The sequence below is a fragment of the Pseudochaenichthys georgianus genome, chromosome 6 (assembly GCF_902827115.2).
Source record: "Pseudochaenichthys georgianus chromosome 6, fPseGeo1.2, whole genome shotgun sequence".
NCBI classification, from domain to species: domain Eukaryota; kingdom Metazoa; phylum Chordata; class Actinopteri; order Perciformes; family Channichthyidae; genus Pseudochaenichthys; species Pseudochaenichthys georgianus.
In genome coordinates this window covers 39526789-39815146 of record NC_047508.1, presented here as the reverse complement: position 1 = coordinate 39815146, position 288358 = coordinate 39526789, and the positions used below count along the sequence as shown (strand labels likewise).

General features: G+C 40.9%; 15 protein-coding genes, 1 long non-coding RNA gene and 2 other non-coding genes across 26 annotated transcripts in view; 6 read left to right on the top strand and 12 right to left on the bottom strand.

Annotated features, from left to right (window-relative positions):
* The window catches only part of plekha7a (pleckstrin homology domain containing, family A member 7a), a 177604-nt gene extending 138013 nt beyond the window's left edge, over positions 1-39591 (bottom strand). Inside the window, exons 1-3 of one of the 2 annotated variants that reach the window (XM_034084272.2) lie at positions 39402-39591; positions 39210-39286; positions 39023-39080 (exon numbers count right to left, since the gene is read on the bottom strand). In XM_034084272.2, coding sequence (XP_033940163.1) covers positions 39023-39080; positions 39210-39286; positions 39402-39484 — 218 coding nt within the window. In that variant the 5' untranslated portion in view covers positions 39485-39591. Of the gene's footprint in view, positions 1-18958; positions 19360-39022; positions 39081-39209; positions 39287-39401 lie in introns of those variants that run through there. The other variant, XM_034084274.2, reaches the window with a different exon arrangement.
* Positions 39592-64148: 24557 nt separating this feature from the next.
* Positions 64149-68807, bottom strand: LOC117447873 (uncharacterized). Its single transcript, XM_034084831.2, has 3 exons — positions 68370-68807; positions 65902-67157; positions 64149-65086 (listed from the first exon to the last, which is right to left on the bottom strand). The coding sequence occupies exons 1-3, from the start codon at positions 68569-68571 to the stop codon at positions 64877-64879; spliced, it is 1668 nt and encodes a 555-aa protein (XP_033940722.1). The 5' UTR covers positions 68572-68807; the 3' UTR covers positions 64149-64876.
* A 702-nt stretch (positions 68808-69509) lies between these two features.
* On the bottom strand, positions 69510-72677 carry rps13 (ribosomal protein S13). Its single transcript, XM_034084832.2, has 6 exons — positions 72595-72677; positions 72019-72067; positions 71854-71932; positions 70666-70835; positions 70125-70225; positions 69510-69582 (listed from the first exon to the last, which is right to left on the bottom strand). Exons 1-6 carry the CDS (start codon positions 72615-72617, stop codon positions 69549-69551), a joined length of 456 nt encoding a protein of 151 aa, XP_033940723.1. The 5' UTR covers positions 72618-72677; the 3' UTR covers positions 69510-69548.
* Positions 69859-69987, bottom strand: LOC117448749 (small nucleolar RNA SNORA19). The gene has a single exon (XR_004552380.1). It is a non-coding gene; the product is annotated as a small nucleolar RNA SNORA19 (small nucleolar RNA).
* On the bottom strand, positions 71190-71317 carry LOC117448748 (small nucleolar RNA SNORA19). The gene has a single exon (XR_004552379.1). It is a non-coding gene; the product is annotated as a small nucleolar RNA SNORA19 (small nucleolar RNA).
* Positions 72678-74721: 2044 nt separating the features above from the next.
* On the bottom strand, positions 74722-148815 carry pik3c2a (phosphatidylinositol-4-phosphate 3-kinase, catalytic subunit type 2 alpha). Of its 2 annotated transcripts, none has more exons than XM_034084224.1 (33): positions 148723-148815; positions 139838-141069; positions 127295-127386; positions 125151-125311; positions 115238-115358; positions 114066-114177; positions 113788-113867; positions 112908-112971; positions 109751-109897; positions 109628-109661; positions 108335-108575; positions 101789-101911; positions 101259-101426; positions 99891-100008; positions 99044-99186; positions 96404-96595; positions 96091-96184; positions 95879-95973; positions 95546-95726; positions 95338-95442; positions 93674-93766; positions 93113-93242; positions 92172-92308; positions 90485-90654; positions 85898-86054; positions 85304-85413; positions 82827-83034; positions 82614-82738; positions 80278-80395; positions 80107-80188; positions 79300-79406; positions 77948-78073; positions 74722-76691 (listed from the first exon to the last, which is right to left on the bottom strand). In XM_034084224.1, the coding sequence occupies exons 2-33, from the start codon at positions 140987-140989 to the stop codon at positions 76509-76511; spliced, it is 5169 nt and encodes a 1722-aa protein (XP_033940115.1). In that variant the 5' UTR covers positions 140990-141069; positions 148723-148815; the 3' UTR covers positions 74722-76508. The 2 variants fall into 2 exon arrangements, with proteins under 2 accessions (XP_033940115.1, XP_033940116.1); XM_034084225.2 differs by lacking the exon at positions 148723-148815 and adding an exon at positions 147714-147832.
* A 1257-nt stretch (positions 148816-150072) lies between these two features.
* On the top strand, positions 150073-165719 carry LOC117447707 (nucleobindin-2-like). Of its 2 annotated transcripts, none has more exons than XM_034084540.1 (13): positions 150073-150172; positions 150895-151032; positions 151775-151882; positions 151984-152116; positions 152991-153094; positions 155220-155405; positions 156186-156276; positions 156514-156572; positions 156661-156753; positions 157454-157543; positions 161884-162054; positions 163058-163085; positions 164323-165719. In XM_034084540.1, exons 2-13 carry the CDS (start codon positions 150895-150897, stop codon positions 164496-164498), a joined length of 1377 nt encoding a protein of 458 aa, XP_033940431.1. In that variant the 5' UTR covers positions 150073-150172; the 3' UTR covers positions 164499-165719. The 2 variants fall into 2 exon arrangements, with proteins under 2 accessions (XP_033940431.1, XP_033940430.1); XM_034084539.1 differs by having other exon boundaries at positions 163058-163097.
* A 1775-nt stretch (positions 165720-167494) lies between these two features.
* Positions 167495-175572, bottom strand: LOC117447709 (uncharacterized). 2 transcript variants are annotated; one of them, XM_071203577.1, is made up of 8 exons: positions 175556-175572; positions 173639-173791; positions 172143-172267; positions 172004-172070; positions 171317-171470; positions 170603-170745; positions 169651-169761; positions 167495-167990 (listed from the first exon to the last, which is right to left on the bottom strand). In XM_071203577.1, the coding sequence occupies exons 2-8, from the start codon at positions 173789-173791 to the stop codon at positions 167811-167813; spliced, it is 933 nt and encodes a 310-aa protein (XP_071059678.1). In that variant the 5' UTR covers positions 175556-175572; the 3' UTR covers positions 167495-167810. The 2 variants fall into 2 exon arrangements, with proteins under 2 accessions (XP_071059678.1, XP_033940434.1); XM_034084543.2 differs by lacking the exon at positions 175556-175572 and adding an exon at positions 174629-175201.
* Positions 175573-176242: 670 nt separating this feature from the next.
* Positions 176243-190875, top strand: LOC117447708 (patatin-like phospholipase domain-containing protein 2). The gene is made up of 9 exons (XM_034084541.2): positions 176243-176429; positions 184678-184910; positions 185727-185792; positions 187074-187283; positions 187680-187740; positions 187877-188056; positions 189129-189270; positions 189422-189499; positions 189756-190875. Exons 1-9 carry the CDS (start codon positions 176243-176245, stop codon positions 189937-189939), a joined length of 1341 nt encoding a protein of 446 aa, XP_033940432.1. The 3' UTR covers positions 189940-190875.
* A 1162-nt stretch (positions 190876-192037) lies between these two features.
* Positions 192038-203464, bottom strand: tdg.1 (thymine DNA glycosylase, tandem duplicate 1). Of its 2 annotated transcripts, XM_034085918.2 has the most exons (11): positions 203335-203464; positions 202693-202764; positions 201543-201718; positions 200234-200535; positions 200079-200148; positions 198887-199022; positions 196096-196178; positions 195905-195999; positions 195100-195271; positions 194437-194589; positions 192038-192799 (listed from the first exon to the last, which is right to left on the bottom strand). In XM_034085918.2, the coding sequence occupies exons 2-11, from the start codon at positions 202746-202748 to the stop codon at positions 192663-192665; spliced, it is 1380 nt and encodes a 459-aa protein (XP_033941809.1). In that variant the 5' UTR covers positions 202749-202764; positions 203335-203464; the 3' UTR covers positions 192038-192662. The 2 variants fall into 2 exon arrangements, with proteins under 2 accessions (XP_033941809.1, XP_033941810.1); XM_034085919.2 differs by lacking the exon at positions 202693-202764.
* Positions 203465-204296: 832 nt separating this feature from the next.
* tdg.2 (thymine DNA glycosylase, tandem duplicate 2) lies at positions 204297-213700 on the bottom strand. Of its 2 annotated transcripts, none has more exons than XM_034085127.2 (9): positions 213130-213700; positions 211143-211480; positions 209343-209542; positions 209107-209176; positions 208577-208712; positions 208084-208166; positions 207890-207984; positions 206970-207141; positions 204297-205970 (listed from the first exon to the last, which is right to left on the bottom strand). In XM_034085127.2, the coding sequence occupies exons 1-9, from the start codon at positions 213183-213185 to the stop codon at positions 205837-205839; spliced, it is 1284 nt and encodes a 427-aa protein (XP_033941018.1). In that variant the 5' UTR covers positions 213186-213700; the 3' UTR covers positions 204297-205836. The 2 variants fall into 2 exon arrangements, with proteins under 2 accessions (XP_033941018.1, XP_033941019.1); XM_034085128.2 differs by having other exon boundaries at positions 213461-213700.
* A 528-nt stretch (positions 213701-214228) lies between these two features.
* Positions 214229-221073, bottom strand: ddias (DNA damage-induced apoptosis suppressor). The gene is made up of 5 exons (XM_034085126.2): positions 220733-221073; positions 220093-220254; positions 218496-218595; positions 218093-218385; positions 214229-216217 (listed from the first exon to the last, which is right to left on the bottom strand). The coding sequence occupies exons 1-5, from the start codon at positions 220852-220854 to the stop codon at positions 214606-214608; spliced, it is 2289 nt and encodes a 762-aa protein (XP_033941017.1). The 5' UTR covers positions 220855-221073; the 3' UTR covers positions 214229-214605.
* Positions 221074-221987: 914 nt separating this feature from the next.
* uqcc6 (ubiquinol-cytochrome c reductase complex assembly factor 6) lies at positions 221988-224390 on the top strand. 2 transcript variants are annotated; one of them, XM_034085501.1, is made up of 3 exons: positions 221988-222119; positions 222645-222764; positions 223882-224390. In XM_034085501.1, exons 2-3 carry the CDS (start codon positions 222657-222659, stop codon positions 224002-224004), a joined length of 231 nt encoding a protein of 76 aa, XP_033941392.1. In that variant the 5' UTR covers positions 221988-222119; positions 222645-222656; the 3' UTR covers positions 224005-224390. The 2 variants fall into 2 exon arrangements, with proteins under 2 accessions (XP_033941392.1, XP_033941393.1); XM_034085502.1 differs by having other exon boundaries at positions 221988-222123.
* Positions 224391-225140: 750 nt separating this feature from the next.
* On the top strand, positions 225141-226643 carry efcab10 (EF-hand calcium binding domain 10). The gene is made up of 4 exons (XM_034085752.2): positions 225141-225278; positions 225779-225943; positions 226240-226330; positions 226440-226643. Exons 1-4 carry the CDS (start codon positions 225176-225178, stop codon positions 226495-226497), a joined length of 417 nt encoding a protein of 138 aa, XP_033941643.1. The 5' UTR covers positions 225141-225175; the 3' UTR covers positions 226498-226643.
* An 820-nt stretch (positions 226644-227463) lies between these two features.
* On the top strand, positions 227464-237557 carry samm50 (SAMM50 sorting and assembly machinery component). 2 transcript variants are annotated; one of them, XM_034084687.2, is made up of 15 exons: positions 227464-227630; positions 229142-229246; positions 229363-229464; positions 229568-229655; positions 229761-229867; positions 231577-231707; positions 231928-232015; positions 232577-232705; positions 232811-232882; positions 234632-234718; positions 234857-234927; positions 235779-235846; positions 235926-236081; positions 236592-236733; positions 237380-237557. In XM_034084687.2, exons 1-15 carry the CDS (start codon positions 227610-227612, stop codon positions 237423-237425), a joined length of 1413 nt encoding a protein of 470 aa, XP_033940578.1. In that variant the 5' UTR covers positions 227464-227609; the 3' UTR covers positions 237426-237557. The 2 variants fall into 2 exon arrangements, with proteins under 2 accessions (XP_033940578.1, XP_033940579.1); XM_034084688.1 differs by having other exon boundaries at positions 227465-227630; positions 235935-236081.
* Positions 237558-238800: 1243 nt separating this feature from the next.
* Positions 238801-246902, bottom strand: pdia3 (protein disulfide isomerase family A, member 3). Its single transcript, XM_034085830.1, has 14 exons — positions 246879-246902; positions 245938-246062; positions 244995-245073; positions 244775-244892; positions 244514-244621; positions 244156-244285; positions 243759-243875; positions 241874-241999; positions 241434-241616; positions 240846-240954; positions 240384-240512; positions 240117-240196; positions 239850-239907; positions 238801-239374 (listed from the first exon to the last, which is right to left on the bottom strand). Exons 1-14 carry the CDS (start codon positions 246900-246902, stop codon positions 239255-239257), a joined length of 1506 nt encoding a protein of 501 aa, XP_033941721.1. The 3' UTR covers positions 238801-239254.
* Positions 246903-253822: 6920 nt separating this feature from the next.
* LOC139434020 (uncharacterized) lies at positions 253823-259284 on the top strand. Its single transcript, XR_011643422.1, has 3 exons — positions 253823-253876; positions 258378-258502; positions 258711-259284. It is a non-coding gene; the product is annotated as an uncharacterized lncRNA (long non-coding RNA).
* Positions 259285-260460: 1176 nt separating this feature from the next.
* LOC117448550 (creatine kinase U-type, mitochondrial-like) lies at positions 260461-285111 on the bottom strand. Its single transcript, XM_034085864.1, has 9 exons — positions 284835-285111; positions 277629-277827; positions 276937-277032; positions 276362-276583; positions 274809-274894; positions 267357-267480; positions 265517-265651; positions 264115-264240; positions 260461-261334 (listed from the first exon to the last, which is right to left on the bottom strand). Exons 1-9 carry the CDS (start codon positions 284978-284980, stop codon positions 261218-261220), a joined length of 1251 nt encoding a protein of 416 aa, XP_033941755.1. The 5' UTR covers positions 284981-285111; the 3' UTR covers positions 260461-261217.
* Positions 285112-288358: the final 3247 nt, after the last annotated feature.

The window sequence follows — 288358 nt, the reverse complement described above, 5'->3', positions numbered from 1 at the left end:
GGGTTGAATATACGAATATACATTTGTATTCGTTGACTAAAACTATAACGACCTTTTTTTCCATGACGAAAACGAGACGATGACGAGACGGCACCGACGGCAGTAAACAATAACTGTAACGAAATCATCATGCAATATCGTTGACGAAAAGTGACGAGACGAAAATATAGTTTACTAAATAAAACTATGACAAAATCTCTCTTTACTTTCGTTGACGAAAAATGAGGAGACGAAATATTATCAAAGATAACGTTACATCTCTGATAGTCAGTTTTTCTCCCAGCAGTTCCATTTCCGGTGCTGCGGCAGAGCAGCAGCTGTTTCTGTGCGGTACATTTGAATTACACCGGGCAGCGGCAAAATATGAACTGTCAGGAAGACTCGGGTCTAAACTCGTGGTCTAACTAACCTTATTTAACAGAAAATAAAGTGGCAACAACAGGGCTTGGGAGCAGTGGTCGCGTTAACCGAATACCCCCCCGTCAGCGCGAGTGAGTGATACATTGTGCACTCGACGGATAATAATGGATTATGACGGAAATTACAATCCTGTCCGTCAAAATGATTGACAACGAAAAAGTCTAAAGCCACCACTGCTTGGGAGAAAGAAACGATGTGATATTTGGGCCCATTTTCGCTACAATGAGGCGGAGAAAAAAAGCGAATGCATTGTTTTATCAGAAGGGAAGCAATGTGGCCATAACACAGCTGGTACAACCACCACAAACCTGACCAGATACTCTCTGCAAAGCTTCTTAATCAATCAACCTGTGTTTTTCATCAAATAAGGACAAGATATAATCTTATTTATTTATATACTAAAATGACAAATTATTGGTTTTGGCTAGACCAGTTTGACTGAAATGTTCTATATAATCTGATGACTAAAAAAGACTCAACAGTTTTCATTGACAAAAAGTAGACTAAAATAATTAGTTTTCTTTGACTAAAATAAGACTAAAATGCTCAGACTTTTAGTCGACTAACACTTGACTAAATAAAAACAGGATGAAGGTGACTAAATATGACTAAAACTAAAAAGGAAATTTAACACAGGACTAGGACTAAAACTAAATAAAAAAATAGCTGACGAAATTAACACTAACGTCAACACACACACACACACACCTTGGTATGCCAGGCACGCATAATCCACTCAGTGAATTATATAAGCTTTAATGATACTGTTGAGGAAATAGGCTGTGGCAGCAGTAAATAGTAATGACGTACAACAAGGGGAATATAATATAACTGCAGCATATCGACCTGTGGGTTTTGTAAATGGATGCTAGGAATAATTGTATCGCTGGACATTAATGTGTGAGCATTTGAAAAGGCATGCTTTATTAGGTATGGACTATCATAATGAGATCAGCTGCTGGCACAAAAGCTGGCTAATGAGCAACATATTTCCCCAGTCCGACACAAACACAATACTTACTCTGGAAAAAACATCTCTTTATGTATTGAGAGTCCAGGACACGAAGAAAGGAAGCTGCATTACTCTCGTTTTTTGTCAATCAAAGCACACAAGCTCATTTTCCATCCGGGAAGAGGCTCAGGTTCAAAGACAGGATATTTTACTCAAGAAAACTTAAGTATCAGAGGAGAAAAATATGAAAGGAGTAATCAAAGGCTTTTCTGTTAGGTCCTTTTTTCTCTAGCTGTCACTCCTGCTGTCCCGTTTGAAATGTCCCTTACTGGACACCACATGAGCCAGATCATTTTCAAGATTTTTGATATTTCATTGATCGAGGGTTTGTAGAGGATAGCATCGTGTACAGCTGTGTGTCTTTTCTTAACACGATCACTGGGGTGTGCCAAAGTGAGAAATCTTTAAATCCTGCACAGTGGCTATAAATAACTCATTCACTTGGATTTGTTTCAGCAAAAATACATCTCAGTGCAGCTTTCACCAGTGGCGAACCGTCAGGGCCTTCAAGGTATTCAGAGAATACCCTGGAACACTCAGATAAAACAAACAAAAATCGATTTAATTATATAAATAAAATGTAATAAAATGAATAAATGAGTGTTGTTGATCTGTAATATTACAGTGTTACGTTGATTTGTTTGTCCTTCTCGGACCATGCACTACGCATTTCAGTGGTTTTGTGTTAGAAAAGAAAGCAACCAATCAGATCGTGTTCTGGGTCTCTGGGTAGAATATCCTTCAACCAAGGTAGGATCTACATCCTTGATCGAATGCCCTGGCCGTTGCACTGAATGAGAGCGTACGTTTGGACTGACCGTTTGATCAACCAATCATATATTGATGTGTAGCCAATGGGCGTGTTCTTTCAGAGTTCCCCTCGGTTCCAGGGTATTCTAGAAGGCCCGCTAGTTCACTGGCTCGAGACAGAGGATCTAGATGAATGCGACGAAGCAATTCATGCCGTTTTATTGTTTTTAACGTTGAAATGACAAGTGCAACAGGTGAAGATGAAGTTGTTGCGAGTACCCTTTTCAAGACGGCAATTCAGTGAAAAGACGGACATTATAATGCCGCGGAGGGGGGGGGGGGGGGAGGGGCGGCGGCGGGGGGTGGGTGTGTCTACAGAAGGTCCAGTTGTGATAGCCACGGTTCGCCACTGGCTTTCATTGAGGACAAACTTGCATTTATTTATGATTTAATGACAAATCCATTATTGACCAGACGGGAATTCCCTGAAATGAGCACCCCTTGATCAAACGACTCATATGTTGTGCAACTAGCAGCTCTATTTGAGGCCTCGCTGCCTGCGGTATGACAGAGATTTGATGAAAGTACAGATGTGCTGAGTTTATAAGCCTCAGGTGACGACAGGGGGTGATCAGTAGTGCCTGGCTGAACACCGCAGATAACACCAAGGTCATACATCCCTGTCAGACAGCCTGTGCTGGTTTGGAATAACATTTATCTGTAAGCCTGAAGTTCCGATGAAGATGGAGCATTAGAGTCACTTTCTATCTTCCATCACTGACTGAAATCTCTTAAAGCCACTCCTTCAATCATTTTCATCGCCCCATTTGGCTCTTCTCTTACCTCCAGTTTGATCATGTCCTTATTTTACCAACATTATGGCTTTCCTAATAACTCTAGTCATACTTCCAGGGTAATTCAGCCACTGTTCAGACATTTTAGTGCTATTGCCTAGAGTGAACTGTAGCTAATATTGTTGGGGAGGCGTGTGGCGCAGTGGGTTAGTGCGTTGGTGTTCGGATCAGGGGGTCACAGGTTCAAACCCCACTGCAGTCAGCATGTCGTTGTGTCCCTGAGACACTTCACCCCAAATTGCTCCCGTGGGGATTGCCCACAGTATTGAGTATGTAAGTCGCTTTGGATAAAAGCGTCTAACAAGTGACATGTAATGTAATGCTTCTGGGGTGTTCCCTCTCCTGTAGTGTGTTATATACTGTATGTTTTAGTGCATGTAAATAGTCTGCAAGGCTAAAATCCCAAAGTTCCTTCCAGAGGCGGGACATCTCTAAGTGGTTGACTAGTCACAACAGAGACGGCCAGCTAACCAATCAGAGCAGACTGGGCTCTGGTTTCAGACAGAGGGCTGCAGCACAGGCAGTATGAGACAAATAAAGAGCTTTTTGAACATTAAAGCATGGAGACATGTCCCAGAAGAGACACTAAATATAATTATGAACCTGAATTGAACAACATAGGGCCCCTTTAAGGTGCACTGCCTATGAGTGTCAGCTAATAATTATAATGTGAAAAAATCCTTCCTTAATATTAAGCAGTCATTCAAATCTAGCTCATAAGACTACGGCTGCTTATCTCAATAACACCAATAATTGCAAACTGAATATTCTCACAATGCTTATTAACTCTGCAGAGGAATTTGAAAATCATGCGCTCTAGTGTATTTGATCTGCTGTGGATAAGAGCATCTCAAATTGATATAAATTGCATCCCATTAGCTTTTCCTCTGAAATACTGTAGCACTATGGAGGCATTTCATCGTATTCTGTTTTGTGAACTGGATTCATTTGGATTCTGATTGAACTGGTAATGATAGGTCTCTCTTTCTGCTTCTGTGTGACAGAGGAATGAGAAAGCTCAAACTCCCTTTACACAAAAGTGATCTCCTTTCAGGTAACCTTCAAAGGTCCCCGACAGTGAATGGCTGACAGAGAGTGCCAGGACACTGATGGTCCATCATTGGCAGTGGTGACATGAGGGGAACTTCAAGGTTACACTTTACTGTTTTCACTTAAGTGTGAAAACGTGTGAGAGACAGACGGATGTAAAAGGAACTCATCAGTCTAATCGTGAAAAGGGACGATGGAGATTGAAATACAAAGCAAGCGGAGACAAAAATCCATCAACTTGCAACGGAGACATTACAAAATAACTTCAAAGGTATATTTACACCCGAGTGCTTTAGGGATGTAACATGTAATAGTTGAAAACCAGTAAAATGCCACGATACTTGATACCAGTTAAAGAGGCCCCGTTATACTTTTTTGGGTTTTCTTGTAGTGTGGAATATAGATTTGTGTGCATGTAAATGGTCTGCAAAGGCTAAAATCCCAAAGTTCCCTCCAATGGGAGTTTCTCACTTCTATTGGCTAATGCTCTAACACATTGTACGTATTCGGCTGAGGGGTGGGACGTCTATAAGCGGTTGACCAATCACAACAGAGCCGTCTAGCTACCCAATAATAAAGCACTTTTCAAAACATTAAAACATGTCACAGGAGAAGCAAAACATTCAAATATGAACCTGAAAACAAACACAATAGGGCCGCCTTTAACAGATTTGTAATAAAAAGGCTTGGTTTGTTAAATCGGGGTATCTGCAGGAATCCTGAAGTCAAATGTAATTTTTTAAGACCCTTTCCATACATTTTAAGACCTCATCGCCACTTGGAGTTCTAACCGGTTACCTTGGCGACACACTTTACCTCACATTGACTATATGCAGTATTGATTGTCCTTCCTCCTTATCTTCCAACCGTTTGGACGCAGACTTGCATTTCCCCATAACGATGTTGCTTAGCAACCGGCGTAAACGGACCTTCGCGCTATCAAGCAGTGAGCGTGCTATGTCCTGTTCAGATGACGTCAAATCCAACGGGATGCCATCAATAAACTCCACAGAATCACACTACACACCTACGCAATGATTACATTCAGGCAGACTGTAGAACACAACCTTTGGACCATTTATATACTTATTGAAAACAAGCTACAAAATGTAACACCTTGGAAAATGCCGTTTAACACTTTTTAATAGCCTTCATTTTCGCTAAATTCATTTATCAACTTTTAATATTTTTTAAGACCCCGCGGACACCCTGTAAATGCACAACATCTACAGCCTTGGAAATTAAAATCATAAGTCCTCCAATAATGCAACATTCAATATACTCAACACAAAAGAGAAAGACGTAAAAAAGTGCAATAGACAATTCGAAACCAGGAGTATAAACAAAACAATAAAATAAATCCTATGTACTTCACTTAAACCTGTTTATACTGTATAGAGGTTTTAGATGTGAAGTTCAACACGCCATAATTCTCTTTTAAAGTCTCTTTCAAACATCTGTATTTATTCAAGTTTCTGCCCAAAGCCTAACTTTTGAAAGACTAAAGTAAAGACATCCTGAAGTCCCCTTGGTTTTCGCTGCTCCGGACATACCTGGTGTGCTGTAATTTAGAGGTATCAAATATGTTTGCGTGCGTCTTGGCCTTTAGTTTCTGTAAAATGGTCTCATTCTCTTTTACTAGCACTGAGTGTGTGCTATAATGAGCCTGCTTTGGGCCGGTGGCTGTAATGAGGCGTTCAAAATTGCACCGCGGTAAGAAAAGGCAGGGAGAGTAACGTCTGAACAAAGGGAGGCAGTGTTTTTAAGGGCATTCAGGCACAGCAAAGGGGAAATTCTCCACATGCTCATCCTTTTGTCATCGCCTTCCCATTGTATGGAAATGTCACATGGTGATACAGTGAAAGTCAATAGTTGACGTTTAATAACAGGTATATTAAAAATGAGCTGAACTGTGGAGGCGGAGTCCTGGTTCATTACTTTAAATGTCTCAAACTGTCACCAGAAGACCAAAAGCACATAAAAACACATCTGTGCTTTGTAAGAAAACGCCAAGGACAGGGTCAAATGCGTATCTGTTACGCGCTGAACAATATGAAAATGTATTCTGCTTTTCGCTGTATTCATAGCCAATTAAAAAAGCTTAAATGGCATTAGTTACACAGAATTAGCCAAGACTGAATGTGAATGAATCTGCACTTTTATTCTCATTTTCAGCTGTAAAATAAAGACAAAAGCTACTTGTCATCATAATAGATACGCAATAGTTAACATTCCTGGACCTTTTTAGCCCTGAGATTTGACTCGCAGGTCAACAAAGGCAGCCCCCTTGTATTTGTAAAGGTTGTGTGCATCAAAAAGGTTATGTTTTTGATGTAAATATGAAATCTATTCTATTGGTAAAGGTTGTGTGTATCAAGGAATTTGCCAAGACTGAATGTTAATGAATCTGCACTTTTATTCTGGCATTTAGCTGTAACATCCTAACATAAAGACAAAAGCTTCTTCTTTAAATATGCTTATCATTAAAGATATGCAATAGTTAACATTGACTTGCTAAAAAAAATAAGAAAAGTAAAATATGTACAGTATTTGCAATCAAATGGGCTCAATAGGCGCTTTCACCCGGGAGTACTTTTCCCGTTTAGTTCCGATAGTGCCTGGAATTTTGCTTTCACATCAGAAAGAGAAGTTAGTTCATGAGACCACGTCCCGTAAAACTCTGAAAAGTTTTTTGAAGCCGCCATTGTATTTGCTGGCATTAGCATTATTAGCATTAGCCCCGCGCACCAACAGAGAGAGACTAACTTATGGCAACACAAAAGAAAACATGGGAGCGGTGGAGATGAGGAGGTGTCAGCGTTCTGGCGATTTACTCGGAAGGCTTGAGTAGAAGCTGCTGGGACTCCCAGCCAGTCCCCAACTCCGGGGACTTCCGGCCGGGGACTTTGGGCGGCAGTATACGCCGTGAAGTTGTTTGCGGCCTACCAGTAAACCCAAAGCAGAAGAAGAAGAAGTGACGTCAGCGGCTTCATTTGCGTAATCTTCCCTCAGGGAACTTATTCCGGTGTGAATGCGATCGGCTCTTTAGTTCCATGGGGGTACTAAGTACGGCTAAAGTAATCAGATTTCTGGGACATTCTACGCCCTGAGCTTTGACTCTCAGGTCCCTCTTGTATTGGTAAAGGTTGTGTGTATCAAAAAGGTAATGCTTATGTTTTTGATATAAATATGAGTTCTACACATACTGTAGACTGTATATATAAATGGACGTAGTGTCCGTAACATCACCCATAGGATTCTGCAGAGTTGCCGTGATGCCCTTAGTAGGCGGAGTCGGCCACTAACGGCTCGACTGTGACGTCAGAGTCTAATCCTGCCTGCTCCAAATAAGGGAAAAGAGGCGGAGCCGAGGCGGGACCTGCTGCCTCCGAACTGGAAGTAAACAGAGCTAGCTCAGGCTAAGAAGCTAAGCTAACATGAAATACATGCATACCAAGTTACTGCCAACAGTGTCGTCCCCCTATATAAACGTTACATTCATAATCAAATGAGACAATCTGCAAGAGAATTAGCTATATTTTGTTATTCTTAATGCTTGTCATTCACACGTTGAGAAAAGACGGACTCCACCGCCCGGACCTAACGGAGCCGCAGTGGGCTAGCTCCGGGACGCCGGCTGGAGCTAGCCCCCTGCGGCTCCGTTAGCTCCGGCGGCCACCACTGGGATAATTGGGTCCCCTATTAACATTTGCTTTAAAACATATGCATCCGTTTAGCATTATGGGCGTCATAGCCATAGACTATAAAAGTCTTACCCAAGGCTGAATCATAAACTAAAATGTATATGTATATATAAAGGGTTACGCCCTTAGCTGGCTAATAAGTAACAAGCTAAGTTACCAAGCACACAAACACCTGCGAACGGGGTTAACATGTATAATATTATCATTTTAGACTTCTTGGAAGTTCTGTTAGTACATTCAAGCGCACAGCACGACATTTTAATTGTCTGGTATTTGTAACAATATTCCCTAAAAGGCACCACGAACACGGCTAAAGCTAAAGGGTCAAGTACAGTACTATGACTAACTAACGTTGTAGCCTCTATGGTTGTAGCCTAGCAGAGTGGACAAGTTGCTGTTAGCTGACAGTGAGGCATGTACGTGTCCATCAACGTGACCACGCCCTAATTTATGCAAACACTTTAAGACCTAATATAAATAAAAGGATCGTGTTAGAAAACAATTCACTCACAGATCCATAATCATGAAGGTGGAATCTAACTATATCGATAATAATATGTATTGCATCCATGGGTAGAAACATGTTTTTTTCTGCTGTAAAGTTGGGCATTTTAACATGGGGGTCTATGGAAATGTCTCCTTTCTGCAGCCAGTCCCTAGCGGCCCATGTGTGAACTGCAGTGTGTGGCACTTCCGTATTGGCTTCCCGGCTGTTCCCCAGAGTTTGCCGCTTGGTTCTACGGCAGATTTGAGTCATTAACAGACAAAAATGAGGAAAAAATGCAAATTGAGACAAAAAAAGAGAGAGAAAGTGTTTGTGATCATTTAAACCAAATGAGTGGGAATTAAATGCTGGAAATCATGTGTGCACAAAACAACAACAGCTGCATAAACAATTTGCATCTATTATGAGGATTTGCATATATAACAACCAGTTAGGCAGACACATTATGTCTAAAATCAAAACCAGAATAGCTTTGGGTCGATGATGCCAGCGCATACCTTTGATACCCTCAAGGAAAAAATGTGACTCACAAGTGTAATTAAATAATAATCGACGTTCGATACAACTCTGGTTTAATCATGAGCAAAACAACAACGGTTCATTGTGCCCGCAGTGTCCGGCTGTCCAGAATCTCCAGTCAGGGTGTGCATATCTCACAAAGAAAGTCAATGGTTAACAGGTTGAACTACATTTTGTATCGTTGAGTGTTGGATGAAAAGAGGACCCGGAGCATTGTACTGCAGCGGAAATATTTTCCTGTAACGACTTGCAGTTATTCATGGCTTTACACCCATTGTTAACGGAGTATCATTGAATTGTGGACTATTGTCAGATATAACAACATCTCACCTTGAACGCATCACAATTCTTTACATTTTATAGATAGAACATATTTTTATACTTGGAGAAACAGTCACACAGTACGTTGTGCACTGCATGATGTAGACAGGAAGCACATACAGTATTTCTCTGCATCGTCTCAGTGCTTAGACATATTGTAATAACTACTGCTGCTTTGAATCAGAATCAAGTTTATTGCCAGGTACGTTTACACATACAAGGAATTTGCTTTGGTATCTCGTGGTGCGAACAATAACAATCTAAGAAAATAAGTTGCAATATTAGTTAAAAAAGGAATATATGAGGATACTAAAAGTATTTTTAAGAGAAACAATTTAGCATTAAAAAAGGATACTAGTATATCCTGTAATATTCTCAAGGCTTGACCCCCTCGTAAGAAAAAGCTTAAGCTTCAATTACTTGCCTCATGTTTACCAACTTTGCACACTGACATTTTAGTGAAAACATCTTCGAGATCTGATTAAAAGTGATTTCTTTTTTGGAGTTCTGAGACAAAAAAATGTATTCTAATTTTAAAGTCAGAATTGGGTTTTAAAAAAAAGTGAGATTTTGGAAACAAATGTACAGTATACTAATACTTGGATTAAAGTCGGATATCTGACTCACCAGAAAAATAAATAACTTCATCGTCAGATTCATCATCATTCATAGATTATTTTTTTACATGTGGCCCAAATCCTTTCCGTATTTTTCAAATCTGTATATAGTATGTTAACTATTTTATCTCCTAATTCAATTTCTGTTCATTTCATTAACATTGTTACCAGGGTATATGCAGGAATCCTGAATTCAAATGTAAAACCTTCCATACGTTTTAAGACCTCATCGCCACTTCGAGTTCTAACCGGTTACCTTGGCGACACACTTTACCTCACATTGACTATATACAGTATTGATTGTCCTTCCTCCTTATCTTCCAACCGTTTGGACGCAGACTTGCATTTCCCCATAACGATGTTGCTTAGCAACCGGCGTAAACGGACCTTCGTGCGCTATCAAGCAGTGAGCGTGCGATGTCCTGTTCAGATGACGTCAAACCCAACGGGATGCCATAAGTAAACTACACAGAATCACACGACACACCTACGCCATGACTACATTCAGGCAGACTGTAGAATACAACCTCTTTGGACCATTTATATACTTAGTGAAAACAAGCTACAAAATGTAATACCTTGGAAAATGCTGTTTAATACTTTTTAATAGCCTTCATTTTCGCTAAATTGATTGATCAACTTTTAATACTTTTTAAGACCCCGCGGACCCCCTGCTTACTGAAAGGTTCGTTTTCATTCTTATTACTACTATCTTTATGGGTACTTTTACCCATCCTATCCGTTGTTTCCTTGTCTCTTAATGCTGTTGCTTCCTGCATTTCCCTACAGGGATCAATACGGATGTATCTTCTCTCATCTTCTTCAGAACAACATGGTATTTGTCTTGAGATTTCTGATGTTTTCAAACTATCCACTATACAGAATTTGGAGATGGAAAAGAAGGAGTGAGATTTTTCTCGCTAACTGGCGCCTGCCACGGAGTCCAGCTAATCATTACAATACCCCAGCAGATTGGACAAAAGCAGTCCTTTTCCTAATGGACTGCTTTTCAGAGCTAACCTGATTCAGTCAAACACAAACAGCTTGGCAGCATCCAAACAGCCAAATTCACTGACTGAATACCAAACAGACCGGCCAATGAGTAGACAGCCTGTCAGGGAAACATTGACAGAAGTGAACCATAGTCCCAGTGGCTGGCCAGACTATTTTTGATCTGCAGACATGGACTGAATGCAATGAATGTGGAAGAAAAACACACCAACAAAAATATTCTACCAATCTTTTTCAATACTGCAATAACATGGAAACCTCCTCTGCAGAATACAATATTGTTCCACTACTTTCTTAGAACATGTCTATTAACTGATAAGGACATTCATTCAGACTGGGCTTTTCAAGATTTGCCAAGTTATTAATAGCATTTGTGTGGCATTAACTATGACAATGAAGGAAACGTTTATGTAACAAAGTGAATTATTAACTGGGATAGAGGTGTGTGACACGTTATATTGGTATTGGCACTGATACTGACCTCTTTAAATGGATCAGGTATTAAATAATCCAGATCCTTTTGAAAGTCTTATCTTATATATTATTAAATGACTTGTATGTAGATTGTGTAAGAAATGTGACATAGAAATGTAAATGCATTGTTAGAGAATGAACACTAAGGTCTTCAATGGGAATTTACCTTTTACGAGACTACTGCATAAACAAACCTGACATCCAACCAGGTCAAATACCTCAGGGAGACTTTAGTGACAACCGTTTCCCATTTCTGTCAAGATTTAAATCAATATTATAACCAGAGGTGAGTCAGAAAGCTTCACAAAACGACAGAGGGTGGTGGAATGTGAAAAATCAAAAGGCAGGAGCTTCTTATTTGGATTGTTGGGGTAATGAAGGAGAGCATTAATAGCTAAATCCTCCTCCTGAATAATTGACTACACCTCCAGGTACGAAAGCAACAGCCCTTCGCCCGTGACAGACATTAAATCCGTCAGGATGAGACGCCTCCAGAGAGAGACTCCCTCCACCGGTGCGAGAGAAACGCTCACAGAACAAAGTGCTTCCCGTGTCAAACATGAAACCTTCTTGTTCTGTGGTGTCTGCCGCGGCTGTCTTATCACACGCTCAGAGCTGCTGGTTAACCCCGTCATTTCTGCTTTCATAAATTATTACAACAAAACCAGAGAGCAGGCAGAAACCGGCTCATGTATTATTAAGCATTACAAATCTGTGCATACTTCATATTTCTTCGGATATATTTACTAAGACAAGATAAGAAGGGAAATGTTTGTGTTGCAGCAGCATAAAAAGACATGGCATTGTACAATACAAATTAAAACACTAGAAGTAAACAAGAAAGTAGAAAATATACATGTTTAATTGCACAAAATATAAAGCAAGTACTATGCATCTGTGTGTTAATACAGTGCGTTATTATGGCAAACATTCTTGCAACATAATGCAGTTGTGCACTAGACATTTCTTTCTGTATTTCAGGGTACTACATTGTAAATCTCACTTCGAACACATAAAGAGGCTAGAACGCTTTACAATTCAAAACACAGCCTGAAAATAACACTAAAATGGTGCGAGAAAGATGCAACTTTGTGATGGTGCTCGAGGCAGTAGTTTCTGGTGTAGCTTCATACAGCATTTTAAAGGGGCCATATTGTGCAAATGTTCAGGTTTCATAATAGTATTTTGTGTAACCTCTACTCTGACATGTTTGCTGTAATGTTCAAAAAGGAACTTTGTGATTTAAAAAACAATACTAACTCAAAGGGGACCTATCATGCTAAATGCACGTTTTGATGTCTTATACATAAAGATGTGTCCCCGGTGCGTCAGGGAACACACGCAGTGTCAGAAAATAAAACCCTCTCTCTTTTCCTCCGTACCCAAATCTCTAAAAACGGGGCTACAACGGAGCTGATCCAGATTTGCATCCGATATGACGTAATATCAGAAATGTAGGCTGGCTTTACACCCACGGCCCAATCAGAAACGTTGCTATCAGAAACAATGCCCGACTGTTTTGGACGTAATATGGTCGGTGTTTACATTAGCATCGCTAACACTCAGAGCTAACCTGCACTGGAGAGCATGTGTGTGAAGAAGCAGGAAGTAAAAAGGAACTCACCTTGTGGTGTAACCGGCAAGAGAGAAAGCCTTTGAGCTCCAGACTGTTTCAGAGAGAATCCTTGACAATCCATGATATGGCGTTTCATCACGGCAGCATTTAGTTTAGACAGTAGCTGCCGGGTCCCGCATGAGCTCAGACCCCTCCTTTTTTTTTTTTTTAAAGCTTTATCCCCAAATCAGCACTTTTGAAACAGGAAGTGAAATAGAGGAATATGAGGCATGGCGATGTGTTTGGTATTATGAGCAAAACACTTCATAGACATGTTTTTTATATTTTTTTATATATCTGAGACCTATGCTATTGCCTAAAAATAGCATGATAGGTACACTTTAAGAAAACCCAACAACACTTTATGCCGTAAATTGAATTTCACACATTAAAATTGAAAACAGCCTGTGAAATTAGGATGTCTTCTCTGGCTCTAAAAAGGAGCATTGTGTGAATTAAGGCCATATCGCCTACGAAACTACAACTGTAGAGTACAAAACCACTTATGATTACATTCAAGTAGTTAAAGCTCTTATGTGGAGGTAGTACTTAAAGGTCCCATGTCATGGCCATTTCTACTGATCATAAATCCATTGTTGAGGTCTACTAAAATAGATTTATATTGTGCAATTTTCCAAACTCTCATACAGCATCTCTATATAGTATGTGTATTCACCACGTATTTACTCTCTGTCCTAAACAGCTTGTTGGAGCTCCTGCCCCCCCCTTCCTGTGAGCCCAGTGTGCTCTGATTGGTCGGGACCTTGCGAGGCTCGCTGCTCAGTGAGCTGGCTTACTGGTGTAGTTTCCGGGTCGGCGATACAGCGAGACAGCGTGAAACTCATCCTGAGCACATACAAACACTCACAGCCGAAGTAAAAACAATAAGTGTGGCTTGATATTGAGTAAGAAAAAGGTTTATAAACGCTATGCAAGTCAATGGGACTTCCACACATGTAATGTCATCACTGTACGACCTCACATTCCTGGAGCTATCAGCCAGAAAAGAGAAAGTAAACAACATCCGGTTTAAAAAATATTACAATAATTACGTCTTACCTTTTTTGATTTGTGATCAAAAGTTGTGTTCAACGGAATAAAAACGCCGCTCAAGGTTAATCCAATGTCTTTGTGTCACGTAGAATTTTTTACTGATAATCCATCATCATATTTATGGCAATATACTGGGTATAAAGTTTTGCCGTCCAGGCTTGTACTTTCAGATATGTTTCGTTTGCTTCTCTATTACGTCCGCAATGGTAATGTTTACGTGGATTTGGGAACTGCCCATCGATTCTATTGGATGTAATGGTTAAGAAAAAGGTGTCAATCACCCAAATCGACCAATGGGTTCTAGAGATATGGTCCTGCGTAAAGTATAAAGAATGCCAGCCAGCTTAAGTACATTACGCAGGAGACTTTACTTATTGTTTACTACGTAAGGAAGAAGGAATTGCAGGACCCAGAGCGCATGGAGCACAGAGCGGACAGCAGATAACGGAATTGCAGTTGTATTGCTTATAGATTATCAGAACATTTCAAAGGGGACACAGCCCCATTGGATATTAACCTATGGATTAACTACATCATCGTTTTTATCGTTTTAATGCCATTGAAGACCAGTTTAGACCATACAAAGAGGAAGGTGAGCCATGTTAGCCTAGCGCATTAGCGCTAGCGCCACTTGTTTTGATGTACGTTTTTGTTGATAACGTCGCGAGTTTGTATCTTTCAGTGTTGGAGTGGCCACCGTTAGATTCTGTAGAGGCTTCTCAATACTCAAATTTCCCCTCCTCGACTCCTCGACTCCTCGGTCCTCCGGTAGTGACCCGGAAATGAATTTCAGCGCGCCATTTTGAAGGACGTCTCATTTCTCTAAATGCACACCGAGGACCGAGGATCGAGCGTCGAGGAGGCTCTCTGGAGGAGCTATAACCGAGGATACACTGATGGTTCCTCCACGGCTCCTCCGCGGATGCATTTCCGGGAACGGTGGAGGCGTGACGCACGGCCGGACTTATCTCAGCCAATGACAGCTCTGCATGCATCCCCTGGATATTATTTTAGAAACTGCTCTCATCGCAACGCGATGTTTACAGTGAGAACAGCTGTGAGGTCCTGCAGAAAGCAGAGCAGTGTGTAAAATAAATATCACTCAGTATAACAGACCTACTCTCTTTATTTGCTTTAGTTTAGTAGATATCTACAAACAAAGAGTCGATATTTTTCTAAAACCATTTAGTGCTTCACATAATAAAATACACAACGGCTGTAGCCTGATTATGCGTTAGGAGCTGTAGGTGTGTGTGGTACAGTGTGTGTGTGTGTGTGTGTGTGTGTGTGTGTGTGTGTGTGTGTGTGTGTGTGTGTGTGTGTGTGTGTGTGTGTGTGTGTGTGTGTGTGTGTGTGTGTGTGTGTGTGTGTGTGTGTGTGTGTGTGTGTGTGTGTGTGTGTGTGTGGTACAGTGTGTAGGTGTGTCCTGTACAGTGTGTAGGTGTGTGTGTGGTACAGTGTGTGCGCAGATGCGGCGGACAGACAGGTCTCAGTTGGTTTGGTGTCCTCTGCTTACTTTTAATACTTGCAAATACAACTTTTGGCCCGTAATTTCAATTCCCCATTTCAGCGACCAGAGAGAGGGGGGGATATATCCAGTCTCTGATTGTGTTACGTTATTATGAGAGTGCTCTCATACTTTAAATTGCATATATTTATATAAATATATTTGTGTGTGTGTGTCCGCATCTGTAGCCTGTTATTGTCTCATTATACCGCACTCTCAATGAATTCAAGGTAAATATGTGGGGGAACAATGTTCAGCTGATCTAACAGAGATTATAAAATATGACAAAACACTCGACAGCTGATGCAGCTGTTGCCACGTAATAATGAACGGACGTCGCTTTAATATGACCGCTCAGAGGAGAGGAGTTCTCATTTCTTTAAACGTCTGCTGCTTCCCCTCCTCTCTCCTCGGTTCCCCTCCTCGGTCCTCCGCTCGCATCTCCTGTGGGCGGGACTAAGTCTCGAGGAGGGGAGTCGAGGAGGGGAGTCGAGGAGGGGACATTTGAGTATTGAGAAGCCTCTTGTGTCTCCTTGCGATCATAAACAAGGTGTTGGATGTGCAGCTAGGATAAGTAATAAGGGAGCTAGGAGTGATTTTCGGTGCAGTAATAGGTTAGCATTTTTCGCTCGGGGCTAATTCAGAGGCTCAGAGGATAACAGAGTAGGCCTATGTTTTATTTTATTTAAAAAAAATTCACAACAGTTGTATTTGGATGGAATGAATACCTATAGTGATGATTCAAAGTAATAAAATTATTTTTACAGTGAAAAAGTTCAAATGGAACTGATGGTTCCCAAATTACCCAGAGGTGAGTCCGCTTGGACTTTATTTTTCTAAACCTCTAAAAAGGTCAAATTGCACTTGTTTTGCATCATTCTTGATACAGGGTACTTATTATAAGTTATAGTTTGGATTCCTAAAGCTTTTAGTCTACTAGCCCATCATTCAAGGGTGGTTTTCACTATACGTAATGGGTTTTCTTTTTAGGCGGACATTATAATTTACATGTTTTTACTGTGTTCCATCTGAATTTACTTTAAAATAAAAACATCTATATTGATTCCGACACTTCTACATCCAACTCACAGATGTAACCTTGCTTTGAGAGAAAAGATTATTAATTTACCCCTTTTAGAAGTGAAGATATAGTCTTTGTTGTGTTCGTGGCATTTTCGAGCCTGAAACCTGAAAAACAGGCTCAGGGCTTAAGAGGTTAAGACAGGAGTAACAGGTGATGTTATAATAGGAGTCAGTCAGGGTGAATGAATTAGTCAACAAAATTACATTTTAAAAACACAGGAGACAACCCATTTCCAACCAAGAGTTTAAAACAAATGGAGGCACAACCATATATGGTTAAATCCTAACCTTTGTATAACATTAACCATGGCAACAGATCCCATCTGACCTTAATGAAGTATTCATTTCAACCAAAAGCACGATGTTTCCCAGAATCTAACCTATTTGTTTTTTGTGTCTACACCTACTGCTTTTTGTGTCTACACCTACTGCTCCATTTATCAAATGTTTCCATTAGCAGTCATTTGAAATCTGCTATTGAATAGTGACCCTGTATCCACTCCACATCGTGTTTTTCTTATAAAGAATTTAAATGAATCCACCTCTCATATCTGGAAAAAAGAAAACACATCTCTCCACCACACTTTAATTTCCAGCCAGTGCATTTCATTGAGAATAAATCAACCCTACACTTCAGTCAGGCTGGCATATTAAGCCTCTCAGCACAGTCTACATATTTACCATAAACCACATGTCAAGCTCTCTAAATGTAAAATGGAGGTACTTTGGTTTGATGCAAATCCTCAGAAAAGTGTTTTGAAATTCAAATCATTTCTGGAGGCACATGTGGATATTGAGTTTCTAAGATTGCATCGGCCCATGTGTTTCTCTTACCTCGTAGAGAAAACTTTCTTTTCTTTTCAAAAACAGAGAAACCCCAATTGCCAATCCTTCACAGGTCAGTGCATAGATAGAAAACCCAAAGAGAGAATGAACTGACAGGCCCCTCTGGCTGGATTATATCACCTTTAGATAATACTGACACATTTCCAGAAAGGTGTTGGATCTCTTCTATATTTCATCTCTTCAAGAGAAACACAACTGTTCATTTCCACACATTATAAGGAATCAGACTTCCAATTATGTCCAGCACTGACACTTTTTACACTGCTATGGACATTACATTACATGTTAGACGCTTTTATCCAAAGCGACTTACGTACTCAATACTGTGGGCAATCCCCACGACATGCTGACTGCAGTGGGGTTTGAACCTGTGCCCCTCTGATCCCAACACCAAGGCTCTACCCACCGCGCCACACGCCTGGACAATCTTGTACACACTAATGTACATTCCCAAAGATATTGAAGTGACTTATTTTGTATATATATTGATTGTTTTTATCTTAATGTGTGCATATGTATAAATGTGTCTGTTGATTGTGTATATATAAATATTTTATACATATTTTTATATTCGGGATTGTGGGAAACGGTATTTCAATCTCTCCGTCTGTACACACAAACTGAAAGATTGACAATAAAGTTGACTTTAACTTTTGATGTAACCCATAACGTGATTGTCGTACGTTTCATTTAAGAATGTGTATGAGATCTGCTGACAGTAGTCAAATTGCGCAGCAAGCAAAGCTCCGGATTCGATGAGAAGGTTACTCCTGTGATCTTGGTCAAGGTGTTTTGGTAACTCCATTTATATAGCGTTTTCCAGTCTTTGAGACCACTTACACGCACTGTTGGAAGCAATTTGGAGGTCAAGGACACTCTGACATGACCGCAGGGGGACCAAACCACAGACCCTCCAAACGGTGGACAACATCTAACTCATGAGCCACAGCAAACATGTTGAATACATTTTACCAAAAGAGTCTGAACTTTGTACAAAAGGCAGATAAAACTGTATCCAAGCATTGTGCCAAACTGATGTCAGGTCATGTCTTGTTCAAGTAATAAAGTCACAACTAAGACAACGGGAGATTAATGTAGTAACAGTTTATACTTTCTGGTACAATACATCCTCCTCTGTCACAGCTGTTTTCCTCAGCCTTGCCCGTGTCCCACAGCTGGAGGAAATACACCTTTTTTATGGTGTGAGGAAAGTGCTGAGCGTGCCACTAAAGCTGTCACTGCACTTGTCAAGCTGAATTAATTCTTACGTTTGCATCCAGCTGGGGATCTGTGTGTGTGTGTGTCATCGGGTGTGTGCATTTGTCACAACATGCACAGTGTGTGTATGCCCTTATGTCTCGTTACAATCCCATAAAGCTGACAAACTACGCCACACACAACTTGTTTTATGACATGCCAGCACGACGATGAACTCGACCGAAGGGAGCGGTGTTTCTCCTGGAAAAAAAGAAGCCAACGAGCTGTTATCGACTTCACACACTTCATGCACAGCACAGAAACAACTCCTTCCACCATAAAGAACCTCTTCTTTAGATGAAACAGACACTATGCCTCCAGAGAGGCCAATGCTGCTGTAGTACTTCATGGCTGGCTTACCTTGCGTCGCCCGTCAGATCCCATGTTGAGAATTCATGATCTTCAACGTTAGCGACCACCTTGGCGGTCGCTGGCCAGGTGGTGTGACGTTTGATGGGAACCAGCTCGTGACCGGCTCCCCGCGAAGGGTCCCGACTGCAGCAGTTACCCATCCTGACGCAACAAAGGAACCTCTTATGCCGACGTTTAAAGACTTTATCTCTCTGAAACCTCACTTGAAGTTTCGTCTCGATTTAGCTCCTTTTCTCCAGGCTTTCATGTAAATGTCGTTCTACTACAATGTCCGACAATCTCAATTAAAAGATCCCTGATTTGACAGGAACAGAGCAGATTGATGAAAGCTTGTTGACCTCTTTCAAGGTTTCAGACATTCTCTACACTGTCCAAATAACTGTCCCCCAATTCCTCGCTTGTCCTCTGTCTCCAACCTCCCCAATTGCTGCTCACATGATCTCTCCGAGCTGCATTGCTAATGTTTTGGTGGCCGGGCCCTCCTCCTCCCAACACTGACAGAAGTGTCACTGTCTCCCACGACCAGACAGACTTTAAGCGCCACAACAATGTATCAACCATCTTGTTGTTTCTCTTCCTCGCTGTTGGCATAAATCCCTCCTTTGTGTCGGCCCTTCTTTTCTCAGTGTTGAACACAGATGGACCCCCCCCACACACACTTTCCAACCTCATGCTTTCCTCTTGGTCTGCAGACAACAGTCATGAAGAGATGCGCTGGTCCTACGCTGGAGAGACGTGTGGGATTGCCATGTGAAGAACATTCTACGAGTGCACAAGGCATTTGATTCCATGTTTCCATTTGTAGGCTCAGTATTTCACGCATTTTCCATATCTGAAGTTTGTTGTTTGAATAGCCCATTGTGTGCTGCCTTGAACATCTGGTAAACCACTGCAGAAATCTAAAATGAAACAGTGTGCAATAGTGGCATCATTTGTGTATAAAATGTCAAAAATGTAAAAGGAGTGTCCAGCCCAGTTTAAGAGATTCACGAAATCCAAGGAGAAGCCTTAAATATCTTGTTTTGTCATGCCTTAACCAAAAGATGTTCAGTTTAATATGATATTAAGCAGTTTCAATTCGCTAAAACAGCATTTTCTGACTATTTTGCATTAAAAAAAATGCAATAATCTACTAATCAATTCATTGTTGCAGCTCTTCTTTGCAAGATGTAGTTTGCTTAGTTTTGATCCAGTGTTGTATATAACATTTCAGAATGATGAGCTTTAATTCTTTAAGGCAACTTAATGCCCATGTTGTCATAAGTACTGAGACGACAAGGCTGTTTCCTGAACATCTATTTTACAGCCATGTTTCTGATGCACAAATCATGTTGGTTTGTTTCTTGCCACACTGCCTTCATGAAGTCGAAACCGGTCTCACGGTCGTTATTTTTAACAGCTGTTTTGAGAACCAGATGAAAGAGGGGAATTGAACCATGGACAAATCAAAAGGACAGAGGATAAACAAGATGCAATGGAGCAGGCAACAGTGTGCAAAATGTGACTTTCATCCCTTAGGAGGTAAGGCTAAGTAGGCAGAGGACACTTGGACGGAGAGAAAGAATAAAATATTTCTTGAATCTGATCTTCATGTCCCATAAGACATTATTATCAGCAACCAACATTTTAAAGGGCCCTATAATGATCATTTTCAGGTTCATATTTGTATGTAGTGTCTCTACTCTGACATGTCTCCATGCTTTAATGTTCAAAAAGCTCTTTATTTGTCTCATACACTCTCTGTCTGAAACCAGCACCCAGTCTGCTCTGATTGGTTAGCTGGCCGGCTCTGTTGCGATTGGTCAACCACTAAGAGATGTCCCGCCCCTTAGCCTATCATGTACAATGTGTGTGAGCTAGGGATGTGCATCTCCATCACTGAGGCCGATGCGATGCGCATCTCGATACGTTACCACGATACGATACATTAACGATACATTTGAAACACCAGGCGATGCGATACGATACGATTCACCCCTGTTGCGATACAGTTCGATACGATTTGATTCAACATTATGCGATCCGGTGCGATACAATGCGATTCAACACTATGCAAAAATAATGATACTTCAATATGGTACGACAGAGGATTTTTGTTTTATTCCTTATATGCAGCAAATCATACATTAACAAAAAAGTGCTTTACATATTTGGTACTGCACATCCCATCATGCCGTTTATTTTTTTCCCTTTAAAAGCTCTCCAGAGTAGCTACAGTACAATTGTATAACACCTCACAGTTAAACAATGTAAGGATGCATTGCTCATGATTAACAATGTGCAAATAACAGCTACCATAGTGCCATGCCCATACAGCTGCCAGCCTGATGTGCTGAACACTCATTCATCGGCTGATTCACCAGTGAGCAGAAAGCAGTGGGTTCTATATGAACAATAAAGAATACAAATAACCTCTCACAAACAGCTATTTCATAACTGCTTACAGTAAGGAAGACATTTAAATTATTATTGGCCGTCACAGGCTGCTGTAAACTAAACACCACTCTCTCTGACAGGAACACCTCACTGAGTGATTTAACTCATAGTCTAACTTTCAGGTTTCTTTTTTCAGCCGCAGACCCCATGTCGCCTCTTTATGTGCGTCGCTAAGTTCCTCGTACTACTTGTGTACTTTACAGTGGCTCGGCATCGTTAACAATTTGCGAGCGATTTTTCAAGTTGACCGTCTGTAGTATATAGTGCCGCGCACATATACCATCAGGACGTTACTGATGGGGTGCGGCTGCGGAGTGATACTGTGTGTATGCAAGCCCGCATCTAGGACGGATCTATGTATCATGGCTGTAGACCTGTTAAGTAATAAAGATGCCTCATACAAAGGTCTACGGATACCTTATTACTCTCCATGACCTGCGGTCAACTATATAGCATAAAGGACTATTACACCGCCTTTCTTGAACAATCCGAAGTGTTGCCAAACGTTTGATTTGTAGGTATTTTTCGGTGCGCTGTGTTTCTCTTTCTCCTCAACTTCCGTGTGTGTTGATAACTGAGACTCTCGGCCTCCGTAGTGGCGAAGCAAATATCAAAGATCATCTCTGCTGAGCGTTGACAAGATGAGGGGATTTTACATGAATGAATCGGTTTTTTACCGATGCAAAGACGCTACGCAATCGATGCATCGCGAGTTCAACCCGGTTCAACCCAAACTGTAGCCGATGTGCACTCTTTCAACCGGTGCACTCGCATCTTGAACGTTTATTCCGGTGCACCGATGCGAATCGGTGAATCTTAACATCTCTAGTGTGAGCGGTAGCCAATAGAAGTGTGAGTGTTACATAGTGATGTCACTGACTACATGCACCAACACACTACAGGAAAGGAAAGACATTTTGTTGGAAGGGAATCAGAATTCAAAAACAGCTGCTGTGGATTTCAAGGCAAGCGTAACCAAGGCAACCAAACAGGCAGTTGGACAGGTGTACCGACGGGGGGGTAAACCCGTCAACAAAAAAAGAAAAACTCCATCCTTTGATCTCTTTCAGAAATCTGAGTGTGCTCTATGCCTTCTGAAAAACAATAAGTCTGCTTAACATGCAGGAATCAATCGCAGCTGTTCACACTCTATGAAGAGAATCTGTGTTTGACATTTTTAATAGATTGTATGTGTGAGTGATTTACTTCTTTGTGTGGACATGCAGGAGTGACATTTATTCAAAGAATAACTTTCAATACTTACAGTTGTCAATCTTTTGTATTTGTTCAAGCTTTTGACCTCAGTGATTGTGACGGAAAACTAAAGTGTGTTCAGAACAAGAACAATATTACTTAAGGTTACATCAAGGTTCAAAGACGACTTATAGTTATGGAGTTGACATTTTAAAACTCTTCACTGCACATGAATAATTGTATTCCTTTTTAATAATGAATTCATCGGGTTAGGCTGAAGGGCTCCGATTAACTTTTTGAGATTTAGCTAGAACTTCTTCCGTTCCTCTATTTGTTCCCCACACACACACACACACACACACACACACACACACACAGTTTATATTACGCATACTCAATACTGTGGGCAATCCCCACAGGAGCAATTTGGGGTGAAGTGTCTCAGGGACACAACGACATGCTGACTGCAGTGGGGTTTGAACCTGTGGCCATCTGATCCCCACACCAAGGCTCTATCCACTGCGCCACACATACATACACACACACACACAATCTCCAAACATAACACCTCAGTTTGAAGAGGATTAGAAGTGTAGAGCAATAAGAGAGATGGATTATCAGACACTGAAGAGGTGCATCGTTAGGACAAACATTCTTTGATGTGAATCTCAGCGTGTGCAGAGGATCATCTGATGCCCCGGCCACACGAGGACGTGTGCGTTACTGTTTAGTGTCATATAGACCGTTCGGCCACACGAGGACGACCGAATACGGCACTAAACGACTGTGGAAACGATAACGGGTCCCAAGGTGGATAGAACGGCATACGCAACGCTCTGGGGGGTCCAACGGCTCCGTGTGTACGCCCTATACGATCATTTTCTGATGATGAGGCAATAGCCCCGCCTCTCCCCACCTCTGCTGCTCACCCCCGCGTCAAAGTAAACTGCACACTGAATTCAGATTATTTATCTCGATATGGACATACACGCGAGTGAAGTCTAATCCGACAGGACGGAGACACCTCTCAAACTACCTAAACTAGTTATAAATATGTTTATTTTTACTGTCGGCCGGGTCACTGATTACTGGATGAGATGCTGCATGAGACAGACACTGACTGATTTACCACCTCCAAGTGGACTTAGATAAGAGGAGAGACAGATCTGATAATAATAATAAAGTACAAATTAAAATAAACTGTTCGTAGAATTGCTTAATCGCTTTAATTGTGAATCATAGTTTTACACACTTGTACATACTCTCAAAACTGTTTGAATATTTCCATATTTCCATTGTGTTAGTAGTAAGGCGGTCTAATAGTGTATTCTGTATATTTCATATCGGGTATTAGATATTCCATCTTTCTTCTGTTGATATATATTTGCAGGTTCTCATTGTATGCGCAATGTCTTGTAAACATGCTGCTGTAACAAAAGTGAGGTCAATAAAGTATATCTAATCTAATCGAACCTAATAATACAGTTGCTGTTGTATCGCTATGACGCTTCATTGTACCTTACAATCCCAGCATGCAACTTGTTGTCTTTGGACCAACACCAACAAGATAAATACCTGTATGTTTATTGCACCAGTAAACATTAGACGACAGAACATTTCAACTCAAGAAACACCCCGACTGTGTAGATCACATATAAGCAGGAAATGAGTTCCACTCGAAGCTGAAATAAAAGCCGCAGTCTAGCCTGAATTTCAAAAGGAGTGATTACATTAAGTATCGAACAATACTGTGTAATTCAAAAGTGTTAGCTTGGATGAAGCTGATCAGGAAATGGTATAAAAGAATGTGCCAGTCTTTCCGGTGTCATGAACCAATGAAAGAAGAAGTGCTTCACACACCACACACACACACACACACACACCACACACCACACCCACACACACACACACACACACACCACACACACACACACACACACACCACACACACACACACACACCACACACACACACACACACCACACACACACACACACACACACACACACACACCACACACACACCACACACACACACACACACACCACACACACACACACACACACACACACACACACACACACACACCACACACACACACACACACAAATCATTATCCATTTCCATGCTGTCCTTTGTGGTTTCAGTATGGAGAGAGTGAGTCAGGCATCAACTCTGACTCACTCTCTCTTCGTACCTACAACCTGACGTCCCTCTTTAGTTCCTGCAGCTCTCAGCTTAAAGTCACATTTGTAATTCCTTTAGATCAGAAACATTTTCAAAACTTCACTCATGCTTACTAAAACATGTATATACTCAGAAAAGTGATTCTCTGCGATAAAAAAAAAAACACAATTTCCCCCCTCTTCTTACATTTTACTGCTGACATTTTACCCCGTCAAAGCATGGGTTTAAATAGCCTCATTAACAATGGTTTCATTTCCTCAAGTGTCCGATAAGACGTGTCAAAGAGTGAAGGATCCCAAGAGCCCTGCTTGGCAAGTCAAATGCGGTGATCAGGGTCTAAAATGATAAAAACATCCAAAACTCATACAATGAATGAGACTCAGCCACTGAATCGATTCTGATTGTATTTCAGACAAGGCGGTTTTTTTCCATTTCCAGTCAATAGCCAAAAGAGTAAAGATCAAAAATCACTGTTCATTCTTCATCCGTTTTACTTGACATCCAACCACATGTATTTACTTTATTAGGGCCTCATTGTCAAATCACTTTTGAAATGTTGTTTCCAGTTAGATCCTTAAAAACGCCAATCTGGAGTTCCCAGAGCACCAGGACCGTTCTTTTTGATGTTTCACGATAAGTCCAGTCTTTATTAGTTAGCCATCACATTCTTTGAACTGGAAACCATCATGCAATGGGAGTACACCTGTTGCAACTCCAAATTGGGCCAATAGCTTCAAGTGGTTCCCTGCTTCCTACCCCATACAACCCCAGTACCCTTGGTTGGACCACACCTATTTTCTTAACCTTAATTTGGAAGTCAGCTACACACCTGTTAAGTTGTGTGACTACATCTTCCACCATTGCCATGCTATTCCAGAATGAACACCTTACAAATTACATTTTAAATGGCCTTTGTGGTTACAAAGCTACCGTAGGAGTTTCCGGGAGAACATTTTGTCATGACGAAACACACCTACACAATACAACTGTTAATAGTTTGATAGATTCAGAGCTCAGCACCTGAAGTCAAGAACTCTCCAATCGCCTCATGTTCTCTCGACCTCTTGGAGCGAAACAGAAAAGCAAATGGATTGGAGGTCAACAGGTCAAGGCACAGCAAGCGACATACAACGGGGGGACAAGAGTGAAAGCAAAATCAGCTTTTCACATCGAGACGGAGGGACAAAAGGGAAGAGCAGGTGAGGAAGACGCCATCTCTTGGGAAGATTCCTAGACTTGATGAGAATCTCCTCATCTTATGTTCAAAGTAATTCACTACATAAAACTGCATCATCCTCCAAAAACTTCTACTTTCTCTCACCTTGAGGTGTACACACATCAAATATTCACAAGAGCACATATTCCTGCTGAGTCTATCCAGAGTGTGGAGAAACTTTTGCATCTCGCCAAACCACAACCAGGGTAAATTAGCGTCAATTCACTCACATTTGCCAAAACAACCGAGGTCATTTCCACAGGTGACCTATACCTTCACATCAAGTCACATTTGATCAGTTAGATGTTGGCAATATTTCTGAAAAGACATTTGACCTCGCACAAATCTGGAAGTCACTAATTTACCTTCATAATCTAAAGGCTGCCGAGTGACAAATATGGCCGCTTTCTGTCTAAAACAGCCACATTTGATCAAGAAATGTCGACAAATTGATTCAGTATCCTCTATAACCCTACAAATCAATGACCAAGCACATTTTACATATAGGCTATACTGCTCATATATGCTACTAATGCAACTTGGGCTGATTGTGACGTTTGGCCAACATATGCAACTTAGCATCCAGCCGTTTCAAATAGCTGTGGTCCCCCAATATACTTAGACAAGGGAAGTTTATTTATATAAGACTTTTCAACACAAGGCGATTCAAAGTGCTTTACAAAAAATGAAAGACATTAAGAAAATGGCATTTCAAATCAGTCATTAAAAAGAAAAGCTAATAAAATAAACATTAAAAGAAAAAATACATGGATAAAAGTTACAGTGCAGTTTAAGATGTGAATAGTTCAGTTAAAAGCAGCGGCAAAAAGAAAAGTCTTCAGCCTGGATTTAAAAGTAGTCAGAGTTGCAGCGGACCTTTGGTGTACTCAACATTTCCCAGGTTCACAATAGGACTATGAGTTGGAGATGTGGACTAATGTTGAGGAAAACACTTTGTATAATCCTTGCATATGTTGCTGGAGCGAGCCTTGCGTATGAAGCAGGTGTTGAAAGCAAATATCTGGAGGGAGCGTCATTAAGTATGGAAGACAGCCGGTGATGATAGCAATGTCCTTGGGCTGACATTTTACAAGAAATACTCTAACTTTGCTGCTGTTCTGAAAGCAAACAGAAAGTGGTTAGCACCTTCCTCCAAGTGAAAACAACAGAAAAGCTATTGTTGACGGAGCTTTCTCTTGCAGCTATTATTTGTCTGCCAGGGAACTGTTGGTTCTTTGGTCTCGCCGTGGCTCCACCGCAAAACAAAAGCCTCTTTTTCATCCGAGGACAAAGAGTGTTCGACGGCGAGCACAGACCAACCCAATGTTCTTATTAATATGATCCATTGGTTTTTCGAGCAGATATTTTTTCATCGAAATGGAAAACCACTTCTCTTTCTGTGAAGCTTTCGCACGGAGTTGCCCTTTCCTGTGCGAGCAGACAGCCTGGAAGCAGCCTCTCAGGTGGATTCGCTCGAGCGCAGCATGGCCTTCTCTGTACACAACATCTATATTTAGGGTTGTTTACCGCCGGTGACACCTCAAAATTCGAGAAATGAAAAATAGCCGTGACTACGTCAACCAGCTCACATCCGGCAGCCTCTGTTCATGGAGAGAGGAATATATTCTTCTCTGACTCATGAGTGATTTTCTAAGGATTGCGAAGATGTATTGAAGCTTATTCTATAGCGAACTAATAATCAGTTGCCCTATTTCTTCAAAAATTTCTTTTTAACCGGAATTATGCTTGGCAGTTTAAAAAGGTCAAAATGAGAAAAACACATCTTCACGACACAGCCCACCTGCTAAGAAACATTTGTAAGCTTTAATAAAGAAATGTATAAAACAGAACAGGACCAAAAGGACTCCAGTGCTCTCTTCTTCTCCAGTGGTCTACAGGCAGTGTGACACAGAGCCTGAAAGGGTTTAAGTCTTGCAAGGCCGTACTCCTGACATTATCGTAAGCTTCTTTCGGATAAGCCTCTTTGTCACGGCTTCTTGATACCATCATTGTGCTTACGCTGCCAATCATGCAGAGCGAAAATCACGGCACAGCCAATAACTGAATCAGCCAAGAGCATCATCTCTGCAGATCTGCAAAGCCCCGAGTCATTCAGCGTCACGGTCTTTCAATGCGAGCAGGTAGGAGGACACTTTTGTTGCTATGAAGAATCAAAGCAAGCTAATTTGATGTATTCACAAAAATGAAATGTGGTGCATCTGTTGTTGCATAAATCACATGCCAGGCCAACGCTTCTCATCTTGTAATATGTTGGATTTGTCTTACTGTAAAGTGACTTATCAGACATATTTAAAGCTGTGGTGCAAAAGAACCATCATTTACTGTGGTAACCATATTATAGCCACCCCCCTTACTCTGAGGACCACCTAGGGTTCACGGACCCCCTGTTGAAGACCCATGATTTAGTCTTAAAAAAATTCAAAAAAGGTAGCACCCAATTCATCTGAACCCAAGTAGACTTCTTCTTGTTGCTGGTAAATCCACTTTCCAATGATATAACGCAAAGAACAAAGCAAATCCTCACACCTCAGATACGTAGAGCTCAAAAACATTTATTATTTTTACTAAACTACTAGTCAGTTGTTAAAAACAGCTCTACATGTCAATTGTTTGTTTGTTTGTTTATTTTATGTAAAGGACAGTGCACATTAATTCACATTGCTGTAAATGAGCCAGTATTAGCCAGCAGGCTAATTTTCAACTGTTGTCCTTGGCAAGATGTTAACTGACCACAACAAGACTAGAAAATAAAAACATAATTAAATAGAGTACAGCAGACAACATCAGTACACCAATAAATAAATAGCAGTACACCAATAAATAAATAGCAGTACACCAATAAATAAATAAATAGCAGTACACCAATAAATAAATAAATAGCAGTACAACAACAAATAGGAACAGTAGTACAACAATAGAGAGGAACAAACAAACATGCAAACAGATGAAATATCATCATACCTTGATTCAGTTAAAAGTGTTCACATTTTTGATTGTTTAAAAGCCAGTTCTTATGATTGTGGTTAGATGTATGATAAGGTGTTATTCCTGATCTGTATTGGTATTGTGTTCCAGAGTGTAGGTGCCCTCACAGAGAAACACTGTTTGCCAAAGGAACTGGACCTAAGAGGGACTACACTGTCCCCTCTTAGGGCAGACCTTGTGGTTCTGCTGTTTGAATTTTTCTGTTGTATAAAAGTGCAGAGTGGTGGGGGTGCCTTGCCGTTTAGAATTTTAAAAATGAGACATGCATTTGTGTGTTTTAATATATTTTCCCAGCTGAGCAGGTTATGTTTGTCCAGGATTGTGCAGTGGTGGTATAGCTTTGGTTGTCAAAAACTTTGAGAGCTTGCTTGTAAAGTGACAGGATAGGCCTTAATGTTGTGCTATTCCCTGGGTCCAGCTGGTCATACAGTATGTTAGGTGGGGAAGGATCATGGCAGTCATATAGAGTTTTGCAACAGGTGTTGTCAAACAGTTCCTTATATATCTAAAGTTTGCTAGATTGTATTTAGTTATTTACCTTTCTCACTTGTTTTTTGAAGGATAAAGTAGTGTCAAGGATAATGCCTAATTGAATAAATGTTTAGGCAGCTTGAAAACAAAGTCAAATCTGAATAACGGTAATGTAGTTTAACTTGGATCAAATGGAAAACAAGCCGTGTTCCTTTGTATGTAACAATGAATTACAGTTCATGTTATCTTGACTATCCAAAGCAACTTAAATTCACTTTATTACCATACAGTTGGGGTTATGCAAGTTGCCCTAGGACACTTTGACATAGGCGCTGGGATCAAACTACTGATCTGACGTATTGGCAACAAACAGAGACAATGGTTGAACATGTATTACGTTACCATTGACTGTTAGCAGGCTCAATGTCGAGTCAAGGCAACATAATAAAGGAGACGGTAGCCGAAGTAATCAAAAAAAGAATTTAATTAATAATTACCACCATGGTTGAACGAAGGAAATATAAAGTAATGACAGACAAGAACACGTACTGCACAGACAGGATCAGCCCCAGACTAAGGGGAAAGCAGAATACTTATACATGAGGTAATGACGAGACAAGACACACCTGGGTTCATTACAAATGGGTACACCTGGAGGGGAAACGATAAGGACTACAAAACCATAACGGGAAACTACAGCTAGACATGACACATCACACTCGGAGCGCCTGATCAGGGCACAAACACATAACACATGGTCTCTCACACCTGTCTAGATTACAGGGTGATGACTAAGGACAGGGCTGAACCAGCTGTCTATTACTACCAACAGACAACCCAGTCTCTCACCGTGTGTGTGTGTGTGTGTGTGTGTGTGTGTGTGTGTGTGTGTGTGTGTGTGTGTGTGTGTGTGTGTGTGTGTGTGTGTGTGTGTGTGTGTGTGTGTGTGTGTGTGTGTGTGTGTGTGTGTGTGTGTGTGTGTGTGTGTGTGTGTGTGTGTGTGTGTGTGTGTGTGTGTGTGTGTGTGTGTGTGTGTGTGTGTGTGTGTGTGTGTGTGTGTGTGTGTCATTCTCTCCCTCTCCCTGCTGCCTCCCTTGAATCCCCTTCAGTGAAGCCAGTCATGCTTTACCCCTCCTTGGATGTGATGATGGGCTCTGCTCCCCACCTCCCTTCACCAGAGGCCCCCTGCTGGGAGTTAGGGAGGAAGAAACCCATCTGTAGGCCCCTCAGGGTGACGAGAGACTCACACACCACGTCTGTTTGCATGTGCGTAGGTATGAGTGTGAGCAAACGCAAGACACGAGGACAAATACTGAGAGCGATCTTAGACAAACAAAAGTCTTATTGCACGCTGAGTAATACTTCTGAAGTGAGGCATGTGTGAGTGCGCTCAGCCCGGCGGAGGTGGAAGTCGTCAAACAAACTCGTACTTACGTCCCACTCGTCCACAGAGGGACGTAAAGGGGGATTATTACAACAAGCCCAGGCAAAGAACAACTGGAGGCGTGAACGATGGGGACAGACAGGAAGAAGCAAGCAGCCAGAGGCAGAACACAATGAGACGCTGCTGATGCTTCGTCTAAAGTGAGATCAGCAACCGTTCTGGGTGTTACAAAAGGTTACGCACAGAGATCACCTGGTGCCGTGATAACGTATTTCCGTAGGCCGACCGAGAAGTTAGCGTCACAAGAACTCCCTAAACAAAAAGCAATGAGATGCATTTCATTTGAGTTTGGAATATTTCCACAGATAAGACCTGTGGCACGTTTATGACACTTAAATGGTTTGCTCAGCGGGATATTATCCACTGATTAACTGCAAAGCCTACAATCATCTACAGTTAGGCTCGACGTACTTCATCACGGTCGCATGTCACAACCGCTAAGCTAAAGGCGGCTAATATTCGGCGTGACGTATCATATATAAGACATATAGAAGCGGAGTATTTACTGACATAGTTTAGGTCGCAGAACAAAAGCTTTTGAGCTGGATATAACCACAGACCTTATTTTGTTTAAAAAAATAACATTGTAGTAAAATGCTGACTAATTTCCAGGTCTTAAGACTCGTTTCTGCACCACTCTATCGCAGTAGTGGACAACATTTAAGTGCCTTTAAGATGTGTTGAAGCAAAGACAAACTTTCCCCAGACGTTTTGCCCTTTAGTGTGTATCTAGAAGTAATGCAGAAATTATTCAATTGGATAATATATTATTCATACAGTCTTTTATTCAGCAAAAATGTCAAACATTTACTCGTTCCGGCTAATCAAATATGACATTTAAATGTTACATCTTTAATTACGATTACATTCAAGTGTAGTGCGAAATGTATGCATGAGCAATATAACTTATTATGCATTTCCTTTCGCTACACCAGGTGCATTAAGATAAACAGCTGTCTCTGGTCCGGTGCCATTAAGGCATCGAACGAGAAGAAGTTTGTTTCATGTGCTCATTTCAGGAAGTAAATGAAGCAAAAATTTAACATAAAAACAACTTAAATGCTAAATTACATTACCACGTCAACTTAGGTTAAAATATGCCACATTTCCCCTGAAACCGGCAAAACTCAGGCAGTCATAGCATTTACCTCCTTGATTGCCAGGCGCCTAATTCTCCGGTCCTGGAAGGATCAAGCCCCTCCCAATGTTACTAGATGGATAAGAGACACTATGCACTTCCTTAAACTTTAGAAAATCCGGTACACTCTAAAACGCTCTGTGCAGAAGTTTACAAAGATGTGGACCCCCTTCCTAAATTATTACGATAGTTTACAGATCCCCCTAAACCAGGATGACTAGAGCAATAGTGTGTGGCAGCAGCAGCAGCAGGACCCCAATGTGCTTTGTTATCCTTGTACATTGTATGTACTGGCATTTTTTCATATATCCTTGGTTGGACAAAACCTCAATGAACAATCTTCCTTGTGAAGATCTGGAATTAAGGGGACGAGTGGGGAGGGTTGGGTGGGCGGGATGCAATGCTATTGAATGTACCGTACTTTTCGGACTATAAAGCGCACCTGCATATAAGCCGCAGCAGCTAAATTGTCCGTCTGTCTTGCTCTCGTTCTGTCTCTCGGTTCCACTTTTACTTTGGCGCGCTACCTGTCTCACTCTTTCCCGGCCTCCAGCTTTCCCTGCTGGAGCCCGCCGCTTAAAGGTGGCGGGTGCGGACCGGTCATAGAGCCCATAGTGTTAAAGGTGGTTACCTGTAAAATCCATAGATCTAGGAGGTTCCCTAGTGGCCGTTAGCTGTACAAAGAAAATGGGGGGAAAAGTCTCGGCTTATAGTCCGAAAAGTACGGTACATTTCTTCTGATTTTGAAATCTCAATAAAAACTGTTGAACAAAAACAAAATATGCCACATTTGTTTTTCATGTAAAATTAATCATACCGGAAAAAATGTTAATTTCTAACCAGTGTAAATATTCAATTTAAAGCCTTTATCTGCCAATACCGAACCAATATCATTTTCCATCCCTTGGAGAGTTTCCGTGTCTGACATTAGAGGACTCTCCTTTGCTTTAAGGACATTATTAAGCATGAGGGGTACAAGCAGAAGCACTACAACACACTGCAAAGATCACATGTTTAAAGACCAAATGTTACAAGATCTAGTAACTACCAGCAAGTTTGTTTTGCAGTAATTAATGAGAGTAGATCTCAGAGTGGTTGGATGAAGAACAGCTGAAACTGTATCAGCTCCGTTTGAAACAAAAAGTCGGAAACAGATCACAAATGTGCTTCATCCTGGGGATAACGTCCTCTGCTGGCCAGTTTCCTTTGGGTACAGTCTGCTCAGAGGAGAGGCGATGGACATCTATACCCTTTACTGAGTACTGGGGTATCAATTGTTAGATTACTCTGCAGCCATAACAAGGAGGTTTGCTCTTTCAAGAGGTCGCATGTCGCCACAGAGGACCTTCTCTTAACAGCAATAACAAGGATAAAATCAATCCACTGTAAACATAATTAAAAGACACATATTGTTGTGCTTCAGAGTTAAGAAGGAAACTTATTTTGCCCAGAAAAAGCAGATTCAAAGAACTCTGAGCATCCGAAGATAATGTAAAACATGCAGAGACACAGAGCCCTGTTGCTGGTAATAAAACATGAAAAACATTTTTGGGATAGAAGAGGCTCCAGAACAGACAGCGGGGGAGGGGGGGGGGGGCAGTTACATAAACATGGCCTCTAGATAAATAGTCCCCCTTCGAAGTGGATAGGAAATTGAACTTCAAGGTTGTTATTACTTCAAGAAATACCACTCATAAGCCACTTCAAGGTTGGCAGAGAGAAAATAAACTAATGTCACATTTTGGCAAACGGAAATAAAAAGTGTTGTCCATGAGCAACGCAGAAAATATTCCCTTCCACACCTGAAGGTTCTACCTGTATGTGCTGAAGATGGATGGGTCACGATTCTCCAGATCTATTGGCTAGCGCTCACACACATTGTACGTGATAGGCTAAGGGGCGGGACATCTCTAAGCGGTTGCCCAATCACAACAGAGCCGGCCAGCTAACCAATCAGAGCAGACGGGGCTCTGGTTTCAGAAATATTAGAGCTTTTTGAACATTAAAGCATGGAGACATGTCCCAGGAGAGACGCAAAATACTAATATGAACCTGACTATTAGCTTATTATGTTCCCTTTAAACCAAAAGATTAGGAATTTACTGAGATCCAAAAAAGAAAAAGCAGGAAATACGTACATGTGATAAGCTCTAACGTGTAGATGTTTGGCATTTTTTATTTTACTTGAATAAATATAATTTCATTGTTATTTTGGTACAGTTCTACTTCAGACAGAGTCTCTGGGTGTTTCTCAATGTCAAGAAGAGGATTCTCCAGAGCCACTATTTCAAGGATGCTACGTCATGGAGTCCCGCCGAAGGACTGTTCCAATGTCCAGGCTCCTTGGAATTCTATCGAGCCCGGCGTCCATCGTAGCGAGACATTTCGAGGCTGCACATGTGTATCCTCCGCGGTCTTAAAATCCCCACAATGCTTTGCGCACGGACCAATTTCCAAAATCTTTGGCGTAAATCGCGCTCCATTTAAGGCGGGGCTTCGCATATGACGCACACCTGTTAGCCTGTTAGCCTGTTAGCCTGTTAGCCTGTTAGCCTGTTAGCCTGTTAGCCTGTTAGCCTGTTAGCCTGTTAGCCTGTTAGCCTGTTAGCCTGTTAGCCTGTTAGCCTGTTAGCCTGTTAGCCTGTTCCACCATTCTTCGTTTTCCGAGGCTAGGAAGGATTCTTGCCTCGCTTCTGAAGGAAGTGACTCGGAGACATGTCCTACCAAGGAAGCGTCCTCGACATTCACTATTTCGCAGTTTATGAGGCAAAGGTCAAAGGTTTGCAAAGTAAACAGAAGTGTGAATGTGAGGATTGTCCTTGAACACACCATTAGAGCAGCGATAGTGTTACATGTCATACTGAGGTCAGGAATAAAAAGACATTCCTTCATATCAGAGAGGAATAACAGAGGGACCCTACAAAAATCTCCGGGTCGGTACAATGTAATCTCACAGGATGTTGGTCTATCTTTAAGAATCAAGGCTTGAAAATATTACATTATGGTAAATTTTAAAGTGCTTCCCACTCAAACAAACACCACATTATGTCCGACACACCAACAACTGCCAGCTAACAGCTTGACAGTCAATTGAAATACAGTATTTGTTTGAGTAACATGTGAAACCTGAACAAGAGAAAGTGTGGCTTAAATTATCGGTTTCATTTTAAACCGGAAATTCAAAAACACAGTAATTGCCAGTTTCATGTCATTTTTCCATTTAGGATATTTCTTTTTTAGAGAGTGCCAAAAAGACACACACACACATACACGTCTGAGTCATACATAACTGTCAGACATTACTGCAAAGACACGACAGCACATCAGGGCTGATTCTGATGGGTTTTAATCAGCGTCTAACACAAGAAGATATTCTGCATAAGCTTGAATTCTTACAGCACAAGATCTCAAACAGCTTTCACCAAAGAAAATGGCTGTTTGTGCTGAAGCAAGTGCAATTACCAGCAACATGAGTGACCTTTGCCTGCTGTTATCTGCAGACACTTCAATCTCTGTCAGCAGAAACGCTCAGCACAACTCATTAAACACTAAATCCCACTGAAGGCATTTTGAAGAAGATAACAAATCCCCAAAACGTCTAAATTACTGACCCACTGAGTGGAGAGAAATCGCAGTCAAAATGTGAATTTTCCATCTTAGAGACCAAGAAGTGTGGTCTTTGTATGAATATTTATCAACTACAGAAATCAATTATCCACCAAGAAGTCTAACTAACAAGCCCACACACAGAAAATGCCAGAAAAGTATGTTGATGCAAGGAATCCAAGTTTGTCCAGACAAATATTCTGTTTCCTCTATGCTGTAAGTAGATCTGCAACTAACAATTATTTAAGGATGAAATAATCAGAAAGTAGTGAAACAATATCCACCTAAGTATCTTAAAGGACAAGGGGATGTTTTTAAATGTCATGCTTTGTGCAAAAGCCAAAAGATATTCCGTTTAATACTATAGAAAACAGAGGAAAGCAGGACATCTCACATTGGAGAGAGTGGAAATGGCATTTTGGAACCAAAAAGAATACTATACTTAGCCAAACAATATCCTAACAACAACTTACGTCATATAGTGTTGTTGGGTTTTCTTCAGTTAGTATAGATACTATTTAAAGGGGCCCTATTACCCTTTTTGGGGGTTTTCCCTTTCCAGGGTATATGCAGGAATCTTGAAGTCAAATGACATGTAAGACCTTTTAAGACCTTTTTTAAGACCCTTTCCATACATTTTAAGACCTCATCGCCACTTGGAGTTCTAACCGGTTACCTTGGCGACACACTTTACCTCACATTGACTACAGTATTGATTGTCCTTCCTCCTTATCTTCCAACCGTTTGGACGCAAACTTGCATTTCCCCATAACGATGTTGTTTAACAACCGGCGTAAACGGACCTTCGCGCTATCGAGCAGTGAGCGTGCGACGTCCTGTTCAGACGACGTCAAACCCAACGGGATGCCACAATAAACTACAGAGACTCACACTACACACCTACGCCATGACTACATTCAGGCAGACTGTAGAACACAACCTCTTTGGACCATTTAGATACTTATTGAAAACAAGATACAAAATGTAACCTTGGAAAATGCCGTTTAATACTTTTTAATAGCCTTAATTTTCGCTAAATTGATTTATCAACTTTTAATATTTTTTAAGACCCCGCGGACCCCCTGCTTTCCTGTAGTGAGTTTTAAAGGTTTGTGTGCATGTAAATGGTCTGCAAAGGCTAAAATCCCTGTGCTCCCTCCAAAGGGAGTTTCTCTCCCACACACTCACCGTCACATGTCACAGTAGAGTCAGAAAAAATAAATATGAACCTGAACATTAGCATAATAGGGCCCCTTTAAAAAGCTAAATTCCACGATGTAATAATGTTGATAGTTTACCTTCCATTCATATTCTCATAGGTAGGTTTTGGCAATGAGTTCCTGAGTCAGGAGGACTACAAATTCAAGGTCAATTCCTCAACTTTTTTCCCCCAAGTGCTTAACAAGTGCGTTATCAGTCTGTATATCTACATTACCTGCTTAACGCTACATTCCCTCCTGCTTGAAGTGTGACTCACTGTATAACATTCATACTGCCGTTTCCTCTACTCCTCTAAGTATAGAGCAGCATTATGCCAAACCAAGAAAAGCATGACACTTCCTTGACATGTTCTTCTCAGAGCAGCTAGAATACAGGACACATGAAGGTCAAACACAACAGGCTTCTTTGCGTTTACATGTAGGAACTTCATTGCTGAAAAAGCAGAGAAATTAGGTGCTGAATTTTCAGAAACAGAAAACGTACTTTTGGAGTTTCACCATACTAAACATCATATTAGATAACAGCCAGAATGAAATACATCTTCCTGAAACTGTTTTATATCATGTAGGGTCTAGAAAAGACACAAAAAATGTTCTTAATAAATAGTAAAGTTGTTGAGGACACAAAGAACACATATTTAGTTCCTTTTCAAGGACAAATGTATGAACAAGTGTACCAATAAATGCAACTATTAACTACAAATATCCCTGGCAGATTGGACAATTTAAAATAGAACATCATGAAACTCTGGCACTTCTATTGCTTTGAATGTAAAATCATTTTTTAAGTCAATAGAAGTCTTTCCAACATGTCCAGGTCTTAAGTGAGAGTTATCTTCTTATGAAAACGCCTTAAGCCTTGAGCAATGAGTCATCAAAGTGTTTCTAAAATACTTTGCACTTTATTACAGCAGGATACTCACAGTTATGTCAGTTGATAAGAAACAACAAATCGCTTTAAAAGACATGGCACTAACAAAAGAACTGGCGTGCTCAATTCAATATCTGTCATGTCTGCTGGTGCTGACCCGAAAAACAAACAGTGGAAGATTAATTTGTCAGCACTTGCAAAAACTATTCAACTGTTTTGATAACAGCAGAGGTTACTGACGTGTTGTAGTGCAGGTTTTTCCTCAGCGTTTCTCTCATGGTCGTTTGGAGACTGATGCACCATTAAAGGTTTGTGTTTAAGCAAAAAAGCCAATATATTGTTATCTGATTTCTGGTCACTCTCTAATATTGGTTTGTTATCAGCCTATGAGTACATAGCTATAGCTGAATGCAAAGTATTTTGGAGCATTCACAAGCTAAAAAAGTATTTTAAAAACGAACAAATGAAAATAATTTGAGATGGGACATTCTACAGTGAGCGCTTTAATACAGTTTTAAAGCAGTTGTTCTTGTTCACTTTGCACAGTGCTACCAATTGTAAAACTACACAGCTCTTCCAAGTTTAACACGTAAATCTGTTCGTGTTTTTTTTATTATTGCATACTACGTTTCTAATGCACTAAATAGGGCCACTTTAAAATCTAATGTACCACTGAATTGTACTGGGGTAGAAGTACAAAGTAAAGAAAAGTTTAAATACTCAAGTAACTCAAAATTGTTATTACTTAGTAAATGTACTTCATTACATTACACCACTGCTCTTCATTTGATTTATCTTTGTACAATGCATATTGAAATATATGATTTGGTATAAATTCAGTTTTCTATTGTGTTAACACACTGATATAGCATGTCAAGTGTAGGCTTCAGTAAGTACGGTGGTATTGATACTTAAAACTTCAATACGAGTACCTTTCCCACTGACCATCTCAGTATCACAACTTAATATGTAAGCATCCAATCTGTTTTGCATCGATGCAATAAAATACTGCACTAAAAACACAAATGTAGCCTAAAAGCTAAAGGGGCAGAACCTGAGAAACACAAAGCGGATTTCTGCAGGAAAAGGGGTCATTAGTGGGTCATCAGGTAAGTCCCAGTCACTCCCCGTGTAAATCCACTCTGTCCCTGAAGCGGTGATTAGACAGGAGCCATGTTCAGTTAAGCTGCACGGTAACTTTCAGTAATGCGCAGGTGAGCGTGTAGCATAACGGAGAAACAAGTCGTGATTAACGCTTCTTACTCTATGAAGAAACTGGCCCCGTCGTCCGTAAATCCTTCCTCCCATCCCCGAGGAAGGTCTGAAAAAAAAAACCCAAACGAGAGACTTGTTGAGAGACACCTGAAAGTTTCCTCCCCCTCGGACTGGGCCGCGACATGAACACAAACACATTAAAGTAAACAGGTGGAAACAAACACGCTGAATGTACCTGAGCGGATCATATGTCCGGAGTTTACCGGCTCACCGGAGCGTGGGTGCAGCCAGGTGGTGGCGCGCGCTTCATCGCTATTATACAGGGAAGAGAAAAAACACCTGTTACACCACCGGGAAGCGAACACCAGCTCTAACTCCCGTTAAACCGGAGATCTGTGGTGCGATAAAGCGTGAAATCCAGACTCACTCGATGAAGAAGACCCTGCCGTCCCTGCACACACCGTAAGAGCAGTGCTCCGGTAGGGAGTCCCGCCCGAGAGGCGCCGCCATGATCCGGTCTGAAGTCCCGTCTCCTCCGCCTCTCCATGGAGCTTCTCTCCGGAGAGGATCAGGAGAGGCCGGCGCTGCCTTCAGGGACTCCTCCTAAACTCCGTAAATCCGAGTGCTGCAAGCTACAGGCACAGGTTTATAGGGAAAGGCATTCAAGCTGTGGTGGAAAAAAGGAGAGAAAAGTGCTGTTATAGACTGAAGGACAGGGTTATACCATTATTGGTCTAATAGACTGTGCCAACAAGCTTTTATCTGTGCTTATGTAGACATTAAAACGATGGAAATAACCAGTGGAGGAATAAAATGTAGATATACTCAAATACTGTTATACTGTTTTTCATTACTATATTATAGGTAGATTAGTCCAGCAGCAAGTCCTCAAAAAAGCTTTAGTTTTCGAGATACCCCTACCCGAGGTAGAACAAATGACAACAATGATTTTTCTTATCGTTAGGGTCTCCCATTAATGAAATTGATTGTTGTCAAATTTTATTTTGGGGGGGAAAAAAATGCTTTGGTTGTTCTTTAGAACTACCCCAATCCCTGAAAAAGAGCCAAATTAGACCAGGCCGAATGTGGGAAAGGTGACAAAAAAGCCCATAACTTGAGAATGATCACTATTTTCCTCTTCAGATGTGCTGAGGTATGAACCAGGTGGCTGTCCTACATCACCAAATAGTCAGACAATTATTTAACTAAAGAAATACTGAATTATAGTCCTGTAAACTTAGCTTTAGTTTAGACGGAAATTGTACCTTTTGGTGATAGGAACATAGGACTCCATCACTTTTCTCTCATTTATCAGAAAAACAGAAATCCCTAAAAAATATACCATTACTGAATTGTCTAGGGTGCTATTGAACACTAACCAGTAGTTGTATGGAAATATCTGGTACAGTTCTATTGCAAATTAGATTTCTTTAGACATAGGCCTACCTCTTCTCGGAGACAGTCAAACTCCGAATGGAGAAGAAGTGGCATAATAGCCTATGAGTTAAGAATGCTCACTCTAATGGTCATCATATTTGGAGAGGGAAATACCAGGTGTCTGAACTACATCACCAAATAGTCAGAATAAGAGTAACCCAATACAATAAAGTGTATTAGTTCTGAATTGCAAGCCTCTAAAACATAGGTGTAAATAGTACAGGTTTTATTGAAACTGGAACCTTAATTCAAAGTACAGTATACAATTCATTAAATAATTCTGTGAGAGGTCAAGTATATAGATACTAGAATATAATGTTAAATGTCAGGTTCCTCAGAAACGTTAGGAGACACATTTTGACATTCTGCACAGCAGGTGCAGAACTCCGTACAGGGAAGGCACTTTCCACTCTCCACATCTTTGCAATACAAGTGACTGAAGTGAGTAATGTCTCTCACTTCTGTAGGTGCTGGGTTTTTGTAAATAGCAGTGGTTGAATGGCCCCATCTCTGACAATCCACCCCTTGCCAACAGGACTCCATAACAAGGGTTTGGGTTCGGGCTGTGACACCATATCGCTGTCTGAAACATTGCTCTTTACATGTTGTTGAAAAGCATCCTCTGTTGGCGGCAGATTTTCTGAGGCTGCATCTGTTGTTGATGCAATTATGAACCTCAGTTCATCCAAGTTTGTGAACATCAGTCCAATTTCCTTTTTCCATATAGCAGAAGTGCAAATTCTCTTGCGACTGGCAAAGACTCTTCCAAGCTGGCAGAGTCCAAAATGGGCCAGATCTTTGAGCTCGCTGAGATGGGTCTTGAGTTTGGTGAATGCTGTTGTCTTTCCTATTCTGTACAAACTACTTGTTGTGCCACAGCCAGTGAGTGCATGACATGCTGGTAGACAGTTAGACATGTAGTTGCCGCCCAGCTTCAGGACCATCTCCAACTAAACGGCCTCTTTGAGAAATTCCAGTCCGGTTTCCGTTCCGCCCGCAGCACTGAAACAGCTCTGGTCAGGGTCACAAACGACCTGCTGATGCTGATTGCCTTTCCTATTCTGTACAAACTACTTGTTGTGCGACAGCCATTGAGTGCACGACATGCTGGTAGACAGTTAGACATGTCTTTTCCCATTTTCTCACATGTGGTGTTGATGGGGACATATCTCTCTCTCATTCCATGGCCTGCATGCATGTACACTAGAGATGAACCAAACATGTATGTGTTTTGCCAGTGATAACATGTGTAGGCCTTCCATCACTTGCACCTCTCCTTTGCCTCTCCAGGTCTTTGACTGTGGGCCGTCATACCTGTCAAATACCATGTCTACACATTGCATTTCTTGTTTTCTATATATATATAATGTGCCAAACACACAGTATGATTTTGTGAACGGGTGTGTCAATGCAGGTGCATTTAAAAAAGTGCAGACCTGTAATGAGGACCCAGCTCTGAAGAATAACACAAGTGTTATAACCTAAAGCAAAACAAATGTCCCAAACTACAGGAAGTACTTGAGGAGTAGTGGAAACAAGACTGCACTGTGCATGTTTGTGAGCAACTACATTGTCACTGCTGCCCACAGAGACTACACTCAGGATTTGACGAAGGGGAGGAGGTGAAGAGCATCTGCACAGCAGGAGTCAGCAGTTTGACATCACTGTACAGTGATCAGGAGGAGACAGACACAAGGATAGAGCTCCATACATCTTGCAGAGTCATATTCCCGCATTATTGCGAGGTCTGATGACACAGGTGTGGAAGTACTGCTCATATATTATGCAAGCAAATACATGTTTGGTTCATCTCTAGTGTACATGGATGCAGGCCATGGAATGAGAGAGAGATATGTCCCCATCAACACTATGTGAGAAAATGGGAAAAGACATAATAATACATTGTATTTGTAAAGCACCTTTCATTGCTAAAAGCAATCCCAAAGCGCTACAGGAGGCGTAAGAAACAAACAAAATAAACAAAAGTTTAATCAAAGACTTTTTTTAAAGAAAGGTTTTTAGGCCTTTCTTAAAGGCTTCAGTGGTCTGTGGAGTCCTCAGGTGGTCTGGGAGGGAATTCCACAGGTGAGGAGCAGCTGCACAGAAAGCCCGATCCCCCATTGTGTGGACTTTGGTCCTGGGGGGCGAAGCAGATGGTTTGTTGTGGAATGGAGGTTGCGTGTGGAGGTTTGTGATGTGAGTAGTTATTTCAGGTATGAAGGAGCGTTCCCGTGGATGCACTGATGGGTCAGTAGTGAGATCTTGTATTCAATCCTGAATGAGACAGGAAGCCAGTGGAGGGAATGAAGGACGGGTGTGATGGGGTTGTACTTTCTCACCCTCATCAGGATCCTAGCGGCACTGTTCTGTACGTATTGGAGCTTCTGAAGGCTCCCGCTAGGAGTCCCGCTGAGGAGAGCGTTACAATAGTCAAGCCTTGAGGAAACGAAGGCATGGACCAGGTGCTTGATGTGGGTGTCAAAGGTCAGATGTCGGTCAAATCTTACACCCAGGTTGGTAACTGCTGTGGAGAGGGGTATGTTTTGGCCAGAAAAGGTGATGTGGGTTATGGGGGATGACTGGACCTGGTTTGGTGTGCCAACTAAAATGGCCTCTGTTTTGGAGCTATTTAGCTGCAGGAAGTTTTGTTGCGTCCAAGCCTTTATCTCCTCAATGCAGGTGTTAAAGGATGTTGATGGGGACGGTGATGATGATGGTGACAGTGAGGATGCATGTAGGATAGGGTCTGTCTTTATATATAGCTGCGTGTCATCAGTGTAGCCATGGAATGATATTCCATGCTGGCCGCCTGGTATCCACACACTATGCCGTGCATTATTATGGCATCAAATAATTGTTTCGATTATTTTGTTGCATTTTTTTTTTTTAAATCGATATACATTCGACATATATCGACTATGTTGTTTCAAATGTTTTCTTAAAATACATTTTAATACACTCAGCCAAGGGGCAGAGTGTACAGGGTGAACAGAGTGGGCCCGAGGACCGACCCTTGAGGGACACCACAAGTGACACCACAGGTGACAGCGTGTGTCTGGGACCTCGCACCTCCCAAGGAGACGTACTCTGTTCTTCCAGACAGGTAGGACAGGAACCAGCTCAGGGCGGAGTCAGCGAGTCCGATGGTGTGTTCGAGGCGCTGCAGTCAGATACAGGAGGATGAGGAGAGATGGGGAACCAGGTTCAGCCGCCATCAGCAGGTCGTTTGTGACCCTGACCAGAGCTGTTTCAGTGCTGTGGGAGGAACGGAAACCGGACTGGAATTTCTCAAAGAGGCCGTTTAGTTGGAGATGGTCCTGAAGCTGGGCGTCAACTACATGTCTAACTGTCTACCAGCATGTCATGCACTCACTGGCTGTGGCACAACAAGTAGTTTGTACAGAATAGGAAAGACAACAGCATTCACCAAACTCAAGACCCATCTCAGCGAGCTCAAAGATCTGGCCCATTTTGGACTCTCTGCCAGCTTGGAAGAGTCTTTGCCAGTCGCAAGAGAATTTGCACTTCTGCTATATGGAAAAAAGAAAAAGGAAATTGGACTGATGTTCACAAACTTGGATGAACTGAGGTTCATAATTGCATCAACAACAGATGCAGCCTCAGAAAATCTGCCGCCAACAGAGGATGCATTTCAACAACATGTAAAGAGCAATGTTTCAGACAGCGATATGGTGTCACAGCCCGAACCCTTGTTATGGAGTCCTGTTGGTAAGGGGTGGATTGTCAGAGATGGGGCCATTCAACCACTGCTATTTACAAAAACCCCAGCACCTACAGAAGTGAGAGACATTACTCACTTGTATTGCAAAGATGCAAAGTGTGGAGAGAGTGGAAAGTGCCAGTGCCTCTCTGTTGGCCTTCCCTGTACGGAGTTCTGCACCTGCTGTGCAGAATGTCAACATGTGTCCCCTAATGTTTCTGAGGAACCTGACATTTAACATTATATTCTAGTATCTATATACTTGACCTCTCACAGAATTATTTAATGAATTGTATACTGTACTTTGAAATAAGGTTCAAGTTTCAATAAAACCTGTACTATTTACACCTATGTTTTAGAGGCTTGCAATTCAGAACTAATACACTTTATTGTATTGGGTTACTCTTATTCTGACTATTTGGTGATGTAGTTCAGACACCTGGTATTTCCCTCTCCAAATATGATGACCATCAGAGTGAGCATTCAACTCATAGGCTATTATGCCACTTCTTCTCCATTCGGAGTTTGACTGTCTCCGAGAAGAGGTAGGCCTATGTCTAAAGAAATCTCATTTGCAATAGAACTGTACCAGATATTTCCATACAACTACTGGTTAGTGTTCAATAGCACCCTCGACAATTCAGTAATGGTATATTTTTTAGGGATTTCTGTTTTTCTGATAAATGAGAGAAAAGTGATGGAGTCCTATGTTCCTATCACCAAATGTACAATTTCCGTCTAAACTAAAGCTAAGTTTACAGGACTATAATTCAGTATGTCTTTTGTTAAATAATTGTCTGACTATTTGGTGATGTAGGACAGCCACCTGGTTCATACCTCAGCAAATCTGAAGAGGAAAATAGTGATCATTCTCAAGTTATGGGCTTTTTTGTCACCTTTCCCACATTCGGCCTGGTCTAATTTGGCTCGTTTTCAGGGATTGGGGTAGTTCTGAAGAACAACCAAAAAAACATTTTTTCCTCCAAAATAAAATTTGACAACAATCAATTTCATTAATGGGAGACCCTAACGATAAGAAAAATCATTGACGTCATTTGTTCTACCTCGGGTAGGGGTATCTCAAAATCTGAGGGCCCTTCCTGCTAGACTATATACAAACATGTCTCTGTTGTGTTTGGCTCCAAACACCAAACACATCATTGCAGCATTACCCATAATCCCCTCTGTTTCAGCCCTGTTTCCAAAGTGCTGATTCTCTGTCTGTTACTTTAGATGAAAATAAGGAGCCCCTCCCCACACCCCTCTGAGAGACATTTGGTTACAAAGAACACAATGGTGCTCTAGGAGGAGATTCAGGGAGGGGGGGGGGGGGGGTTACCTTGGTTGCTGATTGGCTAATGGCTACTCAAGACAACACATCGTTATGACATCATAAAGTGGCCAAAATCTGATCAGCTCATTTTCGGACAGGTTCTTATAGAAATGGATCAGGACAAAAAGAGAGAGAATCTTTGTTCCTGAAACTTTCAGAATCTCTTTACACAGAGGGGACACATGTTTAGGTATACAAGACACGAACATTTTGATTTTGTATAATAGGTGACCTTTGAGTAATATGTGTAGGTACTTTCTGAGTACCATGATATGCTTCCTTATACTTTTTTGGAAGCTATCATTTATCTTACATCCTTAGTTAATTTACAGATTCAGATTATTAGCTCAAAGAAAGGGTCTAGAGTCGCTTTGGATGAGTGAAATATCATTGGCATGACATGGAGTTTAAATGTATGTTATCCCTGTAAACTACAAATACTCCATACTGGGAACAATTGCACTTCTTTTTAATACTACCAATTTACACTTTTCTGCACAATACAACCCATTTTAAAACTTTCAATTCGCATATGTTGATCTTTTGTTGACGTCAATTTTGTCTCATATATTATTGTATTTGTATGTATGTGTGCCTTGCCATGTATGATTTTTAGTTTGTGTCTATTTTCTTTTCTTCACTTTTATAATATTTTTTATATTTATTCAGTTATTTAAAATTTGCCGATATTATCCAATTGTATTTCTCTGTAGGCCTACTTGTGAAGCTGACCGTTGAGCGGCCCAGACCAAGCAAGGAGGCAGAGGCAGAACGTCCAAAAATATAACCCGACGTGGGCATTTATTAAAATCATGGGCACAAAGTTCACCGCCTCAATCCTGCGGTTCTCCTTGCACACATCCTGCAGCCACAAGGATCTCACACACCCAGCCCTCTCAACAGACAGAGAAACAGAGCCTAAATACACACACTCTAATCAGCACAACAAGACACCAGGTGCACACCGTCATCAGCCACAGACAACATATACTATACTATACTATAACATATAAGTATGTTTGCATCAATACACCAAAAGAAAATTCCTTGCATGATAAAATATAAATATACCAAAGTCTGATGATGTTTTCATTCGGTCACTTTTCACATGGTTCTCTTAGTACAACTGCATCTCAAAATGTTATTGATATCATATAAATTCGGTCTTCTTTTGCGTCCACACTGGATCATTGTAAGCATGTCTCCATCTAAGTGTAGGCTTGAGATGTTTCATATCATTGAAACACATTATCACATTAAATGGAAATTCACATCCTGCATCAGTGCAGACCTGTCATATGGTATTTTAGAGGTTGTTGGTATGAGCCATTCGTAGTTACCATATTTCTGCCTGTACATAAAGGCATCATTCTGCTGATACATTGAGTAGAGAGAGGAGGAGAGGAGCTGCTCTGCCAGTTATTATTTTGCTGGCAGTAATTAAGGAGAGTGAATGAAAAATGTTCTGATTTGACCTCTTTAAATACATGCCACCTGAGTCTGTAGTTGATTTAGCTGGGAGGGGGTTGATTATGAGATTAAAGACTTGGTTTAACAACTTTCGGAAACTCGTTTTTTTTTTAAAAGCTTTGATTTTAATCACTCTGCACTCTCGAACGCTCATCAGTCTGCATTCTGTCGGACACTTTATTTAGTTTCATGCACTAGCATTAAGCCTATATTTGTGTATAGATGCATGAGACAGAATTGTTGCTAATGTGGGGGGAAATCTTTTTTTAAGGCACTTACTGCAACTTCCATTAGGCAGTAGTGACTGTAATCCATCTGACACTGATATAATACTCACTCTAAAAACGAGAAAACATTTGGGTATTAAGTAACAGGAAACATTTGCCTTGGATTAGTTAGCTCTGTTGTGATTGGTCAACCGCCTAGAGATGTCCCGCCCTTTGGCTTATCACGTATGCACAATGTAATGGAGCGCTAGCCAATAGAAGCACGACTGTTACAAAGTGATATAACTATGTTCTGGAAGTAAACAAAGGAGCCAAATGGAGGCATGTCTGTCAGGTAGAGAAACTTTGATTATTATTTATTTTATTCTGCACATGCACAAAAACCACACTACAGGAAAAGAGAAACTCCAAAAGCATAATATGGCCCCTTTAAGACGGAATCTGTCAACATGTACAACAATGCTGATATGTCTCTGACACGCCATCATCAAACACAACTATCTGCCGGCTGCTGGTGTGTCCGTCAGGTTCGTGTTTACATGAGACAAACATGCTAGTTGGTTCCCTCAGGTTCTCGGTAAAGGTAAATAAGAGCCTCTATGGACTTGTCAGGAAGTGTGAGCTCATTGGAATGTGGTTTTCCTGAGTGGCTACACATCCAGGAGACGTGTAGTGGCGTGCTCATGACAACATCCCCACTTTCCATGTAGACCTGTAGTTTGGAAAACGACACTTGGAACAAAACCAGCTGACCTGAATTGTTGTTTCTGTCAAGTTCACCGTGGGGGCACACATTTCCTCGCCAAACACCGTCACTTCCAAAAAGGATGGAACACAGTGTGAAGAACATATTCATTTACCTGGAGCATAATATTGTAATAAAATAATTAGGACTGTCAGTCGATTAAAATATTTAATCGCGATTAATCGCAAATTAATCGCACATTTTTGATCTGTTCTAAATGTACCTTAGAGGAATATTTTTCAAGTTTGTAATACTCAGTGGTGTAGATAGAGCGCTCTTCTGTTTTCATTTAAACAGCTCCTTATATCCGTTAGCGCAGCTAGCTAGCACCAGATGCTAACAACAACAATGCACGTACGGTCTCTCTCGCTCGCTCGGGCCACACATACACACACACTCCCGGTCCTCCCGATGACCAGTCGGTGCCTGCCGGTGAGCGTGGAAGTGTGGTCTGCCACAAGCGGGCGGCAGGAGCTGTCACTGCTGTCAGCTGTCAGCATCAGCTTTTAGATGGTATTTTAAACTCGATGCGCTCTGAAACTACGGGGCGGCCGAGGAAAAAAAATACACATGCGTTAATCGCGTTAAAATAATTAGTGGCGTTAATTTTGTTCCGTGTTAACGCGTTAACTTGACAGCCCTAAAAATAATACAAAAGCATTCATTCTTAAGCACTGAAGCATGTTGAACTTCAAATGGCTTATGTCATTGTTTTTCAATTTCAACTAGATGGACAGATTTCCCCTCCAGCCTTTCATCAGGCTCAATTGGCCAGAACAGAGGTTAGCATATTTTTCACTTCTGGAGACCTTTGTGTTTGATTTCCTCTCCGCCTTGTTTGGCTTCAGTAGGCAGCACATCGTTTGGAGGCACCTCAACATCAACATGAGAAAACTCCTGACACGGCAGAAGGATCTGAAGGGCGGGAAGAGGTCGGCACACACAGCCTCGCTCCTGAAAGCCCGGGGGATTTTACTTTGGAGCATTTGGAGTGTATTTGTTTGAAAGTGCGCACATAGTGGAAAGAACAATGAAGACTTTTCCAGCCAAGTTCCGATATCACCGGCTAACAGATCGAATCAAAGCTTAAAGTACCACAATGAGTTTGCGTGCACTCATAGAGCTTAAAACCCAGACAGTAAAACACATAACTATGAACTTGTTTTTGTCATACTTGAAGGCACGCCTCGTGATGGAAATGTGAAGAGTAAACACTGTAGGGTGTGGTCAGAAATGTGCATTGTTGCACCTGAAACCACCCCCAAGAGTGATGACACAGTCCAATGGTGCTCGGACAGATTATAAATAGTCTGGTCCAGTTTCTATCAAAACCAATCAGAGACGATGTTCTATGCGCCGCAGAAATGATGCTATGGAGTTGTGTCGCATGGCTCCTACAGTTAGTGTTACGTAAAAGGTTGGACGTCAGAAATGAATAATAAAGCTGCATTTTGGCATTACTCCAACACAACAAATAAACGTATAGCTGCATTCATTATCTGTGATGGCCACAAGGGGTCAACAGAAACAAGCTGGATACACAACAGTCACATATTGTCACATTGCAAAGTTTAAGGTTTTTAATTGGCTTTTATCCGTCAAATAAACAATACTCACTCTCTTTACGCTTATGCTTGTATTCAATTCAATATTCTTTATTAGCATCATCTCTGCCTCCTTCCTTTTCCTTCCTTCACGAGAGACACTTGCACGAAAAACATTTCAATGATTGTCCCCATTTATTTTGGATTATGGCCACCTCAACCATGTTTCCCCTGTCGCCATGTCAGCTGTGTGTCCTTGGCTTCTTGTGTTCAGCCGATGTAATTCCTTGTTACTCTGCTCCAAACATGCCAGGAACAACAGCAGTGGGATTCCTAACTTCTGCAGGAAAATAACAACCATCTAGTGTCTCAGGTGTGTGTGTGTGTGTGTGTGTGTGTGTGTGTGTGTGTGTGTGTGTGTGTGTGTGTGTGTGTGTGTGTGTGTGTGTGTGTGTGTGTGTGTGTGTGTGTGTGTGTGTGTGTGTGTGTGTGTGTGTGTGTGTGTGTGTGTGTGTGTGTGTGTGTGTGTGTGTGTGTGTGTGTGTGTGTGTGTGTGTGTGTGTGTGTGAAACATTTCCTGTTGTACAGACAGGTTTATGGCCTGAAATGTGTATGTGAAGAAGGTGACACATATCATCGAAAACAGAGGCAAATTTGTCATTTTTATCAGGATTACTCAAGCCACGAAGTGAAGGTCTCCTGGACATGTGTGGGGGTCTTGTGCCAAACCCATATTTCAATAAATGTATGTTATCTTTTGAATGTATCCGTAGCATTAAAACGTTGTCAAACTACACTGTTTTTATTGCCCCAGTCTACAGATTTTCAGACAGGCAATGTAAATGGACAAAGCATGTCGATAAATAAGAACTGAGAGGCAAATTAAATTGAGATTTTCCATTTCAAACCAGATGTCAATACAAAAGAAAATATAAAGACCCTGAAGCTACACAGCTTGCCTTTTTAGCAATGAGGTTACAGCAGCGCCTGATGCTACGCTCAGCCATTGTCACCCTGTTGTAGAAACTGAATGTATTCAACCTTCAATACTACGCCTCAACTTCCTGTCCAACCCGAGCCACTAAGAACAGTTTTACCTTCTGCCATTTGAGTTAAGTTGGTGTTACTACTGCCGTTTTTGTTGTTGCATTAAGGCCAAGTTCACATGCATTTGTGGAAACTGGCTTTTGTCCCACTTTGTTCTAAAGATAAATCCTGTCTACAAAATGACTGTTTAAAAGAAATCTCCAATCGGATGAAAATGCAGCGGGGTTGGACCGCAAACATATAATGTAGACGAGTGTCGGATGCCTCTGCTCTGGGCCAGGGCGGATTGGAACTAAACCGACCGTGACTTATCCGACAGGCCCACATTGTCCGACCGGCCCACTTCACTACCGGCCCATCGTCCCGAACGTCCCGATGGCCAGTCCGCCCCTGCCTCTGCTCATCAATAGTGGAAGAGTAAGTGTGTACAAATCTAATAAAATAATCTGATATCTGATAAAAAAGTTTGAAACACTTTCATTTTTGCCACTTTCGCTGTTAACGGGAGAAATTGATTTCAAAAATACAGTCCGACCGTGTCACTGTGCCATGTTAAATGCTTCTAGACTTTAAACAGAGTTTTTGTTGGTGCAGAAGTGTGTAAATCTTAGGTTGTTAAACCAAATATTAACGCTTCCTTTGTTAGTGGAATAGTTAGCTCTGACAGGTGACTCTAGGTGAGTGCCTGATAACCTTAACGTCATGTTTAGCGAATAGATTTTAATTAAACATTAGATATCTATTTTGCACATGTTTTTCATTCTAGCCAGCAGGTTTAACAAGTGTTACACAGAACACATTGAGCAAGCTTGTTAAAAGAGTATCTGCAGATTGTACAGTAATTGCCTGCAGAGGGCGACATTGTGTAATCTGCTGCTGCCATGACTTCCTTTGTATTTAATAAAGATGTTCACATAGTCACTGAACTGCTTCACCTTCCTGCGGATCTGCAGCCAGTTAAACAGGAATCAGTACGTTTTTTTTAATAGAGGAAGATATTTTGAAGTCCATGCTCTTCCGGATTCTCACACAGAGCCCAGGTTTTCTTTTTAAGTTTTAAATAATGACTTCCTGTTGGCAGGGAAGCATCCAAAACCATGCCAGCGTTGTATGAGAGTAAACAGGGTTAATATGCAAAGTCTCAGTCATTGGAGAGGACAAGCTTCTTATAATTTGCCTTTGTGATATATCAATAAAAGGTATCATGTCTAGTTAAGAAGCAGTATATGGAGTTAGTGTTGCTCTCATTGCTTCAATTCTCATCAGATTTCTTATAAATTAGTGCATATTTTTTCCGTTTTTGGTAAATATCTTATATTTGGATAGCATCAGACTAGCAGAAACTAGAAGAACTTGATGGGTGTTAACCTACTGACTGTGGCTGCGAGGGAGTGTGGTCGTCTTTCAACCAGAAGGTTGTGGGTTCGATCCCAGCCCATGAAGTCAACATGTCGATGTATCCTTGAGCAAGATACTTAACCCTGAGTTGCTCCCGATGGCCAACGGTGTGTGAATGTGTATGTATGTTAGTGCATGTCCTAACATACACTGCTCAGTATGAATGGGTGAAAGGCATGTAGTATGTAAAAGCGCTTTGAGGGGTCTTAAAAGACCCCTCACTATTTGTAGAGGCTAAGCCAACGCTTTAAGCCTCTGAGGATCCGCTTGCTGGGTGTATGAACTTTTGACAAATGATTCCACCTTTTCACATCTGCGGCTGTAACAATGTGTTCTTTGGTTACTGGCATTTGCTTCTGTGTGAGGACTTCTGGAAGAGAATAAAAGTTATTTCCCTCAAGACCAGATACCTCCATCCCAAATAAGGAGTAAGCTGGAACGACCTTTTTCTGTCCCATAGTCTTCAAAAGAAAATTAGTTCTTTTTCCTGTGATGTTTAATCTGTGCATGAGATCTTCTGAGCAGAATGTGGCTTTGCTTCCAGGATCTAAAAATGCATAGGTCTGTATAATCTCACTTCCCTTTGTGGACTTGACCTGCACTGGAATAATTGAAAGAATGCAGCCATCATTTCCGGCCCCTGTACGTCCACATGTCTGAGGGGGGGTTTGTGATTGAGAGGGAGTGCGGTCGTCTTTCAACCAGAAGGTTGTGGGTTCGATCCCAGCCCATGAAGTCAACATGTCGATGTATCCTTGAGCAAGATACTTAACCCTGAGTTGCTCCCGATGGCCAACGGTGTGTGAATGTGTATGTATGTTAGTGCATGTCCTAACATACACTGCTCAGTATGAATGGGTGAAAGGCATGTAGTATGTAAAAGCGCTTTGAGGGGTCTTAAAAGACCGGATAAAGCGCTATATAAGTACAGTCCATTTACCATTTACCATTTAACCTGACGTGCGCGTGTGTGTGTGTGTGTGTGTGTGTGTGTGTGTGTGTGTGTGTGTGTGTGTGTGTGTGTGTGTGTGTGTGTGTGTGTGTGTGTGTGTGTGTGTGTGTGTGTGTGTGTGTGTGTGTGTGTGTGTGTGTGTGCGTGTGCGTGTGTGTGTGTTTCAGACTGTCCGTTGGCTTATCAAAACAGAGGTTTAAGATCAAATCTAATTTCATGTAGACTCAACACTAATTGTTTAAAAATACTGCAAAAAACACGTTATCTACTTATCAGTGATGTTTACTGTCGACTAAGTTATCATCACACCAACTCCACCCATCTGGGAAAGCCAGCAGCACAAAGCAATAATCATTTCAAATGATTGTTATGATGTTTTGTAGGTCTGCTGTGTGCTGAGTGAAGCAGACTGAAATCTGGTTTACCGTTTCTGGCGACAAAGCTAGAATGTGTTCAACACTTTAATCCTAATTCAATTAACCACAATGAGAAGCAAGGCTTGCAATACAAATATTTAAATCATGATGTGTTGGAGCTAGCAAATACGCAAAACCATTTCATCATGCTGAAGGAATCCTGAAGTAATTCATGACTAATCCAACCTGTGTTTATTTAGCAACAAAGCCTGTTTCTAGCCCTCCACAAACAGAGCCTTCAGATAGAGAGAGTGAAAAGACACAGAGACAATATCTTTCTTCATCTCTCTCCCCTTTTTCTTATTGCCAAGGCTTTCAGGCATTCAGAGGAGCGTCTGGGGGTCTTTTCCCTCCTCCCTCCTGCTTCAACATCCACTGGCAGGCAGAGCAGCAGGACCCTCAGGTGGAGATAATTTAGGAATGCTGGAACACACACACACACACACACACACACACACACACACACACACACACACACACACACACACACACACACACACACACACACACACACACACACACACACACACACACACACACACACACACACACACACACACACATCTGGCACCGCTCGCCTCATTGTGTCTTATGTAAATGTGAGAAATGCATGGCTCTGCTCCATGAAAGAGCTTCACCCTCACTGCTGCTCAAGACTTATTCCACAACTGGAGGAGACAGTTAGCCCAACCATAGCCCAAAATACAGAGACAATTATAATTTTAATTATAATACACCTGTAAATATGTTATATTTAGTGGACATTTTACTTTAACTTCTTATGTTTGTATAAATATCTTTATTTTAAGTTTAATTCTTGCAGGTGAAACTTGAGTTTATAATTTTCTCACACATTTTGTCAAAACTATACAAGTTGGATTTTCGGAAAGGAATAAAAATGAATCCTAAGCGATGACATCATACGTGTCTTTACTCTTATTTCCATGTCTGTTTATATATATACACATCATCATGTTCAGCCTCTTCAGATGACTCAACAAAACAACTGACACATGTTCCGTTTTACTCTGTCTCCCTCTGGTGGGCACAAGATGTCAATTCATCCTCCAGCTGAACAAGTATTCACAACTGATGATATGCTTATTCCTAACACATTTGTTACATCAGATTTCAGCCTAACACCACAAGAGAACAGCGTCAGCTAAACAAGACGTAAATAAAATATAGCTTGTTTTGAGTACAAACTGAGCTTTGGAAGCTCAACTTTTTTCATTATGACGGGGATTTACTACAGACAGGACAACGTCCACATGATCAAGTGTCTGATTTGCTGACTGACTGTGTGATTGACACTAATAAACCTCACATTTAAAAGGGGGGCGTGTGGCGCAGTGGATAGAGCCTTTGTGATGGATCAGGGGTCACAGGTTCAAACCCCACTGCAGTCAGCATGTCGTTGTGTCCCTGAGACACTTCACCCCAAATTGCTCCTGTGGGGATTGCCCACAGTACTGAGTATGTAAGTCGCTTTGGATAAAAGCGTCTAACAAGTAACATGTAATGTAAACACTTCCAATCAATGAAAACACAAGCGAAGGGAAACTCACTGACCTAAATTAACCACAATAGACCCCATTGAAACAATCAAATCCATACGATCATAAGCAGAAAACAAACTTCACTATATAGTTTTAGTCTGACCGACCTCTCTCTCAAACTCCCCCACAGAGGCCTCTCTCTTCTGCTTTGGGTCCTGGAGCTTTTAATCACATCTTCCCAGCTGCACCTCGTAATGCACCTCGTTATATCAAAGCAGCCCACGTGTGCTGGAGAGGGAGAAGGGACACACTCAGCTGTACCAGACAGAGATGGAGTACTCGAGTCCTGGACTCGGACTCGAGTCGGACTTCAGTGCCGATTTTCGGGACTCGTGACTTGACTCGGACTCGCGCACTGATTGACGCGACTCGGACTTGGACTCGTGAATTCTCGCACAGGATGACTTGGACTCGGACTCGTGCTAAGTAGCCATGTGCTTTCTGGGGCTAAATCTTTATCGGTAAACTGATTTAACCCGTAAAAGTTCCTTCAAAATAAGAGTCCCAATCTTATAAAATAAAAGTGCAAAACGAAAACTTTACCATAGGAAAATATTGGCATACAAATATAATCACTTCTCTAAAAGGTAACTCATTTTAAATATAGTTTATTTATATATAATAATAATATTAATATTATAAATAAGCTTTATATTTGTATAGCACCTATTACAAGAATTGTAGCCAAACTCGCTTCACAGCAGTTCAATAGACAGGATAACAGCAATGTAGAGGAGCAGCTACATTTCAAAACATATATCCACGAAGATTAATACATGAAGACTTGTGACTCGAACTTGACTTGGACTCTTCTTAAGTGACTCGGAATTGGACTCGGACTCGAACACGTAATGATGACTCGGACTCGGACTCGACTTGGACACTCCTTGGGTGACTCGGACTTGGACTCGACTACGACTCTCCCTTGGTGACTCGGACTTGGACTCGGACTCGAAGAGTGGTGACTCGAGGGTGACTTGGACTCGTGAATTGGTGACTTGACTACAACACTGGTACCAGAAATACAAAAAGTGACATTATTAGGGCGAAATAAACCCCAAATAAACCTGTTTTATGTGGTGTCGCTGACATCAGCTACAGCAACACAAATAACACGGTTCTTGCTGATCATTCTTCAGATATCACAGTTTATCAAAAAACTGTTTTCTAACACAATAAATCCATCTCTGCACTGAAAATAATAACTGTTCACAACCAGGTCAGTGAGCATCTGCGTTACTGAGCGGTACAAATCAAATAACCCGAGTTCCTTTGTTCTGCGTTGATCCACAGCCAACATCTCACCGCCTCTTCAAATCACAACACCTGAAATCTGAAACTGACTGCTGGGAAGATGAGATCTGATCTGGAGCAAACACTTTCACACAATAGGGTCTATATCGGTTACAATTACATGTGGGTTGAGGGTCACTTGTGAATGAGTCTTAACATCATGGCCTTCATTCATGACAAACAGATTGTAAACTAAGCTGCGAGATCGCGGATACAAGCGGTCGAGATGGGTTTTCTCCGCAGGGTGGCTGGCGTCTCCCTTAGGGATAAGGTGAGAAGTTCGGTCATCCGGGAGGGACTCGGAGTTGAACCGCTCCTCCTTCGCGTCGAAAGGAGCCAGTTGAGGTGGTTTGGGCACCTAGTTAGGATGTTAGGATGCCACCTGGGCGCCTCCCTAGGGAGGTGTTCCAGGCACGTCCATCTGGGAAGAGACCAAGGGGTAGAATCTCCCGCCCCTGACATACAAGCAGCGGTTTGATTGGCTAGAGCTTGTACTGGCATATGATTCGATTGGCTGATGCTTCTGCCGTGGCTTCAAAACTTGAACATTCTCAACTTTTGCAGCGAGCCACGCCAGCAAAGTGACGTCACCCCATTCAAAGTGAATGGTGAAGCTTTCAACGCACGCTGCTGTGTGGACGGGCCGTAAAACACCCATATGAAAAAGATTGGTTTACATTTTAATAATCAAATAAGTATGTGAACATAACCAATAGCAAATAAATGCAACTTATTTTATTTTTGTTGTTCATTCATATCTTATTTTACCTAGTTAACATTTATTTATGCATATTTTTGTATCTCTCAAGTTTTAAACAATATTTTTGGTTTACTGTTACTATAGTATACATTGAAATGATTTCAAACCTGTTTACCCCAATAATTATAAAAGAGTGCCTTGGAAATATTTGTTTACATAAATTGCATTTATCTCTCTCGCTCGATCCCACACCCACTTTGGCTGTGAGCTGCGGACGCCTGATAAGCCAACACCCCCCACTTTCATCACTTACAGCGCCCATCGTACAGGGCAAATGAAAAGTGTAACCCGGGGTGAAAAGGGTGTTACCTTGACTTAATTATGAATGCTGTTACATTACATCAAGGCCAAAAATTAGGATGAGCGCAAACAGTCAAAATGTTTTTTTCCCTCCCAGAGCTGCCAGCGCAGCGCCCCCCCCAGATCTGGCGCCCTAGGCGACCACCTATGCCAAAAACCGGCCCTGTGTGTGTGTGTGTGTGTGTGTGTGTGTGTGTGTGTGTGTGTGTGTGTGTGTGTGTGTGTGTGTGTGTGTGCGTGCGCGCGCGTGCGTGCGTGCGTGCGTGTGTGTGTGTTATATAATATTACTAAAAGACCATAATTACATATTTTCAAAGCAACATTTTTGTCTCAATTTTACTTATAATGAACAGTAAATAACTATTTAAAAAACCTTGATGTATTCCCTTTCACCAGAGGGGGGCAGCAGACTCACACAGTCAGTTCGACAGTTTTCTTTTCTTGTCCAATGACACATCATATCCAAATATGGTCATCTGGGTGTGGAAGGAAGCTGCACGTGGTACAGTACATGTTTTTATATGGTAACCAAGCAAAGTCCACTGATTACATTTAAACACATAGTGGTAAAGCTATTTATATATTTCTGGATCATCTGCCGTCATTGTACTAATATGAAGTTTTAAAAGCACTTATAATCAGTGGTGTAAAGTAACGAAATACATTTACTCCCCTGTACATTACTTGATTTATCTTTTTATACAAATGATGTTCATTTTACTGCACTACATTTATAAATCAACCATGGTTACTTTGAAAATGTCGATTGACAATATAAACTTGAATCAATAATAAGATTATGTTTCATCATAGTTTCAGTTTAGAGTGATTTATATGCAGGCTTATGAAAAGCTAACAAGCAGTATGTAAAGTTAGCAAAATAAGACTCATATATTAGTAAAGTATATATATATATATATATATATATATATATATATATATATGAATCAGCAGTGATAATCAAATAATAATACAAGTTAATCTGAAATGACCATTTGCACATTGTTGTACTTTTACTTTTAGAATTTGGAATATATTTTGATGCTTTTACTAAAGAATGGGTTTAAATTCAGGATTTTCACTCGTACAAATAGTGTGTTTCTGATTCCCTTCTACTCTGTAGTTCTACTTTTATTTGTTTAAAATATGTTCTTTCAACTCTGCTAAAAGGTAAAAGGTGTTTATGAACATACTAGGTATTTATTTTCCCACATATTAACTGCTTAGGGAAGTGACCGTTTTTATCTGAACTTTAACTGCATTACAATACTGACAGCAATACAATTCCATTCGCTTTTTGACCTTTTGTGTACGTGCGTGCGTGTGTGTACGTGTGTGCGTGTGTGTCAGTACCACAGAAGAGAGGTGTGTCCTCCAGTGGCTGAAACAGGACATGACGCCTATTGAAATTCATGCTCTGATATAAATACAGTGTATTTATATCAGAGCATGAATTTCAATAGGCGTCACTATGCTCGGTGTCTGGCTCGTCTGTCACGATAATCCCCATGAACACATGTTGGAATAAAGAAGTATTTACCCACCAGCTTCTAAGTCATAATGAGTGGTATGGGAGACCAGTGGTATTCAGACTGACAGTGTTTACCCTTTAAATGGTTGTTTTTATTAATTCTCTTAAAGTGAGTCATTCCCTTTTATTAGCTGAGGGCTTCTGGAGGCCCTTGAATGCCCCTCAAGAGACCTTAAAGTCCACTCTGTTAATCACTGAGCCACAGCAGGTGGTCTAAGTGAAAGCATTACTCCCCTGTGGGTCCTAAATGTTACATGCATTGTTGTCATTTGATGTAATTAGTAAAGAAACGTTTTTTTTGGTCTTTTTTTAATTCTCTGTCAAAGCGTCTTTGAGTTTCCTGAAAAGCGCTATATAAGTCCCATGTATTATTATTATTATTATTATTATTATTATTATAAATTATTAGTAACAAAGACACATTGTTGTTGCCAGATTTAGCACATATCCCAATTGACAGACACTCAAAACATTACGAAGTCTCTATCACACTCACTGACCTATGTATAAAACACATCTATTTGCAGTGTAATAATAATAATAATAATAATAATGCATTACATTTTTTATTGGAGCGCTTTTACAGGTGCTCAAAGCGCTTTACAAGTACACATTACACATATTAGACATGCAAGAGTCATTACTGCGGACATTACCCACAGGAGCAAATGCGGGTAAAGTGTCTTGCCCAAGGACACGACGGCCTGACGCACTGGCGGCCGAGGCGGGATTCATCCGCCACTGCGTGGAGTTCACCAACGCCCCTTGATCTGATGACCAACGCTCTAACCACGGCGCCAAAACCGCCCCAAGTGTACCTCATTATTTGTATGTTATTATAATACACAGTATTTTTATTCCAGTATTACGTTTTTATCCAATCTTGCTCTATTTTACATGTATGTCATTTAATTTTTGCTGCATTTTACTTGCACCAATGTTTCCATTTCATCGTTATTTTGCACTATTCTTTATTTCTTTATTTTCATTGTGTTGTATGGTGTATACGTTGCATTGTTGGAGGAGTCTTGTATGGTGGCCGACCCGGGCATGTTTCGTCAAGTTGGTGAATGTTTTCTTTACGCCATGCACGTGTTGGTGAAGATGTTTCCTCGTTTGCACGTGTTGCGGCACATTTGTGTTTTTATATTTGCATAGTTTTTGAAGGTGCAGCATGTTTCTGTGCTATTGTAGCGCGTTCGCACGGGTTGGCCACCACAGGCTTGACTCTTGACATGAGACCACCAAGAACAGGCTGTAGCTATTGTGCTTATGATTAAAAAGCCATTGAATCTTTGGACAATTAATAACATCTTCATCAAAGAATAAGAACATATATCAGTGAGACAGAGAAATGAATGGAACAACTTCATTTAATAGGAAGACCAGCTGTGGATCTTTGAGTATCAGGTTGTTCTTTCTGGTATTATATATAAATAAAGTGTTTTTGCACGATAAACAGGAAGCATAGCTTTGTTACATTTCATGCAGACGGTGTGTGACTTGCTGTCAGACACAATAGCTGCGGTTGGATTGCATCATCAGCTAATTGTGACCCAGGAGAGACCCTTCTCTGGCAGACGAGAGAGAGGGGCAACCGCAGTGTGTGTGTGTGTGTGTGTGTGTGTGTGTGTGTGTGTGTGTGTGTGTGTGTGTGTGTGTGTGTGTGTGTGTGTGTGTGTGTGTGTGTGTGTGTGTGTGTGTGTGTGTGTGGATGAAACCCACTGCCTCTGCTGATTCTCCCGCTGCTGCAATCACCTGCAATACTTTCAACGCCTCGCCACTCCTGCCGGTTGCCTGGAGACGGGGTCGCTAGGCCACAGAGCTAACGATACCGGGAGAGGGGATGAAGAGGAGGAAGATGGAGACAAAGATACAAAGAGAGGAGAGGGTTCAAAGAGGAGAAAGGAAGTGGCAGCAACAAGGGAGGAGAAGGTGGTGTAACATCCCTGTGAGTGGGAGTCAGATGCTCAGTGACTCCTGATGGATGTTGCTGTAGTGCCTTTGAGCAACACGACAAGCAGCTAACTCATAACAAAATCAGCATGTGTTTTCGAAACAGCAAAGAAAAACAGTTTGTTGTTCAGCTCACAGCTAATGTCAAAAGGTCAGCGTTTGGCAGCTGGAGGAAAAAAGGCGCAGAAAACCCTTTCAGTAGTGAAATAGCGAATGAGCTTCCGAACAAATAACAGGGTTTGATACAAAAAAATATACAGACCTGGAAAAGCTTCTAAAATGAGCCCAAAAAACACAAACATTGACTCGAATATAGGAATAGTAGATAGGATTACTTAAAATATAATACCTTATATGTTATCTTTTTTCCTTTTAGACCCTTGCGGTTTATTCTTAAAAACCCTTACCCACCCCCCATTTCCCCTCTGCGGGTCCATGGCCTTGTAAAGGGTAACGGGGTACAGAGTCGCTTAGATACGCGGGGGAGTGCATCTGACGAAGAGATAGGTTGTTGTGCTCCCTCTCTCTGTTTCTTATCTACACTGAACAGAAATATAAACGCAACACTTTTGTTTTTGCTCCCATTTTTCATGAGATGAACTCAAAGATCTAAAATATTTTCTATATACACAAAATAACCATTTCTCTCAAATATTGTTCACCAATCTGAAAAAATCTGTGATAGTGAGCACTTCTCCTTTGCCGAGATAATCCATCCCACCTCACAGGTGTGGCATATCAAGATGCTGATTAGACAGCATGATTATTGCACAGGTGTGCCTTAGGCTGGCCACAATAAAAGGCCACTCTGAAACGTGCAGTTTTGCTTTATTGGGGGGTCTGGGGGGGTCCGAAAACCAGTCAGTATCTGGTGTGAGGGGTAGGGGTAGGAGTAGAGGTAGGGTTAGGGTAATGTTGTGAATCGAGTGGCCTGTGTTTGTCGTCCATAACATAACCCAACCACCACCATGGGCCACTCGATTCACAACATAAACCTAACCCTAACCCTAACCCTAACCCTAACCCTACCCCGCACACCAGATACTGACTGGTTTTCGGACCCCCCCCAATAAAGCAAAAATGCACGTTTTAGAGTGGCCTTTTATTGTGACCAGCCTAAGGCACACCTGTGAGGTGGGATGGATTATCTCGGCAAAGGAGAAGTGCTCACTATCACAGATTTTTTCAGATTTGTGTACAATATTTGAGAGAAATGGTTATTTTGTGTATATAGAAAATGTTTTAGATCTTTGAGTTCATCTCATAAAAAATGGGAGCAAAAACAAAAGTGTTGCGTTTATATTTTTGTTCAGTGTATATCTAATAGAACTGCTCGGGTCTTGATAGATTGAGTGGGGAAGTTCATGAGATCTTTCTAGAGGGTTATCAAGAATAACTTTTATCCAATGACCTTCCCCCTCTCTGTCTGTGTCTGTGTATTCTCTTGTTCCGATTAACCCGGCCAAATCTTTGTTCTTGTTTTGTATCTATATCTACACCGGGATCCGGAGTCGAGGCTGATCGTCTTGCTGTAGTCCTGTGTCTTGATCCTCTATCCTGAGTTCTGGATTAAGTCGTGGACTTCGGGTCGTGGCTGAACCTGTCTCTGCGGTCCTGCCTCGGGTCTCGTCATGCTGCTTCCCTGATGGCTTCCACAGGATTGTAGCTGACATCCTCGTGGATTCATCTTCTTATTACAAACACATGCATTTCCTAACATTCGGTCTATATGCTGTAAAATGTATTATCTCTTCGATTTACACACGGCATCTATTGCACGTCTGTCCGTCCTGGGAGAGGGATCCCTCCTCTGTTGCTCTCCCTGAGGTTTCTCCCATTTTTCCCCCTTAAACTGTGGGTTTTCTCTGGAAGTGTTTCCTTGTACGATGTGAGGGTCTAAGGACAAAGGGTCTAAGGACAGAGGGTCTAAGGACAGAGGGTCTAAGGACAGAGGGTCTAAGGACAGAGGGTGTCGTATTTCTCATACTGATATTCTGAACAATCTGTGCTGTTGTATTTGCTGTAAAGTGTCTCTACTGTAGGCTATTTTTATTATATGTACAGCACTTTGGCTCCACCAAAAATCGTTTATAAATGTGCTATATAAATAAAACTTGATTTGATTTGATTTGAAAGAAATGATCCCTGGAAGTATAATCTTACACCAACATCACACATATATGTAAATCTGTAACTGAAGCGTGTTCCTTTAGTTGTAATCAGGAGGGAAATCACTGGAACAAATCGATGTATCCTGATGAATACAAAACATGTCTGTGCATGTGATATTTCTCTTGAATCACTAACTGTTCGTGTATCTTCAGTCTGGACTTAGGGCTGATTGCTCTGCTGAATGTCTGCTGAAATGCCCTTGGATGTTGGCGCTATTCCCCGTTTAATTAAAAAGGGATTTTAATTTATTGAAAACAGTTCCTTGAAAATGGTTTCCTCATTTCGTACCAGAGCAGCTGTCCTCTGTTTAAAGGCTCCAGTGAAACAGGTTTAATGATGATATCAAATCATAACCGAAAGTCTTTCCACATTAAAAAAGGAATATATGTTTTTTTGAACCTCTTACCTCAGCGAACCTTTGTTTTTCGTTGTGCAAGAGCGGCAGGAGATCAATTACATGCACAACATGAGGGGGGGGGGGGGGGGGGGCAACTTCAGCGGAAGACCCAGAGCAACAGTGTCAGCAATTGCTCACCTTTACACCATGCTTTGTGTGTGTGTGTGTGTGTGTGTGTGTGTGTGTGTGTGTGTGTGTGTGTGTGTGTGTGTGTGTGTGTGTGTGTGTGTGTGTGTGTGTGTGTGTGTGTGTGTGTGTGTGTTGCTAATTGATTTCATCCCTGTGGAAAGTCATTTCATCATACTTGGTGTTTTTTAACCCTTATCTTACGACAGCGTTACAGCAGTTAGTTTGCACGGAGACACAAAGCCCTCTGGGAAATTATAAGCTCCTGAGTGTGTGTGTGTGTGTGTGTGTGGAGAGAGAGAGGAATATCATTGATGAGCGTACTCTTTATAGACGTCCAGGATACATGTTACTGATGGTTTAAAGGCATCAATGACTATATTTGTATGTTTTGAGAGTCATAGCATGAATATACATGAAGCTTAACAAGAAACAACCAGCAAAGCGAACAGTCGCCCGAGTCTCCCCACAGGTGGATGTGACACACAGGTGTTTCCTGTCAGGTCCTGTCTGAGTGTTGTGTGAACTGAGCGAGGCTCAAAGTGCTGACTTCACCTGCTGCTTTGTTATCACATGTCTTTATCAGAAGCTGTCCTTACATAGTGCTGTCACAGCTGGTGCGTGCGCTACGGCACACATTTCCTCATTTAGAAAAAGACCCAATGAGGACTTTGACCCAGTGTGTTATTGACACGACCTCTGGGACCTTGCTGTGTAAGTAGCAGATGGGAAAGTAGTCCTTCTGTCTGTGTTGTTTTGAGTAGAAAGGTCATCAGACGGAAGACAAGGATACAGTGTAACACATTTTATTGGTTTGTCGAAGCACCCACGGACAGATTTACCACAGATGATCTTTGTGACATATTTCGGAGCGCATGATGTTGCCATGAGAAGCTGAGTCACATGGGACAAAGTGTTCGTCTCTTTCAAGTAAATATAACAATAAACATAGAAATCTCCACTCAGTGCTATTGACCATCAAACAGGAAAACACAAAACCAAACTGAATTATCAAAAACTTCAAATTAAATATTCGAACAATAAGACAAGAATCGTACCAGAACTTCATATTTCAACACCATGCTTAAACAAAACACTTCGTACTGTAACACTCTGCTCTCTTACGATACCATCACCTACTGTTAGCGTCTAGATTCACCACTGTACTTTTTTTAAACATACAAAAACACAAACGGATAAAAGCAACTGTAAAAAAATGAACAACAAGCTCCATAGGGCATAAATATGTTACATTACTAGGTCAGTATATAAGGCATACAAAAACAACATTCCACACGTAAATGCTGAGCTTAAGAGAAAGTGTCAGTCAGTGCAACAGTCACAAAATGTAAAAAACCTTCTGAGGTAAAAGGTTGTTCAACTCGACACCGAACATTGAAGTTGGCCTAACATCAAGTTTTTCTAATTGGCCTAAAATCAAAATCACTGTTGCATTGCAACCAATCACAAGTTCTCATCCGAAAAGGAAATAAAACATTCAGTGTTCGGGACTTTATTTCATTTCAAGGCACCGTCCCGATACGCCCGCAGCTTCTCTCTGTGTTCCTGGGAGAAGCAGTGTCCGATGGCCTGCTCGGTTTCCTGGACCCTCCTCCTGAAGCGGTCCCGGTCTCGCACCATTTCCTCCCAGTGTCCTTTGCGAGACGCCTGGCGAGCAAACGGCCAGGTGCGCATGACGTGGACTTGGACCAGAGGAGAGAATCGCACCTGAAATCCAGAGGAAATTAAGATGAATTTAGTCTGGAACATTTATTATGTTTCTTTAGGGATTGTAACGTGCTACTGATGAAGAGAAGACAATATCACTCAGTAGATGTTTTATCAACTCAGATCTTAGTTTGAAAATAGCCCTTAAATTACTCAGCCACGTACTTCCCCCGCACTGACTGACTGACTACGGAGGCGTGTGATCAGTCAGACTGTGACTTGTTTCTCTGCCTCAGGCTCTATTTCCTGGCTCTGATGAAACGTCAAAGTATTCAAAAATAACCATAACAACTTAACACTGAGTCCAATAACTCTCTGCTGACTCGCTGGAGTCACATGACTGGCTTAGTCATGACTACCAGCAGCGTTGCTAACCAACAACAAACAACAGCTCATTCTAACAGGGTTAACCCTTATCTCACCACAAGAGGTTGCAAAAGTCAGCACTAAGGCACTCCTTAGATAATGATGTACTCATTTTAAATAACTGATCACATGCTCCTCTGTATCTAATTCAGCCAATCAACTGGGAGGAGATAACAGTGCTGTCCAACTAAAGGCAAAGTGAATTTCTAAGTAAAACTGTCAACTATTTTTGACACTGGGTTTATTTCTTCCAATTAAAGCTGTTCAGACTACCATGGAATAAAGTGGTATAGTTACATATTTTTAACCTTGTCTTGCATCTAAGGCGATTTCAATGCTCTGTTTAGACATAGTACACTAGTTTTACATCAAATACTGCATGGGTTTTATTTATTACTTCATCTAATCCAGGCTGGCAGTTTATATTTAAATTGCTATGAGATATTGACCTTTTTCTGGGTGCTGCTGGTCGTGCTTTCCTCCTCCTCCGGCGGTGACTGAGGGGTTTGTCCGGGTTTCTTCCAGGGCACCACGGTCTTGTCTGGATGGGAGTGATGCTGTATCTTCCTCTCTGTTAGTGAGGGCTTGCTGGCTCTGGTTTTTGTAGGCTTTTTTTCACACTTATTTTTCTTTGTTGATTGATTTTTTGTGTGGTGGTGAACATCGAGGGGATGTGTATCTTCAAACTGTGGTGTTGTCGGGGAGCTCTGGAGGCAGGCCTGGAAGTTTAGAGGGTGGTACGGGTCGTCCTTTTGGCAAAGAGCTTTCCACAGCTGATCTTCTTCGTCGTCCTCTGAAGAAGGAGGGGAGCTGCTCTCTTTCTCCTCAGTGTCTGTATCGGACCTGGAGGGGGGAGCAGGAGGGGAGGCCTGTGGTTTGGAGACTGCGCTGGTTGGAGGTGATTTGCTGCTGAGTGTGGAGGCAGTGAAGCACATGGGGTTGTAGGGGTCATTGGGACTGCTGAAGAACTCCAAGAGTCTTTCGTTCTCCTCATCGATGCTGGGACTCGAACTGTCCGAGCTGGCCCAGCTGCTCCAACTGCTCTCGCTGTCAGAGCGGCTGACCCAGATGGCTTTGCTCACTGACACGTGGTCAGCTTCACTGTCCGTCGCTTTGCCTTTACTTCTGCCCATAGTTGTGTTGGTTGAGATGCTCGCAGAGAAAAAGAAGGGGTTGTAAGGATCACTGGATTTTGACAGAGACTCCCAAAGCGCTTTACTTTCCTCACTGTCAAATTCCACTACGTTCTGGTCTTCCTCGCTACTCCAGTGAAAAGTTCTCTCCTCTTCCGAAGTGTCCCGTTTGTGGACTTTCTCGCTACTTTTGTGGCAGCCGTCGTTGGAGCTGTCGCTGCTCGAAACGAAGATCTTCCAGTCGCTGGGGAAGCCCATCTTCCAGCTGGATTGGTGTCCCAGGAAGATGCCCTCTTCTTTGCCCGTCACAAAATCGTCCACTAGTCCGCAGCACAGGTCGTCGGCGCGCAGGGTGGACAGGAGGGCCTCGGCAGTGGATTTCCCAGCAAAGGAGTCGCCCACGTCAGCGCAGAAGGGATTTGAACTTCCAACCATCACTCCGTTGTCTCCGTCAAACAGCGAGGAGAACAGGAAGGACTCCGTGGGGTTTGCGGCCGTGGTCATGTGCTGGATGTGTTGACCCGTCTCGTCTGTGATTCTAACGTGAACCTCAAACCTGAACATCTGGAAAACTGGAAAGAGAAAAACAGATTTAAATTAAAAAAATTGTAGAATTTATATTCAGTTCAATTATGATCTCCTTAATGTTCATTACACTCACTCTAAAAACCCATGCTTCTGTTCTTTGCATTTTTTTCAAACTGTCATTTGATTAAACTGAGAAATAAATTGTTTCTAAAATCCACTTAGGAAAGGTCATCTGTCTTTAATTGTAGCAGGCATTTTAGAGTTAATGTTAATGCATACTTAATCTAACATACTGGCTTTTGAACTGTTAATTCTGACAAAAGAACAGTCACTAACAATTTAAAACATAACAATTACACTTTATAAAACTCACTATTTAGCACCACATGGAATTTAGAGGGAAAAATGATAGCATGGGAAGGATCATAAAGTACAATCACTAAACTCGACTATATTAATAAGCTAGTTTTTTGTATAAGCACTTAATCACGAAACAGTTTTACAAAGTGCTTAAACCAGGAACGTTTGGAGAAAAACATGGGATGAAGTCAAAACATTGGACGACTATTACATCCAAGGATTCAAAGGCTTTATTGTCATATGCACAGTAGCTACAGTGTATGCATGGCAATGAAAGCCCCAGGCTCCTTTAACAATGCACAAATAAATATATACGAGACATATATATTTAAAAAAATATATATAAGTTTTAACGTGCAAGAATAGAGTAAACATAAAAAAGTGCAATATTAGGTTGCAAGACCAATTTAATGGAACATGCCAAATAAAATAAGCTAAATCTTGCAGAGTATATTGTAAGTGACCAAGTAAGTACAACACATGTAAAATAGAATAAGATAAACAAGAACAGAATGTCAAATTCAATAATGTACAGTGTAATAAATACTGTTTAATGTAGTAATAAATACTTGTACTTTATTCTCAACGGCTAAAATAGCTGTAGGTAAGAAGATTAAGACGTTAACACGAAAATAAATAACTAGGCAAAACACACACTTCCTGTAACCTTATAAGGCATTATTTAGGGTTATTATGATTAAGTGTACTAATGATTAAGCGACGTCATATCTTTAACGGTACAAATATAGACTCAACTGTTTCTGGACTTTTTAAATGTACGTAAACAAGTACCAACGGTTAACGTTCCAAACTACACTGTAATTGGAGTAGTTAAAACGAATACAAAACTACAACCAGACCCGAAATGAACGTATTTTATTATACTCTTTTCGTACCTGAAATGAAGGTGTAGTATATGACCTGAACCAGAAGTCGAAGCTGTTCCCAGAGCACGGTGAGCATTTGTTTAGTCCAGGGCAGAAGCGCCATCCCCCCGCAGCCGAACCTCTCCATCGCTGTCCTTTCAGAACCCTTCTCAGAACCAACCGTCGTAGCCATTTTGACTTCTCCTTGTATCATGACGGTTGATGTTGACATCAAATCCTCACGTATTTTGGTACTCCTCGTCAAAAACCAAGAGATTTCGCCTAGTTGTCAGTGACAGGTATGCGTCGATATGCTGTCGCTTCATCTTCCGGCAAATATGTGCCATTTTTTTTGCTTTCCTTCGTCAAATACTCTCAGGTATTTTCTCCATGTTTTGTGTTGTCTTCGTTGTTGTAGTAGAGTTGAATGTCTACGGATTGCAACACCACTCAGTTTTATATATTCAGCGTGACGTCAGGCGCAGTTGTGATTGGTCACCACGGCTGTCACTCCCCAAACCAACCGCACCTCACGTAACAAAGCTCCACCCAAGCGTTACGTAAATGGACGCATGGAAATTACCCGTATATTCCGCCGCGATCGGGAAACTTCTTTATACATGTTTTCAGTCTTCTGGGGAAACACTTTTTATAGTAAGTATGGTCTGAAAGTGAAAACGTGATGTGAAATAGGAGTGTTTTCAAAAAACACAACATGTACAGTAAAAATGTCCTGGGGGAGGAGGATTTCGATTTTTGTTATACTTTCCCCATAAGGAAACGTCTAACATATATATATATTTTTTACTTTTGTCATTACATAATACAGGTACTACTAGTAACAAAACGGTTTCTCTGCATTTGACCCAGCCTAGTGTTAGGAGCAGTGACTGGGTTAGGGTTTGTTAATTTACTAACACATCTGTATCTCAATTTCTAGAGCATATCCCTTCATTAGTGTTTTATTTGTCAGATAGTTTACAGCCATTTTGAGATGTTTATATTGCATTGTTTATGTTCTACTCTCCCCCCTCATGTGCGACACTTGGTTTTACATGCTGCAACAAAAAAAATATCAATTCTGTATTTTATATACTCAGTGAAATCATAGATGGAAAATGTATTTAAACAAGTTCTGTCAAACAGTAACCAACAAAGACAGGAGAGCAATTTCCAATTTAACTCTTTATTATCCAAAATGTGTAGCGTTTATGCCACCAGAGCAGAAGCTGTTGAGGACTCGCTGTAAACAGAAAGAAAACATACCATTAGAGGGAGCACTGCTCAAAATGGCTATCAGTTTATTTTTAAGCATGCATCTCATGAAGGGAGAAAAAGGTACCACTGGTCTAAATAGTGACAAACATCTGGTCATGTGTATGTTTCTACCCTTTTTATTGTTATTATAAACAATGCCACTCCATATATTGAAGTATATATGAACCTAAAACACTTATCTACAAAATGGCCGGTAATCCATTATTGAACATCGTAGAAAACACAAATAAAATATCTAATTGATTGTGTGAAGGGGACTGGCAGTAGTGGCACATGTAGCCAGTACTGTTAATTTACCTCCATTTTTTTTCTAGCACAAAAGAAATATCATTACTCTAAAAAGAGAAGAGCAGGACAATGATTTGTGCATCTCATCATGTTTAAACAGACCATGTGGACCATTTTGTTACAAGTCTAAACATTATTGAGTTTACCATGTCATAACAAATATTTAATTGACTTTTCAAATCAAAAAGGAAAGCTTCCCAAAGCAGAAGCAATACGTACTACTTCCAGTTGGGGGCCAGTACTCTCTTGGTCTTGTAGTAACGGGCCAACCTGTGGATCCTGCTCTCGGTGAGAATCAGACGGAACTTGGCATCCTTGTCCTGCAAGAATAATAACAAAATGAGTGTGAAGTGCAACAAGCCTTTGAATGTACATACATCCAACTCGAGCCATTTTACTGCCTATACCAAAAGCACATTCACTGATGATACAGGTTTCTTTGCATCTTATCCGTTAAGCACTATATGTTAAAGCATAGTGCCGAATTTCACCAAAAAAAGGAAATTGAATCACAATGTCAATTACATTTGAATACAGTCAGAACAGCCTGCTTATGCAAGTTATGCAAAACATTAAGAGGCAGGTGTATATTACAGATCAGAACATATTACAAGTTATTTTGTGGCCTGCTCACTCAGGGCATCACTTGTATGCTAGGGATGTACATCCAAAGCACTGACTTTCTAAGCCTCAAGGTAACAGCAGCAAAGTACAACAAATGCCATTCTAAAACCTATCCTGGGCCTAGTTCTTTGTATACCTTTCTGTTCCTCTCCAGATGCTTCCTGATGGCCACAGCCTTCTTGATAAGGTGGTAGAGATCCTCGGGCAGATCAGGAGCCAGACCTTTGGTCTTCAGGATCCTCAGAATCTTGTTTCCCGTGACGAAACGCACCTGGGCCACACCATGGGAATCCCTCAGAATAACACCTGGACAAGGCAAGAAACACGCTTTAAACTTAGACACCACCATGTGTTGCTGACAGACCGTTTGCTTAATGCTCTGTCAGGCTTCTGAGAACAGATGGAATCACACAATTAGGCAAAAGCTAAACTTGGGAGGATCAACTGATTTCTCCATCTGAACTTAGGCAACTTGTAAATATTTTAGCAAAAGGGAATGCCAACGTGTGTTGTTTAAAGAATTACAGATTATAACAATAAAAATGTAGCTGGTGCCTTGCTAAAATCAAATCAAACCTAAACAGATTAAAGTCCTGATATATCATTTTTTGTTCAAACAGTGAGAAGTTCTTCAAAACAAATATGTACAGAGGTACTTATATATGTATAGAGGGGACTGGCAGGAGTGGCACAAGTAGCCACTACTGTTAATTTACCTCTATTTTCTCTAGCACAACAGAAATATCACTACTCTCAAAAAAGAGAGAGCAGGACAATGATTTGTGCATTTGTACATCATATAAAGAACAGGAGTATCACAAAGTAATGGGATGTCCCACAAGTCAGATGGCGATAAAGTCTCCTAAAAATATATATGCCATTAATCGATTTGGGTCAGATAGTTGCCCAACTTTCTCTGTACCCTTGATAGGTGATAATGTAAAGTTATACAGCAAAGGTGCATCTTGGTCCTCTAAAGATATATTAATTGCACAGCACACAGTAAAAAAACACATGTTATTAGCTTTGTCCAATCAAATTGATTTTGACTATTGGGTGAAACTCACAAAATGTGCCCGGACAGGGGTCACACCATGGCACGATTTCCCCAAATAAAAACGTGCTGACATTTTAAATAAAGGATTCCAATTGTTACACCCATGTGTACTGGTTCACGAGTGAGGATAACTTCAACATGCAGACCAAGTAACTTTAATGTTGCCGGTCGGAAACTCGATCAAGCAATATGTGTTCATGTCTAGCAAGAGCATTTACAACAATATATAAATACATTTTCGAGACCTCGAGTCTGATAGAAACTTACCAATCTGAGAGGGGGTCAGGCCCTTTTTGGCCAGCTTGAAGATCTGATCTTTGACATCATCCGCTGTGAGTTTCAGCCACTGCGAGAAATAATTAAATGATTTATAAATTGATCAAATCGGCTCAGAAACATTAAGATCCTTCAATATAATGTCTGTATACTTACAGTGGGCACACTGCGCCTGTAAGGCAGAGCTGACTGGGACAAGCCCTTTCTGTAGGAGAGAAAGACAAGCGACTAGTTAGACATGAAAGCAAACATTACAGGCATGAATAAAAGCGTTAAAGGACAACAACTCTAGTTCCTATCTGCAACTGGGGAGCTAATGAAGGGTGAGGGCTGTGCTAACGTTAGCATTAAACTCGTGTCGGAGATAACTAGTCTAAATCTGGACGTCAAGTGCTTTTAATAGAAGGGTTTAATTTATTCTTCAATTACATGAGGAAAATGTGCATTTGTGCTGTTAATGCGACTTATCTTACTGTCCAACTAAAGGCTAAAATAGCAACATCGTTGTTAGCTGGCTTTGCTGTTAGCTAATGCTAACATGCTAACAGCTAGCCGGAGAAGGATGTCGATGTGAGTGTGCGAAAATGTTAGTTATTTCCTCGTCTTAAAGCTGGATTAAAGAGCTCAATTTGCTCCTCGTACATCCAGAACACGTTTACAAACTCTATCGTGCCGTAAAAATCGATCTATAGACACAATATTCTCACTTTATATGATAAAAAGAGAGCTCACCCGGGAGCGTGCATGCGACCCATGATGGCGGTTGAGGAAGAGAGGCCGCACACGCGACAGAAAACGGTATTTTGCACTTGCGCCGGACGTGACGCAATGACGCAGCCAAAAGCTTTCTTGACGCATTCAAGAGTTAGAAGAAATGGTTATTAATTACAAATACACAGTAATAGCATAGAAATACATTGAAATACCGCAAGTACAATAACAGGTAACTAATGTTTTGAAGACAAATGTACAAAATAACAATATTGGCTTCTACATGTAGTGGAGTACACGTGGAAATGTTACCGAAGTGTAGTACTAAAGTAAATCATCCTACAAAACATTCCACCACTGACTACAAGGTCATTCATTTCATTTCATTTCAAACCTTTATTTAATCAGATTGGTCCCATTGAGATCATAGATCTCTTTTTCAAGGGAGACCTGTCATGTTATTATAGTCGTAGCCTATATAGCATTAACGAAAAAGATACATTTCAGAACAAAATCAGAACATCTTAAAACGTTTTATCTTCTCAGCCAAATGGCACATTCATAAAAGGAAAGTTAATTACAGTAAACCTTTATTTTAAGTTTGTATTAATGCCCAAGATGCGATGCAAGATAACACACACACTAGTCAGCACACTAAAAACTCAACATCCTTAACCCTTTAACTACCAGACCAAGAAAAAAGCTATGGAAAAATTATTTGTTTGCATTTTTTTTATCAAATAACCACAAACTATTTTTTTTTTTTGACTGACCACACAGTTTTGTTTTTATGAGCCTCTACCAACTGGTCGAGCTAGCCTTTTATGGTAAAAGTGTATTTGCATCATATGTGTATGCATCAAACTCAAATAAAACACAAACTCAAATAAAAAAAATTATTTTATGGAAAATGAGCAATATATACAACCAGATATATTCATAAAAGATAATAAATTATAATTGTAAAAAAGTAATATTAAGTGTTTTTCATAGCAAAAAAAATACTTGCTCATCTTACTGTATATGCTGAATTGGCCTAACAGGAAACCACTGGCCTAACAGCAAAACTGGCTCATCTGTGTGCAACTTTGGGCTGAATGCCATGCATGAAAGGTGCTATATAAAGTATCACTCTTTCACTCTGAGACTCATAAGGCAGTACTAGATTTAGTAATATTACCATGAATCTAGCTATTTATTTAGCATACTTTATTGGAAAACATCTCTGAAACTCTGAAAAATACATATTGCTAGCTTACCATAAAAGGCCAATTCGACCGATTGGTTGAGCATATTTTCAAAAACATAAATACACCCTCGTAAAAACTGTTTTTGTGCACCAAGTTATCTAATTATGTTCAGTCAGTGCTCTGACACTAACATATGTCAAAAATGATATGGTCACCTTAGAGAAGTTGACCAAAAAGTGTGATTTCTTCAGGAGTGATTTTTAGCATACCAACTTCCTCAGTGGAAGCTAGCTGAGGGGCATTCTGTTCGAACCACAGTGCCATCTAGAGGTTGTTTTGTGCATCACATGTCAACCAAACGGTAGAGCTGGCTGAATCAGATGGTGTTACACTTTTTAATTTTAATTCTAACTTTTTTTTCCAACAAGATATCAAGACACAAAATGTGCTCTACCAAATGGTGGCGCTGGCTGTTAAAGGGTTAAAGACTCTTAATATATCTGTAAATATTATAATGTAAATGTCTGATTTTATTTGTTATGATGTAATGTATTTATCCCCAAACTCTTGGTGTATAATGTTTCTTTGTTATTGTGCTGTTGTACTTATTTTCTCAGTTGCATGTTCAAAAATAAACCAAGACATTGAATGTTCATCAAACTGCTCATTTTACATCGTCATGAAGTCATGCTGATTTTCTAAAACAAATTTTTGTTACACATTTCAATGTAGATCCATTTGTATTTGCTCTGGTTGGATACCATAAAATAGGCCCCTGTATTCAATAAATGTCCCTCCCCAAAATGTGAAGCTGTAAATAATTCAGGTTACAGTAAATCCTGTTTAATCTTTGTAACAATTTGATTCTACAGTCAAAAAAATAATAATGAGACACTGGAAAACATGGCTAGATACGTCAATATTGTGCAGAACTTTATACAACAAACAAGGAGTCGCATGACATTTGTTCCAAAAACATTTAATTTGCTTCAGGAAAGAGGGATTACAGTACACACTGATCCATTCGGGTTACAGGTCACCAATTAATAATAAATAACTGGCCATGTTAATACAAACTCTGCTTGCTTTCTTTGTACAGTCACTAAAAGAGTGGATCAAGTCACTAATATCATAGTGTGAGTGATGCTCTTAAATCATAGTTGTCTTGAATATCTAAACTTTTCGATACATTTCATTTAATTATTAAACATTAATAACAACTTTAGATTTGTAGTTAGCGAGAGGAAGCAGCTAATGCTCAGAAACTTGTTCCCTTTTTGTGAAGATGTTTTAAGTCAAAGTTGCCTTTTCAGCAATGATCTGAGAAAGGTTTGCTCGAAATGTCCTCAAAATTCAGAGTGTTCTTTAACTTAAATATCCTATAAACGTGGATCTGGACTTCACTGGCAGTTATAAACAAGTTACCCAGTTACTTTTAATGGCGTCATTACACCACAGTGTGGTATTGCAGCCTCAGACTGCCTCCTGTCCAGACTCCAGTTTGAACTCAGTCCCTAACTCGCGTTTTAAAAAGTCTGAATTATGGTTTCGAACCACCTGAAGGAAACACAGAACTGACTTTTGATCAGCGTCATCAAGCAACCATCGTCTGTTCATCCAGAGTGTGATACAAAGCTTATGAAACAAATTCCCCTTTTGGTGTGCTGTGTGAAAATAGTCAAGTAAGAACACGAGAGAAAGACCTGGTAGTGTGCGTTTAGTGGAAGCCCACTCTTACAAAAACCTTCAGACCTGTTCTGGCAGAACTACTGCTATAACTTTTTAATAAGGACACATCTCATTGTAATTAAAATATATTTAGCAATAAGGCCAAGTTGAACATTAAAAAGGGATTGTGAGCACAAACGAAGGCACCCTGTTCCTCCTCGGAGAGTGGTTTGATTCGCCGTCCTTCTCGTTACTTTTGGCACTTTCGTGGGGAATCATAAGGTCACTGATGATTTCCTGGAATCTGATGTGTTGGACTACTCTACCCAGAAGTGTCTGCTGCAAAGCAGGAAACCCTGACGCCTCCTATTTGTCTATGTAGAAAATTAACAAGGAAAATGTAAAAATGAGCCCCCTTTCTATTCCTTAAAAAATAAACATGTCAATCTATATATACTCTTCTGAAAGTAAGCCATTTTGGTCCTCTAATATCAAAATGTACAAAACATTACAGCTCTTTGTTATAGTTTAGGAAAAAGAGAGACACAATAAGTGAAGATTGTTTGTCACAGAAACAATCTTGTTTAGTTAAAGATGGGAAGAGAGGAGAGCAGGCTCCACTCTGAGGGTTTGTGAAACGGTCGCCTTCTTAGGCTGCGTCGGAAGGAGTCTGCATTCATGTCATATGGGAATAACCACTTTAGGAACATCATCATTATTATAAGCAATAACTCGGTGCGAGCCACCTTGATGAGACTCTTTAGAACCAGGTTGTGACTGATCAGTATGTACATAGGGATGCATGGTTTAAGCAACAAGCGCGCTGTAGCCTGCCATGATGTATTAACAAACAGTCCATTTGGTTTGTTAGGTTTAAAAAAATATCACTGCCGATACCTTAAATCTGATTAGGTCAGAAAAATAGTATGTCCATTCACCAATTAGTATTTTCATGAACCATTAAATACAGTGATTAGTATTTTCAGGCTGCATCTGCCGCCGTTCCCATATGAAGTGAATGCAGTTGTTTTTTCTCCTGCAGACACAGAGTCGTTCCCGCTCCGGCGCAGGCAGGTTTCAGAAGTACGGGACGGCCGTGAGTTTGTACCACTTGACCGTCTCCTTGCTGAGGTCAAAGTCTTTGAGTCTGAGCGTGATGCCGCCCAGGAAGTAGTTCTCTCGCAACGACTCGGCACTCAGCACGCTCAGCTGGAGCTCCCGCAGACCCAGGGTCTCCTTGCTGTAGCCGCTGTACACCAACTGTGGAGGAAGAGGAGGGGGGAGTGAGTAAAGTGTCCTGATAGACATGGAGTTCTTATTTGGGTTCACGTTGGTTAAACCGTACACCTCAGCACGTGCACTCCGCTCCGCATCAGCCAAACGGCTCGCTGCACGCTCACTGCGAGGAGGACCCAAGTTCCCATCAGCAGAAACACGTGGGTTTGCTATCCTGGCTCCAAAATGGTGGAATGAGCTCCCCATTGAAATCAGGACAGCAGATAGCTTACACACCTTCCGGCGCAGACTGAAAACTCATCTCTTTAGACTCCACTTCGAGCGATAGAATTACTAACAGAGCACTTATATGCTAATAAAGGGCTGGCTTACCTAGAGCCAGTTGAGTAGCACTTGAAATACTTGGCTCTATGAAACCTGATGTACTTTTATGATTCCGTTTTCTTCAAGTTTGTGTCTTCTTGGTCGAACGCACTTATTGTAAGTCGCTTTGGATAAAAGCGTCAGCTAAATGTAATGTAATGTAGGCAACTCAGACCAGCAGGATGGAATAATATCTAATGAAGCTCAGCGTAAGTTCAACCAGGAAGACCGTCTTTACTCTTCATTTACTGTTCCCACGTAACTACTCTCTCTCCTCTCAATGAGTGATCTGGGCCGTCACTCTCCAGCTTAACCAATCACTTCGCTCTATTCCCAAGAGCCTATCATAGCGCTCTGCCAAACCTTTTAAGTCTGCTCTCCCCCCTCTGTCAGCTGGGGGGGGAGAGCATTACAATTCATAATCTTTTTTGAGAAGTAGCAGGTAAATAAGATTCCCTCTCCCTGCTACTTTCCACCACGCGCTATAAAAAACTAAAAACCTGTATAAGTGTACATGTTTTGTTTTCAAATAACTGCCATGCGTGGAATAAACAAATAAATAATACATTAATTAATAGGAAATAAATGATTGTTTTTATTTTTTAAATACGTTTTAGTATATGTTGTATGTTTTTAAGCTTCTAAGAGCTAGTGTTTGGAAATGTAACAACATTGCGTCTTAACACATCAAGATAGTGTTGTAATTGAATTTCACCCTGTATTCATTTTTATAGAATAAAGCTCAAACATTTTACAATGTAACTCAATGCATCCTCCGATAACAGAATGTACTTATCAAAAGAAAGATCTCCCTGCATTATGCTTACATTTATATAAACAAAACCATGGTTCTTGAGTTTAGGAATATAACATCAAGTATAAAAATGCAGGCAAAGTGTATTTGAGGATTTCCTAACCATCTCATTGAAAGTAGGGTTCCTGGTTTTCCTCGAGATCTTCGTCTTGCGTTTGGAGGTCTTGTGTGGATCTGGAAGCAGGTAGGTTTTCACATAAGGGTTGGGATCCGTTCCATCCTCAGAAACCTGAAGGCAAGCAGAGAGATTCATATAAGGACAACAGGTAGATGAACCAAAAACAAACAAACAAGACAACTGCCCGTCAAAGCAGTTTTTGAGCATCTGTATTTGTTAGAGCCAGTTTTTAGTTTTTATAAGAAAGGCCAGCTAATTGTGACGTCTGTAGTCAACACACTATAAAAGACTACAATTCCCACAGCGCCTACTTTAGAGTGACAGTGATGGGCAACCTGTCAGAAAGACGTCGTCGAGGAACAGTTTTGAACCGTCCAATTACCCTTTAAGTTATTAAGTTATATAAGCCTTATCAAGAAAGAAAGAATACTTAAAGGTCACCTATCATGCTATTTTTAGGCAATAGCATAGGTCTATGAAGTGTTTTGCTCAAAAGAGATCACCCATTCTAGCCATGCCTCATATCCCTCCATTTCACTTCCTGTTTCAAAAGTGCTGATCTTGGGTATAAAGCTTTAAAAAAAAAAATGGATTAAAAAGAGGAGGGGTCTGAGCTCATGCGGGACCCGGCAGCTACTGTCTAAACTAAATGCTGCCGTGATGAAACGCCATATCATGGATTATCAAGGATTCTCTCTGAAACAGTCTGGAGCTCAAAGGCTTTCTCTCTTGCCGGTTATACCACAAGGTGAGTTCCTTTTTACTTCCTGCTTCTTCACACACATGCTCTCCAGTACAGGTTAGCTCTGAGTGCTAGCGATGCTAATGTAAACACCGACCATATTACGTCCAAAACAGTCGGGCATTGTTTCTGATAGCAACTTTCTGATTGGGCCGTGGGTGTAAAGCCAGCCTACATTTCAGATATTACGTCATATCGGACGCAAATCTGGATCAGCTCCGTTGTAGCCCCGTTTTTAGAGATTTGGGTACGGAGGAAAAGAGAGAGGGTTTTATTTTCTGACGCTGCGTGAGTTCCCTGACGCACCGGGGACACATCTTTATGTATATAAGACATCAAAAAGTGCATTTTTGCCTCTTTGTTTTGAATATTGTAAAGGCTTCTGTTCTTTGTTGCACGAGTACAAGTTTGTTATTTTATTTTGAGCAAACACATCACATAACATCATCCAAACCATCGGAGGCCAAGCAACTCTTCAACTGTACGTAATATAAAGGAAAGGAAACAAGTTAAACATGTCTGTTTAAGGTGTCTAGTGGCTTGAAAGAAAAAACAAGGAAAGAAGCCACGACAGTATTAAATAACGTCTATTTACCAGATCCCTGATGTGCATGACCATGATGAAGAGGTTGCTGTTTCTGTAGGAGATCGAGAGCTTCACTTCTCCTTCCACCCGACCAGAGGTGGGACTCGGAGGAGGCTCTGCAACAAATCATCACAAACAGGAAATAGTTACAACAAAAACAAATTAAAAAAGTACAAACACATCCTTTAGTCTGAGGTAGATATTCCTCATTATCCAATAAATTACTACAATTATTTATTAAAGGTCCCCTATTGTATTGGGACACATGTTGATGTAGAAGAGACATGAAGAAGAGGGGACACATGTTAATGTAGAAGAGACATGAAGAAGAGGGGACACCTGTTGATGTAGAAGAGACATGAAGAAGAGGGGACACATGTTGATGTAGAAGAGACATGAAGAAGAGGGGACACATGTTGATGTAGAAGAGACATGAAGAAGAGTGGACACATGTTGATGTACAAGAGACATGGCGAAGAGGGGACACATGTTGATGTGGAAGAGACATGAAGAAGAGGGGACACATGTTGATGTGGAAGAGACATGAAGAAGAGGGGACACATGTTGATGTGGAAGAGACATGAAGAAGAGGGGACACATGTTGATGTAGAAGAGACATGGAGAAGAGGGGACACATGTTGATGTAGAAGAGACATGGAGAAGAGGGGAGACATGTTGATGTAGAAGAGACATGAAGAAGAGGGGACACATGTTGATGTAGAAGAGACATGAACAAGTGGATTTTGCACACCTTGTCTATTATGCAGTGAGTATGAAACTTGAACAATGGGAGTCCAAAGTGCAGGTTTTATTTACCTGGTGCTTTGGGTGTAGCATCTAAACCCTCCATCTTCTCATCCCGTGCGATTGGATGAAAGAAGGTGTACACCAGGTCACACTAGAGACAAAGAACATGATGTTACTTCCTTGACTCGTACATAACATTGTCCCGCTGGGTTCGTTTAGTATGTGTGTGAATGTGTGTACCTGTGTGACCTCTGTGGAGCTCCTCAGCAGGTTGTGCACATAGTTGTTGATCTCCAGCTTTCTCTTGGCGGCCACTTCTTTGATGTGGGTGCGACCGAGAACCATCTTGTTGGGGAAACTGGAGATTTAAAAAAGAAGGGAAGGTAAATTCACTATTTCTCAGAATGCGATGTGACTTTCCTGCAAGCAACAGCACTGAGGTAGCATCTCAGAGGACCATAGAGGGAAAGTTAAGCACATAATAACAGGGTTCTGGTTCTCTAAAACACACTGTGATAAGCCCTGATGTGTCAATAAAGAAAATACTGTATCACAGTTTGGTATTAAGGAAACTAAATCAGTAAATGAGATATTAATGCCCCAACTTGATTCACTTTTGGTACAATGTGTTTTTCTCCATTCCCTTTTTCACTGTAGATAGTCCAGTAGTAGGGGTAGTAATCAGCAGCGAGCGCTTCGACCGTGTATTTCGGTTTATTCAAGGCATCCATTTTGTTATTCTACAGTATTGTTGTTTTGTAAGGCAAGGCGAGTTTATTTATTTTGCACTTTTCAACACAAGGCAATTCAAAGTGCTTTACAAAAAATAAAAGACATTAAGCATTAAAAAAGAAAAGCTAATAAAATAAACATTAAAAGAAAAAATACATGGATAAAAGTTACAGTGCAGTCTAAGATATGAATAGTTCAATTAAAAGCAGCGACAAAAAGAAAAGTCTTCAGCCTGGATTTAAAAGTAGTCAGAGTTGCAGCGGACCTGCAGGTTTCTGGGAGTTGGTTCCAGATATTTGGAGCATAATAACTGAACGCTGCTTCTCCATGTTTAGGTCTGACTCTGGGGACAGAAAGCTGACCAGTCCCTGAAGACCTGAGAGATCTGGATGGTTCATAATTTAGCAGGAGGTCAGTAATGTATTTTGGGCCTAAACCATTCAAAGCTTTATAAACCAGCAGCAGTATTTTGAAATCTATTCTTTGACACACAGGAAGCCAGTGTAAAGACTTCAGAGCAGGAGTGATGTGATCCACTTTCTTAGTGTCAGTGAGGACTCGAGCAGCGGCGTTCTGAATCAGCTGCAGCTTCCTAATAGATGTTTTAGTGAGACCTGTGAAGACACCATTACAGTAGTCCAGTCTACTGAAGATAAAAGCATGGACAAGTTTTTCCAAATCCTGCTGTGACATTAGTCTTTTAATCCTAGATATATTCTTTAGGTGATAGTAGGCTGATTTAGTAACTGTTTTAATGTGACTGTTGAAACTCAGGTCAGAGTCCATGACTACACCTAGATTTCTGGCTTTATCTGTTGGTTTGAACATTGCAGACTGAAGCTCAGCGCTAACTTTTATACGTTCTGACTTGGCTCCAAAAACCATTACCTCAGTTTTATCTTTGTTTAATTGGAGAAAGTTCTGACACATCCAGTCATTGATTTGTTCAATGCACTTACTCAGTGTTTGAATTGGAGCATAGTCTCCTGGTGAAATTGTTACGTAAATTTGTGTGTCATCTGCATAGCTATGGTAACTTATTTTGTTGTTCTTCATTATCTGAGCCAGTGGTAGCATGTAGATGTTAAAGAGAAGAGGCCCCAACATGGAGCCTTGAGGAACCCCACGTCATATTTGTCAACTCAGATGTGTAGTTGTAGTGTAGTTATTTGTTAATGTATATAACCCGATTTGTGTTCTTTGAAATTGAAAAGGATATTGCATTGTGTTCGTTACTTTCGTTGCAGTTGTCTTAAGTGTAATTTGGCTTGGCTTCCTATTTTGTATGGACATGCTTTTATTTTGAAGGAGAGTTAGCGCTGTTGACAGGAAGTTGTTGTTGCTACGGAAACAACGTGATGGAGATGAACGGAGACGAGTAATATCTACATATAAAGAATGAGAAAGTAAAGGATAACGTTTATGGTTAAGTGTTAGCACCCCTCGAAGAGGCACAGGCTCTTACGTTGATATTGGAGATTTAAAAATTCTATTTTGGCAGCCGAAACGAAATTGAAAACCGAATAGTAGGCCAACGACCGAATATTCGGATATCCGGGTACAGCCCTACTGCACAGTGCACACAATGGTTTGGCTTATTTAAAGCTAATGTAACTGAAACATTCTTCATCTTATTGGTTAATTGCAATTATTTGAAGTTGCTTTGGTAAAAGTGTCTGCTAAATAAAGTGTAATGCGATGCTTGGAACCTCAACCTCTGTTGTCGCAAAATAAAGTCCCAGGTATTCAACCACTCTGTGAGTGAGTAAAATGAGCATTGCTTCGGGGTACAATTAAACAGAAACGTGATATAAAAGGCTGAAGGTCACGGTGTCATGTTTTACCCCGGCAGCTTCCAGAGAGGGAAGAGGATGGTGAGTTTGTTGTGGAGCTCCTGGAACTCATCAAAAGTGCGAAAGAGAAAGTTGGGCTCAGTCTGACCTTCCCTCAGGATCCTCACCACGTACGTCTAGAGAGGAGAGAGAGGGAGACAGACGTGCAGTCAGGGGTCAGCGCTTCTCTACATCCACTGAATTGACGGAGCGTGATAAACTCACATAGTGCTTGTCGGGGTTGTATCTCTTCTGGAAGGAGAAGATGGAGGCGTGCAGGATGCGGCCCTCCTGCTTCATGGTGTACGTCTTCGGGGAGAAGGACAGGATGGGCTCGTCGTTGGCGGGCAGACCGGAGAACCGCAGCTGGGCCAGGTTGTGGATGAAGAAGTTGAACTTGGTCGCCACGCTGCCCAGACTGGACTCTATCAGCCTGGAGAGTGGGGGGAAAGAGGGTGGGGGGAAAGAGGGGTGGAAGAGCCGCTTGATTACACATGATTTTAGGGACATTTTTCCTATACATTTGGCTCCAACACTATGGAACTCTCTCCCTATTGACATCCGCTCTGCAGTCTCTGTAGAAGCTTTTTAAAAAACTACTGAAGACATACTTTTGACATTGGCTTTTGTTTCTACTTGAGATGTGTGTGATGTGTTCTGTTCTCATGTGTGTTCCTCTCAGGAATCCACGTGGTCTGTGTTGTGTTTTAAACTTTATGTTAACCTTAAGTTTCTGCCTCATGTTGTATTTCTGTGGTCTTCATTTTAACTTTTGATCTTTCTTGTGAAGCACTTTGTGAATTATATTTCTGTGAAAGGTGCTATACTAAATAAACGTATTATTATTATTATTATTATTATTATTATTATTATTATTATGTTGGCAGAAGAGATTAGATCATATTTGAACGTCATTTAAACTTGTACTACCATTTTGTATATATTGATACGGGTGGACGTTGTTTCTTTTTGTTATTCCTATGTTACAAAGTGCTATATTTCATTATTTACAACAGGTGTTATTGCCGTACGTTAAGCTGCTGTAAGTCTGCACGTTTAGATCGCACGTTTTTAACTGAGTTTATGTTATTTCATGCAGTGTTATAGCTATAGCACTATATAGCATTTTCTCTCCAGACAGCAGTTTGAGACAGTAATCCATGCCTTTGTCACCACCCGGCTGGACTACTGTAACTCTCTCTACATGGGGGTCAGTGGGTCCTCGCTCGCACGACTGCAGCGGGTGCAAAATGCTGCAGCCAGGCTCTTAACTGGCACACGGAAGTTTGACCACATTTCCCCTGTTTTAGCTTCTCTTCACTGGCTGCCAATTTATTTTAGGATCCATTTTAAAATTATTTTATTTACTTTTAAATCCCTAAATGGCATGACCCCACCATACCTTGCTGAGCTGCTACAGCATTACACGCCGAACCGCCCTCACAGGTCAGCGGACCAACTGCTCCTGAATGTGCCTAAAACCAGGTCAAAGCTCAGAGGGGGCCGTTGCTTCTCTGTAGCGGCTCCCAAACTGTGGAACGCTCTGCCCCTGCACATCAGACAGGCCTCCACACTGCCTGCTTTTAAATCGCTTCTTAAAACCCACCTCTTCTCCTTAGCGTTTTAACATTTGGCGTTTCAACATCTTTTAGAGTGTTGCTTTTTTGCATTTAAATAGTTTTTTGTTTTTACTTGTACTTGTTTTATGGTGTGTGAGCTGAGCTGTGTTTTATCGATTTGCCTGTACAGCACTTGTATTGTATTGTAAAATACTGATTGATCAAGTCAGTAGTGGACTGGGCAAGACGTCATTTGAATGGAATTAATCTGCTGTAACGCTTAAAATGGACTTTAAATAAGTGCTTGTCCAAGTTGTACCCGCCTCCCGTGAGTACATTTGGTCTTAACAAAAGGTTAACATTTTAGAAAAAAGTCAGAAATAAAATATTCTTGCAGATAAATTGGCCTAGGAATTTGGTGCATTGTATTAAAGTCTACAGTAAGGGTTCAAAGCAAAACAAATGGGAGATACAGTATAAAGAGGTAGTGGTGCTTAGGTGAAGGTGAAACAAATATCTATAGACTTTTTTCTCTTTGACCTAAATCTGTTATACAAACAAACTTAGTCACAATCTAACCCGACTGGTTTTACAAAGACGAGGCCCGTCTGATACTACTGTGCTTGTGTTGCCACCTGGTTGACTTTCAGTTTGCAGCAACATAACAAAGAAAGAAAGTAACAGCGTTTAAAAAAAGACTAGGAACACCATTATTTATCCCTTTTATTTTCAGTTTACAATGTTGAGGTTGTCCAAGAGTTGGAGAAATTCAGTTTAAACTTAGTTTTATCTTTGCTGAAACAAGTGTTACTATTTGTAGAATTTTTGTTTCTGTAATGTGAGACAGCAGCTATTATTTGTCTTGCTGTACTTATGTCGCCACCTGGCGGACTTTCAGTGAGTAGCAACATTACAAATAAAAGATAAATAACAGCTCTGGCCAAAATAGCAGCTGTGTGTGCACATGAGAAAACTTGTCAAAAAAACACCATTATTTTTCCCCTTTTTTGATTTCTCAATTTTAAGGTTGTTAAAAGTTGGAGGAATTCAGTTTAAACTTAGCCCGAGCGGCCAATTCGTTTTATTTTTGCTGAAACAAGAGTTATATCTGATCAGCGCTGGTAGAAGAAGTTGATGTGTTACCTGGTGAAGAAGATAGTGGCCTCAGCGTCTGTGTTGTGCGGCTGCAGGGCATCGAACACATACTTCAGATCCTGAGAGCCCGTCAGCTCGGGGAGGCCGGAGGACGTCATCTACAAACACAGAAAACACCAAACTCAGACACATTTTCTGGGTTATTTCATTCCAAAAACATTGAAGCAGATTAACCCATTAATTACCCTTCATTTTGTACAGTAAAAATATTTCATAAAAAAGGCATATACATAGAATACACATATTAAACACTTTTGGGTGTTATATGTACAATGTAGCCTTTTAGGAAGCAAACTCCTGCACTTTCTCAATGCCTTGCTCTGCATTTTAACCCGTCATCTGATTGTGTGTTGAATTAGCATTATCCTCCTTTTATTGCGCAATTTCACCATTGCACCTTTAATCTAAATGTATTTTTAATATGTCTACTCTATGCAATTTTCAGTTTTTTTTTAACTGGTAACTGAATGCTGTGTGATATCAATGTTCTCTGAAATGTCTATGTGAAGCACCTTGAACTGCACTTATTGTATGAAAGGTGCTATACAAATAAAGGTTATTAATATATAAGTTCAGTCTCACCAGTGACAGCAGGTTGAGGAAAAGCCCAGAGTGTTTCCTGATGAGGTTGTAAGCCTGGCAACACAAGTCCACAAACAGCTGGAAGCGGCTGGTGGGTCGCTCGCCTCCGTTGATGACGTACGCCATGTCCGAGGTCAGAACGAAAGGAGCGCGGTCCCTGAGGGAGACGAGGAGAGGAGATATAAATGAATAATGTGAGCAAGTTAGGCAAGAAGTTGTAAAAAAAGTTTTAGTTTAAAGCTGGGGGGTCCAAACTTTTTTCACCGAGGGCCACATACAGAAAAATATATGAAGGGCTGGGCCGCTCACTAGAGGTATAACGCCTCATAAGTTGAGTTATAAGTTAGCTCAATCAAATGTAGGTAAAGTATGCTTGGGAGTGTTGGCAGCTCATCCCTTAAAACAGAAGCCTCACATTGATTATCATAAGGAGAAATGGGAAGGGTGTATTTCAAGCTTGAAAATAAGTCATTGGACTTTTTTCTTATCAACTAAGATTTGTTAGAAAATGTTTCCAACTTTAAAGGTGGGGTAGATAAGTTTGAGAAACCGGCTCGAGACACACTTTTTGTTATATTCCATGGAATGCTCTTAACATCCCGATAGCAATGAATATCTGAAGTGCTTTGACAATAAAATCCATAAAACAATGTCATCTGTGGAAGCCGTGGTGCTGTAAAAGGCACGACCAATCCTCCAACACACACGAACGCGCACATGACCAATGAGGGCACGAGATAAGTGTGTGCCCCGATGGAAGGCTGACAGGCAGGTAGGCCATCCAGTTACTTTAGCCGGGCCGGCTCAGATGATTGGTCGTGCTTTTTACAGCGCCACGGCTTCCACAGATGAAATATTTGTATGTATTTATTGTCAAAGCATTTAATGTATTCATTGCTATCGGGATGTTAAGAGCATTCCATGGAATATAACAAGTGTTTCTGAAGTGAATTACCTACCTTACCTTTAACACATGAATACTACTGTGTTATATATCTTTGCATTTATATTTAAGAAGTACAATATAAGACAAGCACAAGTTTCATTTGTGGGCCATATTCCATTATACTTTTTGAATTTGCTGAGGGCCGATTCAAAATGGTCCGTAGTCCGCATTTGGCCCCCAGACCGTAGTTTGGACACGCCTGGTTTAAATCATTGGGTGAATAAGCTCTGAAACTGCCTCAGGGCCTTTGGCTACTACAGAGCCTCTGAATATTTATGTGGTTGTGCTCCGACGCTAAAAATAGAAGCGTGTTGTTGTAGAGCTACGACCCACTTCATGCAGGAAACCAACACCCCACAAAACAAACCCCACACCCAGAAATCAGGCTCCCTCATAGGTGATTTTTTTAGAATCTAGTAATGAGCAATATGATACACGTGTCTTTAGGTCTGTCACGATAACTACTTTGGCAGGCCACGCTGAGTAATTTCTCCTGCATCACTATAGCCGACCTGACCGCTGTAGTGAGCGCTATGAAATCTTCTTCAAGCCCTCTGGATGCTTTACCAACGTCCATGCTAAAAGAAGTTTTTTCATGTGTCGCTCCACCCCTGCTCCACATTATAAACATCTCCATTGTCTCTGGCTCCGTCCCATCATTTTTTAAGCAGGCGGTTGTTCAGCCCCTTCTCAAAAAACCCAATCTAGATCCCTCCCTCCCTCCCGAATAATTACAGGCCCATCTCTTATTAACGCGTTAACTTGACAGCCCTAGTACTTATATGATTCTGTTTTCTTCAAGTTTGTATTTTGTTGGTCGAACGCACTTATTGTAAGTCGCTTTGGATAAAAGCGTCAGCTAAATGCAATGTAATGTAATCGGATGCAGGTGATTGCGTGGTTCTGGTGTTGTTGGACCAGAGTGCAGCATTTGACACCGTGGACCGCGCCATCATGCTAGACTCAGGGAGTGGGTAGGCATCTCAGGATCTGCCCTCCAGTGGTTCTCATCACGCAGCACTCCCCTATCCTGCGGCTTGCCCTGGGGTTCTGTTTTAGCCCCCCTTCTTTCTGCCCTTGACATGCTCCCATTAGGCCGCTTAATTAGCAAATTCAAGGGCGTCTCGTATCATTTTCATGCAGATGATATCCACTTATACTTCTCCTTCAAACCCGTCAAAATGGAGAACTTAAACACCCTGGTTACATGTCTGTCTGCAATCGAGGAGTGCATGTCAAGCCACTTCCTACAGCTCAATGCATCAAAAACAGAAGTCCTGATTTTAGCGGCTGATAAGATCGCCTCTAAGGTAGCAAGCCACCTGGGTTCATTCAGTGGTAACGTTAGGGCAAACGTAAAAAAACCTTAACTTTCGATCAGTCTATGCTACTAGACAAACACATCAAACTCATGACCAGTACCGTATCTCAGGAATATTGCCAAGCTCTATCCAATGCAGAAATGGAGATGGCTATCCACGCCTTTATTTCATCCTGGCTTGATTATCGCAATGCTCTTTTTTCCTGCCTCAACAAAACATCGATAAACCGGCTGCAACAGGTCCAAAATGCTGCAGCCAGATTGCTCACTCGGTCCAAAAAGACCTGCCACATCACTCAGATCCTTTCTGCCCTGCACTGGCTCCCTGTCCATCTCAGAACCCAATTCAAGGTATTGGTTTTCACATATATCAATCAATCAATCAATCAGTCAATGTTTATTTATATTGCCCAATATCACATATGTTACATTTGTCTCAGTGGACTTCACAGTTTGTACAGAATATGAGTATGACAATACGACACCCTCTGTCCTTAGACCCTCACATCGTACAAGGAAAAACTACATAGGTAGACCAAATGTTTGGAAATGCATGTGTCTATAATAAGAAGATTATTTGTTTTGTGTATACATCTACGCCGGGATCCGGAGTCGAGGCTGATCCTCTTGCTGTAGTCCTGTGTCTTGGATCCTCTATCCCGAGTTCTGGATTAAGTCGTGGACCTCGGGTCGTGGCTGAACCTGTCTCTGCGGTCCTGCCTCGGGTCTCGTCATGCTGCTTCCCTGATGGCTCCCACAGGATTGTAGCCGACATCCTCATGGATTCATCTTCTTATTACAGACGCATGCATTTCCTAACATTCGGTCTATATGCTGTAAAATGTATTATCTCTTCGATTCACACACGGCATCTATTGCACGTCTGTCCGTCCTGGGAGAGGGATCCCTCCTCTGTTGCTCTCCCTGAGGTTTCTCCCATGTTCCCTTTAAACTGTGGGTTTTCTCTGGAAGTGTTTCCTTGTACGATGTGAGGGTCTAAGGACAGAGGGTCTAAGGACAGAGGGTGTTGTTTTTCTCATACTGATATTCTGAACAATCTGTGCTGTTGTATTTGTTGTAAAGTGTCTCCGCTGTAGGCTATTTTTATTATATGTACAGCACTTTGGCTCCACCAAAAATCGTTTATAAATGTGCTATATAAAAAAAACTTGATTTGATTTGATTTGAAGAAGATGAATCCACGAGGATATCCATCCAGGACTTATGATCCAGGACCACAGCCACGACTCAAGATCCAGGGCTCGCGATCCAGGACACAGGATCACATAGAGCTGTCCATGGCCAAGCCCCAGCCTACATTAACGACCTGATCCACCCTCACAGCACAACCCGGGCCCTGAGGTCCTCTGAGCAAGGCCTCCTAAGGCTGCCCCGGACCAGGCTAAAGGCTAAGGGGGACCGTGTCTTTGAGGCGGTGGTCCCAAGGCTTTGGACTGAACTCCCCCAGAAACTAAGAGCCTCCGTCTCAGTAGAGATTTTTTCTCTAAAGACTCACCTTTTCCGACGGCCTTTGGGGGCGCCGGAGGAGGTGAGTTAGTAGCTGTTTTATCCTATGTTTTACCTGCTGTGTTTTATGCCTTTTATTCTACATTTTATAGTTGTACTTTGAATTGTGTATTGTATACTGTAAAGCACTTTGTACATTTGTGTTGTGAAGGGTGCTATATAAATAAAGTTGTACTCACTTACTTATTTGTTGAATTATATATGTAATTGTTCCAGAAATGATTGCAATAGACAATATTAATGTAATTCTAATGCCATTGTTTGCCATTTATGTAATGAATATATGAAGGCATAATCATGCAAGTACATTGTCAAAGAATAATAAAGTGACTTTTAATTCTTAAGAATATTCAGACATTTCAATAGGAATAAATAAATAAATAAAACCATACAACAAACCATGAATAAAGTGTACTTCTGGGCTCTCTTGACCAAACACGGCTCTTATATTATGGTGCTTGATCGTCTTATTCATTGTGACAGGTCTGCAAGTATTGAGTTATTTCTGGTCTAATGTTGTAACACTACCACTGGGACACAACGCTCCATGTTCTCATCACCATATTAGATAAGGTAACCAATAGAATTAAGTTTCATTATGATTGTGTGTTGGCATACAGGTGCATGACTCCTCACCTATTATCTAAAGACGACCTGTTGTAAAAATGACAGTTCACTTCCTGAAGGACGGACCTTTAAACCCTGACAGAGCACCAAAGCTTTATCTGACTATCACGTGTGTGTCACCCTCTCCCACAATCACGTGTTTCAGAGCATTTCATCCGACTCTCACCTTTTGAAGCTGCCAAACATCTGGGCGTGTCCCAGGAACTTCCCGAAGTCGATGTGGAACATGTGACCCGTGGAGCGCAGCATGATGTTGTCGTTATGACGATCACAGATGCCCAGAACGTATGTCGCCACACAGCACCCGGCACACGAGTAGATAAAGTTCTCCGACGCCTAAAAAGAGGAAGAAGAGAAAAGGTGAGACACGTATGAAGAAGTTCAGAAGCATGGATACTTAGTGCAGGGCTTCAGGGATTCTTTTGGTTACAGCAGGGCTATTCAATTGGTGGCCCGCGGGCCCAATCCGGCCCCGGGGTGATATTTACTGGCCCTTTGAGTATAATGTTAAAAAGTAATTACATTGAGAGATAGAGGGGAAGACGTTGCCTGAATACTTCGGCGGGCTCGGGTTTCGAACCCACCTACGAGCTACTGTAGTGACAACTCCTGTCATGTATTGCATCTCTGCGTGAATGATTAGATCATTTCACCTAAATTAAATCAAATTAAATGATGTTGATGGTTAAATCAGCTTCACATGTCGGCCTACTGAGTTCTGAACTTGCCATTTAGATCTATGAAGGGGCTAAGGGGCTATGTCGTTTGATTTAATGAAACACAATATATGCACTCCACTATGCTGTTGCAGTATTTACCGTGTCTGAAGCTCTAAATATGTTTGCTCATATTTCATACCATCTTTTCCCCGGCCCCTTGCTTTGGATCATTTTCATCAACCGGCCCCATTCCAAACTAATTGATTAGTCCTGGAGTACAGTATTGAGTAGGGTCAGTGGAGGGCAACCATCTTAAATGCTCAAGAAGTGAAGTGACGTTTCAGACCAGAAAGACCTCTTTTTTTACCTACTTTTCCAGATGTTTCAAGCTAAACCAGAAACAATAACTGTTGTACAGACTTTAGAGTTTGTCACCAGCCTTCAAAACATCACAGCTCAATATAAATAAATATCTGATGACTTGAGCTGAAAAAGTAGCAAGATAATTCGACAGACAATTTGACTTGTCTTCAAATATTTAGCTAATCAATGAATCCGTTAGATTTACTTTTTCTTCACTCGAGTGTTAATATTTACAGGTTATTTCCTCCTTTATGATAGTTAATAGAACGTCTGTTGGTTATTTGATTATTCCATTAGTTTTCTATAAAATAAGACAAGAAAATTGTGAAAGATTTGACATTTGAGAACAACATCTAGGGCTTTGGGAAAACATAATTGATATTTTTCACAATTCTCTGGTCTTATTTTATAGAAAACTAATGGATTAATCAAGACAACAACCAACGGATTCATGAACTAACGGTTATTTGCAGCCCCTCTGATGAAAGGTTGATTCCTCTGTTCTGCTGCAGTTCAGGGTCAAACCTCGATCAGTACATTATCAGGGTCAGAGGAGTGGAGTAAGGTTTCACATTTATAGGCGTCAAAGGTTGTAAACGCCTGTAAACTTTACCCACTGTGTGTTTTTCACTCCAACAGAGTCAAGTCATTGTGTCAAAGTAAAGTTTAATAGTGAAGCCTTTTACCGCTAAGTGTTAACAAGCAGCTCAGAGGGCTTCCTGACATTCATGATATATGTGAAACGCCTACTTTCTGTGAGATAAAGAATAGTTTCACTGGTTTTTGATGTTTGCTTTTACCTTTTAGCACGTATGCTTTATATGTTTGTACCTTCTCATACTCGTCCTCTGCAGGGTTGTACTTGCGGAGCCACTCGGCCAGCGGTTTGTCTTTGAAGGACCCGGTGACGCCGTACTCCACCTGGATCTTTCTCAGGGTGTCGGAGGACGGCACCAGCTCCACCATGCCTTGAAGAAACATCACAACTCTTATAAACACAACGCAAACAAATAACAGTTAGCGTTTTATTAATTAACTGCCATGGACAACTGGAATATGTAGACATAACTTTGACAAGCCTTTCCATAAACGTAGCTCATGAATAACAATTATTTTTTAAAGTAAGTTGGTTTAGTTTACAGGACAGCGATAATGATTTCCGTGCCCTCTGACAGCAGCTGGACACTTCCTTTGTACCTTGCTAAACATTTGTATATACATTTTTGTGCCCAATACGTCGATCGCAAAGGTAATGTGGGTAGATCGCATGGCATAGAAAAAAAAAGATAATTTTTTTATAGTTCGCCTATCTTCCATCCTTACTATGGCATTTGCCAATTGATTGACGTACAGGTAAGCCAGTCTGAGTTGTATTGTGCCATACGGGTTCATGCAGTTATGAGGGGGCCTCACCGCCTCATCTGAAGCTCAAATGAGGCGCACTATTATGTAATTAGTGTAAGCGCGCCACAGTTTATCCACCGTTTAGTCCACTAGCCCCCCCCCCCCCCACTGTTTTATCTGTTTACTAAAATACACATTTTAAGTGCAATGGTTACTCTTCTTCAACAATGTTTGGGCAGTCACCGTACCGCTCTTAAAACAGGATGTATTGCAGGACGGTTGTATTGCACTGCATTATTAATACCTAGGTGTACCTAATGCATTGATTGTTTGTGGCTAAATGTCAATTAAAGTGTCATAAATCTTTAAGTCGTATCCACATCGTGACACTTCACATGTAAATGGGGCTGTTTGTGTTTGCCTGTTACCTTTGTCCTTGCCGGTGGAGATGCATTTGAAGTTGACGATGCGCAGGTCCAGGCCCTCCTGCAGCCAGATGCGATCCATGATGCGGATCATCTGAAGAGCCAGCATGTCCTGCCTCAGGTCCTCCCCAACCTGACGCACACACACAGGCACACGTTACACCAACACTCTGAGGTGTTATTATTATTGTTTGGATCTCACTTCAGCCACCAGGGGGCGCAGTGTTCAGATGAGAAGCATGTAAACAACAGTTGGGTGCAACAAGTTTTGTGAAACCAATGACAACAACCCAGTGTCGACTAGTGGTGTGTGAAAGAGAACCCGTTTCTGAGGCACCATATCATGATGGCTGTTCACAGAGTGTACATTGTTAGGCGTTTCTATGCACAGTTGTAAACAGTGTGTGTGTGTGTGTGTGTGTGTGTGTGTCTGTATGAGTGTGTGTGTGTATGCGTGTGTCTGTGTGTGTATGTGTGTGTGTGTGTGTGTGTGTGTGTGTGTGTGTGTGTGTGTGTGTGTGTGTGTGTGTGTGTGTGTGTGTGTGTGTGTGTGTGTGTGTGTACCTTGAACATAACATTGATCTCTTCTCCCAGCGGGTCGGCGTTCACCAGGGCCAGCTTGAGAGGAACTGCGTTGGAGTTGAAGAAGGAGCAGGCCTACACACACACAGACCGTATGAATTGTATGTTGTTTTAAAGATCCAGTTTTACAAAAGTTATTTTTCTTTCATCTGTGATTTATTATTAGATATTGTATTTTATCTGCAGATTGTTTTGCCTCCCCGTCCAAAAGGCGTCATGCTGCATGTCATCATTGCACTTCTCCACAAAGTTCCCCATCCAATGACTCTTATGATCATAACCAGATATAAAGTCATTAAAAGGGTCCCCAGATTAACTAATGCCCTCTATCGCCTGTGACCTGGGAGATAATAGCCATCAGCTAAAAGGAAATATGATTAAAGCTTCCTAACTGCCAACAATTTCTTTATGTCTGCCTTTAGAAGAAATCACTTCCATTCTCAAAGACAAACAAGAAGTGTTCCAGAAGGTCCGGGGACGTTTTATAGAGCACACCAAGAACAACGACCTATCTCAATTTCTGAACGAACCTGGGGCAGAATAATGCGATAATGCGATAATGCTATAATATGTTAAAATGTAAATGACTGATATCCTCTGTAGAAATACGGTCCTATTGCTGGAAAACTGGACGTATTGGAGTGCCCTTGTGGTATGTACCAATTTAATTTAGTGTTGTTATTTTTCTTTAATGTAAAGTAGTTGTCCTGTGTATATACCTATTGCTTTTGGCTCTATGTCTTCGTCCTATGTATGTGATTTTTTGTAAGCTGAAAATCAATAAACATATTGATAAAGTTTTGTGATAAGTAGTGATCATCCTTTAACTTAAAGTGCACGCAGATATAAAGAATGTAACTGTGTATATGTCGGTATGAGGTATTTGAGAATATACCAACGCATGAGTTTCATATGTTGGTGAATGGGTACTTTCCATGTACTTTCACAAGCTCATTTCCTCAGTGGGTTGAACCACAGAGGTTCTACAACAAGTCTGTTTTTGTTGAGTTTCCTGATCGTCTGTTGATTGTCATTGTTTTCTTATTCTGCTGTTCTGTGCATTTCCCTGCATTCTGCATTCACTTGTTATTATTACATTTGACATGTCTTTTCATATTTTATGATGCTACCACACATAAAATCCTCAATTAACATTTTTTATTTATTGGATCTTAGAGTCTTAAGTGATTTAATGAATCGTTGTTACAAGCATGTCAACGTTATGAATAAAGCATTGAACTTTCTGCATGTGTGCAGCATGTGTAGTGTGGTGTGGTGTGGTGTGGTGTCTGTGTGAGACCGGCTAGTTTAACTTGTGTTTCGTTAATTGTTAGGAGATGTGCTCCAGTGTATCTTTGTGTATTGTTTTACTTCAGTCACTTTCTTTCAGAAGAAAGTTGTTCTTAGTTTACCTTAAGTTTACTTTGCGAATTGGCTGGTGAGCCTCTTTACTTTTGGATTATTAAACATCACCTCGTGGCTTCAGCAATCAGTTTCTCCTGTTTTCTCTCGCCCAGATATTTTATATTTTGTAACTTCCCTTTGGTCCCCCTAGTCCAGGAGGGAACGTAACACAGCCTCACATATTTTTGCATGGTAAATGATCATCTTTTGTGTGTGTGTGTGTGTGTGTGTGTGTGTGTTACCTTCATGTTGAGCTCCTTGGCCACCAGACTGGGGCAGAGGGGCAGGCGACAGCTGTTCCTCTGGAAGAAGTTCTGAACGTTTTCAAGACCCTCCTGCAGCGCCACCTGAACAAGGAGACATACACAAACATGCATAAGGAAGTTCCAACACACAGACGCAATGAAGTAACGTTCAATATAGCCAGAACTCAATCAAGCACACACTGACCTGTCTCGTTGAGCCCCCCGCCTGGCGGACCCTCTCGGCCACGGCCCCCAGCAGAGTGACGAGGTGAGACTGCTTCTCCAGCTCCGCCCTCAGCTTCACGCCGCACAGACACAGCAGCGCCCCCAGCACCCGCTCATAACGTCTCCCCCAGGCGGGGTCCTGCACAGCGTCCTTCAGCAGCCTGCACACATACAAAATAACCAACTTAATACAGGAACATTTCCCACAAGCCCGATTTAACGTGATCAGAATCAAAGTGCATATATCCTGACAAAGCAGAGAGTTGGATTCAAGAGGAAATCTACTTGGGCTTCTGTTCTGCAGTGAACTCACCAGTAGAGGTAGTGGGCGATGTTGATGTTGGCCAGCGCTCGGGACAGCAGGAACATGACGAGGGCGTTTTTTAAGTGACTATCAAACTTTAACGCCTAGAAAGAAAAAAATAGAATTGGGAGTTATAACACAAGAAAGAGGAGGTAAGTAGAGTATCAAGAGTATTTAAAAGTGCAGGAAGAATATGTATCTGTGTGTATTTGTATCTGTACCTGTACTAGCTGTGGCAGGTAATCAGCCAGCTCATCATCACTGCTCTTCTCAATCCAGCTCACTGCCACATTTCTTACTTCTGTATCTGCAAACCTACACACACACACACACACACAGAATTATGGTACATTTTCATAGCAGCAGGCACCGACCAAGGACAAAAAACTGTACTAACAAATAATAGAAATAGAAAAGCATGACGACATTTTTTCCCAGAACATAATTGTACACAACCTTTTACAATATCTATATCATTTCAAACTTCTTCAGGAAATGTTTGGGCCAGATGTGAGATAAGGTGTTTTCACATACTTTGAGTGCAGCAGCTCCAGCGCGGTGACGGGCGGCAGCAGGGGCCAGTGGTGCAGCAGCGAGTGGATGTGAGCCATGCTGGCCCAGTCCCAGCCGGGCGCGCTGGCCAGCACCTTGGGGAGGCTGCTGGGGTGGTCCTGCCTGCAGTGCAGCCGGTGGTCCCACAGGAGCTGGTGGTCCGCACGCTTCAGCCTGGAGGCGGAGCCAAGACAGACGAGAGGGGAGATGGAAGAGATGGATGAGGTGGAAGAGATGGATGAGGTGGAAGAGATGGAAGAGGTGGATGAGATGGATGAGATGGAAGAGGTGGATGAGATGGATGAGATGGAAGAGGTAGAAGAGGTGGATGAGATGGAAGAGGTAGAAGAGGTGGATGAGATGGAAGAGGTGGATGAGATGGATGAGATGGAAGAGGTGGATGAGATGGAAGAGGTAGAAGAGGTGGATGAGATGGAAGAGGTAGAAGAGGTGGATGAGATGGAAGAGGTAGAAGATGTGGATGAGATGGAAGAGGTGGATGAGATGGATGAGATGGAAGAGGTGGATGAGATGGAAGAGGTAGAAGAGGTGGATGAGATGGAAGAGGTGGATGAGATGGATGAGATGGAAGAGGTGGATGAGATGGAAGAGGTAGAAGAGGTGGATGAGATGGAAGAGGTGGATGAGATGGATGAGATGGAAGAGGTGGATGAGATGGAAGAGGTAGAAGAGGTGGATGAGATGGAAGAGGTGGATGAGATGGATGAGATGGAAGAGGTGGATGAGATGGAAGAGGTAGAAGAGGTGGATGAGATGGAAGAGGTAGAAGAGGTGGATGAGATGGAAGAGATGGAAATAAATCATTTGGACCCACATATGTGTTTTTCACCTTTGGTCATATATGACCAAATCAAATTTGTTTCATGTCATCTTTAATTTTTATTTGTGAGACTATCTTTAGGTTTCAACACTGAAAATATACTAACAGAACATATTGAATTAGTCCAAGTGTACTTACTTGACCTAATTGACCAACACACATGTTTAAAACAGACAGAGTAAGAGCACTTCAATTCATATGCTCCATCAAGGATGGTGCTACAGGCCGCAAGGCATTGCACTTACAACTACAATAAGCATATTAATGTTAATCTACAGCTCCGGGGATCCACTAGCACACACCTGTTTGGCAATAAACCTGTTTGGCAATAAACCTGATTCTGGTCCTGTTTTTAAAGCAGTACTTTAAGCGAAATAAAGTTAGACCTCTCTGAGTTTGTGGTCTGTTTTTCTACCCCGACATCTCCATATGAATAAAAACTAATAATGATACATTTGATTTATATATGTGCTCAAAGCGCTTTACAAGCAAGTAAAGAAGACAAATAACAACAAAAGTAAAAAGTGCTAAGCTAGGTGGAATAAGGGCGAGGCGATAGTGGATTAGGAGTTTTAGGCAAGAGTCATAATAAAAAAACTAATATTTGTCCTTCGGGGAAGTTAAATATCTCCGTCAGATAGCGTTTGCCTCTCTGAGTTTGTGGTCTGTTCTTTGACCCTGACATCTCCATATGAATAAAAACTCATATTTGTCCTTCAGAGATCTCCCCCACGCGACAGACCAGTGAAACTGCAGCTCAGGGGGTCTTGTGCCTGGAGGCTGGAGGGATGAATGGGCCGGACAGGCAGCAGGCGGTGAAGGCCAGTGAGAGAACGCTCTGTGCTAAAGTGCCGTTTGAGGCTCATGGATGTTGGCAGCGTGGAGGAGATTTGGCTGGCAGCAGGCACGGGAGCAGCTGGGGGAGAACCGCCACGCCGCAGCAGACAACATGCAGGCCTTTATGCGGAGCCCGGCTGGCAAGTCAGTGGCATCTTTTAAAAATCTCCCTAAATCTATTAAGTCCAACGGATTTCGGGTGGTCTGAGAGGCGGCCAAAAAGCTGTCTGCTGAAGGGGATAAATCTCTCCAGAAACACTGTGTCTGTGCACGATTGGGAGTCTTACGAATCGCTACTTAAAGTCTACATCAAGCCCAGGAAGCAGTCAATGGACTACGATGATCAATTACATTACAATCCAAAGCGACTTACATACTCAATACTGTGGACAATCCCCACAGGAGAAATGTGGGATGAAGTGTCTTGCCCAGGGACACAACGACATGCCGACTGCAGTGGGGTTTGAACCTGTGACCCCCTGATCCGAACACACCAACCACTGCACCACACGCCTCCCAATTAGAAGCAGATACAGTTGACTTAACATTAAACTACACACACGTTCTGATTAAATGACACTGACACTCAAACTAGGTGGTGGTTAAGTTGAAGAAAGAATTTAAATGTATTTTGTTGTTTTGGCTCATGTAGATCACTATTTGAGAGAGTATTAGACTCTCCAGAAGTCTCTTAAAGCATCTCGTGTTTGTACAAGAAGCAAATCTGTTTTGCACATCCAGCTGAGCAACATTAAGACCACCTGTCTAGCGGCATTATTATATCCACAAGTTTTATTAGAAATCCTTCCTCGACATCACCTTTACCTGCAAACTCAGAACACTGTTGAATAAGGCTGCCACAGTAATAGTTTGAAATGTTAGTGATAATACTCTTGGATGAAAACCCATTTATAGTTGTGAAAGCATTGGGGAGATTGTCCTACCCAAAGTTTGAAGCTCGGCTGCAGATTTTCTCCAGTTTGCGTCTCAGATCGGGGTCCAGCTCCTCCAGAGAGGGGGGCTCCGGTCTAGGCTCTTCCTTTGGTCCCACGTATAAAACATCCAATGGTGGGTTGGGGAAGTCCACCTGATGGCAACACAATGTCCAGATCGGGGATCAGTTCACTCTTCTGAAGACTCTACTACTACTGTACAACTACTACAACTACGACTACTACTACTGTCTACAACTACTGTCTACTACTACTACAGTCTAGGACTACTACCGTCTACTACAACTACTACTACTGTCTACAACTACTACTACTACTACTGTTCACTACTACCGTCTACTACCGTCTACTACTACTACTACTGTCTACTACTACCGTCGTCTACTACTACTACTACTACTACAACTACTGTCTACAACTACTACTACTACTGTCTACGACGACTACAACTACAGTCTACAACTACTACAGTCTACAACTACTACTACTGTCTACAACTACAACTACTGTCTACAACTACTGTCTACTACTACTACTACTACTACCGTCTACTAATAATAATTTTAATTTGTTATAGCGCCTTTCAAGAGACCCAAGGACGCTTTACATGGCAAACAAAACAACAAAAATAATAATAGTCACAAGGATACACAGGTTACTACATAAACTGTCTGTGATCATCTTTGCTTTTTAATGACTCTTTTAAATGCCATTTTCTTCATGTCTTTCATTTGTGTAAAGCACTTTTCATTGCCTTGTGTTGAAAGGTGCATATAAATAAACTTGCCTTGCCATCTATCTATCTACCATCTACTAATGCTCGTCGCGCAGCACTAACCTGTAGCACTATCCTCTCGGCGGGCGTCTTCCTGCGGCTTCCTGCAGAGCCTCCGGCAGCAGACGCTCCCTCAGGAGACGACCACACACACAACAGCTGACTGCCCCGGGCCAGCACCCTGAAACACACAGTCAGCAATAGTCAGAAAAAACAACAAAAACAAACAACCAGAATAAGCAATCGTTTCTAAACGGCAGCGCTACACTGTGGCAAGGAAGGGAAAGGGCATGATTGCCGTCTTGCTGGAGGTCCATCACAGTAAAAAAAAGGGCAACTTTTGGTGTAATAAAAGAGCTGTTGAGATAGAAGTAGGATAAATGTTTATTCACAGCCCAAGCAGCGATCGATAGAGAGGGCACTCGAGGAGGAGTTGTCTAAAAAAATTATAATCTCCACTACTGACGTACAAAGAAGACATAGGAACAGGTAAATGTATGTTTTAAATGTATTTTGTACTTATTTCATGAATTTTTATGTATATTTGTCCTTTTTGGAATTTGCACAGGCATTACCCGTTTTACAAATACATCTTTCACAACTCAGTGATAATTCATGTTCAATAATAATAATAATTTATATAGCGCCTTTCTTAACCTCAAGGTCGCTTTACTACGGAGCCCCCTAGGGGACATGGAGAAGAAAAAAAAACATTTGAAAAAAAGAAGGGTTTTGCAAAACCCCGTTGCAGTTTGTAGACGGTCCCTAAGCACTACTCCTCCTCTCTCCTCCAGCTGCAGATTGTGACCAATTATTGATGCTTAGCTCGGATGACGGCGCGTATCGAACTGTTCTGATAAAAACGACTGTAGCTCGTTGTCTACCTTGCTATGATTGTAAAGTCATGTTGTTTGTATTTTTACAACGTTATGTTCATGAGTTATTGATCCGCGAAATTCGAATCTGTCAATAACTCAGCTCAGAGGAACGTGCATGTCCCCTCGCTCCGAGTGTTCTCTTGAGGTGTCTTTCACTTATGTGAAACCCGTGCCTATTGCCAAGCACTGATGTTATATCTTTATATTTAAGGCCAAGCTCAAAGTAAAATCGATGAACCGCTCCATTGTTGTGGTTTCTGTGTTGCCGTAGCAACCGAACTGACCAGGAAGTACATTGTTATCGCAAAACATTTTCTTTTTTTCAAATCATTTTTTTTCTCTTCTCCATGTCCCCTAGAGGGCTCCGTACTTTACAAAGAAACATACAAGGACAAGACATAAAACATAAACATAAAACAGGGGGCATAAATGGAAGTGTAAGTGGGCGGGAGAGTGAGTTATTGTTGGAAGGCGATGTTGAACAGATGAGTTTTAAGGGGACATCCACTCAAATGATATGCAGAAACATGACCGGCTGCTCCTCTCTCCTCACCGTCTGAAGTCAAACAGCGGCATGGAGACTTTTCCCAGCAGCTCCGGAGCTTTCCTCTGTTTGTTGGAGTCCGGGGAGCCGCTGGCGTTCTGGTTCAAAACCCCGAACAGAGTCAGGCTCAGAGTGGACTCCAGAGGGAGGACCGCCACTGCTATAGGGAAGTTGATCCTGGGAGAGACAAGACGAAGGAAAGAAAAGAGCAAATAGCATGTTGTAGTTCTGGGAAATAGGAGAGGAAATGTATATACTTATTTATCAAACAAGGAGACAAGGAGACAAGAGAAAAGAAGAAAAAGGAGGAGAGAAGTGGAACAGAAATAAGAAATGAGAGGAAAGGAAAGTTAAGAAAAAAAGAAAGAGAAAAGAGGAACAATTTGAAGGAGAGAAGAAAGGAAATATCAGAAAATAGGAGAGACGAGGAAATAAGAGAGCAAACAGGTTGAGAAAACAGGAAAGGATAGCAAGGGTAAGGATGGACGAGGAGAGGAAAGGAAAGAAGAGAGGCAAGGAAAGGAACAGAAATCACTCACAGTTCGTCCCACTTGATGTGGTAGAAGAAGTTTTTGTATGTGCCCACTCTCTTGGATTGGACCGGTTTGAACAGGTTCTTGCCGTTGTGTGTGAGGGAACACATCAGGAAGTACTTCTCATAACTGCAACAAAACAACACATGACAATAATATTAGCCACTGTGCTCACATGCATATCATTCACTGTAGAAGTGAAAAAAAGAGTGAAATAGTTGCCAGGAAACGGTCATTACCAGGGACTGTGAAAGACATGGACACTTGCTGAAGAAGTGCCATATTGGTGCATGTGTGTGTAGATATGTACAATTTCATTTAGTGTGGGTTAACTCCTATGCACTTTGAGTCCTGGGTCACATGACTACTGTTGAAGGGCTCACGGCCTTGCTTATGAGCAACTCATAGATAAGTGAGGAAGAGAGCATCATCTTGTTTATGTTCCCCAACTAGACTAGACCCGTCAATTTGGGACGTAAAACAGAAACCTACAGGAATTGATGGAATTACAAAACTTATTTGACATCAACATAAAAGGTGGCAACATTTGTAGCGACAGCAGGAAACAAACAAAGTCGCTGAGAGGCTGAGGCCGGCCCCGTTTGATGTTGTATGACACGCTAAAAAAGTACTTGCTGAAATCAAAAGCTCTGTTTCGTAGTATTGTAGTTTAATGAAAAAACTCGGTGATCAGACATATACATTGTTATAATCAAAGCAATTGTAATCTTGAAGTACAAAAAAAAGTCCCTGTGTCACCCTCTCTTCCACACACCCACACCTCACGCAGGTCAACAGGATTATAATGAGTGCCACCCATATCCATGTGACCCAAGCCAACCAATCAATAGTGATCAAACAAATATCTTATATTAAAACTAGTGCTGTCAAAATTATATTTTTATAAATATAAATAAATACATTTTTTTAATTAATTGCGTTAAAATATTTAACGCATTTAACGCATGTGCAGAATGGCCCGCCCCATACGTGCCACCAGTGGCAGCGCCAGGGTATGGCTGGGGTAGGCTACACCCATACCAAGAAATGGCTTAGCCCCACCATGAAAAATGATGTTAAAGTAAGCCAAATAAAGTCTGCCAACTCGCGGAGTAAATTGCACAGACAGCAGTTAGTAAGATTGATTTCAGTAGCCACGGTTTTGTCACGTAGTGATCGTCTTCTCAATAGAACATCTTTGATAACGGCGTGGTGTTGTTGCAGGAAGTCCAGACAGAGAATACTTTTGCTGTAGCACAGGGGTGCAAATAACTGGTACGCAGGTTATGTGCGTAATCTGAAATGCGTACCGTCACTTGTGTCACAAAGCGCATTTGCGTACCGACGTACTTGTGAAGCTTTTCCAGAAGGCGGTTAGATCACCGGACGACAGAGTCGGTCTCGTGTGCACAGACTAGGGCTGCTGTTAACGTCGGTCTGTACAACGGAACTGTGCTAAAACTACGCCAACCGGCTGCGGAGGGAGACTCCCCCCCTCACTGGAGAACTGCGCTAAAACAGCTGACCACACTGTGCTCACGAAGTACTCCACGCAGAAACATGTTATAATACACATAGATACTGTATGTTAAATGGATATATCCGCCTTCTTTCATTTATCTTTCCATTCCCACAACAATATACATCAATAAATGACATATTTTGGACATAGTTCGAATGGTGATTAATCATGATTAATTAATTTTTAAACTGTGATTAATCTGATTAAAAATTGTAATCTTTTGACAGCCCTAATTAAAACATAAAGGATTACTAAACACGTTTCATGGCTCCTACAACGTTTCTCTTTAATATGTATTCATTGAATGATATGATTTATAAAGAAATGTGAAATAGTTCTAGGTGTTTCAAAGAAGTGTAACATACAGGACAGTGTGGGACTCTGTGCATTCCCACAATGCCTCAGAGAAGAGGTAACATAACGCAAGGCAAGTTTATTTATATAGCACCTTTCAACACAAGGCAATTCAAAGTGCTTTACAACAAACGAAAGACACTTAAAATCAGTCATAAAATGAACATTAAAAGAAAAAATACATGGATAAAAGTTAAAGTGCAGTTTAAGATGTGAATAGTTCAATTAAAAGCAGCGGCAAAAAGAAAAGTCTTTAGTCTGGATTGAAAACACCTGTGTGGGCGGACCATGATGTGCTCCATCCACTATTCATTACCATACCTCTATATGCTCGCATGCATTACAAAACAAAACCCTTACAGTAATAACATTTAAAGGGAATATTGCATGCGCATTTTGTTTTATAGACAAAAGGGTTTTATATATCCAGATGTGATCAAGACATGATAAATAACCCTCTGTGTTTCTATAGGAGATGTATATGCGAGTCGATAAGAGAAACCACACATTGTTCACTACTACAGGCTCGATCCCTGCTCAGTGCCATCTGTGTTGGCAGCTCAGTCAGTGTCTCAATATGTCGTAAATGCGGGGGCATCTACTGAGGCTCCAGATGGATGACACACGAGCCACAACAACGCCAAACACTCAATAAGGTTTACAGTAACACCACCACAGCTATGCCTTGATCCTAGACGGTGCTGGGAGACGCTGCACTCGCTCTGTCACTACAGGATGTGAGGAGCTACATATTTTTCGGAGTTGTCTTCGGAATGACTGTCACTGCAGCAACGTTTAGGGCTGGCTTAAAATAGCAGCTGGAAGAGGCAGTGCTGGAGTAACTAGGCCTGTTATTAAGCAGTTCCTCTCGTTATGGAGGCCTCACTGGCTGACCAGAAAATTACTAAGGAAGGAAGGAAGGAAACGGACTGTATCTTACAGTCAGAGTTACTGGAGCTACATGATAAAGGGGCCCCATTATGCTCATTTGCATGTAGATATTTGCATATATACGCATACGTTTACACGCTCTAATGTTCGAAAAGGTCTTTATTGTTCTCATACTGCCTGTGCTGCAGCACCTCTTTTCACCCTCTGTCTGAAACCAGAGCCCAGTCTGCTCTGATTGGTTAGCTGGCCGGCTCTGTTGTGATTAGTCAACCGCTTAGAGATGTCCCGCCCCTTAGCCTATCACGTACAATTTGATGGAGCGCTAGCCAATAAATAAATAGGGGAAGTGCATTGTGTGTAAATATGGACACAATAGGGATATGTGCAATTTGACGGACACTATGCATAGGTGAAATAGGGAAAGTGCAATATTGATTTGTGTATAAATACAATAGGGAAAAGTGCAATATTTGATTATGTACAGTATGAATGCAATAGGGAAAGTGCAATTTGATTATGTATGTGCAATAGGGAAAGTTCGGTACCTGTATGTTTCTTGTTGTTTCTTTGCCATGTGATATATGTGATCTCTGTTCTGTATCTATGACTGATTGACCTGAATGTTTTTTATGTGTATTATCTCGATGCCCAAGACAAATTTCTCCTAAGGGAGACAATAAAACTCTATCTAATCAATAGAAGCGCAAGTGTTACGTACTGAAAGGAGTCGAATGGAGGCGTTTCAGACGGGGAGTGTGGGAGGGAACTTTGGGATTTTAGCCTTTGCAGACCATTTACATGCACACAAACCTAAATGGCACACTACAGGAAAGGGAAAACCCCAAAAAGCAGAAAAGGGCCTTTTTAAATCTGACCTTAATCTCTTTGTCTTGGTTGGTGTCTCACTAAAGTATAACCAAAGGCATAGGCGGCGCGTGAGGCTCAGGTTTGGGAAGGCTAAATAACTCTTCTCATCTTACGCTGCCCGCCTCCGGCGTCTATAGAAAAGAGATCAACTCAGTGAAAGCACCGCCTGCTGACCAATCAGAGCTCAGTGTGCGGAGTTTAAATCTATCAAGTCATATTACAGGATAAAGGAAATGCAGTTTAAACTGCCGTATGCAGAGAAGACGCCGACGTGTCGCACTTATCATTCATATCACACTATCACATCATCAATCAGATCATCCATCACAATATTTCCTTATCTGAGTCAGCTTCTCGAGCCGTATCTGGCCGTGCAACACTTAAGTTACATTGTCACATATACTGAATGCAGACGTATTATTTTAAGCAACACATTAAGTTGACGAAACACTCCACTCAAATGTAATAAAGTCAGATCCCCTCGTGTTTTAGATGGGACAGTATCATAAAACTGCTGTACGCTTTCAAACACTCGGTAGTTTATTTTTTAACCAGTTGTTCTGTATTCTCCTTGCAGGTGCAACCATGTGGCTTGTATCCTGGATTATATGTTTAAGTCATGGATGTTTAAAGTTCATATTTGTCTAATATTAGTTTACTTTTCATTAATGAAGTATGATGTTGCGCTGTCAGTACACTTGTCCCCGTTTGTGATTGGTCAAATGTAGCTAACCCCGCCCCTTTCACGTGGCTTGATTTACCGAGTTGATAACCAGCGTCGTATGACCGCTTAACGAGATCTCGTTTGTTAGGGTTAGTTAAGATAACTCAAACGTATCCAGGGTCTGTTGAACTGGCTTCGTACAGGGCACAGGTGGCTGCATAGCGGCGCTAATGTCAAAGACATTATATTTTTATTTTACCAGGATGCAGTTACATATATATATATATATATATTTGCAAAATAATTCTGTGCAATTTCAAAACCTTTGATCCTTCTATCTTTTTTCCTACACCAAGACGCCCAAAACAGCGTCTCATAAATGTCTAGACTTCACAAACCGATGCAACTGCGGGAGGGTTTTTCAGAGAGGCACTGATCCTGGCTACTGATGCATGACCGAGCTGGGAACGGAACACTTGTCTCGACTCTGTGGCCCAGACACAGGCAGGAGATAAAGTCGGAGTGAAACTGGACACTGGCATGGAAAAATAAGACGTGGGGTGCAACACCGGAGCCGTGTGTTCAGTAGAAGAAAACAAAACGTTGTGCTGTGACAGCAAAGTCTGCAAGCCTGTGCTGTAATGTGGAAAAACACTTGCTGCTCAACAAAATGTGTTATTGTAAAACTGTAAGACTGTAAGAAAGAAAGCCTTGTATTTTATCATATCGTTGGTTCTTGGGAACTAAGCTAATATATACATTTGGCAAATAGGGTGATTAAAATGTTGCACTGCCTTCTTCTGCTTCCTGTCCTTATCTCTGACTCGATCTTTACAATGGAGTAAAGTGTGGGTGGCTCTAATAATACTGAACAAGTGGGTGATTAAGGGCTCTAATGATCCTACAGCAGAGGAAAGAGTACTTAAAATGTCATCATTTAGCGTTCATCATGTTGGAATATGAAATGCTCTGCTGCAGAATACATCCAGCTCCATTCTTCATTCGGTCCTACCCCCTGATGTCATCCTATAACGAGTTTACAGGACAGTTTCCTCCCACAGGCCATTAGACGTTCAACACCTGAACTTTTGAAAGAACATCCATAACATTCATCCGTTTGCAACTTATATTGATATATATATTCCAATTACTTGAATATAGACTATTATGCACTATAGCTACTATACATCTATTTTATTTTATTTACTTGCTCTATAGAGAACCACAGTGACGCGTCCTAAAACCTGAAAGTAAACTCCTTCCGGTTCCTTCGACAAAAAGCAATGCAATCTCTCCATAGGATTTTGGAAAATAGCTGGAAATAAGGTCTGTGGTTGAGACACATTTAAGAGACGGATCACGTTTTGTTCAGCCGGATAATCTCCACATGTCTACCCTACTTTTATGATTTTCTAATCATAAATCTAGTCGCCAGAAGCAAAATGCTAACGTTATGCTATAAAGGAACTACAGCAGGGTCGCTGCTTCAACGTCACGCCGACTTAAGATCCATATTCAAACATACAGATTCAAAATGGTATAAGTTGAAGCGTTTGTTTGAACACTTTACAGGAGGCAGGGACTTGCTTTGACGTAAAACGGCCTCGACAACTTCTGTAGTCCTATTCAGCCACTCGGTAACAACCATCGTTTTTCAGACACGTCAACTCTTCAGAAATCACCAGCGGGGTCACTGCTGATGGATTTAATGTCGTAGAACAAAACGTGATCCGTCTCTTCGATGTGTCTCAACCACAGACCTTACTTCCAGCTATTTTCCAAAATGCTACGGAGAGATTGCATTGCTTTTTATCGAAGGAACCGGAAGTGGTAAAACGCGTCACTGCGGCACTCTATTCTATCGGTTTTATTATTTCACCTTTAGTCATACGTATATAACCAGATCAAATTTGTTTCATGTCATCTTACATTTTTATTTGGGAGACTATCTCTAGGTTTCATCACTATGAAAATATACTAACTGAAAATATTGAATAAGTCCAATTGTACTTATTTGACCTAATTGACCAACACACATGTTTAAAACAGACAAAGGGTACGTTATGACACTTTTACTGTTGTATTGCACTATTGTATTTATTTTGATGTATATTGCTATTCTATTTTATTGTATTTACTTGCACTATTCTATCTGTTTTATTGTTGTTGCTCTGTCCGAGGAGCCTGTGACCTATTGTCATAACTACACTGTAGCTATGTACAAATGATGCAGCGTGGTTGATCCAGTGTTTACCTGCTGACCCAGTGGGCCGGGATGCCATGCAGCGCGAACAGAGTGAACTGAAGGTGGTCTGTGGTGCCGGAAGCTTCTTTGCTGCTCATCCCCTCCACGCCTTCTCCATCCGCAGCCTGGGGCAGCGGGGGGGAGCTGAAGGAGGTGCAGGGGGGGCAGAAGGAGCGCAGGTAGAGTTTGGCCAGATCGTACACAGCTTGAGTCAGTGAGGCCATGCCCTCCTCCACGGGACTGCTGTGACCTGAGAGAGCAGAACACAGTCATTAGAATACATACGTGGTTCAACGACGCCCACACTGCGAAAGGAAAAAGCGCTTTCCGTGAGCGGATGAAAAAGTTTGTCGAATGGCTCAAGAACGCAGAGGAAGAGTCAGAGGAAGAGGAGACAGGCCTCCAGCTATAACTACCACCTTGATTTGTATTTTTACATTATCATAGCACCAGATGCAGTAGAGGGACGTCAGTATTTATCTATACTAAAACTGGAATATGGAATACTGGTTTTGTTCAAAGGTGCTTTTGAGGTTTGTTGTATACATTTCTATTGTCATCACCCTAACAAAAGCAAAACCAAAATAAATCTTCACTCAATTCTTAAATTGAACTGGGATTTTCCAGATTTCAGACAATCTGCTTATTAAATCTACTTTCTCTTATGAATGTAACTTATTATTCATTAGTGTGTGCCTCCATTTGTGTGTGTAGCGACAGAGGAAACAATTTTCTTTGAGCCCAGTCGAAATGTTGCTTTTAAAAGACTAAATGCTAACAAATGTGAATTAAAGCAGTTTCTTCAAAGCATATTTTGTCAGATAAAACATGAGACACATTTTGGAAATTAGACTCTGGTTATTGAAAATATTGGGATCAAACAAAAAATCCTACGCCGCCACCAATGATATTAAGTTCTGCAAATAGTATCATAAAACGAATGTAGCCTGATGTTTTCTGAATCTGTCCGGAAACTGGGATACACAGAATGATTACACAAACAAATATATACAAATTAAACAAGCATTATGAAGGATGCTATGAAGCTTTGAAAGATTCATAGCGTAATAGAATAAGCCACTTTAAATAGCCTTAGACACTTGACACTGACTTTATTTAAAAGTTATTTCTGTCTGTAATGTATCTTTGCACCACATTGACATGATAAGCTGCAACAAGCACATTTAAATTAAACAAGTGGAGTGTGACTGTGTGTGTGTGTGTGTGTGTGTGTGTGTGTGTGTGTGTGTGTGTGTGTGTGTGTGTGTGTGTGTGTGTGTGTGTGTGTGTGTGTGTACGTACCATTTGACGATTGACCAGACGATGTGGACCCCATCTGCAAAGCAAAACAAGTTGATCTTACAAACACTTCCTCGCATGTAAACAAGGCTCTGTGTGAGTGTGTGAAGCAGAGTGTTAGCCCACCTTGGGGGAGCGTGTCTGGGGTAAGTTGACGGAGTGTTTCAGCCTTTTGACGGCCTCAGTGATGGCCTGGGTCTCCGTCTCGTCCAGAGCACAGCACAGGTTCTTCAGAGTCTGCACCACCCGCTCCACTGTCTTATACTGGGTGCTCTGAATATAGAGATACACGTTGGTCAGAGGTGGGAAGTAGAGGAGTACAAATACTTTGTTACTGTACTTAAGTACATTTTTCTGGTATCAGTACTTTACTCCACGACTTATTTTTCTGACGACTTTTAACTTTGACTTCTTACATGTTGAACACAAATACCTGTACTTTCTACTTCTTACACGTTGAACTCAAATACCTGTACATTCTACTTCTCACATGTTGAACCCAAATACCTGTACTTTCTACTTCTTACATGTTGAACTCAAATACCTGTACTTTCTACTTCTTACATGTTGAACACAAATACCTGTACTTTCTACTTCTTACATGTTGAACTCAAATACCTGTACTTTCTACTTCTTACATGTTGAACACAAATACCTGTACTTTCTACTTCTTACATGTTGAACCCAAATACCTGTACTTTCTACTTCTTACATGTTGAACTCAAATACCTGTACTTTCTACTTCTTACATGTTGAACACAAATACCTGTACTTTCTACTTCTTACACGTTGAACCCAAATACCTGTACTTTCTACTTCTTACATGTTGAACTCAAATACCTGTACTTTCTACTTCTTACATGTTGAACACAAATACCTGTACTTTCTACTTCTTACATGTTGAACTCAAATACCTGTACTTTCTACTTCTTACATGTTGAACACAAATACCTGTACTTTCTACTTCTTACATGTTGAACACAAATACCTGTACTTTCTACTTCTTACATGTTGAACTCAAATACCTGTACTTTCTACTTCTTACATGTTGAACCCAAATACCTGTACTTTCTACTTCTTACATGTTGAACTCAAATACCTGTACTTTCTACTTCCTACATGTTGAACTCAAATACCTGTACTTTCTACTTCTTACATGTTGAACACAAATACCTGTACTTTCTACTTCTTACATGTTGAACCCAAATACCTGTACTTTCTACTTCTTACATGTTGAACACAAATACCTGTACTTTCTACTTCTTACATGTTGAACTCAAATACCTGTACTTTCTACTTCTTACATGTTGAACTCAAATACCTGTACTTTCTACTTCTTACATGTTGAACTCAAATACCTGTACTTTCTACTTCTTACATGTTGAACACAAATACCTGTACTTTCTACTTCTTACATGTTGAACACAAATACCTGTACTTTCTACTTCTTACATGTTGAACTCAAATACCTGTACTTTCTACTTCTTACAAGTTGAACCCAAATACCTGTACTTTCTACTTCTTACATTTTGAACCCAAATACCTGTACTTTCTACTTCTTACATGTTGAACACAAATACCTGTACTTTCTACTTCTTACATGTTGAACTCAAACACCTGTACTTTCTACTTCTTACATGTTGAACTCAAATACCTGTACTTTCTACTTCTTACATGTTGAACCCAAATACCTGTACTTTCTACTTCTTACATGTTGAACACAAATACCTGTACTTTCTACTTCTTACATGTTGAACCCAAATACCTGTACTTTCTACTTCTTCCATGTTGAACTCAAATACCTGTACTTTCTACTTCTTACATGTTGAACTCAAATACCTGTACTTTCTACTTCTTACATGTTGAACTCAAATACCTGTACTTTCTACTTCTCTCATTTTCCAAACAGCTGGTTCCTTTAGTCTGAATGTGTGTTTGTTGCGTGATCATTATTCTTTAGAGCCTATTGGTTTGAACACGATCCGTGTATCCATCACTTCCTGGTCTTCTCTAAAGAAGAGGGACCAATGGAAACGTTGTCATGTTGCCGTTGTTCAGCATGGAAACATTCATTAGCTAACAATGACATTATTGTTCTACTGATATAAAGGGAGGTCAGGTACTCTTTAAAACAGCTGCTAGTTATGGGTACTTTTTACTGAAGTACACTTCAAAGCCTCTTTACTTTGACTTGAGTAAAGAAGTTTAGTCAGTACTTCTACTTTTACCAGAGTATTTTTAAACATGAGTATCTGTACTTCTACTTGAGTAAAGGATGTGTGTATATATGTGAGTAAAGGATGGAGGGGTGTGGCGCAGTGGGTTAGTGCGTATGTGTTCGGATCAGGGGGTCACAGGTTCAAACCCCACTGCAGTCAGCATGTCGTTGTGTCCCTGAGACACTTCACCCCAAATTGCTCCTGTGGGGATTTCTCACAGTATTGAGTATGTGAGTCGCTTTGTATAAAAGCTTCTAACAAGTGACATGTAATGTAAAACTGTGTACTATTTTTGCCATCTATTGTTGACGTTATAGTAGCAAAAAATACTATGATTTGAACATGCTCATAACAGCCTGTTGTGAGAGGTATATCCTACACTTTTGTTTTCAGCTCGTCTCTAAACAGTTAACCACATTGTTAAAAACAAGACACACGTCAGGAGGCCTCTGTGAGAGAACACCAACAATGCATCACACAGACTCATCCAAACACTGATTTTAACTCAAACCAGGCTACTTTGTGTCCAAACACGTCGTAATACAACATCGTTTGCATGCTAGAAGAGCATCAATTACTGAACATTATTCTGTCAAGGCACACAGGATAAATCTCGACTCATTCATCAGGTTAAAGTCGTGATGAGGTGGGGAGTGGAGTTTAGCTTCAGTCTGCATTCAATTACTCAACAGTAACACACACAGGCTGAAAACCAGATGTGGCATTTCTAGAAAGCATGCCTTCAAGGTATGTAATGGTATACTCAGATGTACGTCTGGGGTAGACATCACACGACCAAGTTCAGACTCATTCCTCCGTTACATTGACTTCACAAAGATCCACTTTTAAATCTTTCTACACATGAATATATTCAGGACATGTCAATAGATGGTCTACACATTTAAGCTACTCTTGTCATTAGTTTAAAATGATTGAAATACCCTCTTGGGGGGAAGGCTAAGAATTCACAGCACAATGAGAGGCAACACAATTTCATCACATCATACGAAATCATCAAAATATCCATGTTTTACTTTTCAGAACTGCAAAGGGACGACACGCACCTCATTTTGAAGGCAGATGTTGACCTGATTGTGATACCCTTCTAAATAATCAGCCAGGCCTTGTCTGCAAGAAGTTACACACAAAGAGAGAAACGTGAGGAATGAGAAACAAGAGGACACAAGCCGTGTTTCAGTTATTATCAGTGATAGTCAGATCAGGAATGAATGTAAAAAGTGTACTTTAGGTAACCATAAACAAGTAGTAGTAGCGTACTATAGGAAAGGGAAAACCGCAGAAACTATATTTGGGCCTCTTTAACTCAAACATTTTGAAGACAAGACTTGAGATTAACCTTAAAGAAAACTGAGTGTCATGGTTCTTCAGAAAATCATTTCCAATACTTTAGGTAACCATAAACAAGTACCGTACTTTTCGGACTATAAGCCGCAACTTTTCCCCCCATTTTTTTTGTACAGCTAACGGCCACTAGGGAACCTCCTAGATCTATGTATTTTACAGGTAAAATTAACCACCTTTAACTCTATGGGCTCTATGACCGGTCCGCGCCCGCCACCTTTAAGCGGCGGGCTCCAGCAGGAAAAGCTGGAGGCCGGAAAAGAGTGAGACAGGTAGCGCGCCAAAGTAAAAGTGGAACCGAGAGACAGAACGAGATCAAGACAGACGGACAATTTAGCTGCTGCGGCTTATATGCAGGTGCGCTTTATAGTCCGAAAAGTACGGTGGTAGTAGTAGCGTACTATAGGAAAGGGAAAACCGCAGAAAGTATATTTGGGCCTCTTTAACTCAAACTAGGTAAACATTTTGAAGACAAGACTTGAGATTAACCTTAAAGAAAACTGAGTGTCATGGTTCTTCAGAAAATCATTTCCAATCGACAAAAAAATATAGATTTTCCCATTAACCATAGGACCTTCATACCTGGTGACATTCTCCTTGAACGGCCTCTCCACTTGGCTCAGGTGCTTCTCCAAATCTATCACAGAGACGTCATCTTCAGCCTAAACAAAATCAATCAAGGTTCATTAATGAAGCACATCACATGATATCATTGAGATCACAACGAGTGTGTCAGAGGTCTCCAGCAGGGACACACACACGTTGCAAGTGAATCTTGGTGGCTCAACACGACATGTACTATGAGACCGTTCAATAAAATGTTTAAAGAGCTCATATGTTAGCGTGATGGAGTGACGTACGCTGCGAGCCAAGTCTCTCCTCATGGTGGAGTGAGAGAGGAGCTGTAGAGTGATCTCGTTCTCCCACTTCCTGCAGTTCTGGACGTACTCATGGCTGCCCAGGCTGTGTTTACTGGGGCACAGAGAGCAGAGGTTAAGAACACCATGGAGTATGATGAAAACACACAACTGATAAACACTTTCACAACTGAAGCCAGCCTGGATTATCCTGACGATCAAAAAGTGTAAAATAATATATGTTTAGTCTCTATTTTGCAGAACAAAACTATTTAACATTGTTTTAGTAATTGGTTGTTGTTACTGAGGGTATGCAATCCGTGTCATAAAAACAAAAATGTGGAGAATATAAGAATAGAAATATAAAGACATGTCAAAATATAAAAAAATGATAAGAATTTTTATTTATTTTCATGGTTATTTTTGTATATATTTATTTATATATCCTTTAAAAATCTATTTTATTCATTTATTTTGCACATGAATTGACAATTCTTTATATAAATCATATTTATTTATATCCCTTTATTTTTTATAATTATTTCCCCTTTGCTTTTGATGTTGATGTTTAAAAAATGATTACAGGTGAAGCAAAGATGTAATGGTTGAATGCATCAAGGAAAACACAACAATCTTGATGTCCAGCTTGCATTGTATTTGTAAAGGTTAAAACCACCTAAAAGCACACGCACAGGTTTCTGCAAAGCTACCTCAAATTAAAAACATCAAGTCATATATACATAGAAATGGCAACATGTATGTATGGGCATCCTGGTTGTATTTTGAACACAGAGTGCACACGGCATTCATCAACAGATGACTTCTGTAACTTTGAACATGCGAGTGCACTGGGCCTTTAAGTCGTGCTATGGGAGTAACCATTCCCATGTCTCCCAGATTAGAGGGAGAAGAGACATTCCTCTGTGGAGGAGGTGTAGGGGGGGGGGGGGGGGGAGATATAGAAACATCCGCCAGTCTCTTTTGTCCAAGTTTTGAGCGGATGCCAAGAGTGATCGAGAGAAAGGGGGAGGGTCGAGTGGAGAGCATAAGAAAACAAACCTCTCCAAGACCCTGTGAATAATTAGCAAAACTGCAGAGTCAGCATGGGAGAAGAAAAAAATAAATTCCTAACATGTTATGGAGCTTCTTCTTATTCAGCATTCTTGTGTACTCACTTCTGCAGCACCTCTTCCCTGCCGCAGACTTTGAGCAGGTAGCTGGAGAAGTCCACCTGGTCCAGGTCGTCATGAACCCAGCACAGAGTCTGACTGATCAGCAGCTCCACGGGAGAACTCACTGAGGAGGGGGGGGAGGAGGGGGAGGAGAGGGAGGAGATGGAGGGTGTTCAGGGATATTGATGGAGGACAATCGATGGAGACGGATGTGAGGGAAAGAGTGAACGACGGATCAGGGGTTGGTGAAAAGACAGAATGAAGAATTATAAAAACGAGGTCAAATGCTTTTAAAATCCCTTTATCTAGAACTCATGCATGTTTAAACCTAAAAGAATATACTTCGTCTCCCAAGCGATCGTCATGAATAAGATTGCATATTCTTTATGTTTTCTATCCAGTCGTTTATATGTTCCAATGATCTTATTATTCTGGTGTTGTTGCTCATTCTAGATGTATGAACTATTGTTAGATTTCACTGACGGGAAACTAAAAACAAGAGGGAACACGTTGACAGGTGTGTCAACATGAAGTGGCTTTGTGGCGGCTCACGAGGTGAAACGCAGGAATGTTTGCAGCAACGTATCCCATCCACACATTTTAATAGGAGGGATCAGAGACAATCATGTCATGCAACAATATCATACGATTGACCAAAATAAGACGGACTTGTTGAAGATGAATACCCATTTGCTGCTGAGGGAACTGAACGCTTGATTTTAATACATGGGATTTCTCTCCCACCGCAAACCATGCGGCCAGGTTTTAAACAGATCGTGTTTCAAACCTGTTCTCGAATCAAAGGAACTACAGCTGTGTGTGCTGTGGAAGGATATTATTCGGGGGTGTTGGGGGCAGCTCTAGATGTTTGTGTATGTTCCGATATCTGATTTGTTTGGCCGGGGAAAGACTGATAAAATACATGTCAGATTATTGTGCTGTTTAGCCATTTCTGACGAGGTTTAAACCCAGCAGACAGATACACACAGAACCATCTCACTCAGCACACACACTCAGGTTACAGACAATCACACACAGAACCATCTCACTCAGCACACACACACTCAGGTTACAGACAATCACACACAGAACCATCTCAACACACACACCACCACCCTTCAGAGTAATGGTGCGTCTTGTCTTACAGCTTATATCAGTAGCTTTAGGGTTCTCTCTCTCTGTCTGTGTGTGTGTGTGTGTGTGTGTGTGTGTGTGTGTGTGTGTGTGTGTGTGTGTGTGTGTGTGTGTGTGTGTGTGTGTGTGTGTGTGTGTGTGTGTGTGTGTGTGTGTGTGTGTGTGTGTGTGTGTGTGTGTGTGTGTGTGTGTGTGTGTGTGTGTGTGTGTGTGTGTGTGTGTGTGTGTGTGTGTGTGTGTGTGTGTGTGTGTGTGTGTGTGTGTGTGTGTGTGTTCGGGCATTACTATACTTGTGGGGACCTACATCTGTTTACATAGTCACGTGTGGGGACTGGCCTCCCTTATGGGGACAAAATGGAGGTCCTCATGAGGGGGATCATTAATTTTAGGGTGAAGACTTGGTTAGGATTAGGTTTAGGGTTAGGCATGTGTTGGTTATGGTTAAGGTTAGGATAAGTCTCCAGGAAATGCATGCAAGTCAATGTAATGTCCCCTGAAGTGATGTATACATGGTGTGTGTGTGTGTGTGTGTGTGTGTGTGTGTGTGTGTGTGTGTGTGTGTGTGTGTGTGTGTGTGTGTGTGTGTGTGTGTGTGTGTGTGTGTGTGTGTGTGTGTGTGTGTGTGTGTGTGTGTGTGGCTGTGGTCCGCAGGGTAATGCGTGTGTTGGAGTGTTTTGTCACAAAGCCATTAGACTGGCTACGCCTAATTCTGTGTGAGCTGGTGAGGGAATTCCCAGCGCCGCATTTTTTTTGGGTACAACTTCAAAAGAGGGGAAGATTTCTCCGTCGCATCCTGTTAACTATTTCACACATGGTTGGGAATAGTGTTGGCAGGGTTAGATATGGGCACACGCCCAAAAATGTTCAGTGAATTCAACAATAAAGTGGTGGAAGAAGCACCCAGATGTTATACTTCAGAGCAAGTAGTAATACTAGAGTGCAAGGCTGAGCAACGTGTAGATATTTTATTGATTTTATGGATGCGATTTTCTGATTTGAGACTGTTCTAGCTGTTTTTGTCATTTTACCCTTAAATATTGTCGAATAACAAGGTATGTGGTGAGAAATATGTTTTTATTGTGCATCTTTATCCATGTATCTTTACTTGGAGTGTTTGCATCAACATACAAATAAAGTACATAAAGTAAAAGTATTCATTACGAGTGGCCATTTTGGAGTAATTTAATGTAGTACATCTTCATTCTCTACAATCTCCAGTAGCAACGTTGATAAAGGTGTTTTTCTTAATATTTGTTATAATAATAATAATTTATTTTTTAATAATGTAGATCTGCAAAGTAGCTAGTGCTTTAAGTTATCAAATAAATGCATGAGTAAAAGTATAAAGTAGAATTAAGTGAAAATAGTCAAGTTCAGTTGAAGCACCTCAGATTTCTGGTTATCACCCGTCCCCTTGTTGTTATGAAGATTGTTCTGCATGTAAACGGTCTGCAGTCACAAACCCTCAAAGTGCACCCTGTAGCGAGTACAACTCTAACACAGAGAAGACCCGTCTGTGCTGCCCCAGAACGCCTCGTTGGGGATTTCTCTTTTTCCATTGTGTGCTTCCTGGGTTCTGTGACGTGTGAACACCCAGATCAACAACAAATGAGCGGATTGGCCCAAATGGACCAACCCGCGGAGCCCCTCACACACCAGGATGCCTTGGCTAACTAACAGGGAGTCCCATTGACTTGCATAGCGCTCCCTGGACGCTGGTAATAGACGAGTTGGGATGGCGGAGAAATGCTCTCCGCAGACCCGTTCTCACAGCGTTACAAACCTTCTTCTTTCTCGATATCAAGCCACACTTATTGTTTTTACTTCGGCTGTGAGTGTTTGTGTGCTCAGGATGACTTTCGCTTGTTCTCGCTGTATCGCCGACCCGGAAACCTGTCCGCTCCTCGCAGCAACGAGCCTCGCAACGTCCCGACCAATCAGAGCAGAGCACACTGGGCTCATAGGGAGGGGGGGGGGCAGGAGCTCCAACAAGCCGTTTAGGACAGAGAGTGAATACACACACTACAGAGATGCTGTTTGAGAAACCAATGTGAGTTTGGAAAATTGCACAATATAAATGTATTCTAGTCGACCTCAACAATGGAATTATGATCAGTAGAAATGGCCATGACACAGGACCTTTAAACAGTACTTGAATAGATAGATATGTACTTATTTACATTCCACCTCTGACAAAAACACACAGTTGTCTAAGGACTAAGGAAAAAAACAATACGTCACTAATTCAAATGTGATCAGCGTAACTAGTAACTTATGGAGGATTCAGGTCCAATAGCTATCGTGTTAGATCCACGAGATTGCCTACATATTTCAGAAGGGAAGGAGGAATGACCTAATTCCTACATGACTCAGAGCAAACAGATATGTGTGCTTCTGACAAACCCAACTGTCAGACTCCGAGGCAAATGGAAAGAAATAATTAGAAACAGAATCAAATGTTATAACAGGGAAGAAAAAGTAAGAGTTTGAGGCTGAAAAGCGTGCATATTCGAAGGCGTATTTAATCCGTTTCAGTGACTCCAAGATGCTCTGGACTCATGTAATCTAATCTCTCCGCAGCTGAACTCTCACCGTCAGTAGAAACGTCCTGCATGTCACGGACACGCTACATAAAAACAAACAAAGCAGCATGTTGTCCTCGACGAATAAAGACATCTTGAGACAGACTGTAACAAGATGCATCAGGGCTTTAGGTTCCATCAGGCTAGATTGGCTGCTTTTGGAAACTCTGAATTTAATTCTAACTCAATTGCTAGTTTATATAACTTACACAGCACTAAAGCGGTCATCTCTACGTGTGAGATGAGGAACGTCGTGGTGTTTCCTCCTCTCCTGCAGTAACCTGAGCACATTCCCAGCATTTCTCCGCTCTGTCATCATTTTTAGAATATATTCAATATTCAGAATCGAATTAAATGTCTGTCTGTATTTATAAAGTAATCTCTTTCCCGTATTTTCCCGTGTCCCTCCCTCCCAGCTATTGCTCTTCCTTTGCCCTTCTCTGTCTTTTTCGCTTATTTCAGTATTTCTTTTGACGCATTTCTATCTTTCCCCCTCTCTTACTCCTTCCATCTCTCCCTATTCAGCCACAGTATGTCAGGAATCCGAGGAGTTCGCTCTGGAAGAACAGATTGGCTTTCTTTCCACCAGCTCTCGAGCAAAAAAGGACAAACGCAGAGATGCCACAGCAGAATGAAACCGAGAGCAGCAGATTATTTATTCTAATGTGCTTTTTGAACTGTTGGCAAATATATTGATGCATTATCCCAATCTAAGATCACTCTTTACTCAACAGATATAGTTTTCATATTAGATTAGATAGAGTTTTATTGTCTCCCTTAGGAGAAATGTTTTATTTGGAATGTAATTAAACAAGACAATCAGCCACAAGTATTATTATTATTTACCCCTTTTCTTTGTTTGATTGTTCGTTCACCATGTAAAGCGGTCTCGGGTCCCTTTCCAGGGTATCTGCAGGAATCCTGAAGTCAAAGTTAAAACCTTTTAAGACCTTTTTTAAGGCCCTTTCCATACATTTTAAGACCTCATCTCCACTTCGAGTTCTAACCGGTTACCTTGGCGACACACTTTACCTCACATTGACTATATACAGTATTGATTGTCCTTCCTCCTTATCTTCCAACCATTTGGACGCAGATTTGCATTTCCCCATAACGATGTTGCTTAGCAACCGGCGTAAACGGACCTTCGCGCGCTATCGAGCAGTGAGCGTGCGATGTCCTGTTCAGATGACGTCACATCCAACGTGATGCCATCAATAAACTACACAGAATCACACGACACACCTACGCCATGACTACATTCAGGCAGACTGTAGAATACAACCTCTTTGGACCATTTAGATACTTATTGAAAACAAGATACAAAATGTAATGCCTTGGAAAATGCCGTTTAATACTTTTTAATAGCCTTCATTATCGCTAAATTGATTTATCAACTTGTAATACTTTTTAAGACCCCGCGGACCCCCTGCTTGAGAGGTGCTATACAAATGTCATCTATTAATATTATTATTAAGTATTGTAATAACTTCTGCATTATTGAGTAAAAGTTGCTCATTTCAACAGCAGATACAAGTAAAAAATAAATAGAAATGTAAGATAGTAAGACTTAAAGATGAAAGTAAGAGAAGAGACTGAGAATGGAAAGACTAAGGAGAATCACAGCAGAGGAAGAATACTATAAAAAGGACAGAAAGGTGAGTCATAAACGTGTATTCGTGTTAATCTGTATAGTCTCCGAGGTGAGGCAGGTTCAAGAGACTAAGTGGACAACATTGCAAAACGGAGAGGAAGAAGAGAAAAAGAAGGATGAGGAGATGCTCCAAGGAAACAAGGGTGGAGGAAAATATTGTAATGCCCGAAAAGGGAGGGGCAACTGGAGATAGGACCGTGGAAAGAACAAAGAAGAGGCGACACACGGAAATAAATGAAGAATGCTAAATTCTCTTCCTGTCCTCCATCACTGTCTCAGTCTTTCTATCCACGCTTCAAAGTCGAACTGAAGCCCTTTGTTTGAGGAGAGCAGATTCCAGTAATGACCCGAGGAATCCAAACACCAACAATGTGGGTCAACGCGCGACATAGGAAGTACAACCAGGAAACAAAGTCATACTAGGAAAGAAGGAAATGCATCTAAGTGACCAGTAGGATGAAAGGAGATAAACTCAGCAGAGGCAGGAAGACGAAGTAAACTAGGAGTCAACACAGGAAGCGAGGAAAGAACAATTAGGAAGAGTGAACTAGTCAAATATACTTCCTATAGGTTGTTGCTGGGCTATACAGAGCTATACTGTGTGAGTCAACGAGACGGTCTGTTACGTATGGAGAGTGCTTGAAGGGGCCCTATTATGCTTTTTGGGGATTTCCCTTTCCTGTAGTGGGTTATTTAGGTTTTTGTGCAAGTGAATGGTCAGTAAAAGATCAAATCCCTAGAGGCTTCTCAATACTCAAATTTCCCCTCCTCAACTCCTCGACTCCTCGGTCCTCCGGTAGTGACCCGGAAATGAATTTCAGCGCGCCATTTCGAAGGACGTCTCATTTCTCTAAATGCACACCGAGGACCGAGGATCGAGCGTCGAGGAGGCTCTCTGGAGGAGCTCTAACCGAGGATACACTGATGGTTCCTCCACGGCTCCTCCGCGGATGCATTTCCGGGAACGGTGGAGGCGTGACGCACGGCCGGACTTATCTCAGCCAATGACAGCTCTGCATGCATCCCCTGGATATTATTTTAGAAACTGCTCTCATCGCAACGCGATGTTTACAGTGAGAACAGCTGTGAGGTCCGTGCAGAAAGCAGAGCAGTGTGTAAAATGTATATCACTCAGTATAACAGACCTACTCTCTTTATTTGCTTTAGTTTAGTAGATATCTACAAAGAGTCGATATTTTTCTAAGACCATTTAGTGCTTCACATAATAAAATACACAACGGCTGTAGCCTGATTATGCGTTAGGAGCTGTAGGTGTGTGTGGTACAGTGTCGGTGCGTGTTGTACAGTGTTTAGGTGTGTGTTGTACAGTGCGCAGATGCGGCGGACAGACAGGTCTCAGTTGGTTTGGTGTCCTCTGCTTACTTTTAATACTTGCAAATACAACTTTTGGCCCGTAATTTCAATTCCCCATTTCAGCGACCAGAGAGAGGGGGGGATATATCCAGTCTCTGATTGTGTTACGTTATTATGAGAGTGCTCTCATACTTTAAATTGCATATATTTATATAAATATATTTGTGTGTGTGTGTCTGCATCTGTAGCCTGGTATTGTCTCATTATACCGCACTCTCAATGAATTCAAAGTACATATGTGGTAGGGTTGCCAGAAACTGACCATGATCAAAATCGATTATTCGGCAGCCCTGACGAATAATAATCGATTATTCGATCTCCCCCCCCCCCCCTGCGGGAGAGAAGAAAAAAAAAAAGAAAAGAAAAAAAAAAAAACTCCGTAAAGGAATTCCGTTGTTTTCTTTACTAGGACATGTTTAACAGTACAAACAACAAACAAGCATGTCATCACAACGACGTGGCCTTGAAGTGAAGTTGGTAATGGCCAGCTGTGCTGCGTCTTTCTTCAATGCCAACGCATTGTTGAGGTTGAGCTGTGATAGACCAACGTCTTTCCGCAGAGCTTGCATTTAACTTCCTTTGGACTTGTATGTTCGAAGTAGTTCCACGAGGAACTCTTTTTACCTGCCGCTTTGTTCATCTTTAGTCGCACGTGTGAGGGAGAGGGGGGGTTGGGGTGGGGGTGGGGTCGGTGTGTAGCGTGCTGCAGCAGCAGTCTGCTCTGCATGCAGGCTTCCTCCAAGTTTACAGTAAAACAAACTGGTGGTGTGACCAATGGCCATTTACAATTATTAATACTATTACTATTATTAGCATATATATATTTATATATACATTTTGGTTGAAACTAAGCCAGAAAAAAAAATAATAATAATAAAAAAAAAATATATAAATAATAAAAAAAATATATATAAATAAAATCGATTTTTAAAAATAATATTCGATTATGGAGACTGTAACGAATATTCGAATAATCGAATAATCGCTGGCATCCCTAATATGTGGGGGAACAATGTTCAGCTGATCTAACAGAGATTATAAAATATGACAAAACACTCGGCAGCTGATGCAGCTGATGCCACGTAATAATGAACGGACGTCGCTTTAATATGACCGCTCAGAGGAGAGGAGTTCTCATTTCTTTAAACGTCTGCTGCTTCCCCTTCTCTTTCCTCGGTTCCCCTCCTCGGTCCTCCGCTCGCATCTCCTGTGGGCGGGTCTAAGTATCGAGGAGGGGAGTCGAGGAGGGGAAATTTGAGTATTGAGAAGCCTCTCCTGTGTTATCCCAGAGGGAGTTTTTATAGAGCGCTTGTTGAACATTAAGGTGCCGTTTACACGAGAACGCAAACGGTTGTATCTGCTACTTTTCTCTTTCGTATAGCTCGTTCGTTCACACGAGGCCGTAACGGAACCGCGGAAACGGACCCCGCAAACGATAACGGGTCCCACGGTGGATACATCTGGAAACGGAACACTCGGGGGGCCAAACGGCTCCGTGTGTACGCCCTATACGATAATTTCCTGATAACGATGAAGCCATAGCCCCGCCTCTCCCCACCTCTGCTGCTCACTGCTGTAGCATGGAGAGTATCTACTGCTACTGCCCATGCTACAGATGTTAGTGCAAAATCTACAGCTCCTCGACCACAACCATCAGCAACAAGTGGACATGGAGAATTACATGAACTACATGTTGCTACATCCACCGCGGGGCATAAACAGAAGGGCAACCATGGCAACCATGCTCGGGGGTCTTCTTCGCTGCTTTTGGTGTAGTTTGTGGCGGAAGTACAGCGCCACTTACAGGCCCGGCATATGTACTACAGCGTCTCCAGCGCTTTCGAGCGGTCTCGTGCGGAAGTACAGCGCCACTTACAGGCCCGGCATATGTACTACAGCGTCTACAGCGGGTCGAGCGGTCTCGTGTGAACGGAAGACTTTTTTGATATGGTATTCGGTTCGTTTGCGTTTGGTATGCGTGTAAATGGGGTGTGAAGCATGGAGACATGTCATTTTAGCATAATAGGGACCCACTCAGGGACCCACCGACACAGTATGAACTTGAGTCAGGCATTTAGGGTTAATTTGCCTGCCAAAAGGCTAACAGGACTGGCTGACAGCCCCCAGTGTGCTTTGCTTAACTTCCCAAAAGACATGTCAATCGCAGCAGTTGTAATGTTGTGCAAGTATAGCGAGAGGTCAGCCAATAACAGCTCTCCAAAACACCCAGGGAAGGAAAAACCAAAGATCTGAGTTGGCCCTCTATGGTCTCTATTGCCCAACATGGCTAACTGCATGGTGAGGGGACAAACCTTTATTTGTGCAGAAAAGGAACGTAGTGTACTTCCCACGCCAGAAATAAAAAGAAAAGAACAAGAAAAAAAACTGAGGTGGGGGTTAAGATTTGGCAGCTGTGAATGTCGTTTCCTCCTTCAGAGCGCTCATATCTGCAATCTGAGCTGCTCACTCTTCGAGGAAAAAGGGTACAAGGTTTCTCTTTTGGATGACTAGTGGGATGGCGTTTTATCTGTAGAGGATGTTCTGCACTTCCCAGCATTGGGCTGCTTTTGCAATTAGATGTCCATTTAAAAAACACATAGTATAGAAGCTGCTAAAATTGTATATTTGTTTATAATCCAAACCATTTGAGAATTGTATAATTTGCCTAGCCCAGCTAATGAAAAATATAATGATATAGGTTGATCCCTTAAATCTGTGTAATACTTTTAAAAGACAACCTTATTTAAACTCCTTACCACAAGTTTAACTTATCTTTTAAAAATCGATGATCAATAGACCTCATAATCTAAATTAAACCATATTCTTTTATTTAAAAAAAGGCGAAGAAAATGTTGAAATCAGAGGAATATATCTTCATGGATATACAAATTAGTGTATGTCCAAGTTTAGTCAGGATCACCTATTGAAACCATTTAAAATGTTTAGTGGCACCAGATAGTAGCCATTAATAAAACACACAATTTAATAAAAGTGCATTTCTTTATCTCATCCTGTTAAAATAAAGGTGAAACTCAATTAACCATCCCTTTTGTGTGGCAATAACATCAAAGGATCTCTTATTCCGACATTTAGAAATTCACAGGAGGCTGAAGAACTGGTTCAAAGATGGTTTGTTCACATTTCTCTAAGATTTCTCATGTGTGTAACTTACCGTCACAGGTGAAGGTCACAGGCTGTTGAGACTCTGAGATTTCAATAGAAACTTTGACAGAGCAGCTGTTCTCTCCTCCGCTGTCCCTCGGCGTGATGACCGGGCTCAGGACGTAGCCGGGGTTGGTGGACGCGGCGTCATGAGGGAATTTGGAGCGCAGACTGAAAGCGAAACAAATAAAACATTCACAACAGAGGAGAGCCAACACCTTTTGTCTCTGCTTAGGCGGTGAGCAAAGTTTGCACAATCTAGCACTAATTGTACACTCCCAGATATTGAAGCGACTGCTATTTTGTATATAGATTGTTGTGTTCTTATTTAGGTCTTAATGTGTGCACATGTACAAATGTGTCTTTGATTCTGTGTACCGTACTTTTCGGACTATAAAGCGCACCTGCATATACGCCGCAGCAGCTAAATTGTCCGTCTGTCTTGCTCTCGTTCTGTCTCTCGGTTCCACTTTTACTTTGGCGCGCTGCCTGTCTCGCTCTTTTCCGGCCTCCAGCTTTTCCTGCTGGAGCCCGCTGCTTAGAGGTGGCGGGCGCGGACCGGTCATAGAGCCCATAGCGTTAAAGGTGGTTAATTTTACCTGTAAAATCCATAGATTTAGGAGGTCCCCTAGTGGCCGTTAGCTGTACAAAAAAATGGGGGAAAAAGTCGCGGCTTATAGTCCGAAAAGTACGGTGTATATATATATATATATATATATATATATATATATATATACACACATACACACATATTTGCACACATTTTTATTTACATTTGTTTTATATTCGGGATTGTAGGAAACGGTATTTCGATCTCCCCGTCTGTACTCACAATAAAGTTGACTTTGACTTTGAAAACACAACAGCCTGAAACATAAATCTGATTGCTTGGATGAGTGGAATAAGATGCATTATGGGTAGTCTAAAAGGAAGATTGATGGAGGGGAGAAGGAGAAATTAAAATCTGAAAACAATTATTTGGACACCGATGAGTTAATATATTTTCATTTGAAAGGTACCACTTCTAATCAATATAGCGTTCTTGCACAGTATCATAATGTCTTCTCTGTAATAGTTTTGGCTTGGGTTGTTGGGAGGGTCATCGATGATGAAAATGCTTTGGAATTACATTTCAGATGTTTCTTAATTTACAGTCTGATGGGAGGTTAGGTTACTTGTGATTGAGTAGAGAAGCAGACAGCAGGCGTTGACTCTGTAATCAGACGAGCACAGCCTCATCATCACTCCACCCAAACTAACTACTGGAGAGAAACACTAGGTACCGGCTCAGGAAACGCAGAACAATGTCTAACTGTTCACAGACAAATGAGAAGAAATGCTATGTTAAGCCATGTTAGCGTCATGCTGTAGGGATGGTGGGCACTTGGGTTATGACTGAATTATCTCAACAACTACAGGATGGATTGTCATGAAGTTTTGCACGGACAGAAGGTTGTAAAAGCTAATGAGTGACTTTTGCTCTATCGCCACAAGTTCATCTGGATAGGTTGGCACACATTTGTACAGAAGTTATCAGTTGGTGACTCGAATTGCGTTTGTTATAAGGCCACCATAAGGCTGACATGTAGTTTTGAGTGAAGAGCTTTATTGAAATGTTTGATACCATGGTTGGTTACACCTGGACCAACTGCAGCTGTAACATATTTACCTGCCGAGGCAAGTGAGAACATCTTTTCCTCCCTTTCGTGTAGGTTTTTCTTCTCTGTTGGATTCTTCAGTTATCAAATATACTCCTGAAGAGGTTAGCTTCAATGCTGCGTAAGCATCAGTTCTATTGGAACTGGAAAGTATCTATTCGATTTAAAGAAGATGAAGCAAGGGCACTGAAGGATTTTGTCGTGGCTTTTTTGACAGTCGACAATAATGTTTTCGATTGACTGATGGAGCATCCAATTTTCCAAAGATGCATTATCAGATGGGTCTGTAAACAAATCAACTTGTGGTCCAAATGGCCTCCGTTATCGCTTTCCTTTCACTAAAGTGGCATAGGTTGGCAGGGGAAGAATTTCAGCCATTTTGACATTGATAATACGTAATATTAATCATATGAATAAGTCTAGAACACTCAAACAAGCAAAGAAGGGGAAGAGTAATCAACAAAGTGTTTTTGTATGCCATCTGGAAGGCTCTTACGTGGCTACGTCTTCACAGAAGGCGACAACCTCCAGGTTTTGAGCGTCCCGTTCCTCCAGGGCAGCATTCTTCAACAAACCTTTTCCTTTGTCCTACAGGAGCAAAGAGCAGACACACACAAAATGTCAGCGGACGAGAAAAGGACATGAGTAACAGGCTTACGTCGAACAGAAGCAGGCCAGGTGGAGACAGGCAGGACATGAGGACAATGAGAGGCTGAGCTTCATTTATAGTGCGTCCAACACATATGAGCTCATGACATCAGGAGTGAGTGGACCAAAGGGCATTTTGAATGGAAACACCTCAGAGCTATGAATCCTGCAGAGCGAGGACACGGCGCAACAAATAGAAACACACAAAAGGTCTCCTGCCCCCTTTATGCCTTTGTCTCTTAAATCGTGACAAAACGCATCGATGTAACATTTAATTAACGTTTAGTTTTTTATACCTGAATAAAAAATGAAGATTGAAACAGCCTCACACACACACACACACCACACACACACACACACACACACACACACACACACACACACACACACACACACACACACACACACACACACACACACACACACACACACACACACACACACACACACACACACACACACACACACACACACACACACACACACACACACACACACACACACACACACACACACACACACACACACACACACACACACACACACACACACACACACACACACACACACACACACACACACACACACACACACACACACACACACACACACACACACACACACACACACAGAGATTCCTGGCGGCTGGCCTGTTGCCGGGAACTCGCAGTTACACTTTTAACGGCTGACTTACTGCCAGCGACACAGGAATGTGCTTCCTGTGGCACAGGAAATTAGAAGAGAAAGGCCCCGCCCATTCCTGCACAGGACTCTGGGCTTTCTGCAAAAAAAGTGGCCTGTCATGGCTTGGAAATCTGCGAGTCTGACATCACTCAGGGAAGAGAAGGGAGGGGAAATGTTTGGAATATGATAATAATCCTCAAAGATTTATGAGGAGATTTTGAACAGAGGGTTTTTATGAGCTCAGGGCGACGCACGGCTTATGTTGTAACGCTAATGACGGTGAAGAGAGAAAAACTTTGTCATGACTTGTTGGAAGTCAAGTCAATTAACTTTTTATAGTTCTTTTAAGTTGTTGGATGATTGAAGGTTTTCCCAGAGCCCAAAATAATTTATATAATGTTTTGTCTGAACATGTAAAAAATGACTTTTATATGACAATTATAATACAAAGAAAAACCTCACTTTGGAAAATCTACAAAATATGTTTAACAATTCTGTATAACATGATTTTACCTACCCATGAAGATTCTGCTAATGAATTCCATTGAGTCACCATTTTGAGTTTCCATTAAATACAGTTAAATCATATTTTTCCTCAAAGTAGTTAAAGAGCATCATATTTAATTTGGCTATAAGACAATATATATTCCATGATCCTGGTTTGATGCTAGCCAGGGATCTTTGTTGTAAGTTGAACCATGTAAAATCATAAAAGGGCACGCATATATACTGCTTTTGTGACGGTGTTTAAGGGGTATTTAAAAGTATGTATTAACAAAAACAAACCCATGACTGAGGTTGGTAAAAGTGCACGTGCCTGCTCCCCCGTGTTTCAAGTCAAATAAGGAAACAACCAAGAAATTATCTTAAAAAGAAAAACACAAAAGCTTAAATTACAAAGATCACAACTTCCAGAATCCGAGATATTTCTTGAACCATAACTTCAGAGAGCTTTGTTCCAACGCCGGGAGATAGAAATCTCTTCAGTCAGCATGTGGAGTTGGAAAGGAGGCCAAGCATGACACCAGACCACCTGCACCTCCCAAAACAGAGAGGGGGGGGGGAGAAACTGGGTTCCTGATGCACCAGTTCTCTCTCAGATATTCAATATTTCTGCACACAAAGCTGTTCGTGTTTCAATGTGACTATTTGTGGAAATCGCTCTATTTGTGGAATAACAATAACAAAACTGAATCAATAAACCGAGTGAGGCGACACACACACGTCTTTGTTTCACTCCATCGATTTCAGTTGGACGCGGCAGAGAGCTCCTGGTGTCTGAAGTCATGAGAACGGCTTCGTAGGATTCACACTAATCCTTCATCCTTGTACTGTGGTGTTTCACACACTGACCGTAATACCGAGACGCACTGTACACCATAAAGGAAGATGTTAATCCTGACGGTGGCTTGTCACGCACTGGGTGTGTGACCGGTAGTCCTCTCCACGCTGATTAAAGACAGAAACCTAAACGGAGATTACTGTGATAAAAACCCAGTAGTAGAATATGTGTTGTTGTTTCTGGTCACAGTCTAACAAATGTCTCGTGATTGATTTGCTTAATGGATTCTTCTTCCAGACGTTTACACAGACGAGGCAAAGGACTTGATAGAGAAGTCACTTTTCCACACTTTCACGAAAAGCCTTTGATATAGCCGCTCGGACAAATCTCTTTAAGGGCAAGATTCAAGTCTGAAAAAGAGTGAGACAATCAATTACAATTTTTCCAATGTAACTTATCCCCATGGTTGAGTGACTATTACAAGTATTTAAAGTATTAAATAAGGATGTTTTAATGATTTGTTTTCCATTAATGGATACACAACAACTTAGACGTCTGCTCCTTGGCAGTGGCTTGTGTTGAAGACAGGGATTACATTTCTAAGTATGCTTCAGTTGTGAGAGCACTTTATCCTGCCCTCAAGTGTGGATTTTAGAACGGGTGTAAACGTTGTAACTTTCAGAGAGGCTCGAAAAACTCCCGTGGTATTTTGAACTCTAGTAATACTACGGAGCAATGAGATGAGTCGCTTCACGTTTGGCATGTTCTGGTGAACACACACAAAGACGCACACACACACACACACACACACACACACACACACAACCAGCGCCACAACCCCCCCCCCCGCAAAATGACACTTTGTATTATCAGAATTTGACCCCTTCAGTCCCATTACAGGGGACATTCCAGAAGAATATGTTATCCCATTCATGTGTGCGGGGAGACAACAGGAAGTGTCAGAGCAGCTATCGTCTATCATGTAAACAATGCAGTTGTCAAAGATCTTTAATGTTTATGAGAAAGGAAATGTATTCGTTGTATTTGTTCGTTCACAAAGAGACTCCTGCTGTACTACTGCATCGTCTCTCAGCAGACACACGAGTTACAGCTCGGTTAGCTTGAGGGACTTAGTGGTGCCGCAGTCACGCAGGACGCCTGAGCAGTGGGAGAACTGAGAGGCTCAACCAACCAAAGTCACGTCTGGAGGCTGATGGTAATTCCAAGCCCGACACCAGTATTGAGTTACTACACATCTACACATCCAGACATTAGACACCTCCGCGTAATGAAAACTACACCCAGACAGCCCACAGGAAGCCTGCACTCAAATATTCACAAGCCAATCATTCCCCAGCCTACAAGTTGTGTACGACAAGTTGTAGGCAACACATGATGGGTTACTTAACTGTAAAATATTTCAGTTTTTAAGTGCTAAAACTTCTAATCTCTACGAAAAAATAGCTACTGTAAATGCAGGCATTTATCTGACACTCAAATGACCTGCATGTCTCATCACAGTACAAGCGTAATGTAGTTTCTCCAGGCTTCATTTCACAATGTAACTTTGTATGGAAAATGCTGAAGGATGCAGTCGTGCAGATGCAGCACTTACTGAAGAAATTCAGATTGATTTGAATGCTTTGTGGATACTCAGCTACCCATTAGTCAGCCTAAAGGATGATTCATGAATGACTATGACAGCCTGTGTGAACAAAGTGTTCTGAATAAGGATGCGGCGTCATGAGAGGAGACTTACATCAGCAGAACAAGACACAAGTAAACTTCTCCTTTCGCTCAGGAAATGACTGATCGCTTCCTCACACTGAAATCCTGGGGCTCAAGACCCAAATGTGGGACACCAAGTTATTTTGTGAATGTAATCTCTTCAAAATTGTATAATTCAACTTCTTCCTAAATAATCTTATGCATGGTTTTATTATGTGCATTTGTCTCTTGCTTCAACCTGCTTTAGTACTCCATCTTAAACAATACATCTCCTGTTTTTTGGCCAGTAAACCGGATCAGAGGTTAGGAGACAGAGCCGTTTTCCCAGAGTCACAGCGTTAACTGGAATTCTTGTCACATCCATGCACTCCAACATCCTCTCACCCTGCACTCCGTCTCCTGGAACAAAAATGCTCATACTTGTGCTTGAGGTCTCATTAGACGACAATAAAAAGAAAATGGGGCAGAGTCTGCAGTGGGTTGGTGTGGAGGTGTGTAAGAGACGTTAAAAACCTGCTGGAGGTCTTAAAATATGCGGGGGGGGGGGGGGGGGGGGGGAAAGATTTGACTGTGCCAAAAATGTACAAGTATTCACACTTTGATGTTGAATCACAGCACATAATCAGAAAAATATGTCTAGATCAGACAAAAACCAGCCCGCAGGTTATTTTTGAAGGAACGAAGCAAGAACAAACAAGTATATAGGCATGCACCAAGAGAAGCAAGCTGCATACTTCAGGGTTTGATTTAACACGAGCACTCAACATTTGATTTAGTCGGCTTTTATCTGGCTAATTATTTAATCTTATTTAACAACACTCACATTGTGCATTACCAGTATTTCAATTCAATATATTAGTAGCCAAACTAGCATTACAAGTTATTTCCTTTATTTCCCCTCGTTCACATCTAACTTAAGTCCTTACCATGTCTTCTCTGGCTTTGAAGATCTACTGCACGAACCAACAAACTAGCAACACTGAATCATAAGTGTAATTAAACTTCTCGAAGCTAAGTAAATCGTGGCGTCGTGTGATAAAGGACGCATTCACTTTTAGAATTGCTTTGCAAACAGTGAGGTCTGATCATGTGTTGGAGCTGTGAGGCGTGACGGCTGCATTTCAGATAAAGCTATTTGTTTGACCGCTGATTAACGCTCACCTACATCCTTATACTTAAAATGGCAACAGGAAGGGATTAGTAGAAAGGTACCATGGGAAGGAGGAAGATTGATGAAGAAAGATAGAAAGACATCAGCGATAGAAGGAAATAAATGTATACCAAACTGCGAAGACAGATTGAAAGAAAGTAAAAGACGGACGGATTGAGAAACAACTAGGAAACTCATAAAAAAGGGAAAGATAATGAGACGTGGTGTGACGACAAACAAGATAGCCAAGTCCGGACCAAAGTCTTCAAGTTCAAACTCATTTGTTCCATCGTACTCTACAGTCTTGCAAACCACAACAAGGCTTGGCAACGTGGGCTTATTACTACCATCCAAACACTCATCATCTCCGGAACAATGGTAAATATACCGAGTGCAACAACAGGGCAAAAACATGCCAGGTGAAAACAGCTGGTCAGGTTAAGATCTACTTTTCTGTGAAACACAAGAGAATTGGCTTTTACTACATGATATTATAAATCCTTATTATGCTCTTGGGGTTTTCTCTTTCCTGTAGAGCAGGGGTGCCCAACCTTTTTTTAACCGAGAGCTATTTTTAAAGTTGCCAGTCTGCCGAGATCTACCAGTCCAAATAGAGAGGCGTAGCCATTACTGACAGCCTACTACCAGGTAAATACACACTACTTGTATAAAACTGACCTTGGTACGATTAATACTTCATAAAATACTGCAGATCCTTTATCTTACGTCTTTCTAATCTACACACATACAAGTATTTAACTGAAGTTACACAACAGTGTTGTTGATACAGAGTTGGAGTTTATTCACACGTCACTACAGTGGGTAATGTTTTCAGGAAACATTGAACAGTGCTGCCACATATGACAGGGAAAAAAGAAAAGACTGAACCCTTTCTTTGCCATTATATCAAAATAGTGTTGCTACAAAAGTATAAATTAGGCTTAATAATAAGACAACTCAGATCTGAAGCTACACAGGAATCTGCGTATAAAAAGAAATGCCTTTAAAATAGGATGCTAGCAACACTAGCTTCTTAACCTGAATAGACTATAATCAATTTAAGTTTGCATTCTTATACCATTTTGTACAATAATTATAATGACTAAGTTCAAACAAACTAAAACTTACAGCTGATTAATAACGGTATCTAACTTAAGTTTTTATTAAATCAAAAACCTGTTGAAATGCTACTGTTATTTTTACTGTCCCCCAAAAGCGCGTTGCAGCCTCCAGGAATGCTTCTTTCACAACTTCGCCGTCTTTGAAAGACTTCATGTGTTTCGCAAGAACGTGACTGACACGATAAGATGCTCTGGTAGCAGCCTTGCTCTTGTTGTTGGGCCTGGTGGAAATGGACTGCTGTGCATTTAGCTGTCCTCTCAGGCCCCTCCCCTTTTGGAGCGTAGGGCAGAATTAGGAGGGAATTCCGTCTCGTAGCGTTTGTGCACTGTTTTGAAATGCCGCTCCTAAATTACCCTTCTTCGATAAAGCCACGCTCGCATTGCAGATGAGACAGATGGACTTTGAATTGGAATAGATACTAAAATAATCATCCTCCCACTCGGAGTGAAAATTATATATTTTAGGCTTTTTTGCTTCTGCCATAATTGCGGTCTTGTGTGTGTGCGGACTGTCACTCCTGTAGACACGGACAACGTCAGCAAACTAGTGCACTGCCCTCCAGCCACGCCCCGACGCATGGGGTCACGCCGGCCAATCACAAAGCTTTCAAGTGCATTATTCTGGCACAGGAAGATTATGTTATAGGACATTAACGATAAAACAGAATATTGTTGTTTTATTTTTAGACACATTTCGCGATCGACTGGGAATCTCCCCGCGATCGACTGGTTGGGCACCCCTGCTGTAGAGTATAGATTTTGGCGCATTTGTGCATTCCCCCCTGCCTGAAACGCCTCGATTGGACTCCTTTTTTTTTACTTCCGTGACATCACTATTGCTGCGTTTCCATTACAGTTTAGTAGCTGGGGCAGTAACTATAGTAACGCAGTGTAGGCGGAGCCGTGACGTCATCTTCAATGAGAACCACAAAACCAAACATCAGCCGTTAGCCGTTAGCACTCAGAGCTCAGAAACTAGACAAAAGTTAAACAAGTTCAAACCACAGACTGTCTGTGTCATGGCGAATACAGTCGCTGGTTTATTTATGTCTGTAGGCTGTTGCTGTGAGTGTGGACGGTCGGAGCATATATAACGTTAGCTTAGCCGATCTCCATTCAGAAAACACATTTAAAAAAGGTGTTTCGCCTGCCGTCTGTCTGCAGACTTGTCAAAGCATTAATTCATGGTTTTTACTAACTGGTATCAGTATGTTGTTACTTCGGCATCATTTTGAAACGTGTATTACAATTAAATCACGGTCAAATATGTTCATCTTGTTGTAGTTGTAGCACTCACGTCACTAGTTTAGCATACTCAGCCCGGTTGTTGGCCCGGAAAGAACCACGATTTTGGAGGGCCAGAAAAACTGTGAAAGAGTACCCGTTAGCCAGAACTACCCCAAGTGGAAACGCAACAAAAAACGGGCCACTTAAACCGTGCTATGCGCTGCAATGGAAATGCGACATATGTAACACATGGGGTGTTTCTCAATGTCGAGTACGCTTGCTTGGTAGCACATGTCTTCCGAGTCACTTCCTTCAGAAGCGAGGCAAGAATCCTTCCTGGCATTCGGAAAACGAAGAGTGGAACAGGCGAGCAAGTGTGCGTCATATGAGAGGCCCCGCCTTACATTTTCCGCCACAGATTTTGGGAAATTGGTCCGTGCGCAAAGCATTGTGGGGATTTTAAGACCGCGGAGTCTACACATGTGCAGCCTCGACATTTCTCGCTCTGAAGTACGCCGGCCTCGCTAGAATTCCAAGTATGCTGGACATTGGAACAGTCCTTCGGCGGGACTCGATGGCGTAGTATGCTTGAAATAGTGGCTCTGGAGCAGCCTTCCTCGACATTGAGAAACACCCATACACTTCTATTGGCAAGTGCTCCAACACATTGTACGTGATAAGTTAAGGAGCGGGACATCTCCAAGCGGTTGACCAATCACAACGGTGCTGGCCAACTTACCAATGAGTATGAGAATAAATAAAGCACTTTTTAATCATTAAAGCATGTAAACAGTAGAAGCACAGAATACAAAGATGACCTTCAAGATAAGCATCACATCCTCCTCTGGTAGGTCACATGCAAAGCTATGTTTGTCTATGGATGACACGTCTTTAGGTTTAACATGTGACCATGTTATAGCAGTGGATCATTTCATTGAGCTTTCAGAGCGTGTCCAATGTCTGGATCTGTCCTGTAACTCAACACCAGTGTCTCCAACAGATCAGCCAACACAGAAGAGTGACTTTGATTTGTTGTAAAAACACAGTTTCATTACTGACACTAATTGGTGGGAAGTTGGTGTCATAAAGTAGTTCCTACAATCAGCTGTTTTAGATACAATAGCAGTTTTACAACACTTAACACATTTAAAGCAAGTTCCAGTCAACAAGTCAGACTGAGAACATCTATGACTACTTTGTGTACTTTGCCTTTCATTTCCTTACACAGACGGAGTATGTCATGCTCTGTGGTAACTCTCTCTCCAACAGTCGGATGTATTAATGCACCACAACTCTTAATAGACTTCTCTAATGAGTCTACGTTTTTTAACAATACTGCAAAACATTTATAGACTCACTTTCACAATATAAAACAGGGTATTTTTAAAACAGAAGGTTGAACTACCTCAAGCAAGTTTCAAAATGTATTTAATTCCATAATATAAGGAATTGAAACCGGCGGCCGTCTGAAATGATGAAACTGCTCGACAGTCTAAAACAAAATAACCACATGCTTTGAAATGTCTTTGCAGCAATGTAAATGCGTAGGCTGAACCATGCAAAACAGTGGTTTGACCTTTAAGGGAAGCGGGCAAATGCGTATTCTCAGGGGACTGAGATAATAGTCTTTCTTGAAGGCCAATCATCGACAAGATTCTGCCCTCACAAAGCTTCATCATCACTGTAAACGGCGGGCTCAATATGTGTGGTCCATGCAGGCACAAAGCACCTTTTAACAGCCTTATGTGGTCTAGTAGCTCCTGGTATTAAAGTTCCTGTGGTTTGAAGTCTAAGGCTGCGTCTCACTTCGGCTATTTTTCCTCAGACACTTGCCCCGCCCCCTTACTGTGTATCGCTCACTGATTGGACGATGCAGCGCATGCACTGATCTGATGCTTCTTGACATGAGAGCCGTTTCCCAGCGGAGTGAAGAAAACACATGAACCTCACGGGACTCACTCCTCAGTTTATACCGTGTTTTGTTTCAATTAATGTTTCATTTAGTTACAAATATGTGATATATCTGAACAACAAAGTGGTCAAAAATCCTTTTATTCATTTATTGGAAACATTTTCATGATCGTTTTTTTCGTTTTACATTTATTGTCATTTCCATTCAGTCAGTCATTAAGTGCTATTAAAATGTTAATGTGCTACATATCCACACAAACAAACAAAGTGTGCAATCCAATGAATGTTAATCCAACTGGGTTTTGATAGCATATATTGTTCTTGCTCTCAATTCTTTTATTTATATTGTGTACTCTAATCACTATTAACTATTTTGCATTTATACATCTTAAGAATGGCGTTTATCTTTTTTGAGAATGAGTTCTTCTTATTTTATTTAATGTATTTGGGTCCACAACAGATGATACAAATGTTTATGTTGGTAAATGTGTGGCGGGGGTGTGTGTGTGAAAACAACGGGGACAGAGCTGCCGTCAGACGATCAGCTGTGCGGCGTGATCACAAACGGCCGTCGCTTCACGTGACGCTCCGGAGGAAAGGACGTCCCATTGCTCTTAAAACTCATTTCCCTGCTTCTCGTGGTTTCCTTGCGTCTCTCCGTGCTTCCCTGGAGGAAGGGACTAGACGCAGGGAAACAACGCAAGTGAGAAACGCAAGGAATCAATTTAACCGAAGTGAGATGCAGCCTATGTTCCTGTTCTAATGTTCCTGTACTCAGCCTTATTGTCTTCTGGTTGTTCTCTGCTGCTGGAGCTTTTATTGCCGTATTAAAGCTACTGTATTCACATTTCCAAGCTATTGAGAACCGTCAACACACAAACAACAGGAACTACCAAGTTGTAAAGCAGATAGTCATAGTCACACTCATTACAGGATGGAGTCAAAGTTCCTCAAAGCACTTCATGCCCCCGGTATCAAAATGTTGTGGAAATACATCATCTCTCTCCCTGGGGTATACATGAGAGAGGAGTTGGCCCCGTAACTCATGAGGGCGATTCCTCATGTCATTCTGGTGCTGCTGTGGGGCGAAGGGAGCTGCACGGGCTTGTTCCTGTTTATTACAACATGGGCGCTAACTGCCAGGGAAGCAGATGGAACAAGAGGAGCAAGCCAACACACATACCATGCCAACACACATACCATCCCAACCTCACATACATTACGATTGCAGGCAGACTGGATGTAGATAATCCAGATCCAGATAGAAACAGTAAGAGTGTAAAAAAAGGCTGACGTAAAAACATAGATGTGATACATAGGAAGGAGTAAATAAACAATGATTCATCCTTTTCCTTTCAATGGGAAATGAGACATTCCTCAACATGGAAGACACCGCTGGGTGTACAGGCTGGACAGCATGCCTTTGATGAGTCAATGTCTGTACAGTCCTACACATGGACTTGAAAGATCTACTGAATAAGTACATTAAAACGGCCCTCGCTGGTCCCCGTTTCACAAAGTTCATTAACATTTCTGACCGTTCTGTCCACTAATCTTTTACAAACCCCGTCTCAGGATTGTCTCAATAGCCTGGTTTTTCACAACCATGAGGAATTTGGGAAGTAGCAGCCTTGTAAGGTTAATAATTATCACCCTGTTGAGAGAAATGTACCACAGAGACCAATTGTCACTGTGACACAGAAATACAATGAGCAGGAAGTGGGCGACTTGACGTTTGCAAAAAAGGAAAGAAAATGGACACAATGTCCAATAGATTAGCCGGTCCAGATAAAAAAGTACTATTGTTGAGTGTTTGACCAATATCTTAACAACCCAGATTAGTTGTTATCTTGTTCTGCAGCTTATGACTTCAGACTTCCGGTGCTTTCCGTCTGAAAAGTACTTCTAAAGCAGCACATCACATATTTTACTCAAGGCAGCTTCTTGTTAATCCGACACTCTTATAATGATTACAGATAAATAAACATGGTGACAAATTAATGTTTGTATGGTCGACCTCGGGATGGTTGTACTGCTGACTAAAACACAGTTTCAACTCCGAGCTGCCAGCCACATGACAGATGGTTGTTTCGTTTTAGGGGGTAAAAGAGATTTAGAGGCAACAATATCCAATGCCACTTGCCCACAGCACTGTCCCAAATGATTGCTCTAAATATTCATCACAAGAAATCAGATCACAAATGTCGTGCATTGCGAAATTAATCACAAAATGCGGTAGGGGGAAATTGCAGGGTGATACGTTGGGTAGCCAACCGTAGAGAAATGCTAATTACAAGGAGCAGAAGGAAGCTTGAATGGATGAGCACTACAGTACATGCAGTTATAAGACTTTGATGGGCGTTACTGTTTTGGGGTGGATGAGGAAATCCACCATCATTTGTTTTGACTTAACTTTACCCTTACTCGCCTATTTAGAAAGAGTTTGTGGTATATTGAGTAATGTATTCTGCTGCGCATAATTCTGTCAACCTGAGTTTTCCTGCTGGGATCAATAAAGGTCTGTCTTATCTAATCTTATCAATAAAGTGCCAGGAAATATTATTGGTAGTAAATAGATATTTCATGGTGACGCTGGACAAGTTAAAATTGATGGTGGATAGTAAATATGTTGGGGGTGATAAATGTGTGACACCGGCAAGGTAGTTAGTCCCCTGGTTTAGTGGCCAATACTAACTGAAAAGGGAAACCATATGGTGTAAATATGTGTGTGAGAAATATAATACAGAACAGGACACAGGTGCAGGTAATAACATTATTCATGGCTCCGTTTCAATTTAGTCTCCCTGTAGACCATGCCTTTGAGTCAGCATCCATAGTACCAGAGTCCTGGGACTAGTACACATCAATGCAGTGCAGCTTTCATTAAAGCTTCTGAACACTAGTTTAACACTTAAAAAACCCTAATCTGCTTTATCACGTGTTCAGTTGTTTGATCAGACTGATTCACAGTGGTCTGACAACATCAGGAAACAACCCCCATAATAGTAATTACATTTTCTTTGAAATGCTGCTCGTGTAATGTGACATCCCTGCCCACTACAAACCAGTAAGTAGAGCACAACAAGACATGTAAGCAGAAATACAATTACAAATAGCTTTGGAGACATATTTTTTTACATATTAAAAGTTAGATCGGCAATTGTTTTTCCGAGCCTTTCATGTGTATTGCTTTTTCTGATATGACAAGTCATATGTGTAAAGTGAAAAGGCCTTTAGAAATATTTACAGATTTTAATTTTCAAACATTTACATTTACTGTGATCCTACCTGATGGTTTGGTTTGTGCAGGGAGGAAGTCCCCGGGATGTTGAGCGAGTGACTCCTGGTGACGGCCGCTCCCGTTGAAGCTCTCCTGGATTGTGAGCGGACCGTCAGCGATGCCTTCTCCTCCGGCGGGGGGCTGCTGCTGCTGCTAGTGTTCCCTTCAGTCTCAAGCACTGCATCCCAAGGGTCCCCTGCCACTGTCTGTACTGTCTGTGCATCGGCCGCTGATGCTTCGTCATTCTCAGCTTTACGCTTTGTAAGTGGGTCTAAATCCAGCCAGTCAAAGCGGCTGATGCTAGAAGATTCCACCGCCGCTGGCTGCTGGGGAGGCGGGTTAGGAGCCAGAGAAGCCGCGCGCGCTATCGAGGAATCCAGTTCAGTGATGGCCGATTTGCCGTTCTTCAAGTATTCTGAGGTGCTGGCAATCTTGTCCAACAGTTTGGCCATCCCAGCAGGGTCCACTGCTGGCTGATGGAAGATCATGGCAGCAGCGGGCAGGATGGGAGTGAAGGTCATGAAGGATGGCTGCTGCGCCGACATCGTCATGAAGGGCGACATGGTTGGAGTGAAGCCGTTCTGAAATGTGCCGGGTTTGGGGAACGGAGCGGAGGGGAACATCGGGGGAGGCTGATGGGTGGGAGTGGACACAATGGAGTTAGACGGGGTGGACAGAACAGGTGTCCACTGGTTGCTCTGGAAGGGAGAGGAGGGGCAGGCATGGCCTCCAGGGTACGACGCACTGAGGTTAAACCCCAGAAGTGAAGAGGGGCGAGACACTTTGCTGTTCACCCCAAAGTTATCATCCAGGAGGAGCTTTTCAAGTTCCTCATTGGTCAGCTTTTCCACATCAATATCCCTGAACGTATCCCGTTGTGGCTTCTTCTTGGCCTCTGGGAAGACGATGAGGTCCTTCTCAGGTCTATTATTTCCGGGTGAAGGACGAGGAGCAGTAGTGGTGGAGTTAAAAGGTTTTGGTTTCGAGGAAGATGCTGCAGAGGAAGATGAGGATATTGAAACTGGAAGAGTGGGTCTCTTATCCCTTTGCAATTTCGCTAAAGCCTCTTCCTCCATGCGCAGGGCTTCCTCTTTACCCACAACCCCCTTTGACTTGGGGGCATCCACCTTGAACCCATTGCCACTTGATATCTGGGCCATTCTGTCAACTGCAGGGTGCCATGAGTGACAGCTTTTACGTCAGTGTGGCTCAAAGGGCTGCGCAGCAAAATTTTAAACACCTAAGAAAAGAAAAACAACAACATTTGAATTATGGCAGATTGTATCATTTCGGAATAGACTATCAAATCACACCAGAAATATAAGTATATCTAATTATAATTGCCAGTCAAGGTAATATTTGTATAACAGGATGTCGACAGAATCTAGATCAAATATTGTTTATTCTGTATGATTTGTTAACTGGCACGGCTTTATTGAAGTTTTCCCTTTGCCTTGTTGCTGTAAGCAGACTCTGATTGCTTATTGATTTTGTCACAATGCAAAGCCAATAATTACTTGCGCTTGTTTTGAAGTCAAGGGTATCAATTAGGTCACTTAACGGGCATGTTCGTTACATTTAAATTGATCAGATCACTCACAACAAGCTTTCCTCCATCAGTGTGCTTCTACGATGTTCACCTTGACAATGTAGGGGTCACAGCTAGGGGTGCAACAACTAATCGACTTAATCGATTACCAAATTAGTTGGCAACTAATTCAGTCGTCGATTCGTTGGTGACGTCATCACATGTGTTCTACACCCCGTTAAGCTCCAATGTTATCGCTCTTTTTTATCGGTACAGGAGACATTTAAAACATATGTCATATGTATTATTGCTACATAAACATTATATCGCAGTCTTAGTGTCGCCAACTCCGTTTCTAATATGCAAAATGACTACAAAATGCGTCTATAATGTATTTTCGATCTTCCCAATACAGACGAGAGATCTCCCCCCGCCTGCTTGCGAGGGGGCGGGGCAGTTTACACACACACACGCAGCCGCTACATGCAGCAACACACACACACGGAGGAGATGGCGGAGAGAACGCGCTCCGAGGTGTGGTTAAACTTTAGCCGTCTCGATGGGCACAATACTCGTTACCAAAAGTGCAATAACAGTTTATCATGTAAGGGCGGTAACACGAGCAATTTGTCTACACATTTAGCAAAAGCGCTCCACATCCAGACGGAGGAATGCACCGGGTTGGACTGTCTTTCTAGCAGCTCTGTAGCCCCATCCACAAGTAACGTTTCCCCGTCAGGTGTTCTGTATGCTAGCAGCAACACACAGTTAACTCAGTTATAAAAACATGGGTTAATGATTAGAGGTAACTGAGTTATTTATTTTGTTAAAGTTTCAGCTATTCTGTTTACAGTTCTGTCATCAGATTATTTAATACGATTTGTTAAAGCATTGTCGTTTCTTTTGATGTGAAATATTATGCATTTAATTAAAAATAAAAAGCGATGTTAGTTTTGTTCACAATTTGTTTAGTTAGTTTACCTTATTTCTTGTCAAAATAACCGTTAATACTATCGTTAAAAGGACCGGATCGATAAGCAGTATCGATATAAGTAGTAGTACAGTTAAAACCTTAACGGTCCGAATAATCGTTTCATTAATCGATAGATTAATCGATTATCAAATTAGTCGTTTGTTGCAGCCCTAGTCACAGCGCAATGGTTTAACAAAGTATCCGTATACTGACCACATAGCATAAAAGGAATTGTGCAAAGTGATTTATAACACCAGTTGACATGTGACTCACACCATTTATCGGAAAGTAACTTCTGTGCAGGAAAGCGTCTAGCAATTCATTGTTACATTTTCAGATCTCACCGTCAGATCTCACCGTCAGATCTCACCGTCAGATCTCACCGTCAAATCTCACCGTCAGATCTCAAGTTGATGTCATGAAACATGTTTTTCTGAACAACCCTCAAAACCCCAGACTTAATCCCAAAAAAGGGCATCTTCCATTCTTGATCATCCTAAATAGTTATGGTTAGCCTACATCAGCCCACTACGTCTATAAAGTGAGGGAAACATTGCTGCAGAGTGTCTTGTGGTCCCAAAATGACACAGCGCCTTCTCAAAGCGACCATTCATCGGCCCCATCACAGTCCCAGGGTTGAGTGAGTTTCTTTCCTCCCCAGGCGTCACCAGCCTCTCCTGAGCTTCCCCTCCCATTGTGGTGGAGAGAGCAGGCTGGGGCTCAGGCTAGCCTAGCACTATTGTGCAGCTGAGGAATTTGGCATGCTAAGCAGCACAACGGGTCTCTCACTCTCCTCCTTTTGGCCTTCTCTCGCTCTGTTAGCATTATGTTAGCACCATGGCCCCAAGATTGTCTTATCAGCTGTGCTAACACCAGCGGGCAGCGACAATGTGGCTGCACTCATTAAGCATTGGACTAGAAGAGGGTGTTGCCAACTTTGCCAAGAACACAGTTTAGGGACATTAAAATGCATCAAAAGAGAGGTCATCGTCTTTTGGCGCCGGCTGTCACTGATGGCTTAACTATGTGCAGAAATGCTATGACCAAAGTAGATCATCCGTATATATATATATATATATATATATATATATATATATTATTGATTTTGCCCACAGTTAGAATGCATGCTCCGACAGACTGGAGCTTAGATGTTAAAGTAACTGTTCAATAACAAAAAGGTCAAACTCCCATGCTGCCAAGTGTCCAGTTAACACACTATGACAGACACTAATCAGCCGCTACATGCTGACTCTGTATGTAAACACTGAATCAATTGCACTTGTGATTAAAGTTCATTACCATTGGTCCTGATTTTTTGAGAAGTGTTGCAAATGCTGGGCAGATCAATCCAATAACAATTCCATACAATGCTATACCATGCTAATCCATTGAGCTACACTTAAACGACCAAACCTTTGGCTAAACACAGACGATCCTGACTCAAGATAACCACATGCTTAGAGTCCATATATGGCAAAAGGAGACATTGAATGGAGGAAAGCCCCACTTGTGGAGAAAAGCACACGGCACCATGGTGAAGGATGGAAGAGTCCGGGTACTGTTTGAGCACCACCATTATTTTAAGCTTTTGACATCCTGGGTGTTTCTCAATGTCGAGGAAGGCTGCTCCAGAGCCACTATTTCAAGGACACTATGTCATCGAGTCCCACCGAAGGACTGTTCCAATGTCTAGGATACTTGGAATTCTACCGAGGCCGGCGTACTTCGATGCGGGAAATTTCGAGGCTGCACATGTGTAGACTCCGCGGTCTTAAAATCCCCACAATGCTTTGCGCACGGACCAATTTCCAAAATCTTTGGCGTCAAATGTAAGGCGGGGCCTCTCATATGACGCACACCTGCTCGCCTGTTCCACTCTTCGGCTAGGAGGTATTCTTGCCTCGCTTCTTAAGGAACTAACTCGGAGGTACATGTGCTACCAAGCAAGCCTCCTCAACATTGAGAAACACCCACTGCTTACTTTAATTTGGCCATTAGGTAGATTTAGACAAGAGCGTCTTCATCGCTTGGTCTGACAGGACAACATCATGTTTATCAGCTTGTTCAAGATTTACGATAATGCTTACTGACGTTTAAGCCGATACTGTATATTCTAACACATCAGTCCATCAGATGTAAAGACTCTATATATTTGAGCATGATATCTAGCCAAAATGTGGGCATATTTTGTATCTCATGAAACTCTGCAATTTCTACAGCTATAAGAAATTAAAGAATAGGTTACAAAAGTGCCAAATCTATTTTTAAAACAGCAGTTAGATGGCCAAATAATAATTGCAACAGGTTATCCTGGTTATTGTTGTCACTCCACTTTTTCATCCAGAGTCTTGAGAGATTTGATTTTAAAACATTTTCAATGTAAGTGATAAATGAAAAAAAAAATCTACCATCCTTCAAACTGTGCAAAAAATAAAATCCAGTGCATCTTATTCAAAGCCATATCAGATGGATACTAGGGATGGGAATTTGAAAGCAAATGTATATGCAAATATTCGACCCCCAAAAAAACGGTTAACCGATTAACCGAAATGTACATATCCTATAAAAAAAAAAAATTGGGAAAAATCTTTACGAAAAAATTAAATAATAATAAGTATAGAAACCAAGTCGAATTTGTAAAATGTATTGAACTGGTGATCACAGTTTGAACAGTTGACAGCTATAGGCCTACAGCTTTCATGCTTAAAACATAACTTGGTTTTTAAATGAAAGAGGAATCATACACGAACAACATAACGGGTTAGGGTACCGTAACCCGTGACAACAGAGATCAACAACCTATAACAGGGCCTATGCACAGAATGCAGCTCTTCAATACTCATTCTTGTTTAAGAATATGAGCATGTCTACTCAGGGGAGAGGCGGGTGCGGAGGCGATTCACAATCAGGTAGAGAAGACACGCTCAGCTGGAATTTGGGCATAAGATGAGGTTTGAGTCTGCGTGATCTGCGTGTAGGGAGGGGCAGCAACCACATCATTAGCTAGAACTAGATAGATCTGATGGATTTGGACATAAACGCGAGTGAAGTCTGAACCGGGCGAGAGAGAGAGAGAGAGATCAGCACCTGCAGCTCTGCCCGCTGTGAGGGACCGGTGAGCGGAGCAAAACACACCTTTAGACCTAACACACTTAGCTATGGCACTGTCGTATACATGTAATTATTCCATTTGATCATATGTAATCAACTTAGACTCCCCACACATAAAAAAAAAAGAATTACAATAAAAAATATAACTCATATTCTCATTCGAATAATTTCGAATAATCGTTCTCATCCCTGGTGGATACCTTCCAAAGTTATAGTCGTTTTAGTTTAAAATCCTTCCTTTTGTAACTCAAGGAAAGAAAAGGTTGTTTTATGTACCATAGACACCTCTCATTCTGACTGCTTCAGATAAACTGTGGAAAACATTTTGTCACAAAAAGAAGATTGTTAAATTTGGAGTGGATCTCTTAATGACAGGAGTCTCACTCAGAGCAAACATGGCTTTTATTTTTCAAGACAGACTTAAACAACGGTGGACCTAACTTGACCTTATAGGACAGAGTAAGAGTTTTTCTTTCCAAGAGCTGAGCAAATGTGCAGATGTTAGCAGAAACACTACACAACAGCTCAAAGTACAGACAACATCTTTAAAAGTGAAAATAAGTAACCAGGTCGAGTTTATACGTGTGTAAGATACCACCAGTGGTTGTTAGAAAGGTTAACAATATACTAAAACTTTTTTTTCCTGCACTGGCTTGTGTAATGCTGAGGCTTGACTTTGCAAAACATTAAGTCTATAAAAAGAAACAAAACCTGAAGGGGCACTGCGGAGTGAAATCCCAAATGTTGTTGACTTGGCCAGCTGTGGCTTATTCTGACAACTGTATTTACAAATCCATGCAAAGTAACAACACTTCCATGAAAAGTGTCTCTTTGATACTGTAAGAACTGTAAACAACACTGACTTAAAGGTGGGGTAGGTAATACACTTCAGAAACACTTTTTGTTATATTCCATGGAATGCTCTTAACATCCCGATAGCAATGCATATATTAAATGCTTTGACAATAAATACATACAAAATATGTCATCTGCAGAAACCGCGGCGCTGTAAAAAGCACGACCAATCATCTGAGCCGGCCCGGCAAAAGTAACTGGATGGCCTACCTGCCTGTCAGCCTTCCATCTGTGCCCACACACTTATCTCGTGCCCTCATTGGTCATGTGCGCGTTCGTGTGTGTTGGAGGAGGGGCTCTGTGAGGAAGTGGCAGATTTTTTCCGGTTGTGTATTTTCATATTCTAGCGCACTCGAGCAGATTTCTCCAAAATTACCGACCCACCTTTAAGTACTGTATTTGTGTAAGTCTGCAGGTACTTGATTATTTATATTTCACATTACTTAATACTACACTACATTTTTGAGGCCAATGTTTAAGCTTTTCAATATTTTTGTTATAACTTATGTTTTTCACAAGCTTTGTATGATAACTTTGGTTACTTTGCAATTGAATAATCGTATCATCAAATCAATTATGATGTATTATTATGGATGAAACTACCCAGCAAAAATCTAAATATTCACTTGAATGAGTCAGTGTTTCATCTGATCCCAAGTGTTGACAGTTAGCAGAGGGGTATTGTGTAATCACATTTGGGAAGACATTCAATACAAAATCATTCGTCAGAAATGTGATAGTTGTCTTTTCACACGTCACACTACAAAGCAATCAACTTACTGTACAAGAGTATTTCTAAGTCTTTAAAATACTTGTATACAACCAAATATGCTATATAACTAGTAGGCTAATGTTACTAAGTACATTTACTCAAGTACTGTACAAGTAAAAAATTGAGGAACATGTAGCCTACTATACTTTAGTGTTTTCACATGATGCCAATTTATACTTTTACTCCATTACATTTTGTAGGCAAATGTTGCACTTTTTAAAGATTGAGTTACTAGTTACTTGTTGCAGATTTAGGCAATTAATACACGATTCAAATTCACACTTTAATAATATGTTATTAGTCAAGCAATATATTTGTGTATAAAGTAATTAAAATAAACCCCAATTTTACCAAATGCAAAATTGAAGCACAAATGCACAGATAATTAGAAACATCTGGTGTTTCTAATTGACATTTTGCTTGACGAGTACTTCGGGTACTTAAAGTATTATTTAATGCTTATACTTTTTTACTTTTATTTTTGTAACATTTTGAATGCAGGACTTTTAATTGTAAGTGAGTATTTTTGCACTAGTATTGCTACTTATCCTTAAGTTAAATTATCTGAGTACTGCTTCCACCGCTGTATAACCATGTGTATCCCTCTAACTCGGCTAGCTAACTGACCTGTCGATTGATGCTCACCTGACAAATGATTCGTCGAGGAACGTCAATACGTCTTCAAACGCTTGTTTTTCTCCCCCTTCAACGCTTAACATCTTAAAATAGCACCTAAATTGTACTGACTATGAGATGCTAGCTACTTTAAACAGCTAACAAGAAAGTCATGAAGCTAAACAACTTGACTATCCCGATCAAATGCCACCTATTGATACTTTTGATAGCGGTTAGAACCCCAGGAAGTGTGCCGGCCGTTGAAGCAAATTGTCGTAGTGGCCAAACAGCAGTACTACAACTTCCGTGATGTCATTGGGCCCCAAAATACTTTTTTCCCATTGACTTACATTGGGAAAGAGAAGTCTATAAATCAGCGGATACTTTTTTTTTAACTAAATAAACTACCCAGTATGAACATTTATATTGCCGTTATTTGAATCAGTAGTTTCTAAAAGTTTTTAAATGCGCTAAGATGAAACCAGAGTTATTTTCCCCCTCCATTAATTTGACTGAGCAGAGAGCAGATCGGAGGCGAGGCTTAATGAAAACTCTACTGCGCATGCTCTATGGGTCCACATACGGGTACTTTGGCTCAGGCAATTTTGGCTTCATGCGTCACCGGGTAACTTCCATAGGAATGGACGGGGTCCCGCCTCCCAACGCTGTGTGCAGTTGTCTTTATACATCCATGGTTGGAACTTTAACTTTGTTGAATGCTAAGTTAGCCGCTTACCCCAACAAAACCGTACACATAAAACACGCATTGTTCACAGAAACGTAAAGACAAACTAAATTCAGCAACGTAACAATAATACATTACATGCCTGCTCCATACTTTAACAGACACTGATTTATAATTTAAAAGTACCAAGGCAACTGCTGTGGTCCAGCCAAGTGCCCACAACAAGGAGGAAATGCAGAGTTTGTCACACGGGAAACGGACAGATGCTAAGGAGCCTTAACCACCGATTTAAAGCAACTACAAGATACAACTTTAACACGCATTACATTTACTGTACAAACGTCAATTTCTCACCTTTTAGCGGTGCGGTGTTTGGAGCCATTTTTCCTGCAGCTGCATTTTTTCCATCCACTTGCACTGAGGAGACGTCAGTTCCTGTTGAGGTGGTTGTATGGAGTTTTGGTTGAATTGCTGGTGCCTTTACTCAACGTTAAATGGGAAAGCAATGCCACCGTGTGGAATAAAGAAGTCAGTGTCGAAATATACTTAATTTTGTGAATTCTGTAGGGATACACAGAAAAGGTCAGGACAAGTTCAGCATGTTTTATGTAGTATTGCAACATTAAAACACTACTAGTGATGGAAGAAGAACTGAGAAATGTTTCATCACCCTTTTTTCTCATTTTGAAAATCTGAGTTTTCACTTCCACATTTATTTATGTTTAAACCCACACACCCTTGACACGATGTATGCTATATATGCACAATTGCACATGCAAAGATAATCGATTAATTTAAAAAAATCCATAGTGATGCACAACAGGTTAAGTAAAATAAGTAATACCAACGTTTTTAAATATGCTGGTTCAAGTAACAGTCCTTCATTCAAAGTCTTACGTCGGAGTGCATAAGTCGGAGTGCATAGGTAAAATCTTAAATATATAACAATATAGTATGTTTATTTTTAGTAAACACAACCTTATGCTTGTGTTTGAGTGACATGATAATAGCACAATTTATTAAATATTTTACAAAAATACTATAATACATAGTAGCTTATTCAAGCACTCTACTTAAGTATAGTTTGGGGAGTATACTAAGTATCGTATTTTGTTGCTGTTGCTAGTCCTTATTTTTACATCGATGTTTCTTGGGGGTTTTTCTTTCACGTTTTCTGAAGTTATATTTATAATTCATGTTTACATGTCTGTATTAAATAAAATAAACAAGGACAATTTCATAAACAATTTTGGTGTCTTATTGAATGAATCATACATAAAGCTGCTTGATACAAATTGTGTAAACTTTAAGATAGGCTATAGTTTAATCCTCTTAGTAATAATTTATCTCAGTTTAATTTTATACTGAACATTTATGCTGTCGTGTACAAACCATAGCCTGTATATGTACAAACCAGACATCAACACATAATTAACTATCAGTAATCCAGTTTCAAAATATGGATGTTTCTTACATCAAGCATTAACTCCGCCCTGTCTGAACGCCACGTACAGTTTGGCTCAACGCACCTTAAACCACGGGTTGTCAGTTTGAGAGACACTTTGATTGACAGGTCAAACGCCCAATCAGTTCTCAACGCGACTGTTTTACAAACAAAGTGTACTTGTTTGGACCAATCAGGAACATGAAGGCGGGGCGTTGCCATGGTGAACGTAACCTTTTTTTCCCCTGTAGGTTGTAGCATCGGAAAGCTCGGTGGTGGATGACATCTGTAAACAAGCTCCAGTGAAGCTGGAAACTAAACGATAGAAACGCGGTAAAGAGTGAAAAAGAAGAGCTCGAAGTAAGTGTCTTGTGTTTTTATTTATAATTGACATTAACTACATTTACTGAGGCTTATTTGTAGCTTTCGACAGCCATAGGATAATGAATTAACTAGCAATGCATCTTCCACAGACATACTGTTTTCTGAATGAAACGGTTAGCTTGTTTGTTTTGCCTGAAATGTGAGTTGTTTTTCCAATTAATAAGGTTATGGTAGAACACTTGTTTAAAGTAAGCTTGCTGTGCCTTTATCCACTAAACACGTGTGTTGCACAGTCCTCTGCTTTGTAGCTTTTGAGATTATGGCTAATTTGCATAATCCTGTATTGTTTACAGAGAAATTTGAGAAACTCGGGCTATTTTCTTTTGTAAGGATTAAGCACATGATTGCTCTGTACTTGTAAGACATTTGAGCCTCAGAAAATGTCTCATACAATTTCAAAAGCTCATTCATGTAACATAAAAAAAATATGATTTAACCAAATAAAGCATGGCAAGCTATTTATATGGCTTAAAAAACATTAAAGCATAAAGTAAGGGACCAGGAACACATTATACATTTAGATTTAAATACATACAAAAACAGTGAAGATAATATCAATAAAATAAAGCTGATATAGGTAGGCTATAAAATACAAGAATACAAGTCACCGTAAGATGTCCATACTTTATTTATTAAAATGAAAACCTTGATTCAAAAGAAGTTTTAACTCTTATTTTCTTGATTTTGTACCTAACCAGATGGTGAGGGGTAACTCTCTGGTCCACTGTGGGCTGGTTCTGCTGAGTTTGTGGCTGTGTATCCAGTCAGTGCCCATCAATGTGGACCGGTCCAAAGAAAAGCCTCCGGTGCAGGAACTGCATCCCCCACAGAGCGCTGTGAGTATGCATGGGACAAGATGAACATTTCCTCTCAAAATGATCATGCCCATAATAATTGAACAGAAGACTTGTTCCAAATAATCATCAAAATATGCATAACAATCTAAAAATGGCACTTCAACTGGAATCAATTCACTTTACATGTTGTTGAGAAACAATATGTGTATTGAATTGTGTTTTAAAAAAAGAATCTGATGATGATAAATCATAGGGTCTCTTTGCATTAATAAAGGATACAAATTGAACAGCAATATTTTGTGCCTGACCTTTTTCTGTGAGCTTTTTCATCTATTTTTTTAATCAGACTGTATCAATCAATAAATCCTCTGTCCTGATGTTATTGGGAGTTTTATCAGCTGTACAATCCTATAATGTCCAATCCCTAGCTGTGAGTCAGATGGACCACAATATCACATTTAAATCCAGGTCTTACATCTAACAAAACAAAAGGCACCTTAGTCACCTAAAGGAGGGAGACCTTTAGGCTCACAGTGCCTAAGATGGTGGTTTCACATGGAAAGCAGATTATCTTCTTGGTTAAAGGTTGTCAGTGTGTTTGAGAGTAAATGCACAAAACAAACAAGACCATTAGTAGCGTAGCCACCGCTCATTAGCAAGAGTGAATTGACACAAGCGTTTTCCATGATGGCCGGTAGTCCGGTTAGATATTAACAAACAAGGTAATACAGCTTTTGGTCCTCTACCAACAACCGCTGATGTGTGCTCTGCTTTTCTTCAGGAGACTGGGCTGCACTACGACCGCTACCTCAGGGAAGTCATCGAGTTCCTGGAGAAAGACCCCCACTTTAAAGAGAAGCTCAAAAATGCCAACATGGATGACATCAAGGTAGGTCTTGCACACTCACTGGACATGCTGTTATTTTGCAAGCCCTCTGTTGACATGAACATTTCGTAATTGAATCGTGGTGTGTGATGTTCTGCTTGCAGCAAGGCAAACTTGCCAAAGAGCTGAACTTTGTCCAACACAATTTCCGTACGAAGCTGGACGAGCTGAAGAGGGAGGAGATGAACCGGCTGCGGATGCTCATCAAAGTCAAACAAGACATTCAGGGAGGGAGCGGTGAGTCTGTGTACCTTACAAACTTGTGCTTTCTGAAGTTTCTCAACAAATGTTGTAATACTATAAACTTCAGAGACATTGAAGACAGGATGCAACTCTTAGAAAGAGGAACATGATGTAATACCAACAGTAACTTGTATTGAGTTCTGTGAAGTTAGTTTAAATACACTTTAAGACGAGAAGCACAAGCTGAAGTTACATCCCACATACTTACACAAAAAACCTTTGCTCATTGTACTTTTGTTGACATTTGAGCTGAAACATGAGTAAACAAAGCCAGTGCTTGTACAGCTGTGTGTCAGAAAAACGACTCGAGCTTAAAATGTGTGTGTAAAGGTCAGGAAAAGAGTGTTTGCAATGACACAATATCTCTTTTTGAAGTCTAAAATTAGTTATACATCCGTTTCATATTTGAAGTTCCTACTCATAGAGAAATATTGAAATCGTTTTCTTCTATTAGTTCTCCATACTGCTTCAGTTCATGTGTCTCCCTCTTCACAGCCAGCAGGCATACGGCCTTGGGGCTATGGCATGGTGTACGGAGATGAGCTGAGTAAGAAGATTAGCTTATCTGACTGTGGCTTCTCTGCAAGAATCCAACTGGTTATGTCTTACTGATTGAACGTTTTGATGACCAGCTTTCTGTTGCTGAAAGGAGATAGAACCACAGAGATGGTGTGGGCAGAGGATCTGTCACTACAGTGTCTTAGCTATTGTGGATTCTCCAACTGGAATTGAAGTCTTCGGTGTCTGACATGAGTTTGAAGCTCTCCTGCGTTCTGGTTCTTTGCTCCAAGAGTTTCATCCCACCTCCAAGCTCAACACCCTGGGTCTATTATGGTTAAATAAAATGTTCATTCTCCCCTCCTTGCAGGCCGGACCATGGACCACCAGTCTCTGCTGAAGCAGTTTGAGCACCTCAGCCACCAGAACCCCAACACCTTCGAGGTGGAAGACCTGGACCAGCTCATCCAATCGGTACAGCACCTGAGCACAGTCACCAAATAGACCTTTCCTGTAGACGGTCTGACTTTTCAGCTGTTACAGTTGCAGGTCCTCATTCGTTTGTTTAACCAGGGTGGTCACAGAGTTTCAACAGTCAACAAAACAGCCCTTAGATTAGAGGAACATACAAAATAATCTTGTTCTGTACACGGATAAACAAATACAATTTGTTTGTTGAGATCGGTGTGTAGATGTAGTTGTTGCATATAATCTAAAAACTTTCAACAACAAGACACAATAATGTCCTGCAACGGTGATTGTAATTGTATCTCACATAAAGAGAAAATCATTAGGTGAGGTTGACCACCATGAGGATGGATTTGGTTTGCCCTAGTAAACATCGAACACAGCCAAAATAAAGCAATGACTCATTCCAGAGGACTCCGGTTGTGGCTTCAGAGCATATTTGCTGCTCCAGTAGCACAAATAATAATAATAATAATACATTTAATTTGTTAGCGCTTTTACAGGTGCTCAAAGACGCTTTACATATATAGTGAAGCGAAAAGAAAAGGAAGGAACAACAAATAAATATATAGTTAAAGTCAAATAATCCAAAAACAATCACACATTAAAAGCCAGATTGAAGAGGTGAGTTTTTGTGAGTGCTTTGAGGGAGGTGAGGTCGGTGCAGTCTCTGATGGGATGGGGGAGTGAGTTCCAGAGGGAGGGGGCAGCGACGGAGAAGGCTCTGTCCCCCCAGGTCCGGTGATTGGTGCGGGTGGGGATGGATAGGAGGTTGGCTTCTGATGAGCGGAGGCAGCGGGAAGGGGTGTGGTGGTGCAGCAGGTCTGTGAGGTGGGGAAGGGGTGTGGTGGTGCAGCAGGTCTGTGAGGTGGGGAAGGGGTGTGGTGGTGCAGCAGGTCTGTGAGGTGGGGGGGAGGGGTGTGGTGGTGCAGCAGGTCTGTGAGGTGGGGGAGGGGTGTGGTGGTGCAGCAGGTCTGTGAGGTGGGGGGAAGGGGTGTGGTGGTGCAGCAGGTCTGTGAGGTGGGGGGAAGGGGTGTGGTGGTGCAGCAGGTTTGTGAGGTAGGGGGGGGGGGGGCTGATTGTTGAGGGCTTTGTGAGTAATGAGGAGGACTTTGAAGTTGATTCTTTGACGGACGGACTGGGAGCCAGTGGAGGTTCTGGAGGACGGGAGTGATGTGGTCTCGGGAGCGGGTGTGGGTGAGGAGGCGGGCAGCAGAGTTCTGGATATGTTGGAGTTTATTGATTAGGTTGGATGGTATGCCGTAGAGCAGGTGTGTCAAACTCAAGGCCCGTGGGCCAAAACCGGCCCGCAACCTCATTTTATGTGGCCCGCAAGAGCTTGCAAAGAATATTATATACAATACAATTGGTGTAATTGTTAAATATTTTCTTTCACTTATTTGCCCTAGACTGCTTTCAGACGTAGTTATTTATGAAGTTATTACCAGAACTGATAGAAATCCAATGCAGAGCCAATAATATAATATAACAATTATTTAATATATATGTATAGGTATATTTATATGTATATTTATATAGTCTAAAAGTTACAACCGGCCCTTAGAGTGCAACCATAATGCTAATGTGGCCCGTGATGAGATTGAGTTTGACACCCCTGCCGTAGAGGATGCTATTGCAGTAGTCGAGTCGTGAAGTGATGAATGCAGGAATCAGGGTAACGTTTCACCACAGAATCCGACAGACACACACAGCAGCCACACACACTCTCGTTATCGTTCTGATTGCTTCATCTAGTTGGAGTGAGTGTTTATTCTTTGGATAGATAAAACTATCTAGCTCACCGTGAGCATGTTCCCTACACTGTGTGTGGATACTGTAGATCTGCTGCTAACAGGATATGCACCTGCATCACAGTCATACCTATAATTACAGTTTGCCTCATACTATTGCTATAATTAGGAGGATGAGACGAGAGGATTACAGGTGTGTACAGTAAGCTGTGCTTCTCCCAAGTCAGCTACATTAACAGGTCTGGCATTTCTCGATTTGAAGTGTATCAATATGTCCTTTTGTTGGAGAGCACAGAGAGAGAACATCTTCTGTGAGCTGTCATGTGTTTCTGGTTTTACACAGGACACGTCATGAATCATCTCTTTCATTTCTTCTGTAGGCGACCAAAGACCTGGAGAACTTCGACAAGGACCGCCACAATGAGTTCAAGAATTACGAGTTGACGAAGGAGCACGAGAGGAGGGAACGTCTGAAGACCATGAGCGAGGAGACTCGCCAGCAGGAGGAGAAGCACTACGAGCAGCTGAGGAAGAAACACGCTAACCATACAAAAGTGAACCATCCGGTAAGACTCTGCGGTATGGGAGTTAAATAAGGCCAGTTGTGGAATATAACTACATTCACAAAAGCAATGTCCTTGAGAGCAATTTAGACAGACTTATACTGCACTTGTATTGTCGTTCATTATAGATCCCAGTAGTACACAAAGTATCTAAAAGTATGTCCCATTGACATAATACCCTAAACAGCTCTTACTCTGAGTACTTCTTTCACCACTGGCTAAAGCTAATAGACACCACAACTTATTTCAATGTAGGAGTAGAAATACTTTCACCAGTTACCAGATGATGATTTCAATTTCAAGGATTACTCCATACTTTTGGGAAACGTGTATTTTGCTCAGTATAAATAAAAACAGAAGCACGTTTAAGTAATTATCAGTAAAAGGTCATGGGATGGTTGATACAAGTACATACCACAGCATATAAGTGCAAAGAAGGAGGAGAAACCCTGAGGGAAACCCTGTGAGGGGAAGTGTGCTAAAGAAGAATCTAACACTTCTATTGTGTGTGTGTGTGTGTGTGTGTGTGTGTGTGTGTGTGTGTGTGTGTGTGTGTGTGTGTGTGTGTGTGTGTGTGTGTGTGTGTGTGTGTGTGTGTGTGTGTGTGTGTGTGTGTGTGTGTGTGTGTGTGTTTGTGTGTGTGTGTGTGTGTGTGTGTGTGTGTGTGTGTGTGTGTGTGTGTGTGTGTGTGTGTGTGTGTGTGTGTGTGTGTGTGTGTGTGTGTGTGTGTGTGTGTGTGTGTGTGTGTGTGTGTGTGTGTGTGCGCTGTGCGCGTGCGTGCAGGGCAGTGAAACCCAGCTGAAGGAGGTGTGGCACGAGTCGGATGGTATGGACCCAGACAACTTTGACCCCAAGACCTTCTTCAAAATGCACGGTAACCACAGACCATGTGTCCAGAATACCAAGAACCATTTTCAGTTATCAGAAGATTCCCTTTTCTCTCACAATAAACGGCCAAGTTTGAATGTAGAATTTTTACTACAATATTGTGATAAACATTTTTATTATATCAATCTGATATGACTTATATAAAAAGTGAATGCCTTTGATTAAAAAAAAAATAAGTATGGATGAAATCACGTGTTCATTAGTCGTTCATTTTGTGTTGCAGACACTAATGGAGATGGCTTCTTCGATGAGAGCGAGCTTGAAGCGCTCTTCACTAAAGAGGTATTTATTCTGATGTACTTTATATTCCAACCTTTGTTTGGCAAGGTCCGCCTTTGAGGTAAAATGTGCATCTGTGTGTGTCTCCAAGCTGGAGAAGGTGTACAACCCAGAGAACGAGGAAGACGACATGGTGGAGATGGAGGAGGAGAGGCTGCGAATGAGAGAGCACGTTATGAAGGAGGTGAGCCAACCACACAGACAGATATGAAGCCTCTCTTTTTGCTATTCATACAACAATCATCAACCTTGATGAGGCCGCACATTCTAGCACAAAGCATTCAGACTGTTTCTATTAGCATTTTAGCACCGGGACACAGTTTTAAGTACATTGCCCCTTTCACATTTGGTAAAAAGTGCAGTATTAGTATTTGAGATATTGTGTCTATTTGATGAATCATTCAATTTTTAAACGTCACATTAGGGCTGCTCAATTAATCGTATTTTAATCGCAATTACGATTATGGCTTGCAACGATTACGAAAACAACGTAATCGAAATAAAACCATAATTTTTTTATTATTACTTTTCTTTTTTAATATTTTGTTTTGTTTTTGTTTTTCAGTTGAGTTCTACTTAAAGTTCAGGGTAATCAACTGTTAAAAAATAAATCTCCAATAAATTGATGTTTTCAAAGTAAATGGATAATCGTTTTTAATAATCGTGATATCAATTATTGACCCAAATAATCGAGATTATGATTTTTGCCATAATCGAGCAGCCCTACGTCACATTACAGTGAAAATCTACATTTCACATCCAATAAGTGCTAAATTGAGAGCATTAATGTGTCAGATGTCACTTGATTGTCATAATTCATTTTAAAGACCATTTCTGGTCCCTAACATTGACTAAAGCAGCTTAATGTGTTGTTGTTTATTTAGGTGGACACCAACAAAGACAGACTTGTGTCAATGGTCGAGTTCATGGCTGCCACTCAGAAGGAGGAGTTCTTGGAAAAGGATGAGTGGGAGGTAAGAGCTTTATTTTATAGAACATGTTGAGAGATGCTGATAGAAATGTGAGGTTTCTCTCGTACTATGCAAAGTTGTAAAACGTTTTTTGCAGATACGTTTTATCATCAAAAATGGTGTCTGTGTCTGTGTGTGTGTGTGTGTGTGTGTGTGTGTGTGTGTGTGTGTGTGTGTGTGTGTGTGTGTGTGTGTGTGTGTGTGTGTGTGTGTGTGTGTGTGTGTGTGTGTGTGTGTGTGTGTGTGTGTGTGTGTGTGTGTGTGTGTGTGTGTGTGTGTGTGTGTCTGCGTGTGTGTTGATGTGTGTGTGTGTGTGTGTGTGTGTGTGTCTGTGTGTGTGTCGATGTGTGTGCTGATATCAAACTGATATCTGCTGGGTCCAGGCTCAAGGGCGTATGGCACTCTCAACGCTTTCCAGGACATGCCGGGGCCCGGCCTGCCAGTAGCTTTGCCGATATCTGTGTTGATAGGTAATAGATTAAGAGCGGTGAATCATCTTAGATACAGTTGATCTAATTTAGCAGTGATTCCATGTCAGCCACAGCTTGTTACAAAAAACATGACTGATAGTGTATCTAACAAACTTAAACTAGCTTTATTAAATGTCAGGTCTTTGGCAGGAAAAACATTTTTAATCAATGATTTTATCACTGAGCACAATCTTGATTTTATGTTTTTAACAGAAACTTGGATTGAACAAAATAACAGTGCAGCTGTTCTTATCGAATCAACCCCTCCCAACTTTAGTTTTATGAGTCAGGAAAGAATGCATAAGAAAGGGGGTGGAGTTGCTATTCTGTTCAATGATTCCCTTCAATGCAGGAAGACATCGTATGGAAACTTTGATTCTTTTGAATATGTGGCCCTTCAGCTGAAATGCTCCTCTCGAGCTCTGTTCCTAAATATCTATAGACCACCCAAATACTGTGCAAGCTTTTTTTTTGATTTACTGAACTGCTGTCTATAGTGTGTATCGACTTTGACCGTCTAGTCATTGTTTGTTGATTTTAACATCCATGTTGACAACCCCCAGGACAGAGGGGCAAAAGAACTGTTTTGTGTTCTTGATAGCTATGGACTGACTCAGCATGTGACGGAGCCCACGCACAATAAGGGGCCCACTCTGGACTTAATTATCTCAAAGGGTCTGAATATCTCTAAGGTTGTGGTGACTGATGTTGCGCTGTCTGACCATTCCTGTGTTTTCTTAGAGAGCTCTATTTCTGTTCACACAAGTGTTCAAAAAGAGGTAACCACAAAGCGATATTTAACTGAAAATACTAGGGAAATGTTTACTCAGAATTTTTCTTCCACACTAGCCCCTGCTAACACCTCAGTAAATGAGCTAGTAGATCATTTTAATTCAAAAATTAAAAATGTTATAGATGCCATTGCTCCAACTAAGGTAAAGGAAGTGACTGGGAAGAAAATATCTCCATGGAGAAAGGCCATGACCGTTAAAACAGAAAAAAGAGAATGTCGAAAAGCTGAACGCAGGTGGCGAAAAACAAATCTCCAGGTTCACTTTGACATTTATAAAGAGAGACTTGGCCTTTATAATTTGGAATTGAAAAACGCACGACAATCGTTCTTCTCTGACATCATTACCAAAAACAAAAACAACGCACGTGCCTTGTTTGCTACCGTCGACAGACTAACTAACCCCCCAGTGTCAGTAGCCTCTGAATTTCTATCCACCAGGGCGTGCAATGATTTTGCCTCCTTTTTCACTGACAAAATTCAGAAAATCAGACAAGCAGTCAGTGCCTCTGCATCAGGAACAGCAAATGTGTTGTCTCTGTGTCCACTTAACATCAATTCAGACATCATGACACAATTCCATCAGATTAATGATAAAAACCTGGAGGACATTATACAACTTCTGAAGTCCTCCTCCTGCTGCCTTGATATTATTCCAACAGGATTTTTCAAAGATGTTTTGCCTTGCATGGCCTCAGATCTACTTCATATAGTAAACAAATCTCTTCACTCAGGTATTTTTCCACAGGCCCTGAAAACTGCAGTCATTAAACCGCTCTTAAAAAGAATAATCTAGATGCTTCAGTAATGAACAATTACAGGCCCATATCAAACCTGCCATTTCTAGGTAAGATCATTGAAAAAGTTGTTTTTCAACAGTTGAGTAATTTCTTGCATTTAAATAGTTGTTTCGATGTGTTCCAGTCAGGCTTTCGTCCAAACCACAGCACTGAGACTGCTCTTGTAAAGGTCTTTAACGACATCCACTTAAACACAGACAGTGGCAGAACTTCAGTGTTAGTATTATTAGATCTCAGTGCTGCGTTTGACACTGTTGACCACAGCATATTACTAGACCGACTGGAAAACTGGGTGGGACTTTCGGAAACAGCTCTAAATTGGTTTGAATCCTACTTAAAGGATAGAAACAACTTTGTTTCTATAGGTAAATACACATCTGAGTTGACAAATATGACATGTGGGGTACCTCAAGGCTCCATCTTGGGGCCTCTTCTCTTTAACATCTACATGCTACCACTGGCTCAGATAATGAAGAACAACAAAATAAGTTACCATAGCTATGCAGATGACACACACATTTACATAACAATTTCACCAGGAGACTATGCTCCAATTCAAACACTGAGTAAGTGCATTGAACAAATCAATGACTGGATGTGTCAGAACTTTCTCCAATTAAACAAAGATAAAACTGAGGTAATGGTTTTTGGAGCCAAGGCAGAACGTTTAAAAGTTAGCGCTGAGCTTCAGTGTGCAATGTTCAAAACAACAGATAAAGCCAGAAATCTAGGTGTAGTCATGGACTCTGACCTGAGTTTCAACAGTCACATTAAAACAGTTACTAAATCAGCCTACTATCACCTAAAGAACATATCTAGGATTAAAAGACTAATGTCACAGCAGGATTTGGAAAAACTTGTCCATGCTTTTATCTTCAGTATACTCGACTACTGCAATGGTGTCTTCACAGGTCTCACTAAAAAAGCTATTAGAAAGCTGCAGCTGATTCAGAACGCCGCTGCTCGAGTCCTCACTAACACTAAGAAAGTGGATCACATCACTCCAGTTCTGAAGTCTTTACACTGGCTTCCTGTGTGTCAAAGAATATATTTCAAAAATACTGCTGCTGGTTTATAAAGCTTTGAATGGTTTAGGCCCAAAATACATTTCTGACCTCCTGCTAAATTATGAACCATCCAGATCTCTCAGGTCTTCAGGGACTGGTCAGCTTTCTGTCCCCAGAGTCAGAACTAAACATGGTAAAGCGGTGTTCAGTTATTATGCTCCAAATATCTGGAACAAACTCCCAGAAACCTGCAGGTCCGCTGCAACTCTGACTACTTTCAAATCCAGGCTGAAGACTTTTCTTTTTGTCGCTGCTTTTAATTGAACTATTCACATCTTAAACTGCACTTTAACTTTTATCCATGTATTTTTTCTTTTATTAGCTTTTCTTTTTAATGCTTAATGTCTTTTTTTTTTTTGTAAAGCACTTTGAATTGCCTTGCGTTGAAAAGTGCTATATAAATAAACTTGCCTTGCCTTGTGTGTGTCTGCGTGTGTGTTGATGTGTGTGTCTGTGTGTGTCGATGTTTGTCTGCGTGTGTCTGCGTGTGTGTTGATGTGTGTGTCTGTGTGTGTGTGTGTGTGGTGTGTGTGTGTGTGTGTGTGTGTGTGTGGTGTGTGTGTGTGTGTGTGTGTGTGTGTGTGTGTGTGTGTGTGTGTGTGTGTGTGTGTGTGTGTGTGTGTGTGTGTGTTGTGTGTGTGTGTGTGTGTGTGTGTGTGTGTGTGTGTGTGTGTGTGTGTGTCTGTGTCTGCATGTGTGTCGATGTGTCTGTGTCGATGTGTGTGTGCGTGTGTGTCTGCGTGTGTGTCTGTGTGTGTCTGCGTGTGTGTCAATGTGTGTCTGCGTGTGTGTCTGCGTGTGTGTGTGTGTGTGTGTGTGTGTGTGTGTGTGTGTGTGTGTGTGTGTGTGTGTGTGTGTGTGTCGATGTGTCTGTGTCTGTGTGTGTGTCAATGTGTCTGTGTGTGTCTGTGTCTGCGTGTGTGTCTGTGTGTGTCTGCATGTGTGTCTGCGTGTGTGTTGTGTGTGTGTGTGTGTGTGTGTGTGTGTGTGTGTGTGTGTGTGTGTGTGTGTGTGTGTGTGTGTGTGTGTGTGTGTCTGCGTGTGTGTCTGCGTGTGTGTCTGCGTTGTTTATTTTACAGAACATTTTGATGCATGCGGATAGAAATTGTCGTACAAATGCAAAGTTATAAAAGGTTTTTTGCAGATTGATAAGTTTTATCATCAAAACTTCATCTCAGTATTTAACCCTTATCGTATAATCCGTTGCTCTCCGCAGACTTTGGATCAGAACCCGCTCTACACAGAGGAGGAGATGAGAGAGTACGAACAGCATCTGGTCAACGAGCAGAACGACATCCACCAGAAGTCTGTGGAGCTGCAGAAACGGAGGGAGGAGCTGGAGAGGAAACAGGAAGAACTCAGTGCTCAGAAGATCGGCCTGCAGCAGGTGAGCTCCAATCAGTGACATCCAATCAGCAATCAGGATGTCTTCCCTCAGTAGTCTGCACACGCACAACAGGTGAAGCATGGAGCAACATCCACTCAGCAACCCATAGTTCCAGTGCCTTTAAATCATTCACAATTGAGGATATGCACGATTTGCCTGCATTGGAAAGATTCAGTTTAGACACAAACATGATTTTATCCTGTAGATTCTATAGACATGCACCAACACTTATTGTTTAAAGTGCAGGTTAAGGCAAAGAATACCAAATTAATGCTAGTTCAGTCAGACAACTCACGTGTTTCTTAATATGTTTGTTAGAAGCAGCATAGTTTGAGTTTGGCGTCTAGGCTCGGGCCTCATCACTCCACAGGTTTACAAAGAACATTGAGTGATGATTAGATAACTACCCCCCGAGCCTACAGGTGTAAGCTGGGGTGGAAGCTGGGGTGTAAGCTGGGGTGGAGCTGGGGTGTAAGCTGGGGTGGGAGCTGGGGTGGGAGCTGGGGTGGAAGCTGGGGTGGTGGTGGTGGGGGTGGAAGCTGGGGTGGTGGTGGAAGCTGGGGTGGAAGCTGGGGTGGAAGCTGGGGGTGGAGCTGGGGTGGAGCTGGGGTGGAAGCTGGGGTGGTGGAGGGGCAGGCGAGCAGCAGCAACATGAAACACAGCAGCAGGAACATGAACGCAGCAGTAGCAAGTGAACACAGCAGTGGCAGCACAGTGAGGCAAGAAGACCTGGCAGCTTAAATAGAGCGGCATGTTTAGGAGAATGTGTTTGGCTGGTTGTCAGAGGGACGAGGCGCGTCACATGTTCGAGGTGCTCGAGTTGACTGCCTGAACTAGCTCGCAGGCATCGCCCCATTTCTTACCATAGATCAAGCGATATAAGGACGCTTCAAACTGTAACTCAATGTGCAGTTGTTGTACTGATTGGTTCCTTTGCTAAAGTGAGCAAACCTTACCTATTTTGTGATTCTCTAACATTCTCTTTCTCGTTTTCTCTTCTCAGGCAGTAGAAGAAATGGAAAGGATAAAAGGTAATGTGAAACGTAAGTAGTGCTGCGTACCTGGACTCACATTCAGGTTCAGGTCCGGACTCAAGTCCAGAGATTCAGGTTCAGGTCCGGACTTATAAGTCCGGACCTGAACCCATGGCTTGTGTCAAGTTGTGTGAGTAACTAAAGTGAACTTATTGTGAGCTAATTATCAATTGAAAATTAACTCATAATCAACTCAAATTCAAACTCATCAGGTTTATTGTGCTCCCTTCCAACTTGTGTCTACATTTCTCTACAAAGTACAAATGTGCCACTTAGTCTACAAATGACTTATGACAGCAACTACAGTGAACTACTACAAAGTTCAAACATTTATTTCATTTACCAAACTAAAGTAACCAAACAGTCCCTGAGCTGACTGAGCCTAAATCCCTAAAACGTTGCTGAAAGGTAGAGTGTAGAGTAGACTATACGCATCACACTGTTACACACCTAATATACAGTATAGGCTACACTCTAGTGACTGTACAGTCAGAGTGTACTGTACTGTCTGTGCACCATGTATTTTCTACAACTCTACAATACATACTGTTAGAAATTAAAATCAATGTTGATATGGCGTAATTTTGAATTAAAAACACTAATTTAAATCACTTTTATTCTGAAAAAACCGAAAGTTCACACTATTAACTTAAAACTTTATTCTGAAAATTCTTCACTTCCGGTTAGCATTAGCATGTGGCGAAATTCTACGTTTTCAAACCGTAAATCGAAGGTGAAATGACATGTGATGTTGTACACTGAGCACACTGGGATTAGCACTCATTTATTGACGCTGAATAACGTTTATCAGGGAATGTTTAAATAACCACAGACACCAGAATAGACGTAAGTGCTAGTTTTTTTTGCGAGTCCAAGTACCGGTTCCTGACGTTCCGGTTTTAACCGGACTTGAACCGAAACTTTTTACAAGTCCAGTACCGGTTCGGCGTACCGGTACGCAGCACTAAACGTAAGTATCATAATGTAAGGATTAGGGCCGATTGGTTAGCTATCTTGTTATTCTGTGATGCCACGACAGACACAGGAAATGAGGGTTGGCCTTTTGTGCGCATGACACAAAAAAGAAAGAAAAATCAATCCATCACAACTCTGCGTGATAACAAAACTGTCATCAGCTAAAATGAGAAAATAGGCAGAGAAAACGTTTAGCTTTTTTTAAGTTTCATCATTATCTCGCTGTTCATTAACGTGTGATTATGTGACTCTGTTGCAGATCCGGGCGCTGTCGCTGCAGGTGGAGCTGCCGGTGGAGCTGCAGGTGGAGCTGCCGGTGGAGCTGCAGGTGGAGTTACAGGTGTAGCTGCAGGTGTAACTGCAGGAGGAGCTCCAGTTGTTCCAGGAAACTCTCGCCCTCTTCCTCCCGATGTTCCAGTGCCAGGACACTCTTAGCAGGCTCTGTGTGCTGCCAGTGAGCGTGTGTGTGTGTGTGTGTGTGTGTGTGTGTGTGTGTGTGTGTGTGTGTTCGCCTTATTATTCCCCATTTTTGTTCAAATGTTCCCTTTTTTCTTTTTTTTTTGTTAACACCACTTGACGGAAATATGTCTAAATAATATGCACATAAGAGAATCTGATTTCTAGGCTTCAGATTTGGTGCCACTGTCCACTCTGCCTGCTGTAGCTGCGTACATCTGAAGTGTGGATTTAATCACAGCATGACTCTGTTCTCCATGGGAGGTGCTTTGGGCTGAAAGGGGGCTTGAGCCGAAAGTGAATGTTTTGTTTTGTGCACACTGTAATTCATTGTCACTGATTCTGTCTCTTGGAGGAAATACTTGGGAAATGATTTATTTATCCCATAAAAGAGAGCTGATTGATGCATACAAAATGAATGTTAACAACTTAACTTCAAAGTTTATGTAGTGCTGCTGCCTAAAGAGTTGATACTCTTTTTTTTCATTTTTGGAACCGTGAAATATCGTTCTTTCTTTAAATACTTTCCTTCATTTCCATATTTGTTTTCTGCTTCAAAATGTGATCATGGATATGAACTTTGGTTTAAACCGTAGGCTCTCAGTTAGTCGGATCACTGTTGATTTTCTTATTTACCTTTTATTTTTTTATATAATCTGTAAGAGGACTCCAGACTGCTACAATTACCCACAATCCTCCTGTGAAAATCTTGCACACGAAGCTTAAACTTAACGTTTTTATTTTTACCATACCATATATCCTACGAACCGGATGATTGAAGAAAGTGTCTTTAGTTTACAGATAAAGTTACATATATTTAAATCTTTTAATTGAAGATTATTTTTCGTTGGTGTTAAGAGTTGTATGGATTCTAAAGTGGCTGTCTGTGAGTTGTGTCCGTGAATCTTTCTCCTGATAGAATATGTTTTTATTTATTTATTCTCTACACTTTCGTTACAGGTTACATTTTGTCCTAATAGATGGGAAATATTAAAGCATACAGAGCTTGTGACAGGGTGAAAACTGTGTTTATTAAAGGTTAATACGACAAATCAGCGATAGAATAACAACTCAGAGTAATTATGATGAAGCAATCGTCTTTTACAGAAAGCTGTTAAATCTGTCCGACGCCATGTGTGAAGGATTCATGAAACTGTAGTACAAGGTTTGAATGTGGACAATAAAATGAATGAGGTTGCACGTTTTGAGTTTGTGTCTCTTTACTTCAATGAAAATACAATTATATCCAGAATGTAAAAACAGTGTGCTGATAAAAAGATGATAAAAGACTTCCTGGTTTGTGTAGGACTTGAGTGATGTGCAGGGGTTTAGTTTTGTCCGTATGAGGCTTTGAAGCGCTCGGCGATGTATCCTCCTCCCGTCACTGGAGGGTATTTGTTGGATCCGTCGCAGCAGCAGATCAGCGCCTCGTCGTCCGGCTGCACGAAGAAAGCCAGAGACTGTCGGGTGCTGAGGTCTCCAGGGGGGGGCAGCAATACTCTGTGCAGCTGAGGGGGAGGAGACAACAATTATAGGTTTTATTATTTGATTTTTTTTTTTTTACTTTATTTCTTTTTGTTTCAAACAGTACAATATATCTTTCAGTCACATTTTCCAGTTGTATCAATACAATCCTGAATAGGTTTCAAGTATTAGTCAACCAGTATCAGAGTACCACTCCAGGGCTAACAACAAAAAAATTGTAATATAGATGGCCTACCTTAGGAAATAAAAAGAATAAATAGCAAACAATCGTAAATAAACAACAATAATAATGATGGAAATAGAATACAAGGGACATACAAAGGTGTTAACAATTATTACTGTATTAGTAGATGCATTACACCAGGGGGGTCAAACTCAAATACACAGTGGGCCAAAATAAAAAAAAATGTGTGTGTGTGTGTGTGTGTGTGTGTGTGTGTGTGTGTGTGTGTGTGTGTGTGTGTGTGTGTGTGTGTGTGTGTGTGTGTGTGTGTGTGTGTGTGTGTGTGTGTGTGTGTGTGTGTTCGCCTTATTATTCCCCATTTTTGTTCAAATGTTCCCTTTTTTCTTTTTTTTTGTTAACACCACTTGACGGAAATATGTCTAAATAATATGCACATAAGAGAATCTGATTTCTAGGCTTCAGATTTGGTGCCACTGTCCACTCTGCCTGCTGTAGCTGCGTACATCTGAAGTGTGGATTTAATCACAGCATGACTCTGTTCTCCATGGGAGGTGCTTTGGGCTGAAAGGGGGCGGGGGGCTTGAGCCGAAAGTGAATGTTTTGTTTTGTGCACACTGTAATTCATTGTCACTGATTCTGTCTCTTGGAGGAAATACTTGGGAAATGATTTATTTATCCCATAAAAGAGAGCTGATTGATGCATACAAAATGAATGTTAACAACTTAACTTCAAAGTTTATGTAGTGCTGCTGCCTAAAGAGTTGATACTCTTTTTTTTCATTTTTGGAACCGTGAAATATCGTTCTTTCTTTAAATACTTTCCTTCATTTCCATATTTGTTTTCTGCTTCAAAATGTGATCATGGATATGAACTTTGGTTTAAACCGTAGGCTCTCAGTTAGTCGGATCACTGTTGATTTTCTTATTTACCTTTTATTTTTTTATATAATCTGTAAGAGGACTCCAGACTGCTACAATTACCCACAATCCTCCTGTGAAAATCTTGCACACGAAGCTTAAACTTAACGTTTTTATTTTTACCATACCATATATCCTACGAACCGGATGATTGAAGAAAGTGTCTTTAGTTTACAGATAAAGTTACATATATTTAAATCTTTTAATTGAAGATTATTTTTCGTTGGTGTTAAGAGTTGTATGGATTCTAAAGTGGCTGTCTGTGAGTTGTGTCCGTGAATCTTTCTCCTGATAGAATATGTTTTTATTTATTTATTCTCTACACTTTCGTTACAGGTTACATTTTGTCCTAATAGATGGGAAATATTAAAGCATACAGAGCTTGTGACAGGGTGAAAACTGTGTTTATTAAAGGTTAATACGACAAATCAGCGATAGAATAACAACTCAGAGTAATTATGATGAAGCAATCGTCTTTTACAGAAAGCTGTTAAATCTGTCCGACGCCATGTGTGAAGGATTCATGAAACTGTAGTACAAGGTTTGAATGTGGACAATAAAATGAATGAGGTTGCACGTTTTGAGTTTGTGTCTCTTTACTTCAATGAAAATACAATTATATCCAGAATGTAAAAACAGTGTGCTGATAAAAAGATGATAAAAGACTTCCTGGTTTGTGTAGGACTTGAGTGATGTGCAGGGGTTTAGTTTTGTCCGTATGAGGCTTTGAAGCGCTCGGCGATGTATCCTCCTCCCGTCACTGGAGGGTATTTGTTGGATCCGTCGCAGCAGCAGATCAGCGCCTCGTCGTCCGGCTGCACGAAGAAAGCCAGAGACTGTCGGGTGCTGAGGTCTCCAGGGGGGGGCAGCAATACTCTGTGCAGCTGAGGGGGAGGAGACAACAATTATAGGTTTTATTATTTGATTTTTTTTTTTTTACTTTATTTCTTTTTGTTTCAAACAGTACAATATATCTTTCAGTCACATTTTCCAGTTGTATCAATACAATCCTGAATAGGTTTCAAGTATTAGTCAACCAGTATCAGAGTACCACTCCAGGGCTAACAACAAAAAAATTGTAATATAGATGGCCTACCTTAGGAAATAAAAAGAATAAATAGCAAACAATCGTAAATAAACAACAATAATAATGATGGAAAGAGAATACAAGGGACATACAAAGGTGTTAACAATTATTACTGTATTAGTAGATGCATTACACCAGGGGGGTCAAACTCAAATACACAGCGGGCCAAAATAAAAAAAAATGGGTACTAGTGGAGGGCCGGACTGGTTCAATGTTTATAGCAAAACTTATTGAAATGAACTTATTGCACATATTAAACCTGGAACTAACAAAGCTTAAATGATTGCCTATAAAACAACATTAAATAATCAGTTGCATTCATTTCTTGTGGCTCTATCTGCAGCTTTTCCTCAGTCATTGCTTATGATTCCATTTTCCCACAGGCCAACAACAGCTTCAACAAAACTATTTCCCTCAAAGAACAAACCAAACCTGCCCTGTTGTCGTGAGAGAGAAAGTGCAGAAGGAAACATCCATTAAACTCAGTGTGCTGCTCTGTGATGCTAGCTCAGATACTTGGCATCTCATCTTGGGTGCAAGCTCATCAATGTTTGAGCTCAGGCTCTGAGCGGAGGAAACCGAAGGTGTGCGTGCAATATACCGGCGGGCCAGATCTAATAGTAATTACAAATTATCCTGCGGGCCGAAATTAAATCCACCAAGGGCCTGATTTGGCCCCCGGGCCTTGAGTTTGACACATGTGCATTACAGGGACCCATCGCATGATAAATGTATTTTTCTGTAGGCGTAAGAAATATGTTATTTGCTCGTGGCATTGTTTTTAAAATAGTTGTACTTGAATAGGGATTTGGTAAAATACTAGAAAGATACAGCAGGTTTTCAGATTTGTAACAAAGCAAGTCGTCAAAGTCTGAACTGTTCAACGAAAGTAGAAATACTCAATTTAAGTCAAAAGTACCTTGAATGTGAATACTTATTTCCCACGGTTAAATGCAAATAAATGTTTATCTTTTATATAATGTCAATTTCTAGATTTTCTTTTTGATATTCTTACTCTCACACTGTTTATATAAACCTACACTTATACAATTACAGACTTATTCTGAAAAATAATACAAATCTGTCTCTACACACACCAGTTTAAACGTTACTGATGACAGCTGCATCGGATAAAAGTAAAGAAGGAAATAATCTCTTCTCAAAGTAACTGAAAATCAGTCTGGGATCAAATACTTATTTCCTCCACTGTATATTTGAGGCTGCGGCCCCACGAGGACGAATTCGGTCGTTTGCGTTACTGTTTAGTGTCATATAGACCGTTCGGCCACACGAGGACGACCGAATATGAGTAACCGAGTCCATTTGATACATCCCATTATGTCTCCTGGTGTCCTATTTCTTATTATTATTATATAGCTGTAAAACAAATCCAAATCTTTTTTTCCCCCCGTTATCATATAGAATATATTTTCTCAGAAAAGTTCCTCCTAACTCACCACAGAGACAAAGTGATCTCCGGTCCAGCGCTGCATCAGGTCGGCGATGTTCACCAGCACGGCTCCGGGGACGGCAGGAGCGCAGAGGAATTCTCCTGACCGCTGACGCACCTGAAGGTTAACAAGAGAGAGCTGGATTACATGCCTTCTTTTAAAGAGGACATATTATGTTCATTTTCAAGTTCATATGTGTATTTTGTTCCTCTACTGCGACATGTCTCCATGCTTTAAAGGTCACCTATCATGCTATTTTAAGGCATAGCATAGGTCTCAGATATATAAAAATATGTAAAAAACATGTCTATGAAGTCTTTTGCTCAAAATACCAAACAGATCACCCATTCTAGCCATGCCTCATATCCCTCTATTTCACTTCCTGTTTCAAAAGTGCTGATTTGGGGCAGCTACTGTCTAAACTAAATGCTGCCGTGATGAAACGCCATATCATGGATTATCAAGGATTCTCTCTGAAGCAGTCTGGAGCTCAAAGGCTTTCTCTCTTGCCGGTTACACCACAAGGTGAGTTCCTTTTTACTTCCTGCTTCTTCACACACATGCTCTCCGGTACAGGTTAGCTCTGAGTGTTAGCGATGCTAATGTAAACACCGACCATATTACGTCCAAAACAGTCGGGCATTGTTTCTGATAGCAACTTTCTGATTGGGCCGTGGGTCCACATTTCCCATACTATGTAATATCGGTGCTAGCCAATAGAAGCGCGAGTGTTACAAAGTGATGTCACTATGTTAAGGAACTAAACAAAGGCATCCAACGGAGGCGTTTCAGGCACTTCTAATAGAAACCTATTCAACACACTACAGGAGAGGGAAAACCCCAAAGAGCATAAAAGGGCCTCTTTAATAGAAACAAATGTAAATCTCAATTTAAGAGACAAAGAGGCAATTGTCATTTGTCCTTTCTCTTGCATGCAGACAGGTGGAGCCGGTGTTACCTGCAGACCCACAGAGCTTTTGAACAGCAGGGTGATGGAGCCGTAGTCTGAATGTTCTCCACACCTCAGCTGACCCTCCTTCACCTCCTCATGCTTCACTGGAGGGTAGTACAGAGTCCGCAGAGTGGAGCAATTCCCTTCCTCTGAAGGAGAAACAACAACAACAACAGTGTTAAAACCTGCCTGGTGCAGTCGTATCACAACAGTTAACATCGGGCCTTACGCTCAGAGCTCTAATGTCAAGGTTTTATATTTCCCAGTGTCACACATCAATACACAGCTCGTTGGTAGTTATCGCATACAGAAAAGATTTTTCCATCTTTATTTGTATTGTAGTTTGTGGTTTGTTGAAGTTGTTTTACATTACGAGGTTTTCCAACTCTGCAAGTCTATATGATGTTACATAAATACATCCTTGTGCATCTCATGACAGTCAAAGTCAACTTTATTGTCAATCTTTCAGTTTGTGTGTACAGACAGAGATCGAAATACCGTTTCCCACAATCCCGAATACAACAGTATTTCGATCTCTCTGTCTGTACAGTGACAACTCTGTTAACACTTTGTTTATATGCATGGAGTCTTCTGAGCATGCAACTCCCCAAAACGCCCAATATGTAGGAGCCATTTATCTGATCGATAACCATCGACTTCTTCAGCTTGAACCCCAGTAACAATATAACAGTCTTTAGTGAGAGCAGTGAGCGTACACACCTCCTATGAATCGATGCGCACTGAGGAACACCTCGGGGTCCAGACCCAGACTGAAAGCCATCACTTTCAGCACCCGCAGACTCAGCTCTTTGCAGCGCTGGAAGAAAGACGTCTGGATCTCCCTGAAGCCTTTCGCAGCTTCCGATGGCCATTTCTGCAGCAGGAAAGAGTTCGATTAGAGCCGGACTGATGCTAGATTTCAGAGGCCAACACCCATGCTGATATTTGTAAGTTCGAAAATCTATTTAGTGCAGTTCTGATAGAGAAATAAATATGAGTTGAGCAGGCCACTTAAGAAAGAAGCTACCTATTTACAGGATTGCTTATCTCCTTGTAGATTGTAAAGGTCCTGAATGGGTGAAAATGTACTCAATTCTGCTCTCTTCTGAACATGAAACTGTGTCTACATTATTTCAAACATATGGCATTTTTGTTCCTGTTTCCCTTCTGAAGATTCTGATATAAAGCTTTCTTGATAACTGAATATTGGGTTATATTATTGGAAGATATTTATTTTTATCTGGCAGCAATAAAACAAACCTTTTTCTTGTTATGTATAAAAGCAAACGTATACTTTGACCTCCAGACGAATAGGTCACAATGTGGGATCTTATCTGGGTTAGTGATCATAAAAATGGTCCTGATGTAATCTTTGAAAGATATTAATATTTGACAGTGAGTCGTTACAATGTCAGGCTGAAGTGAAGTAATGTTGAATGCTTCCTTTAGGTCTCCAGGGCGGCTTGGATTCAACCTGAAAAACAGGTTTATTGTTTTATTTACTGTGAAGTATAGAAAGTGTGTTGCTTAATTTCCTGATTCCTACCTCTCAATCCCAAAGGACACCCAGCCGTGGTTAGGACTTCCAGCAAAGCTTTTCCTGCTGAAGGGTTGTTTCTCCTCATCTGGCTGCAGGAAGAACGTCTTGGATATGGCCATAACACGATCCACCTATCCACACACACCCGCAGAAAATACATATCCCTCTTTTTGTACAAATGCATTTCCATTTTAGGGAATGCAATATGCAGATATTGTACTTTTCACTCAACAAAAGACAGCTAATGTTACTTTGCAATTAAAATGTCCAGTGAAAACCACTTCTCTCCAAATATGGTCATTTTGATCTGAAGTGTTTTTATAAACTGGATGTAGGATGATGATCCTTTAAAGGTGGGGTAGGTAAGTTTTAGAAACCGGCTCGAGATCGCTAGAATTTGAAAATACACAACCGGAGAAAATCTTCCACTTCCTCACAGAGCCCCTCCTCCAACACACACGAACGCGCACATGACCAATGAGGGCACGAGATAAGTTTGCGCCCCGATGGAAGGCTGACAGGCAGGTAGGCCATCCCATACTTTTTACAGTATTACGGCTTCTACAGATTATGGATTTTTTGTCAAAGCACTTCAGATATTCATTGCTATCGGGATGTTAAGAGCATTCCATGGAATATAACAAAAAGTGTATCTCGAGCCGGTTTCTGAAACTTACCTACCCCACCTTTAAACTAAATAAATTCCCCCAAAAATAAGCCATTTAAAAACCTAATTAGATCACTTGGAATTCCAAAGTTAATTAATATAATATGATGGATTGCTGTAGACTTCATTATCCAATAGTAGGCCCATGTCAAGTATTTCAATAAGCACAACATTAATCATCTGCAGCAGTGAAATGCAACAAACACATTAATGCAGCGGTGAAATTGTGATTTCTCCATTAATCCAGAACAATTTATATAACAGTAAAACACTAACAGGGAATTTTTTTTCTCATTGACGAGTTTGACTTTTGAAACTTTGAGTACATTTACTGTAAACTAAAGTAGTGTTCGTAGAAGTTGGAAGTGGAAGATAAAGTAAATGTTGTTCAAGTTTCAAAAGCAAAAGTACTCCTAATGCAGAAAGGATATTTTTTGCAGTATTATATTATCAAGGTTATTATTTGTATCCTGTTTTTATACATGTAAGAGCATTTAAGTACTGTAGTTGGTGAACTTGGACCACATTTAGATTCTAGAAATACTGTGTTTAGTATTACAGTGCTGCATTACACCATATCAGCATATCATGTGTTTATACAGATTTGGCTGTGAAATTTAGCAGAATAGAAGTAGCATTAAATGAAAAGTTAAGTAGAAACATGCCAAAAAGTACTTAAGTATAGGCTATAACACTTGAGTAAATGTACTTAGTTACTTGCCACCACTGTACGTGTGTAAGGTTTTGTATGCAGGACTTGTACAGTGTGGTAGTACTTCCTTGAATACATTTCCAACACAGCAACTAAACAAACATAAGTTGTTGTTCCTCTCACCTCCTCCTGAGTGATCCCGGTGTTCTTCAAGAAGACAAACCCCACATCAGTGAAAGCTGTTTCCAGATCTTTGCTCAAACTGATCATCTGCTCCTCACTAACATCCTTCTCTCTCAGGCTGCACGCGCCGAAGTCCACCACAGGAATGCTCATCTTAAAAACAAAGTGTATCTAAAAGGATATAGTATTTGCAGCCCAGGTCAGGATAAAACAACACAGCGACTAATGCACGCGTATCAAAAAGTTCCTGCAGTGGCTGCCATCTCGCTGTCATGTGACCGTTTCCAGCCAATAGAAAACGAGTTCTTAGTCACATGAAATTAGTTTGTTATCTTCACTGTCTTGTCAGCTGTTTGCAGGCCCAAATTGATCTCCATTATTTTACTTTTCAACAGGTTGAGATTTCTACTAGTTTGGTGGGTTTGCAGCCAACAGCTCTTGTTGCACCTGAGAACTTAGATGTTGGATCTGAAGGAAGACTGGAGCATCTCTTTTGCAGAATGCGGTTTTATGGGGAATTATTATGTTGGAGCCAGCTGCTGTCTGCTGGAACATTACCCTCGGTTCATATTGGACTCCTCTCAGATATATGGAGCCTCTGCAGGGGCTCTGATGGCGGCTGTTCTCGCTATCGGATCCCACATAGGTGAGCAGGGCCCCATTAGTCTTCACAGACCAAAGCCCACTCAACAAAGTGTCATTTTAACGTTACTTTGGTAATTAGCAGGGTACGGGCTAATGTTGCCCGGGCAACAGCCCGTTTGGCCTTTGTGGCTGACCTGCTCCTCTGGAGAGAGCGAGAGTTTGTTTTTCTTTTTTCTGTTGTGGCCGAATCAACATGATAAGCCCACAATCAGTATGGTAGCGTCTCGCTCGGAAACACACTTTGTCAGCGCTGTCATCTGCCGGTGCGTTAAAACCACCTCAGTGTCGGATTTTGGAAACTTGATTTTGAGTTGTCTCATGGCAGTTAGTGTATAAGGGACAAACCAGGGGACTTGACTTCCTCTTGATACCGTCGGTTATTTACAAAAAAACACCTAAATATACTTGTTATTGAGCTTCTGTCTTTCTGTGTCTTCTCATCTGTCAACTCCCTCAACGGGGCCGCTCTCTCTCTTTTCTTGATCGCCCTCTCACGGGTGAACAGTTCAATGTCCCGCTTCAGTGTAGGATTTCTGCCATGTCTCTACCACTTCAGTTTGACCATCTCTCTTACTAAGTTATGGAATACTAAATAAATAAATAAGTAATTAGATTAATTAGACCGTCACTGCGCTCATAAAGAATGATAAGAATAAGAATAATGCGTATTGAACTGGTTTCATTCATTAGTGAGTTTTTTCAAGGTAATTAGTTAGAGGCCCTATTTTATCAGTATGTCTGCACAGCAGTTACAATGGACAAACTACATTAGAACAGAATTGTCCCCATGTTGTCTTTAATAGTTCCTAACATTAGATCTTTTTGATGAGATATGGACCGCAAAAAAAAATGTCCCTGGTTTTCATTTTTTAAATCCAGTCACCGAATGCAAGTAGTCACCTTAGCTTATTTTGCTATGAGATGTGAATTACTGTTCAATTGAGTTGATGTAATACTCGTTTGTTGTCTTTTACATTAAAAACAAGTTACAATTTTCAAAAGGTCTTATGTTGTTTATCGGGGGGGGGGGGGCCCTTCTTCCAGTTTAGAGCAACAGCCCCTCCAAATGTCTGTGCACGTCCCTGGTAATTAGCAAACCTCCTGGGTTAAATTAAACACATTTGAAGATGCAATTTACATCATTACATGTCGTTATAACATTTGGCATAAATACAATGCACAAAAAAGCATTATACATTTACAGATCCCACATTTCATCCATTGCTATTCCTCTTTGTGTGATTTAAACACACACTCTTCTTAGCTTCCTACCTTGGGTTTCCAGGTGATTTCTCTGTGCCTTGCCCGTGCTTGAGAGGGGAGGGACTGCAGGCACGGCTGCCGTGCAGGGAGTGGAAGCAGAGCGCTGAACACACACGGCTCTTATTAAAACGGCACTTTCTCACCGGAGTACTTTTCCCCGTCATTCTTAAAGTACCGATACTAATGAAACGGAGGAATCGTAACGTTTTTAACGGCAGGGTATCGCGGTACCTTTCAAGTATCGGTACACCGTGCAACATCTTGATAATATAGAACAGTGTCTTTGTTCATGTAAATGTCTTGAGGAATTTGTCAGTAAAAAGCATTGTTGAGAATAGAAAGAAGTACCTGCCAAAGTAAGTGTTTTTCCCTTCTTTAAATTACTTGGTTAGGTCTTGATAAAATACATCTAAATCTGTAAGTAACCATTGTATCTAATAAAACAATATGCACTTGTTAAGTCTGTAAGCTTCTAAACAAATTACAATAAGTAGCTGGCCTATTTACGCTCTTGTTATTGCAAAATGTGAAATCTGAGCAGAGTAGGTTGGGCAACACTGACGCAGGGCAGATACAGTACTAGTAGTGGAGATAAGATCATGTTTACATCAGTGAGTATTGAAGGGAGTCCAAATACACCTGCTGAACTCTGACAGAGGAAACATGATGAATGAATTGATGGGACCCTCAGAGAAGATGTTTGATTGGGACGAGGAGTGGAACATCTCCTTTGCAGGCTGTGGCTTCAGGAGTGTTTATTACCTGGGCGCTCTGAGCTGTTTCCTGCAGAACGTCCCGCGCCTCGTCCACGGAGCCTCCAGGATCTGTGGAGCCTCGTCCGGCTGCCTGGTGGCTGCAGCTCTGACTGTGGGGATCCCCATCGGTGAGTTCCCTGCACCATGCACACTCAAAATCACATGGGTTCATGTATCCACATATTTGATGTGTAAAGGTAGATCGTACAGTTGAGTGTTTTGTAAAAGCTTTTAACATGACATCAGAATCAGAATTCAGTTTATTGCCAAATTGGGGTTAACATACCAGAAACTTGCTTTGCTGTATGATAATTGATACATCAACACAGTAAGAACATGTTTTTTTAAATAAAGAAATGTAAAAACTGCAAAATTATTAAAAAGTAAAAAATGTGTACAAGAGTATATCATTCAAATGTATGTTATATCTGAATGAACAGTGCAGGTTTTTTTGTTTGTAAGTATTGCTCAGAAATGTGGGAAATAGTCACAGTCTCACAATGATCAACTAATGCTTTGAGTTCACAGTTTATTTCCTATATTACTACTCTATTTTGTAATAAAAATGTGTTTTTTCCTCTTTTTATATATCTAAATCTTACTTTATTATTGTATATTGTATATGAGATGTAAACATGATCTTATCTCCACTACTAGTACCATATATTTATTGTATTTATCTGTAAAGTCCATTGACACTGACACTGTTCTGAATGTTTGTAGGACTTCTATTTGCTTTTACATTTCACCTTATACGTCACATATAGAGTTATTTGTTATCCCTCTATTGACATTGTGGTAATATGGATTGAGTAAATAGATAATGATCATATTGAAGAACAAATAAAAGCTGTAAGTTTTAAATCACATGTGTCAAACTCATGGCCCGGGGGCCAAATCAGGCCCTTGGTGGATTTAATTTCGGCCCGCAGGATCATTTCTAATTGCTATTAGATCTGGCCCGCCGGTATATTGCACGCACACCTTCACTCCATCCTGAGGGTCTCCTCAGCTCAGAGCCTGACCCCAAACATTGATGACCTTGCACCCAAGATGAGATGCCAAGTGTCTGAACTAGCATCACAGAGCAGCACACTGAGTTCAATGGATGCTTCCTTCTGCACTTTCTCTCTCAACAGGGCATGTTTGGTATTTCTTTGAGGGAAATAGTTTTGTTGAAGCTGTTGTTGGCCTGTGGAGAAATGTAATCATAAGAAATGACTCTGGAAAAGCTGCAGATAGAGCCACAAGAAATGAATGCAACTGATTATTAGGGCCCGAGCACGAGGGTGCTAGGACCCAACGGCGTCCTAGCACGAAGTGCAAGGATACCTATTGTTATTCGTGGTATTATTATTATTATTATATAATTACGGAATCCTTGTTTTCAGGCCTTTAGGATGCTGAAAAAGTTGTATAATTTTGCACGGACGCCAGGACCGGTGAAAAATTTGATATTCTGGAGTCAATGAGTTCAAATTGTCCAACCTGCTCGCTAGCGCCACCTATTTCAATTCCATTTTGGAAAAATTCACAAAGTCCCACCGTAACTCCGAATGACCTGACATTTTGCAAACATATCCGGGTGGACCTGCTCTACAAATAATCCAATTGGAATCTTTAGCTCCGCCTACTTTATTTTTTTTTAAATTAGCATAATTTTAAAAACACTTAAATATTCACTTAAATTTCAATTTTTAGTTTATCAACACCAAACTTCGTATACAGCATCGCCGGAGGGTCATACACATTACCCTAGGAGATGAGCATGTTCAAACGATAATTATTTCCGCCATGAATTAAAACGTACTCGCAAAAAGGCGGGGCTTAGAAAGAAATGATCATAATTCATCAACAATGTATCCAAACATCACAGATTTTGGTGGAAACGTTGAGTCTGTCTTGGGGAATAGACACACTAAAGTATTTTCATTTTGGACTATAGGGGGCGCCAAAAACACCACCAATTTATAACTCAAGAGCGGATGGACTAATCTTTTTGTGTTTTGTTTACACATACTCTCGGGGCGACTACGAACTTAGATTCAAAGTGTCGCAACAAATTCAGAATGTGGGCGTGGCCTATACATTATTTTTAAATTGCGATAGCATAAAATGAGCTTCGGACGCAAAACTTGGGACACACGTCAGAGCCCAGGAACTTTTCGAAAATGTAAAAAACAAACGTACATTTTCAAAAAAACTGCTCACTAGCGCCCCCTATTGTGTGGTAGTCACATATAGTTTCTCAAAACTTCACGAATTTTGGCACAGACATTTCTCATGGAATTGCGGATATATTTGTACATACATTCCATTAGCCCCGCCCCACAAAAAGTCGGCCATTTTGAAATATGTGCGTTTTTCAGCCATTTTACGCACGTTCTTGCGAACTCCTCCTAGGGGAATGATCGGAAAAATTCCAATGCAGGACAGGTTTATCCCCTATCCCATATGATACTTAATTGAGGAGCACATTTTTGAAAAATTACTCGTGGAGGTCGTAAGCTAACAGCGAATACACCATTGTTGACGATTTACATGTCGCAAATTACTCTAAACTACTCGGATATAGTTATTCCGATATTCACGAAACGCTGTATACATATTGCTATTATGATTGCACACATATTTCAAATTGCCTTTCATTAGCTCCGCCCCCCAGAAAGTCGGCCATTTTGAAAAATGTGCGTTTTTCAGCCATTTTACGCACGTTCTTGCGAACTCCTCCTAGGGGAATGATCGGAAAAATTCCAATGCAGGACAGGTTTAGCCTCTATCCCATACGATACTTAATTGAGGAGCACATTTTTGAAAAATTACTTGTGGAGGTCGTAAGCTAACAGCGAATACACCATTTTTGACGATTTACATGTCGCAAATTACTCCAAACCACTCGGATATAGTTATTCCGATATTCACGAAACGTTGTATACATATTGCTATTATGATTGCACACATATTTCAAATTGCCTTCCATTAGCCCCGCCCCCCAGAAAGTCGGCCATTTTGAAAAATGTGCGTTTTTCTGCCATTTTACGCACGTTCTTGCAAACTCCTCCTAGGGGAATGATCGGAAAAATTCCAATGCAGGACAGGTTCAGCCCCTATCCCATATGATACTTAATTGAGGAGCACATTTTTGAAAAATTACTCGTGGAGGTCGTAAGCTAACAGCGAATACACCATTTTTGACGATTTACATGTCACAAATTCATCCAAACTACTACATTTCCATTTTTGGAAACCTTTACAAAGTGGCACCGTAACTCAGAATTACCTGAAATTTTGCCCACTTATTCGGGTGGACCTACTCTACATATTATGTCCTGGAACCCGAAAGCTCCACCTCCTTCATTTTTTTTTAATTACCATAATGTTAAAAACAGTGAAATATTCACCTAAATTTCAAATTTTGGTTTTTCAACACCAAACTCAGTATACAGTATCGCCGGAGGGTCAGACACATTATCGTAGGGAATGAGCATGTTCAGTCGATAAATGTGGCCGTCAGTACTCTAAACGTGTTCACAAAAAGGCGGGGCTTAGATAGAAATGCTCATAATTCATCAACAATGTACCAAAAAAACACACATGTTGGTGGTAAGGTTCAGTCTGTATTGGGGAATAAGCACAAAAAGTAATATCCATTTTGGACTATAGGGGGCGCCAAAAACATCACAAATGTATAACTCATGAAATGATGGACGAAATCTTTTTTCTTTTTTTTAGACATACTCTGGGGATGAGTATGGACTTATATTGAAAGTCTCACAACGAATGACAATTGTGGGCGTGGCCTGTACTTTTTTTTTATGACGATGTGCTTAAATGTGTTTCAGTACGCAAAACTTGGGACACGCATCACAGCCCATGACCTTTTCAAGAATGTAAAAAAACCCCGTAATATTTCAAAAATACTGCTCACTAGCGCCCCCTATTGTGTGGTAGTCACATATAACTCTCAGAACTTCACGAATTTTAGTACAGACATTACTCATGGAATTGCGGACATATTTGTAGATACATTCCATTAGCCCCGCCCCCTAGAAAGTCGGCCATTTTGAAAAATGTGCGTTTTTCAGCCATTTTACGCACGTTCTTGCGAACTCCTCCTAGGGGAATGATCGGAAACATTCCAATGCAGGACAGGTTTAGCTCCTATCCCATATGATACTTAATTGAGGAGCACATTTTTGAAAAATTACTCGTGAAGGTCGTAAGCTAACAGCGAATACACCATTTTTGACGATTTACATGTCGCAAATTACTCTAAACCACTCGGATATAGTTATTCCGATATTCATGAAACGCTGTATACATATTGCTATTATGATTGCACAGATATTTCAGATTGCCTTCCATTAGCTCCGCCCCCCAGAAAGTCGGCAATTTTGAAAAATGTGCGTTTTTCAGCCATTTTACGCACGTTCTTGCGAACTCCTCATAGGGGAATGATCGGAAAAATTCCAATGCAGGACAGGTTCAGCCCCTATCCAATATGATACTTAATTGAGGAGCACATTTTTGAAAAATTACTCGTGGAGGTCGTAAGCTTACAGCGAATACACCATTTTTGACGATTTACATGTCACAAATTCATCCAAACTACTACATTTCCATTTTTGGAAACCTTTAAAAAGTGGCACCGTAACTCCGAATGACCTGAAATTGTGCCCACTTATTCGGGTGGACCTACTCTACATATTATGTCCCGGAACCCCAAAGCTCCAACTTCTTGATTTTTTTTTAATTACCATAATGTTAAAAACAGTGAAATATTACCTTAAATGTCCATGTTTTCTTTTTCAACGCCAAACTTAGTATACAGCATCAGTGGAGGGTCAGACACATTACTGTAGAAAATGAGCATGTTCAGTCGATAAATATGCCCGTCATTAATCTACATGCTCATCACTGCTGTCACTTCAGCCTTACATACTTTTACTTATAATTACAAAATTACATCTGTGTGCCATGTAGTACTTGTCATTTTGCATAATACTGTATATACTTATTACATTGCTGTTAACATTGTCATTTTTTAAATACTGTCTACACTTAATCTACAACTTCTCTCATATTATTGAATCTACATTGTGGTTGTTATATATTTATCTGTTATCTTGCACTTCTTTGCGTCTTAGGTTTACATTTTAATTGTTGCTGTGACGGACTGCGGAGCTGAGCAAAACACACACTAACAGTTAGACCAAACACACTTAGCTATTCCATCTACCTCTGGAACTAGCTAAACTAGTTATAAATATGTTTATTCTTCACTGTCGGCATATCGCTACCTGGTTGATGCAGGAAAAATGGTACCAACACAGTTGGCGCACATGCCTAAGATTTCCTGGTCAGAAACAAAGGAACGCAAAGTCAGGTAAACAATTTAGAGGGATGACAAACGGCTCATTTCGGAGGACTGAGGGGGGGGACCAGCAACCCTCCCCGACAGGCGCACGGACGCGAGGGCCCGCTCATCACTGCGCGCACAAGTGCGACCGCAGTTTTAATTTAATGTTGTTTTTATAGGCAATCATCCCTTGTGTGGTGTTCGAGTCAAATTGACCCGATTTCCATTTTCAATGAATAAAAAAATATATAAGGATATTTTCGTTCAACCTGAAACTCAATGGCCGGGGCTTATTTATTGTGAAGGACATGTGTTAATCTGACCCAGATACAATACCAGGACAGAGAGACAGAGAAAAACACACAGAAACACACAAACTAAGAGAAGCTGTTTGATCCTGTGTTCCCTTGATCTTCACCCTTTGTAGTGTGAACACAAAACTATCCTAGAACATTATAAACATTTTAGATCTTCCAGAAATGTATAAACATTTTACATTTTCTCGCACTGTCCCCCTCGCACCTGTACGCCGGAGGAGGGACTAAACAGAGACATAACCTCAGTGTAGTAACAGTGTAGTGCAGAACTACAATTATCTACCAGCAAAATGGCCAAAAGATATTCTGCTCAGAGCCTTGGAGCTAATGATGGATGAGAGTGAGTGGCATGCATTAGAGAACACGGTGAAGTGGGACAGGAAGACATTCCTGAAGATGAGGATAATATGGAGGTAAACTCAGAATTTGATAGCAAATTGGAAGATGAACTTGACTCACAGCCAGCTGCTGGAAGACCCCCACAGCCAGCCGCAAGAAGACCCCCACAGTCAGCTTCTGAAAGACCCCCACAGCCAGCTGTGAGGTCTGTGGACCCTCAAAGGACTCCAAGACACAGACTACATGCAGCAACTGCAACAAGTACATCTGTGCTATACACACGAAGAAGTGCTGTACATTATGTGCTTCCTAAACGGACTTGCCCATTGACTCACACGATGTTCTGCAGCGTCACTTCATCAATATATTTTTTGGATATACTGTATTTTATGAATTGTGACTGTTAATTGTTTTTATTTGCTTTGTGTTAATATCTGTTCTATGTAATTTATATGGATGTTTCATTCCCTCTATATTTCACAGCCAAATACTTTTGGATGTGTGGTTCTTGTGTTCCAATTGCTACTAAATTGCTTAATTTCCTTCAGGGCTTTGATTATTATATGACAGATTAAAAATAATAAACAATGAAAACAATTTTCATTTACATTTGTCCTAGAAAAGCATGAGCAACATGTAAACCTAGTTTTTATTACAGTATATTTTTTTTAACATACATTTTTATCACAAAAAACGATGGACACTTCCATTGTTACATTTGATCCAGCAAAGAGTATTTTCAAAAACTAATCATATATTTCATTTATATTGTTGGGGAATGAGTTAAAGACAATATATATATTAGGAATTGTGCATGTTGAATTTAGTTCGGTATTTCTTTTAAACCCTGAAATATGTCCCGGGTCAATTTAACCCGAACATTACCAAAGGGTGCGAAATGTGTGTCACGGATGAGTGAAGGAAGCAGGACCCAAATGCAGATAACTCTTGAGAAACCCTTTATTCCAAGGATAAAGGATAAATGACAAATACAGACCAGAACACTCTCCGGTGAACTCCGTCACCAACAAACAATGACCCAACACTGAACACAGACAGAGACAAGACTAAATACAAGAAGGGGTAATCATGACAACGAGAAACAGCCGGGCAGGGGAGGAGAAACACAAGGACAACAGGTGAACACAATCGGGTAATCAGGGAGGGAAACAGACAGAAAGCAGACAGGCAGGAAACGGGGGTGAACACTTAACACAATAAGACAGGAAACCCAAAGACAAGAAAAACACCAACACGGACAAAACTACAAGCGTGACCTAACATGTGAATTGTGACAATGTGAACAGAACACAAGGGTTAAGCTTTGTTAGTTCCAGGTTTAATATGTGCAATAAGTTCATTTCAATACGTTTTGCAATAAACATTGAACCAGTCCGGCCCTCGACTAGTACCCATTTATTTTATTTTGGACCACGGTGTATTTGAGTTTGACACCCCTGTTTTAAATAAACTTAATTAAAGTAATATGATAGCATGTTTGTTTTTTTATACACATGTAGGACCTGTTTACCTCACTGGCCTGAACCCAGCCATATAGTTCAGATGTTATCTGAGGAGTTCTCTGTTATTGAACCTGGCAGTGAACTCTGAGCCGGTCGCTTCACTCTCACACGCTGAGCATGCCACAGTCAAAGCAAACTCCAGAGGTCACAGGGAGTTTGAAGGAGAGGCCAAGCGGGATGACACCTGTCACTCACTCACAAACACACAGGCGATAAATAACAAAAACGCAATAACAAAACAAATCATTATATTTCCATGTAACAACCTTAAATTGTAAGTAGACATAATAAAAAAAACTGAAAAAACATTAAAGAGTATTGAGTTGTTGGCAATGGAAATGTTTATTCCCAGGCTCAATAAAAGATCATTAAAATGCATGAACAAGTTAACAATCTAATTGTAAAGTAAAAACAAAAAGAAATAACATTGAGATAAGAAACAAAAGATTTAAAAAAAAACTACATTACCCAGAATGCATTTATACAAGAGGTTAACTTTTCTTTATTCATTAAGGAACATCTCAAAAGAATCACACACAAAATAATGAAAACAACATATAAATAGTATATTTGATCGAAGTTTAACGTTATTACTTTAAATGTTGTAATATATTTGATCAGTTATTGCCCTTATTTTACTAACTTCTTTAGTTATATATAAATATTACATTCTAAATGAAGCAACTATCACAAAGCCCAATTTCCCCCAGGATAAATAAACGGATCTAATTCTGATTGATTCTGATATAGCTTTTACCCTTAATAATTCGGACTCTAAATGCACCTGTTAATTCATCTCCATCTCCAAAGACTGATTTCCCTACATGTTCCTCCTCAGAGCAGTTCTGCGCTGACGTCCTGTCCGTGGCGAGGGAAGCCAGGAGACACACGCTGGGAGTTTTCCACCCGAGCTTCAGCCTGCTGCGGACCTTGAGAGCCTCTCTGCTGGAGAAGCTCCCGGCTGACGCTCACCTGAAGGCGTCAGGGAGGCTCTGCGTCTCGCTCACCAGACTGACTGATGGGAGGAACGTCCTGGTGTCAGAGTTCAACAGCAGAGAGGAACTCATTCAGGTACCATGGATGGAGAGCTAGGTTAGAAAGATATGGATGCATCTGAACGTGACGGATCAATAAATCAAAAACAAAACATTGCTAAAACACAAACGATGTATATTCTACCTGCTTCACTGTAGAGTAGGACGCTATTATTGTGTAAAGATATTTTGGTAGCATACTGTTTGGCAGCCTGGACGTTTTTGAATATTTTTGAAGCATCTTGTATCTCTGCGATCTTGTCTCTTGTTTTGATGAAATAAGGTTGAAGCTCAATCGTTGTCGACCTTACTTCTGCTTAGAGACGTCTTTTTTTAGCAACATTTTGTTTATAAGTTGTTGATCTGTCAAGTTTGAATCTGTCAATATCTTGCTAACTTTACCGAAGTGATTCGAAAACTAAGAGACGGACATAAGATAAAATAAGATAATACTTCATTGTCAAATCAAGTCTGAAATTGTTCTTGCATCTGCAGATCCACTTGCAAACAAATATTTAGATATATTTAGATAACAAACAAGGGAACAGATATGAACCATGACATTCAAATCAGACAATATTTTCAAGACTCTTCAAGAAACACTTGATTTGGGATTTAGCATTTTATTTTAGGAATGGCTGTTGCACCAAAGAGGGTTTCAGTCGAATCATATCAAATTGTGGGCCCCTGTATCTCAGCTTTTAAGCTAAAACATAATATCTTCTGGTTGGTGTCCGTTATAGTGTAAAGGTTTTCAGAGTTGATCTGATTTCACAGCATCTGTTCTGGAAGTATCTCAGTAAACGCCAAGAGCTGAGAGTCTGATTTTCTTTCCTAAATTGTACTTTTACAGGTTCTGATGTGCAGCTGCTTCTTCCCTGTTTACTGTGGCTTCACCCCCCCTTCATACCGTGGAGTGGTGAGTACGGCATGTACAACTAAAGTTCATGTTCAAGTTCACCCTGATTGTTATCCATCACACATCCTCTGTTTTATTTATTTGATATGTTATATACTGCATTGTCTTGTTTATGTTTCTTATGCTGGTGTTAGGTATTGTGTATCTTGTTTTTATGTGTTTGTACGGCGACCTTGAGAGCCTTGAAAGGCGCCTATATAAAATAAATGAATTATTATTATTATTATTTATGTAAGAGGATTAGAGGGAAAATGTTATTCAATATGGTTTAGCTGTGTACGGTTTTACTTTCAATCCTGTAGGTGCTTTAAGAAAAAATCTGCTTAGCATTTTCTGGAACACACTCACATGTGCAAGGAAAATGTGAAAAAGAATAACTTAAATTATTAATAAAACTGTTTTCTTGACAAAAAGTCTCACACAACATTACATACACAAATACAATTTGTATACAACACATTCACCCCAAACTATGCAACTAAAAACAACCAACATACAGTAGATCAGTCGATTATATTTCCTTTACAATAGGAACAACCAGCATGCATTGCATTCAGAATATGTTGAGTGATGGATACAGCCCAAACTAGATTGGTGCTTTTTTTCTTGCTGTTATTTTTCTCTCAACTGAAACTTATTAAATTACATTAGGGCTGCTCAATTAATCTTATTTTAATCGCGATTACGATTATGGCTTGCAACGATTACGAAAACAACGTAATCGAAATAAAACGATTATTTTATTATTATTATTACTTTTTTTTGGTTTTTCAGTTGAATTATACTTAAAGTTCAGGGTAATCAACTGTTAAAAACATTCTGTTCACATTTTTTCTCCAATAAATGGATGTTTTCAAAGTCAATGAATAATCGCATTTAATAATCGCAATTACAATTATTGACCCAAATAATCGAGATTATGATTTTTGCCATAATCGAGCAGCCCTACATTACATGTCATTTTGTTAGACGCTTTTATCCAAAGCAACTTACATACTCAATACTGTGGACAATACCCACAGGAACACTTGTGCTACATCTTTGAACTTTGCACGGAGCATTTTGGGTAATGTAGGAAATCAGCAATTACACAGGCAGAAGGGAAAGCACAACAAAAAGTGAATGATATGCTTATACTGTATGTCACGATAATTCATTGAATGCACTAAACAAATATGTCATTACTAAATAACACAACACATGAATGTTATGTAAAGACATACAGTCCATGCCATAAATACTTGCATCCAGCAGAGTTCATTCAGTCATTTCTTCCCTCAGTACTACATGGACGGCGCCCTGAGCAACAACATGCCTCTGTTCGAGCGGAGGAACACCATCACTGTGGCTCCGTTCTCCGGAGAGAGCGACGTCTGCCCCAGAGACGGCAGCTTCAACTTCATCGAGGTGAACTCTGGCAACGTGAGCATCCACGTGAACTCTGGGAACGTGCACCGCATCTGGACCTCCTTCCTGCCCCCCAGCATGGAGGTGGGTGCTTTGTTTGTGTCACTGACATTTTTAACAGCAGCGAAGATTCTCTATTTATTTCTGTCATACCAAGAAAAGTAATGCATGCTACGGTGGCCCTGAAGGTCAAAACACTACAAGATTTCCAAAAACACTGAATTGTATGGTGTTTTTAAATGTGAGTGTGTGTGTTTAAAAGTGTCCATGAAAATGTTTTGTGAAATGTTGAAATGTGGAATTGTTGGTTATTGTTTTTTTTTTTTAAATGTTGTAGTGTGTGTTTCGAGTTTTGTGAAATGTTTTTATTTTCTAAATGCCATTGCACCCTTCAGAGCCACCGTAGTCTTCATTTAAAAAGATAAATGATTCTCTGAAATATAAAAGAAGCTCTTCATGATATGCTTTGGTTCTTCACAGGATCTTGCTGAAATCTGCCACAGCGGCTACATGGATGCTCTTCAATTCCTGAGAGAGAGAGGTGAGCTGCCTTCCAGAAAGAAATGTCCCTGTGAGGGATTCATAAAGTATGTTTTCTTCATCCTCCTTATACCTGAGTCTCTGAATCAAAACATTTAAACTCAAAGGAGCTGTTATTATTTTCCTGTGTGTTACAGATCTGCTGGGAACACGGAGTCCTTGTCCCGGATTGATTGTGGAAACGGACTCAGTGAACCCTGCTTGTTGTGAGCTTGTGAAAAAAAGAGGGTCAGAGGAGTTACGGCTGAACGGACTAAACTCTGATGATCTGTGTCTGGGCCTGAAAGTAGAGAAGCTCCCTGCTGGCATCAAGAAAGGTGAGGAAGAGTAGAGAGAAGGAACTGTCAAAGTTGGTCAAAGCAAGCGTTAAGTTGGCATCAATAACGGGAAGAGGGTACAATGAGGTTGTGTTGGTTTGTTTAGGAAAGGATGCAAAAAAGTTAATAGTAAACAATAGGGGATTACAAAGCTGGAGGTTTCAAATGGTAAATTCAATGTTAAAGTGGACCTATTATGCTATATTGGGAAGTTGGAACATATATTGTAGGGCCATAACTATACAAAACATGTCTGTGAAGTTTTTTGCTTAAAATACCAAACAGTTCACCCATTGTAGCCATGCCTCACACTGCTCATACCCCTCTTTTGTAGCCCTGTTCGAGAAATGTGGATTTTGGGTCCTTAGCTTGAAAGAAAAAAAAAGAGGAGGCGGAGCTAATGCCTGATCAAAATTCTACCGGAGATAAAGTTAAATTCTGCTGTGATAAAACGCCATCCTGTTCTAAACCACATCAAAGATTATTTCTGAAACAGTATGGAGCTCAAATCTCTTGCGGGTTTATCACAAGGTGAGTTCCTTTTTTAATTTCCTGCTTTTTAAACACACGTGCTCTCCAGTACAGGTTAGCTCTGAGAGTTAGCGATGCTGGCTAATGTAAACAAAGACGAGATTACGTCCAAAACACGTCAGGCATTGTTTCTGATGGCAACTTTCTGTGGGTCCGCCACCGATATTATGTCATATCGGCAGCAAATCTGTATCCGCTCGTTGTACACCCGTTTTCAAAAGATTTGGGTACTGAGGAAAAGAGAAAGGGTTTTATTTTCTGACGCTGCGGGAGTTCCCCGACGCACCGGGGACACATATTTATGTATAAAAGACATCAAAAAGAAGTGCATTTTGCATGATAGGTCCCCTGTAGATCTTGCTTGAAAATTAAATAACTTTACCAAATAAAAGATACAAAAAAATAGTAGATCACACCCAGAAAAAAGTGATGCACAGAAAAGTTAAAATTTTACATTTGCACCTTACGTTAATTTACTTCTTCTGAGGAATGCATCTACCATAATTAATAATATACTGACTCTATTTGTTGTGTGTGTTAGTTCTGTGTGAGGCGTTCAGGGACAGTCGTGGTGGGGACTCTCGAGGGTCTCAGCTCACAGAGTTTCTCCCGGTGAAAATGGTTTTATACCTGCTGTCTCTCCTCATGCTGCCCTTTGAGATGGCCTTCTCTCTCAGCAAAAGGTAACGTCGCTTTATCCCACACTCCAACTTACAGTCACTAAATATCTGTCTCTGCAGTGAGAAATGTTATTGTGGGAATAAAAATGAGTAGTTATTAGTTTTAGTTACTTATTTAGTTATACTCGTGGTATTTTGGTCTTTTTTGTGACAGCTTGACATCATCACTGTTGACCTCGACTGGAGATCTGTTCAGGAACGCGTGGAGCAGTGGAGGTGAGGACATGAACAGGTGTGTTCTCGTTTTAAAGTGTATTAGACGTTCTGCGAAAAGGTTTCATGTCTCACATGTCTTCAAGTAGACTTGGCTTCTGGATAACCTGGCTTGGCCAATATTTTAAACATCATTAAAAATCCCTTATTCATTCAAGTATAAATTAGATATTGTAAGGTAGTTATTCTATATGTCTTTGCCAAACAAATAGCACAGATAGTTATTGTAAGTCCTCTCATTTTTGTTTCTGTTTTCTCCTCTTTCTATCCTCCAGTGCATTTCCAGAGCGTTACGCCTTTAGCTCAGACCTCAGGAGCAGAACAGGAGAAAACAATAAACCCTTTAGCTCAACAGACTACGAACTCCGACAAAGCTCTTCATTGGGACACCAACGGAAACCTGGAAGTCTTCCCCCTCCCCTCCCCCTGCTCGGGTCCCCCCAGCTTCCCCTCGTTTAGCACACCTGCATATAGTAAAGTGTCTTTAAACCACAGAAGGTAGCGGACACTTCCTCAGCCATTAACCACGCACAAAAAGACATTTCCATCAGGAGAGACGGTTTTGAGTGATATTTATTGCACAGATGAACAAATGAATGTAATGGTAATTTTGGCGATGTAGGCCCCGTTGTGCAGGAAGTATCATTCGGGAGGGTAGAACCGATCCGATGAAACCCCCCGGGGTATAGACACTGGTGAATGGATAGTTGGGGTCTGTCTGAAGAGGAGTGGTTTAGCTTGAACCTGGATTCAGAGGGACGGGAGGAGAAAAGGGGGGGAGGAGGGTTGTGTCGAGTCACCTGAAATGACAGCTGTCAGAGGGGGGAGAGCAGATTAAAAAGGTTTGACAGAGCGCTATAATAGGCTCTTGGAAATAGAGCGAAGTGATTGGTTAGACTGAAGAGTGACGCCCCCTGTCACTTATTGAGAGGAGAGAGAGTAATAAGGTAAACATGAATGAGAAAGACGGACTTCCTGGTTGAACTTGCGCTGAGCTTCATTACCATTAATAATGTGAACGCTTTTATGAAAGGAATATATTTATAATGTAGTAGCTACATTGATATTTATTAAAACGTCTGTGTAGATTTTTGTAATCATGCTCAACAACCTTCTGAAATGGAGACCAAAAGCTTAAAGGGACAGATCACCTCAAAATCAAGAATACATGTTTTTCTTCGAACCTGTAAATGACCTGTGTTAATCTAGATGGTGTGGTGCGAGTTGTCGGCTGTAGCGATTGAATATATTGGAACTAGTTGGTGCTTAAAGTGTCAAAAAAAGTGCATTTGAAAAGAGTGTCTAATTCATCACAATGTTGAGTGCCGCCGAAGGACTGTTCCAATGTCCAGGATGCTTGGAATTCTACCGAGGCTGGCGTCCTTCGTTGCGGGAAATTTCGAGGCTGCACAGCGGTCTTAAAATCCCCACAATGCTTTGCGCACGGACCAATTTCCTAATCTTTGGCGGAAATCTCGCTCCATTTAAGGCGGGGCCTCGCATATGACGCACACCTGCACACCCGTTAGCCTGTTCCACAATTCTTCGTTTTCCGAGGCTAGGAAGGATTCTTGCATCGCTTCTGAAGGACCTGACTCTGTGCTACCAAGGAAGCGTCCTCGACATTGAGAAACACCCCATGTCTTAATTGAATTGCTCCCATCAAGGTCTGTGGATAATCTTGAGTCACCATTTGACTTGATTTTAGAGTTAACTGTCCCTTTAACACAAATGTTCATAATGATCAATAAGCACACTTTTTTCTTCAATGACCAGCAATTTGAGCATCATCGGCTCAATTAAGTCGTTTCACTGCCAAAGCAATATTAATGCCCTGGTTAAAAAAATGGTTATGGTGGCCATCACAGACATTTTTTCATAGTACAATGTGAGTTTAACAGGATGTAAACTTCGGCAATAATTAATTGTAATTCATCTAGTATGCTCAGTGGTCAAATGTTAAAACCGTGTTACTGTCAAGACCTGTTTCAGAATCTAATTTCCACTGCAGGGCCTCACTCGGCTTAGTACGGTATGGCTAGGCCTCGTTAGGCCAGGCTCACTTTATGCTGCGTTTTCATTACAGTTTAGGAACTGGGGTAGTATCTATAGTAACGCAGGGTAGGTGGAGCCGTGACGATGCGAAACACAAAACCAACATCAGCCGTTAGCTGTTAGCACTCAGAGCTCCTCATATCTGTACAGAAACTAGACAAAAGTTAAACGAGTACAAACCACAGACTGTCTGTGTCATGGCGAATACAGTAACGCAACCACAAACGGGCACGGCACGCTTAAACCGCGCTGTAGTGGAAATGCGCCGTAACACAACTTTCTAATGAATGTCAGACAAATATAGTGTCTTTAATTGTTTGTTTTGTACGTCCAAGACATAAGATGTTCAATTGATTGATATAAAACAGAGAGAAATCTCCTTATTTTAGAGGCGAGAAACAGCATTGTCAAAACAGTTATTTTTTCTGTTGCTCAACTAATGATTTGACTTATTTTTGCAGCTGAAATGACTGGAAAAAGTGATCCAATAATATAGAAAAAGCCTCATCAAGACGTTTAATGGACAAATGTTTCATAAAATTCCATGTGAATGACATTTTCATAAACATACAAAACAATCCTATAACTCCTAAAAGCAAAACAATTTGGTGGTCAAAGATTAAAATATAACTGTAACATTATATTGAAAGGCTTGCCAGGAATCCCCTTCTGTTGAAAACACGTTTTCTTTGAGTGATGCACCGTGGTCAGTTCATAGCACCATGAATTGAAACATTAATGCTAGCTAAATCCTCATTCAGGATCATAAATGCTCACACTGATAAATCAAGCTTTTAAAATAACATGGTTGTTAATCTGCTGTCAAAACAGTAGACGTGAAGGTTCCTCTTACTGCATCACAGTGCAGTGTGGTACAGTACGAAGGCAAAACAAACGTTTAATAACACGACCTTCTCCGAGGACAGTCATGCATCATTGTCAAGTCCCTGATTTCACATATTTAAAAAGACTGCCGTGAAGATGATCAAAACAGGAATACAAGATCACAAACAAAATAAAAAGTGCAGAAAAGATATTCTGCAAGATCTCTAAAAAAAAAAGTCCATCTAAGTGTGTATACTCCACTCGGACACTAATGAAAGGAAAAACTGGAGAAATCAGTCTTTTCATTGTACGGCGGCGTCCTTTGGTCCCCCGCTGATGTCTGGGATCTGATCTGCGAAGGACTGAGTCATCCACTGTCCGTCAGGCAGCTGGCCCTCTGGGATCTGTGACGTGGTCGCCTCCTGTGCTCCTTCTGGACCTGGACACACACATGGACACACACACACACACACACACGATCTGAGCTGAGGAATATCTGACACAACTGACATTCCGAGCAGCTCTCCTTTGGAATCGTCAGATCCGAAGCGATTTCCGTTGACTCCTTTAAAAGCAAACTCAAAACGCATTTGTCTTCCTTGTAAACTCATTTCTATCACCTAGTTTCCATCCACATTACCATCCCTTCAGTCACATGCTTTTATCACATGGCAATACTAATGTTGAGGTATAATGTTTTTATAACTGATGCTATGACGCTTGTATTTTGTGTTTGTCTTTGCACGGCCCTTTGAGGCATTTCTTGTGGTTTGCGGCTATAATACATTTGGATTTGATTTGATTATATATTACGCTTATCCTGGTAGATCACGTCTATATCTAAGAGCACTTGTCAAACTGGCAAGGATCCAGTATCATCTTCAGTATTCTGAAACACTCCAGTAAGGCAAATCTTTCCCAACATGAAAAGTTGTGTTTTTTCCATTTGAAATAAATAAAATGCTATAAATAATTATGCTTAAGTGCATCAAAGAAACCAGGTTTCAAGTAACATTATCTTTTAGATTACTCAAGAGAAATCCAATATGGGGGACGTACCATTTTTGAGAACATTGAAATGTATACACAGGGTATAAGCAGGAATCCTGAAGTTAAGACCTTTTTTAAGGCCCTTCCCATACATTTTAAGACCTCATCGCCACTTGGAGTTTTAACCGGTTACCTTGGCGACACACTTTACCTCACATTGACTATACACAGTATTGATTGTCCTTCCTCCTTATCTTTCAACCATTTGGACGCAGACTTGCATTTCCCCATAACGATGTTGTTTAACAACCGGCGTAAACGGACCTTCGCGCGCTATCAAGCAGTGAGCGTGCGATGTCCTGTTCAGATGACGTCAAACCCAACGGGATGCCATAAGTAAACTACACAGAATCTCACGACACACCTACGCCATGACTACATTCAGGCTGACTGTAGAACACAACCTCTTTGGACCATTTAGATACTTATTGGAAACAAGCTACAAAATGTAATGCCTTGGAAAATGCCGTTTGATACTTTTTAATAGCCTTACTTTTCACTAAATTGATTTATCAACTTTTAATACTTTTTAAGACCCCGCGGACACCCTGAGACATTGCAATCAGTACAGACCATTGAATCATTTGTATACATATATTTTGCTTTCCACTTCTAAATAACAATCATTACTTATAAATTGTCGAAACGCAATTTTTTGATCAGACCATGTTGAAATGTGAAATATGAGGTAAAGAAATGGTCTAGCTTCTGGTTTCATGTTCCTTTAATTCCCTACCCGAGAATCCTACATATACTTCAATATACAATTAACTGTTGCAAAAACAGCCGCGCATATACTCAAACATCTTTAGGAATATTTACCTTAAAAGATGGTCGAAGTGTGCGTACACACAACATCATGCTGCACACTTCAATGGACATTTCATTTCAACAACTACAATTTATGTAATATAAGTGGAGTATAGTGTGTGTGTGTGTGTGTGTGTGTGTGTGTGTGTGTGTGTGTGTGTGTGTGTGTGTGTGTGTGTGTGTGTGTGTGTGTGTGTGTGTGTGTGTGTGTGTTACCTGTGTTTTCTGCAGTGGAGAATGTGCAGTGACCGTTGGTCGGGGGTGGGACCGGTTCTCCGTCAGGTCCTTGCTCTCCGTACGCTCCTCCGTACGCATCCTCATAACCCGGGTCGTACTGCTCCTCCTTTATCGCCGCCTTCTTGGCATCCTCTGTGGATGCAGGGAAATTCATGCCATTTCAATGTAAATTACGGCTTTATTTTATTTTACTATTTTGTTTTGTAATGCTATTATAGTGTTCTTAAAATAGTTTGCTATCCGTGTTGTTTTACTTGTATGTATGCACCATGACACCAAGTCAGATCTAGAAATATAACCCAAATAAACCCGTTTCTGATTCTGGTCTAAACTGGATCCAGAAGTCAAACTAAAGGCAGGATTTTAATAATATTTTTAACTGAAACACACAAGGTGTCACACCAAAGATGCTACGTCATTAAATGACTATTAGCATTTATTGAAAAGAGTAAAAACCGAACTTCCCTACACTAGAAATGTGAAAATTACTTTCAAATCGTTATAGATTTTAGTTTGTTTGTCACAATGCTGCTTTTTTAGTTTTGATTAAAGAAAAACTGTTTTAAATGCAACTTAGTGATTAAATCCATGTTGAATGACTTAAACAAAACACATCCATTCCTCCACTACTGTGCTGCTTACCCTTGGCCAATTTCAGGTCGAATCTGTAATCAATCTCCTCGATCTCTTTGCTCTTTTGGAGACCCTTCAGCTCGTCTCTGAGTTCCCTCAGTTTGATGTAGAAGTGAACTTTGTCCTGAGCGCGAGGGAACTGAGCACAGCGAGCGCTGGACGAAGGCATCAGATACAGAGCCTGTGGAGGGAATCACCGTCAGATCAATACCTCAGAAGGTGGCGGCAGATCGAACAATGTCTACGGTGTGGTTAAAGAAGCTTATATTTTAAAAACAGACTTCATTTATGAGACTGATTCAACGTTTAAGTAGAAATAAATACTACAAAATATGCTGCATTTAAGTGTCCCTTTGTCAGTACAGATGCTGATTATCACGGGTGGTATGTAGTACTTATCTGATACAATCATTTTACTAAACAAATAACACTAAAAGCACAAAGTCCCAACAGAAAATAAAAGGTATTATGAGGGTAATTTGTTAAATGAAACTACCGTACTTTTCGGACTATAAAGCGCACCTGCATATAAGCCACAGCAGCTAACTTGTCCGTCTGTCTTGCTCTCGTTCTGTCTCTCGGTTCCACTTTTACTTTGGCGCGCTACCTGTCTCACTCTTTTCCGGCCTCCAGCTTTTCCTGCTGGAGCCCGCCCATAGAGTTAAAGGTGGTTAATTTTACCTGTAAAACCCATAGATTTAGGAGGTTCCCTAGTGGCCGTTAGCTGTACAAAAAAAAATGGGGGAAAAAGTCGCGGCTGATAGTCCGAAAAGTACGGTAGCTATCGTCGATGTTTGAGGCTAATGATGCTCACCACTTCACAGTCGGGGATCTTGTGCGGCTGCAGACCAAAATCTAGTTTCTTTGGTTTTTTACCAAACATCTCCCTGCAGAACATTTCATAGATGCCTTGGGAGGAGAGAAAAAAAAGGATAAATATGACTTATATTCACATTAACGAATGCTTGATTGTAAAAGTGTGCTCTGTTGAAGATAAGCGCTTACATTTTCCATTAAAAACAGCAATGAGAGGCTTGTATTTCCTCAGCTTCTCTACGAGAATTTGGCCTCCTTCACGAAACTCTTTACTGTTGGGATGAAAAACAAAACATGGTTATAATACAGTGTAACGACACAATCCTGATCTCACAGCTCAGAGGAGTCTCAGCAGAGATGGCACAAGTACACACATCCTTTACTCAAGTAGAAGTACAGATAATCGTGTTTAGAAGAAGTAGTCAGAAGTATTGACTAAACTTCTTTACTCAAGTCAAAGTAAAGAGGCTTTGAAGTGTACTTCAGTAAAAAGTACTCATAACTAGCAGCTGTTTTAAAGAGTACCTGACCTCCCTTTATATCAATAGAACAATAATGTCATTGTTAGCTAATGAATGTTTCCATGCTGAACAACGGCAACATGACAACGTTTCCATTGGTCCCTCTTCTTTAGAGAAGACCAGGAAGTGATGGATACACGGATCGTGTTCAAATCAATAGGCACGCAATGACTCTAAAGAATAATGATCACGCACCAAACACACATTGAGACTAAAGGAACCAGCTGTTTGGAACATGTGAGAAGTAGAAAGTACAGGTATTTGAGTTCAACATGTAAGAAGTAGAAAGTACAGGTATTTGGGTTCAACATGTAAGAAGTAGAAAGTACAGGTATTTGAGTTCAACATGTAAGAAGTAGAAAGTACAGGTATTTGGGTTCAACATGTAAGAAGTAGAAAGTACAGGTATTTGTGTTCAACATGTAAGAAGTAGAAAGTACAGGTATTTGTGTTCAACATGTAAGAAGTAGAAAGTACAGGTATTTGAGTTCAACATGTAGGAAGTAGAAAGTACAGGTATTTGAGTTCAACATGTGAGAAGTAGAAAGTACAGGTATTTGAGTTCAACATGTAGGAAGTAGAAAGTACAGGTATTTGAGTTCAAAATGAAAGAAGTAGAAAGTACAGGTATTTGTGTTCAACATGTAAGAAGTAGAAAGTACAGGTGTTTGGGTTCAACATGTAAGAAGTAGAAAGTACAGGTATTTGAGTTCAACATGTAAGAAGTAGAAAGTACAGGTATTTGAGTTCAACATGTAAGAAGTAGAAAGTACAGGTATTTGAGTTCAACATGGAAGAAGTAGAAAGTACAGGTATTTGGGTTCAACATGGAAGAAGTAGAAAGTACAGGTATTTGGGTTCAACATGGAAGAAGTAGAAAGTACAGGTATTTGAGTTCAACATGTAAGAAGTAGAAAGTACAGGTATTTGAGTTCAACATGTAGGAAGTAGAAAGTACAGGTATTTGAGTTCAACATGTAAGAAGTAGAAAGTACAGGTATTTGTGTTCAACATGTAAGAAGTAGAAAGTACAGGTATTTGAGTTCAACATGTAAGAAGTAGAAAGTACAGGTATTTGAGTTCAACATGTAAGAAGTAGAAAGTACAGGTATTTGAGTTCAACATGTAGGAAGTAGAAAGTACAGGTATTTGAGTTCAACATGTAGGAAGTAGAAAGTACAGGTATTTGAGTTCAACATGTAAGAAGTAGAAAGTACAGGTATTTGTGTTCAACATGTAAGAAGTAGAAAGTACAGGTATTTGGGTTCAAAATGTAAGAAGTAGAAAGTACAGGTATTTGAGTTCAACATGTAAGAAGTAGAAAGTACAGGTATTTGGGTTCAAAATGTAAGAAGTAGAAAGTTCAGGTATTTGTGTTCAACATGTAAGAAGTAGAAAGTACAGGTATTTGGGTTCAACATGTAAGAAGTAGAAAGTACAGGTATTTGAGTTCAACATGTAAGAAGTAGAAAGTACAGGTATTTGGGTTCAACATGGAAGAAGTAGAAAGTACAGGTATTTGAGTTCAACATGTAAGAAGTAGAAAGTACAGGTATTTGAGTTCAACATGTAAGAAGTAGAAAGTACAGGTATTTGAGTTCAACATGTAAGAAGTAGAAAGTACAGGTATTTGAGTTCAACATGTAAGAAGTAGAAAGTACAGGTATTTGAGTTCAACATGTAGGAAGTAGAAAGTACAGGTATTTGAGTTCAACATGTAGGAAGTAGAAAGTACAGGTATTTGAGTTCAACATGTAGGAAGTAGAAAGTACAGGTATTTGTGTTCAACATGTAAGAAGTAGAAAGTACAGGTATTTGTGTTCAACATGTAAGAAGTAGAAAGTACAGGTATTTGAGTTCAACATGTAAGAAGTAGAAAGTACAGGTATTTGAGTTCAACATGTAAGAAGTAGAAAGTACAGGTATTTGAGTTCAACATGTAGGAAGTAGAAAGTACAGGTATTTGAGTTCAACATGTAGGAAGTAGAAAGTACAGGTATTTGAGTTCAACATGTAAGAAGTAGAAAGTACAGGTATTTGTGTTCAACATGTAAGAAGTAGAAAGTACAGGTATTTGGGTTCAAAATGTAAGAAGTAGAAAGTACAGGTATTTGAGTTCAACATGTAAGAAGTAGAAAGTACAGGTATTTGGGTTCAAAATGTAAGAAGTAGAAAGTACAGGTATTTGTGTTCAACATGTAAGAAGTAGAAAGTACAGGTATTTGGGTTCAACATGTAAGAAGTAGAAGTCAAAAGTCATCAGAAAAATAAGTAGTGGAGTAAAGTACTGATACCAGAAAAATGTACTTAAGTACAGTAAAGAAGTATTTGTACGCCGCTACTTCCCACCTCTGAATCTCAGCCAGACTTCTTGTCCAACTTCAACAGACTGACTTAAATACAGATTTTATTTGATAAAATCAATATAAGATTGCATGATTATATGTCTAAAGGCTTACGTTGAGAGGTCTTTGCTGCCTGGCGTCGCCCTGGCAACCATGTTGGTGAAGCCCATTTTGTATTTGACGGGCAGGATGGTGTCGGACGTGTGGTTCAGAAGCTCCTTTGTGAATCCAGACAGAAACAGGCACTTCCCTGGAAAGCAAAACCATCAATCAGTCATTCTTCTCTGTAGTAAACAAAGACCGATGTATTTGACTGAAGCTAATGGTGTCCCGAATGCTGCTCATCATGCATGCATAACATAGGAAGAGAGTTTCTCTTAATGACAGTGTTGAATTGGAGGGATAGAGACGAGTGTCACAACATTCAATAGTCCATCACTCGGCTAACAAGTACAGTATGTGTTTTGGTGTTCGCAAATCCGTTTCATGAGATATTCCAAAAATTAAGTTAAGGAGCGGGTATTAAATAAAGAATACATCTGGTGGCTCAAATTGGCTTTATCAAAAATGCAGTATACCAAGGATAAGCAACAAACCAGCTAAAGTACCAAACAAATGTTTCAAGCCGATACATGTTTTTAATTTCAACCTAACCTAATTCCAAGCCCCCAGGAAGTGCACCGGACTCTGTGCCAATATTCGTAGTGTCCAAACGGCGGTACTGCAACTTCCGTATCAGTCCGTGACGTCACCCGGCCCAAAACAACTTGTTCCCATTGACTAACATTGGGAAATAGACGTCTGTAAACCGTTGTATAATTTTTTTTAACTAAATAAACTACCCAGTATGAACTATTTTATAGCCCTTATAATCATTCGGTCCTTAAAGTTGTAAAACGCACTAAAAGCCGAATCTAGATTTATATTCTCCATTAATTCTAGTGAGCGTAGAGTGGGAGCTCGGGGGCGGGGCTTAAGGGGCGCATGCTCTGTGAGCGCACATACGGGTTCTTCTGCTCCGACAGCCAGGCATGCTGGGTAATCTGTGACGTTTCGCCCTCTCAAAAGTCAGGCCATTTTGTCCTCATGCGCCAATGAGCAGCTCTCATAGGAACGAACGAGACCCCGCCTCCGACGCTGTATCCAGTTCTTATTATACAGCCATGGTATCACCTCACTTGGGGTCACTGGGTCTTGCAAAGATAGTAAAGAATCACACACTTGCCCTTCACACAAATTGTTTTAGATTTTAAATAAAGCTTTTCTGATTATTTTCGGAGACCATCACAGGAAACCAATTACTTACAGAAATGATTTCCACCACCCGGGAACCACCGTCCAATGTAAGCCGCCATCAGCCCTGGATTAATACCGATCTGGAATGAAAAGCAACGCTCATTACAAACCTTAATTTGCACGGTCTCTGGCTTTACTCGCAAAGATTTGAGCAGGGAATCTTACAATGACGTAGTCCAGGTTGTAATCCAGCAGGTCGGGGAGAGTTCTGGTCATGACTTCCTCCTCGGACATTCCCTTGAAGCGGTCGTGTTTCCTCTTCACCTTCTTGAAGCTCTCATCGATCTTCTCTTGCTTTCCGTCTGCTGAAACCTCGGCTCCCTTCTTGGGCTTCGGGCCCGGTTTGGCTTTCGGTGCCTTTGGATCTTTAGGGGGCTTCGGTGGCTTTGGTGCCTTGGGGACTTTGGGGGGTTTGGGGGCCTTGGGTTCCTTAGGTTGAGCTGCTCTGCCTCTTTTTTTGGGTGGGGCTACAGGGAAAGCTCAAATTAGTATTAAAAAAAAAAATGTCTAAAAGGACGAAATATCAAAACCCTCACAGACAGACTTTATCCAGCTTACAGCTAAATGACTCCATCTAATTTAGTTTTTGGACTGTCCCGACACATATCAAACTTCCATGCAAACCATAAGACTATTACACATTATTTTAAGAAAGCCAAATACAACAAATCAAGTTTTATTTATATAGCACATTTATAAGCGATTTTTGGTCGAGCCAGACTGCCAACTATGTGCAATATGTATATATATATATATATATATGCCGTTAAAAACTGTGCAATATATTTCATTTCATTTTTATTTGTCCCGCTCATGGTACGCAAAACCAAATGTACAATAATTGCCAAGAAAACATGACTACCAAAACACCATTGAGCGAAAAGGAGCCGGGAGAAGAATAAAATCTTATGTGACCTGCCCGTTCTAAAAAAGATAAATACAAATAGATGGTCTGCTCTTAATAATAATTTTTTTTCACAGCCAAACATAACAGTATCATAGGATACTAAGAGAAACACAAAACAAATACTTATTTCCCACTTGACGGTTAACGGAAAGAAATATATATATATATATATATATATATATATATATATCTATATATATATATATATATATATATATATATATATATATATACCTGGCTGCTAAATCCTCAGAACTGTTACAGGGTGTGTATTTTTGTAAAATGTTCTTTTCTGCTGTAACAATGTAAATGTCCCCTCTGTGGGACTAATAAAGATTCTGATATATTTTAAAAGTCTGTCACTTACTTACAAAAAGCTTTTCTTCACAAGCCCACTCACTTATAGCATGCAGCATAACAAAGCTTTCATCAGATCTTATCATTTAGGAATACATGTGCAGACCTCTTGTTGTCAACAATGAGCACCACTTCATTGAAACCCTAAAAGCTCTGGGCCTGACCCTAAAGCAGCAGATCTATACACAATGTTTAATGAGATCATAGTACGTTTTGCGATGTTTTCCGGTTCCTGCTCCTCCGTCATGGGTTCTGGGTACGCCATGTGAGCCATGGCTGCCTCTCCGTTCGGCCCCTCGGGGTAATGGGACTGCTGGTTGTGGTCGTAGCCTGAATATTGTGCCTGGTGTGTCTGGAGAGCCTGAAACTGCTGTGCAGACTGAACCCTGTGACAAAGATTACACAGAGGAAAGTATTGATACAAGAAGAGAGATAGCAGAGGGATGAGCTGCATGGTGACTCCTGAGCTGGAACGACACCATGTGCTTTTCTTGTTAGCTTTCTGGACTTGATTGACTTTAACACAGTGATAATGCAAACATGTGTTTTACATCGGTTGGTCCTGGGAGTTGGATTCTTACTCCTTACAAAGCTTTATCTGTGTTATTTTAAAACATATACATAACACATTTTATTTCAATTCCTTATTTCTAGATTTATGTTGCATTTTCTCTTACTATATTTGATGTCAGGCAACAACACACCAAAGGATATTCCTTGTAAAAATATACTTGACACTGATTCTTCTGCACTTTCTTACAATTATTTAGAGCCAGTTAATACGTTTATTTAATAAGCCTTCAACCTTTATTTCATTTTAAGGAGATATACGTGTCTTAGTCTCCAAAACTACTTCAAAATGACCACAAATGATTTCTTAAAATAGTTTTAACAAATCTCAACATCATGCCTTAAAGGGAGATTTTATTACAGCTATGTTGTATGAGTTTGTATTAGTTTTAAGCGAGATGAAACCAATACATTGGACTGTATTGTATATCATTCAGTAAAGAGTATATACAGATCACACCACATGAAAACCCACACTGTTAGTTCCCAGTCAACAATGGTTAGTTAATCAAAGAGAGCTTCACATCATATTCATAAAAAAAGATAGTTCCACAAAAAACAAGTTTCCCTTTGTTGTTCCTGAATGAAACCAAAGTATAAAACCATCAAGCTACAACAGTTCTCACAGCACTGTACATCATACTTCACGGTGCACAAACCACCTGGCATATCGTGAAAACAATGGTCAAACAAAACAGAAAAAGGGGCGCACATGCTTTCATTTCATCTTCATCACTCTTTGCCATTCACAGGTTTTTAATCTTTGGCCACATTGTGGAGGAAGACTCACCACTGCTGAAGATACTCCGGGGACACAACAGGGAATCCATTCAGCTTGTCCTCCATCTTTTGGGTGGTTTGACTTAATTAAATAAATCAATATGCAAATTGAGGAAACATGGCTATGTGATATTAAGCATACTGAGAGTTTGGCAGTGTATGAAACTGAATGCATGTGCCAGGGCTTTGTACACAAAACTGTGGAGTTAGCAACAAAAGATAAACCATAACATAAACCATAAAAACAAAAAGGATAACTTGATGGGGGGGTTTACACAATAAAATGAAGTTACGCATGCCCTATTTTACAAGCAACACAACAAATTATGCAACTACATATCCACACCTGCAGCTTCTACTGTAGCTATGCTAACCAACAAGCTAACAGCGAATGAAAGCCAGTTATCACATTTAAAAAGGTGTTAGCTAGCATAATTATGTATGAGTCTGTCACTAACTAATTCCAATCATACATGATCAAATATATGTTATTGTAAAAAGGAAACGTGTAGCAGTGCCACAAGTGCAGCTAATGTTAGCCAACAGCTAGCTCTGAAGCTAACTTAGCATGGATGAATGGTTTCGCTTCCACTGAGATTCCTCGCCAAAGAAATTGAAAACAATTTAGCAGAATTTATAAACGTTGACGTACCTGTTGTGGGTAGGGTTTTATTTACTTTCTTCTGTACATGTAAGTGTTATTTTTCCATAAACGCCGCTCTTCTATTCACAACAGAGGCAACAAAGACATGACAGCCCTGCTGGTCAACTTTGACACCGGAAGAGCTCAAGTATGAGCCGTAGGTGTGCACCGTGCACGAAGGAACATATGTTTTACTTTTAACAAGTACAATGACTACTATCAGTATATTTGAATACCATTAAATATTGTAAAATCTCATATTATGAAGATGTTTGGATATGGTGTTTAAACTGAAAACAGCACAATAAAATCAAAAACCAACCAACCGGTACACCCCTGTTTTAGCATTGGTATGAGCCGCAGGACTTTTAAACTCTCCGGTACTTGTTTTCTATTGGCTGAGAGTCTTTGCTGTTTAAAGAGCCTAGTGTTTTAAAATCTCTCTTAACCGTATAAATAGAGCAACTGAAATATAATATATATAGAGACAGAGAAAGCACAGAATAGTACAATGATATAAAAAACAAGAACTTAACGGAACTGGTAGGCAATGAAATCTCTTTTTTTAAGATATTGTACCATATGGCACATTTCTTTGTTTACAATTGGCCTTTTTGGATGTGAAATTGACCAAGTAACAATATGTTGACAGTCTGATGAACTTTCTGTTTTCATAGTATATTATATTATAGTATGGTATATTATAGTATATCATTTGATCGGTTTAAATGTTTGCTTGTCTGCAGCGTTGCACACAACAGCAGCGTATTTTAATAAGCAATAAAATCCTCAAAATAACAAATTTCATGGTGTTTTGAAAATATGACTTTCTACTCAACGATGCTTTCTAAAAGCTGTTGTGTGTTTTCTCACATTTCAGGTTACATATAAAATCATCACATTAATGCTTTGAACAATGAGACAATAAACAGACTATCTTTAGAAGAGATTTAATAACTCTGTAATTACAGGGTAGAAATTCCAGAGTACAATTACCTATTTATACAACTGATAAATCATAAAATGTCATTCTTTTAAAAATACAAAAATAAGTCACTGGACACACGTACCATACAAAATGCAATAAATAGTGATAAAAAATAACACCAAACACATGCACAGTCTGTTGGAGAGTTAGAAAATGTAACCGTGGTGGGCACTTTCTCCCTTGTGCGTTACATTGCGAGGCTTCAGGAAACTGTATGACTCTCCTTTTTCTCCGTGTGTCATCAGAGGGTTTCTCACTCTCACTGATGCATCATGCTACTAGTACAGCTGCTATCTGGTTTCTGGTGAGTGAGCCTCTTCAGCTGCAATGTCCTTTTTCTGCAAGATACCACAATACAAACCAAGGAGATGGACTGTGCTGCTTGCAGAAGGAATGGTTTGTCATTACCCAATACAATGGTAATACTTAAGCAATTTACTTAATCTCTAGAAACCACGCAAAACATAATTGATGGTGGCAATGTGTTACGTATTTTTTGCACGTTACTGCAAATTGTGTAAAGGAACACTTTGGTATTTTTTCAACCTGGACCCCAATTGACCCATGTTTTTGTCACAACTCGAGACTATGTTTCTTTGAATTGGTTCAGTATTGAGCAAGAATGCTGGCTTGTCCACTAGCTGCTTGTTTAGGCCACGCACCAGCTCAGATTTTGTATTAAAAGTGTCAACAACATAATAGAAAGGATCGGTTTACCTTTCGGCTGATTTCACCTCTTGTTTTATTTTTATCAAAGGACTTTCTGCCTGAAAACAGTTGTTGTCAGAGATTGTTTAATTGGAGTACAGTCAGTGTAGCTTAGAGTTTTCTTAAGGACCGTCAATGTTGTGGCTGGTTATTTAGCTGATTTCGTCCAGATGGATGCAACACAAGACTTCTGAAAGAGAATTCTCCCGGGGTTCACAGCCAGGATCCAGCAAAGAAAACATTGTATTCGTCTATTTCAGTGACACTTAGAATAACCACATGAGCCTGTAATAGATGAAAAACAAGCATGTGTTTTAGTTGACGCAAACTGAAGGCGTGTAATGACCCAATAGGATTACATAGCAGCCTGTCTAGTGGGTCAATACTGGACCAATTAAAAAAAAATGGCTGTCACTTGGACACAAAAACATGGGGCAATAAGGTACAAGTGGACAAATATCCCTTAGGTGTCCCAGTGGATCTTTCTTGTAAACAAACAAAAACTATCTTTCGGTGTGAACAGAAATGTACCGTGTGCCTAAAATGTTGCCGGACTTCAAATCTATTTTTTCTCCGCGATGTTTGAGGTCATTGGTTCATGTTACTGTTCTATAAAAAAATCAACAGACCTTTAAATTGCTTCAGAAAGGTGATCAGTCACAGTGGTTTGGAGTCATTATTTACAGATGCAGTTGATGCACCTGTAACTAACCCTAACTCTGTTTAGTTCCAACTCGATGAACTGTAGCGAGAACTCACTACACTACCTGTGTGCTACAGCAGACAGGCTGTTCTCCTCCTCTCTTCGCGCTCCTTTACTTGGAGGAGTTGCTGCTTTGCTTCTCGTCGCCGTCGTTGCTGCTCTGCTTCTCGTCGCCGGGTAGCGCATTAGAGCTTTCATACTCCGGATCCACCTGCTCCTCTTTGATTGATATCCTCTTTGCATCCTCTGCAGAACACAACAACCAAGAGTTAGTTCGTCGTATAAATATGTAAACAAACGCATAAATATGTCTTTAAAAATGACTGCTTTTGTTTCAATGTGGAGCTAATTTTGCCCTATTTTATTTTTCTAGCTATATTTATATAATATAAACATGTCGTTTATATAAGACGTAAACAAGTGTCGAATAAATGTAGTGAAAATAATAATATTTCCCTCTGAGATGCAGCGGTGTAGGAGTATTAGAAAACGGAAATACTCATTGTGTAGTAAATGATACTTAAAGGTGGGGTAGGTAAGAATGGAGAAACCGGCTCGAGTGCGCTAGAATTTAAAAATACACAGCCGGAAGAAATCTGCCACTTCCTCACAGAGCCCCTCCTCCAACACACACGAACGCGCACATGACCAATGAGGGCACGAGATAAGTTTGTGCCCCGATGGAAGGCTGACAGGCAGGTAGGCCATCCAGTTACTTTAGCCGGGCCGGCTCAGATGATTGGTCGTGCTTTTTACAGCGCCACGGCTTCCAAGGATGATATTTTTTAATGTATTTATTGTCAAAGCATTTAATGTATTCATTGCTATCGGGTTGTTAAGAGCATTCCATGGAATATAACAAAAAGTGTATCTGAAATAAATTACATACCCCACCTTTAATTAATCAGAATACTGTATTCATCACGGGTCAAATACGTTTTTGAAAAATAGAAAATAATATATATATAAAAAAGAAAAACCCAAAACTACATTTTTTTAAATAAAAGAAAATGAATAACATAAAAAACGTTAGAATTAAGTCAAATTTAAATATGTTTTTAAACACAATAAGTTAAAGTTAAATTGTGCACATTGAACTATAATAATACCAACTAATATCAATACATTTTGACTTATTTTGTCTTTGATTCTTTATTATTGCATGCCTTTCATTCCTGCTATGCCACTTTTTGCTGTAGCATTTCCCCGCTGTGGGATTAATACAGTACTTCTGATCGTGTTTACCTTTGGCTAGCTGCAGATCGAACAGGTACTCCGTCTCCTCCACCTCGCGCTTCGGGATCAGACCCTTCATCTCGTCCCGCAGCTCCTTCAGCTTGATGTAGAAATGAACCTTATCCTGCGCACGGGGGAACTGTGCACAGCGAGGGCTGGACGAGGGCATCAGGTAGCACACCTGGGGGAAGGACACATATGCTGTGAGGATTGCTGTTTGTGTTGTTAGTTATATATATATTTTTTGTAATATATTTTCTATTGACATTTGGCAGCAAACAATTACACAGTGTCTTTTCAAGACATAGTAATTGTACATCTTAAGTCTGTCCGAAATGCCTTTTTTTACACAAAGATAAAATAAAAACCGTAAAAAGTACGAACAATACGAACATTAGGGAGTGATCAGGACTTCACAGTAAAATCATAAGTGTGTCAAAATAAAATCTGACCTATGAGGTTTTACGAAATCAGTCCACTGTGATTGACAGATGATGTTATCCTCTCCATTTTGTAAATGTCCATTGTAATATCCATCCATGCGTTTAAAGTTGGGCTATCTGGAGATAACCACTTCCTTGTAAGGGCTTTACTCGCCACCAGCAACAGATTTAATCAATATTTGTCTTTGTTAAAGGACTGGCTTATCTACAGCCAGTTGAGTAGCACTTGAAATGCTTGGCTCTATGAAACCTGATGTACTTATATGATTCTGTTTTCTTCAAGGTTGTATCTTCCTGGTCTAATGCACTTATTGTAAGTCGCTTTGGATAAAAGCGTCAGCTAAATGCAATGTAATGTAATGTTAGTCCATTCTCGAGGTATGAGTCCAAAACACAAAGTCTTACTCTCCATGGGCACATGACATTTGAAAATATCTTGTAAGGCATTGTTAGTTATATTTTAATCCAGATTCTGTTTCAACTTACTGTTTCAGTTTCTGGGATTTTGTAAGGCTGTAGACCGAAGTCGAGTTTCTTTGCCTTCACACCAAACGTTTCTTTGCAGAAGATTTCATAAATACCTGCCAAAATGAATACAAGTCAAAACACTGTTAAACTCACCCGATGGCTTTATGATGAGCCATCTGAACACTGAGTCTCAAATGTTTTAACGAGTGTACCTTTTCCATTGAAAGCAGCTATTAATGGTCTGTATTTCTGCAGCTTGTCGAGTAACTGTCGACCTCCTTCACGAATCTCCTTACTGAAACAAGAAAACATAAAAATATAGTTTTTGTTTCTTTAAAAGGGACACAGGATTAGTTTGCAAGGCTTTTTACACATTCCTTATTGGAGACGAACTTAGACTTAAAGGGGACCTATCATGCACTTTTTGATGTCTTTTATACATAAACATGTGTCCCCGGTGTGTCGGGGAACTCACGCAGCGTCAGAAAAAAAACCCTCTCTCTTTTCCTCCGTACCCAAATCTCTAAAAACGGGGCTTCAACGGAGCTAATCCAGATTTGTATATATCCGAGACCCATAATATATGCCTAAAATAGCATAATAGGAGACCTTTAAGTCTAGTAAAAAAGCTATAAGTACTTATAGTATATAGTATTTTCTGAAAGTGAAACTGTATTTCCATTAAGTTTAATTATTTGTAAAGACCTGGAGAGGTCCTTGCTGCCGGGTGTGGTCCTCTCCACCATGTTGGTGAAGCCGATGCTGTATGTCTCCGGCAGGCTCTGGTCATGCATGAAGTTGAGCTGCTCGTCAGTCAGACCAGAGAGAAACAGACATTTCCCTGGAGAGGAAAGAAGGACATTTTACAATGTCATAAGGCAAATGGCTTTCGAGACACACATTTTGCACATGACTTTAGAAAAAGTGTGATACAAATTATTCTTGGGGAATCAGGAATCAGTGATCATCCCTGATTTCAGTACCCTCTAAAGAATTGTATCTGACATACAAAATGCTTTATTGAAAGTTATATTAACTGTTAAATGTTGATATTCCGGTTAAATTACCCAATTAAACAATTTTAACAGCTCTACACAAAACTAAAAGAACACAATGATATCAAATGTAATTGCAATGAACCATAATGCTTTGTGTATATCTGTGTGTTTGTGGATCTGTACTGAACAAACAAACAGGGCAGAAGCTCATCAGGAAATAATTGAATGTCAACATACAGAAATGGTTTCCTGGGTTTGGGTAATGGCGTCCTTTGTACGCCGACAGCAGTCCCGGGTTAATTCCAATCTGAGGAGAAACATGAAGGTGTTACCATGGCAACAGACAGGGAAAATGTACCATTGTTTTGTGTCTGAAACCTTTTTTCTACATCTGGCACCACTTAATCACTCACTCACTCAAACACACACATTGCTATTGGCAATGATCTCCCTATCTCCAGTTAACAACTCACTATCAAGATGTCCAGGTTGTAGGTGATGACGTCCGGCAGGGTTTTGGTCATCACCTCCTCCACTGACATGCCGTTGAAGCGGTTCAGAGCCCGTTTGGCTTTTTTCGCTGCCTCGATCTCGTTCTCCTCCTCGGTCGTCTTTCCATCTTCTGTCTGCTGCTTCGGAGGCCGGCCGCGCTTCTTCTTCACCGGCGTCGCCACTGAAACAGAGTGTGACATTTATGAAGCAGCAGCGGCTACAGTTAACGAGTCTCCTGAAACATTAGTTCATAATCATGTTTATTGTCTCTTTGTAACTCTGGCACAACAATTTCCTTCGGGATAAATAAAGTCCTATCTTATCTTATCTAATCTGTTTCATTGTGTTGCTCTGTTGGAGGAGCTTGTGACATAAGATTGTGATTGTCATAACTGCACTGTAGCTACGTACACATGACATTAGAATCTTGAATCCATCTCATAATCGTCTTGTGTCTTTTTTGTACTTTTTAGGCGATAGTAGACCAAAATTAGCATTACTAAAATGTGGCTGTTGAAATTAAGATATGAATCCAAGACTATACCAACATGTCTGGAATGGTCTGCATTTTTATCGTTGCCGTTTGAAGCTGAGCGTTCATTTCAATCACTTGTACTTTCAGTTTGACACAATGATTTAAAGGTCCCGTATTGTACTGTTTTTAATCCATATATTACAGGTCTCAGATATATACAAACAAAGATCGTTGCAGCATTACCATAATCCCCTCTGTTTCAGCCCTGTTTCCAAAGTGCTGATTCTCTGTCTGTTACTTTAGATGAAAATAAGGAGCCCCTCCCCACGCCCCTCAGAGAGAGATTTGGTTACAAAGAACTCAATGGTGCTCTAGAGGAGATTCAGGTGATAAGGGGGGGGGGGGGTTACCTTGGTTGCTGATTGGCTGATGGTTACACAAGACAACACATCGTTATGACATCATAAAGTGGCCAAAATCTGATCAGCTCATTTTCAGACAGGTTTTTATAGAAATGGATCAAAAAGAGAGAGAATCTTTGTTCCTGAAACTTTCAGAGTCTCTTTCCACAGAGGGGACACATGGTGATGTGGAAGAGACATGAAGAAGAGGGGACACATGTTGATGTAGAAGAGACATGAAGAAGAGGGGACACATGTTGATGTAGAAGAGACATGAAGAAGAGGGGACACATGGTGATGTAGAAGAGACATGAAGAAGAGGGGACACATGTTGATGTAGAAAAGTCATGAAGAAGAGGGGACACATGTTGATGTAGAAGAGACATGAAGAAGAGGGGACACATGGTGATGTAGAAGAGACATGCAGAAGAGGGGACACATGTTGATGTAGAAGAGACATGAAGAAGAGGGGACACATGTTGATGTAGAAGAGACATGAAGAAGAGGGGACACATGGTGATGTAGAAGAGACATGCAGAAGAGGGGACACATGTTGATGTAGAAAAGTCATGAAGAAGAGGGGACACCTGTTGATGTAGAAGAGACGTGAAGAAGAGGGGACACATGTTGATGTAGAAGAGACATGAAGAACAGGGGACACATGTTGATGTAGAAGAGACATGAAGAAGAGGGGACACATGTTGATGTAGAAGAGACATGAAGAAGAGGGGACACATGTTGATGTAGAAGAGACATGGAGAAGAGGGGACACATGTTGACGTAGAAGAGACATGAAGAAGAGGGGACACATGTTGACGTAGAAGAGACGTGAAAAAGTGGATTTTGCACAATAGGTGACCTTTAAAGTGTGTGTGTTGGAGAATACCTTTGAAACCCCTCCCTACCTTGAGGTGGAGCAGCAGGCTGAGGTTGGAGCTGCATGCTGGGCTCCTGCTGCTGCTGCTGCTGCTGCTGCTGGGCTGTGTGTTGGTGCTGAGGGGGGTGCATGTGTCCAGGGTGCTGCTGCTGCTCCCTGAGGTTGGGCTGGTAGGTCAGCTCGTGGTACTGATTCTGGGCCGGGGGGTTGTAGTTCTGGTAGAAAGGCTCCTGGTGAACAGGAGGATCCCGGTGGACGGACAGCTCCGCCATGACGGGCTCATCTCTGGGACCCTCTGTGTAGAAGCCCATGTTGTTATAGGGCATCACATACTGAGCCTCAGGGTGCTGCTGACTGGACTGGTACCTGGAAGAGAGAGGAGGCGTGAGAGAGGAAGAAGAAGGACGGTTAAAGAAAGAAGGAGGTGAGAAAAATAAGACCGGACACAGAAGAAGGGACAGAGCGTTACTGGTGTTAGATGGCGTGCGGGAAGGAAAAGTAGGTGAGACAAACTTACAAGACACAATACTTACAAACAATCATGCTCGGATAACCACTTGTTTGTATTCTCTGCATTTCATTCAGCGTAGTGCGTTAATCAAGCTCTAAATGGAATGATTTATGTGGTTTATTGGTTGATTTTGAGAAGGCAAGACACAAGATAAAAACTCATTGTCAAGATGATCCTGGCCTATTATCGAAACACGCGATACATCTTCAAAATATACTTTGAACTCTTAATATGGCACTATCAAATCACCTGACTTTACATTATCCGAATAAACAAAATATCATGCATTACCTATACTTGTATCACTTTTAGTAAACATTCTTTTGAGTAAATGAAAACTAACAATCTTAAAAAATCATAAATCATGAAAGGGCCTTTTCTTTCTTAAATTATAATTTCTGTATTTTTTTTTAATCAAGATCTTTGTCTCACTTCTCGCGTGATAGCGAGCGAGAATGCTAGTTCAACTCATCCGGGAATATTTTCACAATTATGCCGATATTGAAAACTCGTAATTTTGTCGCCTTCAAATTATATATCGTTCCATCTCCTAAATTTGACCATATAACCTTAGATAACCCTCTCTCATTGCACCAACAAACAGGAACACCAGCTTTTGGCTGACCAGAATGGGATGAAGATACACAAACATTTGCAACACTTCAAAAACATTGATATTGTGATTGAACTCAACTACGGGTCAAACGTGTAGAGTTTATTCAGTTCTAATGCTTGCAAATAGGCCGCAGAGTGATAAAAGCCATTGCAGGAGTATTTATGAAGCCGGTGGCGAGTGATAGTGTAATTACAGTCTTTACTACCAGGGTTGGAAGACATCTAAAGAGAAGTTATACTGTCAAAGATACCATTGTTGGTCTTCAAATGACGGCAATTATTAAAATTAAATAAAAAAATTCATGATATCAATTTAGATAATGTTTTTGAGAAAAGAAAAAACATCTTTTAGTTTCTTTTTATTTGTTTCAAGGATTCATCTTGAAGTAATTTATAATTATTCAGATTATATAAAACAATTGTATCCAGTGAATTGGACTACAACAATTGCCATGTATTTTGTTTTCATTAACTGACTAAATGCCAAGGTAATCTGACCCAAACATGATATGATACATACCTGAATTATTACTCAGGGTTATATTGATTGAGTGTATTAGTCCCGTTTTTTTTAACACATTGTATTACACAGTTGTTAATATGTTTAATAATTCAACTGTCACTTCCTACAAGCCAACATATAGTACAAAGGTATGCATGATGTCGTGTGGTTCAAAATGCAGTTTATTTGTCTTCATCTCATGCATGAAAAGGAAGAAACATGTCATTATTATCCTTAATGATGACACTGTCACTTGCTACAAGCCCACATATAAAGTATACAGGTATGCATGATCAACATGCAGTGCATTTCTCTGAATCTCATGCATGCAAATGAGGAAACATGAGAAGTTTTCCATGACCTGCTGCCACCTCCACAACAACTCACCACTGCTGAAAATAATCCGTAGGAACCGTCAGTGATGTATACTGGTTTTCTTCCATCTTAACAGTTGACTTATTTCAACAAATGTACATTCATTCTGCTGCAAGGGCATCAATACACACTGGACATGTGGATTGTTTGAAGAGTATTGTTGTTATTGTAGCACATTCGGTTCATTTCTGCACAAAGGAGACGGATGGACGGCTAACACAGGAAGAAGGAATCTGTGGCTAACAGGGAAGCTAACAACATTACGGAGTCCTACAGCTGCGGAAAAACAGGAACTAGCCTCTATGTTAATGAAAAATAAACGTTAAGGAGGAATCTAACATACCTGTGATACATTTTGTTCTTTAGTTTTCAAATAGGGAGACGGGGGGCTGGGAATCCTCCCAAAACAAAGACCATTTAAACTTCAACATTTCCTGTAGCCCAGAGGGAGGCGCGCTCAGCGCCATCTGTCGGCCAGGAGGGGAACAGCAGGGAGAAATACAAATAAATAAATAATGTTATTATTACCAAATGATTGCATTTAAATATAGATGTATTAACTTTATATTCACTCAATCATTTTATTTATGTACAATTTTGGGGTACCTTAGTTTTGCTTAAATCCATGTTATGCTACTCCATTTTAGAAGCTAGTATTGTACTTTTTATTCACCTACATTACTTATTTGCAGATTCAGATTATCATTAAGAATACTCGCTGTAATGATAACAATAATCTTCTATTAATAATCTATTTCGCAGTAATTTTTTAAACAAAAATGGAAGAAATGCAGTTTATAACCTATTGAATATGGAGATGTCATGCCTCTGTATTAAATATAATATGCCACTGAACATCCTTAATTTTGGGGGTTTAAACTGACAACATATAGAAAAGAAAATGTATGTATCAATAATTATAATCTAGTCATATCATATATTTTGTATTATCCGAAAAAAGGGTCACTTTGCAAAATGTGTACTTTTTGATGTTTACACTTTCATTCTAAGATGTTGATGGTGCGTACCCTTCCAAAAGAAAAACTCTCTTTTTTGTTTTGGTACCAGCAATTCATGTAAGGGTTAAATGCAACACAAAAATCATCATCAATCAATTTGAACATTTTTATCCAATGGTTCTTAGAGGTGGAAGCAGTTAATTGATCACATACTCATTACTCACACGATCATACACATATCATTAAGGACAGAGAGCAGCAGCGGAAAGTATTTAGTGCAGATAAAAACAACAATGTGTCACAGGCGGCACATTGTACAAGGCCAACAATGAAGGCATGTAAGGTATAAGGTATATATAAAAGGGTAAATACCTCCTTTAAAGTGCACAAAGCAAGCGGTGAGACAGGTATGGTTTCTCCTGACCTGCCTTCAACAGCCTCTCTCCTATAAGTATTTCAAATATGTGTTAGATCTTTAGTATACCAGCTTATAAGATACATTCATTCTATAATCCATTTACAAAGGCCTTCAGACCGAGTCAGAAAACAGATCTCTCGACCAATCACAGGCCTCGTTGTCATCAAGGGAGTCACAGTTCGATCGATCCAGACTCCCCTCATCAGTCTCACAACTTCTCTGTGATGTCAGGTTTTGATCCAACAGAGTCTTTTTACAGTTCACCTTTTCTCCCAAACCACTGCTGCTGTTCTCAGCCTGCAGTCTCCTCCTGAGCTTCCCACTCAGCTGCGTTTCAGCAGCGGGACTCGGAGGAACAATCACTTCATTGTCCGACACGTCACAATTACTATGATGCTGCTGCTGAGCCAGGAGATGTTCTTTATGCTTTTCTGGTTTCCAAAAGCTCCTTTTTGGGGTGAATCTGCTGCTCCGTCTGCTGGATGTCGTACTCCACTCCACGTTTTCTCTCGTGGACGTTCTGTCACACTGCAACAGCTGCTTCGACCCGTTTGAGTTACACAGAGGAGAGGTGGTACTGGCTCTCCTTTTACTGCCCTTATCAGACTGATTTGGGTGAGCGGCAGAAGAGTCTCGACTGTCAGGACTGAATTCAGCGAATGACCCGGTCACAGCTGCTTTCACGATGGGGGTGGACTGACAGGGAGGGATGAAGTCAAACTCCATGGTGCCTGGAATGAAACTGTCTCTGTTATTGCACTTTTTAGTTTCAAGTGTATCTTTGTCTGGTGTTAAATCCATGTCACTGCTTAGGTGCTGTTGGTTTGGTCTGGATAGCAGTGGGCACGCCCCTGAAGTAGTACTTTTAGTTTCTGCACGTGTATCGATCTGGTTTGTGTTCATATCGCTTACAAGAGAACTGCCGAACAGGTCTGCCGAACAATTGTAGGAGTCTTCTTCAAGCTGCTCTTCTTCCTTTTCAAAAGATAGAAGGCGAGCTTTGTCGTCTTTCAGATAACACTCAGGGGAACAAATGTTTCTGACTTGAATCTCGTTTGAATATCCAACAGGACTCTTATGTACCCGGTCAGATGAATCACCTCCACTCGGCGCAGGTGTATTTGTAATATCCAGAACCGCCTGTGAGTTCCTTTGACGAGCAGAAGGTGACTTATGTGATACGTTCTCGATCGGTGAACGGACTTCCAGGTTGTTTCTTTCTGTTTCTTTCTGATTCTGCACGTTTAAATGTGGCTCTGCTTCACTAACAACGTCCCAATCGTTGTTTTCCTTGTTTAAAAACTCCGTAAGACTCTCAGAGAAAGGAAAGTCCTCCCAGGCCAAAGAGCTGGACAGAAAAGATTTGGTGAGATCTCCGGTAGAAATCTCCTTAGTCTTTGATCTGTTCAGGCCAGGTGGGGGAGGACTGAACCAAGTGTCTCCGACGGGGGTGTTTCCAAAAGCTTTCTCAATGGATGAACTGGGGGATTCGGCGAATGATGGACTTTTGGAAGGAGTGCGCTCGCGACCTCTCTCCTCCTGGTTCCCCAAGCTGCCTCTCGGAGCAGGATGTGGTGTTGTGTTTTTGAATGTGTGTCGGCTGTTCTCCTCTCTGTCCTCCTGAGTGCTGCAGCTCTCCTCCTGCTCTGCTGATGAGGTAACGAGTCCTAGGGATTGTTGCCATGGAGGGGTTGGAGAAAGGGTGCTGTCTTGGTTCTGTGAACTAGGATGAAAACAATAGCAACTGTCAAGAAATGTCTTAAAGGTGAACAATGTATTCAGTCGCACCACTTGACACTGAAAAATCTCTACTTTTGAATAAATAAATAACAGGATATAGACCAAGCCCCCAGGAAGTGCGCCGGACTCTGATGAAAACATTCGTAGTGTCCAAACGGCGGTACTACAACTTCCGTATCAGTCCGTGACGTCACCCGGCCCAGAAAGACTTTTCCCCATTGACTAACATTGAGAAAGAGACGTCTGTAAATCAGCAGATACTTTTTTTTTAACTAAATAAACTACCCAGTATGAACTATTTTATAGCCCTTATTATAATCATTCGGTCCTTAAAGTTGTAAAATGCACTAAAAGCCGAATCTAGATTTATTTTCTGTCTCCATTCATTCTAGTGAGCCGAGAGTGGGAGCTCCGGGGGCGGGGCTTAAGGGGCGCATGCTCTGTGAGCGCACATACGGGTTCTTCTGCTCCGACAGCCAGGCATGCCATTTTGCCTTCATGCGCCAATGAGCAGCTCTCATAGGAACGAACGAGACCCCGCCTCCCACGCTGTATCCAGTTCTTATTATACATCCATGCAGTGGCACAGCCCCACCTAGTGTCAGCAGAAAGTATTAAAAATAATGATTACAAAAAAATGCAAAAAAAAAATAAGAAATAATATTACATATATTTTAAGATCATGTTTAATCATCTGATTCGTCTGTACATTGCTGTTTTAGTCTGTGTTGTTCTAATTAGTGTCTACAGTGTGTGCCTATTGAGCTGTTTAGAGCCATGTGGGACAAAACCCGATCCTGCCCCTCCCTCTCACTGTCTAAGTCAATGGTGACTGTAAAAACTACGCTGCGCATGCTCAGAGTATTGTCCTATTTAATGTGGGTGGCAAAAAAATAATGACCATACACAAAGTGCTGCCATCCCCACCATACGTCATCTCACATCATTCAGAGCTGATTGGCTGTAAGTACGTGTGCCGCGAAAAGTGTGCTGTGTGAAGAGGAGACGAGAGAGCTGCAGTGAGGCGTCCTAAAACCAGGAAGTAAGCTGCGCATGGCTTCCCTCCACAAAAAAGCAATGAGATTTCTCCATAGGATTTTAGAAAATAGCTGTTAGATAAATGCACGCTTTGTTCAGCCGGATAATATCCACATGTCTACCCTACTTTTAAAATGTTCGAATCATAAATCTATTGATTAGATTAGATTTATGATAGACTTTTGAAACTACAAGAACATAAGGAGGACTTTTACAAAAAATTATGACTTCATCTTCAAGAAGAAGACCGCAATTTTATTGAAAATGGGATCTTACTTAGAGAGAACAATTCAATATTTAAATGATAAAATTACATTTTTTGGGTATCCTTCTGTTGAACTGTCTGTTTAAAATTAATCGAAGCATCAGACTAAAGAGGCTTTTGAAAATAATATTATATTTTTATTTAGGTCAAAATATAATATCTGTAAACCTGAAGAGTCAGTGCCTCAGCAGCCATGAACCTCACTGCAGAAGCTTATATTTAGACATCTAAGTTTTTTGTGCCCCACCACTTTTGTACATATAGAAACGCCACTGCATCCATGGTATAGAGGAGACAGATAAAGATTGTTCCAAATAATAAACATGGTGTACGTACAGGCACATTGACCCCTCCATGATGAGACAGCCCTGCCAACTCCTGTTTTAACATATTTTTTTAATATTACTCTTACAAAACATGTTGGATTATTCATTTCAGATAAATCCATCCCACTTATTTCTAATTATTTGGTATTAGTGTGTGGTCGTTACGGAGTCAGAAACTGACAATTATCAGATAGATACTTAGTTATCAGTTGCTTCTTAATGTCCTTACCTTTGAGATGACTGTGATAAAAGACCTGAGACATTTAGTGTTGTGTTATTGAAGCTGCTTGCAAAATGTTCAGGGACCAGCAGCAGGGTCTGGGGTCCGGGGGCTTTGCTGGGATCAGAGGATGCCCGCTCATATTCTGCAGCTCTCTGAAGAAGGGTCCGATAATAACTGACCACAGAGCAGCCTGAGAGGCCCGCAGCGTTGGGGAGAATCATCTGACTGGCAATGAAGTGAGCGTTACTGCTGGACCCATTCGCAGCAGGCTCTCCCAACCAGGGTCCACTTCCTGATTCCTGAAGGACACAAGAACAGGAACCGCTGAGACCAAGAAGACTACATACAATGACATTCAATAAAACACACCATTTGGACGTGTTGTTCAAAATCCTAATTGCAATTGTACCTTAATACCAAAGATGAAATGCCTCCCAATGAAGCAGTCCTGCACAGCCTTCTCCAGAAACGTGGATCTGTTTGATGCTCCATCCAAACTCTGCACCAACCTACAACAATACATTACATATCACTTATCATACAGAAACTAAAGAAATCCACACTGCTTTTCCCTGAACCGGAAAAGAGTTCAGTGAAAAGTAACTTAACCCTGGGCACATGAATCCTCTGGAACACAGGGTTCCCAACGCTGTTTTAGAGCCGTTATAAAACAATGTAATGTAATGTTACATCACACCTGACAGAAAAACATTCACTAATGTCGTACCAACTAAGGTTAGTGCAAAAAAGAATGCTTATAAGATAGTATCTGAGGAGTAATACTTAAAACAAAGTGTGTTTTTGTGCTATATATAATACAGTTATGTATAAAGTAAGTACATAAATTGGCAGGCGAAACTGAAAGACTACAAACAAGTGTCACATTCAAACCTACAAAAAAAGATGTTGATACTAGATAGATTATCTTTCGATCCCGTTTGAATTGTGCCACGAATTACACATATGATGTTTGTCAATTTAAAAGATAATTTTGCAAGTCAAAAAATAAAAATTAGTCGTAAAAATGTGAACCAACACTTTTTTTGTGTGAAACCGTTCAATGAACTACATCTCCCGTCTCGCACCACACACCAAGATGGCCGTCACGTTGCAAATTTCACTTCTTTCTTTCAGAATGAGGCAAAAAGTATTAAACGAGGTGAAAATCACTCCAAGTCTGGGCATGTTGAGAGCTGTACATACACACAAGGGGAGTAAGTCGGTTCCGTAAGAGCCAGCATGCGGGACCGGGATTCTGGGATTTGTAGTCTTTCTAGTTCCGTATTTTTCATAGTCTTATATTTCAACAGTTTTAAGACAAACTGTGACTTTTTTGACATGGAAATTATTTTTTAAGATTGACAAACATCATATGTGTAATTCATGGCACAATTCAAACGGGATCAAAAGATAATCTTTCTCTCCCCATTGACTTCAATACATCATTCTTCCGAAATAAGGTCCCATGGGTCGGAAGTAGATGGGCGGGACTTCGTCTCTCTATAGAGTGCCACAGTGACGCGTCCTAAAACCCGGAAGTAAACTCCTTCCGGTTCCTTCGACAAAAAGCAATGCAATTTCTCCATAGGATTTTGGAAAATAGCTCTAAATAAGGTCTGTGGTTAACACACATTTAAGAGACGGGTCACGTTTTGTTCAGCCGGATAATATCCACATGTTTACATGAAAATTATAAAAGTAGGGTAAACATGTGGATATTATCCGGCTGAACAAAACGTGATCTGTCTCTTCAATGTGTGTCAACCGCAGACCTTATTTCGAGCTATTTTCCAAAATCCTATGGAGAAATTGCATTGCTTTTTGTCGAAGGAACCGGAAGTGGTAAAATGCTAACTTACTTCCGGGTTTTAGGACGCGTCACTGTGGCAACCTATTCATTGGGAATATGGGAATATAACCGCCACACTTAGTGTGTATACAACACTGATGGAAGTTTATATAGCTGAAGTGTGGAGTTGCTTTACAGATATGTTGTCCGTTCTCACCTCTGTAAACCACTTGCATGAATACCAAAGAATTGGTTCAAGCAGCCTCCAAATACTGTTATTCCAAATATGCAGGTGTCCCGGGCGACTCTCAGAGAGAGACGGTATCTGTACTCCACCTGCTCCCTCAGACAGCTGCAACCACACTTAGAGCATCTGCATCTGAGTGGACAGAAGAGGAGACACTCAATGTGAGAGAGATTTATAGATGGGTAATAACAAGTTAACTGAGCATTGTAGAAATGCATGAATGTGTTTTGCCTTTGAGCTAACTTAGATACAGTAAATGTCAGCAAAGTAACTAAAGATATTAAATAAATGTAGTGAAGTAAAAGTACACTATTTACCTTTGAATTGTAGTGGGGTAGAAGTACAAAGTGGCAAGAAATGTAAATAAATGAATCAAGTAAAGTACACATCTCTCAAAAAGCACATTACTTGAGTGCATGTACTTAGTTACCACTGATTTTACTTAAGTATGACTTCCACTACTTCTTCCACTTCTGCATTTCACCTCTGCTATTTAAGTGATCTCGGTCTAGGGTTGTTAGTCGCAGTAATGTTTACAAATACAATCCATTGGACCCAGCATGTCTCCTTCACAGAGGAAATAAGTGTTGTTTTGTGTTTGTGCTTTTACCTCGTCGCGTCCTCCTGTTGAACATCAATCCTCGAGAAGCAGCCTTTACAGCTCGGATAAAACACACATGCATCTGTCAGAGACAACACAGCACAATCCACCAGAGCCCGTCTAACAGACATGAAGTGACTGAATCTACTCTGCAGCTAACATGCTAACATGAGGCTAACTAACACTTCTTACACCACGGATGAAGTGTTATATTTACTTAATTATAACGGAAGAAACTTTCATTAAACAACACTTATTAATTCAAATAGAAAAAACGCAAAAATAGTCACTTTCTGACTGTAAACGTCTCTTGAACTAAATAAAAACATTGCCCTCCCTTTTTGCCCCAACTTGTCCTTCTACTTGTTTTGAATCCTGGCGGTGAGATAGCTGCTGGGAGAAGCAGTGCTGCCTCCTAGCGGACAGGAGGTGAACAACTGAATTATTAAATGCTAATAATGAAATATAATATTAAAATTGTATTTCTGGATCTTTTAGTTACTATTTTACTATAGTTCTTTGTCCTTATAAGGGACACTTTTTCGCTACACATCCCACAATACAATTTTTCACTTGGAAATTTGATCTATTTTGTTAAATCAGTGAACAGTCACTGATTTAACAAAATAGATCAAATGAGACGAAGGTACACATTTCTTGGTTTCTGTTTCTTTTTTGTATTTAGGTAAACACTAAAGATTTGCATTTACTCAATGATGAACTACTTTTGCACTACCGCTAGATGGCGGCAACACTTGTTCCTCTGAATGCACCAACACACATTTAAACCGTAGAAGAAGGCAGACACAAAGATGGTGTATTTTTGTGATGCGCATCACTCCGCAGTAAAATATAGGACCAGTTCAACATAGACAAACATTCTGCAAAATCGACATTATAACCTGATCTCTGAACCATATATATTCAATAATAATATTCCAGAAATGATTCACTATTTTTTCAACTCATCCCTTTTAAACTGGATTAACAATGTAAATTAAACGATTTTAACACAGGGCGATAGCTGGCTTCAACACAAATGCTATTGTAAGATGTAGCCTACATCACAAACCAGTCTTAAAACGGTGGGACAGAAAACAAGTAGGTTGTTGTCCATTCAAACTTAAAAAAGCATAATAATTCACCTAAAAGCTGAGCCAATAAATGTACAAACAGGCGACAGAAAACGCAATTTCTGTGGTATCCGTAAAAATGTGCAGAGTGAACTGTCTCTATAATTTTAACATATCTTTGTGTTAGCTAAACAGCATGACCTGCCTTCTTGTCCCAATGACAGACATTAGGGTTTAAGGTGTTGAAAATATGCTTTTCAATGCTGTCTTTTCTTTAAATTACAGTTAAAGGAACTGAAAAGGACTAACCAGCGTCACTATATGTAAGTATGTGTCGATTGCTCACCCTTTATTGTTTTTCTAACTTCTAGCCATGCTAACTGTGACATCAGGGCAAACATTGACAGCAGTTCCCTGTTACTGGGTTTAATGTACTGGTGGTTATTAATCATATTTTAAGTAGTACTTGTTAGACATTTGTACATGTATGTATATGTTATTCAAATAGTGACTTTTACTTTGCTAGAAATCCCTTATTGTAACGTATACCCGTAAAGACTCTATACAGGATCCAATTTGTGATCAATAACACTATCTCATTATATGATTAGCTCCTGATGTTGGCATTATTTTACATTTTAACAGCACCTATAACTTAGCAAGAAAACAGCACATTTGACTTGGCACCCATTTTTAAAAAAGGGGAGCAAACAAAAACAGATGCCTCTTTCTGTCATACATTATAGATAAATACATGTACTGTAAAAACTACATGCAACAAATAAAGCATCTATGTTAGTCTGCTTTGACTTGTTTACTAATATAATATCTCCCTCTCTTTCTTCCAGAAGTCTGTAAAGATGCCAGCTGGTGTGTCTTGGCCTCGGTACCTGAGGATGCTTAGTGCCAGTATGCTGTCCATGTTTGCAGGAGCACAGCTCGTCCATCAGTACTACCTGCCTGATCTGGTAAAGAAAGAGAGATTAAATAAAGATTACAAATATATAAACGTCCTTGTATCGCACTTTTTATACAAGAAATGCAGCTGAAAGTGGTTTACAATGAAGACGTTATATACACTGAATGCCTCACATGACATTGACAATGAACACAAAACAAGGATATGACAAATACATTTGAACCGGGACCCATTTCTACTTTTGGGGAAATTAAGGGGAACATAATTTAGACCAAATAGACCACCTAGAACACATTTCTGACAAGAACCCCCCCTAGTGTCAAATATCTGAAATGTGACATATATGTCCACTTTAATGGTAAAATAACTCTTTTATAACTTCATTCATGAGGAGGATTTTTTGGTTTAATTTAGTTTGAACATTCTTTGAATTGAAGAATAAGAACATATTAACTAAATATATTGAATCAGCTAAATTAACTGAGCAGATCATAATAATATTTCTATTTGTGCATATATGTCACTTTGGGTTTACTGTGAACGTTTAGGGTTATAGTCCCGATGTGACACCAGTCAGTGTCACAGCGATGTTTGTCTCATTTGTTTCATATCAATTTGATCAATACATGTTTCCACAACAGGTATGTAATAAAGGACATGTTATGTAAGCATTTTAATTCTTAAATGGCTTGAATGTTACCTTTAGCAACAAACAAAAAAGCTTTTGAAATGTAGCTAGTTCTGTCATATGTGTTAGTCTGGCACATGTTGTCATGGGAACACAAAATCACATGACCTGCCCCAGGTTAAATAAGACAATTAAAGAAATACCACCTACTTCATAATAAAATAACAATGAAAATAGAATACATCAAATGTGTGACATAGTACGCAAAGTGTTTCACAGTGTCCAGTTTTTTTCATTCATTCACTGTTTTCATCTACTGTGGTAAAGTCAATACGAAAGATAGGCTTTTATTGTTGGGATGATGTGTTAAAACACCCTTTCTAATGTTGGTGGTGTAGCTGCAGAACATACATTAATTTGATGTCCAATGATCAATAGTTAAACAGTTTTGCATGGGAGGACAACAGCACCCAACCAAACAGCCCCACTCCTTCAGTGTATGTGTAACATTACTTACTGTTTTATCTGTATCCTTCAGAGTATACCAGAGACGCCACCAAAGCCCGGGGAGCTCATAACGGAGCTGCAGGGCTACAAACTCAGACAAGAAGCTGCTGCTGCTGCGATGGAGGAGTTTAAAGCACAACACAAAGTGGACTGATCTGGAATTACACTTCCTCTGCGTGACGGACGCTCAATCAGCACATTATTTCCAATCTTTGAAGTTGCCACTCTCCTGGGAGTAAAATCATGTCTGGGTCATCTGCAAATGGATATTTCAATTAAAGGGGAAGATGCCAAACTGTTGGCGCCTGGCTCCATGGGATAAGGATCCTCTCTGGAATAAGATGATTTGCTTTTTACAACTATTGTTAATTTATCGTTTGAATGTCTTAGTACTTTCAAACCAAGTGATGAAATGTGTAAGAGAACGCTTCATGAACACTCTGTAACTGTAAGTTATTCTGTTCTACTCAAAAGGCAATCTTTTGGTTTGGTTTTTCCCTAAATATACAACATTTTTATAATAAAAAATATCACTCTAAACCTTTGTCATTGCTTTGGGGTAAACATAAGTGACACCTTTGAGAAACCTGAAAATATGTTTCAGGTTATTTATTTGTACCCGTAGGTAGATTCTGTTTTCAGAGAAAAAGACAAGGGTTCCATCCTGACACTAAAAACAAACACAAACAACAGACACATCTCTAATAAAAGGACTAGTAAAAACTACAAGTATACCCTGCTTAACCAAATCTCAAAATATTTCAAAAACATTTGAAGAAGGAAAACACTAGTACAAACATGGACATTCAAAATTCATGTTTGTTTTTTTAACTGCTATTATAACCGGTGTCAGGGAAGATTGCAAATAATATACTCTGTAAAACTTTTGTAAGAAATCAAATTTACAATCCATATTAAATTGTAATTATTTTGTGTCTTTTTTACCCCAATGTCCTGGACAACAGGCAACTTGATAACAAAAAATACACTTAAGAGAGCTGTGAAATCAATATTTTATGTCAAGGTAATATTGAAAATAATGTGCCTTACACGTATACGACCTTATAATTTAAAAATACCGAATTCATAGAAAAAAATAGTCAGGAATCCAGCAAACTTTCCACGTTATTAATGAATATATAACTTGTTTAATCTTCCCATTTCAACGACAGGAGAAACTTCGTAAGAGTTTAAATTCATTAAAGATTGTTAGTTCATCACAAACTCCTTATTACATTTGATTATGCGTAAAAAAAAATGTGCGCGCGTCCCTCAACCATTAGACGTTGGCGTATCATAGCAACAGGTCAAAACAAAAGTGAAAGATGGCGACGCAGAGCGAGGAAGACGCCGCGGAATATCTTAAAAAACACAATATTATCGAGCTATTGGACAACCTGAGCGGCATGCTCTTCTTCCACAGACCCGGTTAGAGCTTATAGAGAACAAAACGTTTACACCCTGTGCTTAAAAACGCTATGTTTTGGCAAAGCTAGCAAGCTAACTTGATTTTAAATACATGCTAGTTTTTGGTTCACTTTTAAGTCACTCATTTTAGCGTATTAACCTTATCTATGCATGATTATAATTTCTCTTTCTGGCTTGTCTGTTTGTCGATACGAATAATAAATATAGGGTTAATACACCGAATTAAAAACACATAACCAATAAACATAGCACATTCCCTAAGGGTGATTTGTAAAAGGACACAATTACACAAGATGTCTTTTACAAATTGTATTTAATTTAATATAGGGTTGCATTGTAATTTTTTTAAACTATATATTGTACAGTTGTATGTTACTCTGACTATTAGTATTTTTGATTGTTGCAAACTTTCACTAAAATGTAGCTTTACAATAAGAAAAGCAATTTATTTTCCATATTTACTACAAAACATATTCTTTGTGATTGAATGTTTTCCTCAGAGAAGCCCAGAGAGTTTCTGATCGAGCAGCTGGAGCAGCTGAAGATTTCTCAGCAGACCGGAATGAAAGGACCAAATCTGTTCAACAACGCCAACCTGGACACAGTGTTTGGGATCCTGGACCCCACGAATCAGAAACACATTACTTTTGCCCAATACAAGCAGGGTAAGCACAGGAAGGGGACACTAGGAGGTATATTTTGTGCACAGATATTGACAATGCACACACTTTGAATGTGAACTCATGTTATTTACATTGGCTGTATTAGTCTAAGCCGGTAAGCCGAGAACACCAATTCAATGCATTACGCTTATAGGTCTTCAATCATTCTTTCTTTATTAGAACCAATAATACTGCTTTTAATACTCTGTTGCCTATGTGTATATTTTAACTTCTTAAAAAAGAAAATGCATCATGACACCATGAATTGAAATAAATAGTCAGAGATGTTTCCTCCACAGCTCTGATGACACTGGGCATTAAAGACATTAATGAATGTCCTGACGGTGCAAATGAAGACAGGATATCCCATGAAACCTTCAAAACCGAAGCGTAAGAGCAGCTTATATCATATAAACAGCATGGCAATTACTATATTTACCAACATTTTAAAATCCCCTTTATTATCAATGTCATTGTTTTTATTGTTTTGTTGTTACAGGATGCAAGGCATACAGAGATGCTCAGCAACATATGAACAACTGAGAACATGTTTGTGATTTTCCACTCACCGGATGTGTTGTTTATTCCACAATATACTGGATTTTGGATGTGTTCATTAACACTTGGCCTTATGTGGATCTGTGTTTTGTACATTTAGCATATTTCATATCATTGTTGTTATTAAACTGCTAATATGTACTGATTTGGGTTGTATTTGTTCAAGTATTCATCAGCTTTTTAACACTAAAGTCAACAGTTATATATTCTTGTGGAGTTTCTCCTATAAATGGTTAGTTTTACTCTGATATTGCAATAATAAATACATCTTTCCTAGTGTTTTAAAATCAAACCACTGATCAGATTACAAAGTCTTCTACCCAGAATTACTTAATATACAAAATAATAATAAAGAAATACATTTAGATAACAGTTTCCGGCAGTGGCTCAGTCAGTAGGGGCTTGGAGTGTGAGCCGTAGGGTCGCCGGTTCAAGTGCCCGAACAGACCTGAATATGGAGTGTGGACTGCTACTTGGAGAGGTCCCAGTTCACCTCCTGGGCCCTGCCGTGGTGCCCTTGAGCAAGGCACAGGACACCCCCCCACTCCCATTGCTCCCCGGGCGCTGTGCTCCTACTAGACTCCTGGTCTAGGATGGGTTAAATACAGAGAACAAATGTCACTGTGTGTGCTGTGTGCTCTGCATGTGTGACCATTAAAGAGGGTTGCATCCCTCCCATCCCATGCTATTCTATTATATTCCCATTTTATGTTGTTTGTTTTTGTTTTGCTTCTACATTTCTTTATTATTGTATTAATTGATTAACTCATACATTTTATTTATTTACTACAATGGCAGCTCAAGCCTTCCATAATAATGTAGTCTAATTTAATATACATTGAGCACAGTAATAATACTTGTAGAAAAATGCAAGTAAACTTGTATTTCAACGTGATGTTGTTATTGATTTCTTAACGGTTTGCAGCGTTGTCGTGTTGAACGCAGCCCAGCAGAAGGGGCGTGGTCAGGAAGTGACGCGGCAGCCGCCTCCCGATTCGGTTCTGAGCCTCGTCGCATTTCTGCTCCGGTTACATGTAGGTTAAATTGGTGGCTCTTTTTCCACGCAGATTTTCGACCACATTTCCCGGGAAAGCGCCCTGCGGAGCTCAGCATGGGCACCGTCCACGCCCGGGTAAGAAAGAGTCCGGTACCCGTGTTAGTCAGCACTTTGACCTCTCCGTGTGTTCAGTCAAAAAACATGCAGAGCGGCCACTGAGTTGCAGAAAGGCCCATAATGTGAATTAAATAAGCTGTAACTAGGCTTTCAGAGCTGTGGTGAGACACTGAATGAGTTTCCTGCTAGTTAGTTTAAGATCTCACAACTAAACTGCTGTGTAATTAGATATAATTAAACCATTGCGAGTACTGACAGATGTTAGAGGCTCCTTCACTCATTGTAGTGTTTTACACCAGATGTCTTTATTGTTTTTAGTTAAAGACATGATATAGAAAATACAGGGGAGTGTTATGTAGCCTTGTATAATTTTATTTTTGTAAAAGAACAACAACATTTACATTTTTCTTGCAATACTTCAGGTCTTTGTTTGTTGCATTGATGAAGGAGCCTTGGTTTTATGATGTGCATTGTAAACATCTGAGCTGAAGCTGTTGTGCACATAGCAATTACGCTTTTGAATAATTAAAGACAAGTGTTTTAGGAGGCAATTAGGTATGTCTTAAAATGTATCTCAACACAGTAATCATAAAATAAGGCCTTTGGCATCAAGTCATTTATCTTCAAGCAACACTGACAGAAAAACTATTCATCAACTATTTGGATCATTAAGTTATTTTCACTTCAAAACATTTAATTGATTTATTTAAACATTTCCTGGATCTAGCATCTCCAATGTCAGAATGTGCTGCTTTTATCTCTATTATTTTGTTGTTTATTTAATATATTTGGGTAATGGTATTGAACAGTAAAGAAGACATTTGAAGATGTCATCCTGATGTCTTGAGACACTTTATAGAGCAATTGATCCAATAATGGAGAATAACATCTGCAGATTGTAGAGGAAACTTCTGTGGAGCAATGCAAGGGAGTCACCGACTCAGGAAGGAGACAAGGTAGAGCAGGAGCTTTGATGTCAGACCACTGATGATTTATTTGGAGTTTCGGCCGGAGCATTCACATCACAAGTCACAGTCACGGTGAGACTGCACGGGTGGTTGCCACGTCAATTCTGGAGCGCCTCTCTCTTGCTAGCCCAGTTTACTGGTTTCACAGAGAGTAATCAACATGTTTTGATAAGATAGCTTTAGACAGTTTGGGCACACTGAGTCACTTGCGTCCGTCACTTATGGCCTCGAAAATGTCATACCCTGGAGTCCACAAAGAAGGAAGTGTCCCAGTGCACCCACAACAAAGACCATCTGTGACCTAGCGTTGCCCGGTCACAGAATGGGAACAATAACATTATTGGCTGAAGCAGCCTGTGTCCTTAAAGGACATAAACAGGCGTCAAGGTTGGTCCTGTATGTCACATCTAGGAGTCTAGGATAATTATTTCCCTAACACAGATAAAGCAATAGTAAACGCCTAACATTACCAGAAAATCACCTTGAGTTTTCGTAGCATCTTATTTAACTTCTAATTCATTAAACACAAAAACATGTTTTTCCCAATATGTTGTGTGGCAGAGCCTGGACCCTCTGCCCATGCGAGGGCCAGAGCTCGGGGTCCATCCGGACGACATCGAGGCTCCTGAGATCGAGCAGAAGCAAGAAGTCCTCGAAAACAAGAATGTAAGATGCGTTATGTTGCAGGCATTAAATACATGTTTATTTTACTTGCAAAATTATTATCCATATTTTGTTCTTTGTCTTCTCTGCATTCCTAACGCTGTCTGTCTCCTTCTCAGGTTGTCGTTCAACAAGTTCACATAGATGGGCTCGGAAGAACGAAGGACGACTTGTTGACGTATGAAATCAAAGACGTTTTCCGGGCAAAGAACCTGATCGATGTAGGTGCACGTTGATACAGCCGAACTACCCAATGATTCTTTAGTTGCAGGCCTCTGAGTAACTGAAACAAGCTTCAAAAACACGACTTCATTTGTTGTGCAGGTGATGCGAAAGTCCCATGAAGCCCGACAGAAGCTGCTGCGCCTCGGTATCTTCAGAAAAGTTGAAGTTGTTATCGACACATCGAGAGGTACAGCCAATCACTGCTCTGATATCAGACCAGTTGTTACACAATCTCAAGATATCTGACTTGTTATTTTAAACCAAACAAGCATGTTTTTTCTCTTCTCTTCAGGCGACGGTGCTCTTCCCAACGGCCTCGATGTGACCTTTGAAGTCACCGAGCTGAGGCGGATGACCGGCAGCTACAACACCATGGTCGGGAACAATGAAGGAAGCATGGTGAGCAATATGATAAATGTCACGTTCAAATTTGCACTATATCTTAATGCTCAATGTTTTTTACTTAAGCACTTTGCATTTCATTTTTATTTGTTCCGTTCACGGTATGCAAAACTTAATGTATAATAATTGTTAACAAAACATGTCTCTATAAACACACCATTGACCGAAAAGGAGCAGGGAGAAGAAAAGAAACTTATATGACCCGCCCCTTTCTCTAGAAATAGAAATAGATGGTCTGTCCTTAATATTTCTTTTTCACAGCCGAACATAAGAGTGTCTTAGGATAATAAGAGAAACACAAGTACAAAACATAAATTGCATTGTTGTTGAAATGTGCTGTAAAAACACATGTGCATTAGGGTGGTCCTTAGTGCCATGTACATTTCCGAATTCATTTATTTTAAGCTCCAACCACCGGAATTTGTTATGATAGTCAAGATGACTCTCCTGGTGAATTTTATTCAAATTCCAACAACATTTACCCCTCCTTCATCAACCTTGAAGTTTAGCCTCAGTAGGGGTGGTCCTTAAAATTGAAAGTGGGAAAGTCTAATCTCCAACCTCCAGAATTCATTCTATTAGTCAAGAAAACTCCTGGTGGATGTGTTCCTCAATCTGACGACATGTACCCCTCCCTCAACATGTACCCCTCCCTCATCAACCTGCCACGGTGCTGCAACGGAGGCTACACTTCAAGGTCGATGAGGGAGGGGTACATGTCGTCAGATTGAGCAACACATCCACCCGGAGAGTTTTCTTGACTAATAGAATGAATTCTGGGGGTTGGAGCGTAGACCTTCCCACTTTCAATTTTAAGGACCACCCTAATGTGCATACTTGCATATAAACATATTTTGAATGAAATAAACGGATTACCAATGTCTTCTGTAAAGATAATTTGATATGAATTTAAGTTTGTCGCACTGGGTTATTTTATCGTGATGAGATTTCACTGTTACGTTACGTCCACACAGCAGCTTTTCAAAAATCTTGAAAATCTTGGAGCTGGGCGTGTCTGAAAGCTTGGGGATTTTTTGCGAGCAACGCGTCCAACAACCAATCACATGAATCTCCCGCCCCCGACATACAAAGCAAAAAACCGCGGGGATTTTATGCGAGCAATATATATATATATATATATATATAAACTCCCCAAACAGGCGAAACCCTACCAGTTTCCCCCACTGCCTCTGCCACCTCCCTCCATGCCTGGTTCCTCCGGTTTGTATCCCGTTAATAGTTCTGGTCGTAAAGAACCGGGTGATTTGCTCCCGTAATTTCTCGTTTGGAATATGAGGAAATGAACTGCGGTCTGGTTCTCCCTGCTTACACGCGGTTTGATTGGCTAGCGCTTCTACTGTCAGATTTGCATAAACGTGTTTGATTGGCTGGCGCTTCCAGCTCAGCTTCAAAAGTTGAACATTGCTCAACTTTGGAATCCTGGAAATCTTCACTTCGCTCCCCCACGATGCAGTTCGGCGAAAAGCGAGGCAAAGTGACGTCATCCCCATTCAAAGTCAATGGGCAGAGAAGCGGTGGAAGCGGTGGAAGATTCGTCTAAAGCTGCTGTGTGGACGTACCGTTACCGTGTTTATTTTTGGAGGCCTTTTGAGTTCAAATGTCTTTTGCATGTGATCTTTTTAAAGGTTTGGATGCTTCTGAATACACAATGGAAACCGTAATCATCAAACCCGCTTTGTTTTCAGGTACTGGGCCTGAAGTTACCTAATGTTTTGGGTCGAGCAGAGAAGATGAACTTCCAGTTCTCCTACGGCACCAAAGAGACGTCCTACGGTCTGTCCTTCTTCAAACCCCAACCTGGGAACTTTGAACGCAAGTAAGACATAAAAAAGCATCGCTATTTTGTTTGCTAAAATGTTTTATTATATATCTTTGCCAGGGTACGGCGTTGAAAATAAAAAAGTTGAAAACGTTTCACATAAAAGCAGAAATAAGAGACTTAAAAACAGCTAAAAGTTAATACAAACAACCTGAGAAATCTCATAGAAAGAATCCTAGCCTGGTGTTGATATTTTTCTTCTCTTTTCCTCTTCCAGCGTCACACTCAACATGTACAAAGTAACGGGTCAGTTTCCCTGGAGTTCACTGAGGGAGACGGATCGAGGCATCTCTGGAGAAATGAGCGTAAATACTTGTTTCTATTCATGTCTATTTATTTCATTTTGCGCAGTTAAAACCTCGTTTCTAAAACAAATTCTGTGTCCACTGTAAGTGAACTGAGCCACAAAGAGTCATGCTAGCAGGCAGTACAGTGATTTGTAAAGTACTAAGAAGTCGGGGGGTTTGCTCTTTAAAAAAGAGTTTGGACTTGGTTTTCTTACATTCATTAAAACTTTATTTAACAAGTAGGGTCCCATTGATGACGATCAGACTACAGACTTTTGAAAAGTGAAATTTAGAGTCAGTTTTGTAACCAAGAACATTTCAAATCATCAAAGTCTTAAGGAATTGGCTTCTTATTCTTTAGTTTTGGAGGGATCAATTAATATTCCAAGCTGAGAGTGCATCCCTTTTTCCATTTAGGACAGGAAGCAGTCCTGAGATGTAATGGATGGAATAATAAAGAGGTCTATCAACAGAAGCCCCTCAGAGAGCCATTTAAGGACACAATGGATGCTGCGTTACAAACAATGTACGATAATGTACCAAAGTAACTCACGTCTTGTAACCATTCCCCTCCCTCAGTTCCCCTTGTGGAAGACCAGCCAGACCCTGAAGTGGGAGGGGGTGTGGAGGGAGCTCGGCTGTCTCGCTCGCACCGCCTCCTTCGCCGTCCGGGAGGAGAGCGGCCACTCCCTCAAATCCTCTCTCTCGGTATTTCCCTCTCATTTTACATTCAAATGATTTGACTGGAGGCTTGGGAACATAGTGGGGGATAAACCAGGGTTTGTGTGTGATTGGTGTCATTTTGTTTTTCAGCACTCTATGGTCATCGACACGAGAAACTCCTCCATCCTGCCCAGGAAAGGCGGCCTGTTAAAGATCCACCAGGTTAGTCGTTTAACACGGAACAAGAGCTTTTTATGAGTATATGTTAAAGGGGACCTATCATGCAAAATGCACTTTTTGATGTCTGTTATATATCAAGATGTGTCCCCGGTGCGTCGGGGAACTCACGCAGCGTCAGAAAATAAAACCCTCTCTCTTTTCCTCCGTACCCAAATCTCTAAAAACGGGGCTACAACGGAGCTGATCCAGATTTGCGTCCGATATGACGTAATATCTGAAATGTGGACCCACGGCCCGATCAGAAACGTTGCTATCAGAAACAATGCCCGACTGTTTTGGACGTAATATGGTCTGTGCTTACATTAGCATCGCTAACACTCAGAGCTAACCTGTACTGGAGAGCATGTGTGTGAAGAAGCAGGAAGTAAAAAGGAACTCACCTTGTGGTGTAACCGGCAAGAGAGAAAGCCTTTGAGCTCCAGACTGTTTCAGATCCTTGATAATCCATGATATGGCGTTTATTTAGTTTAGGCAGTATTTAGTTTAGACAGTAGCTGCCGGGTCCCGCATGAGCTCAGACCCCTCCTTTTTTTAAAGCTTTATACCCAAATCAGCACTTTAGAAACAGGAAGTGAAATAGAGGGATATGAGGCATGGCTAGAACAGGTGATCTCTTTTGAGCAAAACACTTCATAGACATGTTTTTTATATATTTGTATATATCCGAGACTTATGCTATTGCCTAAAAATAGCATGATAGGTGACCTTTAAGGTTTCCCGTCTTGCCCAACCTTGTGAATGCTCAAACGTCCAAGGATGAACTAATTACATTTTGCCAATCAACGGTCACTGTGACACAAAACATGCTTTTGTCCGTCACTCCTGAATACATGTGCTTCTGACAATTTTACAAAAACGTTTAGTGGGATGAATTGATGCCATGACATTTTGGGCAGAAAAGTAATCTAAACTGCAACTGCATTAACTGGGTGGTAATTCTAGTTCTACTAATTCAACTATAATATTAGACATGAAGAAGTTAAACTTTAAACATCCATGACTTAAACACTTGATCCAGGATCAAAGCCACAGAGCTGCACCTGCAAGGTGAATACAGCTGGAACAGAACATGTGTTTGAATGCGTACATTAACAGGTTTATGATATCACTGCCCCGTCTAAGACACGATCTGACTTCAATTACATTTGACTCGAGTGTTTCGTCAACTTATGTGTTGCTTAAAATAATACTTCTGCATACAGTCTGTGACGCTGTGAGTGTTGCACGGCCAGATACGGCTCAGCTGACTCAGATAAGGAGATATGTGATACATTATGAAGTGATATGCCGCGGACTGTACTTAATGTACTCTGATCCGGTTACTTATGTTGTGGCAGATATTAAGCTTTCTTAACGCTAATGTTATAATAGTCAGATTGCTCTGAAGATGGAGGTGATATTCTATTCATGTTCACACAGTCGGTGATTTTTGCCGGCCGTCTTTCCTGCGACGGCAGTTTTTCTGTATTTCCTTTCTCCTGTAATATGACTTGATCGCTTTAAACTCCGCACACTGAGCTCTGATTGGTCAGCAGGCAGTGCTTTCACTGAGTTGAGTCCCGACCAGGTTAGCCGCACAGCATAAGTTACCATGGAGATCTAGCCTGCTAAAAAGAGAACCAGCTTCGTAGGACCGGTAAGCCGGAGTTTCCCCTGAATTTAGCCGGCTAAGCGAAAATCCTGCTTCGTAGTACAGGCCTCTGGTTGACGTCTGTTGTTTCTGATGTGTAGGAACTTGCTGGTTACACCGGAGGAGACGCCAGTTTCCTGAAGGAGGACTTTGAGATCCAGCTCAACAAAACACTCTACTGGGACTCGGTGAGATTCACATTCATTTAAAAAAAGAAAAGCTTTATGTTTTCTCTGGGTTTCAAGACCCTAATAAATGACTCCAGCAGCATATTCAGGCTTCAGTTGGCAGATAAATTCACTTTCTTAAACCCTTTTCTCCTCCAGGTCCTTTCTGCTTCAATGTGGGGGGGTCTGCTGCTGCCCATTGGGGACAAGCCAACAAGCATAGCGGACAGGTACAGAAATTAAATGCACCACATTATTATAAACTATTACGATATGCATGAGACCAGTGTCTTTAAGTCGTGGCACTCAAAACAACATAAGTCCAGTTTTTTTTGCCTGCATTTGTTTTACATTCTACCAAATTCACACAAAGTGTTGACGAAATTAACTATTAGACGTTTGTGTTTGCAAAGTACCCGTGTACGTTAAGACATCTCTGGAATACTTTGATATGGAAGAAAACTTAAATAAGGGATTATTTTAAGGCAAGTTTTATAGTTTTAGGGAGTTCCTTTTTTATGATTTCTAAGTAGCGTTATGACAAAGATCATAAATAAGGATGTATGGCAAACCAAAGAATTATAAAACAGTACATTTAGCCAGATTCAAAAGACTTGGTTTAAAAATATCAGCATTTTCTGACCTATATCTTTAGGGAGTACAAGTTTGCACAATTTAGGCAATTTCAGGCAAATTGCTGCAATAGAGAAAACTATATTCAATAAAAAAAAAAGTACTTATTTCCCATTTTTCGTTTTCATTTATTCAATTCCATGTGGCTTTATTGCATGGGACTGTTGCAAAAGCATATAATAATATGAATATTAACACAACTGGAAACCCATAACTGTATATATATATATATCGTATGTTTTAGATGGATGGATGGATGGGTACTTTATTGATCCCACTTTTGGAAATGTTTGCGTTGCAGCAGCATACAAAACAAGGCAATGTACATAAGAGAAATTATGACATAAGAAATAAACAGTCCAAAATATTTCTGAAATGGAAATAAAATATCATTAAAAAGTAAAAAAATATACATGTGGAGATGTATGTGTTTCTGTGGTCCTCCTAGGTTCTATCTGGGCGGCCCCACCAGCATCCGAGGGTTCAGTATGTACAGTCTGGGTCCGCAGAGTGAAGGTGAGACCTTACCCTCTCCGAGCTTCTGGTGAACGTTGGAGTTTGATGGTTATTTAAATGCTGTGTGCTTTGATTACTGATGTGGCAGGAGACTACCTGGGAGGAGAGGGCTACTGGGCGGGGGGGCTGCACCTCTACACCCCTCTGCCCTTCAGGCCGGGCAAGGGGGGCTTCGGGGATCTCTTCAGGACGCACTTCTTCCTCAACGCCGGAAACCTCTGTAACCTCAACTACGGTGAGAAGATAACCGAACGAGTACCTCTGTAATGTGTTGGGTTCATGACATCGTGACATCTAGTCTCGTATCACAATATGGAGTAGGGGACAATGTGCAGAGAGGCTGTCATTCATGAAAACTGACCACCAGGTGAGCGGGATCCTGACGTGAATATAAAATAATATTCAAAAATGATTCTGTTGTTTTCCGATGGAGAAAATATACCTTAGTTATCCACAGCTGACGTTACATTTATTTAACTCTTCACATAGTCCCTTGATCCTCATTAGCAACGGTCTGTTCTCCTTAGCAACGGTCTGTTATTGAAAATGAACAACCTCTGGAATGTCCAAATTGACCAATCAGAATCGAGTATTAAACTAACTTGTGTAATAACAGAGTATAGCCCAGCCCTAGGTTGAATTTGTATTATACCCTCTGGTTTGGAAGGTGTGGAGTGTAGTAGAAATATGATGGAAAGCAATATGATACATTCAGAAATGGAAACATTTTTCTTTTCTCACTCAGGTGAGGGGCCAAAAGCTCACCTGAAGAAACTGGCAGAATGCATCCGCTGGTCGTACGGAGTGGGCATCGTGCTGCGTCTGGGGAACATCGCCAGGCTGGAGCTGAACTACTGCATTCCCATGGGAGTCCAGAGCGGAGACAGGTAAGAGCTGCTGAGGAAACAAACTATCACACAGAAAGTGCCTGGACAGGTGGGCTCTCCACCTCTGAAAGTGAGCCTCACACATCCGTTTACATGCGTCAGTAATGCAGGAAATATTGAGCACTGTCAAGCTTGCACCTGATGACTGAAGTGGGTTTGTTTAATCTCAATAGTCGGTCTATTATTAATTTACAGTCCTGCCGTAGCCACAGAAAACAACTCAACAATTCTCAGATATGTCAATTAAACAAAAAATCACTATCTTTAAGTATCTATAAGTATACACTATATTCAGAATATTTTCTCGGCTGTATCTTGCCACCAGTAAGTGAAACTTGTCTTTACTGTTTTTCTCAATGGTGGCTTTGAAGATAGTATAATTTCACTTTCAGTTCCTCGTGGGAAAGCTCCGTCTGGCTAAATAAAGCATAACAGATATTCTAAGCACAAAGTACACTAAGCTGAGCAAACCTACTCGATTGTATAGGTGGTTAAAATGTTTTAGTTTCTGGCCCGTACGCAGCATTACATTGATTAGCCATCGTGACACTGACTATATACGAGTACCTTATACAACTCCATACAGAAAGTCTGATTCTTGATATTCTTTTATTTGTATTTGAACCGTTTCCTCCGTTCCCTGCAGGATCTGTGACGGCGTCCAGTTCGGAGCGGGAATCCGCTTCCTGTGAATCCACACTTCTTTGGATGTAGAACTTTGTTTGTATGTATCAGCATTATTTAATGGCAGAAATTGGAACAGGAAGTTGCTTGTACAGAATTGTTGTTACGACTAATTAGTTCAATAAAAGTGTTCGAACTGATTTTTGCACCGGGTAATTTTTCAGAGGTCAAATACTCCGAGTCTCAGATTAAATGTTCTCATGAATGAACCAGAGTATGTCACAAGATACATATCTGTAAGTCGTATACCAGAAAATTGTATTTACATTTTTGAATAATTGCTAAATTAAATGAGGAAAGGAAAAAAAAACCTTACATTGCATTTAGCTTACAATAAGTGCATTCGACCAAGAAGATACAACCTGGAAGAAAACAGAATCATATAAGTACACCAGGCTTCATAGAGCCAAACATTTCAAGTGCTACTCAACTGGCTTTAGATAAGCCAGCCCTTTGTTAGTATATAAGTGCTTTGTTAATAGTTCTATCGCTCGAAGTGGAGTCGAAAGAGATGAGTTTTCATTCTGCGCCGGAAGGTGTGTAAGCTTTCTGCTGTCCTGACTTCAATGGGAGCTCATTCCACCATCTTGGAGCCAGGATAGCAAACCCACATGTTTCTGCTGATGGGAACTTGGGTCCGCCTCGCAGTGAGGGTGCAGCGAGCCGTTTGGCTGATGCGGAGCGGAGTGCACGTGCTGGATTAGAGCTTGGTACGTAGCACAAGGTCTGGAGAATTCAGAAAGCTCTGCTCTAAATCATTCAAATAAACCTTTTTTGCTACCCTTACAAAACTTACCACAAATGTAATTGAAACCTCCTGAGGCTGAACTCAGGATCTGGCTGTATTGAAGGACGAAGCATCTGTGTATATTTGATACTACACATTAAGTATTAAAAAAGTGGGAACATGCGAAAGGTCAGTTGGAATAAATTCATAAAAATCAACAGCACAGAAATGAAGAATCCTTCTGGATGTTTCTCACCTTGACGGGTCCGTCGCTGCTCTCTGGGATGGGCTCTGATTTGAGGTAACGCTTCAACGAGCGACGGTGCAGCGAGCCGTTCGGCTGATGCGTAGTGCTGGGGTGTGTGTTGAGCTTCTTAAATATGAACATTGAATACCTTTCTGTTGTATATCATTATAAACTGAATATCTCAAGGCTTTGTTCTGTTAATTTAACAGAAGGTATTTGAAGATCTTGGACTCTGGAAACTTAAAGACATTATCCCGTTCTGCTACTCAGAAGAAACGATGAATAGGTAAAATGATTAAAAGATCAATTGGAAATGGAGAGTTTCAGCCCTATATGTTTATCATTATATGCTATGACTTTAAACACTATTTGGAATAACAAGAGGTTTGAATGAAGATCATACAGTAAGTTTTGGTTTTGTGGGCCTTTTTATTTCACAATCCTTCCAAATGTACAAAAACAAAGACGTTACAAAAAGAAAAAAAAGAAGGATTTCACCATTACCATTATCCCCGTGACGACGACAACAAAAAAACCAGAGCGACAGATGACTGGCGTCAAACCAAAGTGCATCAGCCTGAGGTGCAGAAGACACACCAAGGGAAATAAAAATCTCAATTTTCAAAAAGCTGTCCCTCTTCCCTAAGAATTTGTTTTTGTTTTTAAACATCGGGCAGGCCCTGGCCGCCTCCTCCTTCCACAGGTTTCCCAGAGCAGCGGAGGACCTAAAGGGACCGTCTGTTTCGGCCTCAGAGCATTCGGTAGTTCACTAAGAGTGGAATATAATTTAGTCCTTTGTTTGCATGGATTCCCCCAACCCTCCTCCTGCTGTGAAGGGGACGTTGAGTTCCTGTTGGGAGCCTTTATAGCTCGATCTTATCGTCATCGTTGCTCTTCTTCTTGCTCTCCTCCTCCACCACCACCAGAGGGCTGGAGGCCTCCTTCTTCAGGTAGGCGATGAAATCGCTCACCTCGCGACCGCCCTGCAACACGAGCAGAGAGACGGGACAATTAGCAGAGTGGAGACACAAATACTGAAGCCATTTTTACTTTAATAGGATTATAAGTCAATGTTTTGGGCCATATTTTACATCTCAATCTTTATATATATATATATATATGTACATGATATGGAGTTTGATATACATGTTAGCTAATGTCTCCCTCTGCTGTCCCATTGTTATGCCATATATGGACGTACACGTTAGCCAGTTTTTGTTATGGCTGGAATATGCCGCAAACTCCTTTCCATACATTTGAACAGAGTTCATCTTGATGTATGTTCGTAGGCTGGCCGCCCGTATTGAAAAACAAATATGAACTGATGCAACATAACGACGACCTCAGCGCATGTTTGGTCAGAAGTCAGAATCCACAAGGCCATGGAGGGACAGTGGATTGGTTTTGCCGCTTGGACAAACAAGAGTTTCATTTGTTTGATTGATCAGGGATTCTTACCTCGTATTTCTTCGGGCTCGTCTTGCTTCCAGCTGGGGAGAAGTACAGTGTGGGGAATCTGAGGAGGAAATCAAATCATTAATACATCGTACTGAACCATTAGATACTTTTAAGATATTAATTCTGTAAACAAGCCTAAAAAAAAAAAGTGACACCTTATCCAAGGTTCCCAAATCCACAAAGATGAATTTTATCAAGGGTTAGGGAGACTTATCAGCCTACATATAAGCGGACGGATGTTTTACTTCCAGAATACTCAACACTCACCCGCTGACTTCATATGGAGATGGCACATCGTTTGCTGTGGCGTCCATCTTTGCAATGACAACGTTGGGATCATTGCCGAGCTTTAAGAGGAGAGAAACTGTTAGTGCGCTTGTTCACAGCATCCAGAGAGTCTGAGCACCCTTTCAAGCTAACAAGATAGCTGGCTGTACTCATTGAACACAGAGCTGAAATGATTAACTGAAACTATTCAACCCCCAAACCTTTTCTCTGCCCAGTTCTTGATGGTTAAATCTGCAGTTTCCTCACCTTCTCTCCCAGCTCGTTGAATTTGGGCTCCAGGGTCTTGCAGTGTCCGCACCACGGAGCGTAAAACTCGATCAGCACGTCTTTGCTGTCGTCGTTCACGATGGAGTCGAAGTTCTCTGCCACAAGAACCTGAACACAAAGGGTACACATCACAGGTTTAATCATTATGGATTAAATGTATAAAAGACTATATACGAGTGAGGTCTTTTTTTACTGTGATATTGTCGGCATGTGAAGTCAGAATTAGAGCACATAGTGGGTACATAGTACATAGCAGCAAAAGGTCCGGAGAATTCAGAAAGCTCTGCTCTAAATCATTCAAATAAACCTTTTTTGCTACCCGTACAAAACTGAACACATTAAGTATTAAAAAAGTGGGAACATGCAAAAGGTCACAGTTGGAATAAATTCATAAAAATCAACAGCACAGAAATGAAGAATCCATGTGGATGTTGGTCTCACCTTGACGGGTCCGTCGTTGCTCTCTGGGATGGGCTCTGATTTGAGGTAACGCTTCAACGAGCCGTCAAAGTAAGCCTGCAGGAAACGCTCCAGAGCTTTGCCATCACGACTGTCGGGAGAACAAGAACACAAGTTGTTTAAGGAGCGGAGAGACAACCAAGAAACAACACTGTCCATGTTTTTACATTTTCAAGATTTCAAGGCTTTCATTGTCCTTCGTACAGTGTAGTGTTGATGTCGATGAAAATCTTAGGTCCCTGGCTCCTCCAACAGTGCAACACAATAAATAAGATACAATAGTGCAAGTAATTACAATATAGAATATAAGTAGTGCTATTTAGAGTCTATATACAAGTGATATATCATTTGTAAGTTGCAAACAGGCGAATATTATGGATGTTCTTAATTATACTTTTCTGTACAACTTTTACAAATCTGAATGAGAGATTGTACAGTATTTCTCTTTGTCTAGATAACACACATAATTAGTTTTAACAGTCTTAAAACATCTGGAGTGTGTGTGCGTGCGCGTGTGTTTTTCTGTGGTCATTTCTGGTGCACTTGGGGCAAACATTCGCCATGACTTACGAGAACTCCTCAGCCATGACGTATTTGTCTCCCTTGCTGGTGCGGATGGCCACCAGGGGGAGCTCTCCTGAACTTCCATCCATGCCGAACTCGGACACATCCTGGCCGAAGGCGCTCTTGCTGGCCACGGCGAAGTTCAGACTCTTGCCCTGATCCAGGAAGACCTTGGCTACCTTCATCACCCTGGAAAAAAGGAAATTGTGGTCCGTTTTAAAAGTCAGGCTTTTGATCTCGAGAAAATGGCCTCTCTAATCATAGGATGAAAATAAGTGACAGCAGCGGTTTCTCAAGTTTGTAATTAAGGGAGAGAACGTAAAAACCAAAGTGTTTCTTTCATTTAAATATAGTTAAACTCCATTTGTGTTTAAAAGATTATAGAAAAGATGGATTTGAGCTCAAGGAGAAAACATCGGCCCTGGGGAGAGGTCAGAAACACGTACCTGTTCCTCCAGTAGTTGGAGCCTTTGGGATTCTTTTCATAATCAACCTCATAATAAGCCACCAGCAGGTCTTTCCCCCGGATCTGGTCTTTGTTGTCGTCTGTCATGTGGGGGCAGATTCCAAAGCTGAGGTGAAGCAAAGAGAGGAAGGATGAATCAGTTTACAAAAAGGAATTCAAACCAACAAGTGTTGCTTTAGACAACCACACATTCAGACGGTTTAGAGCAGGGGGGTCAAACTCAAATACACAGCGGGCCAACAATTTAAAAAAAGTGGGTACAAGTCGAGGCTGTTTATTGCAGAACGTATTGAAATTAACTTATTGCACATATTAAACCTGGGACTAACAAAGCTTAAAATATTTCCCATAAAAACAACATTAAATAATCAGTTGCATTCATTTCTCATGGCTCTATCTGCAGCTTTTCAGAGTCATTTCTTATGATCACATTTCTCCACAGGCCAACAACAGCTTCAACGAAACATTTCCCTCAAAGACAAACCAAACATGCCCTGTTGAGAGAGAAAGTGCAGAAGGAAACATCCATTGAACTCAGTGTGCTGCTCTGAGATGCTAGTTCAGACACTTGGCGTCTCATCTTGGGTGCAAGGTCATCAATGTTTGGGCTCAGGCTCTGAGCTGAGGAGACCCTCAGGATGGAGTGCGTGCAATATACCGGCGGGTCAGATCTAATAGTAATTAGAAATGATCCTGAGGGCCGAAATTAAATCCACCACGGCCTGATTTGGCCCCCGGGCCTTGAGTTTGACACGTGTGCTGTCGTGCAATCATTTAGTTTGTTTAAAGGTTTTATCTGATAACAAGATGCCTGAAAAGCAGACCAGGTGAAATACAAACGCACTGATTAGCTGCATATTTCAACCTCATGCAGGTATTGTTGAGACAAGAGGCGAGGCAGGAACAAAGGGAAAGTGAAAGAAATTGGGCACAGGAAGCTGCAGCTTAGTCACATGACTAAGTGTGAACACTGGTTAACCATATGTAGATAATCATATTGAGCCCATTTGTAAGTTTTATAGAAACGTGTGCTTGAAATTCCAACTGAAAGGCAAATTGATCGTTACTACACGTCCTGTAAATTAATAAAAAGTATAAAAAAGTCACTTATTGCACATACTGGGCAACAAATAAATGAATCACTGTCAGATGGATTGCCTCAACATTTCAATGCACAAATATGGAAACTCACTTTAGGGCAGTCCAATGGGCCCTGAATGCAAATGGAGGGGGGGGGGCAGAAATAACAATGGAAATAGCATGCTTGTGTTTTCGCTTTGAAGAGAACTTACAAAACAATGTGTTTTTAAGTTCACTAGTGTACAACATCTTAAAAACAGTTTGGCAATATCAACTTAAAGATGACTTCAGCCAACTTTAATAACCAGACAGAACTTGTGAAGATTGCGAGGCCAGCAAACTGTCTCCACATATCTCCAAGTGTATACTTTTTCATGCCGAGTTTGAAGATATTGATCTTCTCTTTCAACTGCATTCAAACAAACGGCGGCATCTCTCTGGCACGATGTTGGTTTTATCTGAACCGAGCTGCCATGATTGGCGAGGACCGGTTTTTTATTTCTCTACTCTGAAAGAACCACTATTATTTTCTATTTTACTTCCATCATGTCATTGAACCAGACTATAAAGTCCAGTATTTTATTAATGACAAGTAAGAAACGTAACAGACACGAGTGAGCGCTGACTGTTTGCCGAGTGGACACAAGGTCCTGTTGGAACTGGGCCATGCATGTAAATATGTGCCGTTACTTTGCAAGATAGCGGATGGGTTCACCAGTGCCAACAAGACCAGCTGTTGTAGGCGAGGTTTGCAGATGTTAGATTGAGATCACTTTAACACTCACATGTTGTCCTGGATGAACTTCTTGATTTTGTTGCTTGTGTAAACGTCCCCGCTGAATTGGACGGTGCCGTCTTCAAACTTGTTGTTGAGTCTTGGTGGGCGGAACAGGACGACTCCCCTGGAAACAAAACACGAAATGTCAATGAAGTCTTCCTGCATCACAAATGTGTAAGGGCACAAGGCATTTAGCAAATATCTGCTCCCAAGGACTCGAAGCAAGAATACACTAAAGGCAAGAGTACACTTTAATTGTCTTCTCCATGATGGTATGTTTGTGTTTTTATCACGTTCTGTTGCGTTTACCTCTTAGAATATTTAACAAATTGTACAGTGTCCTTGGGAGTCATGAAAGGCGCCTTAAATAAAATGTATTATTATTAGGAGGAGGAGCTACTTACTCTGCATCAACGCCATGGCTTGCGAGGAGAGCCTCAGAGTTGGTGTGGGCGAAGCGGTAGTTCTCCCTCAAGGCGTTGGCGGCCTTGGCAAACTCTGCCTGAGCTGTGCTCTTCTCATCAGCAAAGAACCCTGGGAACGAAAAGATGAATCATGTTCAAGATTCGAGGCTTGTATTTTCATGTGTACATAGCTACAGTGTAGATATATCAATGAAAATCTTAGGTCACAGGCTCCTCAACGGTGCCACATAATAAAACAGATACAAAAAGTTAAGCTGTTCAGATCACGATGCAATAACCCTGGTCTTATCGTGTCAAATGTTCCCATAGAGTGACTGAAATTTGAAAAGTAACTCACCAACAACACTTGCGTCTGAGTCTGAGGTGTATTTGGCCAATTCTGCCTCGGTCTTGAGCTCCACAGAAGCTGGTCCACCCTGCTTCTTCAGGAAACTGACAATCCCATCTACAGAGAGTCAGAGGAAAGCAGACGGACGACAGAGAAGATGGGAGCCAAGCAGAAGCAATGTCAATAACCTTGAGGTCACAGAGGATCAGATAGAGAGCCTTGAATAGAATTTAAACACATAAAAAAAATAATCATATCCGAGGCAAATACCTGCAGTCCTGGGACCATCATAGGGACCCGTCTCCTCTCCATCTCGGAAGATCTTCAGGGTCGGGTACCCACTGACACCATATTTGCTGCATACGTTGCTGCTGGTTGTGCAGTCGACCTGAGGGGAAAGGAAAATCGTTCACTTTCTGAAGAGTCACGAGAGAGACTCAGAACAGAAAGCCACATTGAAAGAAACGGAGTTAATTGAAGTGCATTATACCTTGACTAGAGCGACGTTTCCTTTCAGACGAGTGGCGGCTACCTCGTACTCAGGTGCCAGTCGCTTACAGTGGCCACACCTAAAGGACACAGAGGAAATGGATCAGTCAAACAAGGGAATGACTTGCACATATATACTAAGCCGTGTTCAAGTTTCATCTTAGAGGAAATCCGGAGGGAGATCAAGTTATTTCACAGTGGAATTTGACACCACTAAGGTGAATAGGGGTGTGTACAATTTAAAAAAGTTAGTAAAGGAACAATAAGTAGAGTGTGATTCACAAGATTATAAACCAAGTAACTTTACTTGTCAGAAGCCCATGTTTTCATGAGCAAAGATGAGCAAAATGATAAAAAATGACTTAAGAAATAAGCACATTTTCACAATCTTTAAACTACAACGTAGAAGAAATTGTATTTTAGCATTTGGATAAAACCTTAGCGATTACTTAAGTGTTTAATTTAAACGTTTTAGTAATATTATAAACTTTGTTTAAGTTTGCCACATTAGAAAACACGTCACAGTTGCCATGGACCAATCAGAGAAGGACACCAAAACTTCCCAGCCCAATCAGAACGTTACAACAGGGAAAGGACACACCCCTAACTTCCTGGTAGCATAATTAGCTCACGGTTTCCATAGAAAATGCTTCACAGCGGCTAAAAACTGCAAATCATTACCAAGGAAACCTCATTTATTACAGTTTAATGTTTAAATGACCTGTCAAGTAATACATGTCTGTCAATCACGGGTGCACTTAAACAAGACCTATGAATGAACAGCTAGGATTTAGACCTTTCCGCTTCTAGCTAACATGCTAATATGTGATCACTAGCCAATAAAAGGAAGACTATTTGACACACAATCTGATAATCTGCCACATAGTTCCTAAAATGCTCTCCACAAAGCATTATGTTTTATCCAATCTATAGGAAATACTCACCATGGGGCAAAAAACTCCACAAGAGCCAGACCATGGAGTCCAATTTTACTTTCGAAATCATCATCCGTGTAGTCATGCACGTCGCTGGCCCCGATGAAGCCGGCGAGGGCAGCCAAACCAGCACCCTCAACATGTTAAAGGGATTTTTTACTTTGTTTAACAAAGTAAAAAGATGCAAATCGTTTCTGTGGGCAGCCCTCCTCTTCCTCTTCAGCTCTTGTGCGGCTGAAAGCTCCTCCAACAGGGCCTAATGAAGCAGACTGGAGGCTGATGTTGGCGAAAGATTGAGATGTGCAGTTACACAGCGGGTACCTCTCCTAACCACACTGTGGCAACCTCCCATTGGTCTATTTGACCTGTCACTCTGCCTCTGTCAGCCAATGGGAAACTGCCAAATGAGAGATCGTCGTCTCAGGACCAATCAGAACTCGACAAAAATCACACATAGAAGGGATGATGTTACTAGTTGACTGCTTGATATCATGGCTTTTTAATGAAGTACAAATAACTCTAAATGTGTAATTATTTAAGGTGTAGATTTAATCTTAATCTTAATGATTGCTAATTTTGTGAAAAACATATTTATTTAGCATTTTCTTTTAGGGAAGGAAATGTGCTGGTGTCTTTGGAAATACTTGCATTAATTACTCTGGATTTTTTTTTTTCTTAATTAAATAAAGAACATGTGATTCCCAGTACATTTTAAGACATCACTTATTCTGGGAATTATTGTTTTCCTATAGAATACATTCTTAAGACACAGGTGTGGTATTTTAATTTTTCAATACAAAAGCAATCAAATATATATTTTTTTAATTCTCAAAACTGAAGGGTTTCAACTTTTTTCCCCAAAAGTTGTTCTTCATAAAAACAGTAGCCAATTATGTTTCTGTTTTTTTTTCTGCAATTAATGAGTTTATGGTTGCAGTTCTAGTCTCTACCACTAGTTCTTCCAGGGCCTGCATCCTTATTTAACCTTATATCGTGCTCACACTTTGTATGATTGATTTATTGATTGATTAATTGATTGATTGAAAAGTTTATTAACAGCTTGTATATTGGGTACAGTACAGTACAGCTCAAAACATACAATTGTTAAGGGGTTGCAGACCAGAGAAAGACTTTCGTCTTGTTTACATCAGGGTCCCCCATTTCCAATTCATCATATCATTTAAGACATATAAGACATATTTGACATACAGATGGCTTATTTACAATATACCCCTGAATACAGTTGTGATCGATCAGAATTACTACACATAAACTGAGACAGAGGTGGGTTGCGCTGAAACTGGAGAAAAACTGTGGTGGAAACTCAATGCAGTGAATGAGGACAGAGGGGAGACTGCAGCACGATTTTGCTCCGGGGTCCACTGGCGGCTTTCATACCAGCGCTTTTCCCTTTCTATCTCCGAGCGGGAGCTATTCTGGTTCAGCTCCGGTTTCCCTTTTCTGCTCCCGCTCTGTTCACACCGCCCAGAGCTGCCGCTGCTGCGTCATGACGTCACCGTTTACGTGCCTGCTTCATAAAATCCAAACCGCGGAAATCCCTCACATCGACAACAACAACAATGGCCGGTTGTATTGAAGCGCTGTTCGCTTTGGTTATCCTCTTACGAAACGAAATGGAAGGCATCGGACGACGTTACAAGGGACGACTTTACTTGGAACTTTACAAACATCACATGCGAAATGCAAGACTTCTTTGTGGTCTTCAGCATCTACTTCAACCCGCCTCGAGAGAGACGTAAGCGACGCCGCCTCTTAGCTCCGAAGCTCTTGCCTCTAGACCAGTGTTTCTCAAACTTTTTCATACCAAGGACCACTTAACCAATAAAAAAACACTCGCGGACCACCTAACTCCACAAATATAAAAAAACACATTGTTTTTCTAGAACAGATTACAAATCGCCTGAAAATGGTACAAACAAGTGGCAACATGTGTGATGAAGGTGTTGCGCTGGGCTATGTCATGCAATCGAAAGTGAAACTTAACCTCGCTCCATTGCGGAAATATTCCCGCGAGGGTGCGGAACACTTATATTTATTTATTTCAAATATGAAATGTTACCAATATACTCATGGACCACTAGGGGTCGCTCACGGACCACCAGTGGTCCGCGGACCACACGAGAAGCACTGCTAGACCGACAATTTTTTGGAGCTGGAAGTGAACCGGATTCCGGAGCTAAGAGGCCGCGCCTCTGTGGTGTGAACAGGAAAAACCGGTACTTTTCAGGCTCCAGCTCCGAGCCGGAGCTGAAAACCATGCTGGAAACGCATTGGTGTGAAAGGGGCATAACAGGTTTATCCGGCTGTCATTAGACACCTGTCCGCTTTTCAAGTTATACCATTTGAAACCTGTGCAATTAATGACATGTTAAATCCATATGCTGCTCTAAATCCTATCTTTCTATCTATCATTAACACCATTTTTTATTTTTAGATTGTTCATTCACTGGCAGCACTTGTGGTGACGTCACACGTTTTAACGTATAAATCACAGGTGTTTTAAAATGAAGTACAACCTTGCCTCGACTGACGTAAGTAAGTGAGTACAACTTTATTCTATAGCACCCTTCTCAACACGAATGTACAAAGTGCTTTACAGTATACAGTACATAATACACAATTCAAAGTACAACTATAAAATGTAGAATAAAAGGCATAAAACACAGCAGGTAAAACACAGCATAAAACACCAATGAAAGACAAAAATCTCTGAGACATGGGGAGTTCATTCCAAAGCCTTGGGGCCACCGCCTCAAAGGCACGGTCTCCCTTAGTTTTTAACCTCGTTCGGGGCACCCTTAGGAGGCCTTGCTCAGAGGACCTCAGGGCCCGGGTTGTGCTGTGAGGGTGGATAAGGTCGTTAACCCTTGTGTGGTGTTCGGGTCAAATTGACCCGATATCCATTTTCAATTAATACAAAAAAAGTTAAGGATATTTTCGTTCAACCTGAAACTCAATGGCCGGGGCTTATTTATTGTGAAGGACATGTGGAATTGTTTTTTTTTTTTTTTCACTTGCCCACCCGCATTTATGTCCTTCATAAGAGGTTCGGGTTAATCTGACCCGGATACAATACCAGGACAGAGAGACAGAGAAAGACACACAGAAACACACAAACTAAAGACACACACACACACAAACACACACACACACACACACACACACACACCACACACACACACACCACACACACACACACACACACACAGAAACAGACAAACTTAAAGACACACACACACACACACACACACGCACACACACACACACACACACACACACACAATCGTATGCACAGAGAAGCTGTTTGATCCTGTGTTCCCTTGATCTTCACCCTTGTAGTGTGAACACAAAACTATCCTAGAACATTATAAACATGTTTAGATCTTCCAGAAATGTATAACATTTACATTTTCTCGCACTGTCCACCCCTCGCACCTGCACGCCGGAGGAGGGACTAAACAGAGACATAACTTCAGTGTAGTACAGTGTAGTGCAGAACTACAATTATCTACCAGCAAAATGGCCAAAAGATATTCTGCTCAGAGCCTTGGAGCTAATGATGGATGAGAGTGAGTGGAATGCATTAGAGGGAACACGGTGAAGTGGACAGGAAGACATTCCTGAAGATGAGGATAATGTGGAGGTAAACTCAGAATTTGATAGCAAATTGGAAGATGAAACTTGACTCAGAGCCAGCTGCTGGAAGACCCCCACAGCCAGCCGCTGAAAGACCCCCACAGCCAGCCGCAAGAAGACCCCCACAGTCAGCTTCTGAAAGACCCCCCCAGCCAGCTGTGAGGTCTGTGGACCCTCAAAGGACTCCAAGACACAGACTACATGCAGCAACTGCAACAAGTACATCTGTGCTATACACACGAAGAAGTTCTGTACATTATGTGCTTCCTAAACGGACTTGCCCATTGACTCACACGATGTTCTGCAGCGTCACTTCATCAATATATTTTTGGATATACTGTATTTTAGAATAGTGACTGTTAATTGTTTTTATTTGCTTTGTGTTAATATCTGTTCTATGTAATTTATATGGATGTTTCATTCCCTCTATATTTCACAGCCAAATACTTTTGGATGTGTGGTTCTTGTGTTCCAATTGCTACTAAATTGCTTTATTTCCTTCAGGGCTTTGATTATTATATGACAGATTAAAAATAATAAACATTAATGAAAAAATGTTTCATTTACATTTGTCCTAGAAAAGCATGAGCAACATGTAAACCTAGTTTTTATTACAGTGTACATAAATTAAATTTGTATCACAAAAAACGATGGACACTTCCATTGTTACATTTGATCCAGCAAAGAGTATTTTCAAAAACTAATCATATATTTAATTTATATTGTTGGGGAATCAGTTAAAGACAATATATATAAGGAATTGTGCATGTTGAATTTAGTTCGGTATTTCTTTTAAACCCTGACATATGTAGGCTTGGCCATGGGCAGCTCTATGTGAAAACCAATGCCTTGAATTGGGTTCTGAGATGGACAGGGAGCCAGTGCCAGGCAGAAAGGATCGGAGTGATGTGGCAGGGTTCTTTGGACCGAGTGAGCAATCTGGCTGCAGCATTTTGGACCTGTTGTAGCCGGTTTATCGATGTTTTGTTGAGGCAGGAAAAAAGAGCATTGCGATAATCAAGCCGGGATGAAATAAAGGCATGGATAGCCATCTCCATTTCTGCATTGGATAGAGCTTGGCAATGTTCCTGAGATGGAAAAAAACAGGTACGAGTTCATGAGTTTGACGTCAGAGGACAGGTACATCACGCGGAGGATCTCCACGTCGATCTACAGGTTTCTACTGTCTGTGTGCCACGTATATCTGTTGTGGAAAACACTAAGCCCCCAGGGTTTAGTGCTGGAGCCATTAGGGATATGACAAACGCTTTTAAAACTAAAATGTTCTTTACCCAAAGTGTGTCTTCTGTTGGTTCTTTATCCACCCACTTTGTTTTTCTTCCCTGTTCCTGATTAGCAACTTGAATATTAAAGTACAGGCACAAAGTAGATATGTGCTCTAAAATGAATACAGGAAGTACAATGTTTTCCATTCATGATGATTTCTGGCTTTCAATAGATCTATTTATTTGCAACTTAGTTCCTCTTACTGTGTTTATATCTGCATTATACACCAACGATGTAAGTGCATGATGTAAGTACAAAAACCATTAAGGTGATTCTAGTTTTATAAATTCATTTTGAGGCCTATACTTTTAAAAGTGGGGTAGGTAATTCACTTCAGAAACACTTGTTATATTCCATGGAATGCTCTTAACATCCCGATAGCAATGAATACATTAAATGCTTTGACAATAAATACATAAAATAATATCATCCTTGGAAGCCGTGGCGCTGTAAAAAGCAATCATCTGAGCCGGCCCGGCTAAAGTAACTGGATGGCCTACCTGCCTGTCAGCCTTCCATCTGTGCACAAATTTATCTCGTGCCCTCATTGGTCATGTGCGCGTTCGTGTGTGTTGGAGGAGGGGCTCTATAAAGAAGGGGCAGATTTTTTTCTGCTGCGTACTTTCAAATTCTAACGCACTCGAGCTGGTTTCTCCATTCTTACCTACCCTATCTTTAACCCTGAATTTCCCCACAGGGATTAATAACGGTCCATTTATTTTATGTTATTTTATTATTATTTTAGATAAAATCACGCTCACGTTGTAAATTACCCAAATTACAGCTGTAAATAATCCGAAAAACCACAGATTAATGGATATGCAGAAGAACGAGAGGTGGGGTTTGTCAAAACTGGAGGAAACACTGAAAGTGATGACTGGGAGGACGGAGCGGAGACAGCAGGACATTTTTGGCCAGGGGCGGACTGGGACTACAAATCAGCCCGGGACTCTCGACCGGCCCACTTCGGTACCGCCGGCCCACCCCGGTACCACAAGTAAATACCGAAAGTAAATACCGCTAGTAAATACCGCTAGTAAATTGTCGGGGGGACTGGGGGGGGGGGGGGGGGGGGGGTAGACAATTTACTAGCGGTAGACATTTAAGGGTAATATGTCTACCTCCGGGCCGGTGGACTTGTATTATCACTGGCCCCACCATTGTAACCACTGGCCCGGAGCATTCGTACAAATAATGAAGAAAATTAACACATTTGTTGCAATAGTAATGTATGCACTTCATTTCATTTCATTTCAAACCTTTATTTATTCAGATTGGTCCCATTGAGATCATAGATCTCTTTTTCAAGGGAGACCTGCAGCATATAGATTCCACATGAAACATAAAACAATAAAGGACATTATACATTATATTTACAGGATACATAGTTATAGACATTTACAAGTGCCCATTGTATCAGCAAGCATTTCATTTACCCTAGCTTTAAAAACATGCAGAGGAATGAGATTGCTCAGTTTCAATTCTTGCTGAAGATTGTTCCAAGCAAGTGGAGCTGCGCACATAAAAGCTGTCTTACCTGAGACAGTCCTTGCTCTTGGCACATCTAACAAGACTACATCATGTGACCTCAGACAATAGCTGCTTGCAACTCTCTGTGTTATCAGAGAGCAGATATAATACGGGAGTTTACCCAACAAAGCTTTATAGATAAACGTGTACCAATGACTGAGCCTCCGTACAGAGAGTGATGGTAAACCTGCCTTGGTATACAGTGTACAGTGATGAGTAAGCGCTTTACAATTTGTGACAAATCTCAGAGCACTGTGATACGCAGCATCCAATTTGCTCAGGTAATTGGCAGGTGCATTCATATACAACAAATCCCCATAGTCCAGCACAGGTAAAAAGGTCACAGTGACTAGCCTTTTCCTGGCCTCAAGCGAGAAGCAGGACTTGTTTCTGAAAAAGAAACCTAGTCTAACCCTCAGTTTTTTAAGCAGGTTATTGACATGGAGTTTAAAAGAGAGACAATCATCAAGCCAGATACCCAGGTATTTGTAACAGGCAACAACTTCAAGTTTTGTTCCTTGCGTAGTTACAATATCTAAAACAGGCTCTGGTGTCTTTTTAGCTTTTGAAAAGAGCATTACCTTGGTTTTATCCACATTTAAAAGAAGCTTTAATTCAGAGAGCTGAGTCTGAATAGTGTTAAAAACAGCCTGTAATTTAACACCAGCCTCCTGAATGGAGGGACCTGCACAGTACATCACAGTATCATCCGCATAAAAATGTAAAGTAGCTTCATCCACATTATCACCTACGCTGTTAATATATATGGAGAATAAAAGTGGTCCTAAAACAGAACCTTGTGGTACACCATTAGAAATGTTTAACCATTCAGAAGACAGTCCATCAAAAAACACATTGGGACCTTTCAGAGAGGTAGTTCACAAACCACCCCACTGCAAGGCTGGATATGCCAATACTGAGTAGCCTCTGCTTTAAAATGCGATGATCAACGGTGTCAAACGCTTTGGAAAGGTCAATAAACAGAGCTGCACAACTCTGCTTATTATCTAAAATAGTAGTAATGTCATTTACCACTTTCATTGTGGCACTAACTACATTACTACTTGTACTACAACATTTTAATCATCAGTTCTTCCTCATTTTCCTCAATTGTTCATATTTGGTTTATTAAAATAATGATATTGTGGTCATTGTTAAAACATTTCTGCTATTATTATTATTTGTATAATGCACTTTCTGCCTTCCTGTCATTAGGAGTTAGACATGTAATGGCTATAATAGATTTGATTAGAACCTTCATTATCCTAAACTGCTGGGACATTTCTCCAATACCTTTATATGGTCTACTCTTCACTGACTTGTCAGCATAGGTCGGCATTGATGTACAGAGCCGACAGACGACCTTGTTTATATTGGCATCACATTGAGAGGTGCAGCCAGTGACGCGTCCTAAAACCAGGAAGAAAGCTGCTGGTTCCCTCGACAAGGGTGTTGGAAAATAGCTGGAAATAAGGTCTGTGGAAAACAAACCCGTTTGAATCTCCACATGTCTACCCTACTTTTATAATCTTCGAATCATAAATCTAATCGATAGATTATAAAAGGGTTTTAGGACGCGTCACTGCAGCCAACTCCATCGATCAAGCTGGCTTACACTTTCTCTCCCTCTTCTTCTCATACTCCCTGTCACTCTCCTTTAACTCCTCCGGTGACTTTCTTTTATTTGAAGATTGTTTTTTGCCCGGCGCTTGGCCGGTTACCGCTGGTATTAAAAACATTTGGCGAATGGTTAGGTGGCGCGATAGTCTGTAGTGAAGCAGCGCGCTCCCGCTCACCGGAGCCTGCTCCCGCTGGCTCCGGAGCAAACAGCTGTTTGCTTTCCCCCCCAACAACGACAACCGACTCACGGAACGCTATGTTGTAGCGTTGATAAACGAAACAATTTAACTAAATTGCTAGTCAAAATACCAATACCACAGGACAATTTTTATATTTTTAGTGGCCCGAGCGGGCAAGTGGAAAGTACGTTATGCTGGCCCGGGGTGTCTAAATAGTGCTTCCGGGCCAGCGGGCCATTTAATGCCGAGCCCTGCCGGTTACCGGCCGGCCCACATCGTCCGACCGGCCCACTTCAGTACCGGCCCATCGGGATTCGTCCCGAACGTCCCGATGGCCAGTCCGCCCCTGTTTTTGGCTACACTTTAACCTGGCTATGAACATATTGAAGGGATCCGTTTTTCCAGTTAAAGTGTGCAACACGTTAAATCAGCCAGTTATCCAAGAGCATTTATTTTTTAACAACTCTCGTAATTGCCTCTATGTCTATGTTATTGTCTGACTATGAGTACATTCTTTATCTCAATCTCAACATGAAAAAAAGTAGATACACGAAAGATTAAATATATTCAGATACACTCAAATGTTAAAGCCACTCAAGCAGATTTCATTCATAGGCCTACTCTTTTTTTCTTAATTTAAAGAAACCCAGGCGATAATATGTCCTTATCATTAACACAGTCACATGCAAACAGAACATGCTAAACCAGGGGTGTCAAACTCAAATACACAGTGGGCCATTATAAAACCGGTACTAGTCGAGGGCCGGACTGGTTCAATGTGTATTGCAAAACGTATTGAAGTGAATTTATTGCACATATGAAACCTGGAACTAACAAAGCTTAAATTATTTCCCATAAAAACAACATTAAATAATCAGTTGCATTCATTTCTTATGGCTCTATCTGCAAAGTCATTTCTTATGATTACATTTTTCCAACAACAGCTTAAAAAAACTATTTCCCTCAAAGAAAAAACCAAACATGCCCTGTTGTCTCAAGAAAGAAAGTGCAGAAGGAAACATCCATGTAAACCCAGTGTGCTGCTCTGTGAAGCTAGTTCAGATACTTGGCGTCTCATCTTGGGAGCAAGTTCATCAATGTTTGGGCTCAGGCTCTGAGCTGAGGAAACCCTCAGGATGGAGTGAAGGTGTGCGTGCAATATACCGGAGGGCCAGATCTAATAGTAATTAGAAATGATTCTGCGGGCCGAAATTAAATCCACCGGGCCTTGAGTTTGACACGTGTGCTAAACATTTCCCTCATATAAAGTGAACCTATAATACCAGCAGAGGGAGCTCTCCGACAGCACAGTGGTTCACATGACTCCACAATATGTCCTTAGAAATGTTTGTTATTGAAACCAAACTGTTATGTGAATGCACTCAAATTATTCACACCTTTGTCGTCGTATATCCCTTTAGGTTTAATCTAAAGGTTTTTCTTATGGACTTTGGAATTCCCTTTCTTATACTCATAGGCGGCGCGTGAGGCTCAGGTTTGGGAAGGCTAAATGACTTTTTTTTTACCTGACGCTGCCCGCCTCCGGCGTCTATAGAAAAGAGATCAACTCAGTGAAAGCACCGCCTGCTGACCAATCAGAGCTCAGTGTGCGGAGTTTAAATCTATCAAGTCATATTACAGGATAAAGGAAATACAGTTTAAACTGCTGTGTGCAGAGAAGACGCCGACGTGTCGCACTTATCACTCATATCACATTCAATCAGATCATCGATCATATAATATCATAGCCTATATTATCTCCTTATCTGAGTCAGCTGAGCCGTATCTGGCCGTGCAACACTCACAGTGTCACATACTGTATGCAGAAGTATTATTTTAAGCAACACATTAGGTTGACGAAACACTCAACTCAAATGTAAAGTCAGATCCACTCATGTCTTAGATGGGGCAGTGATATCATAAAACTGTTACGCTTTCAAACACTCGGTAGTTTATTTATTTTGTAACCAGTTGTTCTGTATTCACCTTGCAGGTGGCTTGTATCCTGGATTATTATGTTTAAGTCATGGATGACTAATATTAGACAAATATGAACTTTAAAGTTCATTTGTCTAATATTAGTTTACTTTGCATTAATGAAGTATGACGCTGCGCTGTCAGTACACTTGTCCCTGTTTGTGATTGGTCAAATGTTGCTAACCCCACCCCTTTCACGTGAATGCGCTCTCAGCTGGTGAGAGAAGCCCTGGCTTGATTTACCGAGTTGATATTAACCAGCGTCGAGATCTCGTTTGTTAGGGTTAGTTTAGATAACTCAAACATATCCAGGGTTTGAACTGGCTTCGTATAGTACAGGGCACAGGTGGCTGCATAGCAGTGCTAATGTCAAAGACACAAACATTATATTTTTATTTTACCAGGGGGGTATACTGCGAAGCAGGATTTTCGCTTAGCCGGCTAAATTCAGGGAAAACTCCGGCTTTCCGGTCATCCGAAGCTGGTTCTCTTTTTAGCAGGCTAGATCTCCATGGTAACTTATGCTAAGCAGCTAACCTGGTCGGGACCAGGTTAGGTTGCAGGCTAAGAGCTCAACTCAGTGAAAGCACCGCCTGCTGACCAATCAGAGCTCAGTGTGCGGAGTTTAAAGCGATCAAGTCATATTACAGGAGAAAGGAAATACAGAAAAACTGCCGTCGCAGGAAAGACGGCCGGCAAAAATCACCGACTGTGAACGTGAACATGAATAGAATATCACCTCCATCTTCAGAGCAATCTGACTATTATAACATTAGCGTTAAGAAAGCTTACTTAAATATCGGCCACAACATAAGTAACCGGATCAGAGTACATTAAGTACAGTCCGCGGCATATCACTTCATAATGTATCATATATCTCCTGATCTGAGTCAGCTGAGCCGTATCTGGCCGTGCAACACTCACAGTGTCACATACTGTATGCAGAAGTATTATTTTAAGCAACACATTAAGTTGACGAAACACTCGAGACAAATGTAATTGAAGTCAGATCGTGTTTTAGACGGGGCAGTGATATCATAAACCTGTTAATGTACGCATTCAAACACTTTTTCTTTTTCCAGCTGTATTCACCTTGCAGGTGCAGCTCTGTGGCTTTGATCCTGGATCAAGTGTTTAAGTCATGGATGTTTAAAGTTTAACTTCTTCATTTTTGACTAGTATTAAAGTTCACTTTTCATTCAGGAAGTATGACGCTGCGCTGTCAGTACGCTTCTCCATGTCTGTGATTGGTCGAATGCTCCAAATACCACCCCTTTCATGTGAACGCGCACCTAACTAGATAGGACACGGCTGGCTTGAGCGATCCACTTGATAACCAGCGTCGTAGTACAGTTTAGCGAGAGCGCGTATGTTTTGGATTAGGCCAACCGGCTAACTCAAACATATCCAGGTTAGGTTGAACCAGCTTCGTAGTATAGGCCCCTGGATGCAGTGACACAAATATTTGGGAAGGCTTAGCCTTCCCTAGCCTACAGCACCCGCCGCCCCTGCTTATACTTTATTTTCTCAAGTATTGCACTGTAAACATAATACATTACATGTTACTTGTTAGACGCTTTTTAAGCCAAAGCGACTCACATACATTCAGTACTTTGGACAATCCCCACAGGAGCAATTTGGGGTGAAGTGTCTTGCCCAGGGGTACAACTACATGCTGAATGCAGTGGGACTCAAACATGCTACCCCCTGATTCGAAGTTCAGCGCACTATCCTCTGAGCCACAGCCTCCCATATTATAATATATCGTTTTAAATAAGGGTATGTGCAATACCTTGACATGCAATAATAATTAAAAAAAGTGCAATAGTAATTTGATAAGTCCCCCTTTTTATTATTGATTTGCATTTGTACAGATAATTTCCACTGTAAATCATGAAGCAGGATACAACTGCATTATATTTCACCACTTGTATTGTTTAATATCATATGTCAATAAAGTAATGTATAATTTGATAATATAGTAGTATGGACTCTTTATAATACAAACTGTATTCAGTATTATCTGCCTGCAGGTTAAGCTTCCTATGCAAGACGTGTCTTTTCTTAAGTGGGTTAAAAGTATACATTGTTATTTATACACTCATGGATTTTCACGTGTCGTATTATAGCCCCTCTTTCCTGAAAACACCAGTTTCTTTCAAAAGCACCTCACTTACCCCCCTCTTCTTTCTGGCTCAGACAAGCTGTGCTTATCCCTTAAAGCAGAGCTGTTGGTCCTCCTTCGCAGCAGCCACCGTTTACTGTAAACCTACAGCGGAGATGGAAATAACACTTAGATGGAAACAGCTGAGTGGTCAAATGAGGTGAGAGGATACGCTTGGGTTTGTTTTTCATCTGCACTGTGTGTCAAAGGAGGTGAGCTACACAGCGTTTTGTAAAACTGTGTCAAGGTCACTCAATTCTCCCCCACTAATGTCTTATCGTGTTTCCACATTCGACTAATTAATGCAAATGACTTAATCCTCATATTATGCGCTGAAACCTGACTGTTTTCCGTGTGTGATTTTCCAGCTCTCTCTCTGTGCTGCACAGATTTGTTTTCTGCTCCCCCACAAAGCCCCTTCAATCTCAAATCTGAGCCCCCGTTGCCTCTGTGATTACGTTTCCATGGCAACTTGCTCGCTCATCATCCATATCTGGAGCCAAGGAGGAGGAGAGAAAACGGTCTGCAGCATTATGCATGAGCGACATAGAGAGGAGGGGAGGGAGGAGGGGAGGGAGGATGCATTGAGGACACCAGAAGCTTCCTCTGAATCCTTGAAGAGAGAGAATCAGATTCCTCACGACTCCAACACTTATGACGTCTGCGCTGCGTCTTCCTCTGAAACACAGGACGCCTTGTCTCCCTGGGTCCAGACCACAACACTGGAAAAATTGTTGCCTGTTTCTTCATTCAAGACAATAAAAATCTATTCATCCACGACGGGACAAAGCACTTGTTACATACTGTACTGCCTGCACTGCAGAGGAAAAGTACTGGCGTCTTTGAGCTCATGGCACTTTTTTGAAGGTGTAATATTCACCCTTTGGTGCAGATAAGGCAACAATGGCACACACTTCTTTTAGCGTATTATTTGAGGTCTGTCAGGCAGTATCCTATATGTTGTTATTGTAAAAACATCCCAATAAAAGACACAAAGTTAACAATGTTTCTCTTAATATTGTTGTACCTTCCCCAGCGTGCTTGTGACAGCAACACCAGTAGTTTCTGACTTACTTTCTTAAAGTTCAGTTAAACTGAATTGAAGTGAACGATTGCTTCAATGATAAACAAGCCAATGTCAGAGATGCAGAGTAAAAACATTGATACGTATTATTGCCACAAGTGAGCGATGCTAGCACAGTTAGCATATTGGTGTCCTAAACATCGTTAGGTCATTTTGTTAAAACTCAATTCAATCATTACAAATCAAAACACAGGAGAGCAAACCATAGATCATTTATTTATTTTCCCATGGCTTCTGTAATGTCATAGAGCAGGGGGGTCAAAGGGCCGGTTGTAGCTATATAAATATACATATATAAAATTATGTATTATATTACATTATTGCCTCTGTATTTGATTATTATCGGAGAGGGTATAATGACTTCATAATTAACTAGTCTGAAAGCAGAAGTCTGGGGAAAATTGCAAGTCCCTTCAGTGCGCATGTCACAAAATGAGATGCATTGTGGGACATGTAGTATATGGGCAATGTGCTTCTGTAAAGTGGCATGTAACCGTATAATAAACGTATTCTATTCTTTGCACGCTCTTGAGGGCCGCATAAAATGAAGTCGCGGGCCGTATTTGGCCCCCGGGCCTTGAGTTTGACACCCCTGTCATAGAGGAATAAGATATCAAGCTTTTAAATAAATACTACTGATTCTACTGGGATTATTTGGTGAAAATAAAACAATATAAAATCACCTGATGTATCCTTTCATTGAAGTTGAGAGAAGACTGCCTTTGAAGTAAAAGCAAGCGTCCTAATGTGTTAAATGATGTAAAGAAAAGCTATCATTTCCATTTATCTGGCTTGGCCCTGTGTGAAAACATGATACAGTTAGTTATGCATCTGACTGGACATTGTCACATGACACTTTGCAACCACGCTGATCGCAATCATATTCCTCATGCTGGTTTACCATGGTAACCTAAAGCCTGAGATGCATGCACCAGCATTACAATCCTCCTGGAAATCAAAGAATGGCATTGCTGTCATGTAGAAACAAGAACATCAAACAGCGCGTCATCAGCAAGTGAGACGGACAGAGGATGTACGGTTAAATAGAGGTTTTCTTTAATAAAACATATTATAGTGTGACATTCAAGATGAGCTGAAATGATATTGCTTCTGTTTACAGTTCAGCCCGGCCAGTGTGTGTTTCAACAGTTTGACAGCAGTGTTTCACCAAACATACAAATCCTCTGGAGCCTCTTCAGTCGGTTAATCTACATTCAAAACCATTTACAGTGAAAAGAAGCACAATCTACGATGGAGAGTAGGAGCACAAATGGATGGACTTACACAAGCATCACATAATAAGATGAGGCACCATCACACAGGGAGGAGGGGGGGGGTGATATTCTGAGTATAGGACATGCGTAAGGAAGAGACTGAGGCGAGGTACAGCCAGGTTTAGTGGACAGGAGTGTTTTCAGAAGCAGAGATAATGTTCGGCCATTTTAGACTGGGCATACAGGCGGCCATTTTTGCTCCTTTACAACAGCCTGCAGTTTGTGCATCCTTCATAAATGTTTGCTGCCATTTTATAGCTACGTTTGATCTTGAGTTTCATATAAAAACCCTTCAAAAGCATCCGAAAGAATGCAGTAATCCGGGTTTGATTGATCATATATATGTTATATATGTAGATTATATTATAGAGAGGCATACTGTAGGGAAGGTGACGAGATAAGTAGTGGGAGAAATGAGAGGTTACATAGATATTGATCGTATCTATGGGAACAGAGCAGGGGGGGGTTGTGCAGGTGTGTGCCCAGAGGTTTGTGGGGTGGGGGGGGGGGTCAGTGTCTACTTGAATAGTTTGTGGGGTGGGGGGGGCACCTTGATGTCCTGGCCCTTCTCCAGTCTCTTCTCACACTCGATCAGGTAGTTCACGCCGTCAATCACCGTCTGCACCAGCTGGACCTGAGCGGGGGGGCGGGGCATGTCACGTTTAAGTCATTTTGAAATTAAAATATGATCATCAAATTATGAATTGAGTGAGGTTTTTTTATTTTATGCATATTTTTTGTTTCAAATGCATTCCCCAATTATGTTTTTCAGAATTTTCCCTTTATTGGAATGTCAACAAATCAACAAAGACCACAACATATTGATTTGTACTTTTTTAAATGTCTAAAATCTTATTTGGATGATGTATTTATTGATTTGCTCAGTCCCGCATTGCACCACTCTCATTCTATGCCTCAACAAGTCTCCCAGCAGGATACAAATCATTTCCTTTATGGTTAACATGTGATTTATTAAAGCAGAATATTGTTATGTCTTAAACACATCATTCATATTTCTTTATTTGGTTCCCAACAACATCTTTCAGCCCTAATTAAAAGGTACAGAATGCAAAGCTTTATCCAAGTACTGTCTGTAACTGCGGACACAGAGCAGTTTGTAGCCCAGCCATCTGCAAACCTCTCACTACTAAAGTAAGGACACATATGAACACAAGCAGTCTACACTCTGAACCAAGCAGCCGGACGGCATCAGCAAGCGTTCAATAACCTTTTAAAGAATGCCTCCTCTAAACAAACATCAAAGTAAAGCCCACCTCTAAAACAGACACGTGCCGGCTGCTCTCATTAAAACTGCCGCATCAGTAAAGTTGATAAACTATAGTTGCAGATTATGTCGTTTCTCGAAGACGAAGAATTTCCAACAATAATTATTTTTACAGCCAGATTTGGATAGTACTTTCACTTTCACTAGGCTTTCTCTATGACGTCCCCTGCACTGTGGGTCATACGGCAATGAGGAACTGAGGGAAGAGGGCTTGCAAATCAGATACATTTTTTAAATCTCTTTTAAAAACACACTTACATAAACAGGCTTTTTACGTCCCTGTACGCTTTTAAGTCGTCAAACCTTGATGTGTTCATAACTGAATCTCCTCATGAAAATACTTTTTTAGGACTCGAGAGCTATTTTCCAAAGTGGTTCCACACCCAGGACACGGTCTCTGCTCTAATCATTATTCTCCTCCTCCAGCTGTTCCTGCGTTATCTGTTCCTCCATTTATTACTTTGTCGACTCCACCTTCAAAGTGCTCCTCTCCTGAGTGGAAACACGTCTGAATGATGGAAGACACAAACAGCCCACACTCTCACAAAACAAACATGTTGGAGTCAGACGGCCTCTTCTCTCCTTCCAACATTTAGACATCTCTAAAAGTCCTAGATTTAATTCACACTTGCTGCTTGTGTTCAGTCAATAGCAAAGAGACATCTACATGTTATGTATACATAAGACAATGAGATGAATTAGAATCTGCAGCATGTTACTGAGCACTAAGCGAAGAGCCATCTCCTCTCTCCATGTAATCAGAATTAAATAAATGACCACACACTCCCAACAATAGAGAGCAGCTCCATTGTACTGTATGACGAACAAGGACATGACAAATACTGACTACAAGTACAGACTGCACAAGAACACTTCTCTCTTCTTCCTTCTTCTTCCTCTACTCCCTTTATCCTCTCCTCTTGCAATTCGTAAAAACTGATTTAGCTCCTTTTGGTCTGGAACAAAAACCCCTCTTTCTTTTGTGCAAAAATGCAATTGCTACTTAAGTTCCAAAAATAAATTGTTGGCACAAAACATTCATTTGGCATTGGTGCAGTTTTAATATTCATTACTAATGTCTTCAAGGCAACATGGTAACTGATAAAAGCTGACACAATAAATATTGAATCTGTGTTTGAATAGGGGTGATTAAAGGTGGAGTAGGGAAGTTTGAGAAACCGGCTCGAGATCGCTAGAATTTGAAAATACACAACCGGAGAAAATCTGCCACTTCCTTATAGAGCCCCTCCTCCAACACACACGAACGCGCACATGACCAATGAGGGCACGAGGTAAGTTTGTGCCCCGATGGCAGGCTGACAGGCACCTGCCTGGCCAGGTAGGTTGTACTTTTTACAGTACTACGGCTTCTACAGATGACATTTTTTTATGGATTTTTTATCAAAGCACTTCAGATATTCATTGCTATCGGGATGTTAAGAGCATTCCATGGAATATAACAAAAAGTGTATCTCGAGCCGGTTTCTGAAACTTACCTACCCCACCTTTAACTGAGAAAGCATGCATATTTCCTGCCCTGAAATGCACCGATACATCTCCACCAGTCAATCATATGGACAACACAACTGTAAGCCAGTGCTGTTGGTTAGTTAATCCATAGATGTGAACAGAAACATGCTTTGTGCTTTACCCACTGAATGAAACGTATTTCTCCTCGCACCCTTCGGCTTCACTCGGCCTACATCAAGCTACCGGAGTATATACGTGACCTTCCCCATCCTTACATCGCCACTAGGTCACTTAGGTCTTCAGCCTACTGGCTCTCCCACGGTCTCGTCTAAAAACTAAAGGTGACTGTGCCTTTCAGGTGGAGCTCCAACACGCTCTCCCTAAAGACATCCGCTCTGCAGTCTCTGTAGAAGCTTTTAAAAAACTACTGAAGACCTACTTTGGCTTTTGTTTCTACTTGAGATGTGTGATGCGTTCTGTTCTCATGTGTGTTCCTCTCAGGACTCCACGTGGTCTGTGTTGTGTTAACCTTAAGTTTCTGCCTCATGTTGTATTCATGTTTGTGTGGTCTTCATTTTTACTTTTGTTCTTTCTTGTGAATTCTATTTCTGTGAAAGGTGCCAAACTAAATAAACGTATTATTATACACAGCCTCTCACCTCAGACAGTCCCAGGCGGTCCAGGTTGGAGATGTCGTACGTCCCGCCCACAGCCGCGGTGTCAACACCACCCGTCCCTCTCTTCTGCAGGCGCAGGTTGTCCAGGATCTTACTCAGGCGGGGGTCCTTGGGGGTGGGGGAGAGGAGTTCTTTCATTATTAATCTTTTTATTTGTATTTCTGTTGAACCTATATGTTCACTTTGTTTTATATTGATATTGTTGCATCGACTCAGTTTTTGTGTCTTATCTGTCGGAGAGAAACCATTCTTTATTTTATTTGTATTATCATACATTCGACCCCCTTGTGTCTGTTAACCTGATCAAATGTTATATTTTGCTGCATGTACCTTTTAAAGTTCTTAACAAATAATCTGAGGGGAATTTCTAGTTGTGTATTTTGAACTTGTGATGTGTCATTTTGTGAAGCACTTTGAGCTGCATGTGTTGTAAGAAACGTGCTATATAAATAAAGCTTTATTATTATTATTATATACAGCTTCAAAGCACTTTAATTAGCATAATGATCAATGTGCTATTATTAGGCCCGCACAAGAGTAAACCTCTGGGCTGTCTTTTAGTTGTTGGCGAGAGCTTCGTGCGTTAACAGACACACGCTGAGCTGGCTTACGTTATCTCAGCTAACTAGCTAGCTAGCTTGTGCTTAATGTTTGGCTGTGTTAGCAAAGTTCCCCATTTGCAAGCTTCTTGATTATAATGCACGTGTCCATATTTAGAACAGCAGTGAATTGCACTATGAAAATGTAGGTGAGCCATGTTTTGCTGTAACAACTCACTGTACCTTCTGACCACCATGGGGTCAAGAGCCTTCAGCCACTCTGCCCCCCGTCTCTGGAACTCTCTCCCAAGACATCCGCAATGTGGACTCACTCTCAACCTTCAAATCCTGCCTGAAAACCCACCTTTTCAAACTGGCGTATTCTACATCATAATTCCTCTAAACTGATTGTTGTTTTTAAATCTTTGTCTTTTAAGTCTCGAATTACTGTTTGACCTTCTTTGTGGCTTGTTTTTAATTATGCTCTGTAAGGTGTCCTTGAGAGCTTTGAAAGGCGCCCATAAATAAAATGCATTATTATTAACATTATTAACAACTAATTGTGCCTTTTGTAAAAGACATAAACAGTAGAGATGAAACAGAATGAACTCATACTTATCTGTAATAGAGAAAATACTATACAGCAAAGATCAATAAGATTTCATGCTTTTTTGACACTTACTATTTATAATATCAGAACGTAATACTTTGATGTTAAAACACCATGCAGCAGCTCGGATTTTTAACGTGCGAAACAAGTAATATCGTGGCACAAAAGATGCCTCATGATCTGCTGAAATAGGAATATAAATAGTTTGTTCCTTCTATTAATGCTGCTGTGTTACCCGGCTCATCAGCGGCAGCTTGACGTGCACGCCGGCCCTCAGGCCCGTGCCCAGGTTGGAGGGGCAGGTGAGGATGTACCCCAGCTTCTCGTTCCACATGAACTCCCAGCCTCTCTCCTGGATCAGGCGCTCCACCTGAGAGACACACAGGCGATCAATTAAAGGTCACCTATTATGCAAAATCCACTTCTCCATGTCTCTTCTACATCAACATGTGTCCCCTCTTCTCCATGTCTCTTCTACATCAACATGTGTCCCCTCTTCTCCATGTCTCTTCTACATCAACATGTGTCCCCTCTTCTCCATGTCTCTTCTACATCAACATGTGTCCCCTCTTCTTCATGTCTCTTCTACATCAACATGTGTCCCCTCTTCTTCATGTCTCTTCTACATCAACATGTGTCCCCTCTTCTCCATGTCTCTTCTACATCAACATGTGTCCCCTCTTCTCCATGTCTCTTCTACATCAACATGTGTCCCCTCTTCTCCATGTCTCTTCTACATCAACATGTGTCCCCTCTTCTTCATGTCTCTTCTACATCAACATGTGTCCCCTCTTCTTCATGTCTCTTCTACATCAACATGTGTCCCCTCTTCTTCATGTCTCTTCTACATCAACATGTGTCCCCTCTTCTTCATGTCTCTTCTACATCAACATGTGTCCCCTCTTCTCCATGTCTCTTCTACATCAACATGTGTCCCCTCTTCTTCATGTCTCTTCTACATCAACATGTGTCCCCTCTTCTTCATGTCTCTTCTACATCAACATGTGTCCCCTCTTCTCCATGTCTCTTCTACATCAACATGTGTCCCCTCTGTGGAAAGAGACTCTGAAAGTTTCAGGAACAAAGATTCTCTCTCTTTTTGATCCATTTCTATAAAAACCTGTCTGAAAATGAGCTGATCAGATTTTGGCCACTTTATGATGTCATAACGATGTGTTGTCTTGTGTAACCATTAGCCAATCAGCAACCAAGGTAACCCCCCCCCCCCCCTTATCACCTGAATCTCCTCCTAGAGCACCATTGAGTTCTTTGTAACAATATATCTCACAGCGGGGCGTGGGGAGGGGCTCCTTATTTTCATCTAAAGTAACATACAGAGAATCAGCACTTTGGAAACAGGGCTGAAACAGAGGGGATTATGGGTAATGAGACATTTTAACTGTGTATTAAACTAAAACAATCCCTACAGTCAGTGGCGGCGCCAGGGTATGGCTGGGGTAGGCTACAGCCATACCAAGAAATGGCTTAGCCCCACCTTAGCCCCATCATGACAAATTATGTTAAAGAAAGCAAATTAAATTAAATAATAAGCAAAATGCTAAATGTTGAGAAACTGATCCTGCTGTAACAACAAGTGCACGTTACTGATGCAATATGGTTGAGACCATTCAGGCTTATGCTAGAAGAGGGGTGCAAGGAATAGTCTAAGAGTAGTGGGCGAGTTTTATTCACTAAAGGTGTGGAAATTCTCTAGCGTTATAATATCAGCGCGGCCGCGGTCAGATCAAAATGCCTTCGAATGCAATTTGAATAAACCTACAGCCAATCAGAGCAACGAAGCGTTGGGTCTGCGTCATGCCTTACTGATTGAGATCAATCGGAACCGCCATTCAGTATCCCCTTTGGATCTTCAACGTGTACTATCATACGTCACGTTCACAGTGATCCCTTTTTATTCAGTAACATCCTGAGATATATTAGATACATAGAGAATACAAATAAGGGGAAAAAACCTTAAAATAATGGAAAGTACCGTGTCCTCTGTCTTCATCACAGCCTCTCTCTCTCTCCTCTTAACATCAACAGTCCAAACTCTTACACAAACACAGCTTTACCTCCTTGAGGCCGTTGCAGAACCTCTCAAAGACCCGCTTCATGTTTCCTCCCTTCTCCATGGAGATGACCCTGGTGTGATCCTCCTCATTCACCCACACCAGGAAGGTCTTCTCGTTGTTGTGCCTGCACAGAGATAAATGATCAGAATCAGAAACAGGTTTATTACAAGGCAGGTTTACACGTACGAGGAATTTGACTTGGTGTCTTGGTGTAAAACAAGATTTAAAAACACAGATAGGGAACTAGAAAAATATAAAAAATAATAAATATAAAATATAACAGCATTTACAAAGAAATGGAATAAAATATGGAATACAAATCGGCAGTAATGTAAAATATTGTTGTACATTGTGTGCAATAATGTAATATTGAGTTATACAATGTCTTTCCCTGGGGGTTAGGGTTATCCGCCCCATTATAACTATCGAGGAGCAGCACCCAGTCGGGGGCATTTATTTTGATTCAGTTACCAGTATTCTTGAACACAGATTCCTTTTACTCCAAATACAAATATGAAGCTTTATACACCAGGGGCCTTTCGTCATCCGAGAGCTACTTTCAACGTGTTGGAGACCCCTGTTACACACAAATCAATGTTTGAAACATTTCCCCCAGGCTGAGTTATTCATAAAGTCCTATTGTAGGATAAGTTAATAATTACTGATGGAAGATTTGGTTTATCTATTAATGGATCAATGTGACATTGATAAGTAGAAAGGAGACTATGAACCATCAGTTATCAGATAAAATGCTCCGCCGCAGGTCATTGACAGCTGGGTTTCTCAAAGTAGTCTGCAAGGCTGCACTGTGCTATTGATTTTATTTACTTTAAAAGGAACTAGACATCCTTGTAAAAATCAAGTAAAAAGAACAAAGTAAAATGTCTTGTATGGATTACTCAAAAAAACTCATAAATATCACTTTGTGAACAAAAGAGAAACGCTTAAAAAGTGTTGTATTGACATGTTTATCTCAGCAATGGGCCTCTATGGAGGGTGATACAAAGTTCAACAACTGTGGGATGGATTCATTTTTGCAGGGATTAAGGTTCTCCAGTATACTAAATGATTTTTAGACTCTATATGTATTCATCATATTACAGATATTAAACACTCAATCTTATTTTCAAGAGAGACCTGAGTACACATGAAGGTGGGGGGGTTGTCAACATGGATGTTCAAATCACCAACAATGACTAGACGGTCAAAGTCAATACACACTATAGGGTGCGTCTCACTTCTCTTATTTTTCATTTCCTTGCTCCTCGGGCTCGGTATCACCGGAAGTGGCCTTATTTCTGCCGGAGGACCGAGGATCGATAACGGAGGAGCGATAATCGAGGAACTACCAGACCATCCTCCGGTGAAATTCTCAGACACTCGCCCCGCCCCCTTACTGCGTACCGCTCACTGATTGGACGATGCAGCGCATGCACTGATCTGGCTGCTGTCAGACAATCACCTGTGCGGCGTCATTACAAATGGACGTCGCTTCACGTGACGCTCCGGAGGAAAGGACGTCTCATTGCTCTTAAAACTAATTTCCCTGCTTCTCGTGGTTTCCTTGCGTCTCTCCTTGATTCCCTGGTGGGAGGGACTAGTCGCAGGGAAACGACGCAAGTGAGGGACGCAAGGAATCAATTTAACCGAAGTATGATGCAGCTATAGACAGCAGTTCAGTAAAGTCATCAAAAAAGCTTTCACAGTATTTGGGTGGTCTATAGATATTTAGGAACAGAGCTGTCTTCTTGCATTGAAGGTTTCTTATGCATTCTTTCCTGACTCGTAAAACTAGAATTGGGAGGGGTTGATTCGATAAGAACAGCTGCACTGTTATTTTGGTCTATCCAAGTTTCAGATTAAAACATAAAATCGAGATTGTGCTCAGTGATAAAATCATTGATTAAAAATGACCTTTCCTAAACTGCAACAGTAGAGATAATATTTCTACTTACAAATAATTAAATAACAATTGTGAAAAGCAAAGTAGAATGACGTTTGCTGAACACATTCATGCTCCCCAGAGGAAGCATCCATTAGACCTTAATGACCCGATGACCTCTCCTACCATCCATCTAGGGGGCAAGCTGTGAACTTTTTACACATGAGATTATAAATTGTGAAGTGCACATAGCCACTGTCAGGCACTACAAAGACTTTTGGTCCACCTTGACCTACTTAACATTGTTAGGGATTTAATAAGGTAATGGATAGGTTAAGAAAACAGCCGGCTGGGGAAAGGAAGAGAGAGGAGTACGAAAAAAGTAGAACAGGATGACAGAAAAAGAACATGATGAAGTAGAAGTGTGGGGGATGATATGCACAAATGAGAGAAAGTAGAGCATGACATATGGGAAGTGCAAAAATGAAAGTAGAGAGGAGGGGAGACGGAACCAGACAGGGAAAGAGAAAGCTGCCAATAGACCTGAAAGAAGAGATGAGGGAGGGGTGAAGTGAAGGTGAATTATTAAGGAGAGGCAGAGGGAGAGGAGAGGGAGCTGCTGATTGATCTTGTTTGGCTGAGGCGTTGCATTGGGCTATTTTTGGACACAAGCCGAAACTCAGGGCTGAGGGAGTATTGTCTGCATCGCTTATACATTTCTACCATAGCCTTAGCAATCAGGACATTACTGCTGCAATAAATTAAATGTAAAGGTCATTAAATGCCAGAAAGTTCCAGATTGAAAGGCATTACAAATGATAAATATTAAAAACTATAGGCATTGGACAATTTGCCTGATTTGGGAGAATTGGAGGATTTCTTTTTAAAGAACTGCAGCCAGTTTCAGACAAAGGTTCTTACAAATCATAGCTGATGTACTCCTTTGACCTGGCTGCTACACCTCCTCGGACGCAGAAACCGCTGTAAGTAATAATCTTGTTTAATTAGACTTCTCTATTTCAGTTAATCTACTCTGTATAATTGTTCTGTAGTTGTTGTAGCTAAAAGGGCACTTTTGAGAGAATTTAAATCTCAGATCTGTCCACGTGAAACTGTCACTGCGTCCAGTTTCTGTCTGGGCTGCATTTAAATACGCACCCCTCTGCGTTGATTGTGCGTGACGTGTAGAAACAGCTGGAGAAACCAGTTCCCAGCTGACAAAGCAGTTAAATAGCGGTCTCAAAAACGAGTTAATTCAGTGTACTCCTTTGACCTGGCTGCTACACCTCCTCGGACGCAGAAACCGCTGTAAGTAATAATCTTGTTTAATTAGACTTCTCTATTTCAGTTATTCTACTCTGTATAATTGTTCTGTAGTTGTTGTAGCTAAAAGGGCACTTTTGAGAGAATTTAAATCTCAGATCTGTCCACGTGAAACTGTCACTGCGTCCAGTTTCTGTCTGGGCTCCATTTAAATACGCACCCCTCTGCGTTGTCGCCCATCAGCTGTTGAGAGTTAACTAACTAGAGGGGCGTGGCACCTTAGCTGTGAGAACTCAGCAATCAGGCGTCCATTTAGGCAGCTGTTTCTTGAGCGTCAGCGGCAGCGTTAGACAGCCGAAGACTGCCAAAGACATTGGAGTCCTGTGGGAGTAAGACTGCCAAAGACATTGGAGTCCTGTGGGAGTAAGACTGCCAAAGACATTGGAGTCCTGCGGGAGTCACGAGGGTGGCAAATCCTACTCTAATTTGAGCTAAGTATCACTGGTGTCTTATTCTTATTTTTCTTTTGTTTAGCTTTCCAGCCCCTCATGCTATAATCATGTGTATTTTCTCCATTCCTGTTCATGTGTCTTCTCGCAATTATCACTGGCCCCGTGTATCTCCTAATCGCTATAACCGGCCCGCTCTCGTCTATCCCACGTGCTCCACTGAGATCCAGCACCTAGTTTCAGGCGGCCTGTGGAACTGCCAGTCAGCTGTTCCTAAGGCTGACTTCATCTCTGGCTACGCCTCCCTGCAGTCTCTGGATGTCCTTGCTCTCACTGAGACGTGGATTACTCCATCCAACACATCCACCCCAGCAGCTCTCTCCACAGCATATTCCTTCTCCCATACACCCAGACCCACTGGCAGAGGAGGTGGCACTGGTCTCCTGCTCTCTCCCAAATGGAGCTTTTCCCTCTTCAAGCTACCTAACTTCACTCCTTCCACCTTTGAATTCCATGCCGTCACTGTGACCCATCCTATACAACTGACCATTGTTGTTCTCTACCGTCCACCAGGAGCCTTGGGGGACTTCTTGGATGAATTAGATCATCTCCTCTCACACATCCCTGAAACCGGCCCTCCCGCTGTACTTCTCGGAGACTTCAACCTCCAGACGGGGAAGATAGACGAACTAACATCTCTGTTAACCGCCTTTGCTTTCTCACTGTCTCCGTCCCCACCGACTCATAAAGCTGGCAGTGTCCTCGATCTCATATTCTCAAGGAACTGCACTACTTCTAACCTCTCTGTAAACCCGCTCCACACCTCCGATCACTTCTTCATTTCATTCTCTTTACCCCTTTCCAAACATAACAAACTAATCTCTTCTCATCCTGCACCTGTCCGCCGTAACCTTCGTTCCCTCTCCCCCTCTACCTTTGCCTCCTCGGTGCTCTCAGCCCTCCCTTCCTCTGACTCGTTCCAACTCCTGCCTCCAAACTCTGCTGCAGAAACTCTCCTCTCTACTCTCTCATCCTCTCTGGACTCTCTCTGTCCTCTCACATCTCGGCAGGCTCGTCAGTCCCCTCCTGCTCCCTGGCTAAATGACGCACTGCGTGCTAATAGAACCGTCCTTCGGGCAGCAGAGCGGAAATGGTGGAAATCCAAACACCGTGACGACCTCCTAACCTATCAGGCTCTCCTCTCCTCTTTCTCTGCTTCCATCTCTCAGACAAAAAGCACTTTCTTTCAAGATAAGATCCAATCTTCCTATTCCAATCCTAAAAAACTATTTTCCATCTTCTCCACCCTCTTGGACCCCCCCAAAGCCCCTTCCCCCTCCTCCCTTCTGTCAAGCGACTTTGTTAACCACTTTGAAAAAAAGGTTTACGACATTCGCGCTTCTTTTTCTGACTCACCCCTACTCACCGCCGGATCACCTGAGCCACCTTCAACCGGCACACTAACCTCCTTTTCCCCTCTCTCTCCAAGTGAGGTTCTTACCCTCATTACCTCTGCCCGCCCTACCACCTGTCCTCTGGACCCTATCCCTTCAAACCTCCTTCAGACTATCGCTCCTGATATTCTACCGTTTCTCACCCATTTCATCAACACTTCTCTAACTTCTGGTCACTTTCCACACACTCTCAAGGAGGCGAGAGTAAACCCTCTCCTGAAGAAACCCACTCTCAACCCGTCTGATGTTATAAACTACAGGCCTGTCTCTCTCCTCCCGTTCCTGTCTAAAACACTTGAACGCGCTGTCTTTAAACAACTCTCCTGCTATCTCCATCAGAACAACCTTCTGGATCCGCACCAGTCTGGTTTCAAGGCAGGTCACTCCACAGAAACTGCTCTCATTGCTGTCACTGAGGAACTGCACACTGCTAAAGCAGCCTCCCTCTCCTCTGTCCTCATCCTGTTGGACCTGTCTGCTGCATTCGACACGGTGAATCATCAGATCCTCCTTCGCACTCTCCAAGAACTTGGAGTTTCAGGCTCTGCACTTTCCCTCCTCACCTCATACCTCAAAGACCGCACCTACAGGGTTACTTGGAGAGGGTCTGAGTCCGACCCTTGTCAATTAACTACAGGGGTCCCTCAGGGCTCTGTTCTTGGTCCTCTCCTCTTCTCCCTGTACACAAACTCGCTCGGATCTGTCATTAGCCCACATGGTTTTTCATACCACTGCTACGCTGACGACACCCAATTAATTCTGTCCTTTCCCCGCTCAGAGACCCAGATCGTCGCACGCATCTCTGCTTGTTTAGCTGACATCTCTCAGTGGATGTCCGCTCATCATCTCAAGCTCAACCTTGACAAAACTGAAGTGCTTTTCCTTCCGGGAAAAGATTGTCCCTCTCTTGACCTAACTATCAACATCGGCCCCTCTGTTGTTTCCCCGACTCAGACTGCAAGGAATCTGGGTGTGATCCTAGATAACAACCTGTCGTTTACTGCAAACATCGCTGCTACAACCCGCTGCTGCAGATACACGCTTTTCAACATCAGGAAGATACGCCCACAGCTGACCCAGAAATCGACGCAGGTTCTGGTCCAGGCTCTCGTCACCTCACGCCTAGACTACTGCAACTCCCTCCTGGCTGGTCTACCTGCATGTGCCATCCGACCTCTGCAGCTCATCCAGAATGCAGCGGCTCGTCTGGTCTTCAACCTTCCAAAATGTTCCCACACCACGCCGCTCCTCCGCTCCCTCCACTGGCTTCCGGTAACTGCTAGAATCCACTTCAAGACACTGGTACTTGCGTACCATGCTGCGAATGGATCTGGCCCTTCCTACATCCAGGACATGGTTAAACCGTACACCCCAGCACGTGCACTACGCTCTGCATCAACCAAACGACTCGCTGCACCCTCGCTGCGAGGGGGACCCAAGTTCCCATCAGCAAAAACACGTGGGTTTGCTATCCTGGCTCCAAAATGGTGGAATGAGCTCCCCATTGAAATCAGGACCGCAGAAAGCTTACACACCTTCCGGCGCAGACTGAAAACTCATCTCTTTCGACTCCACTTCGAGCGATAGAATGACTAACAAAGAACTGCTAACAGAGCACTTATATACTAATAAAGGACTGGCTTATCTATAGCCAGTTGAGTAGCACTTGAAACGATTGGCTCTTTGAAACCTGATGTTCTTATATGATTCTGTTTTCCTCAAGGTTGTGTCTTCCTGGTCGAATGTACTTATTGTAAGTCGCTTTGGATAAAAGCGTCAGCTAAATGCAATGTAATGTAATGTAATGATGTCCGAATTAACCTCAGAGAATAAATCAATTTAAAAAACAAACATCAAATGAAATGCCCTCTGTCTCAGATAACTGATTATGTTACTCGGGTCAAAAAATAACCACCATGTAAGAGACAACTAGCACCTTTCGAGAAAATTGTGTAGGAATTGAGAATGCTATCTATACATATAACTGCCACAGACGGTGTCTCCAGAAACACATTTTGCCACGATAAACCACACACAAAACAATATAGAATAGCATCCATTTGTGATCTGTAACTTAATTTGAACTTCTTGGATAGGAGCTCCTATGTTTTCATTTAAAGATTTACATCCTTTGAAAGAAAGTTTTCTGAGGAGTTCCACAAGGGTCTATCCTGGGACCCTTTACAACAAAATGACCGTGAGCTGTTAACGTTATTCACATCTTAAATTAGTTCTGGAAAAATTGTTCATGCACCCATTTCAGTTCACGCATGATCAATTGCTTTGGTAGCAAGTGTACGTATATGAAAGAATTAATATTTGCTAATAATACCCTGCCTTGTCTTGAAGTTTCAGAAGAATAAGGTTTTCTCAATCAGAACTTTTATAATCAGGTATTACTCACCAGATACCACGTGCATCTGGCCAATCACGAGCCATGCCTGAGCAGGTCAGGAGGGGAGACACAGGCTTGTCAAACAGGAAGTGGTCCTATTGTAAATACAGATAACAGACGTTTTAATATTAAAGTGCCAACATCAATGGCTAACTTGGATCGTTTTATCACATGAAGACAGAAACAAGGTGTGAAACTTGGTTACTCAATAACATGATCAATCTTTCTCATAGTTTGTTTAATAAGAAAAATAACCAATGTTGTTCTATTATTAAAACTGCAGTCAATGTATTATTGTTATATCTAAAAGGTGTCAAATGGGTTTTCACTAAACACTGCTAACCTTTCCTTTTTCCCCTCAAGTTTACATTAGCATTAGCACTGCAAGTCACAAGTGGTACCTCCATGCAATACTATACAACGATCCAATAATACATGTATTGTCAGTTCAAATCGGACATTGTTCTTGCATCACAGCAGCTCCATTTGCAACATCAACAAGGACAAATATTCAAGACAAGATACAAGGAAACAGACATTAAACATAATGCACAACATCATCATGGTCCATGGGGGCCACTGGACTATAACACCCCACACACACTCAGACACTCAAATCTAGCACCAGACACTTTTTACGCTGCTATGGACAATCTTGCACTGATGTACATTCCCAAAGATATTGAAGTGACTGTTATTTTGTATTGATCGTTGTGTTTTTATCTTAATGTGTGCATATGTATGAATGTGTCTGTTGATTGTGTATATATAGGATATACATATTTTATACATATTTTTATATATATTTGTATTTTTGTATTTGGGATTGTGGGAAACGGTATTTCGATCTCTCTGTCTGTACACACAAACTGAAAGATTGATAATAAAGTTGACTTTGACATAGCAGCCTCTCTGATTTGCTCACATCGATGAGCTGTTGCTGCTCTGCGTCTGTCATCTGTGTCAGACTGTAGTACATATCTGAAAGTGTCCTAGCATGACCCTCCGACCAATCATGTAGATTCAATACTTCTACCATTAGAGTTTGATATGATACAGTAAAATGTTCTAGTGTTATATCTCACTTGACTTTTGGTTATGAATAACATTGAACTTGTACTTTAAGGCTTTCTATAAAAATATTTTGTCAAAAGGTTGTTTACTAAAACACTGCTCACCTTTCTTTATACAAACAATTATTGTGACTAGCAGGAGTTTAAGGGTTGCAATAGCACTGCAAGTAAAAAGGTGGTACCTCGATAATGTGCAACATGTTCATAGTAAGCACTGAGCATCCTCCTTGCTTTAGTCAAAGTCAACTTTATTGTCAATCTTTCAGTTTGTGTGTACAGACAGAGAGATCGAAATACCGTTTCCCACAATCCCGAATACAAATATGTGTACAATATGTATATCCTATATATACACAATCAACAGACACAGTTATACATATACACAGATAAAAACACAACAATTTATATATACAAAATAACAGTCACTTATATAATATCTTTGGGAATGTACATAAGTGCAAGATTGTCCATAGCAACTACATTACTCACGTCGATGAGCTGCTGCTGCTCTGCGTCGGTCATCACTGTCAGACTGTAGTACTTCCCGGCCAGGTCGTCCTTCAGGCCGGCGAGCGCGTCCACCACCACTCGCTCCACCTCCCGTCGCTCCGCCCGGGTGCAGGCGGGGGGGAGGCTCAGCCCGCGGATACTGCGGCCCGTTCTCACCCTGGACGACAGCACGTAGCGTGGGTCAAAGTTGCCCGAGTGGATCTGAAACAAGGGCAGGAAGTTATTGTTAAACATTCAGACATAACATATATACATGCAACATACACCCGCATACAGGACGTACACAAATGTGTGCAGAATAGTTACTGCACATATAACCTACATCTCTCCATGGGTGACAATAATCTCACTTTAATCATGCTTGCAAGATATCTATGTATATCTCAGCTTACATGCCAATTACTTAAATAAAAGCACAGAGAGAAAATGAATAAGAATAATACATTATAATCATAGTGGCCTGAGGTGTGGCCTCATTACAATGAGAAACATCAAATAGAACTGATTTTAGTTTTCTGACAATAAGAAGTTCTGTGTTGACAGTGAGATGACACCTTGCTGGAGTCCAGGTCGGTGGGGTGCTTCATGGTGTTTGGGTTGTAGCCGTTGTGCCTCTCTTTGATGATAGGGTCCAGCAGGTCTGCAAAAACCTGAAACAGACCCAAGAAATTAACATTTTTTATGCAATAACGTTTGGTAACTTTAAGAGTTAGATCGGATTTACCATCACACATTAACACAACTAACTAACTAACTAACTAACTGATCAAAGCAACAACTAACATGTTCTGCAAGGTCAAATTACAATCTGACTGCCGTCTTGTCGTAAAGTGGAACAAATATTCTAAATGTGGCTTACACTTAAAATGGTATTGATTTTGTTGGCCTCTTAGTTGTTAAAGGTTGTTAAAACACTTTTTGCTGCTTTCCCTGTTGACAGCAGTCGATGCCTCTGTTGGTGGACTTGTATAGCTGGCGTTACTGAACTGGCGCTCAACTTTGGCCTATGGGCTTTTTCTGCACACCCCCCCCTCTCTTTTCCCATTTCAAATCAGTCTATCCTCTATAAAAATAAAAATAAATGTTATTGTTTGCTCTTCAGACTGTCAGTGTTGTGCAAACTCCTACTAGTGCTCCTGAGGATGACCCTTGGACATGTGCAAACCCTTTCTAGTGAAAGGTAAGGAGCGTATGTGTGTGTGTATTTGTGTGTGTATTTGTGTGTTTGGAAACTATGATATCTGACCTCGTAGGACTCCTCGTCTCCTGCCACCATGCCCACAGTCTTGATGAAGGGATGCCCGGGGTTGTCCACTCCCGTCTGGATGGCCAGGTCCAGAGTGTATCCGTTGGGAGTCGCCTTGTCAACCAGCTTGGCATAGATGGCCGGAGTCAGGTGAGAGGCCATGCAGTTGTTGTGTTTGCGCAGGTCAGGGTACTCCGCACTGCACAAATACACATTTCAAGATAACATATGGCTGATCGTTAAGGGAGGGGAAAAAGACTTGTTAGCAGTGTGGGCACAGGGCTGTGTCCTTGGAGCAGGTGCATAGTGAGTGAGTCATTCAAGGACACTTCCACATGGCACGTACACAGCTAACTGTTTCCTTATGGCTATTGAACACCCTGCTGCAAAATATGTCTACTCGTTTTATTTGAGGTAATGATAACAGCGTAGGGTATGTTTTGGCTGAAATACAAAACACTCTACCCTGCATACAGGATTATTATACAAGGTGATGCAAGAGCAATGCTGGAAGAATCATTGAAGATGCGGATTACAGCTTTTTCTCTCTGCTGAGGTCAGGATGGTATCAGATACACAAGGAGAGGCTCAGGAATGTGTTTTACCCAAACCCAATAATACATTCATTCATATTAATGTATTTTGAATGCACACATTTAAGGAACTTGCAGAATTACATTTCCCTGGATTTTTTACCAGGTTTTTATCATTTGGTAATATATTGTATATTTACAAAAACAAATTGAGTTATAATCAAATATATATGTATGTTGAAGAAGACACCTGAATGTCTCAAGTATTACATTTGACAGGCAGAAAAGACACTGTGCAATGTTTCACACGAGATGTTAAAAAATATCCTTCATCAGTCCTGATAGAGAAGACGGTCTTTACATTTTTGATGTTAGAGTAAATTAATCCTGCTGATGAAAACACAAACATATTCGGTGCTGTCTTTAAATTAATTATTTAGTCTTTAGGCAGGGTAGAGTGGAAACAAAAAGCCCTGCTCTCAAACACTGGCTTTTATCCAAACACAACAAAAAAACCTTCTTAAGGCGAGGGATGGAATTCAATTGGGTTTGGCAAGACAAAGTCTAAAGTTGCCAAAGCAGCACAGACTAAGTAGCTTATGGGTTCCTGTTGCCTGCCAACAGATAAGCAAGGCTAAAATATGTAGATTGAAATTATCCAAAAAAACGGTAATTTGTCCACTAATATGCACATTGGTGTACTTTTGTTCGTGCATGATTTCATAACGGTATCAATCTGCCCTTGTTAGGGTCGATAGTGATATATTTAGGAACAATGGATGTCTCACTGTTCAACACTGAATTTAGGCGATCTTCGCAGCTATCAATCATAAATAAACCTGCTATATGAATAAACCATATACATATTTGATGTTAGTGTAGTTAGTATAACAAAATGATTCATCAGCATAAGCAGAAATTGTATTTTTTCCATCAGCCGTATCTTTACCCTAGCACGACTCTACGTTTAATGATTAATAGTAACATGGAATTGGGCGTATACGGCTGGCAGGACTGTGGGTATGAAGTTAGATTGTGATTATGGTGCCTGGTAATTGTGTCAATGAGGCTTGATAAGAAAAAGGCATTAGTTCCTGTTGGGTCACTCAGACAAAAGGTTGGCGCCTAAAGACTAATCTCCAAACCAATGTCAACGACTTTAGTCAGTGGTGAAAAGGTACCCAAGTACGTACATACGCACACATTTGGGGTACTTACTGTATTTGAGTATTACCATTTCATGCTATACTTCATCTTTACCACATTTCAGAGGAAAATATTATACTTTCAATCCACTACGTTCATCCAACATATATGCATTCTTCTTATAGATGAAACTGACCATTATGATAAAGATCATCTCCATCTTGAGAACCTTCACGTGCTTCTTTGACCATAAGAAATAAGGATAATCCAATAATGCGACTTTAAATGGAGCTAACGAGTACTTTAAGGAAATGTTTAAATACTTTATTTATCCCAAATTAGGGCAGCATGTTAACGAGACATTGCACATTAGTTGAAAATGTAATAAATACAAAATAAACACAACATCTATACAGTAGACCAGTGGTTCCCAACCTGGGGGGAGTGCCCCCCTTGGGGGGGCGCCAAAGATCGCAGGGGGGGCGCCAGGCCTCAGGTGATTTGAGGCCAAATATCATATTCAGACTTTTTTTCTTCTTTTTACATATAATTGTAAAGCAATACATGATTGTCACTAAAAGCCTCGTCTCTACATTACAATAAAATATAAAAAATAATTGATTAATTAGAATACAAATTCAAGTTAGTATTAAAGGCATACAAAGACAGAAATGTATAATTCTTTCTTTAATGGAAATGTTTCTTCTGCCCGTAAAGTGTCCAAACCAGGCTTTTCTGGATAAGCGAATTTTTAAAACATATCATTGTCCATTCTGGTTTCAGTTGGATTATTTGTCACAGTTGCTCCGATCAGATCGGTCTCCTCCATTTTGTAGATTATTTACGACTTTTGAATCCACATAAACACATCGGCAAAATCCGGCTTACTTTGAGCATGTGTTTTAAACGTTTTAATCCCTTTGTGAATTGTTTCCACTTCCGCCGTCCTTTCATTTCTTCATACAGAAGAATGAATTAATCCTGAGTCCAATAACCATCAAAGTCACTCCAATAGTGCTCCTTAATTACGCTTTCATCCTCCTTTAACAACATACTTCACATTCATCCAGTTTGTGACAGTAGTTGTAGCTTTTTTGAGACTTTTAAACTTTAATTTGCGCCCCCCCCCCCCCTTGTGTGTGTGTGTGTGTGTGTGTGTGTGTGTGTGTGTGTGTGTGTGTGTGTGTGTGTGTGTGTGTGTGTGTGTGTGTGTGTGTGTGTGTGTGTGTGTGCAGGGGTGGACTGGCCATCTGGCATACCGGGCATTTTCCCGGTGGGCCGACGTGCCTTTTGGGCCGACACGTCATTTCTTTTTTTTTTCTGAAGTCCCGGCCCATAAGACGGGTATATTGGCCCTCTGTTTAAATGTTTTTAGTAATTGACACTGGGCCGGCCCAATCAAATCTTTAATCACCTCCCCCTTTGGGCCGCTCGGTGTGCATCATTAAATCACGCCCCCAGGAGGTGAGCCGGCCGTTGAAGCCAAACTTCCTTTTTTTTCGAGAAAAAAAAAAGTTCGAGTTAGAAATGGCGAAGGCGAAGGCCAAGCGAAAAGGGGGAGCAGAACAATTGCGGGCAAGAAAAAAGCAGGCCTTTCGTGCTGATGCTGCCGCTTGTGTCAAAATAACCGACATGTTTAGTACAGGTGCAGGTCCATCTTCTTCTAACCCGTGGCCGATATTGGTGGTGAGGAAGATGATGAGAGGGAGAGAGATCAGCGCGAGTGGGGAGAGCGAGGAGAACTGGCGGTAAGCAGAAGCTAAGAAAATTAGGAAAATATTATTATTAAGGTTATGATACTCTGTAATTCTGGAACCCATTAATATCCCTTTGATGAAGCACTAATAAGACAAATATTATAAGAGAAACATTCGTTAGCCTCCAAGCTAGTAAGCTGGCTTTTTTAGGTCTTCCCTGGCAAGTTAAAATATAGCTTAATGGGACTCTGATACGTTGTCTCATTGAAAGTTAACCAACATTCATGAACCATTACTGGCAGCTGGCAGCTTGTTCTGTTTAGTGTATTTACTTATTTGGTTATAAGGGCAACAGTGGTCTTTTGGGACCTGAAGAAAATGTTTATAGTCAGCTTGTTGTGGTAGTTTTGATTGACAATATATAGAATGAATAATATAGAAATAGATAAAAAATGGAGGCACACATGTAGTTTTGACCATTAACTGTGTGGTATTGTTATGTCAATGCCTATTTGTATGGACCTCCATCAGGGAATCCATTCATTCTGTATCATCGTGTTGAGCCAGGTAGCACCCCAGAGGAGGAGAGTGAGGAGAGCAAAGAGCAGGAGGACATAGATTACTTTGCCCGCCCCGAGCCATCTATGTTACAGATGTTTTTAGAACAGCACCCAAAACAACATACCAGAAATCCAGTTGTGCAGACGGTATTCACCTGTAAAGATGGCACCAGCAGAAAGTGGCGTCATATTGCAAGGGACGTCATATGTTGTTTTGTTTTGTATGTCTTTATAACTGGAATGTCAGATTGGAGGCACGCACACCAGCGTACAGAGGAGCACAAAAAGAGCATTACACATTCAACCTATGCTGAAGCTTTTTTCTTACGGTGCTCTAAAGCAGACATCGAAAGCATGTTTGCTGGCAGTCAGATGTCTGCTCATAGGGAACAAGTCCGAAAGAGACGTCAGGTTTTGGAGCGTGTGGTGAAAGTCCAGGCAGGTGGAGAATGAGGGAGCATATATGCTAGCTGACAACACCGTGGACCACGGTAACTTTTTGGAGCTCATCCTTTTATTAGGAAAGTATGATGTCTGGTTAAAAGAGCATCTGGATGATTGCGTAGAGAAGAGCAAGAAATTGCACCAATCCAGTGGAACAAAAGGTAGAGGGTCTCTCATCCCCCTACTCTCCAAAACTACTGTTAACTCCATCATAGAAACTGTTCGTAGTCTAATCAAAGAAAGTATCTCCAGTGATGTCCAGAAGGCCGGAATGTCTTCTGTTCAGCTGGACACAACACAAGACATAACTTCTCAGGATCAGTGTTCAGTAATCTTAAAATATGTCAATGAGACTGTGCAAGAGAGGCTTGTGGCTTTAGTGAAGTGCCACGCATCCACCGGACAATACTTCAAGCATCTGAAACTGGACAAGGGCATGTGTGTATAGGTAATGCAACGGATGGAGCATCCAATATGCAAGGCCGGTACAAAGGATTCTCTGCACTGATGACCTCCCAGTCACCCACTCATGTCCATGTGTGGTGCTATGCTCATGTTCTTAATCTTGTCCTGGCTGAAACCTCCCAAAATGTCATCGAATGTGGAACACTTTTCAACCTAATCAATGACATAGCAGTGTTTATCAGGGAGTCATATCAGAGCGTCAATCTGTGGGAGAAACAAGCCCAAGAAAAGATGCCGTCGACTCATCCTGTAGACTCATCTGGTCCTATCTCTATCGTGTTGTCATAGAAAGGGGAGGCAGGGCACTATAGGGTCCCCCCCCCTTAAATTAACTAGAAGTCATCATTTAAGGGGTTATTTTTAAAACTTTTCTTCTGGGGGGTGGGCATACCCCCCCAGACATTACATTACATTGCATTTAGCTGAGGATTTTATCCAAAGCGACTTACAATAAGTGCGTTCCACCAGGAAGACACAACCTTGAAGAAAACAGAATCATAAAGTACATCAGGTTTCATAGAGCCAAACATTTCAAGTGCTACTCAACTGGCTTTAGATAAGCCAGTCCTTTAGTATATAAGTGCTTTGTTAACAATTCTATCGCTCGAAGTGGAGTCGAAAGAGATGAATTTTCAGTCTGGAAGATGTGTAAGCTTTCTGCTGTCCTGATTTCAATGGGGAGCTCATTCCACCATTTTGGAGCCAGGATAGCAAACCCACGTGTTTTTGCTGATGGGAACTTGCTTTGGCCTACCTGCCTGTCAGCCTTCCATCTGTGCACAAACTTATCTTGTGCCCTCATTGGTCATGTGCGCGTTCGTGTGTGGTGGAGGAGGGGCTCTGTGAGGAAGTCTGAAGTTGGTGCATCATGGCATGTGGCTCATTAAAAAATAAGTACAGCTATTGTCTCCCTCTTGTATAACTGGTGCCCCACCTGCAGCAGGTAATGCAGGGTTGCCAACTCTCACGCATCTAGCGTATGACACACGCTTTCACTCTCAATCTCACGCTCTTACGCTGCCCAAACTATTCTCAAGCCAAAAACAAGATGAACCGGTGATCGTCTTTTGTTGGTTATTTACAATGTTGAGTTGACAGCTGCTCAAGTTGTTGATCCGCTCCCTCCCCGCCTCCACCACCATCAGACCCCCCTATTAGTGCTCGGTCACTGTTCGCTTTGTGAGAGGGTTTGAAGGTCTAATTTCTAATGATTGATAGTTACACATACTTGTTGTATGTATTAGTTTAGTTTGCCCCTGGTACGTAAAAAGGATAATAATAGCGTTTTTTTAAATTATACTGAGTTATTCTTCTTGTCAATAACCGCTACTATTTGTTTGTTTTATGGATTTGGGCCGGCTGGGTCTAAATGCCAGGGCCGATTTGCTGTCCCAGTCCAGCCCTGTGTGTGTGTGTGTGTGTGTGTGTGTGTGTGTGTGTGGTCTAGCATTACTATACTTGTGGGGACCTAAATCTGTTTACATAGTCACGTGTGGGAACTGGCCTCCCTTATGGGGACAAATTGGAGGTCCCCATGAGGGGGATCATTAATTTTAGGGTGAAGACTTGGTTAGGTTTAGGATTAGGGTTAGGGTAAGGGTTAGGTTAAGGGTAAGGGTTAGGCATGTGTTGGTTATGGTTAAGGTTAGGATAAGTCTCCAGGAAATGCATGTAAATCAATGTAACACGGCAGGGTTCTTTATCTGAGCAGCAGATCACATTTTATTTACCTTTTTATATGCAATGCTTTATAATGCGACATGTAGTTAGACACGTACGCATCAGCCATCCCATCAGTATGCCATCTATACAGCTATAGCACAAGTTATGAGTCATATGTATCTGAGTTAATCCGGATTGAATACATTATTATAACAGGAGGGCTATGCATGCATCTTTTGCCCTCTTTTTGATGGCAATTATTAAGGATTTTGACGTGATTTTCCACATTTGGTTCCCAAAAAAATCCCTATTGTACCCTACTGGACAACAGCCTTAACAGCTATCGATGTCGGTTCATTAAGGTGAGCGAGAGGTGCATCTGAGTCATAATGCATATTCCTACCGTGAGATAAGAACATAATAATAATAATACATTTTATTTGGAGGCGCCTTTCATAACACCCAAAGAGACTTTAGAAAGTATAGAAAAAAATGGCAATGGTTTTAAAACAATTAAGTGATAACTGTAGGTTTTACTTGTATTAATGTCATGTTTTTTCAGGCTGTTAACATTACTTTCATGTCCTCCCAGCCTTTTTCACCATGTTCTTTAATTAAGGTAAATTACACAACATGCATAATAATCAGGACTTCTTAATTAATGATCGAAAGGACATACAATGTTAATAAAAACGTTACCTTGCGGGGTAACTCCTGCGGACCGGAGCTCCAGCCCCGACATGCTCCCGGTGCAGCAGAAACCCAGCCGTCGCTGAGCCCCCCATCGCGGACAGGAGACCGATCTTCTGGCGGGTGGTCAGGATCCTGGAGAAGCTGCTCGCCATTTTTGTATTTTTGTCTCTGTTTTGATGTTTAATAACGTGTATTATTCCCACGATGAGGGTAGGACAGGTGATGAAGAGCCTCTGATGGAATGACCGGAGTAACCGAAGAGGCGTCAAGATGGACGGAGAAACACATACCGGAAACACATCCTTCAAAACAAAAGACAATTCATGTTTCAAGTTTCAAGGCTTTTATTGTCATGTGCGCATAGATACAGTGTAGTTATGACAATTACAATATTAAGTCACAGGCTGAGGCTCCTCCAACAATGCAACACAATAAAACAGATAAAATAGTACAAGTAAATAAAATAAAATATAATAGAAACAGAATATGGTAGGTAATGGAGGTACTTTACTTGCATTTCCATTATTTACTGCACGGTGCATGATTAAGATAATGTTTTCAAGAAGTGGGAGAAGTACTCAGATTGTGTACTTAAGTAAAAGTAGAAGTACTACTGTGTGGGAATATTCTGTTGAAGTACTGCATTCAACATGCTTCTCAAGTAAAAATACCAAAGTATCAGCATCAACATATACTTAAACTCCCAAAATTGAATGTACTCATTATGCAGATTGGCCCATTTCAGAATAATATATATGACATGTTTTATAATTATTGAACATTAAAGAGTTTATTGAAGCTGGTGAATGTGCAGCTAGTTTGAATGACTTTGTATACTGCAGGGTAGCTTGTGGATTTACTCCAGGTGGAACTAAAGTCTGATTTAACACTTGGTTATATTTACCATCATTAATCGAGATCTGCAAAGTAACCAAAACCAAAGGTATTACATACATTTAGTGGAGTAAAAGTACACCTAGTAGTGTCAACACATTCGATTACTCAAGTTAAGTACAAGTACCTGTAAAGTGTTCTTAAGTTCAGTTCTTAATACTTACTTTACACCACTGATGTTTGAATGCATGAGTATGAAGACTGTAACTGCAGGCCTCACAACCAACAACACCTCTTAAAAGTTTCTTAAATCTGACTAACATCTTACATACAACCAGACACTTCTTCTAACCAACTTTATTTGACCAGATTGAGTACACACAATGTTGTCGGATGTAGACATTGTTAATTGTAACTAATTAAGTGTTACTCCAACTTTTGTCAGTGTTCTCCTAGCAAAAAGCAGAGCTGCTGAATCACCCCTGCCTATGGATGTGTCTTCCTGGTTGGATTGTGCCATTCACTTAAAACCCAAGGGGTGTTCGTGGTGCTTCTCCATCAAAGCGACTTAGAGAACAATGTCTTTGTCCCCCTGCAATCAACTATGGACTGGCCAGCTGGTTATAAAGACCTGCAGTTTGGGAAGGAAGGAAGTCAGTGTGTCTCAGGAGTGGCGCCCTCAACATTATTGAAGTTATTAGTAAGTTCAGTTGTACTTAGGCTTCAGAGAGTTTATGTTGTATAATGATGTGTTTTCTTATTGGTTTGATTGTATTACCTATCCTCAAAGAACTGTATATTTTTGGGGTAAATAAAATCCCTATTTCTGTCAACCTGCTCTCCCAGTTTGTGTGTACCCTGGTCCTTCACAAGGAGTAAGGATAACCTTATTTTAAAGAATTGATAGATGAGAAAGCACAACATTCTAACTTGCTTTAAAACTGAGGTCACATTACATTTACAAAAAAGACAGATGGCAAAATAGGACAATGCTAGAAATGAATAATATAGATTTCCGTGCATAGATACATCTATTCCTAAAAAACAAAAATCAATGTTTCAAAGGGCATCTCATAGCATTTCCTTTATCTATATGCTGTTTAACTTGCACGCTCCCTCAAAAGGGTGATAAGGGTTTTATTTTGAAAATTGCTTTGCACAGGAAGTCACGTATCGTAAATTGGCCATCTTGACAGTGGTGGAGAAGTCCGTGGTGTGAATACTAAAGGACATCAGAGTGAACAGGGGTCCTGCACTGAGGAGGTTTTATATTCCACTGAGGTGTTACCCACAGGCCAAAAACACACAATGCAGTCCCTCCATTTTCCCCTTTTTCACAGGAATAATGAATCTTTCTCAGCTTCACAATTTATCACAAAGTCAATCCAGTCATCATATCCAGTGGCGTTTCTATATGTACAAAAGTGGTGGGGCACAAAAAACTCAGATGTCTAAATATAAGCTTCTGCAGAGAGGTTCATGGCTGGTGAGACACTGGCACTGACTCTTCAGGTTTACAAATATATTAAATCAAAATATAATATTATTTTCAAAAGCTTTTTTTGTCTGATGCTTCAATTATCTTTAAACAGACAGTTCAACAGAAGGATACCCAAAAAAATGTAATTTTATCATTTAAATATTGAATTGTTTTCTCTTAGTAAGATCCCATTTTCAATAAAATTGCAGTCTTACCTTGACTTGAAGATTAAGTCCATTTGCCTATCCCTCTGGACAAAAATCTCTATTACTTTTTTGTAAAAGTCCTCCTTATCTTCTTGTAGTTTCAAAAGTCTATCATAAATCTAATCTAATCAATAGATTTTTTATTCGAAAATGATAAAGTAGGGTAGACATGTGGATATTATCCGGCTGAACAAAACGTACATTTATCTAACAGCTACGTTTCCCACAGATCTTATTTTGAGCTATTTTCTAAAATCCTATGGAGAAATCTCGTTGCTTTTTTGTGGAGGGAAGCCATGCGCGGCTTACTTCCTGGTTTTAGGACGCCTCACTGCAGCTCTCTCTCCTCCTCTTCACACACCACACTTTTCGCGGCACACGTACTTATAGCCAATCAGCTCTGAATTATGTGAGATGACGTATGGTGGGGATGGCAGCACTTTGCCCCTATGGTCATTATTTTTTTGCCACACACATTAAATAGGAAAATACTCTGAGCATGCGCAGTGTAGTTTTTACAGTCACCATTGACTTAGACAGTCAGAGGGAGGGGCATGATCAGGTTTCGTCCCACATGGCTCTAAACAGCTCAATAGTCACACTGTAGACACTAATTAGAAGAGCACAGACTAAAACAGCAATGTACAGACGAATCAGATGATTAAACATGATCTTAAAATATATTTTATTTATTTATTTATTTTATTTATTATTTTATTTTTATTTATTTTTTGCATTTTGTTGTAATCATTATTTTAATACTTTCTGCTGACACTAGGTGGGGCTGTGCCCCACCTGCCCCTAATGACCAGTCGCCACTGATCATATCATTAAAACAACTGCGAGTCATGGCTGATTTGTATGGAGCTAATTTCCTGCCATAACTCCACAAACAAATTACACACGTTTTACAAATGCCTTATGATACACTTACAAACACAGTAGGTAAATATGTTTGTGTACTTGCTGAATTTATATCTGAAACATGATTTATTCTAAACATTTAATGT

Bases quoted from the DNA above. Each gene is read 5' to 3' on its own strand.
- LOC117447873 (XM_034084831.2), bottom strand. From the start codon at position 68,571: ATGTCAACATCAACCGTCATGATACAAGGAGAAGTCAAAATGGCTACG. The intron at 67,158-68,369 runs GTACGAAAAGAG...TTCTCTTTCCAG, and splicing joins ATACTACACCTTCATTTCAG to TTTTCCAGATGTTCAGGTTT. The intron at 65,087-65,901 runs GTCAATATCTCA...TCTGGATTTCAG, and splicing joins CCAGCAGCACCCAGAAAAAG to GTGCGATTCTCTCCTCTGGT.
- rps13 (XM_034084832.2), bottom strand. From the start codon at position 72,617: ATGGGTCGCATGCACGCTCCCGG. The intron at 71,933-72,018 runs GTAAGTATACAG...TATTTCTCGCAG, and splicing joins ACAGGCGCAGTGTGCCCACT to TGGCTGAAACTCACAGCGGA. The intron at 70,226-70,665 runs GTATACAAAGAA...TTATTCTTGCAG, and splicing joins ATCTGGAGAGGAACAGAAAG to GACAAGGATGCCAAGTTCCG.
- pik3c2a (XM_034084224.1), bottom strand. From the start codon at position 140,989: ATGGCCCAGATATCAAGTGGCAATGGGTTCAAGGTGGATGCCCCCAAG. The intron at 109,898-112,907 runs GTGCGTGTCGTC...CTCTATATTCAG, and splicing joins ACATCTGCCTTCAAAATGAG to AGCACCCAGTATAAGACAGT. The intron at 90,655-92,171 runs GTACAAACATAT...TCCTCTTTTTAG, and splicing joins CAGAGGACGAGTATGAGAAG to GCGTCGGAGAACTTTATCTA.
- LOC117447707 (XM_034084539.1), top strand. From the start codon at position 150,895: ATGGTGAGGGGTAACTCTCTGGTCCACTGTGGGCTGGTTCTGCTGAGT. The intron at 155,406-156,185 runs GTAAGACTCTGC...GCGTGCGTGCAG, and splicing joins ATACAAAAGTGAACCATCCG to GGCAGTGAAACCCAGCTGAA. The intron at 157,544-161,883 runs GTAAGAGCTTTA...TGCTCTCCGCAG, and splicing joins TGGAAAAGGATGAGTGGGAG to ACTTTGGATCAGAACCCGCT.
- LOC117447709 (XM_071203577.1), bottom strand. From the start codon at position 173,791: ATGAGCATTCCTGTGGTGGACTTCGGCGCGTGCAGCCTGAGAGAGAAG. The intron at 172,071-172,142 runs GTAGGAATCAGG...CCTGTTTTTCAG, and splicing joins GTGTCCTTTGGGATTGAGAG to GTTGAATCCAAGCCGCCCTG. The intron at 169,762-170,602 runs GTAACACCGGCT...GTTAACCTTCAG, and splicing joins AAAGCTCTGTGGGTCTGCAG to GTGCGTCAGCGGTCAGGAGA.
- LOC117447708 (XM_034084541.2), top strand. From the start codon at position 176,243: ATGTTTGATTGGGACGAGGAGTGGAACATCTCCTTTGCAGGCTGTGGC. The intron at 184,911-185,726 runs GTACCATGGATG...GTACTTTTACAG, and splicing joins GCAGAGAGGAACTCATTCAG to GTTCTGATGTGCAGCTGCTT. The intron at 187,741-187,876 runs GTGAGCTGCCTT...TGTGTGTTACAG, and splicing joins TCAATTCCTGAGAGAGAGAG to ATCTGCTGGGAACACGGAGT.
- tdg.1 (XM_034085918.2), bottom strand. From the start codon at position 202,748: ATGGAGGACAAGCTGAATGGATTCCCTGTTGTGTCCCCGGAGTATCTT. The intron at 200,536-201,542 runs GTACTATGATCT...CTTTCCCTGTAG, and splicing joins ACCGGAAAACATCGCAAAAC to CCCCACCCAAAAAAAGAGGC. The intron at 192,800-194,436 runs GTAACACACACA...GTGTGTGTCCAG, and splicing joins CTCCACTGCAGAAAACACAG to GTCCAGAAGGAGCACAGGAG.
- tdg.2 (XM_034085127.2), bottom strand. From the start codon at position 213,185: ATGGAAGAAAACCAGTATACATCACTGACGGTTCCTACGGATTATTTT. The intron at 207,985-208,083 runs GTACACTCGTTA...TCATTTTGGCAG, and splicing joins AGCTGCTTTCAATGGAAAAG to GTATTTATGAAATCTTCTGC. The intron at 205,971-206,969 runs GTAAACACGATC...TGTGTTCTGCAG, and splicing joins CGATCTGCAGCTAGCCAAAG to AGGATGCAAAGAGGATATCA.
- ddias (XM_034085126.2), bottom strand. From the start codon at position 220,854: ATGTCTGTTAGACGGGCTCTGGTGGATTGTGCTGTGTTGTCTCTGACA. The intron at 218,596-220,092 runs GTGAGAACGGAC...GTATTGTTGTAG, and splicing joins CATGCAAGTGGTTTACAGAG to GTTGGTGCAGAGTTTGGATG. The intron at 218,386-218,495 runs GTACAATTGCAA...TGTGTCCTTCAG, and splicing joins ATTTCATCTTTGGTATTAAG to GAATCAGGAAGTGGACCCTG.
- uqcc6 (XM_034085501.1), top strand. From the start codon at position 222,657: ATGCCAGCTGGTGTGTCTTGGCCTCGGTACCTGAGGATGCTTAGTGCC. The intron at 222,765-223,881 runs GTAAAGAAAGAG...TGTATCCTTCAG, and splicing joins AGTACTACCTGCCTGATCTG to AGTATACCAGAGACGCCACC.
- efcab10 (XM_034085752.2), top strand. From the start codon at position 225,176: ATGGCGACGCAGAGCGAGGAAGACGCCGCGGAATATCTTAAAAAACAC. The intron at 225,279-225,778 runs GTTAGAGCTTAT...TGTTTTCCTCAG, and splicing joins GCTCTTCTTCCACAGACCCG to AGAAGCCCAGAGAGTTTCTG. The intron at 226,331-226,439 runs GTAAGAGCAGCT...TTGTTGTTACAG, and splicing joins GAAACCTTCAAAACCGAAGC to GATGCAAGGCATACAGAGAT.
- samm50 (XM_034084687.2), top strand. From the start codon at position 227,610: ATGGGCACCGTCCACGCCCGG. The intron at 229,656-229,760 runs GTACAGCCAATC...TCTTCTCTTCAG, and splicing joins TGTTATCGACACATCGAGAG to GCGACGGTGCTCTTCCCAAC. The intron at 232,883-234,631 runs GTTAGTCGTTTA...TCTGATGTGTAG, and splicing joins GCCTGTTAAAGATCCACCAG to GAACTTGCTGGTTACACCGG.
- pdia3 (XM_034085830.1), bottom strand. From the start codon at position 246,902: ATGCAGGCCCTGGAAGAACTAGTG. The intron at 242,000-243,758 runs GTGAGTGTTAAA...GCTTCACCTCAG, and splicing joins AAGTTCATCCAGGACAACAT to CTTTGGAATCTGCCCCCACA. The intron at 239,375-239,849 runs GTAAGAATCCCT...CTCGTGTTGCAG, and splicing joins CGAGCCCGAAGAAATACGAG to GGCGGTCGCGAGGTGAGCGA.
- LOC117448550 (XM_034085864.1), bottom strand. From the start codon at position 284,980: ATGGCGAGCAGCTTCTCCAGGATCCTGACCACCCGCCAGAAGATCGGT. The intron at 274,895-276,361 runs GTGAGTAATGTA...TATTTACAATAG, and splicing joins AGCAGCAGCAGCTCATCGAC to GACCACTTCCTGTTTGACAA. The intron at 265,652-267,356 runs GTAAAGCTGTGT...TGTGTCTCTCAG, and splicing joins TCTGCAACGGCCTCAAGGAG to GTGGAGCGCCTGATCCAGGA.